Here is a 288,358-nt window from a genome sequence, read left to right on the forward strand (position 1 = left end):
AGCGGACACGGGTTCGTGCCCCGGTCCGGGAAGATCCCACATGCCGCTGGGCCCGTGAGCCATGGCCGCTGAGCCTGCGCGTCCGGAGCCTGTGCTCCGCAGCGGAAGAGGCCACAACAGTGAGAGGCCCGCGTACCGCAAAAAAAAAAAAAAAAAAAAACCCACAGGCCAAGAGATGTTGCTAACATGAACCGTCATCAACTGTCATCATGCTTAAGGGAATGTCAAGACTGAGATTTTCCTGCCTTGGAAGAAAGAGTAGGCAATTCGAGTTGCTGACACTGAATTCTTCCATATCCACTGTACTATGTACGTCAGTTTTTCTTTTCAAGAAATCTTCCACTTAGGAGGGTTATGGAACAAATGTTTGTATCCCCTCAAAGTTCATATGTTGAAGTTGTAACCCCCAGCGTGGCTGTATTAGGAGCAAGGAAGTAATTACGGTTCAATGAGATCATAAGTGTGGGCCCTGATCTGATAGGGTTATGTCCTTGTAAGAATAGACAGGAGAGAGCTCGTGCTCTTTCTCTTCCCTCCAGCACACACCAGGGCAAGGCCCGGTGAGGACACAGCAGGAGGGTGGCTGTCTGCAAGCCAGGAAGAGAGCCCTCACCAGAAACTAAATTGGCCAGAACCTGGATCTTGGACTTTTAGCCTCTAGAACTGTGAGGAAATGGACTTCTATTGCATAAGCCGCTCGCTCTGCATTTTGTTGTGGCAGCCCCAGGTAAGACAGTAGGCTGGGGGAACTGGAATAAGCTGTTTCTGTTTCTTAACTCAGTGCTCAGCTGGAGCATGAGTCCTCAGTGTTAGCCATTACTGATTATTATTAATAAGATAGGCAAGGAAATCACGAGAGTGTATTTACAAAATGCTAGACGAATGTCAGTTGCTGAATTGGGAAGTGAGTTCACGTCTCTTGGAACAGACAGCTGATTTCCTAGGGTATCACAGCATTTGCAGATGGGCGTCTTGAGTTGTTGCGGTCAACTCTGAAAAACAGCTGTGAGTGGAAGTCAGCAAGCTGCAGACTGGTGGGCTTGACTTTGGTCCTGTTCTAGAAGGAAATTATTTAAAAGGATGGTTTGTTGGCCCTTAGAAAATGAAGTGAACATTAGATACGAGCAGCGTTTTTCTAAGAATAGGTGGTGTCAGGCCAATCTTATTTCTAACATCTTGATCATAGCATAACTGTGTTTTAGAAGGTTTTAAAATAAGAACAAAGTTGATAAATGTGGGCTGAGTGTCTCTGTGGTTAGAGACTACAGATGGTGGTCCATTAGAATCTGAGTGTCTCTGTGGTTAGAGACTACAGATGGTGGTCCATTAGCATCTGAGTGTCTCTGTGGTTAGAGAGACTACAGCTGGCGGCCCATTTGCATCCGACCTCAGCTGGTCTCTGTATCCCTGTCACATTCATCATTGCATGATACACCAACATTGGAGGTCCCACACTGGGGTCAGGTCATGCTGGGCTCTTATCAGTAGCTCCTGAGAGAATCAGGTAACGTCTTAAGGCCTCAGTTTCCTAGCTATAAATGAGGACGATGACCACTGATAACTCATCAAGTTGTTAAGAGAATTCATTGGCTCAGGCCTTAGGTTTTGCAGGTGCTCAGCAATTGCCGGTTATCCTCACTGGAGAGCATGAACCTGAGTGGACAGCTGAGGGGACGACCTGAGAATGGAATAATGGGCCCAACGGGTTGAAGCTGCCAAAGGACGAACTCACTCTCAGGCTGATACAGGCCTCCCCTGATACATGTTCCCTTCTGAGCTTAACGAGGCAGCTTGCCACACAGCAGCGTGCTCAGAGGAGGGGAGCCTGGAGGTGAATGTGGAGGAGTGTCCTGTGAGGGATGGATGATGGTCAGGCCAGCTTCCTCGGAGCCCCAGAATACATGGGTCCCCTCCCTTGGTCACAGACACCTCACAGCACCCTTCCGTTTCCTTTCCCATCACAGTGATGACTGTGTAATTATTTGGTTATTCTTCATTCGCTGGCTGTGTCCTCCACTAGAAGGTCAGTCCCAGGAGATCAGGGACTTGCCCGGGTATTCACCTTGTGTTTCTAGAGCTGAGAGGCAGCCGGCCACACTGAGAGCTCAGTTAATGCTGGAAGAACAAATAACTGAGGATAAAAGTGATGCTGGGCCGCAGCTCAAGGGAGGACCAACTTCCTGGAGAAGTCACCAGGAGGCAGTTTGGGCCTCAAAGATGTCACCTCTTTTAAAGCCTGGAGTCATCGGAAAACAGCAAGGGCTCTGTGGGGATGTCTCAGGGAGGCGAGGTGGCTGGCACAGTCCTCAGAGCAGGCATTTCTATACCAGATAATCCTGCTTCAGTCGGGTGGTAAAAACCGGCTGCCTCTGGGCAAATGCCGCCAGCAAATGTGTTTGCTTTCACCCTGAGTTTGAAATCTTTTTTGAATTAGTTTCGAACATTTTACAATCGGAACGATATCACACGAAAAGTCGTGTTTGAAGTCAGGAGCTCTCAAAGTGCAGAGTGGCAGCTGCCCCTTTAGATGCTGCTGTCCCCTGTTCCCAGTTTGTGTTCCCTGGTCTTGTCAGGAAACACCCTCTCCTCCCCACTCCAGAGTGTGTGAAAAAAAACTCGAGAAATAGTCTTTTGTCATTCTTAGGATTCGGGCTGCTGCTTTGCCCTGCCTCCACCCCACATCCTTCCTGAGGGCCAGCGCTTGCATAGCGGACGGAAAATCTGCACGCTATGGTAGCTGTAATTCAGAAAAGGTTTGCGGGAGAAGCTACCGGAAAGAGCTGGGAAGGCTCTCCTGTCGTCATCACCTGGGGGTGTCAGAGGTTTGCCCTGGCTTTTAACATCTTTGGGGTCACAAACCTCTTTGGGAATATGAAAACGTATAGATCCTCCCCCCAGAAAAATGCAGACACCAAGGGGCCTTTCAGACGACGGCAGGACATTCATGGACTCCCACGGCCTTTCTCATGCCCTGATGGAGGAGGGTGAGTGAATTGACGTGCTGTCCCCTCGGCTAGGGACAAGGAGTGAGAGTCAGGTCCTTCATTCGTTCTCTTGTGAACCCTAGTCTGACCAGCCCCCCTCCCAGGGCGGCCTCGGCGCTCCCGGGGCGCAGGGGAGGTGGACGCGCCGCTGGGGCGCTGCCCGCGGCCTCAAAGCCCCGCCAGCCCTGCCGGCGCCCCCTCCCCCGGCCCCTCCCCCCCCGCCGCGCGAGCCGCTTCCGCGCACGTGACCGCGGCCGAGCGTCGGGCTCTGACGAGTTGCAGGGAGCCGGCTGCTCCCGGCCCGCCGTCACTCCGGCTCTGGCTCCGGCTGCGGCTGCCGCGGCTGCTGTGCCCCGAGCCCGCCCGGCGCCGAGGGCCGGGGCCCCGCGATGGAACCGTGAGTTCAGGCCCGGGCGGCGCGTGAGGGGGTGCGGGGCAGGGGTCCCCCGGGCGCCCGGGCCCGGACTTGGGGCTCCCGCGTCCCGCTCCCGGGAGCCCTGCCGCGGGTCCCCCCGCCCACGTGGAGCTCGGGGCGCAGCCGGGGCTTCGTGGGGGTGACTCGGCTCAGGGGCCCCTCCACGGGCCTGCCGGCCCGGCCGGAGTTAGTAGCGGAGACGGGGTCAGGGATCCAGGGCGGGCCTTGGCCCGAGCGCATCTCGGGAAGGCCCTGCGAGGCCAGCACTGGCCCTGCTCGTTCCCGGAGAGCCGGGTGACCCCCGTCCTTCCCCAGGGCAGCTCCAAGGAGATGGCTGAGGAGTGGCTGGTCCTTCCGGGAGCCCCCGCCCGGCCTCCCCGCTGGGAAGGTGGTGACCCCGTGCCCAGGGCAGTGGCCCTGTTCGTCACCTCTTGTGAAAAGCGCCCTGGGCGCCCTACTGCTTTTTGTGATGGAGCCCAGCGCCAGGTAGAGAGAGGCGCTCTCCATTGGCTTTTTGATGATTTTGCCACGTTGGGAGCGTGCTGCAGCCTCTTTAGATCTCGGGGATACCGAGGTTTATGAGTTTTACAATATGCTGACTTCGGACCTGTTATTTCTGTGAAGTTCAGGGGTTTTAATGAGGAAAAACCTGTCCAGGGCCCCATGGACGCCATCCCTAAAGCTTGCATTTGATGCAACAGAGTCACCTGGGTGCCCCTCAGGGGACATGCGGAAAAGGAGGAGAGAGAATTAAAAAGAAGTTTAGCACTTGAGTTCCAAATGTGGAGAGAAGGGTTGCCCGGAGTCTCTGCAGCGTGGAGCAGGTTTGGCGGGCAGGTTCCCACAATTGAAGGTGGCCCTAAGGCGGGACTGTGTGAGTTTCTCTGTGCATTTGAGGTTTTAGAGGTTTGCAGTGGACCCCTGCTGATTTCTCTGACTGTGGACATACCAGACGGCAAGATCTGAGTGTGTTGCCTGAATGCAAACACGTGTGGTGGAAGGAAAGGTTTTTCCTCCTGCTTCTGTAGAAGTTTCTGACTTGATCACGTTAACACAACATAGGAAAGCTGACTTGCACAAAATGTCAGTCCCAGATGGGTGTTTCAGAGGTCTGTCTTTTAATTAAACCCTAGACGGAGATAGGCTAGCAGTACTGCCTCTTTCATCTCCGGGGGCGCCATTCCTTTGTGGTATATGTGAATAGCACTGCTGGGAATACTGCGTGAAATTGTGACCTTGTGGCGGAGTGACAACGTAGCATGTTTAGGAGGTCCTCGCATACCGAGTCTCCTTGGGCCCGCACTGCACGGCAGCTGGGGTAGCATGTGGTGGCGTGATCTCCCTAGGACGTGGAGAGGCAGAGAGTTTGAAGCCGTGTGGGTGGTAGCTGACTGCAGTCCGTGTCTCCTGCGGGAGCCCTGTGCTCTGTTACCTGACAGCCAAGTAGACCAGGCTGAGCCAGTAACTAACGGAGGAGCTGTAAAACCACAGTTTGAATGAAGGACTTGAGTGGAGCCTTCGAGTTGCTCCCCCCGCGGAGGGTAGGCCATGCAGATGTCCTCCTGTTGAGCAAGGGGCCAGGGGTGTGCTTCTCTGGAGGTCAGCCAGCGACCATCGTCCAGCACTCAGAACGGCAGGGACCTGCAAGTCACAAAAAGTCTTTGGCAGCCAATAAACATCCTACCAAAAAAAAAAAAAAAAAAGCCTGAAAATCTGAAGCGTGTGCGGGACTTCAGCGCCTCGTAGGGTCAAAGTGCTCTTGTTGGCAGATGTGACAAGGAGGCCCGTGGCGACAAAGGTGAGAAGTGCCAGGAGCGGGAAGAGAAGCCAGGAGAAGGAACGGGCTGGGGGAGATTGGAAGAGGATAGAGGGGCCTGCAGGAGCGCGCCTAGGGGCCGGGGGATTCACGCAGGCCTGTTGCACTGACCTTCCTGTTCAGGTGCAGCCCAGCCTATTCTTTTCAAGAGGGCAGGAGAGATTGCCACCAAAACCAGTCAGAAAAAAAGAGTTCCCAGTTCTAAAAACGTTATGCTTAAGTTTCCTGCAAACTCCATTCCTTTTCTGATGATGCCAGGGAAGCAAGAGCGCCGAGAGTTCCGGTGGGGGTGGGGGGTGGGGGGAGGATGGGGTAGGGCGTGTCTCAATCAGTTGCTAAGTGTGACTAACAGGAACACCTGTCTGAGCGGTTCCGGCGTGGGCCCCGCGTGGCCGAGATTTCTCAGGTTCATTTGTTTCTTTGCTCTTAACTAGCATTTCTCTGCAAACTTCAATCAGGTTGCCTCTTGTGTGTGTCTTGATTGGCATTTACAGCCAGTTTTGAAAGAGTGTGTTTTACATGTCTCCGTCATCCTGGGTGCATTTAAGTGCAGAAGTGTGTTACTTAGATTTCTTTTCTGCAGCAGCGAAGGGGTGGCACAAATGAGCACAGTGGAGTCCAGCTGTGGTTGCTGTGGCCCAGGCCTTCTGAGTGTCCTGGTGCTTGAGGAGACAGCAGAGCTGGGTCAGAATCCTGTTCCTGCAGCCATAGAGTTGTTTAGGATTGCGTCCCTTCGGGTAATTTTTTTTCTGAGCCAGAAGGATCTCTAAAGCTAATGAAAGATGACATGGCGTTTACCGTGTACCAGGTACTGCTGCGGCACTTCACGTATGTCATTTCACGTAAGCCTCATAACCACCCTTCCCATGAAGAAGTTTCTCTTATCCCAGTGTTACAGATGAGAAAACGGGGGTGCAGAGAAGTCAAGTGCATTTCTCCAGGTCATGGCTAGTAAGTCACAGAGGTTGGAAGCCCGGGAGTGGGCTCTAGGGCCCACAGTCTTGAGGTCGATATACTCCCCTGCCTCAGTAACAGCTGGCCCTGACTGTTAGCAAGGCTCCCTTGTCATAACTCGCTTCGTTGTCACAGCAGCCCTCGGTGGTGGGGTCCCTCAGTTTCCTGAATTTTACAGTTCAGGAACCAGAGGCCCCGGGAGGTGACGTTGTTCCCCCCAGGACACCCCGCTGGTCAGTGGTGCAGGGGCCTTCCAGCCCAGGCAGTCAGCCTCCAGAGCCCAAGTTCTTAACCACCGGGCCGCGCTGCCCAGTATGTGGCCGGCTTCTTTGTTCTGTTTGCCGTGGGAAGGGTATTTGATGACCTGACCAACGCGCTCCTGGCTGTGAGTCACTGGGCTTGCGGCCTGGCAAGAATACACATGAATTCTTGGTTCCTTGAGGAGCTTAGAACTTCGTTCATTAAAATACTTTTTGAGGTCGTTGGGCCTTGAATGTTTGTATAATGGCTTTTCTGAATAACTAAAGATAATTTTTCTGTGATATATTCAAGCTGGTTGATTGAAATTTCAGAATTCCTATTCTGTTCTTCTTCTCAGAGTTTCTCCCTCTCAAACCCCACTAAATGGTGGGTTATTTAAAAAGGAAAGTTTGGTGAGGGGGCCAAAGAGTGAGGGAGTGGTGGGCCTCCTTTCCACCCCTGACCCTGTGGATTCAAATCCCACCTCTGTCTCCTGCTGACCAGGACCTCAGCGGGTGTATACTTTCCCCAGCCTCTATTTTCCCATATATAAAATGGGCTGATGACACCTGCCTCACAGGGAAGCACCTGGCTGGGTACCAAGTAGGTGCATAGGGAACACTGACCCCTCCTGCCCTTTCCTGCAGTTGGTTGGGTTCTGAACCAGAGGAGGGGACATTTTACATAGTGGATCATCAGGGATATCGGTTGGATGAAAACTGAGATTAAAAAAAAAAGGGGGGGCAGGGGAAAAGCACAACCATTACTGTTAATAACTGACACGATTGAGTTCTTCCTCTGTGCTTACTACACTGTTCTAAGTGTTTCATTTTTCATCTGTGCTCCCACTGGTCCTGTGGGTGTCATTCTGCCTGTCTCTGGTTTGCAAACGAGGATGCTGACATCCTGAGAAGTTACCTGGTTGCCCAGGGAAGTGGGGGAGCCAGGATTTGAACCCAGCCTGACGGGCACCAGGCCAGTGCTCTGGGCCCCGGGAGACAAATGATTTTTATACAGATTGTGAGAAAAATAAAATCCTAACTAAAACTTGAGAACAGACTGAGAGATCAAAAATCCCTTTCCACTGCCCAGACTCTAATTTTTTAACTCTAAAGTGGGAAATCTGGGTATGAGGTGAGCAAACAGCAAAATTTGTAATCCCGAAGCAGTTTCAGTCTTACCTGCCTGCTGCACCGTGACTTGAGGGGCTGAGACAGAATATGTAATTCTGTGGTGTCATAAAGATGCGTCAAACTTGGACAAGATCCATGATGGCATTTTTCTGGGAAAGAAGTCTTCAGATTGAATATGTATCAGTGCTTGCTTTGGTTTTCAAAAAAAACAAAACAAAAAAACACACAACGTGATTCTGAGACCCCTGCAGCTCCCGGTGCTGTTTTCTCCTGCCTGGCCGCATGCTGGTTGGCCCCAGGGGCTCCGTCAAAGGCAGAGGTTGTGGTGCTGGTTTCCTCCCATCCTGCTCTCCACATCGCTTAGAGACGCACCTCGAGGCATTTTCTCGCCTTCTCTGCTCACCCGAGTTCTGTCCATTTCATTGTCTCGGCTCCAGGCCCATAAAGAGGCTCATCGAGTGCTTGCCTCCCCTACAGTTTCTTTCTAGTGCTGCTTTATTAACTCCTCTGAGACCTGCGTGGGAGGGAGAAGTGCTTAGTGGGAAAAGGAGTGTTGGCTGTGGCCTGTCGGGAGTGCTTGATGGCCCTAATGGGGACACAGGCTTTCCTGCTGGCCGGTGAAGGAAAGGGCGTCTGAACAAGGGTGTGACCTCAGTGGGAGGTCAGGGGTCTGGTTTTCGATGCATCACACTTGAGATGCCTACCAGATATCCAAGTGGAGCTGTCAAGTAGGCTTTTCATGTAAGTCCAGAGTCCAGCTGGGCTGAGATACGGATGTGGAATTGCTCGCATGTGCATTGTCTCTAAAGCCTGAAACAGGATGAGGTCACCTGGGGAGTGAGAGTAGAGAAGAGAGGCCTAGAGTAGCATCATGCCAAGGAGCCCCAGTAAGGTGAAGATGGTGCTCGCCTGTGGAGAGCCCTACAGAGTAAGTTTTCCAGCCATTCTCTCATGGGAATTGATGTCTGCAAAGATTCACCTTCTTTGGAAGCGGTCTCTTGAAAGTGGTTATGAATATGCATCATGGAGGGAAGGCAGGGCTTACGGTGATTTGGATTAAAGCTGCAATTTTGGGCGTTGGCTTTCCAAGAAATGTATTTTTAGTTTCTCTAAGAAATATGTCTGTGATATTGTAAATTATCCATGAAAATTGAGATGAATTTAGCAGGAACCTAAAGAGTACAAGCTGGTGCCAAGGCGACAATCTGTTCCATTGCATTTGAAAGGTCTTCCAAGGGCATGGGGGCTCCAAAGAGACCAGAATTTTTGAGTGTGTTTTAGATGCCTGAGTGTGGAAAGATCCATGGACCTGGAGAGGAAGACTGATGTATGGGACCCATCAAGAGAAGAAAAAGAGAGACACTGATCCTGAACTGGCAGGGTTTTGTAGGAAGTCTTCCTGCCGTGGTTATCTAGGTAGAAGATTGCATCGGCAGCTGTGCTTGACCTGGCCAGGTTGCATGGGGAAATGGGGAGCCCTTTCCCTGCTCCCTGGCATCTCACCACCAATTTGAGGGAACTACATGAACACTTTGGAGAAAACTAATAAAAGTTGAGTCGAATAGATGTTTTCTGAATGCGCACCATGTGTCTGTCTGGTGTCCATGTGGGTAGATTGATGCTTTATTTTCAAGCACTCAGCTATGTAGTGCAGGCCACACATGTTGTAGTGGTTTAAAGGCCTGGGCAGCCATGAGAGGTGGAGAAGCGAGGGAAAGCTTCATGGAGAAGGTGGGACACACAGGTGAGCCATGAATGCTGGGTCTGATTTGGATAGTTTGGTAGGGAAAAAGAGCGTTTCAGATCAGAAGAGCAGTACCTGAATGGGCTAGTCTGGACTCAGGCTTGACCACGGTGGGAAGCTTTATAGAATTTAAGCCCTAAGCCCTGGAGTTTGACGCCTGTGTTTGAATGCAGCCTCTGCTTTGAGATCTAGGGCAGGTCACCTACCTTGCTGAGCCTCAGCTTTCTCATCTGTGAGATGGGGCTGTTAGTAGTCCCTACCTGAGAAGGCAGCTGTGGTGACTAAGGAGGTAGTGATTCTCGCAGGGTACATACAGGACGGTGGGAATTTAGGGGCGGATTTGGGGGCCTCGAAGGCCATAGGAAGGCATTTAAACTCAGTCGAGTCGCTCTCTGTGTCGGGGTAGCATGTTAACAGCGCCGTAATACCCGCACAGGAAGGCGCACCTGGAAGGCGGCTGCAGGGGCTGAGTGGGAGGTGATGAGGGCCTGGACTGCGGGAGTGGTGTGCTGGGGGTGCAGAGAAGAGAGGCGTCACCTCTTCCGGGCTGGCTGTGTGGGATGAATGAGAGGCGGACGTCGGAGGTGACTCCAGGGTTTCTGGAGGTGGGGATGGAGAAAGGGGAGAGGCCAGAAATGGGCAGTGGAAGCAGGTTTTTCGTTTAAGTTATTTTGTTTTTTAATGGGTTCAGTCTTAAACCTATTGACCGTGATGGGATGTAGGACTCCTAAGGGAAAGTGTCTTGGGAGCCACGAGTTTTGAGTGGGGTCGGGGCAGGCAGGACGCTGGGGATGGTCCTGGAGGCGGAAGGACCGTTAACGAGGAAGCAGGAGGTCCACGGGTGTTGGAGGGTCCGCGTGGGGTCCTGACTCTGGGCTGGAGAGTTCCCAGAAGGGGGTGGGCGACTGTAGAGGAGGAGATTAGGGTGGCTCGGAGCCCGCTGGGTGCTCGGCCGCGTCTGTTTTCCGCGTCGCCGTCTGGCCTCTGAGCAGAGGCGCTCCTCCGGCTGGCGGCCTATCACAGGGCGTGAGGGCTGTCTGCTCACGGGGACACGCCCGGCTGTGGGCTGCTTCACGTTGGCTGGGCTGTCCAGCAGGCGGCGGGGATGGGCAGCAGGCAGAGGAGCCGCCGGGTGCGGCGTCAGGGCAGGAAGCCAGGAGGCAGGCGGCGAGCATGAGGGGCTGGGCGAGGCCCGCAGGGGCGGCCCGGCCTGCTCTCTGTGACTCTTCGCCACCGCGGCTTCTGCAGCCGTCACGACGGCGCCCAGGAGTTCTGGGGACTGTGCTCAGCCGTGTGGGCCTGTGGTTTGTCAGGAATCACGTGCGGTCCCCGAGGTGCCGGGAGCCTCTGGGTTCTCGGCGAACTGCTTCGGAGCTTCTGGTGACGCGTCGTGAGCAGGCCGGTGGAGACGGAGGCGTCGCCAGCTGGGTCCTGCAGTCTGGGCGCGGGTCCCCGGCCCGGGACACCGGGGCTGCAGCATCCCCCCGACGTGAGGCTGCCTGAGGCGGTGTCCTGCCGCTCGGGAGACGGGGACGGAGGGAAACGAGGCCCGTGCCCACCCTGTCCCCAGCGAGCCCTGGTCAGCGGGGCTGCTTGTGCCGTGACATCTGCTCACGCGGGGGCTTGTTTTGCTGCCTCCGTGTCTTTTTTTTTGTCCTGCTGGGTGAGGCTTGATTGCCGAAGCAGGGACGTATCTCATAAATTGGATTGAAGTGGAAGTTTTAAGGAAGGGTAAACGACAGACCTTTATTGAGTTCCCGAGGAGAAAACTGGAAAAATACCCAGCGTGGTCCGTGTGCTGCGGGCGTTTGACCTTGTGCCGGCATCTTTCTGAACCCTCTTTCTTCAGCGCTCCTTCTCACCTGCTGAGTAGCTGGGCTTTTATAGTAAATCATTGATAATGGGTTTTGTTGATAATGTTTTAAAAATCAAATTTTAGATGTAACTTTGCTTATTCTGTTTTCCTCTGCTTCCAAGCCCTCCGTTCTGTGCTTTCACCTCTGCTGGGGAGCCCTTGGTGCACCTCAGAGCCCCAGGGTCACCCCGAGAGCAGCACGGGGGAGGGGGGGCCGTGAATGACTTTGTGTAATTTTTTAAAACAACTTTCGATTTACAGAAGAGTGGCCAAGACAGTACCGAGTGTTTCTGCACACCCTTCACGGGGCTTCCCCTCGTGTCGGTGTCCAGAACCCGTGGCACGTTTGTCAGCGCTCAGGTCGGCATCGGGGCAGTGCTGTTCACACCTGACCGTGTTTGCACGTCCCCAGCATCCAGTCCGTTTAGCTTCATGCGCCGTTGCTCCATGTGGGGATGCGCAGCTACGAGGAAGTCTTCCCTCTTCAGGGTGTGCTGAGGCCTCTCATGGGAGGGGGAGGAGGGGACAGGGAAGCGACACAGGAGCCCTTCCTCGTGCCAGCCCTGCACTCCACCCGGCTTCCACAGAGGCCCTCGTGGGGTGGGGCGCGGGGTCCGCTCGCTTCCGTCCTGCTTCCCAGAGCCTCCTTCCCGCAGCGCCGGGACCGCCAAGGGCAGAGCTGTGGCATCTTGGGCAAGAGTCCTGCCGTCTCTAGACCTCGGGCTCCCTGTGTGCAAATCCAACGAGCCGGACTTCCTCCCTGACGTGATTTCTGGCTCTAATGACGTAGGGCTTTCGGGCCTCTTAGGATCTTTAGGATCCAAAATCTGAGTTGGGATCAGGCCACTTAATTCACGAGCTCTTGCTCCCTACACACAGCGGGGTCATTGGTGGTCCAGCCTTCAGACCTGAGTCCCACAGGGCAAAACACTGGTTCCTTTATTTCTTCGCTGGTCCCGTCACCCAGTGAAGCATGGGGATGCCGATCTGAAAGTTCACTCACCTGGGCCTGGCAGGAGAGCGCTGACTCAGTGTCAGCAAAGCCACGTCAGAGAGGCTTAGGGCCACCTTTGCCCTGGGATGCCGCCCAGCTAGTTTCCAGCTCGGGACGGCTGCCTTGGCCGTGTAAGGGAGAGGGTGTGCATGTGCACACGGCCGTGAACTTGATACCGCAAGAGCAAACAGCCTTCCCTCCCTTTCCAGTTCAGAGCCCGATTCTCCCCCTCCCGGTGGGGGGCAGTTGTCACCTTCCCGAGAGGCAGGCACGAGAAATTCCTCCTGCCCGCTCAGCTCCCCAGACCAGGAAGTGCTGGGCATGGAAGAGGACATCGGGAGCAAAGCAAGACAGAACACGCCCCTGGCTCTCATCTTTCGGGGTTCTGGGTCTCCTCAGCGGGCTACAGGGTCGGGGGCCGGCCTCCCCTTTGTCTCGGGGGAATCGGAGCTGGGCCTGCACCTGCGTTCCAGCCTGTCTGGGGCTGCCTGTAGGGGCGGCATTGAGGACCTGCCACTCTCCAGCGTTTATGTCTGTCCTTCCCAGACTTCCCTTTTGTTTCCCGGCTCCTGGTGTAGGGAGTTCTAAAAGAGAAGCGAGACCTACCCCACCACCATTTTCTTCTGACCAAAGAAAGAAGTAGGGATGAATAGGAGGGAGCCGACGCTAGGGTGTTAGGACGCATCCTCTGAATCACTTTCATGTGGGTGTCACTCGCAGAAAACCGCGGCAGCTTGCTGAGTTGCATCAAAAAGCAGACCCCAAGTGAAGGCCAGGCTGAGCTTCACCACGATGGGTGAGGCCAGTGAGGGGGGGAGCCCTGGACAGGAAACACAAAGCTGGGGGCTGGCGGGAAGATCGGCTAGGACATACGATTCCGGGGCTCCTGGAACCCCCAGTCTGGGCTTGACTGTGGCATCTGCGTGTGAGGAGTTAGGGTCCTCCCTGCGCCTGGACTCTGCTCTAGCTGCTGAAAACGGGGGTGTGGAGGGGTTCAGCCCTGCTCTGTGGCCTGGCGAACGTGCCCCAAGTGGGCTTTTAAGCGCCTTCTCCTGCCACAAGGGTGGGGTTTGCCTGGCCCCCTGCGGCACGGGGTGCCAGGCCCAGAACATACCGGAATGGCCCCCACCCCAGCAGTGGTCACTGAGGCTATTTAGGTGGTTTTGTCAGCCGAGTCACCTGGATTGAGAATAGGTCCTCCTCTTAGGCGAGGGCTCGCAGGCTGGGGAGGCCCTCGCCCTGCCGCCCCTCACCCCGGCTTCTCCCCGCAGGCTGGCGCCCATGCGGCTGTACACGCTCTCCAAGCGCCACTTCGTCCTCGTGTTCGTCGTCTTCTTCATCTGTTTCGGCCTGACCGTCTTCGTCGGGATCAGAGGTGAGCAGCAGTTTTCCATTTGTTTCTTTAATTGAAGTGAAGTTGATGTACAATGTTGTGTTAGTTTCCGCTGTACAGCAAAGTGATTCAGTTATACATATTATATATTCTTTTTCATATTCTTCTCCATTATGGTTTATTACAGGATACTGAATATAGCTCCCTGTGCTGTATAGTAGGACTTTGTTGTTTATCCATTTTATATGTAATAGTTTGCATCTGCTAATCCCAAACTCCCAATCCAACCCTCTCACGCCTCCTCTCCACCTTGGCAACCACAAGTCTGTTCTCTATGTCTGCGACCATTTCTGTTTTGTAAGTAAGTTTATTCATTTGTGTTATATGTTAGATTCCACATATAAGTGCTAGCATATGATCGTTGTCTTTCTCTTTCTGGCTTCATTTAGTATGATAAGCTCTAGGTCCATCCATGTAGCTGCAAATGGCATTATTTCATTCTTTTTAGGGCCGAGTAGTATTCCACTGTATGTATGTTCCACATCTTCTTTATCCATTCGTCTGTCATTGGACACTTAGGTTGTTTCCATGTCTTGGCTATTGTAAACAGTGCTGCAGTGAACATAGGGGTGCGTGTGTCTTTTTGAATTAGAGTGTTGTCCGGACATAAGCATAGGAGTGGGATTGCTGGATCATAGGACAACTCTGTTTTTAGTTTTTGAGAAACCTCAGTACTGTTCTCCATAGTGGCTGCACCAATTTACATTCCCACCAACAGTGTAGGTTCCCTTTTCTCCACACCCTCTCCAGCATTTGTTATTTGTGGATTTTTTAAATGTTGGCCATTCTGATTGGTGTGAAGTGGTACATCACTGTAGTTTTTTTGTTTGTTTGTTTTTTATAAATTTATTTATTTTTGGGTGTGTTGGGTCTTCGTTTCTGTGCGAGGGCTTTCTCTAGTTGCGGCGAGCAGGGGCCACTCTTCATCGTGGTGCGTGGGCCTCTCACTGTCGCGGCCTCTCTTGTTGCGGAGCACAGGCTCCAGACGTGCAGGCTCAGTAGTTGTGGCTCACGGGCCTAGTTGCTCCATGGTATGTGGAATCTTCCCAGACCAGGGCTCGAACCCCTGTCCCCTGCATTGGCAGGCAGATTCTCAACCACTGCGCCACCAGGGAAGCCCCACATAACTGTAGTTTTGATGTTCATTTCTCTAATAATTAGCAATGTTGAGCATCTTTTCATGTGCCTATTGGCCATCTCTGTGTCTTCTTTGGAGAAATGTCTATTTAAGTCTTGTGCCCATTTATTGATTGGGTTTTGTTGTTGTTGTTATTGAGTTGTATGAACTGTTTGTATATTTTGGAAATTAAGACCTTGTCAGTCACATCATTTGCAAATATTTTCTCCTGGTTCATAGGTTGTCTTTTCATTTTGTTTATGGTTTCCTTTGCTGTGCAAAAGCTTATAACTTTAATTAGGTCCCATTTGTTTATATTTGATTTTATTTCTATTGCCTTGGGAGACTGACCTAAGAAAACATTGCTACGATTTATGTCAGAGAATGTTTTGCCTATATTCTCTTCTAGGAGTTTTATGGTGTCATGTCTTACATTTAAGTCTTTAAGGCATTTTGAGTTTATTTTTGTGTATGGTTTGAGGGTGTGTTCTAACTTTATTGATTTACATGCAGCTGTCCAATTTTCCCAGCACCACTTGCTTGCTGAATAGACTGTCTTTTCTCCATTGTATGTACTTGCCTCCCTTGTCAAAGATTAATTGACCGTAGGTGTATGGGTTTATTTTTGGGCTCTTTATTCTGTCCCATTGATCCATATGTCTGTTTTTATGCCAACACCATGCTGTTTTGATTACTGTAGCTTTATAGTATTGTCTGACGTCTGGGAGGGTTATGCCACCAGCTTTCTTCTTTTCCCTCAGGATTGCTTTGGCAATTCTGGGTCTTTTATGGTTCCATGTAAATTTTAGGATTATTTGTCCTAGTTCTGTGAAAAATGTTATGGGTAATTTGATAGGGATGGTATTAAATCAGTAGATTGCTTTGAGTAGTATGGCCATGTTAACAATATTAATTCTCCTAATCCAAGAACATGGGATATTTTTCCATTTCTTTAAATCATCTTCAGTTTCCTTTATCAGTGTTTATAGCTCTCAGGGTACAAGTCTTTTACCTCCTTGGTCAGGTTTATTCCTGAGTATTTTTTAATTAATTAATTAATTAATTTTAATTTCATTTTTGGCTGCATTGGGTCTTCGTTGCTGCACGTGGGCTTTCTCTAGTTGTGACGAGCGGGGGCCACTCTTCGTTATGGTGTGCGGGCTTCTCATTGGGGTGGCTTCTCTTGTTGCAGAGCAGGGGCTCTAGGCGTGCGGACTTCAGTAGTTGTGGCACGCGGGCTCAGTAGTTGTGGCTCGAGGGCTCTAGAGTGCTGGCTCTGTAGTTGAGGCACATGGGCTTAGTTGCTCCACAGCATGTCGGATCTTCCTGGAGCAGGGATCGAACCCATGTCCCCTGTATTGGCAGGCGGATTCTTAACCACTGCGCCACCAGGGAAATCCTGTATTTTATTTTTTTTGATGTGATTTTAAAAGGGATTTTTTTTTTTACTTTCCCTTTCTGATATTTTATTGTTAGTATAAATAAATGCAACCAATTTCTGTATGTTAATCTTGTATCCTGCTACCTTGCTGAATTCATTTATCAGTTCTAATAGTTTTTGCATGGATTCTTTGGGGTTTTCTATAAATAGCATTATGTTATCTGCATATAATGACAGTTTTACCTCTTCCCTTCCAATTTGGATACGCTTTATTTCTTTTTCTTGTCCAGTTGCTGTGGCTAGGACTTCCAGTACTCTGTTGAATAGAGGTGGTGAGAGTGGGCATCCTTGTCTTGCTCCAGATTTTAGCAGGAAGGCTTTCAGCTGTTCACTCTTGAGTATTATGTTGGCTGTGGGTTTGCCATAAATAACTTTTATTATGTTGAGTTAGGCTCCCTCTTTACCCACTTTGATAAGAGTTTTTATCATGAATGGATGTTGAATTTTATCAAATGCTTTTTCTGCATCTGTTGAGATGATCATGTGGTTTTTGTCTTTTGTTGGTGTGGAGTATCACATTGATTGATTTGTGTATGTTGAACCGTCCTTGTTACCCTGCGATGAATCTCACTTGGTCATGGTGTATGATCTTTTTTATATGTTGTTGGATTTGGTTTGCTAATATTTTGTTGAGAATTTTTGCATCTATATTCATCAAAGATATTGGCGTGTAATTTTCTTTTTTGGTGATGTCTTTGTCCGGTTTTGGTATCAGGGTGGTGGTGTCTTCATAGAATGACTTTGGGAGTGTTCCCTGAGGTGAGGAACAGTTTTTGACCATCTTATCATTTATGGTTACCTTGGTGCAGTGCCATTCAGCCCGGCCCAGCTGTACCCACTTGCTCTCACCCCCTAACGGCCCCATCATGGAGGGTGGCGCACGGAGGGGTGACCCTGGTCATGCGCTGCACAGCAGCCAGGGCCTACACTCAGCTTGGCAGTGCCAGGCGGCCTTGACCATGTACCCTGTGTTGGCAGAGTCTGTTGGGTTCCAGGACCTGCCTGGGTGCTGAGGAATCCAGAACGTGCTGGCTGATTAGGGAGCCGGGCCGTGCAGCAGATTCTGGGGAGGGAGTGAGATAGTGGTGAGCAGGGGCGGGGAAGGCCCCTGAGGAGCTGAGAGGCTGCTGTGGCGACACCTGGAGCAGGAGGGAGCCTGCAGGTGCTGTTTGAGGGGAAGAGCCACCCATCACCATCTGAGCTTCGAAAATGCCTCTGAAATCATCCAGTCCAGCCCCCTTTCACAGAGATGGGAAACGGAGAACCTAAGTCAGGTTTCCAGAAACCCAGGTCTCTTCAGTCCAGGGGTAGGAGACCAGGAGCCTGCTGAGGCTGTTCCTCCTGTCCTCCTAAATACCTTTTTCAGTGAGGGTAGTTTATTTAACTACAGCACTTAACGTTAAAGTGTGAATGACAGTTGGGCTTAACCTGTCCCAGAGGCGGTTTCTTGACCTGAACTGAAGCTTAGGTGGTGAATGGGCTGAGGAAGCTGGGGGAGAGGGTGGTTATTTAGGTGCCATTTGCGGCCTGCTGATGAAGATGAGGGTGGTGACAACAGCGGTTGTGTCCAGCCTCTTCTTGTTCTCCCCGTGAATTCACCAAGGAATCCCAGTTACATGAGTCACCTCGGTTATCTTACTTGATTTTCACAACTGTCCTTCAAGATTGGTAGGGGAGGTGTTAGTATTCTCCTGGGTCTCCAGTCTCACAGCACTTCAGCCCACTCTTGTTTCCTTAAGCACCAACATCCGTGATTATATGAAATCTTCTCCACTCTTGCAGAAATGAAAAGTGTTGCACCAAGGCTGAGATGAAAAAGACCATGTTAGGATTTCCATATCCGTTTCCTTCTGTAGAGCTCTAGCGTTAGCAGGTTCTGCAGAGAAACAGACCAATATATATATATGGAACAGAACCAGATCTGTTTATATAGATTCAGGTATATAGTTTTATTGTAAGGAATTGGCTCACGTGATTATGGACGCTGAGAAGTCCCCAGATGTGCATTCAGCAAGCTGGAGACCCGGGATCGCCAGTGGCGTTAGTTCCAGTCTGAGCCCAAGTCCATCCAAACGCGGGAGACTGATGTCCCAGCTTGAAGACAGCCAGGGAAGGAGAGCAAATTCTTCCTCGCTCACTCAGCCTTTTTGCCGTATTCAGGCCTTCAGTGAATTGGCTGAGGCCTACCCACACTGGGGAGGGAAGCCTGCTTTACTCAGCTACCCATTCAAATGTTCATCTCATCCAGAAACCCTCAGTGCACAATTAGAATAATGTTTAACCAGATATCTGGGCACACCATGGCACATAAACCTCACAGGTCCACCCCCTGTCAACTTGGCATCCATGCACATCTCCTTAAACCATACCTGATCTCCAAATAAAGACAATAACAAGGTCATTGTTCCTTCTGACATGATAGCAACTACCCTGCATATAACCCCAAACTCGCTACCCCTTCCGCAGGAGAGCAGGTAGGGTCCTTGAGTGATGCTTACTCTTCTTCGTATCCTGTAACTTAAATACTGTGATATAAAGTCAATAATACAGCTTCTGTTACTTGATAAGGGAATAAGAGAGGGAAGAAAACAAAGGTGTTTTCTTAGTATATGTATTTATGCACACAAACATACTCATGACAAAGTAAGGAGGAAATATTCATGACAGTTAAAGTCCTTGTGTCTGTAACTAGTCAGGTGTTCATAGCTGCTATTTATAACTACCTTATTCCATGACCTGCTCCACATTTCATTTGCCTTCAGCAAGCACCTCAGTTGGTCGTGGTTCTTTACCTGGTGGGATGACCCAACCCTTAACTCCTGAAGAGTCTGGGCCATTAGTATTCCTGCCTGAATTAGGTTGTTGTAGTTCTCCATTGACCTTAATCCCAGGGCCTGGTAATACTGAGAGATGCCCTAGGCGATCTCCTTAGATGTACTCCTCCCTGCCTCCAGTGTGGAGTAGGGGTGCACTTCCCCCGTGGTGGTCAGGGTCAGTCACCCCGGCCCGCGCAGGAACTCCCTGCTTTGCCTGTCGATTCCGAGGCATGAGGAGCCCACGGTAGCCGGGTGGCAGTGTTAATTCCAGTTCAGTGTCTCCAGGTGGGAGCATTCCTCCCTGTGGAACTAAGACCTCTAGGCCAGCAGAGCGTCGGGCTGTGGGAACAGCAAGCAAAAATTTTGCTAGTGGGTCCCCCGGGGTAATAGTGGTGCCATGCCCGTTTCCACCCCTTGATTCCTGGACCTGTGTATACCGGCTATGGGAGAATTGGCTCCACGTAACTGGACACCAAATCCATACCCAGAGTGTCTGTTGCAGTCAGGACAGGACACTGCCCCCTTCCACGATGGAAGTGGTCCAGTGTGATCAGCCTGCCGCCGGGTCGCTGGCTGATGGCCGCGGGGAAGGGTGTGATGTCGGGCTCAGTGCTGATCTCTGCTGCTGGCAGGTTGGGCACTCAGCGGTGGCCGTAGCCAGGTCGGCCTTGGTGCGTGACGTCCACGTTGCCCAGCCCATGTGTCACCTCCATCCCTGCCGCCGTGGCCCCTTTGTTCACGAGCCCACTGGGCGATGACGGGTGGATACCGATCCACAGAATGGATCATTCTCTCCACGTGACGACTAAGATCCTCTTCTGCTGAGGTCACCCTTTGATGAGGTCACCCTTCGGCAAGCATTCACGTGGGACACAAACATCTTCACTTTTTTTGCCCATTCGTAGAGGTCAGGCCATATACCTTTTCCCCAGATTTCTTTGTCACCAGTTTTCCAATCACTTTCCTTCGGAGTATCTGACTATCCAGCAAACCAGTGGCCACAGCCCAAGAACCGGTAAACAGTTGCACATCAGGCCATTTCTCCTTCCAAGCAGCGTGAGCAGCCAGGTGCGGTGCTCCAGGTTCTGCCCACTGCGGGGATTTCCATCACCTTGTCCTTCAGGGGTGTCCAGGGAGGGGCTGTGGCTCTGCAGCTGTCCACTGGGGGGCGGTGTCCGCACATCGGGCGTCTTCTCTTCCCCGGCGCTCATCGCGGGGAGCTCCGCGTGGGGCCGTAGGTGCGGGCTGGGAGGAGAAGGCAGTGTCGCGGGAGTGGGGGCCGCGGCATTTGGCCACTTCCTCGTGTGACTTGAGCCTTCCAAGGGCCTGCTCGGGCGGATCACGTATGTACTGCTTCCATTCGATGGTGGAGTGCTGCTGTGCACGCCCGGCTTTGTGGCTGATGGATCAGGTAACACCCAGGTCCTGATGGGCAGCTCAGGTCACATGGTGACTTGTTGGTCCGTGGTTAAGCATTCAGTCTGTTTCAGGCCAAGAGCTGTTTCTCAAAAGGAGAGTGGTTGTCTGTGGAGGATGGCAGGGCTTCGCTCCATAACCCTAAGGGCGTGCACTGAGATTCATCCACCAGAGGCTCCAAACAGCATCCCTTTCTGCCGTTGGTGCTTCAGGCGCCGCTGGATCTGCTGGATCACGTGACCCGAGCGGAGAACAGCTCCCATGGTGGCCTGACCCGTGAGGAGCCTCCTCTTGTTCTGGGCCCCACTGAAAACCGTCAGCTTTTCGGGTCACTAGGTAGATAGGCCAGAGTGTCACACCCAGATTAGGAGCACGTTGCCTCCGAAATCCAAAAGGGGCCCACTAGGCGTTGTATCTCCGTTTTGGTTGTAGGAGGGACCAGATACAGCAACTTATCTCTCACCTCAGAAGGGATCTCTCGACATGGCTCTCACCACTGGACCCCTAGCAATTTCACTGAGGTAGAAGGCACATGCATCTTAATTGGATTTATTTCCCACCCTCTGACGCCAAATGTTTTACCAGTAAGTGCAGGGTAGCTGCTACGTTTTGCTCAGTAGGTCCAGTCAGCATGAGCTCCTCAGTGTAATGGGCCAGTGTGATGGCGTGTGGAAGGGAAAGATGATCGAGATCTCTGTGAGCTAAATTGTGACATGGGGCTGGAGAGTTGATACAGCTTGAGGTAGCGCAGTGAAGGAGTAGTGCTGGCCTTGACGGCGGGAAGCAAACTGCTTCTGGTGGGCCTTACTGTCAGGGATGGAGAGAGAGGCGTTCGCCTGATCGGTAGCTGCATCTCAGGCACCAGAGGATGTGTGGATTTGCTCAAGCAGTGGAACCCCATCTGGTACAGCAGCCTCAATTGGAATCACCACCTGGCTAAGCTCCTGCACAGGCCAAATGGGTGAGTTGAATGGGGATTGGTGGGCATCTTTCAAGCCCTTGATGGTAGCACTTATGTCTGCAATCCCTCCAGGAATGCGATATTGTTTCGGTTTAGTATTTTCATAGGTAGAGGCAGTTCTAGTGCTTTTTCCACCATAATAGCCCTCACTCCACAAGTCAGGGAACCAGTGTGGCGGTCTGACAGCTGCTGAGTATTTCGATTCAAATTATGCATCCTGGAACTGGGGAATTAACCATAGGACGGGTTTGGGGACCCACTGCGCCCATGGTGACACATACCTGAGCTAAAACCCCACTGATCATCTGGGCTCCATAGGTCCCTACTACGGTAGACCACAGTGATATTTCGGATCTCCTGAAATTAGTGTCAGTTCAGAGTCAGTGTCCAGTAGTTCCAAAAACATCTGATCTTTTTCCCTTGATGCGTTTGTCCTGGTAAAAGGCTATAGGTTTCTTTGGGCGAATGATTTAACAGTATAAACGCTCGGCAGTGTACTGGCGTTCTTTCTTAAGGGGACCCAACCTTCCCTTTGTTCAAGGACCTTTGGGTCTGTAAACTGGCTCAAATCTGGAAAGTACTGATGCGTTGTCACTCTCTGTTTTTATGATACAGGTTAGGCTGTTGTTCAGTTGACCTAGAACTCTCCTGCTTACACAGATCAAGTGATGATTTGGTAGGCTTCCTGTGTCTTTCACTTCTAGGGACCCCATGAGCAGCTAGCTAACGCCGTAGGTCTGCAGGGACTGGGCTCTTCTGACGGCTGCTGTGCCTCTGCCGCCCATTACGTGAGCTCACCCGCCTCATCTTACACGGCCCCGTCACTGCTGGGATCCACTTATTCCCACTGCATGCTGTTTTCCCAACTCAGGGACTGTAGTTCCCATCGTAAGGCCTGGCCTGCAGAGAAGGGCAGTCATAGAGCTCTTTAAGGATGCTTGGGTCTCCCCTCACAAATTTATTTCTCACAGTAGTGATGAAAGGTATGTCTTCTGGAATCTCCCAGTAGGTCTTAAATGACAGAGCCACCCTAGCAATCCAGCTCCCTAAGCCTCTGATTCCCCTCCTCTGCGTTAAACCTGGGCAGATGCAGCGTTTCTAATTCACTCACTGGGAACCACCTTTTGGTCCACGTTTTAGCCAACCACCCAGTCAGACTGTTAGAGCCCTTTCTGACTACCTGAGCTACAACTTTCAGTGCAGAATCTCTTTTTAGAGAACCCACATCCGTACGTTTGGCCTGAGACCACTTTATGTTCCTTCCACCATTATCCCATACGTGTTCCCTGGACTTCTGTCTGTATAACTCAGAAGACTCAAGTAGTTCTTTTGGAGTGTAGCACATGTCCTCATGGGTCACGTGCCTCACCTCTGGGCCTGCTGGGATGTGAGTCTAGTTATAGGTCTGGAGATGAAGAGGGGTGGGGGGCGGGTCCTGGGAGGATTAGCATCGTCCTGCACGGCAGCTGCCTCAGTGGAGGCCATTGGTGTTCCTTAGGCGAAGCGGGGCTAATCCCACAGAAGGAGGTGGGAAGGCCACTTCCACCGGGAATGGGGAGAGCTTCCCCTGGGAAAGGACTCATGAGAACTTAGCAGCTCAGCGTCCCCAGCTTCATCAGGATCTTCCTGCGCGTCCCCGGAACAGGATCCCTTCTCTCCCAGTCAGTGCAGTCACTTTAGCATCGAGACACCCTGCGAGGCTGGGAGTGCAGGGGTGTAGTTCAGCCAGTTGCTGGATGAGATTCCGGTTTGATTTTCAGCAGTCTCAGCACTGTGGCCATAGGAAATAAGGGTCTCCTTCAGGGCACACATAGAAGCTTTCAGATCGTGGGTGTGGCACTTGAGGTGGGAATTCAAATCCCTGAGCTCATCCTTTTCTTTCACCACTTTGTCCAGTGACATTAGGAGCAACCAGCAAGCCTCATTACATTTGTTAGTTTTCCAAGAATGTTCTAAAGTATAGTAAACAGAGTCATTTACCTCCTTGCTTCTCTTAGTAAGTGGTTGATTAGGAGTATCTAATGGAACTGTTTTGCATATGTTCATGAACTATCAGTGCTCTCTTTACTACTGAACATATAGTCATTAGCATCTTTAATCAGATCAGAGAACCAATTCCAGAAACCCCAGAACCAGCATAGAATACGCACCCTTAACATGCTGTTCCTCTAGAACCACTCTTGGTACCAAAACCTGTGTTAGTCTGGGTTCTCCAGAGAAACTGAACCGATAGGAGATACAGAGAGAGAGATGGGGGGGTGGATGAGAGAGAGAGATTTTATTATAAGGAAGTGTCTCACATGATTATGGAGGCCGAGAAGCTGCATGGTTTGCAGTCGGCAAGCTGGAGACGCAGGAAAGCCGATGGTGAAAGTGTTCCTGCATCTGAAGACAGGTGAAGACTCATGTACCAGCTTGAAGACCAAGAGCCCCGAGGAAGAGAGCAGATTCTCCCTTACTCAGCCTTTTGCTCTGTTCAAGCCTTCAGTGATTTGGATGAGGCCCACCCACATTGGGAGGGCAGTCTGCTTTACTTAGTCTACTGATTCAAGAGGTAGTCTCTTCCAGCAACACCCTCACAGACGCACCCAGAGTAATGTTTAGCCAGTTATCTGGGCACCGTGTGGCCCAGTCGAGTAGACACACAAGTCCTCTGCTCCTAGTTACTCTCTATAGTAAGGTTGTTAGGATTTCAGAGTTCACAGTGCCCAAGGGACCACTGGGTCAGTCACCTCGTTTTGCAAACGAGGAAATGAGGTCCAGAAAGCCTGTTAGCTGAGACTCAAGTCTAGACTTTCCTGACTCCCAGTTCTTAGTTCTTCCTGAGAAGCCAGGCTGCCTTACTTCCTGGAACAGGAGTGCACTCCGATTGTGAATCCATTGGAAATAAGCCTTTCTGGGACTTCCCTGGTGGTGCAGTGGTTAAGAATCCACCTGCCAATGCAGGGGACATGGGTTCGAGCCCCGTCCAGGAAGTTCCCACATACCGCAGAGCAACTAAGCCCGTGCGCCACAACTACTGAGCCTGTGCTCTAGAGCCTGTGAGCCACAACTCCTGAGCCTGCGTGCCACAACTACTGAAGCCCATGTGCCTAGAGCCCGTGCTCCACAGCAAGAGAAGCCACCGCAATGAGAAGCCCACACACCGCAGTGAGGAGTAGCCCCCTCTCACCACAACTAGAGAAAGCCCGCGCACAGCAACGAAGACCCAATGCAGCCAAAAGTAAATAAATAAATTTATTTAAAAAAAAAAAGAAGCCTCTCTGTGGGTGCACGCCTCCTTCCTACGCAGTGACATCTCTGCTCAGCCTGCCAGAATGTGCCCCAGAGACATGCTCCTGCGCTGGTTGAGGTTTGTACTCAGGTATCTCCTCCTCCAAGTGGAGGGTGGTTGGCAACAGGCTGGGCGTGGCCACGGAGGCAGCCGGAACACCGGCATCAGAAGCTGCAAAGGTTTTGCTTCAGGACAAACCCAGTCGTAAATGAAATCAGGTTCACAGTGTTTCCTTTGACTACTTCTTTTAAGGCCAAAGCTCTGAAGTACTACAGTATAAGAGTCTATGAAGCTTGTTTATGTTATTTTGGGAAAAGCCTTGAGTATATTGTTAGTATATATACTTTTTTTTTAATATCCTCAACTTAATAATTTGGAAGATTGGATTAATTGGATGAATGGATAAATGTGTCTTAATTTTTTTAGCAGAAATCTTTATACAAAATATATATAGATAGTGTCTGTGTCGTTAATGCTTTCTTGGATCCACGCCCTCCAGAGAGCCTTCCCAGAGAGCAAGGGAGGGGGTCTGCACACATAGAGCCCCATGGACATCGTATGCGTTGCATGGGGTCATGTTGTGTTCACCTGTGTTGGGCGGTCAGCACGTGCAGCAGAGTGGGTACTGTGTGCCTGTGTTCCTATGTCTGTATGTTTTACACGTATATGTGTGTGTGTTTATGTATGTGCGTGTATATATATATATATATATATATATATATATATATATATATATATATATATATATAAAATACCTTTAAAGATAGACCAGGAAAAAGACTGCCTCTGTATAATATATGAGTCTTTCTTGGCATTTGAAAAAAGTCAGCATTAATTATCAATATAGTTATAACCTGCTTTTTTCTTTCCCTGTTACACTTTAGGACCCAAAGTGATCCAGACTTCTGCAGCTAATTTTTCACTAAATAATAGCAAAGAGGTAAGACTGGGTCTAAGGGTCACTAAGAAATGGTCCTGCTTAAAGGGTCATTAAGGTCAAACCCATCCCCCTTGCCCGGCAGCTTGCTTCTTGGGCAACACACATTTCTCATTCTACCGTCAGCTGCGGGCCTCTGGGTCCTTGTTTGCTAAAATTACCTTTTCTGCTGTAATAGTTCCCTCAGTGCTGAGAAAGGATGGTGATGTTACCTCTTAGGGAGGAGCAGTTCATTTCCAAAGGCTGGTTAAGTCCTCCTGATTCCTCCTGTACGCAAGACTTATTAGATTATAAATTCTAACGATGCTCACTTAGGTTTCTGCCTCTTTTTTTATTATATTTGCCTAAGTTAAGAAGTGGTCTTTTTGTCAGGTTTCTAACGGTAACAGTTTTTTTCCAATGATTGTTTGGTATTTCTTGCATGAACTCAGTTTAAATGAAAGATCCTGTTTCTTTTCTTTTTTAAAAAATAAAATGTGCCTTCATTCTTCACCATCTTTATAGAAAAACAGATCCTTCCAATTGGAAAATTTTGGATTTCTTTAATAAATGCTAACGTTTGTGAGAGCCCAAACAACTAAGCCTTTTCTTTTTCTGATATCGAAGTATCTTCATCTATAAACTGAAAGCAGTCGTCCCACATTCTCACTGCCTTGTAAGGTGTGCGGCTTAAATCTGATTATTTGACCCAATACCCCACCCCACCCCACCCCCGTCTTCGTTCTCCCAGCTCCCTGCTAGGTTTCCACCGCCAATTCTCAAAAAAGCAAAAGGAGAAAAATGTCCGAAAACTTACTTTTTGGGCCCTTGTTTGGCCTATTATCCCTTTTTTTTTTTTTGGCATTTCTTTATTTTCTTTAACTCTCAGATTGAGGATCTGTTTGAAGAGGTGCTGCCAATAGGGTTTCCTGACCATATTGGTCTTTTAAAATTTCCATCTCAGGAGGTTAGTCCTTTTTTGACACTGAAAATAGCAGCCGTCCCCCGGAACTGACTCGCTTCCAAAAGGTGGTCCTCACTTCTGAAAGGTTATAGATTATCCTCCAGTTGGTTGCATTGTCTTGGTGGCTTTGGGGCAAGTCTCCGGGCACAGGGAGTTTCACTGAGATCTGCCAGAAGCATTAAAGCACAAAAACTACCCATTTACGTTCAAATAATGCTTGTCTTTGGAGCTAGGATCGGGCTCCTCAGGCAACTTCTTCTGTGTCCCTTGCTGTCAGGCACTGGTATTGTGTTTTTCAGCAGACACTGCAGAAACGTCACGGGCAATGTGGTCCCCCTCTTAATTTTTCTCTCTAGGGCCGTTAAAGCTGAAAATGACAGATGTCAGTGACATGTCTGGCATATTGTTACGAAAAAAGAATGATTCTTGTGAATATGAAAATATTTGCTGGTGTCCTTTATTATCTTATTATAGGTGTCATCTTATGCACTTTAATTTTTTTCTCCAAGATGGCCTTCTCTTGGTACGTAGGTAGGTGTATTGTCCCAAGGCTAGAACCGCTTCAGAAGTTTTCATGAGAGACGAGTGAATTGCAGCGGAAAGTTAGCCCTTGATTTTGTTGAAAGGCAGAATTTTACTTACATTGACTAAAGGAAAACTACATGTTTCTGTTTCAGAGCTAACACTCCAACCTTTTGTGTAAATGTAGATTTTGTATGTTAAGGTGAGACAGTGGGTAGACTCAACTGAAGAGAGCACATGGATTTTTTAACTTCTTTGTCTTTTTGCCTCAGCTAAAGCCAGTTCAAATACTTTCAAACCCGCTGTCTACATATAATCAGCAACTATGGCTGACATGTGTTGTCGAGTTGGAGCATTCAAAAGGTATGAAGCCTGACATTTTAGAATGACTTTTATTTGTACAGAGCACCATATCTGAAAGGTTTAAAGAGCTTTAAAATCTTTCAACAAGTGCTCAAAGATGGATTATAACGTGGTGATTATTCTTTTTAATACCAGCAAGTTGGGAGCCCCTTAAACGTCCTCCAGGGAAAGACGTTGCAGCGCTCGAGGAGTACCCATCATGGCTCAGGGAGCTCCCGTCGGCCCTCAGGGGTACCAGTCATCCTTCGGGATACCCGTGAAGCCTAGCTCCGTGGCTGCACGGTGTGGGTGCTGTAGCAGCAGCCTTTGCCAGTGGGCTTCTGGGAGAGAATTAAGTCCTGGTGTCCTAAGGCAATGGTTCTGTCCCGCAGGGACACTTGGCAGTGTCTGGAGACCTTGTGACATGGCTGTCACAACTGGGGAGCAGGGAGTGCTGTCAGTATCCAGTGGGTGGAGGCCAGAGATGCTGCTAAACATGCTACAATGACAGGACAAATTCCAAACAGTAAAGAATTATCTGACCTCAAAATAGCCCTGGTGCTGAGGCTGAGAACCCCTGCCCAAAGCACTCACAGTTTATAATGACCTCGCTCTGTCCACCTAGGGCGACCCTGTCAAGCACCCTCCCTGAGAACCGAGAAGATGCTCCACGTCGTTTTCTATATACTGTGACTTAGAGGAAGCACTTTGGTTGAAAGAATTTGAAAAGATAACCCAATGACTGCAGTAAATTAAGTGAAAAAAATGCATATTACAAAAAAATTAACCTCTTTTTATAACATTTTAAAAAGCATAAATAAATTTGGTATCAGTATATCAAAAACAGTCTGGAAGGATGGACACAAACGTGAAATTATAGTTTCTCTGGTTGTGGGATTATACGTGTTTAATACCATCTTTATATATTTGGTCTTTGATATTTTTAAGCAATGAGCATATAATCAGAAAAACAATGAATTATATAATCAGAAAAAATAAGAAACCTGTTTTTATTTTGGTATGAAGTTCAATTAAATTTTATATGGGAAATTAAAAAATAAAACTTTATTAGCCATGAAATATTTGTCCTTTTGTGAAATGAAACTTGGGGGTGGGTAAGAAACAAGTTCATGGAAGGGCTGGACTTGGCTGGTAAGTGTGAGCTTGGCAGATGTGGGGAGGCTGATGCGTCACAGAACCTTCCCGGGCCGACACACAGCCAGGCAGGCACTTCTGCAGGTGTGACGGCCTCTCGTGGTCTCTTAACACTGGATTTCTTTCTTTTGTAGAAACAGCTATTCAGACAAACTTCACCATGACTGTTAAGGTCGATGGTGTAGCTCAGGACGGGACCACCATGTTCATTCATAACAAAGTTCACAATCGGACGAGGACCCTCACATGTGCAGGGGTGAGTGCATTTGACTGGTCTGTGAAGTAGAAAGGTTCTAACGATTGTAGACCGTGTATTATTTGTTTCTAAATATATCCATTTGGTTCTTGCTTTCTAAGAGCTGGTTTTGGCTGGCATCTGAATTTTTCTGAGCTTCTGGCAAGTTCCCTGGAGATGATCTCTTGGATCATCTGTTGTTGGAATGTGTTACTTCATGGGTCAGTTGGTTCAAGACTGAGTCTTGCTTGCTTTAAGGACACAGATCTTCCTTGTGCATTTGCAGAAATGTGCAGAAATTATTGTGGCTCACCTCAGCTACTTGAATTACACTCAATATACAGTGACTGTGGGATTCAAACACCTGAAGGAACGCATCAAGGAAATGAACTTCACCGTAAGTATACCAGCTGACCATGGCGTTTCCGTGGCTCATTTGTTTAGCTTCCATTCTTTGTGGAATGACTGAGATAAATCACAGCATCGAAATCATGTTATTTTGGACAGTGGAAGACATGTACAGTTCTAAAAACTGTAGAAAAACCACAGTTTCTTACGTATATGGGACCACAGTTGCTTCAAGAAACAGCATGGAATTGGAAAACCATGGTGTTCTGAGGTTTAGGAGAGAGAGTAGCCTTCCAGCTGGGAGGTAATGGAGGAGTTGCCAGGTGTACCCTCCAAGGAAGGCAGGACCCCCTTCTCCAGGCCTGTGAGTGGTCTTCAGACCCTGCCAGACCTCTTGGTGAAGGGTCCCTGCTCTCACTTTCCTGTCTCGTGTCCGGCTGAAATCAGCCTCCTTGTTCCTGCCGCTTGTTGGGAGTCAGGATAATCATCAGGGTGACTAGGGACACGGGTGTTAGATCCGCCAGAAGAGCTGGGTTCAGATCCCAGCACCACCATTTACAGTTTGACACTGTTGTACCTCTGTTTCCTTATCATAAAATAGCTACCTCATACAGCTGTGACTATTAAAGGGAGGTGCCAGTGGGTGCCTTTTTAAAATTATGCTTGAGATGTAATTCACACACCATAAAAGAAGTCTATTAGTAGTCGCTTCTCATTTCTCCCTCCCCCAGCCCCTGGCAATCACTAATCTGCCTTCTCTCTGTATGGATTTGCCTGTAGTGGACATTTCATATGAATGGCATCATATACTTTGTGCTCTTTTGTGAATGACTTCTTTCACTAAGCGATGTTTTCACAGTTCATCTGTGCTTTGCTGGTAACGGCACTTCATTCCTCTTTTGCCAAATAATATTTCATTGTACGTGTGTGCTGCCTTTTGTGTATCCATTCATCGGTGGATGGGCATTTGGGTTGTTTCCATTTTGGGGCTGTTGTGAATAACGCTGCTACGAACGTTTATACACAGGTTTTTATTTGGACAAAGGGGTCCCCTTTGCTGAGAGGTTGTGATGTGTGGGAGCCCTCCTGCACCCTTACGGGCACTCCCACCTCTGCGATTTTCTCTGTTTCCTGGGAGGCCTCTGGAGGTCGGCTGGGCTTGGGGTCATGCCCAGCGCCTGCTCGTTGTGTGTGCTTGACAAACAGTAGCCGTTGCTACAGTCTTGCTACTTTTCTGCACGTCCTGTCTCTAGACTACCCAAATCGAGTTTGTTTATTCTTTATCTGCCGGATCGCTCCGCAGGTGTTCGAAGATGGCTGTCTCTGAGGTCTTTCCTTTTCCTTCACAAAGCCCCAGGGGTGTGGCTTCTGGATACCTCAGACTCCAGGTTTCCTCCCCATGGCCCCGAGCCAGCCTGGCCGAGAGGCGTGCCCCCCTGGGGAGGGAGCAGGCGGGCCCCCAGGTGCCAGCTCCTCTAGAAGCTGCATCACCTGTCGGACCCTGCGGACTTACTCTGCTGTTCAGCCTAGTCTCCTTCATTCCTGGCTCCTGCGGTGGGTTTCTCACAGTTCAGATGCTACTGAGACGTGACACTCTCTCCTGAGTTTCTTCTTAGTGCTTTTAGCTCCTCCCCAGTCTCTTCCGATCTTTGAGTTTGAATCTGGATTCTGTTCCTTATTGTGCGAATGCTTTCCTCAAACTTTGTCTTCAGAAGATCTGATTAGCGTTCTGCCCGTGTCCTCAGGTTCACGATGCAGAGGTTGAACCCAGATGGGGCCTCAGATAGATGCCGTGAGCTCAGGCACTCTTTGGACTCATCGTGTGATAACATCTGTGCTTTAGACTTTGCTATTTCGCATCCTTCTGATTGGAGAATGCGGAAAGAAAAGAGCACCACGTTTTTCCCGCGAGGGATCTTTCCTTTCTGTCGTCTTTATAGGAACGTCATCCCCTACAAGCCTTTTATCAAAGTGCTCAGCAGTTTTCCCCATGGGGTTTACCTCGCCCCAGCCCTATTATGTGGGCTTGGGCCACTGTTTTTGATTGTGGTTCTCTCCTTCCATCTTTTGTATCTGTTTACATTTCCTCTTAAACTTATTCCTAAATAATTTGATACATGTTTCAGATAAACCTGGTTCATGTCATTCCGCCCTTGCTGGTCGAAGGCAGGCCATGTGATCTCATCTTAGGGCTCAGTGAGGAAGTTGCCGTCAGAGCAGCTCTCCTTGAATGATGCCAACAGTCAGAGCTTTGTTTTGATAGCTCTCCTCAGCATCCTCAAAGCTGAGACGTAGGACCCTCGGGGTTTGTGAGGGATGTCACCTAAGATTTTTCTCCATTTTTGGTACATTTCTGTATTCCCAGTAACAGCAGAGGGCCTGGCAACAGTTAGGTTTGTAATTGAAGAATAACAGCGTAGCATTTCACCAAATAAGAAATTCAAATGGCCGACAAACCTTTGAAATGCAAACCAAAACATTAGAGAATACAAGAAGGAATGTCTTTTTTTTTAAAGCCTATCAAACTGGCAAATAGTCCAAACACCAACAAGAATCACATCTAGCATTGGTGAAATGTAAGGACACAAGTTCTCATACAGGTTAATGGGGTGTAAATTGGTTGAACTTTGGGGGCCAGTTTGGCAATGTATCAAAGCCTATATGTGTATGTTCTTTTTGACCTAGTAGTTCTACTTCTAGGAGTTTATTCTAAAGAAATAATTAAAAATGTCCACAAAGATTTATGTTCAAACATGTTCCTCATAGCAGGAAGTTGGGAGAAATGTGTATTTCAGCAGGAATGTTCTGGTTAAATAAATAAATTAGTTCTTCTGTACCTGTTAAAATAATAAACTGGTCACAAAGTAGGATAGATAGCACAAACCACATACTGATTTTTTTTTTTAAAAAGAAAAGTACATGAATTAAAAGTATTAATTAAAATTTTGTATTTTAGAAAACTGAAGACCATCTCTGGGTGGTGGGGTTAATGTTTATTTTCTTTTTTTCCCCTCTATTTTTTTTTTTTTTTTTTTTTTTTGCGGTACGCGGGCCTCTCACTGTTGTGGCCTCTCCCGTTGCGGAGCACAGGCTCCAGATGCACAGGCTCAGCGGCCATGGCTCACGGGCCCAACCGCTCTGCGGCACGTGGGATCTTCCCGGACCGGGGCACGAACCCGTGTCCCCTGCGGCAGGCAGAGTCTCAACCACTGCACCACCAGGGAAGCCCTCCCCTCTATTTTTAATAATGAGCTTTTATTAATTATATTTATAATCAGGAGGGAAAATTATTTGTTTTTAAAAAAAAGCAACTGGTATTTGAAGAGGAAGTCTAAGATACAGTCCAGCCATTCACTCCGAGAAGTTCAGAGCTACCTGAGAGAGTCCCAAGTTCACATTATACCTACAGCTTGTCTAGAGATGCATTAAGCCATTAGAGAATCTTATGCAAAGTGTTTCTATATCTTTTATAAAATTGCTGTTGAAGGCAATATCCATTATGCTGTGAGCTCTCATCTAAACCTTCAAACAGAATTCCTTTGACCATTTGTTTTAACTCCTTTTATTAGAGAATGAAAGCTGTATAGCTCCTCACATTTCTCTTTTGGTATTAGCTGCTACAGATCTCCGAAAGATGTTTTATGCTGAATTGTAGTAATTACTAGCATCCTGGCATGGGTTGCTGATATAATTATCCTCTTTCTTTACTGTTTTACCTTTGAAAAATCCTTTAAAATGGTTTCTGTCTAGTCGGGATTTTTATTATAAACTACCTTCATTCCTTTTTGGAAGCAAACGAAGTATAATGAATACATCTTTAGAGTATCTTAGTGATACTATTACACACCCACCAGAATGGCTAAAGTGAAAAAGGCAAAAAAATGTCAAAGTTGGCAAGGATGTGGAACTACCAGAGTTCTCATACCCTGCCAGTGAAAGCGTAAATTGGTGCAGCGGAAATGCATCATATATTGACTAAAAGACTTATATTTAAACCCATAGACTTGGGTCCATTCAGTGACCGCTCTCCTGTTAGGGCACAGGCACTGACCACTGCTTGACAGGATCCCTGTGGACCGTTGCCCTCCTGGCCCCAGCATCACTGGACCCACAGCTACTGGCGGGCTGCTGTCTATGCTGTCTGTAGCGGAGGGGCTGGGGCCCTGTCCTCTGAGCTTCACGTCTTCTTCTCGGGCTCACTTTAGGGAAAAGAAGGACTTTTCAAACCCTTGGCACCAGTGAACGCCAGATGGAGCTGTGAGGCCGCTCTGGCCTCGGCGGGACACAGGTGCTTCTGCTTAGCAGCTGCCGGCAAGGGCAGCCTCCTGGAGGGAGCTCCTGTGTGGCAGTGGTTTCCCTACAGCAGAAAGGGCAGGGGAAGGGCCACAGGAGCAAGGAAGACTGGCCCCAGCATCACAGTGTATTGAGCACCCACCGTGCGGCACATCCCAGCCCAGGATCCAATTGGGGAAGCCGGGGTTTAACACTGTCTTCCTTCTTCACCCCAGCTCCTCATCTTTCCCCTCCTTTCCCCCTGTGAACTCACATTTTAGAACTATTGGGCTGGCCCAAAAGTTCGTTCGGGTTTTTCCGTAGGATGTTACGGAAAAACCCGAACAGACTCTTTGGCCAACCCTGTAAAATGCATGTTTTAGGTTTAGCTATTTATTTATTGAGTAAAGCATTGTTTTCTAGTGCTAATTTTTGAAGTGAGCGAGTTGATTATTTTGTGCTCCTCTGACAGAATCCTAAGACTGATCCCCCCTCTTTCTGGGGAGTCCATGGTTATTTTCTTTCTTAAGAGTTACAGTCCCTTGAGGGTAAAAAAAATACGTACTTTCTTCACTGTTACTTTAAACATATTTTGTGAGTCTTTTCTTGATGGTAACACTTCTTTTTTCTCTTCTTGATCATGCCTTAAAATCTATAACTAAGATACGTATTATACTTTTTTCTTTTTGAATATTATGTTCACATCAACATTCCCCCCATCATTTGCTCATAATCACTACTGTGATCGTTTTGTAAATGATACTGTTGTAAAATGTAAACAGTATAGCAATAATCATAATAGCTGTGGTGTTTGGGATTTATAATAGCAGCTATTATTTACTGAATATTTGCTCTTTGCCAGGCACTGCACTAAACTTTTTATGTTCATCCTCTTATTTAAATGTTATGATTGTTATGATAATTCTTCAAAGTAGCTATTTTATGGAGGAGAAATCTGAGATTAAGTAAATCCGAATCTCTGACTTCACAATTCATATGATCTTTTTTTTTTTTTTTTTTTGCGGTACGCGGGCCCCTCACTGCTGTGGCCTCTCCCATTGAGGAGCGCAGGCTCCGGACGCGCAGGCCCAGCGGCCATGGCCCATGGGCCCAGCTGCTCCACGGCATGCGGGATCTTCCCGGACCGGGGCACGAACCCGTGTCCCCTGCATCGGCAGGCGGACTCTCAACCACTGCGCCACCAGGGAAGCCCCATATGATCTTAATTACTATGATTTCCACTTTCCCATTAACATCAATTGTTAATAGTTCTGCTTGCATTACAAATTCATTTGTATTTTTTAGAATTTTATGTAAATGGAATCATACAATATGTTTGGGTTCTTGCACTCAGTATAATTACTTTGAGCCTGATGAATGATGTTGGGTGTATCAGTAGTTCATTCCTTTGTGTTGCTGCGGGACACTCCCTGTGTGGATATAGCACAGTTAGTTTATCCACTCACCTGCTCATGGATATTTGGATTGTTTCCAGTTTGGGGCTGTTATAAATAAAACTGCTGTGAACTTCTGTGTACAAACCTTTATATGGACACATGTGCTTTCACTTCCCTTGGGTAAATACCTAGGAATGGGATGCTGAGTCATGTGTCAGGGGTCTGTTTAACTGTTTGGGACGTTGACAGACTGGGTTCAAGGTGGCTGCATTGTCTCACATTCCCATCAGCGGCGTGTGAGGGTCCCAGCTGCTTCACATCCTCATCTCGTCAACACTCGGTAGGGCAGTCTTAGTTTTGGCTGTTCTAATAGGTATGTTAGTGGTATTGCATTGTGGTTTTGATTTACATTACTTTGAAAACATTGGTCTTCTGGTTTGCATTTGTTGACAAGAAATCTATCATCCTGTCTTTGTCCTCTGTAACAGTTCTCCTCCCCTCCAGCCCCCTCCCGCCACTTTTAGGATTTTTCTCTTTTACCTATTTAAGCAGTTTGATTGTGGGGTTCCTTGGTATACTTTTCTTCGTATTTCTTGTACTTAGGGTACATTGAGCTTCCCGGATTTGTGAGTTTATAATTTTCAACAAATTTGGGAAAAATTTGGCCGATATTTCTACAAATATTTTCTCTATCCTCCTGCCTTCTTCCCACCAGTAGAAATTTGAGGACTCCAAATATACATCCACTAGGCCACCTGAAGTTGTCCCACCGCTTACTGATGCCCTGTTCATTTTTCTCTCTGTTGCATTTTAAATGGATTCTTTCGCTGTCTTCATGTTTATACCCTCTGTGATGTCTAATCTGCTGTTGATCACCCTCCAGGTCTCTGCTTCACGTATGCAAACTCTCCTGTAGCTTCTTGATGTCCTTATCTACTAATTCTGTCGTCTGCGATTTCTGGGTCAGTTTTGATTGATTAGTTTTTTTCTTACCATGTTTCATATTTTCTTGCTTTCTTTACACATCTGGTATTTTTGATTCAATGTCAGACATTATTGATTGCTAGAGTTTTGTGTTCTGATAAATATCCTTGAGCTCTGTTCTAGGATGTGGTAACGTTACTTGGAAACAGTTTGTGCTTTTCAGGCCTTGATTTTAAACTTTGCTGGGTGGGACCAAAGCAGCATTGAGTCGAAGGCTAATTTTTCCCCACCACTGAGATAAAAGTGCTTGGAGTATGCTCTACAATATCCCTCTGATTGTGCATTTTTCTTACTGTTACTGGCCTTCAGTGAGTGCTAGTGATCCTTTTAGGGATTTTCCCCTGGCCTTGGGTGCTTTACTCACTGTCATGCGATCAGTATTCAGGTGAGGACGTGGGGAGGGCGACCTTTGGCAGATGGCCGGAGCTTGCTCTGTACCTCTGTTAGTGCTCTGTCCTGTGAGTCACGGCCAGTGAGCTGTGTCCCTGCACTCACAGCGGTGTGTTTGCCACTCAGAGACCACTGGGCTCTACTCGGGTTCCCCCAGGGCTTGGGGTGACCAGAGGGTGCACCTGTCCCCCATCAGCTAGAGATTATGGCCCTTCATTGCCTCGTGTCCGGTGTCTTTGTGTGTGTGTGTGTGTATATACATTTAATGTTTGAGGCAAATAAGGTGAATCTGGTGTCTTTAACTCTATCTGTTGCTCTATCTGTTACAATTTTTAAATTGCTCGGATGATTTTAATTCACTGCATTAAAATGATGGGGCTCCCTAGCCCAGTGCAGTGCCATGTCCTGGGGTCTGGCGATGAATCTGGCTGGTAACTGAGGTGGGAAGGGCTGCCTTCCACCAGCTGTCAGCACGTGGGGCCTCATCCTCGCTCTGTTAGCCATGCACTTGGTATGGGTGAGACTACTCAGCACAAGAACTGACAACCATAATTCCACAGTATTTGTCTTTTTTAGAACATCATACTTACATTTTTGCGTTGTTTAAAAATCTGTTTTCATGGAAAGCATGGCTTTTTCTAATAAAGAGATTGACAGCATTGATCTTTGACATGAGATTTAAAAGCCAAATGCTATTACTATTATTATAGAATAATTTATCTGCCAGATTCATCATTAGTATGCCACCATTTAAAGCTATTTTCAACTCTTGGTACAAGGTGTGTGTTCTTTAATATAAAAATAAAATGTACTAAGTGTTAAAGTTTTAGAACATGTAAGAAAGTGTAAGAGAACATTTTAAACTACCTGTAGTCTCACATTTAGAGATAACTGTTATTTATAATGTGGTGGGGGACTTCCCTGGTGGCGCAGTGGTTAAGAATCCGCCTGCCAATGCAGGGGACAGGGGTTCGAGCCCTGGTCCAGGAAGACCCACATGCCACGGAGCAACTAAGCCCGTGCACCACAACTACTGAGCCTGCATTCTAGAGCCCGCGAGCCACAGCTACTGAAGCCCACGCGCCTAGAGCCCGTGCTCCGCAACAAGAGAAGCCACCGCAGTGAGAAGCCCGCGCACCTCAACAAAGAGTAGCCCCCGCTCGCCACAGCTAGAGAAAGCTCGCATGCAGCAGTGAAGGCCCAGCACCGCCAAAAATAAATAAATAAATAGAAGACATTTAAAAAAAAAATAGCATTCCATTGTATGGGCACACCATATAAAAATAAATAAATAATGTGGTGTACTTCCTTTTAGATGAATTTTTTTCAAATTGTTTTCCTGCTTTCCATTTTAGTGGAAGACTTACGACCCTGCATTTTCCCACTTGGAAATTTGGTTCCGATTCGTCTTTGTGGTGCTTACCTTCATTGTCACTGTAAGTACCGTTCACCTAGCAGATTGTGTCAGAATCCAAACACGGGCAGAGTTAGTTCATAAATTATGGTTATTAGAGTGCGGGAGGTTTACCTGAACTCTGAGACACTCCATCCAGTGGGCCGACCTGATGGCACTAAATGTCCTGTATTTCTTCTGGGGTGCTGTGCTGCAAGAACGCTGGGGCATCTTTAATAAGTAAGCACTGCGTAGCGCCACGGTAATTACAGGTCACTGACTTGTAAGTGAATTCTCATGAGGGTGCGGTGAGAAGTGCCGTTTAACCTGTGTGGAGGGATTCTGCCTCGTTTGAATGACCTTCTCTGAGTGCAGGTACAGCACGTTCTTGGGCTTTTACATTTGGAAAAGTGGACCAGACCTTTCAGTCTTTGGGCTTTTTCAGGAGAGTGCAGATGAGGGGCTTTGGACGTGCAGGCTTTCGGCTCATTTGGGATCTGAGGTCTCTGTCCACTGGTGCACCGTGTCTTTGGGGGGTGATAACCCACAGAGTACAGGCAGTCCCCACAGAGGCCCAGCCAGTGAAGGTGGGAAGTTATAAATTGGAGGAAAAGGAAGTGTGCCTGGAGGGTGGTATCCTGCCCCCGTCAGCGGCCTGCCCTGTGCTGACGCGGAGGGAGTGACGTTTAAGGACGTCCGTTCTTAGCAGTGGTGGCCGCTCCAGTTGCCCCCCAAGGAACTTGTTGCTTCGCAGACTAGCTGTATACAGAAGGACATGGGCTCACAGGGGACGTGTGAGGGAAGTGCCAGACGGTGGTGATCTGGGTGTGGCTGGAAGGCAGGACACGGCCACAGAGTACCCTGAGAGCTGGGATGGCCAGGGCCTCCCCTGGTGAACTCACTAAAGGAAAGCGGAAAACCGCTGTTTATATTTGGTCAGAAATCCTTGCTGTTCCTTGAAGGATTTCTGTTGCCTGGGATTCTGCTGCCGTACTCTGGGGCCCAGAGGACTGGTACCCAGGGCCCCATGTTCTCAAACAAGAGAAATGGGCCTGATTCTGACAGACAGACTGGGGGAAATGGTCCATCAGCCCAGGAAGTCCAAACTGCTTGGGAAATTATTGGCTTATGTTAGACTGCAGAAAAAAACAAAACGACTCCAGGCTTAAAAATCACAAATTGTATGATGTTTTAGAGTTTAAAGAAACCTCTCCCATGGGCCACTGCCCCTGAGGGAGGTGTTTGAAAAGAAGCACATTGTCTGACCGTGGTTGTCTATAAGCCTCATTCCTTGGTTTTTCCTCTGGGAGCCCTGGTGCCTCCCTAGAAGCTGGCGTCATCTGTGAAAGTCGCACCTCTGGGAGCCTGTGGCCTGTGCCCGGGGAGGTCCTTCCCTGCGGCTCAGTGGGAGCCGGCCTGATAGAAACAGCCTGCCCAGAAGGAGGCTGGGGGGCCAGGGGGGTTATGGCCATTATATTCCTCGTCACCTCCTGCCCCTGTGAGAACAGCCATGACCGTCTTATCGAGGCTCCTTTGCAGCAATTCACCGTCTTCTCCCAGTTGTCACTGGTGGTCTCAGGGTCGGTTCAGCAAGGGGTTGGCTCATCAGGTCTTGGCTGGCACTGAGACCTTTGATTTAGGAAGACAGACGTAAGGTGATGCTCGGCAGGGTGGGCAAAGACGGTGACTGGGGGCCTGGTCTGGTTCACAGTGCCTGTTTGCTCACTCCCTCCGGAAATTTTCCATGCGAGACTGGGGCATCGAGCAGAAGTGGATGTCCGTTCTCCTGCCTCTGCTGCTACTTTACAACGGTAGGTGCCATTTTTACTTCGGCGCTTTCCCCTTTAACGTTGAAAGCTGAAAGGCGTCCTGGGGGTGGCCTGGGGGCCCCTGAAGGAACAGGTGGTAGCGCCCTGTGGCCCGAGGGACATTGCTCCAGGACGCGGCGGTGCCTGCAGCTTTCCCCCTGCCTGGAGGTTAAAACCCAGAAGGGCCGCAGACACCGTCTTGGGACTTGGCTGGGGGTGGCAGCAGTGCTGTCTGCTTCTCGTGCCCTGCTCCAGAAAGCATCTGCTTCCAGAGCTGCAGCGCCAGGACTCCCAGGCCTGCGGGGAGGAGCGGCTGGCGCGAGCAGACGGCGCTCAGTACTTATTCCTGGAGCAATCTGTTCTTTGGCTTTTCGGTGTTTTGAAAAACAAGACAGCCATTAGTTCGCTAGCTTCCCCATGGCTCTGGCCGGGGGGGAAAGCGATCATGAGCTCTGCCCTCGCACGGGGCCGGGTGCCCTGCCGGGTGCTGGCAAGTCTGCCTTCCCAGGCCTGTCTGCCTTTTGCCTTGCAGACCCGTTCTTCCCCCTCTCCTTCCTGGTGAACAGCTGGTTCCCGGGGATGCTGGACGACCTCTTCCAGTCTGTGTTCCTGTGCGCCCTGCTGCTCTTCTGGCTGTGCGTGTACCATGGAATCCGGGTGCAGGTGAGCCGTCAGCGCTTCCGGAGGGAGTGGGGGACTCAGTCCTTCTGTTCCAGACTCTGGTGATAACCTTAGGGTGAACTTGCCCTTGGGAACCTGTCTTCAGCCTCATAGTCAACAGAAAAGTGTGTGCTGTGTGGAAATGATGGGAGTTATCTATGATCCGTTGTGGTCTGTGAGGGGGTAATAGTTTGCTAGAATTACTAACTTCTCTATTCCTTTTTTTTTTTTTTTTTTTTAAGGGAGAAAGGAAGTGCTTGACTTTCTATTTGCCCAAATGCTTCACTGTTGGACTATTGTGGTTGGCCTGTGTTACCCTCGGAATATGGCAGACGTGAGTAACTTTATTATGTGTGAAACTTCAGTCTTGGAAAGCATTTAACAAGGTGGACAGACCCAAAGTTGACTGTGTTTTGTGAACTCACCCAGAAGGGAATCTGTCACCCCGTGTTTCATGATTTGTTAGTGTGACTTAAACTGAGGGTTCATTTCTGCTTGAATGGCATATAGAGATGGACACGATTCTTCTAGTCTAAGGTGGAAAACGAAAAAGACCACATCTTTTCAGATTTCTCCTTCGGAGAGGCAGAGACTTCATTTGTAGGAATGATGCTCAGGTCGGCTCCTGGCTCGCCAGTGTCCCCAGAGGTTTAAGTTTCTCCTTTGGCTTGTGTCTTTAAACCTCCCCATCCTTATACCAGCTCCCAGGGTTGATCTTTAGTATTTTTGTCCGTCTGTAAAATGGCACCACCGCAGAAGCCTAACGTAGTAACAACCTGATTCACCCAAGTAGGATTTTCTGCAGAAACTAGTCCCATCTCAGGGGTATGATGTTGGCACCTGACACAGCAATGATAGGACTCAGCACATGTCCCCGCTTCCCTCTTCCCTGTCGTCTCAGCAGCCCAGTGTCATTTTGAAACGCGCTTCCTAGAAGTTTATGTTTACTTCTATTGCTTTCTTTGTGTGCTCATCTATTTCCTGGTGCCCATACATGCCGTTGAAAAGGTGCCTGGAAAACAGCTCTTAAAATGGAGAGAGAACTAGTATAGGGATTTTCTTAATGATAAATACTGTGCTTCACAATACTGTTGACTGTGGACAGTAAGGTTAGCAGTGTTCTGTGTATTTTCAATAGGTAATTTGGGATTTCTCATAAATGGAGGATTACTTTTTAAAAATCTTTTACCGTTGGTCAGCAGGTAGTGTATGTTAGTAAGTTTTTTAAAAAGCCAAGTGAGAGAAAGTATAAAATAAAAAGTAAACTAATTATTAACCTATTTTTTTATAACATCATATTTCTAGAATTAATGAATTACATGATCCAATGTACCAGTATCGAGTTGACACAGGAAATTTTCAGGTAAGGATTGTTAATGAATCCAGAGGAATTTTTTTTTTTAACTGCTGTCATAAAAAGTCGCTGAATTTTGTAACTTAAATTGTGCTGTTGATACAAACTTGCCAACTGGTTATATGGCAAGGTCCATAAAAAGCTCATGTGTGGTTTAGACCCATTGTCTTCTAGGTGATCTAGTTCAACCCCTCATTTCCCAGAAAAGAAAACCAAGGTCCAGAAAAATTGAGACCCAGGCCTGGATGCTTTCTTGGACACATAGCACTGTCTTCCTAGGCAGGGCAGGGAGCCAGGCCCTCACCCCGGGGAGGGACAAGGAGGAGCCACTGCCGTTTATTGAGCACCTCCTACGTTCCAGGCCCCACGCTCGGAACTTTCCGTGTGTCATGGAGGCGTTTGCTCGTCTGACGAGCAGGGGCCGGGGTGTCCTCCCGGGGTGAGCTGGCCACCTGCGCTCACAGAAAGGTTGAGCCGGGATGAGGACAGTCAGAGCGGCAGCAGCGTGCTCTTGTGTTGCTCTAGGCTGTGGCCTTCAGGGCTCCGGGTCCCACTTAGAAAGCTCTGGCTTTCCTGCTTATGCTATCGGAGGGAGAAGCAACACCGAGACCCTGTTGTCATTCAAGTGCCCGTCTGGTTTCGCTCCAGGGAATGAAGGTTTTCTTCATGGTGGTGGCCGCCATGTACATCTTATACCTTTTGTTCCTGATCGTGCGGGCCTGCTCCGAGCTGCGTCACATGCCTTATGTAGGTAAGCGCTGGTCTCAGACCCCCCTGGTGCAGGGCTGCCTGCGTTGGCACGGGCTGGGGGGAATGACGGCCTGACCCGGAGGGCAGACCCAGGGGCTGGAGCAGCGCCTTCAGCCCCAGGGAGCCCAGGGCTGCAGGGGTGACTCGGGGCCATTTGGACAGTGCTTCAGGCCAACGCTGGAGGGAGGCCTGTGGGGTGGAAGCCAGCTGGGGCCCCAGGTGCCAGTGTGGCTGTTGGAGCTGCCTGGATCCTTCTGGAATCGCACCTTACAAAGTGGCAGGGGTGGTTTTCCTCGTCCTTGAATTGGGACAAGTCACCTGATGTCATAGGATCCTTTCCTGCAATCTGTCACAAGCAAATAATAGTGGCCACGGCCTCGCTGGGAGACCCTCCTGGCCTCCGGGGAGGTGAGACAGCATTTCTCCTGGGCTTCAGGTACTGACAGGTTTAAAGTCCAGAGGGAAGAAGGGTTTTGTTCAGAAGGTCTGGCTTTATTTTTAAGATCTCTGGGATCCGTGGAATTTAATTCCAATTTGGTGATTTAATGGGAGTATTTACTTCTTTTTCAGATCTCAGGTTGAAATTTTTGACAGCATTGACTTTTGTAGTGCTTGTCATCAGGTAAGAAGACTTTATTTCTTAAAAGAAGCAAAATGTGGGTTTTTATTTTACCATCATGAATGTCTTTCTCCCGTTTTATGGGGTTAATTTTAGGGTGCTTCTAGCCAGCTGTGTCCTCTGGTCTGAGGCCTCCTCCCCCGGCAGGGCCCTGAGCGTGTGGTGGCTGAGGGAGCACGTTCTGTTGTTCGCGCCAGGGGAGAGAAGAGCTTGGCGAAGCCCGCGGCCCAGCGCTGCTCGGGTTCCCCCCTTGCTCTGACATGTGCCCTGGAAGGCAGCAGACGCAGTAGAGACAAGTCAGAGAGTTAGAATCCTGGGTGACGTGCTTGGCACCTGGGGTCCTTTTGCTGCCCCAAAGACAGGACTGTAGGCGGGCATCATTGAAGCACACACGCTGCTGCTCGAGGGAAGCGGGCAGGAGATGCCATGCAGCAGAGCAGGTGCCGAGGACTCTCCCGGGTCCGCGGGCCGGCCTGAGGGAGCGCAGAAAGCCGGCTCTTTGAATGAATTCCAGATAATTGCTTGCTTGTTTCTGGTTTGTCGCTTTCTCCTAAAATCAAAATCCCGACGGGGAATAACATCTAGTTACCTGCATTTCTTTCTCGGTTGTTTGGATGGCAAATAAGTGGCTCTCAAGCCCTTTCCCTGGTGGGAGCCATTCCGGGCTCCGAGTGGCCGGCTTTCCACCACTGCGCTAGGGTCCCAGCCTTGTTGGATGGCGGATCCTGGAGGCATCTGGGTTCATTCACCCGCCCCTGCAGGAGTTGTGTGCATCCCTCACCAAAGCATGTGAACTTGGCCTGGTCTTCAAAACGAGCTTGGTTTTATTCAGCATCTAAATTCACCTGAAAACAGAGGTTCACGTGTTGTTACTCAGTCTCTCTGCTGCCCTTGGTGCAGCCTCTCGTGCACACCCTCACCTCCTTTTACACATCAGCAGCCCTCACATCCCCTCACACAGCCTCGCCCTCAGGCTGCCCCAGTCCACGGGCTGGGAGCTGCTGTCTCCTTGTGGTGACCTCTGTACGTCTGTCTAGAAGTTGTTATCCTTTTGGGATCTTCCTTCGTCTGAGTTTCAAGGGGATTCATTCATGCAGCAGATACCCAGGAAGTGCCTCCACTGGTAACTGGGCAGACAGGTTCCTCTCTGTCATGGCGTTTATAGTCCAGTGGGGGAGGGCAGTGATAAAAAATTTAAAAATAGCCTAAACGCCGTAATGAAAGCAGAGGGATGGACGATGGCAGGAGGGCCATGGCTGCTGTACTGAGGCTTGTGGGGGACGGCTCTCTGAGCAGGGGGCCTGGGGCCTGAAGTAGGACCCTGAAGACTGGGCTCAGGGACAGCGGCGTCGCAGGGCGTGAGGACGCGAGGGAGGGTGGCCACTGGGAGGTCAGGTCGCCTCGCAGGCCGTGGTGAGGAGTCTCGGTTCCATTCTCAGTGGTGGGAACCCTTCGCAAGGTTTTAAGCCAGGAGGTGAAGGGACCTGGTTCACATTTTATTAAACTGTCTGGCTGGAGTGGAGACTGGACCCCAGGGAGGGGAAGTGGGCTCCCCAGTACCAGAACCCTCTGTCGGCACATGCGTTGGTGGGCAGGTGTCGGACAGGTATGTGAACCACTGCCCGGCGGGGGGAAGAGGACAAGACGGGCAGACTGTTCCCCGGGGGCTGGTGGTCTGTTGGAGGAGATGGTCCAGACGGCACAAACTGAGTAAGAGCAGAGGGGGAGCACATGCCGGGGGACCTGGACTCGAGGCTGCAACGAGGGCTGTGTCGGCCTCTGCTGACCTCGTCCCTGGATCTGAGACCAGGAGCCCAGTGGAGGGGCCGTGTGCACGTGTACGAGTCTCCATGCAGATAAAATCGTGACTAGACAGTGAATGTGGCAAGTTATATGCAGCCAGTGCTGTTTCTTGGTATGTTTTTATGTACTGTCCACCCCCCTTCTCTTTCAGCATCGTCATCCTTTATTTAAGGTTCGGAGCACAAGTATTACAAGACAACTTTGTAGCTGAACTGTCAACTCACTACCAGAATTATATCCTTTCGTGGGAAGACGTCGGGCATCAGGCACACACCCCGGTGGGGTGGGTAGCGTTGCAGGCCTGTGAAAGTCAGGAAGAGGCATGCCCTGGGGCCCTCTTCCCCGGTCCGTGTGAATGAGAGGCCCAGGGGCCCCAGCGCCTGCCCCCACCCTCCACGCCCCCCTCTCCTCTCTGGGGGGCAGGGACCGCAGCGGGTCCACTCACCATCCAAGCCTCGGGTCAGGCCAGGGCTGCCCACCTCTCCCTGCAGGGCACTGGGGAGAGGCCGAGGCCTGATTCGAGGGTCCTCTCTCCCCAGATGGCATCCCTTACCAAGTCCCAGATGCGTCCAGCTGCAGTTGACACCTGTGTCTCCAGGGAGGGCTTGTGAGCAGCGGGACCTCCTTCGAGTCCCTGAGGCCCCGCTGCCTTGGCAGTAGGCTCCTCGTTTGGATGCATAATCGGGTCAAGTGTGTGCCTCCCACTCCCGCTTTCAGTGATGGCATCCATCAGGGGAACCTTGGGGTTCATCCCTCTTCTCTTACTTACATCCTTAGAATCAATGCATGATTTGTCACGATTTTGTGACTGAATTTCACACAATGCTTTTATCAGATTCTCAGAGGGGTGTGTAATCCAGAAAAGATTAAAAAGGACTAGTTTGAGAGTCTGGATCCAGTTCTTCCTTTTATTCTTGACTCACCTTCCTGCCCTTTGCCTGCGACTTGCTCTCATCAGGTCCTGCCACCTCCAGAGGCTTCCATGGAGAGGAGAGGGCGCGGCTCACCTGTGGTTTCCGGGTGCCCCTGAAAAGGCATTGTACCCTCCGGCCGTGGGCCTGCCCTGTGGTGCCCGATGTCTGGGTGTGGCCCCCGGGGTCCTGGCTGATGCCCAGCAGTCACTCACGGTTGGGGGGGGGGGGCGGCTGACGTGTCCAAATAGACGGTGTCCCAGCTCTGCTGCTTCCCTTGACCAGTGTCACCAGCTGAATTCTTATCTTTCTACGGCCTGCTGAACTTTTACCTCTACACTTTGGCCTTTGTGTATTCGCCCTCGAAGAACGCCCTGTACGGTAAGCCGCCGGCCAGGGTCGCTGACCAGGGAGCTTGGGCAGCAGCTCCGGCCCCACCTCCCCGGCTCCCTCTTTAGCGGAGAGACCAGGCGGGCTCGGATGGTGAGCCCTGAGCCGCAGGGGGAGCCCAGCAGGTGCTGTGTCCTTACAGCCCAAGATGCAGGAACGGAGTGTGTCCGTGGGTCCTGACACGAGCGTGTCCGTCAGCCCCGCGAAATAAAGTCTGTTGGAAATGAGTGCCGTGACCTTCAAAAGAAAGCCAGACGCACACCCCGCCCCACCTCCCAAAAGAACCAAACCAAAACAGCCCTCTTGCCCCGGGGTGAGGAGAGTGAGAACTCCCTGGGGCCGGGGCGGCAGGGCCACCTGGCTGCCCATGGGGGGGCTCTCAGCACGTGCACAGAGGGTCCAGGCGGAGGTGACGGCTGACGGGCTGTGGACCAGCAGCTGTGCGCAGGCCCGGGGCGGGCGGGCGCGGCAGGCAGACCAGGTCTCCCGGCCCTGCTCCCAGTGAGGACCTGCGGGACCCTGGGGTGCGGGGAGCCCGCCCGCTGGCTGCTCCGGGCGGCCCTTCCCCCCAGGCTCCCGCTCAGTCTTCCCGCGGCGCCCCCCGGGGAACAGAACGACCTGTCCGGCTCACGCAGGCGCAGGCGGTGAACGGGGAAGCGGGGATTGGAATCCAGCCCTTTCTGACTCCCACCCTTCTTCTAGAACAGCATCCTGCCTCTCTGGGCTAGTGACGTTAAAATGCTTGTTGGTTTTCAGAGTCCCAGCTGAAGGACAATCCCGCCTTCTCCATGCTCAACGACTCGGACGACGATGTGATATACGGGTAAGTCCCCACCTCCGCCGAAGGCTGCCCCGGGGTGAGCGCTCAGCCTGCTTTCGCGTGTTTACCGGAGAGGCTGGTGACCATTCTCAGACGATTTCAGAGGTATCATCGGTCTCTTTCACCTGGGAGAGTCATGTGATCCCCTGGTTTTCTGTTGTCACGTTACTCAGGCTTAGGTGGGTAGTGGCCCTTCCTGCTGGACACCTGAGTGAGTGGTGACCACAGGAAGAGCAGTTCTTTCTGGAAGAACAGACACCCTGGTGATGGGTGGGGCCGGAGGGGTGGGAGGAATCAGCTGGTGACAGAAGTGGAGAGAGCGAGGCTAGGAAACGGGCTCTTGTTAGGACGGCGGGTCAGTGTGAAGAGGAGAATAAACCCAGTGCTGTCGAAAGCCGAATGGTATCAGAGGCCTCTCTTGTAACAGGAGCGACTATGAAGAGATGCCCCTGCAGAACGGCCAGGCCATCCGGGCCCAGTACAAGGAGGGGTCTGAGAGTGACTGAGCCCCCGTGCCTGCTTCCTGGCCTGCCCTGTACCTGCCTGAACGCAGACCTCTCTTACAAGCAGAGATTTCCTGATCCTTATTTGTTTACATATTTTTGAAAGGGAAACCAAAACTGAGGACAAATTTAAACATTGGGCCAAATTTACTGTTAGACTGACTGCATTGATTTGGGAAGAGAGCTCTGACGAAAAGTTTCAGCCGCCAGATCATGTTTCAAAGATTTCATATGAGGGGTGGCTGTTTCCAGTGAGAAAGAAGTTACTGCTGTTTTTAGTAGAGAGAATTATGTACTTAAAAAGAAAATTTACTCATTTCAAGTTCCTGGAAAGCCCTTAGGAATAAGGTCCACAGCATGGGGGTGTTCCTCTGCTCCCTTCCTTTCTTCCCTGCCCCGTGGTACCAACTTTTGACCCTTTAAACCCAAAGGGAAGCCTATTTCTGTGGCTGCCCCACGAGGGCAGTCCTTCCCCACCGAGTGGCCTGTGCTCTGGAAGATCACGCATCTCAAGCGATGGGTAACTTGTGTCGGTTGCTGTGTGAAATGTGTACATGTGTAATGGCTCTTTGGGGAAAGGGAGGAGGGTGGGCGGGTCCTAGCCCTTCACTGCCACCAAAGCAGAGCTGGTGTCTTGGAGTTCTGAGGAGCGTTTGATAAGGCTCGTAAGGAAAGGGTAAGATGATTGACAGGTTGTCAGCTCCCATGGGAAGGGTCTTGTTGCCAGAGTTTTCTAAGGGCCTGTGAGCACACGTGAGTAATGCGTGTGAGCGTTACATCATGAATATGCATGATGTCCCTGTGCATAGAGACATCATGCATATTCATGGGGAGGAGGGTATCCATTACAATTCCAGTAAGCAGGAGTTTCTGCAACTGTGTCAAAGATGATGCCTTGTAGAGCTCTATTTGTTTTGTTTTTTTTAATAAAAGTTAAACAAGCGATTGGTATACTCTACTACAGATTCGTTATTGCCAAAAAGTTCTTCAGCTTCACATCTGGAAACTAGACGAAAGAAGGTAAAACATTTTAGGTGGCTTACGGAGGAACATCTCTGGGGAGAAGGTAACTTGTTGGGAATCATTCCGGCCCTGTGTGTCTCGCACGGTCGTCAGGTAAACAGATGAATTGCTCTGTGAAAGAGCCGTCTGGAGCTGCCGTATCTGTGGCATCGTAGAAGGCCCTGGAGATTTCCAGTTCCTTTTTGTCAAAGACTAATTATAGGAGGTAGAGATATCTCCTCTGCTTTTCATTTGGCATGCATAGTAATCTCTCTCTTGAATGGTTTACCTGTGATCATTGCAGACATCCTGATTGATGCCATCTTGGCAGACACAGAGGTATGGGACGTGATCGTTCTGCTCTGCAAACAGCCCCCGCACTTCCTCCATGTATACATTAACTCTCCAGTTACCATTCAGGGCTACAAGTTATATTCCACTTGAGGTAGTGCTGGGACCTTAGAGAGGTTCATGAGAGACTATTCATTATGACTTCATATCTTTCTTTTTAATTGAAACTTTAATGATAATGCACCTTTACTATGGATTCCATTTATATTTGTTTTTAAAACCTTGTAAATAAGAAAGTCTGAATTAAAACAATTGTATTATTGCAAGGGTAATTCAAGTTCACATGGTTTTTTACATTTGCTGCAAGGATGTGATTAATTTTTTTTGATTCTGTGTATTCAGAGGTATTGAAGAAATTTTCTGTTACCAGATTTTACAACTTCTATTAAGACTAAGTAATTTTATGTAAATTGATGAAAACTTACTTGTGCTGATTCATGTATCCTAGTATGATATAGTTTACAAGTTTTAATCATTATAAAATAATTGTCCATAATTTGGAATGCTGTTATGTATCAGTAGATGTACAGTGTTTGAGGCATTTAGCTGGACACATTAGGTACATTTGAAAACTTATCCTCATCCTACAGTGTAGTTGTTAACTGATGACTGATACCTTCATCCTTTGATTCTTACTGGCATCAAATCAGTGAAGTGAAAAATACGGGAGTATTTATTTACTTTTTGTAACTAAGTTGGAAACGAGGAAAAGTTACAAAAGAAAGTACTTAAGTGGGAAACGGTTCTTTATTAAGTCATGCATTTTCAGTTTCTCTTCTCTGGTATCATGTGTCAACATATTACATCTTACATGTAAAAATTTGCTTAAAATATATAGCATTTAGTGTGTATTATATGTGCCATAGGTATTAGGTTAAAACACCAAAGTCTGCCAGAAACTTTAGACAGTAGCAAGAAAATTACTATGATTATTTTTTGGTCTTGGAGGGTATCAAAGTTTTGCGAACTTAAATTATAAAGGGCTGACTTTAGTTCTTCCATGGTAACGGCTTGAATAACATCATCTTTGGGATAATTTTTATACTGGTCCAGTCTAGGGAACCTGGAAGATGACCATAGGCATTTCACAGTTTCCCTAGGGAGAGCTTCATTATCCATGTGGATAAAGGTCTGCTTGATTTATTATTAAATCATTAAAGCAGTGAGTGATGCAGTTTTCTCTCTCTTAAGCCCCATTTGAAAGGCTAAAGAAGAGGATATATAAAATATATTCAAGGTTTGTAAGATTGTTCCTGTAAATAATTACAGATTGCAATAAAAGTTTAGATACATTATGTAAACCCAACCTATTAAATGGTCAGGTTACAATACAGACATCACCAGCCTCAAGAATTCCATGAGCTATTTACTGAAGGTACAGTTACGTTCAGTAGATTATAATGTGGTCAGTAACTTATTTCCTGGAATCCTTTTCACAGGGAAAAACACAGAGGCTCATAGAAGGGATGATTAAAAGGGACATCTAGTGAAGACTAGACTTAGAACACTTAAGTACATTTATGTATTTTGAGGGTTTTAAAAACCAGTTGCCTTAGAGGTTAGACTTTTGAAAAACAAAGGTACAAATCTTTTCCGCAGGCCAAAGGGAAGTTGCTTTAGTCTGTGACATCTTGTTACCCTGTTCATCTTGATTTGACATGTTTTAGGTATACTGGGAACTGTAATACCAGACTGTGAAACACAGGATTTTCTGCTACTGAAAACTCTGCCTTTTTACAGAGACTGTAAATACCTGTAAAATAAAACAACTCTAAACCTTAAGCTCAAAAGGAAAGATGAAGCTGTGTATTAGACCTTGGAACTGTCCGTGAGTACAGTAGTACGTGATCACAGAATGATCATTTTAGTCAATCAGAGTGAATAAATGTTTATTTATGGCAAATTTACACTTCGGGAATGGCTTCATTAAGAGACTACCTTTCTATACTCTGGTTTCTCTTCAGATCGTATAAATCTTTCGCCTTTTACTAAGAGACTACCTTTCTGGTAGATGTTAATAAATTTTTAATATTTGATCCTTATTTATGTACATTGATTTGTTTGCTCTTTGCATGTGGAGTTAACTTGATCATTCAGGCATTGCTGCTTTAGGGACAAGAGCAGGGTTTTTTCATTTCAGCAGGTGGACGCGGAGGTGTGTCTGTCTTTATTGCCATGTTAACGTGGCCCAGGCACGAGCCCCAAAGGTGAGCTTCACCAGTTTTGGGGCCCACCTCCCCACTTACTTGGATATGACTTTAAATCAGTCAGAAAACCTCCAGACACCTTTTCTGATTCATAAATAACGGTCTAACTGTTGTGGACACAAAATGAATAATCGTGAAAGCATTGTGTAAGCCGTAAGGTACTAAAACAAACATTTCTGTTGTGATTGCTACTGAAAAAGAAAACACAGGAGTAGAGGCTGTAGTGTTGCAGATTTGGGCCAACAGTGTGAGTCAGAGCTCTCCAGCTATCAGAAAAGACCAGCTTGCCCACTTGCCACCCCTTAAGCTCCAGGAGAGAAGCCCTTGAGGGAAGGATTTGATGCCCAAGGGTAGAATTCCAACCAGAACACAGCAAAGCGGTCAGGATCTTGGTCCCACGAGTGGATCAGCAAATCGCTGTACTGGCGAGGACCAGAGCTGAACTGCAACTTCTTCTGTTTTTTACAGTTTTATAGGTTCTAAAGCCACTAACTAAATATGGAGAATTCATTTGTGATACTATTTAGACTATGACGAAAACACACACTTTAAACTGGAATAATTTATTATTCTAACAAAAGTACAAAGTATGGAAAATTAGTGTATTTGAATCATTTCAGAGAGTAGAGAAAGTTTCACACTAGCAGATTTCGGCTTTTAGCACCTTTGAAAAGAAACATTCAAAGTTAAGACAAGTGGCAGGACAGGCTCCTGACTACCTTCGGTGATGACTCCTCTGACTTAGGGTGTGCAGGTCACAGAACAGTGTGGTTATTTGGTTTTTTTCTCTACATTTTGAGAGCGCCACAAAAACACACTTAAAGAGAGTGAGACAGGTGATCACTGACTAGATGGCTGGTGGTTAGAAGATGGAAGAGAAATGTTGGGACAAAAGGAGAAAGATCACAGGCTGGACAGGGCGGTCAAATGGACAGTCCAAAGGCGCTGACAATGCAGTACATGGTCTTGTTCTCCCATCGCACTGTGCAGCTCCCTGCGGGAGGAAGGAGGCGGGTTAGGACAGAAAACTGGGAAGAAAGGGGGCCTTCCGAGTTCTCATGATCGTGTACTTAACTCTTTGTGGCCAAAAAAGAAGGCTGGCCAGTCTCTCTTCTATCAAATGTTTTAAAAGGTGACTCTAATAGACATGCATTCAAAGACAGGAAACATCCAAGCACATATTTCATAAAACAACGCTTTGAATAATCTAGATCTCAGCAGGGTCCAGGCACTGCAGAGCCTTCAGGGAAATGCCCGTGACAAGCCTTCACGAACGGAATGAAAACCGTACGTACCATCAGTAGAGCTGTCCCAGAAGCAGGAACTTGCCGTGTGCAGTCCCGCTCCGTTCTTCTGCATGATTACACAGGTCACTTCGATAAAAACAGACTTTTATTAGAGAAATATACTTGGCAACACAAATTCCCTTTTGTCCACTTTCATTATATATATACAGATCACGTGGCTGATGTTCATGATAAAAATTCTAGGGGTAGAGTGCCAGGTCCTAGGACATCAACAGATCACCACAGGCTTGTTCTAAAAGCATCAGATCTGAAATGCTGGTACGTCCCTGCGTTCCCGCAGCCCCACAGGCCAGGTGGGTGGTTACGTGCACAAGCCGAGTGACCTGCTCCTACCAGGAACCTCCTCTGAGCTCAGGCCACGCTGCTCTCCTGACACAGACTCGCCTCTGATCAGTATTTAAAGAACCACCACCAATATAAACAAGAGGCAAAAATTCATTACCAATGTATTTAAACGGTTTCCCCAGCTTGGTGAGTTGGCTTAAGGTTTGCTCCACTACGTTTGTGGTCCACTGATTCACTTTGCTGTGCTGATAGGCGTTGCCACCGATGGCACTTTCTATGGCCTGGAAGACAGAGCACAGCTGGTCACTGTTAGCAGAACACACCAAACACCTTCCAGCCACTCCTGAGGTTAGCACAGTTAGTACTGCACCCTAAGAACTGCTGAAATACAATTTGCATAAAGTGTAAATAAGCTTATTTGTAAACACGAGGACTCCTTTGCAAATGTACCTTTAGTTCTAACAGTGTTGTATTTCATTTGAATGCTTTATATTCAGTTTTAAAAATATGTAATTATATGGGACTTCCCTGGTGGTCCAGTGGCTAACACTGTGCGTTTCCAATGCAGGGGGCCTGGGTTCGATCCCTGCTCGGGGAACTAGATCCCGCATGCCGCCAACTAAACAGTCCGCATGCCACAACGAAGATCCTGCATGCTGGAACTAAGACCCAGTGCAGGGCTTCCCTGGTGGCGCAGTGGTTGAGAGTCTGCCTGCCGTTGCAGGGGACGCGGGTTCGTGCCCCGGTCCGGGAAGATCCCACATGCCGCGGAGCGGCTGGGCCCGTGAGCCATGGCCGCTGAGCCTGCGCGTCTGGAGCCTGTGCTCCGCAACGGGAGAGGCCACAACAGTGAGAGGCCCAAGACCCAGTGCAGCCAAACAAATAAAAAAAAAAAAAAAGTAATTATATAGCATCTGATCTGTCAAGTTTTTTAAACATTTTGACTGAATTTAATGTTTGCTGTTGTGGTTACCGTCTGGAGATAAGGAACACGTTTTCTCCCTACTGAGGCTAGAAAATATCTTCCTTTGCCTATTTCTTTCTTAAAAGTACACCAGAGATAGAGGAATCTTTTGTCGGTTGTACAACTGACAATGTACAAACCTATCCAAATAATCATGTATTGATATTTACAAATACTTCCTTTACCCAGCATCTTCTGGGAATGTTACCACAAAAGTACATTTTTCAGAAAACTAAAGAACTCCTCTATCTATTCCAAAACTTAGTTTGTGATGAATTTTTTCTTTATTATGAAATTCCTTGTCTCCTTTTCTGTGCTGTATTCTGGGTGGGTTCACCCTGTGTGCTTCAGAGGGTATTCAGGAATACACACGGTCCCTGGCCCCAACTCTTGGTCCAGCTGGTAATAAGGATAGTCCCATTTTACGGTTCTCTGGGCCTTTTATGCTGGTGCCTGTGTGCCTGCTTCTAAGCAGCTTTCTTTTCTACTCCTTTTCTAACTTGTGCTGGAAACCAGAAAACTGAGTTTTTATGACACTTACGACCTAAAATAATAACATTCAGTGAGGGCTAAGTTCTGTCCTCAGACATGGAGAGAAAAAGTCCCTGAGTTGTATACAATGGTGACAGACTGGGGTCTACGGCCTGGGGCCTAGCCCAGAGACCTTGGTTTTGAGGAACAAAAGCGACCTACAGTCACGCCATATTCTAGCGCTGGAAATTCCTAGTCATCCTGGGACCTGAGCGGGCTGCTGCCCCCACAAACTGGCACAGCTCTTCCGCACCCTCTGCCGTGTCCTGCTCCCTCCCCAGCTCAGAGCTGAACCTGGGACCAGGGTGGTGATAGCTCTGGGTGTCCCCAAAGAAGTAGGGGCTGCACTCGAGCTAAACCTCTCACTCTGGCAAGTCTCTCCACACATGCTTCGGAATTCACTGTTTTTCAGGGAGGGAGGAAAACCCTCCGCTAATTTTGTACCCATCCAAATTTACTACTACCCAATCCTTAAAATAGCTGAGTACAGAATTAACCTTTTGCCTAGAGGCAAAAAAAAGCTGAAAGTAACACCACACTGTAACTTTATGCTTCCAGTCCTTTATGCTTCCAGGGAGACTGGGAAGGTCTACTTGCAATGGTACTTGCTGCCTGGGAACCAAGTCAAAGACAGTGAAGAAAACAAGCAAGGCCCAAGGAGGCTTCACGATGAGCCAGCTCCATGTCTGAGTTCTAGTGAAATTCACCCATCTTCCTGCTCCCTACCATGCTCCTAAGAAACACTTTTTTTTTTCAAAAAACTACAAGGACTTCCCTGGTGGCACAGTGGTTAAGAATTTGCCTGCCAATGCAGGGGACACGGGTTCGAGCCCCAGTCTGGGAAGATCCCACATGCCGTGGAGCAACAAAGCCCGTGCGCCACAACTACTGAGCCTGCGGCTCTAGAGCTGGCGAGCCACAACTACTGAAGCCTGCACGCCTAGAACCTGTGCTCCGCAACAAGAGAAGCCACCACAATGAGAAGCCCGTGCACTGCAACAAAGAGCAGCCCCCGCTCGCCGCAACTAGAGAAAGCCCGCACGCAGTAATGAAGACCCAACGCAGCCAAACATAAAAAAATTTTTTAAATGAGTAAATTTTTAAAAAAGAAAGAAAAACAATGACAAGCAAACCGTTATAGATCCTGAAAGCAAGTAGAAAATCATGCCTGATGTGGAATAATACATACAGCAGAACAAAATCATTTTGCTTTTTAATGGTGTTCACAAAAATAGGGTGTGGTTCTTTATCACTCTGCCATTAGTCAATAACTTGCATTAATGATAATTTGCATTGGAGTCAATTCCAAATCACATATATAACCTCAAATGGTATTGGCAAACTTAGATCATCTAATAACCGTCTTTTAGCCACTGGCTTCATTATGTGCTCAGTGTACCCAGGGAGGGAAGCTGACTAGGAAAACGTTTCTGGCCTCCTTCCTGCCCCAGGCTGCCCCATGCTCAGCACTAGTCCAGCCACACCCACCTCCCTCCAATCCCTCAAACACCACGCACACTCCTTACCACAGGGCCTTTGCACTTGTCCACTGCCTGGAATATCTGTCCCCCTCTTTTCACTGAGTTAACACTCCTCCCATTTTCTCAGATTCCAGCTCTGAACTCACTAGGTGGGTTAATCCCTCAAAGCACCACATACCATGGCAGTTACCACACAGGGAATGCACATTTACATTTTCCAATGTGATTATTACCATGAGTCTTTGATGCTAAAAGGTTATAGAATCAAGCCTTAGTAACATTCAGTAATAATGCTAGTATATAAAATGTCCTGTCTCATTTAAAATATATCATTTACATAATATGGGAGCATTCTTGTTTGTTTTGTTTGGTTTTGGTTTTGGTTTTTGCGGTACGCGAGCTTCTCACTGTTGCGGCCTCTCCCGTTGCGTAGCACAGGCTCCGGACGCGCAGGCTCAGCGGCCATGGCTCACAGGCCCAGCCGCTCCGCGGCATGCGGGATCTTCCCAGACCGGGGCACGAACCCGTGTCCCCTGCATCGGCAGGCGGACTCTCAACCACTGCGCCACCAGGGAAGCCCCAAGGGAGAGTTCTTATCCAGATATTCATTGAAGTAAAAACTGTTATTTGAAATGCCAAAACACACAGACTCAGTTGAAACAATTCCAAGACAGTATTTAAAACACATTATTTTCACTCATATAAGCCATTAATCAAACATTGAAAAAGGGAGCATTTCTCCTCTTACCTCTTTTACAATGTTGCTCACTTCATCAACAACAAAAGCAGTCTGTAAGGAAGAAAATTAGTTAAGTTTGATTGATTTAAACGATCCTTTTCCACTGCACTGATGAATGCAAATTTAGGTAATGAACATGATTTAGAAATGAAGACCTTAGAAATAATCTAACCAGGCTGTTCATTTTACTGAGGAAAACATTAAGTAGCTCTCTGAGGATCACAGAGCTAATGAGAGGCAGTCAGGAGACGTAGGACACATGTATACAATTTAAAGGTTTTTTGGTTTGTTTCTGTTTTAATCATGCCATGACCCAAAAGACCGACTTCACCTTAAACTAAAATTCAATCTCTCCATCCATTTCAGCTGGCCGCTAGGATGATTACTATAGAAGTTTAATGAGTTACTTGACTTTTATATAAATTAACTGACTCTTTCCCTGATGTAAACTTGTTAGGAGGCTTGAAACTTAAGACGTTTTGGTTTTGGGGGTTTGTTTTTAGCCACTATTTGTGGTAAGATACACCATGATTTTACTATTTTCTGTTGGTATTTTCTTTCTCAGTGCCGTCCTACTTCAGGACCGTACAGCTAGCTGCTGGCACAGCCATTCCCCGCCAGTGTGCCGAGGTGAGCTGGGAGGTGGGCTCTCAGCAGGAATCTAGTGCCAGGAGTTTATATAAATGGCTTTCTTTTTTCTTTCTTTTTACATATGGTACATCTGAATGGGTACAAGGTTCCCTCTGAATCCTGGGAACCTTATTTCCGGAGCTTTGCAGATGCTTTCCAGAGGGCAGCCCCAGGCCCTCAGTCCATGTGCATCCCGGTGCAATAAAGGCAGAGAGTTCAGCAGGGCGTTTTCCTCCCTGCCGGGCTGCTGACCACTGTGGCCCTGTGCTAGCAATGCCCCTTTCTTCCCAGGAGGATCAAGAGCTGACTGCCTGAAGCCCACCCGCTGTACCCAGAAGTCATACTGGGAGACAAAGCCAACTCACCCAGTTAATGAAAATCTGCAGTACCCTAGAGTAAATTATTTCTCGAAGTTTAAAGGATCTTTCCAAGAGACTTCAGTGATCCTAAACCATACAGGAAAGTCCCTGTATAACTTTCCATGTGGTTAAAACATGAAAAAGGGTGAGGGGCATTTCAATGGACTTTTCGTGGAAAGTACAGCAGTTGTACAGAATCCACTGGGCAGTTTCAGTTTCTACAGGAAAGTCGAACAAGGAACAGAGAGTAGAGTTATTCATACAAAGATCCAGGTATCTACATGAAGTTAGAGGATATGCAGAGGCTGTTAGGAGGAGTGGGGTGGATTAGTAAACGCCCAAAGCGGGCCTCCTAGAAAGAAGAGAGTCATGGTCTCAGCCTCCCAGGGCTTTATCTTGTGTAAAACACAGATCACTCTGTTGGGCCCTTTCATTTCTCAGATATGCAGCTGAGATCTGAAATAATGAAGTCACTTAGCCACCTCATTGGTGAGAGCCAGAATTAGAGTGCCGAGTATTAAAATGCCAGTATCAAGGACTTCCTGTATGCTGCCATTTCCTTTCTTAAGTTACTCAATATTCCTATAATACAAGCCATTTTGCAACATTAGATCAGCGCACAGTTTACAGGGGTCTTTCCTTGACTCCCTGCTCCTGACCTATGACTTCTCCTAATTATTCACTTGATTGCTGCCAGCATTCAGACACTGATGACGACACTGCCATAGACGGTTTGTGCTAGTTCGGAAATGAGATAAAAACTGAAACTCTTAAGGTCAGTCCTTAAGCCATATATATATATATGTATTTCCCTCAGAACATTCCTGCTTAGACTAAATTTCAAAAATGGTAAAAGAACCTGTTATTTTTGACAGGCTGCATAATAAATAGGACTCCATTTATTTGTATTTCAACAAGAATTATTTAGTGAGAAGAAAAATGGGCAGCTATTCTATAAGAGGAGCACCCATCAGCTTTATTCCCTGAATGCTCGTAAGCTTGAAGGAAGAAGGAAAGCCATGAAACGGCGCACGTCATTACAGCGAATGTCGTCTGCTTGGTAAATAACTGCATGCGCTCCCCTGCTTCTTCGCTGGGGCAGTAAGAGATGACTCTTCTCCCCCCACAGATAGAAGCTATCTTACTGTCGTCTGAAACTCAAATGAAATGGGAGTGACGGTGGCCTCGGTGGGCGCTGCGCGCAGCACCGAAGAACAGGTGTGGAAACGAAGACAGGCAGCTTCTCCTACTGGGCACGTCTGCTTTTTGCCCACAGCCAGAGGATCCAATCCTTGACTGAAAGGACTTGAGAGACGTGACTGTACATGCGGGTCACTCTGGAGTCTCGCGTGCATCAGCGACACACAAGGGGCGGCCTTCAGTCTTCCCCACCCGCGGGCGGGGGTCTGAATCACGGAATAAACAGAGCGAGTGGCGGCGCTCTCTCGGGGTCGGGGGCGTGGCGGGCCGGGGGCGCCGGGGAGGCGAGCGGCGCGGCGGGGGGTCTCCCGGGAGTGCCGCCGGCAGAAGGCGTCCCAGGGCTGTGGAGCCCCCTCCACGCCCCGCCCCCCGAGCCCCGCCCCGGGCAGGGCGACGACGCCCTGAGCCGGCCCGGCGGCGGGTCACCGCGAAGCGCTCGGCAGGGCGTCGGTGCCGTCAGCCTGCGCTGGGGACGGCCGCTGCCCACGTCTAGACGCGGCCCGGGTGCCCGCACAAGCCCCTGGCTGCCGCCGCCCACCCGCACCCGGAACTCCCGGCCTCCACCCGTCCCGTCGCCAACCCAGCGGTTACCTCCTCGGTAGCCTGGTAGTCTTCCATCTTCCCTTCGGCGCCTCGCCTCCGCCTCCCTGAGTAGATCGCACTGCGCAGGCGCACTCAGGCCCCGCCCCTCGCTCCTGGCCCCGCCCTCCTCTAGGGCCCCCGCCCACTCCCGCCCTGACCCAGTTGCCAGTACAGCTCCGACCAGCCCGGCGGCTGTTGGGGGTTCGCCTCTTCTCCTGTGCTGCCGAAGCCGACGGTTTCCGCGGGAACCCGCCAGGGAATCCCGGCAGCTCCCTACACCTCAGCAACGAAAACAAAACAAATGGACAAAGCCAGTTCGGGAGGGGAAGAGTCGTCCTGGCCCCTTTCTCCGGTTCGTACTGTGTGGGTTAATTTGAACGTTCAAGCGAGTTTGGACACCTAGTAACAAACTGTAAAGTGATTTATGAACATGATGGGCTGTCTGAGATATTGTTTGCAGTCCCCTTAAGGATCCAGGGTTAGGAAACTTTAGCTGTGAACGAAATCTTCCTTTGGGGAGGTAAGTTTTACATATAAATGAGATTTTTTTTTTTTTTCCTACAGTCACCATTAAAAAAAAAAATTGGGGGGTGGAAAACATTGTAAGATGCTGCACACTTTCTGGCTGCCTTAACCAGAATGACCTAGACATACACTTAACTTGTCTACAAAGGTCTTTGTAAAAATTAGTAACGGGGGCTTCCCTGGTGGCGCTAGTGGTTGAGAGTCCGCCTGTCGATGCAGGAGACACGGGTTCGTGCCCCGGTCCGGGAGGATCCCACATGCCACGGAGCGGCTGGGCCCGTGAGCCATGGCCGCTGAGCCTGCGCGTCCGGAGCCTGTGCCCCGCAACGGGAGAGGCCACAACAGTGAGAGGCCCACGTACCGCAAAAAAACAAACAAACAAAAAAAAAATTAGTAATGGCGCTGGGCACTGGTATGGCGCTCTCCAGGAAGGGCTGGGATATATGTACCTGCTTGCTTGCATGCGATCTGAGGCTAAAACCTTTGACTTTGGGGGCTACTTTTTCTGTTGTTTTTACCACACCCTCAAAGTCAATCTGTCACTTCTTACCTCTCTAAAGACCAATAGCTAAAACCCACTTCCCATCCTTCCAGGAAGGGCTGACCACAGGACCCTGAGACTTGGTAGAATTAAGCTGCAGAGCCCACATTCAGTTCATCTGCAACCCTTGTTTCTGTGCTATAGAATCTGAGTTCCATGCTGGCAGAATCCGTTTTATTCACTAATGTGTCCCCTGCCCCTTCCATTGTACCTGGCGCATGGTAGGTGCACAATTAAAACTTACTGAATGAATGATTTCCCTACACATTAGTTCTGCCTCATACCCAGTTGCAGAGAACTGGGAGTGGAGGAAGAGGCAATCGCCTGCCTCCTGGGAAAGGGGGAGGGGGAGAGGGTGAAAGACACAAGGCTGCCCTGCCCCGGACACCTGGCTTGAGCAAGGGGACCTGCTGGGTGGGAACCAGCTGCCCTCTCACACCTGGTTTCTGCTTCTCAGATTCTGAACTCTACCTTTTGAGCTTTGTTCCCTTCCTGTTATCTGGCTTCGATTCACCTGTTCCAGTGTTTCAGCCTCAAGCCTCAGTCTACATGGGATTCTAAGTCTGGCATTTCTTTGTTTTGTCTTCCTCACATTCCCAGCTTCACCTAAGATCCCAAGATCCCTTATCAGGTGTCCTTCTCCATCACTTGACCCCAGTTCCAGCCCCTCAGCAGCACCACACTCCTGAGCCAATCAGGGGCCTTTTCACCCTCTTCTAATTTTCTTCTGCTCTCCTAGGGTGGCCCCGGAGGCCCACTAGCTAAGTGTGTTAGAATTATGTGCAAAGCAAGAGGGAACAATTCTGAGTGAGGTTTTGGACATCTTTTCTAAATTGTTCCATAACCTTTTAAGAATTTCCTAATTCAAATGAGTGTCCTGAATGGCTGCTGGGATAGTGCATTAGTAATGCTTAGATCTTAAGTTACACTGTGACTGAAAATCACCAGCATGGGCATAAATCAACAGAAAACATGTAAATGTGAATTTTAAAAAATTTTACATGACTTTAGCTTATCTGCATTGGGTACCACTCTCCAATTTTAACTATCAAAGAACACTCATTAAATGATCATAATACATGCCATAGTTATATTGAGTCTGCCCCAGAAATGGATAAGTTGGTCTGTTTATCTTCAGAACTATTTGTTCACTTATTCAACACACATGACAGTGACACTCACTTTGCTGCAGCCTCTGAGCTGTAGTGGAAGCTACAGAGTTGACTAGGACACGGCCTTGATGGAAAAACTTATTTCTGTCAATGGGAGGATTTGAACTCTCTAGGCTCAGTGATGTTGTAGTGCTTGGAAAAATGCAGTGCAGGGGTTGTCTTCTGCCCGATTGATGTGCACTCTGCAGGGCTAAGGAATTTAAAATCACTATGGCATTTGGCCGTTGACTAGCTGCCATTCCAGCACCCCGACTCTGCGAAGAACGAATGTCCATGAGAAGTCCTGGAGTATAAACACGCTGACCCAGAGCTGCTCATGAATCTCCCGTATTTAGCCATATTTTAGGATAACGTTTAGGTTTCTGTGCAGCGAGTAAGTGGAGTGGATCTTGCATTTGCTTTTCAGTTTGGGGCTTAGCCATAAGTTGGCAGATGTTGTGTGCTTTCTTTCTTCGAGTCGAGTCTCTTAAATACACTCCTTAGAAATAAGGATTGCTGTTGTCAATGCCTTATTTAGCGAGTGTGGGCCAAATAACCATAGCCCTGTCACCTCAACAAGTGATATCCACGGCCACAGTTGGGTCTCCCAGTGCTGTCTATGCTCTGCAGCCGTTTGCCATCCAAATCCAGTCCTGGGGATGTTCGCGTTTTCCTTCCTCTCCCTGTGCCTAGGAGTGTTACTGAGATGTACCGTGGAGTCGGGCTGAGTCACTAATGACGAGGAGGAGGAAGATGCCGATGGTGATGATGGCGATTGCAAAACACTCAAGTGTGAGGAATGTAACGTTGTAATGGGGAGGCTGACACAGATGTAAAGTGAGAATCCTGTGCTGAGAAGTACATGCTAACGAGATTGGCTAAGAAGTGCCTATATTTAGGTCTGCTGTCAGCTGGGAAGCACGGGCACAGTGGGACTGAAATACCTCTGTACCAACTGGGAATGGCTGTTGCTCTGAACCCTTAGGCTCCCTCTTCCTTCAGTCCTGCCCACCCCTGCCCTTTCCCTGGGACCTCATCCCAAGATCCAACAACTAAAGGATAATTCGGGGCATAGCAGGGCCACCAGCGGGCATTTCTTCTGACCAATCATTTCATACTGTGGTAGTTATTAAATAGTTTATCAGTTCTGTGTATATGAAAAAAACACACACACTACATCAGTCAGCATAGGCTAGGTTAGCTGAAGAAACCAATGACCCTAGACTCTTGGTGGTTGACAACAACAAATGTGTATTTGTCACTCATGCTACATGACCATCAAGGGTCTGCTGTGGCTCTGCCCGGTGTGTTCTCCACGCATCGGCTGGGACCAGGCTGATGGAGCAGGCTTACTCCAAAGTCAGTGAGGGAGAGGGAAGGGGGAGGGGACAGTGGCCCCAGTGCTGGCTGGAAGGTGCCGCTCATAAGTGCACACACTTCTTCGTCCAGAGCAAGTCTCTCGGCTGACCTGGGTTTATAGGGCAGGCACACTTATGGGGGAAGAATGCTACAAGCTGCCACACACAGCATTCTGAAGGCTTCCCTTGGTGATTTATTGATACCATGTTCACGCTGTCTTTGCCTGACTCCCGCCCATTCATCAACCTGACCACTCTCCCCTTCCACTGCTACTCTGGTCTAATCCCCAGGCCAGCCCTGTGTCACCTCACTTCAGTTTCAGATGTGATCTATTTCTACCCATTCAGTTTCAACACCCAGGTACCTTCTATCTTTGCCAGCTCTCCCCTGCTGTCCACTGTAGCCTGAGGCCTTAGGTCAGTGGTCTCCAAACTTCTGTAATCGTGCCCATGTAGCATGAATAATTTTTGAGTGGGTAACTCAAAAGTATGTTTATTTCAACTGTGATATGTTAAACTACAAATCCATTTATTTAATATTAATAAAGTTTAAGTTTTATCTTTTTGAAAATAAATATAAAAAGAAGTTCTAATGTTTTCTTAGTATATCCTACTGTTATGGGCTGAATCGTGTCTCTCCCCAGATTCATATGTTGAAGCCTTAACCCCAAGTGCTTCGAATGTGACCTTCTATATTTGGAAATAGGTGTATTTAGAGACCTATTTAGGGTCTTAAAATAGGTAATTAGGTTAAAATGGGGTCCTTAGGGTGGACCTAATCCAATACGACTGATGTCCTTATAAGAAGGGAATAGGACACAGAAAGGCACAGAGAAATCAAGTGAAGACATAGAGATAAGATAGCCATCAACAGGCCAAGGAGCAAGGCCTCCGGAGAAAACCAATCCTGGAAATACCTTGATCTTGAACTTCTAGACTCCAGAATTGTGAGAAAATAAATTTCCATTGTTTAAGCCACACAGTCTGTGGTATTTGTTGCAGCAGCCTTGGCAAAGTAATACACCTACTTTGGAAATAATTAGTCTAGGATACCCTCGTTCTAAAAACATTTTCTTCCAAATACTCCTAAATGGATCCACTTACTATCTTATGCTGCAAAATAGTAGCATGACTGCTAAGGAAACAGCGCTTGTGACGCATGAAGGATCTTCTTAGGCCATGGGTCCTAGACCACGATCACAGTGACAGTGCCTGACGTAGTAGGTGCACAATAAATACAGTAGCACTGCTCCTAAGGAAACAGCGCTTGTTACTTATTAAGGATCTTCTTAGGCCATGGGTCCTAGACCACGATCACAGTGACAGTGCCTGACGTAGTAGGTGCACAATAAATATAGTAGCACTACTCCTAAGGAAACAGCGCTTGTTACTTATTAAGGATCTTCTTAGGCCATGGGTCCTAGACCACGATCACAGTGACAGTGCCTGACGTAGTAGGTGCACAATAAATATTTGTGAATGTGTTGAATGAACTGTAATCTAAGAGAGAAGCCTGTGACCCTCCCCAGGAAGCAAGCTCAGAGGGGCCAAGTGGTTTGCTCAAGGTGACTCAGGCCTGTCTCACCCCAAAGCCGGCCCTCTTTTTTGTTTTTTTTTTTTGCGATACGCGGGCCTCTCGCTGTTGTGGCCTACTCCCGTTGCAGAGCACAGGCTGTGGACGCGCAGGCTCAGCGGCCATGGCTCACGGGCCCAGCCGCTCTGTGGCATGTGGGACCTTCCCAGACCGGGGCACGAACCCGTGTCCCCTGCATCGTCAGGCGGACTCCCAACCACTGCGCCACCAGGGAAGCCCTTAAAAGCCAGCCCTCTTAATTCACTCTTCCCTCCTGTCATGTTAATCCTCCTGCTCCACCCCTGCTCCTCACCTGGTGGAATTTCCCCATCTCAGGTGGGCATCCTTAGGCCACAGAAGAATGAGATCTCAGAACCGAAGAGCCGAAGGGATGATCAAAGTGAATCTCACAGCTGAGGAAGCCGAGGCCCAGGAGTATTTGGAGAGATCTAGTGATTCCCAAGGCCACACAGCATACCTTAATCTTGGTCATCAACTGACTCGCCTGAATCATATAGTCTCTCAATTAGAGTTTATACTAGTTCACCCTCGAGAGTGAGTCTGAGATCCTCAAAAGAGACCGTTAAGGGGGAAAAAAAGACAAGTCCACAGAGAGGGAGAAGATATCTGTGATATAAATATCTGACAAAGGACTCATATCCTGAATATATAAAGAACTTCTACAAATCAATAACAGAAAGATAACCCAATAGCAAAACAGGCAAAAGACATGAACAGGTCCTACATCAAAGCAGATATCCAAATGATCAATAAACATGTAAAAAGATGCCAAATTGCTCAGCTACTCTATACATCAGGGAAATGAAAATTGAAACCATAATGTGATACCACTATACACCCACCAGAATGGATAAAATAAGAAAGGCAGACAATACCAAGTGTTTGGGAGGATGTGGAGCCCCCAGAACTTGTTGCCAGTAGAGGATATAAATTAGTTCGACAGCTTTGGAAGACTGTGTGGCAACATTTGCTAAGGTTGGACGTACACCTAACCTGTGACTAGCAATTCCACTCCCGGACACATAACCAGCAGACACGTATGCAAATATTCACCCAAGCGTTTGTAGCAACACTATTCATAACAGCCCCAAATTATAAATAGCACAAATGTCCATCAACAGTACCATAAACAAATGTTTTAATCTGTTCATACAATGAAATACAGCACCGCGATGAGAATGAACAAACTATAACTACATGTAATAGTATGAATCTCATAAACACGCTGAACAACGGAAGCCAGGCCAAAAAATTGTTAATATCGTATGATTCCATTTACACAAAGTGCAAAATCGGGAGGACTAATGAATGATGTTAAAGGTCAGGCTAGTCGTTACCTTTGGGGGGGAAAGGTGTAACTGGAAGGCCTATGAGGGGCTCCCGAGATGCTGTTTAAGTTTTGTTTCTTCATGGGGTGCGTTCACTTTGGGAGAATTTATCAAGCTGTGCTTATGATTTCTATCATATTCCGTATGTACGCTATACTTCAGTGAAATTTACCCCCCAAAAGTCCGTGCCAGTCTTGTTATAAATCAACTCTTGAGTTAACAGCTGTCTTTGAGATGTCATTACATTAGTCATTTACACTTGAGGTCAATGGAGAAACCCCTTGCAAACGTGGGAACGTTTGACTAATTGAAGCCTCTAGTCTCTTTGGGGGTTTCTTTGGTCTGGGTGAAACATTGCAGTAGCATCAGTGTGGTCTTTCCTCCACCAAAAAACATACACTGTTGGCGTACAAGAGCGCCTGGGTGTGGTTTCAGGTGGCTTTGCCCCGGGGTCCTTGGCGAATGGGGGTTAGTAGCCACAGAGGCACTCAGGGCCCGCCTGCCTGACAGGAAGGAAAGAGAAATACGTCAATTGTTCTAGCATGAAGAAAAATTGACTTCCTTCTCCAGAACGAGCTCCCCTGGTCTCCTCTCTTGAAGCTGAGGCAAAGGTAGGCTGAGCACCTGAGTCCAGCCCTTCGGGCAGCTTGTTTTAAGGGTGGGGTGGATAGAGATTACAGTTTATATAACTTCTCTTAAACTAATGGCTTTGAAAATGTAGGAAATAAAAGGAATGATATATCAGACAAAGGATAACTTGTAATTTTATTGAATAGCATACATTTTAAATGTAGGATAAGAATGATTTGAATGGAAAGGAGGAATACTTTAGAGTTAGTTAAAAAACTAAACAAAGAACACTACCTGAAAGCTATATGGTGTGAATTTTTTCTGTGGGGGTAGAGAGTGTTGTTTGATTTCCTTTTTGGTTTGTAAATTCTTATACATACAGTTTATTATTGTTTGGCTCTGAATCAACTTCACAGATTCCAATTTTTTGATCCCCCATAATCTTTAGTTTGGAGGTGGAACATAAATGTAATTTTAAAATTAAGAAAATTAAGTTAGCCGGGGTCTAATTTAAATGTCTTGCAATTCAGCCTCCTTAACCCCCAAACAGAATTTCCTGACAAGAGGAGAGATTATGAGAAGAAAATGCATGTTAGATATTAAGTATCTACTGAGACGTTAGAATTGGTATAGAAAAAGATTATTTAGCCAAGATAGTAGAAGATTCTATGTTCTTAACTTTCCTGTCTAAACAAAGCATAAGACTTTGGAGTTAAACAGACCCAGATTAGAGTGTGACTTTAGGTAAATTACTTAATTGCTGCAAGCCTCGCTCTCCTCGTCTGTAAAATGGATATCCTTTCATCATAAGGTTGCAACGAGGACTGAGATTGTGTGTGTAGAGAACTTGTCAAACTCTCTGGTCCAGAGTAAGTGCCAAATGTCAATAAACAGTAGCGGTTGGTACAAAAAAAGTGTAGCAATAATTATGAGTAGTACCTCCTGTATGTAACAATATGATAATATTAATTCTCATCTTTTTACCTTTCCATGAGAAAAGGTCAAGTTTAAGCCTGAAATATCATGGATTTCTATTTCAGTGTTTAACTTTGATTCTAAAAAGGCATTTGGGGGTTATTTTTGGTGGCAAGATGTCTGTGTGAATGAGAAAGGATAGACTCCACAGTGAATGCAGGAACCTTCCAGAAGGGGCACCCTTTCCGCCTTCTCCTGTCTCTTGTAGGTGTCAAGTTTTCTAGGCTTAAACCCACGGACACACAACGTCATATATTAAGGACAGAGTTTTGAGGGACCTGAAGCTTTTATGATGTCTGGAGACTTTAAGAAAACAAATACAAGATCAGGAATTGCAAATGAAGGGACGAGAAGCCCAAGGTCACCGGCTTCCTGGAAAACCCACCTCTGGTTCAGTGACCAGAGAGACGAAGAATTTGCAAAGGCTTGTCTCTCTTTCCACGTCACAGTTCCTGAGGGACACACAGGCGAGTTGTCTCACCTTTGCAAAAAGGAGCCCATCAAGCCTGTGAGTACGAGGCCAGCTTGAGCTGGAACCACAGACACAAGAGCCGCCTTGCATTCCGGTCCTTCCTTAGGAGGACGGACTGGTGGTCCTTGCGGCTGTTCCAGGCGTCCGTAAGGAAAGTCCATGTGCAAAAAAGAGATGACATTTTCAGGTGAAGCTGCAAGGTCTGCGTAGTCCCTCAACTTTTCCCCTGCATTCGAGGCAGAAAGTATTGTGGCTGCCTTCGGAAAAAGCTGCAGCTTCTCAAGGAAACAGCTGTGGTGAAACACAGCAGCGGAGGGTGCGGTCTCTGAAGCGACGGGGGCTGTGAGCTTCGCTCGGCTGTGACTTTCAGCCTTGGGCACGGTCTCTAGTTTGCCTTGAAAGTCTGGGTGGCGATGACAGTCGTGTTCACACGCAGGCATGTCAGGCATGTCGCCTGATCTGCCGCATTTCCCTCCATCACAGGCAGGGGGTGGTGCTTTCGTTCCTTTGATGTGATGACCAGCTGCTCAGAGGTGATAGATATTTAGATGAAAGGACGTGGGGACGGCCTGCAGATAAAGAGCGTTTCCTTTCCTGTCCTCCTTTTCTCTTCTCGCCCTCAGTTTCACGTTTCTTGTACTTTTCCCCCTCATCAGATCTAAAAAGCCGAAGTCAATCTTGGCTGTTAGGCTGAGGAAAGCAAGCAAGCGTGGTTTCAAAACTCACACGTGTTTAGCGACTTCCCTGGAGGTCCAGTGGTTAAGACTCCGCGTTTCCACTTCAGGGGACGCGGGTTCGATCCCTGGTCGGGGAACTGAGATCCCACAAGCCGCTCGGCCAAAAAAATTTTAAAAACAGACACGTTTGGATGTTCCTTTCCCCTGGCAAAAGGGGTCCCACACGTTTCTCCCCTGGGACTCTTTCCGTGCCCCCTCCCCTGCCCCCCATCCATTTCTGCTCTCTCCATATGCAGTGAATCACGCCTTCCTCTGAGCGGCCTCCTCTGTAGATCCTTATGTGTTTATACTCATCCTACCATGTCGTAACTTATTCGTTCGCATGTCCATTTTCTGGCTGGAGTGCGAGCTTTTTGAACGCAGAGACTGGCTCCTACTTATTTTATATCCTCAATCCGTGGCACATGCCTGGCACACACAAGGACCAATGAAATCAGCGCTGTGGATCAATGCACTAAGCACCAAACCGCGTTGGTCTGGATGCAAAGTTCCACTGGGACACAGCACGACCGGCTACTGGCAAGACGGAAATACGCGGACTGAAACACTGTGCTGGGTTTAGGAGGGGTCCCTGCTGTCTCAGTCCCTATCGGTCCCAGAGAAATGGCTTGAGTCCTGCTTTGGGGCCTTCCTGAAGGGGCAGAGGGGGAGCAGAGAGGACGAGTTCTGAGTGCTGCTTGCTTTGTTCCAGCTGTTGCTCTAGGGCTGTACCCAGATGATTCCAGAATTGGGGTTTGATCCCATGTTGTCTGACACCCAAACCTATGCTGAGATGGGATGGTTTGCTGTGAAGTGCTTCTCCAGGTGGCTCTGGGAGACTTTTTCCTTCAAAGTGGTGCTTTGGTGTAGGTTTTATTTATTTTTTAATTGTTAGATAAAATTAGACTGGTAGATGGGATACTGTAAAACAAAGGGCAGCCACCGTTTCAAATGTACAAAAATGCAATTGAGAAAGGAGGTTGGGGGCTAGACTCGGCTCCATGTGGGTGAGGACAGAGCCTGATTCCAGTTCTTGGGACAAAAACACAATTTAAGAATTTGTTGGGTGCGTGAGAGAGTGACTAAATATTATCATAGAAAAACCGGATCTGGGAGATTTCATTATTCAAGCTATGAGATTGTAAATTTCTGCATGAGATCATTAAACTAAAATACCTTTTAGTGTGCTTCTCAGATTTGAAATGACTCAGATTTCCCGATGCTTTCCAGATGTCTGAAGCCTGGAGCTTTCTGAGATGAGTGTTGTTTGCTCACCTGACTGTCCTTCCTTCCTGCTCTACTCGAATTCGTGCTTCCTGCTTTGGCAAGTAAACCCGCATGTTACAATATTCACTGGGTTTCTCAACCCCAGCGAAACATTAAGGACCTATTTGCTGGGTGATGAGGGGTCACTAAAAACCAATGGGACCACTAGAAGGACACTTGAATCAGACAGAAAGAAGTCCGAGTCATGATAGAGAAATACACAAAGGAAAACGGGGTCATAATGAAGAAGCAATTTACTGTGCTTGTAAATAAGGAGAAAGTTCCTGAATTAGTTAGCAATTAATCTGGACCTTGAAAGATTAATAATAATAATGACGTTGATGGTACTATTACTACTACCACAGTTAACATTTGTCAACGGCTTATTATATGCTCACCACTGTGATCTAAGTACTTTACGGGTAACAGCACATTTAATCCTCAGAGCATCTCTAGGAAGTGGGTGTTGTCATTCTCTCTACTTTATGGGCAAGGAAATTAAATCCCAAGGGGCTTAGGTAACTTGCCCAGCATCTCAGCAGTCAGTAAGGGGCAGAGCAGAGCTACTCACTCGCCCAGTGAGGCTCCAAATCCTGCTTTGTGGACTGTTCCCCTCACTGCCTCCGAGGAAATTAGATTTTGGTAGGGAGAGGCAAGAGCAGGAGTGAATGCATGGAAAAAGAAAAGTGCATGATGTGTTCAGGGAGCAGTCTCAGATGTGTCTAATTTGGGAGCATTGCAGCATTCTGTGGGAATTAAGGATGGAGGAGTAGGGAGGAGGCCAGATCAGCGAGGGTGAGAAAGGCCGTTTCGTAGTTTAGAACTCACGTGTAGGCGGTGGAGACCCTGAGCTCCTTTCCTGGGGGAGGAGTGACATATTCCCACCTCATCCTTGCTCAGTGGACTGTCCCTCACCCTAGAGATGTTCCTCTCCTTCCTCAGACCAGCTCCTTCTCCCGGGCTCAGCCATGAAGATTTTCCTGTCCTCTCCGGTCACCAGTCTCCTTCTTACTCACCATCCATTCAGTGCTGTCACTCCTGTTCCCACTGGTCGGCTGCAGGCTAATGGACACAGCCAGTTCTGGACCCCATCAGTTGCTCCTGTTACCCACTTTGTGTTACAGATGCCATGCTCACACCTCGCTCCCTCATCCCAGCATAAGGCAAGGAACACGCCAACTGATTTTAATAGATCTCATAGAATTCTTTTACAATCTCCATTTTTTGACTCAAAAACATCAGAGAGATCAAAGCATCCAACAGAGAAGTCTATTTGTTTTATCCATGTTTTGAAGAATATGAAAAAGAATCCAGGGTGGCTTCTAGTTTCCTGCTAGCGTCGGTGACCAGAAATGGAATCTGTAAAGATGGACCTTAGCTTGCTAAGGCCGCCAGGTGGATGGACTTCTCTGTTACTTTCTTGGTATTTACCATGGGTGCATGCTGCTGGCTAATTAGCTCCATCTGCCACCCTAGAAACCTCTCTTGACTAGGAAAAAGTTCACTAAAAATAAATAAATAGTTTTAAAAAAATAAGTAAATCATTGCCATAAGTCTGGGGCACCTTGTCTTGGATAAATAGACTATAGGCGAAGATTAGTTTTAGTGAATTGGGTTTGAGTGATTTGACAGGTGGATTACAGAGTAAAATCTCCAATTTGGCTGCTGATGTAAAACTTAGAGGAATTCAAATGCCAGCCTACCAGGGATAAAGTGCAGAAAGAACTCCAGATTCTGTTCAAGAGGATTGAAAAGATGCCGTTGAAATAACTTGGATGATTGCTGTTGAAAGAGAAACTCTGAGCTCTCAGAACCTGGAAATCAGACCTGGAATTGCATAAGCAAATTTACAATCAAACTAAAACCCCAACACAGCTTAAAACAATAAAAACAACTGACCAGTCCTCTAATTTCCCCACCCCATTCTCCTAAAACCCAAAAATATGTTGAAAAATGAACAAGAGAATGATATACACAGTTTAATTTGTAAGTGACCTGAGAAATCATTGGATTCTCTAGTTCAGTGGTTCTTAAACCCCAAGGACCCAATGCTCACCCTTTATAGGAAATATTTTGTAGTTCACCTTTTGCTATCTGGAATTGGAATTCATGTATAATATAATTTACCTACACCAATAACAACAACAACAATAGTGCATCATTACTGTTATAAAAGGAGAAATAAAGGGGCAGTAAATTATAAGAATATAATATGTACTCATATATGTAAACTACATTAGAAGACACAGTGAAGTTGTCAAATGTTCGCATACATAGAATCACATTGACTAGAACATCTACAAATGCAGACCATTACCAGTATTAAGGCATTAGTGATTCAAATGCTACAAGCCATGCTGCCCTTGGCGATGCAACTCTCTGAAATGATAAACAATTTTTGTTAAAGTTCTAAATGAAACCAAGTACAGTCTTTCTTCAATTTACACAATAGTTGCATTCTGGAAAACTCAGAGTATGTGAAAACCCTGCAAAATATACTTTGTGTTTCTATGAGTTAAATTCTATTATCAGAAAATTATACTTTTTTCCTAGTTGAATTATCTGGTAAGATAGCCAACATTTGTATGGGAATGCAAGGTAACTCTTTGTCACTGTGACAACCAAAAGCACCCCACAAATATCTAGAGGGAAGCATGGTACTGCCCCTACTGAAAAAGCCTGAACAAATCCAAATAAGATGAAGCACCTGTGGCTCAAACGTGTGAAATGTCTAAGCCACCAAGCCAGTTGGGACACTAGGAGGACCCTGGTAACCAAAGAGAAAACATCCTCCTAAGTTTCTGTTAAAACTTGAAATGAATGATCCTGGGGTGATGCTCTATGCGGTACTGATTGCATCAGTTCAAAAAGTCACCCTTGTGTAGAGAGGATCTGGACACAGGTCCTCCAAGTTAAAGGAAAAAAGTACATTTCGAAACAATAATAGGGACTTCCCTGGTGGCGCAGTGGTTAAGAATCCGCCTGCCAATGCAGGGGACACGGGTTTGATCCCTGGTCTGGGAAGATCCCACATGCTGCGGAGCAACTATGCCCGTGCGCCACAACTACTGAGCCTGCGCTCTAGAGCCCACGAGCCACAACTACTGAACCCACGTGCCGCAACTACTGAAGCCCGCGCGCCTAGAGCCGGCGCTCTGCAACAAGAGAAGCCTGTGCAATGAGAAGCCCGCGCACGGCCCCCAAGATTAACCCCTGCTCACCGCAGCTAGAGAAAGCCTGCACGCAGCAACAAAGACCCAACACAGCCAAAAATTAATTAATTAATTAAAATTTAAAAACCTAAAAAAAAAAAAAGGAGTTATTCATGGTAGTTATCAAACACGTGCTTGGATGACTGAAGGTTTATAGAAACCAGAGTCAAAATCTCTCAAAGTCGAGAATAAAAACTCAGAGAGAGAAACACGGCACACCCAGACCTAGGAGAAAACACCCTCCTAGGCTTTCTGTTAAATCTTGAAATGAATGATCCTGGGGTGATGCTTCGTCTAAGCTTTATCCCTGTATCAACTTGGAACACCAGAAAGCACCATGTTTTGCTGTGTATTTGAAAGGCTTTCAATGAACTATAATCTGGTGCTCTATCCTTAGTTAATCTGAAATCAATATAATGATGATACGTGAAGCACAGTTTTGCATCTTCTGCCAAACCACTGCTCAGATAATTGATTGCCTTTTTGGTCCATGCCCTTTACACCTCAAGAATGCCCTTGTTTTCTTTCGATTTATCAGAACTATGTACACCACTTTGATTTGGGGTTTTGTTTCGTTCTGTTTTGTTTTGCCTTGGTTGCTAGGAAGGTCAGAGATACAGCTAATGCTCAAGTACAGTGACTGTTCCACTGCAGGTTCCTGGTAGAAATTGTCGGCCCCTTTTCGCTCTGGTTGCTGTTTCTCTGACTTTAATCGTCCTCTCTGTGCTTTTATTGTGAGCTACATCATCTTCTTGTGAAAAGTAGGATAGAGTATAAATTACCAGTCATTAAGTCCTGTATCCTAAGCACCTGAACAGTGCCTGGCACGTGGGTGCTTTATCAACATTTAATGAATGGATGATGGCTGGATGCTGGAAACGAACTCAATTTCACTTTTCTGTAAATAGCAGTGGATGGCCACTAGGGGGAGGAAGAGCGCCCACTCCTCCCTGCAGACGGCTCTCTGAAGCCACAGGCATGCGTTTGGTAGAGAAGAGTAGTGTTTTTAAGTAACCGAATCCTGCATTTCTGGAATGGGTAGGGCCTTTCCCCCTGAAGGAGTGAACACTGAGTACTGCAGGAGCACTCTCTTCCAGCCCAGGGCTGCGCTGCTTCTGCTGGACAGCAGAGTCCAAAGGCCACATGGAGAGAAAGCTCAGTGCACAGATCACATGTTTTGAAACAACTGCAAAAATCTTCATTTAAAACACTTGAGAATCAGACAAACAGGATAGTACTTGGCCTAGTAGTATGGTTAATAGGTTAAAATAAGAAAAAAGCAGGAAGAACCGAGGGCGTGTTTAGAAGAAATAGGCTCATGACGTTGGTGACACGGTGGCTAGTTTGCACTTTACCACTTAGCACTTGATTACACGCTGTTTCCCAGCACTCTCCTCTTTTTTTGTGTGGTACGCGGGCCTCTCACCGTTGTGGCCTCTCCCGTTGCGGAGCACAGGCACTGGATGCGCAGGCTCAGTGGCCATGGCTCACGGGCCCAGCCGCCCCATGGCATGTGGGATCTTCCCGGACCGGGGCACGAACCCGTGTCCCCTGCATCGGCAGGCGGACTCTCAACCACTGCGCCACCAGGGAAGCCCCAGCACTTTCCTCTTTCCCAGAGACTCAGAGCCTTGGGGAGCTCCGTCTATTCATCTGGAAACGCGGGCCCAAGGAGGGATGTGGCTTTGACTCTGGTGGGGCTGGAGCCCCAAGTCCTTGTCCCTGTCTGTCCCTGTCATTTTCCCACCGTCTACATAGGACACCTTTTGGGAGCAGGCACTTGGGACTGCTTGGCTGGAGACCAGAGGCCAGGAGCGTCTCCTGGCAGCCCTGGGCTTTCCTACTTCTCATGCAACCTCTGCAATTTGGGTGGGCCACATATTTTAACTTTATCCTACAATAGAGAAACTGACAGATAGAGAATCCCTTAAGCCAGGGGTCCTTAGCCTGTAGGTCCATGACCTTGGACATGAAAAAATTTTACATCATTGTTTTCATTAACCCGTAACTAAAATTTAGCATTTCCTGCAATTATGAGTATAGGCACTGAACCACAGTAGAACTAGCAGGACTGGTGACTGCCACAAATAGAAATCACAGATATTTTTATGCCACATTGTATGTTGCAGATATCTGAAAACATTGTTTACAATCATCACTACTCTGAAATTAGTTGTTAGATCACTGCTAGATTTCATGCATCAATGGACTCATCTATTGCTATGTTATAATCTTTAAAAATTTCAGTATCATCGATTTCCTTTGTAATAATGTATTTTATTTTATGCACTTAAATACAGAAGCTTCACCAGATGACCAAAGATTAAGAATCTGTGCTTAAAGAAATGATTCCTTAGGGTTCTATTAACTTCTCTTTCATTGATTTGCTATGAATCATAAATTAATATAATGTGCATTTCTGTTGCAGCCGAACAAAGGGAGTTTAGCTTCTAAAGAATTGAAAGGAAGTCTTATTACTAAGGAATTCATGTAGATTTGATAACAAAATGGCATTCTAGAAAGTGCATCAATTAGAGCTGCATTTTCTGCTTTTCACTGACATGCCTCTATCCAGTGCTTTATCAATTCAATGCCATCCTCTTGGTTGGGGGGAAGAACAGATTGAAGGTGATGTGTGTCCAACGTCACTGATGGCAAAAGAAAGTAGGAGGAATGTATGCAGAACCTGGCAACTAGCATTAACCAGAAACAAGACCCCGGGCATAAGGCAGCCACTGAAGACCATTAAAGACCATAGATAATGGGTAGATTGAGGTTGTGGTGATATCCCTTTATACATCCTTAATTGATTAAACAGTTTTTTTTTGAGTCTTGAAGTTAACTGTAAAAATTACAGTTAGCAGTTGAGAACGTGGTTGTTCTAATGTACTTTCAATTAGGATGATGTACGTTAAAGATCGACCTATATGCCTCTAATCACTCAAGATACAGAATTCATATTAGAAAAATTCAAGTGTGTAAGTTTGAGGCTTTTAGAAACACGAGAAGGCCAATTTAATAAAATTTAAAATCTTACGTTATCATCATGGCAGAAAATGCAAAGATCTGTCTGTGTAGAGCATTTTGTCTCTTCTGGACTCATGCTGCAGTATAGGTACATCAGCCAGGAAGAATGATGCCATTTTTATTGTCTTTTCTACAGGTATTGAACTGGCTGGGCTTTTAACCATCATTACTGCTACCTGTAAACATATGAAGGGGAAGGTTGACTTCTGTAAGTCGTTGATACGCTTCTCACTGCTCTTCGTAAATTCCCTCAGATTGGGGATTACTTCTGCTTTGCAGAAATTATCTGCAGGGGGCCCTGCATAATTTATAACAATCTCTGGCAAAACCTCAGAAAAAAAGATATGCTTTTGACTTAGTCGGATATCAGAGGCTGCGGCAGGACCCAGGGAAAAGGCTCCCCAGGTGGCATGAGGCTCTGGGAGCGACCATCCCAACCGAGGGACGGCCTCTTGGAACTTCCTTCTCCTGAGGAGTGTGACACAGTTAAAAAGAAAGAAAAAAAAGAGCCACAAGCAACACAGCTGCCAATGAAATAGGAGAGGGATTGCTTTCAAAAGCACGTGGGGCTCTCACTGGACTCTCTGAGCTCATCCACGGGACAGGAGCGCAAGGCCATGGAGTAGAACCTCAGCGTGGGTCTAAGAAGAGACAGAAATGGCCCAAGAAGTCAGCCTGAAGTCCCTCTGGGAATCAGAACGCGAGGTGATCCTCCAGGTCCTGTACCGGGACCGGGAGGTTCGAAACATCGAGGAGGAAAGGATACGGTATGCTGTCATTTAGTGGGTGGGATTCTTTCGTTTTTTTGGCTTTTTCTGCTTGGAAGCTGCTTCTACCTGGCGTATTGCTGCTTGCTGCCTACTCAGCTTCTTGTCTGACAAGAGTCGGAATGAAGGGCTATAGGGGGAGGTAACCTTTGCTGTGTCACTAAGCTTCGGGGATGGTAAGGGAAAGAATGCCTTTTGTTTTTCCTTTAAAATAATGCCTTTTTTTGTGATAAGTTTGCTGTCTGTCAGCTTGTCCATTTGCCTACTTGGCAGGAATAATTCAAGGGAAGCTTTCAGGCTTCTCATACGCTCTTCAAGGGAAAGACCTCCGGCTAAGGGTTTTCCTAAATTATTTTTGGTGGTAACCGAAGGCACAAAGAAAGCAGCATAGAAACAGCAAAGCTGCTGGAATCCATTCCTGTCCTTTTCTTTGCTCTCTTTTGCTTCTCAGCCGGCTTTGAGGGAAGGGGAAACCTGCCCAGCCTGCTCTCCGACTGATCTGTCAACAGAGAGCCTCTTTCCTCTCTCTGAGCTCCGCGGGCTGTTGGACATTAGTTTAACACTTAACAAAGCAGGGCTGGGCGGTGTCCGTGGTTAGCTGTCAAGATCCATCTTTAATATGGTGATGCTTTGTTTATCGATCGATGTCTATGGAGAGTGTGAGGTCTAGAGGATAAGTAAATGGGATAGGCTTTTTGGTTTTGCTTTGTTTTTAATGGCAGAACTCCTTCAGAGTCTGCCAGGAAAAATAAACATATAAAATAAAACTTTGGACCACCAAATGTCTGAGGAAGGAGCGAAAATTTCTGGTTAACTAGAAGGTACAATGCTCTTTTTCTACCCTCCTCTGTTATCCCAAAGCTCTCTAAGTGTACTTACACTTTATTCCACTAAAAAAATACACTGAACAAAATAGATTTTTCTTTGATGATTCAAGATCTTACGGTGATTTAGAAGCATCGTTCTGAATATCAACAAAGTAACATGGATACTGTGGTAAAAGGTTTGTTACAAAGGGTACTGATTCTAAAGCAAATCCTGAAAGTTGGATGTAAGCTTGTTTCTTGGGGTTAGCTTCTCTTTTCTAAAAGTAAGTAACAGTAGGGCTTCCCTGGTGGCACAGTTAAGAATCTGCCTGCCAACGCAGGGGACATGGGTTCAATCCCTGGTCCGGGAAGATCCCACATGCCGCGGAGCAACTAAGCCCGTGCACCACAACTACTGAGCCTGTGCTCTAGAGCCCACGAGCCACAACTACTGAAGCCCATGTGCCTAGAGCCTGTGCTCCACAACAAGAGAAGCCACCGCAATGAGAAGCCTGCGCACTGCGAAGAGTAGGCCCCGCTCGCCACAACTAGAGAAAGCCTGCGCACAGCAACGAAGACCCAACGCAGCCAAAAAATAAACAAATAGATTTTAAAAAAAAGAAAGGACATGAGAGCAAGCATTAAAAAAAAAAAGTAAGTAACAGTAAATCAACTATACTCCAATAAAAATTTTAAAAATAATAAAAGTAGGGCTTCCCTGGTGGCGCAGTGGTTGAGAGTCCGCCTGCCAATGCAGGGGACACGGGTTTGTGCCCTGGTCTGGGAGGATCCCACATGCCGCGGAGCGGCTAGGCCCGTAAGCCATGGCTGCTGAGCCTGTGCGTCCGGAGCCTGTGCTCCGGAACGGTAGAGGCCACAACAGTGAGAGGCCAGTGAACCGCCAAAAAAAATAAAAAATAAAAATAAATAAATAAAAAATTAAAAAAAATAATAAAAGTAAGTAACAGAGACATTTCATAGAAGAGTATTCTGGCTAATGATACCTTCTGGGGTCCAATGTAATGTCCCTTTGTACTAGGGCTATTGTCCTGGGGAAATAGGGACTGAAAGTAACTGACCACCCATAAAAAACAGTAGCAAAAGCATAGCATCGAGGGAGCTCAGCTTGGTGCTCTGTGATGACCTAGATGCGGGAGAAAGGCAGGGCGGGAGGTTCAAGAGGGAGGGGGATATAGGTACACATATAGCTTATTCACTTCATTGTACAGCAGAAACTAAACACAGCATTGTAAAGGAATTTTACTCCAATAAAATTTTTTTTTAAATTTATTCCATTAAAAAAAAGCAGAGCATCAGCTAAATAACTTTATTGGGGAACTTAAGACAATACCAGGCATGTATACTGTATATTTATAGGTCATTCCCTGCCTTGCATTTTAGAATTGATGCCATTTTCTGCATTTTTCCTCTTCTTTCACTGTCCTTGCTTGCTGTTATAATGCCCTTTGGGCACAGAGGGATGAACCTAGCCAGCCATAGTGTTTATGCTTTGCCATTTAATCCTCACAGCAACCCTGGGAGGTAAGGCTTGCACAGCCGAGAAAACCTCCGAGCCTCTGCTCCGAGACGTCGCAAGAGATCCTGGTTCACACAGCCGTGTTGGAACCCGGGGGTGCTGGATGCCAAAGCCCCTTCTTTCTCGCCATGGGTGGTGCTGTTGGGGCCCTTGCCATGTAGGAATTTGGCTGGCATCTGTCCTTCCACTCAATCGCTTCTTATCATTTAACTCTCTGGGCCACAGGAAACTGAAGACACACTTGCAGCATCTCAGGTGGAAAGGCTCGAAGAGCGGGAGCCAGGAGTACAAAGAGAAGTCCTGTGCCCGCTGCCGGCAGGCCCTGGGGCTCCTGCTGAACCGGGGGGCTGTGTGCCAGGGCTGCAGCCACCGCGTGTGTGCCAAGTGCCGAGTGTTCCTGAGGATGACCCGCGCCTGGAAGTGCACCGTGTGCTTTGAGGACAGGTGAGGATGGGCCGGGGAGCCTCAGAGATGGTCCAGGACAAACTGTTGACAAAGACGGCTGTCGCTCCTCAAACTTAATCGGGAAATGTTTGCCGAGTGCTTAATATGGAGCTGCCTTTCTAGAAGTGGAAGTTATTGTAATTCAAAAGTGCTTTCTGTTATATGAAAAAAGTTTTTTTTTTTTTTTTTTTAATTTACAGAAGTTTGTTTGTAATGGCTGGGGATCAGTTAACGTAGGAGCTAAGATTCCTTTCAATTTCTTAACGTTCATTTTGTTAGTTTTCTTAGAGCTTAATTTATCTCTTTGAGGAAAAGTGGAGTGAATTGTAACACAGAGAATATTAGAGTGCCCTGTGCAGCTTTATTAAGGCCTTTTTGAAGGAGGCAAGCTGACCTGTATTGGATGCTCTACTAAAGAAATGGGTATGCTTTCTATTAGTGATAGCGGGAATCTACATTCTAATCTTTTGATGTTGTGAGGTTTTAAAATATTTTAAACATGGAATTGGCATTTTTGAAAATGATAAAGAATATTTGTGGCTTGATCTCACACCGTTCGAAGCACGAGCAGGCTGGTCGCCAATCCCTTGGAAACACGGGGAGTGTTTCTGCCTCTCGTGGGGTAGCGTGCACAAGGACATCACAGAACTTATGAGAGGTAGATATGTTCGTCTGGTGTGAATCTAGAAGAGGAATCAGAGACTGAGATTTGAAAACAACTTGTAAATATTGCTGTAGATGCGTGAGTGCCCCGGGGGCTAAGACTGTGAGAGGTGCTTACACAGTGTGGGCACAGCAGCTGGGTTTTCTCTCCCCCTAAATCGGAAGGATTGTGTCTATGGGCATATCCTGATATTAATCTCCTTAAATTTCCCATCCCTTTGCAAGGCTTAATGTATTTCAGTCAGTCATTCGAAGGCAGGTTGTTCAACCAGATTTCCTTGTTCCTAAGCTCCCCCGCTCTGACGCAGCACACCAGGTCACTCCCACGTGGTCAGAGTTATCTCCACACATCTCCCGTTTCCTCAGTTTGTGAAGCCGATGCCCTGCAGGCTTTTCTCAGCTTGGGAGGGAAAGACCAAGATTTCCTGTGAGCCGCCTGGCCTGCACTTGGGCTCAAGCAGGTCTGGGCTCTTGAGAGAGGAGGAAAGGTCCTAAGACCTCCAGTCAACCATATATATTTGGTCGATAAACACTAAGGATAAACACTGTGTCGTAAGGTATTAAATTCTTCAGCACTTTTTCTTCATCTAGTGGTTAACTATAAGCCACAGGGTTATAGGACAGGGGCTGAGGCAACCTCCCAGGAAGCTGGCCCTGCTGAAGTCTCTGCCCTGGAGGGCACCATGCCCGGGGCATTGTAACTTTACCGCTCTAAGCTCATGAAGCGTGATTTCTGAAACCCCAGCTTCCTTATGTTGAAATAAGGATGTTTGTCAAAATATCCAAGATGACTGCGTTGCTCTGAGTGAACTGACATAGGAAATCGCTTGGGGAGAGAGCTAAGTAATTTATAACCCAACTCCCCCCCTCCCCGCCTACTTTCTTCGAAGCTCTCTGCTCTCTCTCTCTCTAGTTTTGTCCACGCTGGGCTGCCTTCCAATCCTGGGGCCAAACCAAAGAAAAGCCTTGGGAAAACTTGAGGGTAGACGATAGTCACAACTGAACTGGGTCCTGGACAGGTTTTTGACCCTATCATTTTCCTCTCCCTGCTTCTTCCTCAGCCTGAGACTCATTCCTCAAGAAGTGGATTTGCTGTTGGAACAGGAGAGAAAATAGGTTTTAAAATCAAGAAAGAAGAAGCTCTAGGGTAGCAATTTAAAAAAGCAAAACCAATGTACAGATTGCTGCAGTCAGTGCCAAAGTCCTGTGACCAGTGCTGGCCTTGGGCTTGTGTTGAGGGTCCAGGAGACACCTGAGGTTTCTGCCTTCTGAGCAGGTTTTCTGCTGAGGACCCCAGGAGCTCAGAGGAGGGAGAGGCGAGGGAGGGCTGAACTGGCTTAAGGTGACTTCCCAGAGCACCCAGGTGGGAGCATTTCTGCAAGCGGGTCGGGATTAGAGAGGGAGACAGACATTGTCCGGGAGAGGGAACGTCGTGGGCATGAGTGTGGACCACTCACCGTGTGGGAGGCTGTGTTAAGCATTTCTTGACACCAAATGTTTTATTTAAATCTTCAAACAATCTTACGTGACAGCTACCACCATTATCCCAATTTTATAGGGGAAGAAACGGAGGCTTAGAGACACAAGGGAGCCCAAGGCCATGCGGTCAGTAAGCCTAGAACCAGGTCTCCAGAGTCCCGTCTCTTCTTTTTGTTTTAAATTTAAATCACTGTGAGTGATCCAAAATTATTTTTAATGGTAAAAATGAACACATACAATCAAGTAGAATATTACAGTCATTAACAATGTGATGCTCTGTTAACAGAGATGCATACCAGCTGTTGTGAATTTCAAGAGCAGCTTATCAAACCTTGTGATACACTTTTCTTTCATTTTAAAAAAGATACATAAACAAAATTATCTGGAAGAATATATATCAAAGAAATGATTCTTTCTCTCTCTTTTTAAATTTCTAAGGTCCTTGTTGTTTTATCTCTTTGATATATCGTAGTGTATATCTGTTAATCCCAAACTCCTAATCTATCCCATCCCTTCTTGATTTCCTCTCTCTCCTGCCTTCTGGGAGACTCGCCCGGAGGAACGGGGTCTTAAAAGCCACTCGGAAGAGTTCGGATTGGAGGCTGCAGGAAATGGGGTGTGAGCATACGCACTTTGCCAGAAGAAAGCCAGGTGAAAGTCTGCCTGCATTCTGCAGGACAGACTCAGGAGGGGAAGATGAAGGTGAATGAAGCAGGTGAAAGTCTTTTCAGTGAACGAGGTGTGAAGGGATGAGGCGGGCGGCAACAGAGATGGGGAATGTGAGGGAGAGTTCAACAAAGGGGTGATTGAACTTGGTCATAGGGGATGAAAGAGGGAAAATTGAAAAACAGTTCTGTGGACTAGCAAAACTGATAGCTCTTCAGGCTTAACTGGAAGAACCAAAGGAAATAGAGAGTAAAAGAGAAGCAACAGAAAGAACTAGGTAAACAAAGGCAAGTAGGAAAGGACTTAGAAGGGAAGGTTGGTTGAAAGTTGCTTCCAGTGATGGGGGCCGTGTGTTATCCTTAGCAGGAGCCATCAAAAGAGGCGTGATTTGGGAGGAAAGAAGACAGAGTCAGATTCCTAGAATTTGGAAAATGTAATCTTTCAAATTTCAGACTGATACTCCCAGTATTTTCATAATCCCATGTTTCGGTAAAACACCGAATCACCACTTTATATCCACAAGGCAAATAACTAATGTATGAGAATGGAATAATTCCAAATCATGATTGTAAATCCTTCTGCCCTTCAAGTGAGGAGGAAAAGGTATAACTCTATAAAAGATTGAAAAGAAATTGAATGCCAGGTATGGTTTAACAGATTTGGCCAAGGAAGGATTTTAGCTTGGTGCCAAGGTTAAAGGGACATTTTTCTACTGCTTCTCTTTGTTTCAAAACTTGATTTCTTCTTTTTTCTAATCTGATTTTTAGCACTGTCGATAGGAACTGTGTTAATTTGTTTCACATGAAAGAGTACATGGACAAGTTAAATATACTGAGTAAAATATTTCACATAGCTGTACATTTCTAAATTTCAAGAGGTTAGCCATAAATTTTCAAAAGGTTAGCCACTAAGATTAATTTCACAGAGAAGAAGCCTTTTTTTGTTTGAAATACAGTTTTTTCTTCTTCGTTCTGATTTGGAGATGGCATCTGTTTTAGTTCTCACGAGAAGCTTGGTCGCTTCGCGTGGTGTAGCTGCACTGCTTTCCGTGGGAACGGGACAGCTGATTACGTAAAGGATCGTGATATTCTTCTCATCCGTTGGCCAAATGAGAGTAAGGATTACATAACAGCCTTTGAAGCCTTATGTTACCAAACATATAGTTAAAAATGGAAATTTATGGGATACTTTTTTTTTTTTGCGGTACGCGGGCCTCTCACTGTTGCGGCCCCTCCCATTGCGGAGCACAGGCTCCGGACGCGCAGGCTCAGCGGCCATGGCTCACGGGCCCAGCCGCTCCGCGGCATGTGGGATCCTCCCGGACCGGGGCACGAACCCGCGTCCCCTGCATCGGCAGGCGGACTCCCAACCACTGCGCCACCAGGGAAGTCCTGGGGGATACTTTTTGTAAAAGTTTATTTTTGAAAAGCTTATTTTGTGCTTACTGAAGGGAATGTTTACACAGTAGTTTGAGTATCATTTTTATTGTTGGTGTTGAAGTTGAAATTTCTTCTGTGGTCAGCACTTGATTAGTCATGGCAGGTCTTGCTTTTAAAGCCTTTTTGAGATGAGTAAGCTTTCCATACCCTTGAGTTCATACTCAAAGTTGTCAGCTCACTCAGTTCAGCTGAAACTTTTCGCCCTGCAGGAAAGTCAGTGCCAGGAGGCCATTTTCCCAGTCTGGCACTCAGCGTGGTGGTGATGTGCTGCCTTGGTTAAAACTCTGGGCTGAAATGTCGGCGAGAGTTAAGGATGCTGGGGACGTAGGGATACCAGACAGGCTTGTACGTCCTTTCCAGTCATGTGTTCACAGGAATTTCTACAATAACAGACCCATGCCCATAGATCAGACCAAGAGCACATTCTAGTGCCGAATAGAAGTCATGGGTGGATTTACCGATTTTAGATGATTCCACTGCTGCACTGTTTCATGAATGCAGGTATCTTTGAGACCATGATTCCCCAATTTGCAGGTCCTTTATTCTGATTCATTTTCAGTGAACTGAAGTGTCTCTTCAAAGATTTTTTCTTCCTAGAAGAGCACGTGGGTGGCATGTGTCCTAAACCTATCTGAGGATGCCTTCGGTAGCCTTTTCTCATGAGTGAGGACTTCACCGGCTTTTAAAGCTCAAGTCCCAACTTTTCATCTCAAAATCGTTGTCTTTTGGAATATAATGTGACAGAGACGTTGGAGACTAGCTTTATTTTTATTTCTTTATTGATCACCTGGATTTTATGTACTAGAAGCATATTGGTTTTTTGCTGGATCCTTGTAATTGAAAACAGTTTCCAGTACATGCCTGGGTCTGAGTCTCTCCACACTGATTTTTATGGAATAAGGAAAGTTCCTTTGAGCTGCCTGTCTCTTGGATTTGCTTGTTTTGTTTTTTTAAAAATTACCTTTTACTGTGGCAAAATACACATAACCTAAAATTCAGCATCTTAGCCATTGCAAGTGTGCAGTTTAGTGGCATTAAATACATTTGAAACCATGGGTAATCGTTAGTCAAATCCATTTCACCGGCCTCCACTCATCAGGGTCATCTACGAGACTCACATGCCCTCCGTCATTGTCCTAAACAGTGAGATGTTTGCCAGAGTTGTTTTCCAGGAACTTGGAGTCAGCGGCGTCTCGTTTGAGCTGAACTGGTTAAGACTGGCCCAACCCTCCAACTGGGCATGCGCAAGCGTCCGGGCAGTGACCTTTTGAAGTCAGAGGGCAGAAAACTCCACCCTCAGGTCGTGCTGAGCTCCTCCATCTTCCCACGTGCATAGACCTGTAGCCTAGTTACTGCGCAGAAGGGCGATGACCCACCTTTTTCCAATCACCTTTCCCCACGCTCCCCACGCTCAGACCGCCCTGCTTCTTAATTACTTCATCCCATAAATGCCTCGAGCCCCTTGCTGTCCGGGAGGTGGATGTGAGGTCTGTTCCCTGTGTCTGCGCTGTTTGCTGCCAACCTCAGCGTCCCGGCGTTTCGGCTTGCTGCGCGACGGGCAAACCAACTCGGCTAGGTAACACGCCATCCGTTTCCAGGCTTTTTCATCTTGCAAGACTGAAACTCTGTAACCGTTAAACATTTCTCCCTATTTCTCCCTCCCCCCCCCAAGCCCTTGCAGCCCCCATCCTACTTTCTGTCTCTGTGAATTTGGCTACTCTAGGTCCCCCACATAGGTGGAATCATACAGTGTTTGTCTTTCTGTGAGTGGCTCATTTCACTAAGTATCCTGCTTTCCAGGTTCATTCGTGCTGTAGCGTCTTGCAGAATTCCTCCCTTTTTAAGGCTGCATCACCTTTCTTGGCGTGTATGTATCCCATTTTGTTGGCCCGTTTCATCTGCTGATGGGTGCTTGGGTTGCTTCTACCCTTTGGCTCTGTGAATAATGCTGCTGTGAACATGGGTGTACAAACATCTCTTTGAGACCCTGCTTTCTGTTCTTTCAGATACATACCCAGAAGTGGAATTGCTGGCTCACATAGTATTTCTATGTTTAATTTTCTCAGATCCGCCATGTTGTTTCCCACAGCAGCTGTGCCATTTTACATTCTCACCAACAGTGCACAAGGGTTCCAGTTTCTTCACATCCTTGTCAACACTTGTTATTTTCTGTTTGTTTGTTTGTTTTAATGGTAGCCGCTAATGGGTGTGAGGTGGGAGTTTGCTTATTTTTTGACTCACATTTTCTTCAGTCCGGTCTAATTATTCTTCTATGCCACTTGCCCTGGCTTCTTCGGGAATAACTTAGGTTGGCCTTGTTCTCTATCCCACATTTGTATTATTTTCTCCTTCAATATTTAATATCTTTTTCTCTCATGTTCTGTGAAAGCATAACTGATTCAACTTTCCAGACCCTCCATTCTGCTCTTTCCTGTTGGTAAAACAGCTTGTTCTGCGTTTGCATTGTTCGTTTTGTAACTCTTCTTTTAGTCTGTTGTCTCTTCACTTCAGCCTGGGTTTTACTTATGTCTTTCTTTCCTTTTCATGGAGGCGGTTATTTTTTCTTTCTTTTTTTTTTTTTTTGTGGTACGCGGGCCTCTCACTATTGTGGCCTCTCCCGTTGCAGAGCACAGGCTCCGGACGCGCAGGCTCAGTGGCCATGGCTCACGGGCCCAGCCACTCTGCGGCATGTGGGATCTTCCCGGACCGGGGCACGAACCCGTGTCCCCTGCATCGGCAGGCGGACTCTCAACCACTGCGCCATCAGGGAAGCCCTTCATGGAGGCGGTTTTTAAATGCTTTTGAAGACAACTGCTTTCTGAAACTTTCCCTGGTTCCCGCAGTGATGCACCTTGAGTAGCCGCTCCTGGTCTGCAGGACTCTGTTTCTCCTGCCCGTGGCCTTTTGTCAGAGGCTCTGCGTTGTCTTCAGACATCCAGGTTCAGGGTTTGCCAGCAGGGTACACGCTCCTTGTCTCTGGTCTCGTGACCTGTCGGTGGTGGTGGAGTCCCTTCTTAGATCTGTGGGGAGGACAGGGTGATGCACAACGTCTAACTCGATTTCTGTTTGAGGCTTTAACAAGTGCAGCTCCGTCCAGCTGCAGTAGAATTGGTATTTCTTTCATTGACTAATTATCTGATGTAACAAACCAGGAATCACAAACTCATGGCCAACAGGCTGCAGGCAGCCCACAGGCCTTGTTGTGTTGGCCTGCCCCATGTCTGTATTTATCATTGTAATGCCTTAAAACGGGGCATGGGTTCTGCAGCTCACGACAGTGCCCACCCCTCTCTCTCGTTTCATCCCTTAGCCACTCTCTTCATTTAGAGCGCCTGCTTGGTGCCTGAGTTTGTGATTCCTGCCCCTACACGTTGAGAGGGCGTGATGCACATCATGCCTCGGTACCACCAGGGCTCCACCTATGTCGGTCCCACCTTATCCCTTCAATTCTCAGAGGTGGGGATATTCATTCGTCAACCCACATGTAGTCACCAGCCCCACCGTGTCCCTCGGCTGTGCTCGTGGCTGTGGATACAGCACTGAATATGACGCGGGGGTGGGGGTGGGGAACCTGCCTTCTCTCTGCAGTTAAGTAGAGTTATTCATGTTTTGCAAGAAGTGATGGTAGCTGCTTGGTTAAAATCGTTTATCTTCATCTTGATTCTGACTCCTGGTTACCCAGGGTTTAATCACAATGATCAGTCTTTTTTCCTGTAAGAACATTGAAATCAGATCAACTGAGCTAGCTGATGGAGGGAAAGAAACCTCATTATTTTGCTTTGTAACTAAAAACCGCCTTAGGTATAAGATTATTTGAAGTAAGAAAAATTTTCAGCTGTATGGGTGCATAGGACCACTTTAGCTAGGAATTACCAAGCGGTTGGACAAGCCGGTGCAAAGAAATCAGGTTGATTTTAGTTTTACAATATTTGGCCACTTCTTTTGGTGTTTTTATAGCTTGTCTGATAAGCCACCAAGGGTTTTCTTGAGGCTTCCTTGCCATCAGGGCACTGGTTAGAGCACAGATCTGCCTGGGAGATGTGTGTCTTTAAGGCATTCAGAGAATCCTGACATGCAGACAGATTTGCTACCTCTTGTGCATTGAGTGGTAGAAATACATTAAGGAATTCTAGGGACATGATGCTGGCTCTTCTCGGAGCATAAAGCAGGTGCTTTGGACGTGACAGCTTACCCACCTGCAGATGCTGGTAATTTGAATGCAGAGTAAAAGTGCGTTCCAGCAGGCCTCTTTGGCTCAACTGCTTGCGATAGAAATGGGGTCAGACTCTTGAAGATCTTTCTACTAGGGTCCTCCATTCATCGTATCATTGAACGTTTGCGTGCTAGAATTTGCGAAGTGCTTTTCAACAGTTATTTCCCTTTTGCTAATGAAATGACAGCATTAGCCGAGTTCAAGGCTATGAAAATGGATGCTGGAGCCTCCAGCCGTTTCTCAGGAGCTGTCGGTGTTCCGTGTGCTTGGCGTTTCTAGTTACCGTTTTCCTCACGCAGAGTTCATGGCAAGTCAGACATGGAACTCTAGATCTCTTGCTTCCTTCACCATCCTTGGATTTTGCTTTCTGAGATGGATTTATCAATTGATTGAAGAAGTTTTGAAGAAACAAGTCATGATTCTGTGGGAGAAATATAAAACCATTAATCTGTTGCTGGGTTCAGAAAATGTTCCAAGAAGCTTTCATAGCCAAATTCTGCTTGAGTCATCGGTGGGGGGGGAGAGAAATAATCAATGTTTCCTTTGGTTACTGTGAGTCATGCTACCCTGTGCTGGCCCTAATGAGGACAGAGACACTGCAAGATCTGCTCACCTCTGTCTTAGACGGTAACAGTCATAAATGGTCCTTCTTATAACACTTGGGATGTGTGTGGACTGGGAGCCCTTATGAAAACCGTTAGGGAATAAATGCTTATGAAACAGCTGATTCTGCAGAAGTGTTTATGGAGATCCAGCTCCAATCTAGTTCTCAAAGGAAACAGCCTCAAATGCAAGAAGTACTTGTCGTCGTATGGTTCAGGCCTGTGGTACTCCTATCCTTCCATTCTGTAGTCACAGGTAAGCCTAAGAGACCTGTGGGTTTGTGTTCAAATCTGTCCCCGCCGAGGAAGGTCCTGCTTGAATTTCACAAGTAATCCGTTGAGGTTCAGTTAGATGATTAGATGGTAACGTTAGATGACTAGCCCTAGGAGATACTAATAATCTACTTTATCTGCTTCTCATATAGGTTCTGAGACCAGGGCTAGAAGAGGACTTTGTAATAAAATGTTGTAAAATGTAATAAAAATAAAATGTTTATTCGGGCGTTCTCACCTTCCTCTCCTCCGTCCCCTTACCTGCTCTTCCTTTTTCGTGATTGTGCATCTACAGGTGTGATTACTCCTCAGTGGTGGCCTGTGTCTGGCTATAGCTCAGCTGACTGTAAGTTCATGGTTTGAATTACTGCTTAACTCTTAGTTCTGATCTCTCTCAGGTCCAGTCTGAGGCCACGCCCTGCCCCCAGCACCTGTCTCATACGTAAATGCTTTTGGTCACAGGTAATGGGCTGGAGAGTGTGAGAGAGTAGATGAGCTGGAAGGGTCACCACCCCCAGGGAAATAAACATCAGGAAGTGACGTTTGTTTATCAGCTGGAGGCCTCCTTGTTTCCACATTTGATTTTCCTCCCCTACGGTCCCCTTAGACTTTGTCCCGCTGTATAAGGATGGAGGAAGCGTCCTCAGAAATAGAGCAGTTGTGGGTATGGCAATTCAAAGGAGCGTGAACGCACCCCTCGCCCCCCTTTAATCTCTGTGAACTTTCCCTGGGTTTTGATCCTCTGCTTGTCTTCAAGTACCAGAGGGGAAAACTTCCGTTGAGATGCTGAGTTCTCCTTCATGGGTTTTGTGTCGATTTAGTGCATTAGATATCTGAGTTTCTGATTTTACAGATGAAAAGTTTCCCGTCTCTCTCATGATATGTAAAACACGCAGCTGTGATATATCTTTGGCTCTTAATGATAGTGACTGATTATCAAACTTCTGTTGCCAAAATCCGTAAATGCTCTGCGTATGTTTTCCTTGTTCTGGTCACTAAGCATTGGGGATAGTTAACAGGACGAAGGGGAGGGGATTGGTTGATGTCTTCTGACAACTAAAGCTCCAGAGAGAAAGATAGGGTACAAAGTAGATTGCAGTGTATTTGTGAATTTACTGCATTTGTAAGCATTAACTTAAAATCCATTTGAGATCGTACATAGCCTGAAAGAACCTAAGGGAGAGTGTGTTTCCGTAAGTACTTATAGAAGAGAATTTGAAGTTTTCATTTTTCTTAAATTTGCAGGACCTAGGGATTGACAAGCTTTATGGCACATTATGTTAATGGTGTGAATAATTTATAATATCTGTGTGTTTAACTTTTTATGTCCTGATAAGGCTATTGACAATTCTACCTTTCTGAGGCTCTTTGAGGTTGAGGGTGGTTTCTTTAGAAACTTGGAAACCATCAAGAGTAAAACAGGCTTTGGGACTTGAGTTTCAACCGGTGACCGTACAAAGTGCTCCCATGCGGCTGTGCCTATGAGGAGGATGGGAGGGGATGTAGAGATGCCCAGGGAGCCGCTGTCAGACCGGCTTCCCAACGAGAGGTCACGGCCCCTGTCTCTCAAGTGGTCCCCAAATCTCCAGTGAAGCCCTTTGATCCCATATCCCGGATTTCAGGTGCTCCCAGGAAACTTCTCAGGTGAATCTGCTCTGTTGGTTCTTGGTAAATGTTGTAGTTAGCTCAAACGAACCTCAGCCTAGCCTAACTAAGGATGATCTCTTTCTTAGCTAGATAGACAGCACCGAATTTCTTTGTTGGTTTTCCTTCATGCCGTTACTCCCCACCATGAACATGATAAATTGATCATTTTGATGGCAGCTTTGTTTCTCCTTGTATGTTTATTGTTACATTACATTGACATGCAGGGTAAAATGTACCCAAGTAGAAACTCCAGCTTTGCTGCTTTTTAAAAAAATTTATCTTTTTATTTTACTTTTATTTCTCATTGAAGTATAGTTGATTTACAATGTTGTATTCATTTCAGGTGTACAGCAAAGTGATTCAGTTTATGTATATATAATGTATTATATATATTCTTTTTCAGATTTGCGCTTTCTAGTCAGATCACTTAATCTCTATGGGAAATCTGTATAGTTAGGGATCTGGGCCAGGAATTTGAACTCAGGTCCTTTGCCAGACTAGTGTTATGATGATACCTCCCTACCTTGTATGAGCCAAATACGGCACCACCCACATCTCCTTCTGAGGCTTCCTTTCTGCTTGCTTTTCAGAAATGTGAAAATAAAAACTGGAGAATGGTTCTTTGAGGAACGAGCCAGGAAATTTCCAACTGAAGGTAAATGCTCTCAAAACGTTTACTAAAGAAATATGACGTATTCCCAGTTTAAAAACATTTGCTGTTAAGATTTTGAACATGAAAAACTTAACAAGACGTGGTGTATGGGCTTCTGTCCGGTCAGCCCTCCTGTTCCTTTTGTCTAAACTTTCCTGCCTCTGCCCCTCAGCGCATGCGGTTTACCACCTTCGCTTGTGGGGTTTCCCTCTGTCCCCGCACTTACCCCACCCCTAACCCTGCTGAAATCCACCTGTTTTCCATGAAGTTTCCCTGACTTCTGCTTCTGGGGGTGATGTCTCCCTCTTCCGAAACACCAGTTTGTAAATACATCTCTTCCATCATTGTTGCAATGCCTCATATTATATCATTATTTGTGCGCTTCTCTTTCTCTCCACAAGCAGAAACTGCTTTTAAAATCTTATTAGCCCCAAACCTTGATCAAAATGATTGAATGAATAACTGAAGGCCACAGTGAGTGGACTGCGTTAGAATTTAGCAGATATCGGTGACCATGAAGTGAGCACATGTGATTATGTGAGTGGAGGTGTGTATTTGGTTCGTGTACCCGGATGTCTTGTAAAGTACTTGCAAAGTTGACGTAATGGTGTGATTAGTAACTGGGACTCAAGGCCATGGAGAAAACGGGTCACGCTTTGGTTACTGAAGTGTCACGTCACAGCAAGTGAGCTGTGCAGATAAGAGGGTAACTTATCAGGCAGAGGCGCACACATGTGTCATCAGAATAGCGCAGAGGCAGCATGGCTCTGTACACCCCATCTGTCCACGGTGGTAACACAGGTGGCACCCGTCTCTGATGTGTCACCGTGGGGACTGCGCACAGGGGAGCCTGGACCTCTCACTGTTGTGGCCCCTCCCGTCGCGGAGCACAGGCTCCGGATGCACACAGGCCCAGAGGCCATGGCTCACGGGCCCAGCCGCTCCGCGGCACGTGGGATCCTCCCGGACTGGGACACGAACCCGTGTCCCCTGCACCGGCAGACGGACTCCCAACCACTGCGCCACCAGGGAAGCCCTAGAAACACTTTTTTTTTTTCTGGTGGGGGGGAATAGTAACAGTTTGAGGTGGAGAAATAAGCTATTTAGCCTCAACCAAAGTGTGTGTTGGCACGTAAAGGAAGCCATTCGTCTGGGTGTTGACAATCAGCTTTCATAAAAGCACTGTGCACCGAGATTTAGTCGGCGGTAAATTCTCCCCTGGATTACATTCCTGACTCTTCTTACTCAAGAAAAAGTGATGATTCTGCAGAGTTGATTAGAAATCTGGAGGAATATATAATACTGATGGGAGTGCTCAAGCCCAGAAAAAAAACTGCAGCGTGTATGACTTTTATCTAGACCTGTGTTTCTCAATCCTTTTTTCTCTAGTGTCCTCTCTCTAGTTCCCAAACAGCCTTGTTAACACTTTTTCCCCTAAATATTACCAGTCCATGAAAGTTTCATATCACAGGTATACTGCATAACTATAGCTATATATTTATGTATGGAGGCCTTTTGGAGCAGAGCACAAATCATTGAGATATCTAAAGATTTTTTTTATCTTCCGAGCAGTGTTTGCTCCCTTGGGGCCATCAGCCTATATCCATTGCATCACCTAAGCAAGCCGTGGCAGTCTGGAGTCTTCCTATACATTTTATTGTTTTGATTCTTGAAAATACTTTTCAGTTGGGAGGCTAGGGTTTTATTCAGGCGGTAGATAGATTCTCATTTTTTACATCTAGTCCTAGTTCATAAAAAGTCTGTAGGAAGTGAAGTTTCTGTTACCTCTCAAACCACCTCACTGAAGACATCCCAGAATTTTTTTAATACATTGTAAGTTTCGGTATCATTACTTCAGATGGGAAATTGATTTGCAGGCCAGAATACGTGTGTGCACGTGCGTGTGTCCAGCACTCTTCTGAGTGAGAGGAAGAAGTAGGTTATCCTGGTGACAGGAAGGGGAGGAGGAAAGAAATGAGACTGACTTCCCGGGTTTCTCGTTCTTGTCCAGTGACTTTCCACCAGAGTGAAAACATCAGTGAGGAAAAAAATTAGAGGAATGAAAGTCAGCCTAAGCATAAATCATCCTTTTAAATTTTTGTTGTCTATTCCCAAGGTATAAAACAAACCAAAGAAAAACGACTCCTTCCTTCTCTTCAATGCTTCCTCAAATGCTGAGGTGCCTCGTTTTCCTATTGTCCTATTTTAGTAGAGTTGGGCTCGGAAGGCGTGGCGAGATGAAGAAAAGTGCCATGTTTGGGGGTCACAAGTAGGACTGTGCGCCAGACCACAGGTGGGGGGAGGTGGGGAGGAGATGAGTCAGCAGAGGTGGTCCAGGCTAGGATGCTGCAGGTTTACCTGGACAGGCGGAAACTCTGCCACACTTATCTCTGTCCCCAAAAGAGATTGAACTGAGTTTGGGTGCTCTATCAAGTTGAGGGCCAGGTAGGAAAACAGAAACCACGCAGATTGGAAGAAACGGAATTTAGTTTAGGGAATAGGTTCAACAGGTATTGTTGGAGGACTGGAAAGGCAGAAGGAGACCAGCGAGGGAGCACAGAGATGGTGACTGCAGGCAGCAGTACACCGCCAGGGCTGCTGGTGAAGAGGAAGGGTCAGGCCCCTCCCCCCTCCCTGACTCCCGGCTCCCTTTCCCACTCCCTGCTGGGCCCTAATAGGCAGCCAGCTGCCACCTCGTGCTCTGATGTGTTTGAGAAAAAGTGTGATTCTGCGTATTCCCTAGTGTGTTCGTCGTAATGGTGTGAACACGGCTCTTTCCAGCCTTCTGCCTCCTAAGTGGAAGCTAGGAAAATGCGATGGTGGCTTAAACCAGGAAAGGGGACGAGACAGCTCAGATTTGTGCCTCTTTCTAGGCATTAGTTACCTATTGCTGGGTTAAAAATTCCTCCCCAACTTAGTGGCTTAAAACAGTTAACATTATCATTTTATATGGTTTCTGTCCCCAGCTGAAGGCTTGCCTGGGGTTGGGGGATCTGCCTTCTGGGGGCTCAGGACGCATGTACCTGACTAGTTAATGCTGCTGTTAGCAGGGGGCTTTGTTTCCTCCACGCCTAGACCTCTCCACGGGGCGGTTTGAGGGCCCTCACGACATGGCGACTGGCTTCCCGCAGGGCAAGTGACCCAAGACAGACCAAGGCAGAGCTCTGCGATCCATCTTCATATTAAAAATTTTTTTTATTGTGAAATTTATACGTGATATGAAATTTACTATTTTAACCGTTTTTAACTGTATAGTTCAATGGCGTTAAGTACATGCACTTGTTCTGCAACCATCACTACTGTCCATCTTCAGAATTTATCATCCCACGGTCTCCCCTTGCAAAGCCCCTTGTAACCACGATCCTACTTTCTATTTTCTGTCTCCATCAGTATCCTTATGGCCTAGCATCAGAAGTCACACCCTGTCACTCCTGCTGTATCCTGTAGGTCAGCTCTATTCACAAGGGTGTGGATATCAGGAGGGAGGAGGCTAGCTGCCGCATCCTGTATTCCCTATCCCGAGCCTGGGACCTCGGAATCCTTCACTCCTCCCTCTTCCTCCCCAGGCCACGTCCAGTGAGTCAGCAGATGCTGCCATTTGTCCTGCCCCCGTCTCTTCAGTCTTCCTCTGGCCCTTCATTCCCACTTCAGTGCTGTAGCCCCTGGCTCATCTCCATGACTCCACCTGCTTCCCCATACTCCATCCTCTGTGAGGGGGGAGATTTCTTTTCTCTTTTAAAATAAGTTATTTTCTGATTATAGAAGTAATGCCTATTCATTGCAGAATATTTGGGAAATGCAGAACAATAGACAGGCAATAAAAATCCCACCGCTGGTTAAAACTACTGTTAGTTAGGGACCTCCCTGGAGGTCCAGTAGTTATGACTCCACGCTTCCACTGCAGGGGACGTGGGTTTGATCCCTGGTGGGGGAACTAAGATCCCACATGTCACGCGCACAGACAAAAAAAAAAAAAAACCCCAAACAAAAAAGCCACTGTTAATTGCACACACGTGCACCACACACACACATGCACACACTCTCCTGGCCCTCTTTCTAGGTGATCCTGTCCATGTGGGTGCACATACAGACTTAGCAATTTTTAAAAAAAATTTATTTATTTTTGGCTGTGTTGGTTCTTCGTTGCTGCACACGGGCTGTCTCTAGTTGCGGCGAGTGGGGGCTACTCTTTGTTGCGGTGTGCAGGCTTCTCATTGCGATGCTTTCTCTTGTTGCAGAGGACGGGCTGTAGGTGCACGGGCTTCAGTAGTTGTGGCACAAGGGCTCAGTAGTTGTGGCTCGTGGGTTCTAGAGTGCAGGCTCAGTAGTTGTGGTGCACGGGCTTAGTTGCTCTGCGGCACGTGGGATCTTCCCGGACCAGGGATTGAACCCGTGTCCCCTGCATTGGCAGGCAGATTCTTAACCACTGCGCCACCAGGGAAGTCCCCAGACTTAGCAATTTTTAAAGTGTGTTTGTGGTCAGAGTATATATAGGTTTTTGTCTTGCTTTTAAAATTCAGCTTAGCATAAACATGTCCTCATGCTATTAAGACCTTCCAACATACATTCATGACTACATAACATGTATCAGATGGATGTACTACCGTTTATTAACTTGTTCCCTCTTGTCTGTGAGTGTATCGCTGTATTCAAATTATCATACTGTAGATAATTCTGCAGTGAACAGCCTGTACAGGTATCTTGGCATCTCTGTTCATTTCCTTTGGACAGATTCTTAGGAGAATGACTGGTCAGACGTGTGAACACTTGAGAGGCTTGACGTGTTTTGCCAGACTCCCCTCGGGGAAATGTGCGCACATTCACCCGACACTGGCAGGCTCGGGTCCGAGAGCGGCCCCCTCACCACACTCTGGCCCCCATTACATCCTGTCTTCTTGAACATGATTTCAAGTTATATTTGTGATTCTGTTCTGAATGTAAACCTAATATACATTCATTTAAAAAAAAACTGAAGAAAAGCATAAGCATATTGAAAATATGGTGACGTCACCCTGAGAACTGTTTATAGTTGGGGCATGTCATTTCTGTTATGTGGTGAATATATGTATCCATATATGTATATGGATGACGCTACACACACATTTAAAAAAGCATTTAGACTAAGCCGTAAGGAATTGATATTTTTAGGTAAAAAAAAAATTGAATAGAGGCAATTTCATGAGTTGAGCTAATGTGTTTACAAAATTGGGATCAAATGGTACATAGACTTTTATACTGATATTTCTTCATCTAGTAATTTACAAAGAACATTTTCTTCATATCCTTAAATGTCATTTACTATATGATTTCTGGTGACTGCATCTCATTCCATCGTTGGAATGTGACAGCATTTATGTAACCAAATTGCTATTGTTGTAAAGTTAGGGAATTTCAAGTTTTGTTGTTACATTTTTGGGAGCTTATAATATTATTAAAATAATAAATAAAAGTGCAGTGAACATGCTGGTAGATAAATCCTTGTCATGTCTCTGAATACTTCCAGAAGCAGAAGGACAAGATGAAAGGTTTGGCACATTGCCTCCAGGAAGGGTGTACCCTTCTTCTCACCAGTAGGAACTATCCTTAAAAATAAACAACAGCATCTTTGTCGTCTGGTAAAACCACATTTGTCATCCAGAATAGTTGCTTGCTGTTTAAATTCTTGCCATGACTAATGGGGTTGAATATTTTCCACCTTTTTGACCTTCTGTAGTTGTTCTTCATATTAAGGGTGTTTGCCCTCTTTGGTCTTGTAAGTTGAATATGTACCTTTATGTTTTCTGACAGTTTTTTTTTCCCTTGTTGATAGTCACAGCTACCTTTTCCTGTATAATTTCTTTCTTTTATGCTTAAAGACTCCTTCCTTATCCTGCCATCGGTTGGATATCCATATTTACTTCTAATTTCTATGTTTTATTTACGTTCAACTCTTCACAATGCATCAGGAGGCCGGATCTAATTTTACTTTATTCTCCCAAGCATCAGTTTTCTCAGTACAATTTGTTCTATAATCAGTCCCTTCCCCATTGGCTTGTAACTCAGGGCCATTGATTTGCACAGCTTCAAGGTACCGCTCACCTTGTACCCCAGCCCTGAGCTCTGGCGGGGTGGCGGGGTTGACCACATGGATGACACACCCAGATTTTGAATCCTTTGAGGCTATGAGCTATGAGCAAATGAGTAAGTGAATGAATGAAGCAAGGATAGAGCTGTTCAGAGATAAAAGGTGTTGCTATATGTAGTAGTACCCATTGCCAGTGGTGGCACTGACTAGGCACCTAAGAACGAAAACAGAGTTCTTTTCCTTTTGGGCATCCAGAAACCTACAGCTAAATTTAATGTCCAGTTGAAGTAATTCCAGGAATCAGTATGCCCTCTGTCACCCAATTTCCTTCTTTTATGCTTCTACTTATCTCTTTTAATGGTCCTATTGGATATGTGCCATTTAAGATAAATGCTCCCCAAATTTCCCTCGAAAATAGATAAGGTGTAAGTAATAATCCAGTGAAGAAGAATAGGTATTAATTGTGGTAGTTTGTTTTGCTAATCTTCCAACCATTAAAAAGATTTAAAACCAAACAATGAGCCCCAGTTCTCCATTTTTGCAGGGAGATGATATGAAAAGTATTTAAATATTTTGCTCTCCTTAAAATTTTTTTTTCTGATTATAGACTGGCTTTTTTTTCCCTCTAAGATCTTGTAATTTAATATTTAGTTTTGTTGTCTTAACTCCTTATATGCCATAGTTGCATTTCATCTGTGGTATATCAGAGTGATCAAAATGCACAGATTTTCAAGGGCATCCAGGGCGTCTTTAAGCAGCTCCCTGCCCTTCTGGTACTGTTACCTCCCCCTCCACTCTCAGGCACTTGGGAATCTCCCTGCAGAGGGTTTTACTGCCGCTTCTGAGGCCCCTGCTCGAGGATCAGCTGAGGGCTCTTTCATATTAAATTCAAAGTTGTGATTCAGTGGGACCAGGTGGGACCCAAGAGTATGTACAGACATCGCTTGATATCCACGTGGTTTGGGTCCAGTACCCCTTGGGTACCAAAATCTGAGGATGCTCAAGTCCCTTATATGCAATGGTGTAGTATTTTCATATAACCTGTCTACATCCTCCTGTATACTTTAAAGCATCTTTAGATTCCTTATAATACCTAATACAATGTAATATACGATGTAAATAGCTGTAAATACTATGTAAATAGTCTCCAGTGTGCCACAAATTCAAGTTTTGCTTTTTGGAGCTTTCTGGAATTTTTGTTTTTTGAAAGTTTTCCACCGAGGTTGGTTGAATACAGATGTAGATCCCGTGGACACAGGGTCCGACTATATTTAACAAGTCCCCAGGTAATTCTTCTTATGCTCTTTAAGTTTGAGAGGCGCTGGTAAAGTAGCAAATTTAATGAACAATTGTGATGGAACTTTTCGATATCACTAATAACTAGAAAACAGACTGAAACCCATCTTTACTTCCTCTTTTGGCATCTGCTAAGCATATAAAGAGAGTGCCCTCTTCTGGCTCCTTGCTGTACAGGTACATGTTTTTACTTTATTCTTTAAAAAGAGATATTTTTACAACCGTGACATCTTATGACTTGATATTTGAGTTTAAAAGCAGAAAGGTCATGGCACTAATACTTTTAATACTAGTACTTTTCAAGTTTAAAAATGATCAAATGTGATATATAAACAATATATTGTGGTTTTTGCTCTTGTCGATAACTGGGGAAATCATGTAGGAAGACTTCACTTTAGACAGAGCCTCTGTTAATGGTCTTGGGGACCTACTATATAACTAACCAGGATGATACTATGCCTAATAATTATGAAGGGAAATAACTTTTCTCTCCCCTTCTCAGTGGTGAATGTGATTCAGTTCTTCGTGTGACTTTTCAGAGTTTTATTCTTGGATGTAGTCCATCTGACCGCAGGGCCATCATGACGGCATCTGACTGGCTGTGTGTGCCTGAAACACTCAGGTTTGTGAATTAAAAGAAGTGGGCACCAGCATGTATGTAGTGACTCTATCACAAGGCCCTGCCTTTATCGCGTCTCTACTTATTGGCTCAGAAAAGCACTTCCCCCGCAATTTAGAGGATTCTACAAAAATGATTCAGGCACAAGCTTTCTGTAAGTTACAAATGCAGTGCTAGTGCTTACGTGCATGAGAGGGTGTCTTTATGAAATCATGTTTATTTCCAGGTATAAAATTTTGCATATGCTTTTGTCTTATTTTAAAGAAAATGTGGCATCTTACTCGGTTGAATATTTTCTTCTCACTACTCTCTTTAGGAGGAAAAGACAAAATAGGTACCCAGAAGAGAGCGTGGTGAAATGATTTTCAGAAGAAGTGATTTTCCCAGCTGATTGGATTGCTTGTCACGTCCCTGATGGATGTTTAGACTGGACCATTTAAACTGGTTAGAACAGAAACTATCAAGTCAGATAATGGTTAATGCAGTGAAGTAAGACCTTGACCTTCGAACTTTATTTTCAACCAGTGTTTCTAGGTGATAATCTTCTGGAGGCAGGTTCTTGAGTTTGGTCATCTTTGGTTTCGTGATGCCTTTGACTTTGTCCATAGCAGCAACTCAAAAACTGAATTGTTTAGACTGTCCAAGTTTCTTGGAAACTATCGATTCACCCCAGATACATATTTTTTGTATTTCAAATATTCGCCAGGAGACTAGGGCTTCCCTGCTGCCTTCTGAGCCGCAGTGCTCCTACCAGGAGCATTTCTCTGTCTCTGCCCCTCCCGCCATCCCCCATGCTCTGTCCACTACCCCTTGATAATGAGGCCGTCTAGGCAGCCCACGTCTTTGGTCTTGAATTGTCAAGACCAACTTGCTCTCCGTCATCACTTTTCCTAGTTAAATGAACAGAATGGGAAACCAAGGTGAAATAGTTGAATACGATTTCTGAATTCAGAATTCATATGCTTACATGTTTAGACTAAAATACTGACTAGGGTAGTTCCCAGGGAGTATCTTGACAATTGGACAGTAAACTATTTATATGAATACACTTTTTAAAAGACCAGACACACATACACTTAAACAAGAAATCATTTTATTTTATTTTTTTTAGGTATTTAGTCTTTATTCTGAAGCTGATAGACAACAGTTTTTTTTTATTTTTTTTATACAGCAGGTTCTTATTAGTCATCAATTTTATACACATCAGTGTATACATGTCAATCCCAATCGCCCAATTCATCACACCACCACCACCACCCCGCCGTGGCTTTACCTCCTTGGTGTCCATACGTTTCTTCTCTACATCTGTGTCTCAATTTCTGCCCTGCAAACTGGTTCGTCTGTACCATTTTTCTAGGTTCCACATATATGCGTTAATATATGATATTTGTCTTTCTCTTTCTGACTTACTTCACTCTGTATGACAGTCTCTAGATCCATCCACGTCTCAACAAATGACCCAATTTCGTTCCTTTTTATGGCTGAGTAATATTCCATTGTATATATGTACCACATCTTCTTTATCCGTTCGTCTGTCGATGGGCATTTAGGTTGCTTCCATGACCTGGCTATTGTAAATAGTGCTGCAGTGAACGTTGTGGTACATGACTCTTTGAATTATGGTTTTCTCAGGTATATGCCCAGTAGTGGGATTGCTGGGTCATATGGTAGTTCTATTTTTAGTTTTTTAAGGAACCTCCATACTGTTCTCCATAGTGGCTGTATCAGTTTACATTCCCACCAACAGTGCAAGAGGGTTCCCTTTTCTCCACACCCTCTCCAGCATTTGTTATTTGTAGACTTGTTAATGATGGCCATTCTGACCAGTGTGAGGTGATACCTCACTGTAGTTCTGATTTGCATTTCTCTAATGATTAGTGATGTTGAGCAGCTTTTCATGTGCTTCTTGGCCATCTGCATGTTGTCTTTGGAGAAATGTCTGTTTAGATATTCTGCCCAGTTTTGGATGGGGTTATTTGTTTTCTTAATATTGAGCTGCATGAGCTGTTTATATATTTTGGAGATTAATCCTTTGTCCATTGATTTGCAAATATTTTCTCCCATTCTGAGGGTTGTCTTTTCTTCTTGTTTATGGTTTCCTTTGCTGTGCAAAAGCTTTTAAATTTCCTTAGGTCCCATTTGTTTATTTTTGTTTTTATTTCCATTACTCTAGTAGGTGGATCAAAAAAGATCTTGCTGTGATTTATGTCAAAGAGTGTTCTTCCTATGTTTTCCTCTAAGAGTTTTATAGTGTCTGGTCTTATGTTTAGGTCTCGAATCCATTTTGAGTTTATTTTTGTGTATGGTGTTAGGGAGTGTTCTAATTTCGTTCTTTACATGTAGCTGTCCAGTTTTCCCAGCACCACTTATTGAAGAGACTGTCTTTTCTCCATTGTATATCCTTGCCTCCTTTGTCATAGATTAGTTGACCATAGGTGCGTGGGTTTATCTCTGGGGTTTCTATCTTACTCCATTGATCTATGTTTCTGTTTTTGTGCCAGTACCACATTGTCTTGATTACTGTAGCTTTGTAGTATAGTATGAAGTCAGGGAGTCTGATTCCTCCAGCTCTGTTTTTTCCCTCAAGACTGCTTTGGCTATTCGGGGTCTTTTGTGTCTCCATACAAATTTTAAGATTTTTTGGTTCTAGTTCTGTAAAAAATGCCATTGGTAATTTGATAGGGATTGCATTGAATCTGTAGATTGCTTTGGGTAGTATAGTCATTTTCACAATATTCTTCCAATCCAAGAACATGGTTTATCTCCCCATCTTTTGGTATCATCTTTAATTTGTTTCATCAGTGTCTTATAGTTTTCTGCATACAGGTCTTTTGTCTCCCTAGGTAGGTTTATTCCTAGGTATTTTATTCTTTTTGTTGCAGTGGTAAATGGGAGTGTTTCCTTAATTTCTCTTTCAGATTTTTCATCATTAGTGTATAGGAATGCAAGAGATTTCTGTGCATTAATTTTGTATCCTGCTACTTTACCAAATTCATTGATTTGCTCTAGTAGTTTTGTGGTGGCATCTTTAGGATTCTCTATGTATAGTATCATGTCATCTGCAAAGAATGACAGTTTTACTTCTTCTTTTCCAATTTGTATTCCTTTTATTTCTTTTTCTTCCCTGATTGCTGTGGCTAGAACTTCCAAAACTATGTTGAATAATAGTGGTGAGAGTGGACATCCTTGTCTTGTCCTTGATCTTAGAGGAAATGCTTACAGTTTTTCACCATTGAGAATGATGTTTGCTGTGGGTTTGTCATATATGGCCTTTATTATGTTGAGGTAGGTTCCCTCTATGCCCACTTTCTGGAGAGTTTTGATCATAAATGGGTGTTGAATTTTGTCAAAAGCTTTCTCTGCATCTATTGAGATGATCATATGGGTTTTATTCTTCAATTTGTTAATATGGTGTATCACATTGACCGATTTGCATATATTGAAGAATCCTTGTGTCAGTGGGATAAACCCCACTTGATCATGGTATATGATCCCTTTAATGTGTTGTTGGATTCTGTTTGCTAGTATTTTGTTGAGGGTTTTTGCATCTATATTCATCAGTGATATTAGTCTGTAATTTTCTTTTTTTGTAGTATCTTTGTCTGGTTTTGGTATCAGGGTGATGGTGGCTTCATAGAATGAGTTTGGGAGTGTTCCTTCCTCTGCAATTTTTTGGAAGAGTTTGAGAAGGATGGCTGTTAGCTCTTCTCTAAATGTTTGATAGAATTCACCTGTGAAACCATCTGGTCCTGGACTTTTGTTTGTTGGAAGATTTTTAATCACAGTTTCAGTTTCATTACTTGTGATTGGTCTGTTCATGTTTTCTGTTTCTTCCTGCTTCAGTCTTGGAAGGTTATATCTTTCTAAGAATTTGTCCATTTCTTCCAGGTTGTCCATTTTATTGGCATACAGTTGCTTGTAGTAGTGTCTTAGGATGTTTTGTATTTCTGCGGTGTCTGTTGTAATTTCTCCCTTTTCATTTCTAATTTTATTGATTTGAGTCCTCTCCCTCTTGATGAGTCTGGCTAATGGTTTATCAATTTTGTTTTATCTTCTCAAAGAACCAGCTTTTAGTTTTATTGATCTTTGCTATTCTTTGTTTCTATTTCAGTTATTTCTGGTCTGATCTTTATGATTTCTTTCCTCCTGCTAACTTTGGGTTTTGTTTGTTCTTCTTTCTCTAGTTCCTTTAGGTGTAGCATTAGGTTGTTTATCTGAGATTTTTCTTGTTTCTTGAGGTAGGCTTGTGTAGCTATAAACTTCCCTCTTAGAACTGCTTTTGCTGCATCCCATAGGTTTTGGATCATAGTGTTTTCATTGTCACTTGTCTCTAGGTATTTTTTTATTTCCTCTTTGATTTCTTCAGTGATCTCTTGGTTATTTAGTAATGTATTGTTTAGCCTCCATGTGTTTGTGTTTTTTACGTTTTTTCCCCTGTAATTCATTTCTAATCTCATAGTGTTATGGTCAGAAAAGATGCTTGATATGATTTCAGTTTTCTTAAATTTACTGAGGCTTGATTTGTGACCCAAGATGTGATCCATCCTGGAGAATGTTCTGTGCGCACTTGAGAAGAAAGTGTAATCTGCTGTTTTTGGATGGAATGTCCTATAAATATCAATTAAATCTATCTGGTCTATTGTGTCATTTAAAGCTTCTGTTTCCTTATTTATTTTCATTTTGGATGATCTGTCCATTGGTGACACGTGAGGTGTTAAAGTGCCCCCCTATTATTGTGTTACTGTCGATTTCCTCTTTTATAGCTGTTAGCAGTTGCCTTATGTATTGAGGTGCTCCTATGTCGGGTGCATATATATTTAAAATTGTTATATCTTCTTCTTGGATTGATCCCTTAATCATTATGTAGTGTCCTTCCTTGTCTCTTATAACATTCTTTAGAGTCTAGTCTATCTGATATGAGTATTGCTACTCCAGCTTTCTTTTGATTTCCATTTGCATGGTCCATCCCCTTACTTTGTCTGTATGTGTCCCTAGGTCCGAATTGGGTCTCTTGTAGACAGCATATATGTGGGTCTTGTTTTTGTATCCATTCTGCAAGCCTATGTCTTTGGTTGGAACATTTAATCCATTCATGTTTAAGGTAATTATTGGTATGTATGTTCCTGTGACCATTTTCTTAATTGTTTTGGTTTTTTAAAATATTTAATTATTTATTTGGTTGCGCCAGGTCTTAGCTGCAGCAGGCAGGCTCCGTAGTTGTGGCTCCAGGTCTCCTTAGTTGCAGCATGCAAACTCTTAGTTGCAGCATGCATGTGGGATCTAGTTCCCTGACCAGGGATTGAACCTGGGCCCCCTGCATTGGGAGCGTGGAGTCTTATCAACTGCGCCACCAGGGAAGTCCCCTGTTTTGGGTTTGTTTTTGTAGGTCCTTTTCTTCTCTTGTGTTTCCCACTTAGAGAAGTTCCTTTAGCATTTGTTGTAGAGCTGGTTTGGTGGTGCTGACTTCTCTTAGCTTTTGCTTGTCTGTAAAGCTTTTGATTTCTTCATTGAATCTGAATGAGATCCTTGCCAGGTAGAGTAATCTTGGTTGTAGGTTTTTCCCTTTCATCACTTTAAGTATATCATGCCACTCCCTTCTGGCTTGTAGAGTTTCTGCTGAGAAATCAGCTGTTAACCTTATGGGAGTTCCCTTTTATGTTATTTGTTGTTTTTCCCTTGCTGCTTTCAATAATTTTTCTTTGTCTTTAATTTCTGCCAGTTTGATTACTATGTGTCTCGGCATGTTTCTCCTTTGGGTTTATCCTGTATGGGACTCTCTGTGCTTCCTGGACTTGGGTGGCTATTTCTTTTCCCGTGTTAGGGAAGTTTTCGACTATAATCTCTTCAAATATTTTCTTTGGTCCTTTCTCTCTCTCTTGTCCTTCTGGGACCCCTATAATGTGAATGTTGTTGCGTCTAATGTTGTCCCAGAGGTCTCTTAGGCTGTCTTCATTTCATTTCATTCTTTTTTCTTTATTCTGTTCCGCAGCAGTGAATTCCACCATTCTGTCTTCCAGGTCACTTATCCATTCTTCTGCCTCAGTTATTCTGCTATTGATTCCTTCTAGTGTAGTTTTCATTTCAGTTATTATATTTTTCATCTCTGTTTGTTTGTTCTTTAATTCTTCTAGGTCTTTGTTAAACATTTCTTGCATCGTCTCTATCTTTGCCTCCATTCTTTTTCCGAGGTCCTGGATCATCTTCACTATCATTATTCTGAATTCTTTTTCTGGAAGGTTGCCTATCTCCACTTCATTAAGTTGTTTTTCTGGGGTTTTATCTTGTTCCTTCATCTGGTACATAGCCCTCTGCCTTTTCATCTTGTCTATCTTTCTGTGAATGTGGTTTTTGTTCCACAGGCTGCACGATTGTAGTTCTTCTTGCTTCTGCTGTCTGCCCTCTGGTGGATGAGGCTATCCAAGACATCATTTTAAATTGAAGAACTCCAGGTTCATTTTTTTATTGTTGTAAAATATACATAATATAAAATTTATGATTTTAACTATTTCTAAGTGTACAGTTCAGTAGCATTAGTAACTTTTCATTGTTTTTTAACCACTACCACCATCTATCTCTAGAACGTTTTCGTCTTGCAAAACTGCAACTCTGTACCCATTAAACAACTCCTCCATCCCTTCTGCCCCCCTCTTGCAGCCTCTGACAACCACCCTTCTACTTTCTGTCTCTATGATTTTGATTACTCTAAGTAGCTCATATAAGCGGAATCATAATATATTTGTCCTTATTTCACTTAGCATGTCTTCAAGTTTTATCCATGTTGTAGCATATATCAGAATTTTATTCCTTTGCAAGACTGAATGACATTTCATTGGATGTATATCCCACATTTTGTTTATCCATTCAGGTATCCGTGGACACTTGGGTTGCTTCTACCTTTTGGCTATTATGAATAATGCTTCTATGAACATTGAAATATCTGTTCAAGTCCCTGCTTTCACTTCTTTTGTGTTTTTACCCAGAATTGGAATTGCTGGATCAAATGGTAATTCTGTGTTTAATTTTCTGAGGAACTGCCATTTTGTTTTTCCATAGTGGCTGCCCCATTTTATGTTCCTACTAGAAATTCACAAGGGTTCCAATTTCTCCATATCTGTGCTAACACTTGTTTTCTCTTTTTTATTGTTGTTGTTGTTTAAGAGCCATTGTAATGGGTATGAGGTGATATCTAATTGTGGTGGTTGTTTTAGGCATTCAGTCTGCCTTTATTGGGTATCTGCAAGCCTGACATTTATTCAGTTCTGTGTATGGATTCTTTTTATTTCTTGATGATTTATGTATATATATATATGTGTGTGTGTATATATGTGTGTATATATATGTATATATATGTATATATCTCAAATGTTTACCGCCATAAAGTTTGTTAACACATCCTTCACTTCACATAAGTACCATTTTGTTGTTGTCATGGTGAGAACATTAATGCTCTACTCAAAGCACCTTTCAAGTGTACACGTAGTATTGTTAACTATAGTCACCATGGTCACTATACATTAGATCCCCAGAACTTACTCATCTTATAAGTGAAAGTTGGTAGCCTTTGACCAACATCTCCCCATTTCCCCCAACCCTCAGCTCTTGGCAACCACCATTCTCCTCCGTTTCTACAAGTTCAGTGATTTTAGATTCCACATATAATTGACATCATGTGACACTTGTCTTTCTCTGACTTATTTCACTTAGCTTAGTGCTATCAGGGTCTTTCCATGTTGTTGCAAATATCAGGATTTCCTTTTTTATGGCTGAATAATATTTCATCCTGTGTGTGTGTGTTTGTGTGTATGCCACATTTTCTTTATTCATTTATCTGTTGATGGTTACTTACTGTTTCCATGTCTTGGCTATTGTGAATAATGCTGCAGTGAACATGGGACTGCAGATGTCTCCTTAAAGTAGTAATTTCATCTCCTTTGGATATGTACCCAGAAGTGGGATTGCTGGATCATGTAGTAGTTCAGTTTTTAAAGAAATAAACTGAGGAACCTCCATACTGTTTTTCCATAGTGGCTATATCATTGTGGTTTTGATTTACATTTCCCTAATGATTAGTGATGTTTAATATCTTTTCATCTGCTTATTGGGCCATTTCTTTGTCTTCTTTGGAGAAATGTATCTTCAAGTCTTTGCCCATATTTGAATTGGGTTGTTTTGTTTGTTTCTTGAAAAAGAAGAAGAAAGCTGGAAGACTCATACTTCCTGATTTCAGAACTTACTACAAAGCCACAGTAATCCAAAGAGTGAGGCCCTGGCATAAGGGCAGACATGTAGACCAGTGGAATAGAATAGAGATCCCGGAACAAAACTCTTGTGCATACGATTGACTTTTTTTTTTAATCGAAGTATAGTTGATGTACAATATTATATAAGTTACAGGTGTACAACATAGTGATTGACAATTTTCAAAGGTTATACTCCATTTATAGTTATTATAAAATGTTGGCTATATTCCCTGTGTTGTATAGTCAAGTGATTTTTGACAAGGGTGCCAATGTCATTCAATGGGGAAAGGACAGCCTTTTCAATAAAGGGTGCTGGGAAAACTGGATGTGTACGTGTAAAAGAATGAAGTTAGACTCTTACCTAACACCGTAAACAAAAGTTAAAGGATCAAAGACCTAAAAATAAGACCTAAAACTGTAAAACTCTTAAAACGGGGGAAGAAGACATTGGTTTGACAATGATTTTTTTTCTTAATTGAAGTATAGTTGATTTACAATGTTGTGTTAGCTTCAGGTGTACAGCAAAGTGATTCAGTTTCATATATATTCATATATATAATTCTTTTCAAATTCTTTTCCATTATAGGTTATCATAAGATATTGAATATACTTGTGCTGTACAGTAGGTCCTTGTTGTTTATCTATTTTATATATAGTAGTGTGTATCTGTTAATCCCAAACTCCTAGTTTATCCCTCCCTACCCCCCTTTCCCCTTTGGTAACCATACGTTTTCTATGTCTGTGAATCTGTTTCTGTTTTGACAATAAGGTCATTTGTAATTGAGAAAAAAGATTCCACGTATAGGTGATAACATACGTTGTTCATTTTCTCTGTCTGACTTACTTCGCTTAGTATGATAATCTCTAGGTCCATCCACATTGCTACAAATGACATTATTTCATTCTTTTTTAATGGCTGAGTAATACTCCATTGTATACATGTACCACATCTTCTTTATCTGTTCGTCTGTTGATGGACGCTTAGGTTGTTTCCACGTCTTGGCTATTGTGAATAGTGCTGCTATGAACATTGGGATGCATGTATCTTTTTGAATTAGCGTTTTTTCTGGATATATGCCCAGTAGTGGGATTGCTGGGTCATATGGTAATTCTATTTTTAGTTTTTTAAGGAAGCTCCATACTGTTCTCCATAGTGGCTGTATCAATTTACATTCCCACCAGCAGTGCAAGAGGGTTCCCTTTTCTCCACACCCTCTCCAGCATTTATTATTTGTAGACTTTTTGATGATGGCCATTCTGACCAGTGTGATGTGGTACCTCATTGTAGTTTTGATTTATATTTCTCTAATAATTAGTGATGTTGAGCATTTTTTCACATGCCTATTGCCCATTTATGTATCTTCTTTGGAAAAACGTCTGTTTAGGTCTTCTGCCCATTTTTTCATTGGATTGTTTTTTTTGATATTGTTGTATGAACTGTTGATATATTTTGGAAACTAAGCCCTTGTCAGTCTCATCGTTTGTGAATATCTTCTCCCAGTTTGTAGGTTGTCTTTTCTTTATGGCTTCCCTTGCTGTGCAAAAACCAAGTTTGACAAGGTCCCATTTGCTCATTTTTGCTTTTATTTCTATTGCCTTAGGAGACTGACCTAAGAAAACATTGCTACGACTTATGTCAGAATATTTACCTATGTTCTCTTCTAGGAATTCTGTTGTGTGTCATGTCTTATATGTAAGTCTTTTTAAGCCATTTTGAGTTTATTTTTGTGTATGGTGTGAGGGAGTGTTCTAACTTTATTGATTCACATGTGACTGTCCAACTTTCCCAACACCACTTGCTGAAGAGACTGTCTTTTCTCCATTGTATATTCTTGCCACCTTTATCAAAGATTAATTGACTGTAGGTGTGTGGGTTTATTTCCAGGCTCTCTATTCTGTTCCATTGATCCATATGTCTGTTTTTGTGCTAATATCATGCTGTTTTGACTACTGTAGCTTTGTAGTATTGTCTGAAGTCTGAAAGGACAGTGATTTCTCAGATATGATACGAAAGGCACAGGCAACAGAAAAAAGAAATAGATAAACTAGACTTCATCAAAATGAAAAACTTTTGTGCTTCAAAGGATATTATCAACAGAGAAAAAGTCAACCCATGAAATGGGAGAAAATATTTGGAAATTACATATCTGATAAGGGATTAATATCTAGAATCTTTAGGATAGAGAACTCTTAAAACCCACGTTCAATCTTTAGAGAAAATTAAAGGCCATGGAAAAGCAGTTTATACCCAGTTATCCACAGGTTCACACCATGCCTGGGCCAGTTACCTTCAACCTTAAGTGTCTCTTTGTGGAAGAGATACTGCCCATATCTTGAGGATGATTATTAACACAGAAGCCATCCAGAATTTCTGCTGATAGAATACAGGGAGCTTAATTAAAGGAAAAAATTATTTTTCTTTCCTGCAGCTAAGCAGAAGAGTAATGTCTAGTGGCAGAAGGGCACTGGATGAGATACTTTCTGCCAACAGGATTATAAATCTATTATTAATTTCAGTTCTTCTGGAAGGCGTTGGTGGCTGACTCACAGTTGTGCACTGTATCTCCTTTCATCCTGGAATGGTGTCTTGGCCCCAGTGCTATTTAAGCTGAAACTTCCATAAGGGCTAAAATATACCTAAAAAGGTTCTGGAATCCAGCTCTGAAACCATTTATGACAGGATATCAAGATTCTTCACATTCTGAGGGATTTTTTAGGTCAATTTTTTGGAGAGATTTTTCCACTTTGCGTAAGTGAGCCAAAGGTTGGTTTAAAACTTTATTGTCCTAGAGACCTTTTCTTTCCTATGAAAGAAAAAAGTCCTGAAACAGATAATTGTCCAATACCGCCCCCCCTCCGCCAACACACACACCGAACCTCTGGTTTTAGTCACCTTTTTCTAGCATTTGGAGGGTACTTAAGCTCCAGTGTGGGCCAACCCTCAGGACTGTCGTATACAGTTGGACAGGTTGGGCACTGTACGAGGGAGCCACATCTGAGGGGCTACTGTTCGTATCATAGACATCCTAGGTTTGTGTGTTCACTGTGATGATTTTTCCTGGAAGACGCAGCAAGATGTGTTGTTCTAACAAAACCCATATATTACAACCAACTCTTAGGGGTGGACAAAGCATCTTTGATGAAGGAGTGTATTTGTATAGTTCCCAGGGAGGCTCTGTGTGGGTAGACCTACCTGCGCTTTGCTTTGGGTCACACCTGGAACTGCACGGTATGGTTTCTTATGAAGGATGCTTCTCTCCCGCTCCATGGGCCCCAGCAGAGAGGCGGCTCTGGGCCAGGCCACCCTTCCGTTTGTTGGCCCTGTCTGTTTGCTCCACAGCTGTCTGACATGGCTCTCTGGGTGTCCGTGACTTTACGTGGTGAAGGGCTTCTGTGGGGCCTTACAGTGTAGGAGGGGAAGTTAACGACCATGTCTTGGAAAAAGACTAAGCTACACAGATCCCACGCTTCAGGATGTGAGGCCCCGCAGTCGCCTATGACCACGTGATGTGGCTGGTTGACAGAGTTGCACTGGAGCATTCCAGGGAGTCTGCCCTGTGCCCTCTTTCCTGGGAACCACGTCACCCCAGAGAGAAGTGTCGGGGTGACAGGGCATGGCATCTGTGGCAGGACCTGAGGCCCAGGGTGCTGGCTGGTAGGCAACTGGGGTTCTCGGCCAGTGTCACACTGGAGCCTGGCTCAAGATGGGCATCCATTCTAGAGGACTTTATGAACACCTGAAGTATGTTGCCTTATCCCTACTGTTTTTAGATACAGAAGTAGATACAGTATGTACAGTAATACTTAGATGTATAATGATGCCACGGATGTGCTTGTGCCAGTTGCAGGTTGGTTTTTGATCGAGAAGCCTCTGCTCCGTCCTGCGGTTCATGGGGTTGCTTACAGCAGCATAAGCTCCTGCTTATGAGCAGAGGTTGTGTCCCGTTATCCTTAACTCTGTAAAGAGCCCATGTGTATTACATGCAATTAATGTGAACAAATGGATGAAATTAGGCCAAGTGGTGAAAAAATGATGACCTTGTTTCATACATATTTGGTACGGCTTATTAAATGATGTCACGCTTATTGTTAAAATAGCGTTGGTTTCTATTGTTGTCATTTATTGTAACCACCTCTGCATGGCAAGCCCTCTGCTGGGTGCTGGGGACAGTGAGATACATACGACAAGGCCCGTGTCCTCAAAGTTGTCACCATCTAGTGGGGGAGACAGACATATGCCAGTGATTGCAGTGCGGTCAGAGGAATTTCAAAGCAAGTGTGCGTGGCACCCATGAGGAGGCCAGCCTGGTGAGGACAGGCCCAGAATCTGGAGAATAAACCACTTAGAAGGACAGAGCAAGTGGTGTGGAAGAGGTGCAGTCTCGTGGGTGTGGGGCATCAGGAAAGTGCAGCTTCAGCTGGACCTGCAAATGGGACGGGGGTGGCAGCAGGTGGCACTGGACAGGTCGGTAGGGACCGAATCACACGGGGACCTCTGTAGTAGTTTTCCCCGGCTGCTGTAACAAAGTGCAAACTGGGTGGCTTTGAACAGCAGAGACGTATTGTCTCACAGTTCTGGAGGCTGGAAGTCCAAAGTCAAGTTGTCAGAGGGACCATGCTTCCTCTGCGGGCTCTCGGGGAGAATCTCTCGCTGCCTCTTCCAGCTCCCGTCGGTTCCCAGCGACCCTTGGTGTTCCTTGGCTTGTGGACACCACTCCAGTCTCTGCCTCTGTCGTGACACCGCCATCGCCTCCTTACCTTTCCTCTGTGCCTGTCTGCCTCTGTGTCCAAATTTTCCCTTTTTACAAGGACACCAGTCCTATTGGCTCAGGACCTGCCCTAATGTCCTCACCTGCACTTGATCTGCAAAGGCTCTATCTCGAAATAAGGTCACATTCACAGTTGCCTGTGGGTAGGGCTTCAACATATCTTTTCATAGAGGACACAGCTCAACCCTAAGCAGCTTTCTTATGCCGGTCAAAGTTTCTTTTGTAGCCACTTGGGCTGTGAGTTGCTAGCAGAGGACAGGACGTCGTGTGTGCTCCGGAGGGTGGGTGGCAGCAGGGAGAGCTGAGCCCAGGACCCGTTGCACAATACCTGCGAGCCTCGGTTTTCACTTATAGAATTGGGATGACACCTGGTGACGAACCACGGAGCAAATGCATGCAGAGTGCCCCGCACAGCCCCTGGCGGACAGTTAGCTTCTAATAAATGCCACTGCGCCTCCCTGAACGTGCCCCAAAGCCTAGGATCCTGGGGGCCCTGACCCACAGCTGCTCCCTGTGAGGCCTAACGAGGCAGCCAGAGCAGGGCCCCAGCCTGCCTGTCAGGAGACCTTGGGGGAAGGGGGGGCGTCTTTGCACGAGCATTTCCTCATAGTAGTTACATGCATTAAAAAAAAAAAGTAAATATTTAGTGCTTTTTAAGGAAGCCTCTGGTAAGAAATGGCTGAGGAACAGAAGGGGGAAAAAAATCAAAATGGCAATAAACAGGGACAGAGCCACAGGGTGGCACTCCTCAACCTTCCGCGAGCAGAGGCCCACCCTGCAGGGCTAGGGTTGGCCTGGGACTCTGCATTGCTCACAAGCTCCCCGCCGGTGCCCTGCCGAGGGCTGCCATCCACACGTGGAGCAGCAAGGACGTGGGGCAAACTAGGTCCCTCGGCCCAAACCTATCCTTCTGCCTGTTTTCGTACTTTGCATGAGCTAAGAACGGGTTTTACATTTTTTAATGGTCAAAAGAATAATATTTGTGACACGCAAAACACAGGAAATTCAAATTTCTATGTCCACTATCAGAACACAGACACGCCCCCACTCTTTAACATTGTCTGTGGCTGCTGTCCCAAGTGCAACGTTGAGGGCATGGGACAGAGAAGGTATAGAGCCTAGAATGTTTGCCATCTGGCGGTGCGGCCCGGTGCAGCCAGCAGGGGGCAGCAGAGACCTGCGCGTGGGCCGGGCCTCCTGGGGCTCAGGACGGGTATTTAGAAATGCGACAGGGCCTAAGCTGGGGTTTAGGAGGGAGGTACGGGCCTGAGGTAGAAGGGCAATTAGCCTGGGGAGGTGGGGCGGGGTAAGTGGAGAACGGGCTGGAGGCCCAGGGATGCCAGTGGGGCTGGGACCTCCGCGAAGGCAGTAGGGAGCCACTGGGGGACTGTAAGCGGAGGAGAGAGCATCAGCTTGGAGGGAGGGGCTGTAGCTGGTGGCTGTGCCTCTGGGAAGCGACCACAACAGTCGAGGGTCGAGAGGACGAGGGGCTGAGGTGGCAGGGCAGTGGGGAGGGGCCGGCAGCGCCTGAGCTGTGACACAGCCCACCGCTCGCCAGCGCCCTGTCCCCTGGATTCTGCATTTTCACCCAGGACAGGCTGGACGAACGGCGTCTCTCTCTCTCCTTTCTCTTTGCCTTGTTTTTCTCTGCTTTCGAAACTCCAGTGCACTTAGGGTGGCTGTCTTTTTGCTTCTGGCCTGGCTCTCTTCTTTCCTGTGGGTCCCGCAGATATGGGATTTCACCCATTACTAGCTGGTTCTGCTAGCTGGGCACTCAGCCTTTGGGTGAGGCCTTTTTTGTTCTTAAAGAATTATTTTGTGGTGGGGCAGGGACATGGCTCAGAGACTCCTGTTAGAATTTGGTGACCACCATTGTGAACCCCAGAAAAATGCACACGGGCAGGTGGACTCAAAATCTGAGATAGGATTTCAGGGCCGATGTGCTCCCTGAGCCCCCTAATTTAGGACCCCTGACGGGGTGGCGGTCAGCTCAAGGTCAGCTGAGGGGTTAGCTGTCCCCAGCTTTAAGGTTTTCGACTTGGTATCAGAGCCATATGCCCTCCTCCCAAAGGCCTCCCTGTAATTCCTGATTGTCTTATTATCCCCGCCCTTCCTCCTATCTTACGGAGAAGACATGAATACCTGTCTTTCTTTGGGATGGATTAAAGCCTTCCGAACACACAAGACGGGAGCTCCACTGACCTCCTAGGATGGCAGGTCTGGCGGTCCTCAGCTGTGTTGGGCATTGTGGAGCCTCTAGGGAACTTCCCAGAGCAGCAGAATCCACTTCTGGCCTCCAGCTGGGGTCGGGGTGGCAGTGGGCTGACCTCTCCCCTTGCACTGGGCCAGGAAACATTGTGTTCACAGAACTGCGGACTTGGAGAATTCTATTTTGGGGGTCTTAATACATCATAAAATCCCCTTTCCTTGAAACAAAAAGAGTACTATTATCAGATGGAGTCTTATTTAGGAACTTATTAGCCTCTATAACTAGAAATAAGTAGATTACATTTTTTAAAAGATTGAATTAATCTCCATAACAAAGAATGTTTAAAGGAATGTAGTCATTCCGTTATGAAATGTTTCCGAAGGACAAATGGAAGCTTAGAAGCATGAACTGGTTTTCAAATTATCCAGAATTTAAAAATCTAATCCAGCATCAACTTTCAATAAAAGCGGTCATTTCCAGCAAGTATGGTCTCTTACTCTGTGTGTGTGTGTGTGTGTGTGTGTGTGTGTATAACAGCAGCTTTAGTGGAACATAATTTATAGAACACAAAATTCACCTATTTGAATGTACAATTTCATGATTTTTGATGAAAGTTATGGAGTATGGAGTTATGCATCACTACAGTCTGATTTTAGAGCATCTCTGTCACCCCAAAATGGTGTCTTTTTAATCACAAGATGTGATATTAGAAAAATAATTTTAATTTATTGCGTCCTGTATCTGCATCATCTAAGTTATATTCTTAGTAATAAATGACCTTTATTGTTATCTCTTCCAGGCAAGCACGAGACAGCTGGAGCAAAGCTCTTGAAATCTTATCAGAAGCTGAGGTGAGTGTTGTCAAAGGACAGGCCGTCCTGGGCCCTCGGGCTAGAGCACTAAGGACGTGCTGAAAGAACTTACAGATCTCTTGACTTTCAGATGTCACTGCTTTGGAATGTAACTTTTTTTAAAAAGATGATAAAGTGCCTGAGAAAGATTCAGAGATGTTTCCAGATTCTTATGAAAAGCTAGAAGGAGCTAGCGTAGGATTTTCTCACAAAACATTTTGTTTCTTGAATTCTGAAATCTTGTAAGCAAACTAAATATTGTTTTTGATGGCATGTCCAGTGAGATTCTAAACCAAGCATTTGCCTTTATGAATCATTCATGTCGGCAACATCTTGCCCAGTGCTTGACACCTTGGAGACATTTGTGGAATAAACATTGATGGATTTGAATATTGGCCTGAGACACAGTAACTTTACTGAACGCCCAGCCATCCTGAAGCTATAGCAGTAATTCACACACCTGACTGTGCTGAATTTATTAAAGTATTACTGGAAGCTCTCCACCAGCAGCTTTTTTCTTGCTCATGGTGAGATTTTCCAATCTCAGGACTTTTTCATTTTTTTACTCCATCCCCCCACCCCCACCCCCACTTCTTTTAGCACAAACTTCTAGCACAAACTTCTAATTGCTCTTATGGTCAGTTTTTACATCCATGACATTTGGGGCATTCTGCTGCATGGTGTCCACTGAGAGGACGCTCAAGTCCACACGGCACACACGTGTGGAGCCCGGATTCCAGAGCAGCCATAGGCCACAGAGCCGGTCCCGAGCACCCCAGCTATTTTGCAACACACAGATGGAGTGCAACGCCCAGACCTTAGACCACATGATGCCCATTTCCCACATTCCAGCCCCCAGGGAATCAGGCCCTGTGCAGAGCAGATCCAGGCAGGCTGCTGACCCCTCTTCTGAAAAGTGAGGCAGTGTTTAAAAAAAAAAAGGCAGAGAACTTGAATTATAGGATAAATACAAATGTTGTGTATTTCCAAGACTAGTATTTTAAGACTCACATCTCCTTTCTTACCCTTGTATTTTTCCTCGGCAGCAAAATTTCCGTGGTTCCTTCTTCTCCACCCCCTCTCAGTGAAAGCCAGTGCGGCGGCGGCCCTGGCAGGGTAACGTGCCTGTTCTGTGTGCCTCCTGGGAAGGGGAAATGCGAGAGAAGTAGAGGAGGAGAGGGGGAACCTGCAAGCTTGAGCCTCACGGCAAAGGGATCCAGCCATGGCTGGAGTGGGTCATAAGGCGAGAGAATGGGGGCCCCGATCGGAGGCTGGGGAGTGCTGGGCCCTGCCTGGTGTCTGCGCTTCCATCACGCTCTGGGGGCCATGGGACCATCCCCCCGTCCCCCGCACTGTCAGTGGACGCATGTGCTGCCTGTACCCCATGTCCTCGCCTGCACCCTGCATCCCCATCTTTTTACTCTTGTCATTTTGTTGGTCCTCTCCCCTAACTGTGCCCTTGAGCGTGGGGTTCTGGATGGGCTGCCACGGGTCAGGGGTCTCTGGGGGCGGAAAGGGAAATACAGGTTGATGCACAGGTGTGTGATTCGCAGGCCTGGGAGTATCTGTGGAAATGTGCGTGTGTGCCTTTGAGGGTTTGTAGGCGCTAACATAAAGAAGACCAGGACTGTTTCCGTCCAAGGAAGTTAGCTGTGTGATCATGGGGGACTTACCTGGGCTTCCACCTGGGAGGTGGAAATAATTCTTCTCGTCTGGTTCACCCCCCGTGGGTGGTGTGAGAAATTAACAAAATAACGTCTCTGCTGGTACTTGGAAACTGTAAAGTGCCATAGAAACACATGGTCTTGATTATTTTCGTTGTTATTACTCTGTGTATTAAGGGGAGTAACTATATCTGAACAAAGGAGGATATACCTGTCTGCTGGTGAGAGAGAGAGAATATATATTCTTTTTTCAAATTCAAACTGAGACCCCGGAGTGACCTTCAAAATTCTGCTCTACTTTCTCCTAGAGAGAGATTTTAAGTGCTCTGAAGTTACTCAAGCACAGATGTGCTCAAGACATATTCCTGGGGGGGGTGGGTGGATGGATGGGTGGATGGATGGGTGGGTGGATGGATGGGTGGGTGGGTGGGTGGGTGGGTGGATGGATGGGTAGGTGGGTGGATGAGACTCGCACAGGGGAGGGATCCCATTTCTGTTGTTTCTCTTCCTTTTGCTTCTCTCTTCTGTTGTGGGAGGTGGAGCTAACCATTGGCTCCAGTCTGCTTACCTTGTCCCTGGTACCACCCTCAGCCCTTGTGTCACGTGCATTCTGCCTGTATTGGCGTCCCTTCTGTGCAGAGCTGGGGTGGGGTCCTAAGAGGAGGAGGCTAAAGAAGCAGGAATTTACGTGGTACAGTCTTCGAGCCCATGAAGTGTCAGCTGTTATTTCTTTGAGGTAGTTGCTATCTTGTCAACAACCCCACGGTGATGCCCCTGCCTTTAATGCAGGTGTCAAAACTCAGAGGAGAGAAGCTGAGTAAAGAGAGGACAGTGCCCTCTGCCCCAGACACACACGCACGTCCGCACACAACCCGAGAACGCACACCCACCCTCGCCCACACGTGCCTGGGTTTGGGGGTTGGCGGCCTGGAGGCTGCCAGGGGAGACAGGTCATCAGACATAACTCTCATTCTCTCTCCTTCTGTCTCTCTTTTAGTTCCAGGAACTTGGTCAGTTTAAAGGATTTAATAAGTCTGTGGAAAATTTGTTTCTGTCTGTCACCACCCACATGAAAAGTAAGTGGATGCTTCTCCAGGGGTTCTTCTACCACCGTCCAGGCCAGCCATTCCCACTGGCCAAGGCCTGGCCGGTGACCTTGGCTGGGGAAGGACCACTCTCTGTCTCTGGCTCCTGGGGAAAGCCACAGCCCTGGGCCCTTCACCCCTCCTCCTCTCCACCTGTATTTGCATCAGCGACAGCTCTGAGGGGCTGGTGTGTGTTGGGACCTTTCTAGCTGCCTGGTGTAGAAGGATGCCCCAAAGATTCCAGACAGTAGACTTGAGAACAGTGTGGTTGGCACTGCTCTTGGAGAGGAGGGGCTCTGACACATCTTGGGGGAAAAGATGAATACCCAGGCGCTTTGGCGGGGCATGTGCAGGATCTCCTCTAGAGAAAAGAGATGATCCACAGCCTTACCCCTGCTCAGTGCATGCAGGAGATACCTAATAAATAGCAAAGCCTGAGGATTCATGGTGGATCAGAAGACAGAGGCGTGCTCTGGAGTTGCACTCTCCTATATGGTAACCTCTAACCACACGTGGCTCTTGAAATGGGGCCGGAGTGAAATACACATTGAATTCCGGAAACTTAGTATCGAAAAAAGAGTGAAATTTTTCATTAATAATTTTACTATCGATTATATATTTTCACAATACATTGGATATTTTGCATTAAATGAAATATAGTATTAAAATTAATTTTACCTGTTTCTTTTTAGTTTTTAAAGTGAGGTTACTAGAATATTTAAAATGACATATGTGAGCTGTATTATCTCCCTGTTGGACGGCGCTACTCTAAAGGTAGTTTCAAGATAGAGACAAGGATCTCATGGGAAAAGGAAGCTCTTTTTAAAGGACGCATTCACCTTTGAGAGGCTCTCACTGTGTGTGGGTCCTTCCTCTTCCCTTCACTCATCTTTATTCTAGACTATTATACTGCAAAAAATAAATTTTAAGTCATCTTTTCAGGGTTTGCTTCCCGAAATGGTTATAAGGATACCCCAAGTCTTGCTTTCATCTCAAGATGTGGTATCTAGTTATACAATCTTTGTAAAAAAACAGCTCGTTTGTTCGGCTGCCTTCTTTGCATTTGGACAACCGGACACTCGGGACCTGTGCCCTGAATGCAGAGTAACCTGGGTCGGGAGGTCGCCCGTGAACCCCACCCTGACGGTGGCTCCGCCTGCAGAGATGTGGGGACACACAGTCACCCACGTTCAGGATCCAGCCCCTCAGTCCTGTGCAGGTGCCCCGGGTCCAGCGCGGTGTTGGGGACTCTCCTCCTGGCCCCAGAGCTCGGGGTGCAGGAATCCCGGAGGAGGGTTCCCACAGGTCCTGGCAAAGCTGCGTGCTCCCACCTGTCATCCTTGTATTGATTTTCTAGAACTCTCCAAGTCGCAGAACGACATGACCTCTGACAAGCAACGCCCAGCTGTGGGTCCCAGGCAGTGTGAGGGCCGGTCGGAGAGGAGAAGCCAGTCCGACACCGCGGTCAACGTCACCACCAGGGTATCCCAGGCCTCCGGCCGCCCCAAGATCACCCTTCTGCCCGTTTTCTCCATAGGTTTCTTCATCCTTTTACTTCATAGTTAACTAGCGAGCAGTCTGAAAAACGTACTTATAAGCCCGTCCATTGGCTGGGGTGCGGGTACAGGCCAAATGAGGGTTACAATTCAATTTCATTGAATTTGGAAAGTGGTTCAGAACAGGGAAAGGCTTCCATCTCTTTCCAAGCCCCCGGGGCTTCCATGTGACCCCCGAAGCTCCCTGCTGGCTGCAAGGCCACACGAAAGGCAAAGGCAGGCCTGCAGTGTGCCCAGTTATTCCTGGTCTGTGGATACACTCGTTCTGTCCTATGTCCTGCTTCCAATAACCTCTGGTTAAAATCTGTCCCGATCTCTGATTGATATTGAAACCATAAACGCTGCACGTTCAGGTGTGATCGTGAGGGAGACTCTCCACGTACCTAAACTGCAAGAGATCTCACCTAATAAAGGCCTTTAGGGAAAGGATTACTCTTTCCACCAGGATTGACCGAGCCAGAGGCAGATGCACTGGAGTGTGAGGGGAAGCGGACTTTAGGGTCAGAAAACCTGGGTTCTAGTCCGGCTGAGGTGACCTGGCTGTGGCAGGTGCCACCACCTGGCTGTTTTCAGGGTTGATGTGACAGCTTTGGTTAGCTGGACAGGACAAGTGCCCTTCTCTGCAGCAGTGGGCTCTATTCAGGATGTCCCCAGACAGACTGTTATGTAGGCAAGCGGGTGAGCACAGCCTTACTCTCCTGCTGGGACTTCCACATGCTCTCAAGATGCTAAATCCAGCCTCCATCCCCATCACATCACTTGAACTCCCTGAGCCTCCGAATACCCCCTGCCCCCCTCCCCCCAGGGAATGCAGGTGATAATACCTGTTCTGCCCAGAGCAGCACAGTGATCTTGTAAAGATGCCCTGAGATAACATAGCAGCTAAACTGCTACCTAAGTTATCTAAATATAAACCTAAATTACCAGCACTTGTTACTATGTGCCAGGCTCTTGCTAAAAGCTTTACCTGGGCTCTCTTTTTACCCTCACAGCACCCCTCGAGGTGGGTAGTGCACGTGACCCTGTTTACACTTACTGAGGCTTAGGGAGATTGTCACATGGACCTGGTGACATAACCAGAAATGGTGGGCAGTCTTAGTTTGGAGGGCGAACTCTGGAGCAGAGATTCTCCACTTTAACGCGTATGTGAGTCACTTGGGGATCTTGTGGAAATACAGATTCCGAGTCGGTGGATCTGGGATGGGCGTGAGATGCAGGATCTCAGGTGTGTTTCTAAGGCACTCGCCGGTGAGCAGGCAGTGCCGCCGCGGTCCTCGGACCTCACTGTAAGAGCAGGGCTTGGAGAGTGCGTGATGTGTATACGGAAGGTCTTTGACACCCTCAGGTGCAGACAAGTGTGAGTTCCTGTCGTCTCCACCGCCCTACCTGCTGTCCCTGAATCAATGGATGGAGGAGAGGGTCAGTGTGCGTTTAGGCGGCACCGTGTTCTGGGCACGATGGAGCGTTTGTCACCTACTTTATTACGTTTCATACTTACAAAATTCCTGAGAAAGATATTGTTACTCCCACGGTAAAGATCTAGAACCTGAGTTTTAGTGAGAGGTTACCCACCTTGTCTCGTAGCAATAGCTTGTAAAAGGTGGAGCTAGGAACAGAACCCAGGTTTGTACGATTCTAAACTCGTAACCTCTTCATTATACGCCCCACATAGGAGAACAAATTAACTTTTTTAATCCTTAAAGAACCCTGTGAGGTCTGTGCTGTTACTGTCCCATTAAAGATGAGGATTCTGGGGCCGAGAGATGACCCAGAGGGAACGTGGTCAGGGTGGCAGGGCCAGGTGGAGCCTGCTCCAGGGACCATTCCTGTAATGCCTGCCAGGAGATGCCAGCAACGTTTGCAAACTGGCACGGTTCCCACTTCTGGCGTCATGTGCCACACGCTGGGGCATCCCAAGTACCTGTAGGCGTAGCTCCTGCCGCTCTGGAGCTGACGTAACGGGGCATCTGTGGTATCACCCTCCCGGGCCTGCCGGACGAGTGCAGGGTTCTCTGAAGGGCTGGTGGTGCTCAAGGGTAGAAGTGAGGACGAACTGGGGGGGCCGTGGCTAGAGAGCCTCCACTGTGTAGACCCTCTGTCCAGTGTGTGTCCACTTCACCACTACACTCTTGGCAGGACATGCTCATGACTTTGTAGCCATTCTTTCTCCCCACTTGAGGATATGGCTGTTTCAAAGAGAAATTTAGCCAAATGTTTATAACGTACTCAGTAACCATGGCATGATCTGTAAATGCTAAATAATTACAGGGTTGGAGTGTGAAGAGTACATCTTTATTTTTTTTTTTTAATACTTTTTAAATGTATTTATGTTTGGCTGTGTTGGGTCTTCGTTGCTGGGCACGGGCTTTCTCTAGTTGCAGCGAGCGGGGGACACTGTTTGTGGCGGTGCACAGGCTTCTCATTGCGGTGGCTTCTCTTGTTGCGGAGCACGGGCTCTAGGTGCGCAGACTTCAGTAGGTGTAGCGCACGGGCTTTTGAACTATACGAAAAACCTTTTCTAACACCTTCATTTCTGAAATCCTCCCTTTGGATCTCCGGCTCCTCCAGCCCTATGTCTTCTCCCCTGTGCCCACGCTTTAGTGTCCCCGAGCTACCTGTCCTCTGGACGACATCACGCATCACTGTGCGTGTGTGATCTCGCGTCCGAGTCTCTGCCAGGCCTCTTGCGTCTCTGCAGTTGCTTTGGCCTCTAGCAGGTCTAGGAACATGCTCCATACCTGACCATCATGACAGCCCCTCCACTCGGGATGCCTTACCTTTGGGTCTTTCCCCAGCCAGCCCTTGACACCCACTCAGGTCACACTCCCACTGAAGACCATCCCAGGTGCCTCTTCTGCATAAGGCCTCCCACTCTTTCCCGTTGACGTGGCTCATACTTCCATTTTAATGGTGTGTATTTCTGATGACTAGTGAGCCTGTGGAGGGCAGACAGGCATCTTCTCCTCCCTCCCGCCGCCCCCCCCCCCCCCCCCCCCAGCTTCTTCCCACTCCCAGGATGTAGAGCAGCGACACATTGAATAGAGTGTTGCTTAACAAATGTCTGATAGAATTGAGTTGAGTTCTGGGAATCGAGAGCATGAAAATAATCTAGAGGTAATCACGTCTTTCATTTGTTCTGTAATAGTCTTAGCTTTTTATTCCTGAAAATTATGACCATAGTGCAGCTGTTTATATTTCCAAGTTCTACTTCCAACCCAACGTCAAAACCTAAAGTCTTGATTTGGAAACTTTGTCTTTTCGACCAGGACGAGGTTTACCTCCCTGCTCTGTACTAGCACTGTCCGACAGAACTTTCCTGCCACTGCCACATGTGGTTACTGAGCACTTGAAATGTGTCTATTGTAACCAAGGAGTTGAATTTATTTTATTTGATTTTAACTGATTGGAATTTAAATAGCGCCATGTGGCTAGTGGCTACCATATCAGAAAGCACAAGATGTACATGTTATATAAGTACCAACTATTAAAAAAAATTTTTATAAAATTTAGAGACGTATTTTGATTTTTTTCCTTTTTTTTATGAGCACATTAGAGGCTGTCAGGCTGAATACTATATTTCATGTGATTAAATGCCTGCATCATTAATAAGGTCAAATGTGGACATCAGTTTCTTTAAGACTTGTACTAATCCATAAGTAACCCACCCATCACTGTTCATGAATGTCCCTAAGCTTGGTGATGTCTGTCTTGGGGCCCCGTGTGTGTAGGCATTTATCCAAACGGAAGTGTGGCCTCTTACTCAGCACCCGGAAGTTTGCATATTAGTGACATGCAGGCCGTGCTCGCTGAAGTCATCACATTTGAACAAACTCAAACTGGGATGCAGGCTGTACTATGCTAATTCCCTGTTTTCTTTTTCAGAAGGTCAGCGCACCGGATATTTTGAATCCTCTTAATCAAGAGAGTCCCAAATGCCCTACTAGCCCTGTTTTGAAGCAAGAGGGTAGCTCATTCAGTCCAGCGCCCAACACTTTATTCTCAGGAGGCTTGAGACACGTGAGTCTTGTCTGATATCTTTGACACGCGATGTGTGGTTGTTGCCATGACGTCAACTTGGATTGTTAGGCGACACGAGTGCCGTGTTGTCTTGTGGGATAAACTGGAGCGTAACATAGAGCGCGGAGGTGATATTTTATTTAGCTTGAGAGCTGGGAAAAGCCTTGCTGTACTCTGATGGTGGTTTTCTTTTTTACATCTTATTGTGAACGTTTTCATTCATACAGAGAGTAATTAATAATAAGTGGTGGTGTCTTTGGATGAGAAGTGTTTAGTTTTGATGAAGTCTGATTCGTCAGATTTTTCTTTCATGGTTACTTCTCTGTCTTATCTACCCATAAGTCATGGAGATATATTCTCCTATGTTTTCTTCTAGAAGCTTTATAAAAGTTTAGCTTTTATGTGTGGTCCATGCTCCAGCTCATTCCTTTTTGTGAATGGTGTAAGGTACAGACTGAGGTTCATTTTTCCCCATATGAATACACAGTTATTCCAGCACCATTTATTATTTATTTTGGCCACGTCTCGTGGCATGTGGGATCTTAGTTCCCCAACCAGGGATCGAACCTGCACCCCCCTGCAGTGGAAGTGCAGAATCTTAACCACTGGACCACCGGGCAAGTCCCCTCCAGCACCATTTAAAAAAAAAAAAAAAGACTCATTTTTCCATTGACTTTGGTGTCTTTGTTAAAAATCAAATGACCATATAAATGTGGATGTTTTCCTAGGTTCTCTATCGTGCTCCAATGATCTCTTTGTCCTTATGCCAAGGCCACACTGACATGATTACTGTTGCTTTGTAGGAAGTCTTGAAGTTGAGTAAACTCCTCCAACTTTGCTTCCTCTTTTTTTTGAGATTGCTTTGTGGTGTTTTAAATGTAGTGTCTGTTCATAGGCAGGCCTTTTTATTACTTTATTCATTATTCAAAAACATTGAATGAATGTTTACTCTGTGCCTAAACATGTGATATGTGCTTGATATGTTAGATGGAGCCTTGGGTGAGGGGCCGTGTGGCTTCAGTTACAGTCATGGGTCTTTGACTTATTCAGTGATCTTAAACAATCATAAAGACTCCCTAGACCTCAGAGTCCTCATCAAGGAGATGGTATCAAAGTTGTTCTTTTTTTTTTTGGCAATACCGCACAGCATGTGGGGTCTTAGTTCCCCAACCAGGGATCGAACCGGCGCCCCCTGCATTAGAAGCACGGAGCCTTAACCCCTGGACCGCCGGGGAAGTCTGAAGAGTTGTTCATCTCACTGGATTGCCTTGGGAATCAAATGATGCTCATATTCCGTGGCGAAATACAGTGGTTAAGAACTCAGCTTCTAGAGACCAACGTCTTGGTTCACCTTCCACCTCCTTTAGTGGCAAGGAGTGTGGTCCAGAGCTAGTACTTTAACCTTTCTGTTCCTTGGGGTTGTTGCGTTTTAGTGGAACATGGTGTGCACATCAGACAGACTTCCCCAGTCTCCACGAATGTCCAGTCGGGTATTCAGAAGTCACGGCAGAAGCAGGCTAGACCTTGAAGAATAGCTGACATCCTTGATTCAATCCACTAAATGCCAGCAGCTCCAGCCCATCTGTTGGCTCCAGCCCCTGTCTCCTGTGGGTGGTCCTGCCTCCGTGAAGACCCCTGCTCTGCACACTCACTACTCACAATGTGGGACCCAGCAGCGCTGGCGCCACCTGGGCGCTTGTCAGAAACCAGAATCTCCAGCCTTACCCCAGGCCTGCTGGAGTCCGAACCTACAATTTAACAAGAGCCCTAGGAGATTCATATGCACGGTGAGGTTTCAGAAACACACAGGTTGAGCCCTGGCAATTTCAAACCCGAGTAGAGTATGGTGTTTGTTAAGGATTCTTGAACAGTCTAGGACTGTGCTGTCCAAGGCAGTAGCTGTTCAGTTCACACAGCTCCTCTTGTGAGCCCTTCCCAACTCGTGCTGAGGGCAGCCTCCTGTCCTGGTCGCACAGCACAGCGGTCCTAGCAGAGCCAGACGGAGTTACCCTCCGCTTCTTGGATGCCCTAAGGTCATGAGAGTCTGGGGTGGTGTCTCGGAGCGCTGGTGTTGGAGGATGACTGAGCACCTTCCTCGGTGTTTATAGTGGAGAATAGTTGAGAAAGGTGAAAGCACTGAGGAAATGCTTCCCCGAGGGGGGAGTAAGCAAGGGCGGCTCCAGAACATTCTGTCCTAGGGTTGAACCCCGTGGTGGGTACAGACAGGCGAAGCATAGGAGTGGCCTCTGGGAGCCTCTCTGAGATCCATGGGAAGGTTTGCTTCCACCCCAGGTAACATACGGGCTCCAAAGACTCCAGCTAGTTTGAGCCTTTAGAAGGCTGATCCGGGAGGATGAGGCTAAACCCTCCTTCCCAGGGAGCCCAAACTGTCCACAGTCCGCTAGACTGGCCTCTAAGCTCCTTCAAGGCCCAGAAACCAATGCAGCGGCAGGGACATGGGCTAGGATCCGCCCCACGGTGCTCCACGGGGCCCTGCACGAGCTGCACACCATCCACACCTGCCCCCTTGCTCATTCCGCTCAGCGGCACTGGTCCTAGAACAGCCAGACTCATGCCTGCCCCGGGCATTCCTGGGGTGGTTCCCTCTCCCAGGCACCAAGCTTCCTCCCTCCCTCCCTCCCTTCAAGTCTTTGCTCCAAAGTCACCTTCTCAGGAGGTCTACCCCCTGCCCTGCCCGCCTTGCCTTCACCTGCTCTCTGTTCATTCTTATCACCTTCTACAGCTATATAATTAGCTTACCTGTGGTTTATCATTTGTTGTAATACCCAGGTGCCCAGTGCGGTGCCTGACACTTCAGTGGCACTCAATAAATATTTGTGACATGGTTGGATTCATTCCTATCAGAGCTATTATTGAAAGCCTACTGTGTGCTAACTGCAGAGCTAGGAGCTTCGCCTCCCGATCATTCTCACAACGATCTTGTCCATGGAAATGGGATAATAATAAATGCTATTATCTCATTTTGCAAACGGGAAAACTGAGGCTTATGGAGGTTACGTAACTTGCTAAGGTCACGCAGTCACTGCAGAACTCTGACTGTGAGTCAAAGCCCAGGTGGTCTGTCTTATCCCAGGGGAGTCGTTGAACTCTTAAACTGCCCCCCACACCCTGGTTCAGCTCTGCTCACTTGGGGCTGATCCACACGTAGAAGATCTTTCAGAGTCGTCGGGAAGGATGCTCGGGCAAGAGGATGTGGCGAGTGTATGCATCTTACTCAGACTGTTTCTTAGGGAAGTACCTCCAAACTACAGTGCAAATTCAACCCGGCTCTCTCAACTCCCTTTCTTCTAAACTCTTCTCTGATTTGTGCCCTGAACATTTATCACCATGAGATTGAATTATTACATATTCAATCCGAACCTGTTCCCCTTAGTCTGAAGCAGTGTTTGTTTAAGGAAACTAAACTCCCACAAAGCAAATAGGTTTTGTTTCTTGCCCAGAGATGTTGCCTTCTCTCCTGAGAGACACTTATATTCTCTGAGAAACAGGAAGTTGAGGCTAGAAAAAGCTTATTAAGTCTCTGCTTATTACAAAAGTAGGAATACAGATGGGCAATAAATAGGGGAAACACTCAACTTCCTGAGTAGTTAAATCAGTACGAAATGAAAGCAAGTGCTATTTGGGGACCATTTTAGCAAATTTAAAAAGTGACACAGGAACTTCCTTGGCGGTCCAGTGGTTAAGACTTCGCCTTCCAATGCAGGGGGTGCAGGTTCGATCCCTGGTCGGGAAACTAAGATCCCACATGCCCCATGGCCAAAAAACCAAAACAGAAAACAGAAGAAATACTGTAACAAATTCAATAAAGACTTAAAAAAAAAAATGGTCCACATCAAAAAAAAAAAAATCTTAAGACAAAAAAAGTGGCACAGCTTACTGCTGGGCAGCACGTGGGAGAGGCAGGTGTTCATGTGAACTGCTGGGGTGAACTGGAGGGCAACCAGCGATGTACATCAAAGGCTTTAAAATGCATGTTCTCTTTAATCCAGATATTTTAGTTACAGGAAATATTCTTTAAGAATCATCATGAACGTTGCCAGAACTGTGTATATGTGGATGTCAAAGACAGCATTGTTTATAATCTTCTTAAATTTTGAAACATTGAAAATAGCCAAAAATGTCTAAAATAGGGCAATGGTTAAATAGATTATGGTACATTTATTCAGAGGAATACCTTGCAACTATTAAAAATAACGTGGTTAAAGAATATTAATGTGGAAATTGATAAACAAAGATATCAAGTTACAAAATAGTATATAGTAGCCCATATTTATAAAAACAAAATGATTATACTGTAGACACTGTAAAACAACTGAAAGGATTACACCAAGAGGTTGAGAATGGTGGGCTTATGCTTTTTTATTAAATATTTTTTGGTCTTATCTGTATTTTCTGTATCTTCTCCATAAACATGTAATGTTTATGAGAAGAAAAACCCCAATTCGTGTTTTTTAAAAAAAAGACATACAAAAAAACAAAAAAAACCCTCCAGTCATTAGGAGCTAGAACTTGGTAGAGTGGTAAATTTTTAGCGATTCCCTGGGGGGGGGAAGAATCATTAGAGTTCCTGTCTGAGTTTCCATTTTGCCTTCACTTCTGTGTTTTAAAAAATCTAAAAAGGAATGCATTTATATCCATGTTTCCATGCAGTTGGCATTTTCCCTGGCAGTGAAGACACGGTGACTGGTGAAGTGATCACATGCCGGGCATACACATCGGAGCTCCTTGCACGTGGATGGGCAGGAGCTTGGATGATGGAAGGGTTTTTAATCTTTGAAGTAACAATCCAACTCCCTAGTTGTTTCTCTTAAACATCGATTTGAGATACGGCATTTGGGTCACTACTAAGTGGGGAGCGGCTCAAAGCATTCACTGCCCCTGCTCACAGCACTCATTGGGGTTTTGGAAACTTCCACTTTCCTTTAGTATTTCTGAACATCTCTGGTTGTGGTGACTTTTTAAAAAAGAGTATTGTATTTAGCTATATACTCATATTAATCTATTTTTTATTAAGAACGAAAACCAGAGTAAATAATAGACAATTATATTGAAGTGACCTCTTAGAGGTCTATCTCTCGAAAACATCATCTGAATGCTATAATATTTAAGGTTCGACCATGTTTGTTTGAAAACAATATTGCAATTATCGAAGAACTTTGAGGTTTCAAAAACATTTATGTATTGTGCGTAAACGTTGATAAACAGCGGCCATCTGACCTCCCTGCAGTAATGCTCTCCGCGTGCTCTTGTGGATCAAGATTTATTTATGTATTTTTAGTATAGCTGTGGTTTCAGTTGACTTTCCTTGATTTCTGCTTGTGTAAAATCAAAGGGCATCAGGCCTTGCTTACGGTTATAATAGATAACTCGTGACCTTCAGAGAAAGTCACTGAATGCTCCCTGCCTGACTAAAGTAGTTCTCCTTCGCTTTTGCTCAGGTTTACTTTTCTTTCACAACCAGACAGAGCCCATGGCTCTAATAAAAGTCAGGCTGAGTTCTTAGTTGTTCTTCTGGGCTGGGACCTCTTGATTAACCCCATTTGCTGCTCAAAGGTTCAGCTTGCTTGAAGATTCTGCTCTGTCTACAGGGAAAATAGAAGCAGAAAAAACCGTCCCAGGGCAGTGGTGGTGAAGTCCTAACTTATCTCTGAGGGAATGCGGTAGACCAAAGGACGTGCTCTGCAGTCCTCTCATTATCTGAGGCTGCACTTTCCCTGGCCAAGCAGATACTCAGTTGAATTACTCGGAGACACTACCATTAGTTGATGGCCCAAGGGATAAGAACAAAGGCCCACTTCCAGCTCTACTTCTGATTTGCCCTGCAGTTTTTGGGTGGGTCTCAACGTTTTTTGTTTTTTTTTTAAACATCTTTATTGGAGTCTAATTGCTTTACAATGGTGTGTTAGTTTCTGCTTTATAACAGAGTGAATCAGCTACACATATACATATATCCCCATATCTCCTCGCTCTTGCGTCTCCCTCCCGCCCTCCCTATCCCATCCCTCTAGGTGGTCACAAAGCACCGAGCTGATCTCCCTGTGCTATGAGGCTGCTTCCCACTAGCTATCTATTTTACATTTGGTAGTATATATTAATCGATGCTATTCTCTCACTTTATCACAGCTTACCCTTCCCCCTCCCCGTGTCCTCAAGTCCATTCTCTACATCTGTGTCATTATCCTGTCCTGCCCCTAGGTTCTTCATAGCCTTTTTTTTTTTTTTTTTTTTAGATTCCATATATATGTGTTAACATACGGTATTTGTTTTTCTCTTTCGGACTTACTTCACTCTGTATGACAGACTCTCGGTCCATCCACCTCACTACAAATAACTCAATTTCATTTCTTTTTATAGCTGAGTAATATTCCATTGTATATATGTGCCACATCTTCTTTATCCATTCATCTGTCGATGGACGCTTAGGTTGCTTCCATGTGCTGGCTATTGTAAATAGAGCTGCAGTGAACGTTGTGGTACATGACTCTTTGAATTATGGTTTTCTCAGGTATATGCCCAGTAGTGGGATTGCTGGGTCATATGGTAGTTCTATTTTTAGTTTTTTAAGGAACCTCCATACTGTTCTCCATAGTGGCTGTATCAATTTACATTCCCACCAACAGTGCAAGAGGGTTCCCTTTTCTCCACACCCTCTCCAGCATTTATTGTTTGTAGATTTTTTGATGATGGCCATTCTGGCCATCCGTGTGAGGTGATACCTCATTGTAGTTTTGATTTGCATTTCTCTAATGATTAGTGATGTTGAGCATCCTTTTATGTGTTTGTTGGCAGTCTGTATATCTTCTTTGGAGAAATGTCTGTTTAGGTCTTCTGCCCATTTTTGGATTGGGTTTTTTTTTTTTTTGATATTGAGCTGCATGAGCTGCTTGTAAATTTTGGAGATTAGTCCTTTGTCAGTTGCTTCATTTGCAAATATTTTCTCCCATTCTGAGGGTTGTCTTTTTGTCTTGTTTATGGTTTCCATGCTGTGCAAAAGCTTTTAAGTTTCATTAGGTCCCATTTGTTTATTTTTGTTTTTATTTCCATTCCTCTAGGGGGTAGGTCCAAAAGGATCTTGCTGTGATTTATGTCATAGAGTGTTCTGCCTATGTTTTCCTCTAAGAGTTTTATAGTCTGGCCTTACATTTAGGTCTTTAATCCATTTTGAGTTTATTTTTTTGTGTGTGGTGTTGGGGACTGTTCTAATTTCATTCTTTTACATGTAGCTCTCCAGTTTTCCCAGCACCACTTATTGAAGAGGCTGTCTTTTCTCCATTGTATATTCTGCCTCCTTTATCAAAAATAAGGTGACCATATGTGTGTGGGTTTATCTCTGGGCTTTCTGTCCTGTTCCATTGATCTATATTTCTGTTTTTGTGCCAGTACCATACTGTCTTGATTACTGTAGCTTTGCAGTACAGTCTGAAGCCTGGGAGCCTGATTCCTCCAGCTCCGTTTTTCTTTCTCAAAATTGCTTTGGCTATTCAGAGTCTTTTGTGTTTCCATACAAATTGTGAAATTTTTTGTTTTAGTTCTGTGAAAAATGCCATTGGTAGTTTGATAGGGATTGCATTGAATGTGTAGATTGCTTTGGGTAGTATAGTCATTTTCACAGTGTTGATTCTTCCAATCCAAGAACATTGTATATCTCCATCTGTTTGTATCATCTTTAATTTCTTTCATCAGTGTCTTATAATTTTCTGCATACAGCTCTTTTGTCTCCTTAGGAAGGTTTATTCCTAGGTATTTTATTCTTTTTGTTACAATGGTAAATGGGAGTGTTTCCTTAATTTCTCTTTCAGATTTTTCATCATTAGTGTATAGGAATGCAAGAGATTTCTGTGTATTAATTTTGTATCCTGCTACTTTACCAAATTCATTGATTAGCTCTAGTAGTTTTCTGGTGGCATCTTTAGGATTCTCTGTGTATAGTATCATGTCATCTGCAAACAGTGACAGCTTTACTTCTTTTCCAATTTGGATTCCTTTTATTTCTTTTTTTTCTCTGATTGCTGTGGCTAAAACTTCCAAAACTATGTTGAATAATAGTGGTGAGAGTGGGCAACCTTGTCTTGTTCCTGATCTTAGTGGAAATGGTTTCAGTTTTTCACCATTGAGAACAATGTTGGCTGTGGGTTTGTCATATATGGCCTTTATTATGTTAAGTTCCCTCTATGCCTACTTTCTGGAGGGTTTTTATCATAAATGGGTGTTGAATTTTGTCAAAAGCCTTTTCTGCATCTATTGAGATGATCATATGGTTTTTCCCCTTCAGTTTGTTAATATGGTGTATCACATTGATTGATTTGTGTATATTGAAGAATCCTTGCATTCCTGGGATAAACCCCACTTGATCAGGGTGCATGATCCTTTTAATGTGCTGGTTCATTCAGTTTGCTAGTATTTTGTTGAGGGGTTTTGCTTCTGTGTTCATCAGTGATATTGGCCTGATATTTCTTTGTGACATCTTTGTGTGGTTTTGGTATCAGGGTGATGGTGGCCTCGTAGAATGAGTTTGGGAGTGTTCCTCCCTCTGCTATATTTTGGAAGAGTTTGAGAAGGATAGGTGTTAGCTCTTCTCAAAATGTTTGATAGAATTCGCCTGTGAAGCCATCTGGTCCTGGGCTTTTGTTTGTTGGAAGATTTTTAATCACAGTCCCCATTTAAGTGCTTGTGATTGGTCTGTTTATATTTTCTGTTTCTTCCCGGTTCAGTCTCAGAACGTTGTGCTTTTCAAAGAATGTGTCCATTTCTTCCAGGTTGTCCCATTTTATTGGCATAGAGTTGCTTCTAGTAATCTCCAGTGATCCTTTGTATGTCTGCAATGTCAGTTGTTACTTCTCGTTTTTCATTTCTAGTTCTGTTGATTTGAGTCTTCTCCCTTTTTTACCTGATGAGTCTGGCTAATAGTTTATCAATTTTGTTTATCTTCTCAAAGAACCAGCTTTTAGTTTTATTGATCTTTGCTATTGTTTCCTTCATTTCTTTTTCGTTTATTTCTGATCTGATCTTTATGATTTCTTTCCTTCTGCTAACTTTGGGTTTTTTGTTCTTCTTTCTCTAATTGCTTTAGGTGTGTAAGGTTAGGTTGTTTATTTGAGATGTTTCTTGTTTCTTGAGGTAGGATTGTATTGCTGTAAACCTCCCTCTTAGAACTGCTTTTACTGCATCCCATAGGTTTTGGGTTGTCATGTTTTCATTGTCATTTGTTTCTAGGTATTTTTTCATTTCCTCTTTCATTTCTTCAGTGATCTCTTGGTTATTAAGTAGTGTATTGTTTAGCCTCCATGTATTTGTATTTTTTACAATTTTTTTCCTGTAATTGATATCTAGTCTCATACCATTGTGGTTGGAAAAGATACTTGATACGATTTCAATTTTCTTAAATTTACTAAGGCTTGATTTGTGACCCAAGATATGCTCTATCCTGGAGAATGTTCCATGAGCACTTGAGAAGAACATGTATTCTGTTGTTTTTGGATGGAATGTCCTATAAATATCAGTTAAGTCCATCATGTTTAATGTATCATTTAAAGCTTGTGTTTATTTATTTTCATTTTGGATGATCTGTCCATTGGTGAAAGTGGGGTGTTAATGTCCCCTACTATGAATGTGTTCTCAACCTGTCTTGACCTCTGCTTATCTTATAAAATGAAGGTGAGTACTTTTAGTGCTTCCTGGATGCTTTCTAATTCTGGACGCCAAGCTAGATGAGCCAGCTGTGCACCTTCTCTGTGCCTGCACCTGAACAGCTGTGCACACAGTAGGGCAGACCTAATGCCCAGTATGAGTGCATGGGATTAGGTCTGCCCTGTTGTGTCACCAGCTCCAAATGCACGCACAGTGCCAGCCATCCTGATGTGTTTCTTTGGGCGACTCAGGTTTCTGCTCTCAAAACAATCATTTTCACACCTTCTTTGGTCATTTTAAACCTCTTTTCAAAACTTCTCCCCACCTTTCTTCCTCATTCTTAACAAATAAACCTCCCTTCCCACTTCTTAAAAAAAAAAAAAAAAAAGAGCAAGCCTGGAATTCCCTAATCCTCCTGATACCGAAATTAACCTCTTCGAGTCTGCACCCACACGACTCTCCTTCCCCACCCAAACAGAAGATGCCGGTCTCCCCAGCAATGCTTGCACCCCACCCTCTCCTGCACTTACTGTTTCTTCCATGGAAGTTAACATAGCTTTTTTGCCTTTGCTTTTAAGCTTTCTCTCTTTGTCCTGGATTCTCAGCAATTTTATTATGATGTGCCTACATATAGGTTTTTTTGCTTTTTTTGTTTTTGTTTTTTTAAAAATCTTTAGGCTGAGCCACACAGCATGTGGGACTTAGTTCCCAGACCAGGGGTCTAACCCGGATCCCCTGCATTGGCAGTGTGGAGTCTTAACCACTGGACCACCAGGGATGTCCCCATGTAGTTTTATTTTAAAATATTTTCCCTTTGGAATCTGCAGTTAAGGGATGTAACTAAAGTCATCCAGGGTCAGGACTATCACCCGAGTCTTCTTACCTCAAGTCTACTGCTCCTTCAGGACAAGGACACAACACATCATGCCATAATATTTACAGAGACAATTTTTTTTCTTTTTTTTTTTTGTGGTACGCGGGCCTCTCACTGCCGTGGCCTCTCCCGTTGCGGAGCACAGGCTCCGGACGTGCAGGCTCAGTGGCCATGGCTCACGGGCCCAGCCGCTCTGCGGCATGTGGGATCTTCCCGGACCGGGGCACTAACCTGTGTCTCCTGCATCGGCAGGCGGACTCTCAACCCCTGCGCCACCAGGGAAGCCCCAGAGACAACTTTTTAAATGAAAATACTTCATGCGCTTTCTTTATTCATTTCATAAATGTTTCTTCAGGATTTACCATGAGCCAGGCCCTGAGCTGGCGCTGGAGATTTGATAGAGGGCAGAAACGTGCAGGGTCCCTGCTGTCCTCGAGCTCCAGCCGAATGGGAGAGATGGATGTGACCGTCCTTCAGGGATACTTGCTTTTGCTCCAGCGCACCACCAGGATGGAGGCCAGGAGTCTTTGCCCATCCAGTACTGAGCTCATTCAGAGCTGAGTTTCAGCCTCTAGGAGGACTGGTCTGCTTCCAGGGCACTCGGACTCCCAGGAGGAAAGCCTTTGAGGGGTCCCAGCCAAGGGTCTGGACATTTACCAGGCCCCTCCTCTGTGGTGGGCCTGAACTCCAGTTTCTTCTCTCTAGTAAGGTGAAACTTCCGAAGGTGTTTTTAAACTACTCAGCCTCTTAGCATCGGCTTCCAACTCAGCAAAGACCTTGAGGGGGAAAAGCAGCCTTGAGCATCACTCTCACCTAGTGTGTCTCCCTTTTCTCCTCAAGTTCTGTACTTCTTCACAGCCCCCAGCACTTGGGTTGGTCACTGTGCCCAGCTCCGGAGCCTCACAGCCTTTCCGCCTGTACTGCTAACCTACCAACAGATGCCTCAGAGGGAAACACAGCCAGGATGTCAGGCTCACCTGACTGCGCGCCTCTTTAGTATTGTGGACCCTGGCACCCTGGCTGTCCCGGTAGCTCTACAGTGCCTTCAAACTGCTTGTCGTTCAATTCAGTTTTCTACTTGTTCTTGGCAGAAGAGTTGGTGTAGTACAGTTTAGACTGACGTAGCCTGGGGTGGAGTCCCGTGATGAGTGCAGGTTACTTATCAGAACTTTTAACACCTACCTTCAGCTTTTCTTAAGCAGCTCACACCTCTTGCCAAGCCTCCCTCCCCATCACCTTCTGTCTGCACTCTTTTCATGCGGTCTCACCACTCCACGCCTTTCCGGGTGTGTGAAATTTAAAAACTGTTTCCCCTCCCAACAGTTGCATGGGTGTTGTTGGTGGATAACATTTTTCAGGGCCAGTGACTGGGTGTGGTGAAAGTGGTTGGGTTCTTGGCATGAGCTAGTTCAGGTTCAGGGCCCTCTAAGTTGTTGGTTTTGTTTTGATCTCTCTCTAGTGAGAGAGACTCGCGCTTTCTTCTTAGCTTGTTTCCAGGATGTTTTACAGTGTCGAGGAACCAGTTGGGAAGGTGGGAATCACATGGGGTTCCCTCTGTCTATAGAGTCGTCACTGAGATTGGTTGCATGCACAGGGTGGCAAATTCCTAAGCAAATTTAACAGTGATGAGGTGGTTGGTTCTGTCACTTGTGCTACTTCTCCACATCACCTCAGCTTAGGGTGCCCTAACTTACGGTGGTAGTTCTGTTGGTCATTCTGGGGACCCATTAAAAATGTAAACACAATCTATTGTTGTCTTTGCACATTGTACGTACTCTCGTCCATGTACGCCTCACCATAACCCAGTGAGAACAGGACTGATTTTCCCACTTGGACTCTGAGTCCAGCAGCCTCTGATCCCGGTCATTCGGCCCCCGGCACCGCGCTGCTCTCCCCAGGGCTCCTCCTGCCATGGGGTTATTATCCGCCCTTGGAGATTTAGCTTTGCAGAACTGCACGGGAGACAGTCCACTGCTTCCCAAGTGGTCTGTGTTCAAGAATGAGACTGCGCAACCCGTACTGCTAGGCAAACACCGCATCTGGGCAAGACAGGCCCTTCTGAGGACTCCTCGTCTCCTTAAGACAGAGTATGTGGCAACTTACTTTGCAAAGTACAAGCTGGCTGGTGTGTTATTAACTTACCATGAGTCAGGACGCATGCTCTGTATAAATTTTGATTTATTTGTTATCTTGAAACCAGAACTGCAAAAAAATTGATTAACTGTGAAGTAACATTATATCTGTCATTCTTGATTTCAGGGAAGTTTAATTAGCATTAACAGCACTTGTACAGAGATGGGCAGTTTTGACAACGCAAATGTCACTGGAGAGATAGAACTTGCCATTCGCTACTGCTTCAGAACTCGTTCTTTAGAAATATGCATCAAGGCCTGTAAGAACCTTGCCTATGGGGAGGAAAAGAAGAAAAAGTGCAATCCGTAAGTTTCTTTGTCTAAGTTTTGGCATATAATAATAGACATATTGATTCTAAAGTTCATATGGAAAAATGAAAGTCCAAGAATAACCAAGGTAATTGTAAATATGTATATAAATAAAAACAAAAGGACATGTTAAGAATTATCATAAAGCTTAGTAATTCAGGGTTTCCCCAGTGGCACAGTGGTTGAGAATCCACCTGCCAATGCAGGGGACATGGGTTTGATCCCTGGCCCGGGAAGATCCCACATGCCGCGGAGCAACTAAGCCCGTGCGCCACAACTACTGAGCCTGTGCTCTAGAGCCCGTGAGCCACAACTACTGAGCCTGCGTGCCACAACTACTGAAGCCCGCACGCCTAGAGCCTGTGCTCCACAATGAGAGAAGCCACTGCAATGAGAAGCCCACGCACCACAACGAAGAGTAGCCCCCAGTCACCGCAACTAGAGAAAGCCCACGCGTGGCAGGGAAGACCCAACACAGCCAAAAATAAATAAATAAATAAAATTTAAAAAAAGAAAAAAGCTTAGTAATTCCAACAACGTGTTATGGATGCAAGGATAGACAAGGAGGTCAGTAGAGCAGAATCAAAAGTCCAAATACAGATCTTAGCATACATGGGAACTTAAATGATTGAGAGGCTACTAATAATCAATGCAGAAAAGGTGGACTTCAATAAATGGTGCTGGGAAATTTGATTTTCTGTGTAGGAAAAATAAAATCCTGTCTCACACAATCCATAAAGAGATTAATTTTTTTCCAGTCGGTAGATATGAAATGTCTCATTATTTTAACACGCACCTCACTGATTAATAACAAAGATGAGCAACCTTATGTATATGAATTAATCACTTAAGATACACTCCCCTTCTATGAACTCCCCATTTCATATCTTTTGTCCAATTTTCTATCGAATTGTTTGTCATTTAAGAATTTATTTACAGGAGTTTGGGTTTTTTTTTTTTTGCGGTACGCGGGCCTCTCACTGTTGTGGCCTCTCCCATCGCGGAGCACAGCCTCCGGACGTGCAGGCTCAGCGGCCATGGCTCATCCACGGCATGTGGGATCCTCCCAGACCGGGGCACGAACCCGTGTCCCCTGCATCAGCAGGCGGACTCTCAACCACTGCGCCACCAGGGAAGCCCAGGAGTTTGGCTTTTTAAAAATCCATTTTCAAGACAGTTCTCCATTGGTTCTACATATTGCACATGTCTTCTCTTAGCTTTACTTGTTTTCTGACATTGTTTATGATGACTTTTCTTATAAAGAATTTAATGTCCAATTTATCCTTCTTTTCCTTTAAAATGTCTGCTGTTTGAGTCTGTAGGAGAATTCCACCTGAAGGTTATAAATACATTCTTCTCTGTTTTCTTCTATTAGAGTTTTTTCCCACTTAGATCCTTTCATATTAGAGCTGGAATTGATTTTCTGTGCATGGTTTAAGGTACAGACCACATTTTGGCCTTTTTTTTCCCCCACCATGGAACGTTTTTAGCACACTGTTTTCAGGACCAGGTAGGCGAAAGGAATGGATTGTTGGTCCAATCAAACTCTCCTCTGCTCTGCAATCTTCAGTAGCTCCTCAGTGCCAGACAAATTAGGTGCATCACTATAGCACCTATGGCTCTCCATAACAGATTCCTCCTATATTTCTAGTCGTCTTTTATTCCCCTATCTGTACCTTCTGCTCTGGAGAAATTGGAATAGTCACTGTTCCAAAACGATCCCCTGACTTTTACCAAATACGAGGCTTTTCTCATGTTTGTTCTGAGACTGTTTCTCCTGTGCTACTCCCATAAGTGGAAATTGCAATCCTGTCCATTCTTCAGACTCATCTCCAATCCCATCAGCTCCATTTATTCAATCCTTGACCTTCCAAGCATGTTGGGTCTCTCCCATAATTCTCTACAGGGTTTGACCTCTGATAAGTTATTCAACCTCTCCATATCTTGGTGTCCTCACTGTAACATGGAGGTTATATTATCACCTACTTCAAAGCATTGTTGTGGTGTTTCCCTGAACTAGCCTGCATTAAGTCTTCAGAACAGTGTTGAGAACGTAATAAACATTCAACAAATATTATTCTTAAGCAGGTGAGGTGGGAAGTGCATAGAGAAGTAGACCTAAAATCCACATAGGGATCCCTTGAGGCTTTGGCCAAATACTAAGCTGTTCAGATACAGGACAAGATTTCATGAGGTCTGTCAGAGGGGAGCTACTGGAGGGTGGTAAGTGGAATGAAAAATCTGGGAGTTGCACAGTGCTGGGAAAGATTGGTGTGTTTTTTTTTTTTTTTTTAATTTTATTTTTGGCTGTGTTGGGTCTTCATTGCTGCATGCAGGCTTTCTCTAGTTGGGGCGAGTGGGGCTACTCTTCGTGGTGTGTGGGCTTCTCACTGCAGTGGCTTCTCTTGTTGTGGACTATGGGCTCTAGGCACGCGGGCTTCAGTAGTTGTAGCATGTGGGCTCAGTAGTTGTGGCTCGTGGGCTCTAGAGCACAGGCTCAGTAGTTGTGGTGCACGGGCTTAGTTGCTCCGTGACAGGTGGGATCTTCCCAGACCAGGGGTCGAACCCATGTCCCCTGCATTGGCAGGTGGATTCTTAACCACTGTGCCACCAGAGAAGTCCCAAGATTGGCGTTCTGACCAAAGTGGAGTGGGGCATTGAGTGGACCCCAGGAAAGAAAAGCTTAGTATTAGGGCTTCTCTAACCCACCCTAACTAAGCAAAATCAATCCTTGTTAGGATCAAACTGAGTTTCCAGTAAGTGAAATGCCTGCTAGAACAAAACTCAATACTTTGTAAAGGAAACACATGGTCAAGAGAGGATTCTGAAAGATGGCAGAGTAGGAGGCCTCAGGAATCCATCTGCCCCTGTAGACAGCTGCACTGGCAGAATCTGTCTGATGGAACTGTTTTGGAATTCTGGAGTCTTTTGAAGGCTTTCAGCTTCCTAGGGGAAGTGTTGGATGGTAAATTGAGATTAATGTCAGTCAATTCCAGCTCTTAGCGCAGTGTTAACTACCCATCCCCCCTATGCCCAACCCCTTGGCGGACAGCTGTGCATATGTTCCTAGAGCAGCTTGAACACAGCTTGTAGGAGCCAGATGGGCAAAGGATCCTGTCCTCCAAATATCAGGGACCTGTTCTCTGATTGCTGGTTCTTATTGCAGAGGTACAAAAAAAAACTGGCAGGCAGCCATTGTTGTTTCACCTCCCCCCATTGTTGCAATCCCCTCCTCCTTGGGCTGAAGTGATTTACAAAGTATTTAAAGGGCCAGTGCCCTTATTTGTCTCCCTTCTGCATTTTTATCTTTTTCCCCTTCTTGGGAACTGGATACTAAAGACCAGGACATTCAAGAGTAACTGTATATACAAGGAAAATTTAAAAGTGACCACACATGCCCAGGGAAAGGTTCACGTTCAGAAAAGATCTGAGAAGATCTTAATTTTACACTTCAGGCTGATCCTTGGCACAGAGACAGTCTGCATCAATAAATTTATGAAAAACCCAATTGAAAAACCAATAACAAAAAACAGCAAACCCTGGGGAAGGGGGAGAATCTGATTTCCAGAGTTAACATATTATTAGACACTGTTGTCCAGTGTTCAACAAAAAAAAAATCACAAGGCATATAAAGAAACAGGAAAGTATGGTTCATTCAAAGGGAAAAAATAAATCAACAGAAACTGTCCCTGAAAGAGATCTGATGGTAGGTTTACTAGACAAAGACTTGAAAACAACTGTTTTAAGGATGCTCAAAGAACTAATGAAAGATGTGGAGAAAATCAAGAAATTGATGTATGAACAAAACAGAAATATCAATAAAGAGATTGAAAACCTTAAACAACAAAATATTTACTAGAGGGGTTCAAAGGTAGGTATGAGCAGGTAAAAGAAAGAATAGGTGGGCTTCCCTGGTGGTGCAGTGGTTAAGAATCCACCTGCCAATGCAGGGGACACGGGTTCGAGCCCTGGTCCGGGAAGATCCCACATGCCGTCGAGCAACTAAGCCTGTGCGCCACAACTACTGAGGCCTGTGCGCCTAGAGCCTGTGCTCTGCAACAAGAGAAGCCACCGTGATGAGAAGCCCTCACACTGCAATGAAGAGTAGCCCCCACTCACCACAACTAGAGAAAAGCCCATGCGCAGCAACGAAGACCAACACAGCCAAAAATAAATTAATTTAAAAACAAAAGAATAGGTGAACTTGAAGATAGGATGAAGGAAATTACTGAGTCTGAGGAACAGAAAGACAAAAGATTAAAGAAAAGCAAACAGAACCTAAAGGACCTTCTGGACACCATTAAGTGGACCAACATAAGCAACATATGTCCCAGAAGGAGGAGAGAGACAGCAAGGGGCAGAGAGAATACTCGAAGGAATAATGGCTGAAAACTACCCCAATTTGATGAAAGACATGAATATAAACATCAAAGAAGCTCTTTGAACTCCAAGTATGATGAACTCAAAGACACCCACACTGAGACACATCATAAACCAACATTTGAAAGACAAAGACAAAGAATCTTGAAAGCAGCAAGAAAGCGAATCGTCATGTACTAGGGATCCTCAATAAGATTATCAGCGATTCCCATCAGAAACTTTAGAGGCCAGAAGGCAGTGGGTCAATATATTCAAGGTGCTAAAAGGAAAAACAAACACAGCACAACTGTTCTTCAAAAGTGAGGGAGAAATTACAACATCCTCAGCCAAACAGAAGGTGAGAGAGTGCATGAAATGACACTAGATGGTAACTTAAGACATATGAAAAGATCTCAATAAAAGCAAATATTACTAGCAATTATAAAAGCAAGTATTATTGTAACAGTGGTAAGTAATTCCACTTTTTGTTTTTTATATGACTTCGGACATTTTAAAAGGTTATTGGTCTCTTATTGTCATTTTGGTTTGTAACTCCACGCTTTGTTTTCGAGATAATTTAAGAGACTAATGCATTTAAAAGAATTCTTACTTTGTGTTTTTGGTCACACATGTATACAGATGTATTTTTGTGACATCAGCAGTGGAAAGAGGTGAGGATGGAGCTGAGAAGGAGTAGAGCTCTTGTATGTTACTGAGGTTAAGTTGGTATAAATTCAAATTAGAGTGTTATAACTTTAGGATATTAAATGTAATCCCCTTGGTAACCACAGAGAAAACAGCTATAGAACAAAAACCAAAACAAAAGAAATGAGAAAGGAATTTAAACATTTCACCACAGAAAATCAACTGAACACAAAAGAATACAGTATAAGGGCTTCCCTGGTGGCGCAGTGGTTGAGAGTCCGCCTGCCGATGCAGGGGACGCGGGTTCGTGCCCCGGTCCGGGAAGATCCCACATGCCGCGGAGCGGCTGGGCCCGTGAGCCATGGCCGCTGAGCCTGCGCGTCCGGAGCCTGTGCTCCGCAACGGGAGAGGCCACAGCAGTGAGAGGCCTGCGTACTGCAAAAAAAAAAAAAAAAAAGAAGTAAGGCAGAAAGTGAGGGACAGAAAAGCTATAAGGCAAAAGAAACAGCAAATGACAGAAGTACTTCTTATCAGTAATTTAAATACAAATGAACTTGACTCTCCAGTCAAAAGACAGAAATTGGCAGAATGGCTAAAAACATGAGATCCAACTATACGCCATCTACAAGAGACTCACTTGAGGTCCAAAGACACAAGTGGAAGATATTCCATGCAGATGGTAACCAAGAGTGAGCAAGGTGGCTGTACCAGTATCAGGCAAAATCGGCTTTAAGTCAGACAAGCTTAGAAAAGATAAAGGCATTCTGTATTAATAGGTTCAGTACAGCAAGATGATGTAACAATTACAAATGTCTGTGTACCTAATGACAGACCATCAAGAGACAAGAAGCAACACCTGACGGAATTGAAGGGAGAAATAGTTCTACAGTAATAGTTGGAAATGTCAATACTCCGCTCTCAGTAACGGATAGGACATCCAGACAGAGGATAAGAAAGGAAATAGAGGACTTAAGGACTAGATACATGGGTGTGTATTTTATTGTAATGCTTTAAGCTATACAGGTATATTTTATATCTCCTGTTTAACATGTGTGAGGGGTCTCGTAATGATCAACAATTTAAGAGTCAACGAACAGTGAGGTATTGGTGACCATGAGCCTTGAGTACTTTTCCAAGAAGTTTGCTGAAAGCGGGGAAGAGGCCTGAGACTGGGGCTCCAGGGGGAACCCAGGTCGAGGGAGGGTTCCTGCTCTTTATTGCTTTGAGAAAGTTGAGCCTGTTTCTAGCCTGTGGGTACAGGACCTGGGCAAGTGGTGTCACTGCATCAATAAAGCTGCTGGGAGAGCCAGGAAGGGCAGTCTTGGGACCTGAGTGGAGGGACTGGCCTGGGACGGAGCTTCATGGAGTGGGCAGGGGGCAGTGCGGGGCTGGCCTTGGTCAGGCTTCCTCTGCTGGCGTGGTCTCCAGACCCAGGGACAGGGCTCGGGAACACCGGTCCTCAGCAGGCAGGACGCAGTGTCTGAGGCCACACAAGGAAAACCAAAGTGTGAGACATACACTTTCCATTTCAACTTTTTTTTCTTGAGGGTTGGGGAGGTACGTGGAGGGAGGATAAGCTGGCACACAGCCTCGGCATCCAGGTGGGTTAGACATCTGCCACCCACAGAGCCCTGGGAGCCTCTGGTTCCCTGGTGGTTACCCAGTGACAGGTGATGGATTCCAGGAGTAGGGCATGAGGAAAGCAGGGAGCTTCACACCCCCAGGAACATTCCCGAGGACCACAGCCAGAGACTGTGTAAGCCAGGGGCTGTGCACCCAGCACTGTCATTGTTCACTGAGTGGCGGCCACTAAGCCCTTTCTGTCAACCCCAAATGCAGCGGGAAGCAGGGTAAAGAAAACGCTGACGTGTGATTCTCCTCCTGAACCCTTTGTCCGCCCCTGACGCTGAGCTTTTCACCCTGTCCTGTCTGTGTTTGGCCACTAGGTATGTAAAGACCTATCTGCTGCCTGAAAGATCCTCCCAGGGAAAACGCAAGACTGGAGTCCAAAAGAACACGGTGGAGCCGACCTTTCAGGAGACCTTGAAGGTACTTGCTGGACAAATATTCATGTGCTGAGTCTCCCCATCCCGGGATGGGCCCCTGGGGCCAGAGTCCAGCGGATGGTTCTTCTAAACTCTCGAGTCAGTTAAATGTAAGTGCAGACACTTAAACGTTTCTGCAGGGCCCTGTCAGTCAGTGGCAAGTGGTAGAAAATATCAGCCTTTGTACAGAGAAACTGCGGAGTCTGCTGGACTTGAGAATGGCCTTTGATTAATGATTTGCGAGAAAATGGTAGAAAAGAAACTGCCTGCCTCTCAATTTCTAAAATTGGTTTGTCCTGTTGAATTTTTATGACTATCAGAGAGGTATCGAGTAAGGGACCCTGTAAGTGAAACTGCTGAGTTATTATGATGAAGAAGTACTTTTATGAAGACAACGTCTGGTATACCTAGATTTCTTATTTTATGAAAAACTAGTCATTTTATGAAAAAAAAAGCCTAGAGGAATTGTTTGGGTTTTCATTTTCTTTGGTGCTAAGAAATGTGACTTGTGGTTTAGGGCAGAGATCAGGGAGGCAGTGCCTCCTGCTGGGATTCAGGATGGAAAATTGGAGGTGATGTCTGGCGAGTGCAGATGGCAGGTGGGTGTGGGAGGTGGAAGAATAGTCCAGAGGCACAGAGATGTACCCACTCAAGGCTGGGTAGCCCGGAGATCCCATGTGTCAAGCCTGAGGAAGGAGAGGACTTTTGTTTGCCTTCCTTGGCAGATAGCATTTGTGAACTCCCAACCAGGGGCCGTCCGGGTGGCTGGCCCAAGAGTCCTGTTCGAGACATGAAAATAGCCATTGTTCTCCATGCGCCTGCTGTGGCCAAGTACTTTATATACCCTCTGAGCCAGGTGTTAGAATCCTCACTTAGCAATAGGGAAACTGAGGCTTAGAGAGTACTTAAAAGTACAGCTGCGACCCACGATGGGCTAGCACTCCTTCACAAAATTGACGTTCACAAGGACTCCCCAAGGGATTTTCTATGTAAAGCAGATTGTGACTCAGCAAGTGTGGGCAGGGCCTAAGGCGCTGCTTGTCTGGGACACTCTGGTAGTGAATTACTGGACACTAGTCTTCATGTGGTTTTGCTCGTGTACCTGACAGAATTTTGAAAAGCTCTGTACCCCCTCAAAGGTGTAAGCTGATACATAAAATTACTCATCACAGGTTTAAGGTGTTTCATACTAAACAGAGGCAGACAAATACTTCCTATTTTATGAAACGAGACAAAGATGAGGATTGACTATTTTAAATACTTCATTATATACTTTGATTTTTAAAGTGTTAACTACCTTATTTAAAATGCACCCAGAATCTCAAAGGAATCACCTATAATTTGTTATCCATCGGTTTTATCTAGTATATTGTGAATATCGTGAAGAACTTTCCAGATGCATTGAAAAGAATCAGTGTCTTCATTCTAAATGTAGAACATCTCAACACAGACCCAGGCTTAGCCTTCATAGAAGTATGTGTAAGATGGAAAAGATGGGAAGACGAAGAAGCTGAGCAATCATTAACAGAACTCCCCCTGAGGCTGCACCCCTGGGGCAGGGCACAGGAGTAAGATACCAGGTGTGAGAACTGTCTTCACCAGTTTTGAGAAAAGTGCATGTGAAGGTTGAGGATCTAGAAACTGATCCTCCAAGTTTTCTAAGTAGAACACTCCTGGGGGGAGACTTTCTGCACTCCAAGGGGTGCTGGCACTCCCCCTGAAGACCACTCAGTGGGGGGCCTGGGAAGGATGAAACAAGACACCAGGTCTGGGTGACGCTGGCCGTCGCCTTATCCTTGTTCTCTGGCATTGGTTACGCTTGGTACCCCGTGGAAGCTAGCAATCCAGGGTCTGCTGGCACGGCCTTGTGGACCTAACAGGCAATGGAAAATAGGTCTTATTTTATGGTATTTTTACATTTTTTAAAATTAATTTTATTATTTTTGGCTGCATTGGGTCTTTGTTGCTGTGCGCGGGCTTTCTCTAGTTGCAGCGAGCAGGGGCTACTCTTCATTGCAGTGCATGGGCTTCTCGTTGCGGTGGCTTCTCTTGCTGCGGAGCACGAGCTCTAGGCGCGTGGGCTTCAGTAGTTGTGGCACACGGGCTCAGTAGTTGCGGCACGTGGGCTCAGTAGTTGTGGCTTGCGGGCTCTAGAGCGCAAGCTCAGTAGTTGTGGGGCACGGGCTTAGTTGCGCCGCGGCATGTGGGATCTTCCTGACCCAGGGCTCAAACCCATGTCGCCTGCATTGGCAGGAGGGTTCTTAACCACTGCACCACCAGGGAAGCCTCTAGGTCTAATTTTAAAACGCAGATTCAGTCAACCAAAGGAAGTAGTCAGGACCCAAAGAGAAGTAGGCCTGTGTTTCCAAGGGAGTTGAGGAGGGCTGCCCAGCGTGCAGAGACCATGCAGCTGCCCCGAGGAGGGCAGACCTGCAGGGACGGTCAACTTTCCTCCGCAAAGTAGCTCGTTCTGAGAGGGAGCAGACAGCACGGTGCGCTGTCGGCCTGGACTCGACTAATGGGGCATGTAGCCATGAAGGAAATAACTAGATTAATTTAGAGTTTAAAGATAGAGTATGGAACAAGGGGCAGAGTTGGAAATGGGCATGGAATTGAGGGGGAGAGACTAAAAATCGTCTGGGAGCTGTGGCCTGGGTGCTGTGAGCCTGGGAGCTGTGGGCCTGGGAGCTGTGGCTCAGGTGCCCAGGTTGACCATCTCTGTTCCCCCTCCGCAGTACCAGCTGGAGCCTTCCCAGCTGGCGACCCGGCAGCTGCGGGTGTCTGTGTGGCACCTGGGCACACTCGCCCGGAGGGTGTTTCTTGGAGAAGTGATCATCCCTCTGGCCACGTGGGACTTTGAGGACCGCACGACCCAGTCTGCCCGCTGGTATCCGCTCCAGGCCAAGGTGATGTCTGCTTTGGGTGATGTCTGGGCAGCCCCTACCCCCATCCCACCACGAGAACCAAACCCACTTTTCAAAGGGGATCCAAGGAGAGAAAACCCACCTGGGGAGCCTGGGACCCAGGACCCAGTGCACACCTGCCAGCCTGTGGCTCTGCAGTAGGAGCTTCCGGGCAGCAGAGGCTCGCGGGGGGGGGGGGGGGGGTTGGGCTGAGGGACTCTTACCTGCTCAGGTTTGTTCAAGGTCCCAAATAGTCCCACCCTCAGTGTGGCCCCGACATCAGCGGGGACCCGGCCTGGTGGGTCCACGTGCTTCCCAGCATTCAGGGTCACTTACTGCCAGCTGGGGAGGTCTTGACCTTCTTGGGCCAAAGTCTACACCTGGGGCCAGCTGGTGGGACCCGCCTCAGACTGCAGGCTCTCGTGTATTGTATCTTCACTCCCAACCAAACAGCGTTCCCCAAACGGTAACGGGTGAGAATGACTGGACCCAGTGCCCTCAGGAAGGCAGGGCCAGGGGTTCCGTGTCGGATAGGCTGGGAGAGCAGAGCTGGCTGGTGGCCACGCAGGTGAGAGGGAGAGACAGGGGGGAAAGGGTAGCGCTTCTTGGGGCGGCTGCTTTGTGCATTTCTTTTTCTTTTTTTTTTTTTGCTTTATGCATTTCTGTGCCAAGATCCAAGATGTGAGATTGTGAAGGGGGAGAAAATGTGGGCTCTGCCACCTGCTTCTTAGAAATGGCAGTAGGATGTGCAGTTCCACCAGTGAAAGCCTGGCAGCGAGGCTGAGTCTTTACGAGGGTCCCCGGTGCCATCTTACCTGTTTTCCTCTCCCAAGCCAGGCAGGCTCTGATTCACGATGCCCCTCCTGAGAAGCATCTCCGGTTTCTACAGGGTTAAGCCCGGGGCCTCCCGTCTCTTTTCTCGGTGGGGTCTGTGAGCCCGCACACACCCTCTCCGGTGCCCTGCGCTTCCTCTTCTCATAACCCGAGTCCGTCTTCAGAACTCCACTTGGGAATATCCGCTTGGATATTCTTTCTGCAGGTCTAAGGTCTGCCCAAGGGTCCTTAAATCCCACCTCCTCCATGAAGGCTTTCCTGATTTTCCGTGCCAGATGTGGTCTCCCCTGTACTCGAGGGGCCCTTCCCGCCTTCTCCCCCCAGGATCCCTTACTCGGGTCGAGGCAGGCTGCCACCAAGGCTGGTCACCTTTGGATAAGCAGGCGAGGAACAGAAATCACCAGACTGAAAGGTGTCCCTCCTAATCCCAGCTAATAGTTAGTGACAGCCCACGCCGGATCGGGGCGGGGGGTCCACTCACGGGCCTGCCCCTTCGGCCCTGACAGGAGGGAACCATGGGGATGCTGAGGGGGGAGCCTGCTGCTCCCTGCCGGTGGGACCGGACGAATCTAGACGCTTCCCAGCGTCCCACCCTCACCCCGCTAGGTGAAATGTTGATGGGGTCACAGTCACCCTCTCCAAGCCCTTCCTTCGCTCACTTTCTGGCAGAAATCGCTCGCGACCAGAGAAGCCACCTGCGTCCTCAGTGTGGGTTCTGGGGTGGGCGGGGCCGACTCAGCAGCCGGGGGAGCCCCTCGCCGGGGGCACCGAGCCCCGGACCCCGCGGTTTCCCGTGTCTGCCGCAGTCCCTGGCACGGACGGGTAGCTCGAACCTTTACTAACCTGGGTGGAGTCGATGTGGGCTTGTTTGACTTGTTCAGCTTCGGGTTGTGCTCAGGCTTCCTTAAGGCCAATCCCATGGGGACGTGCCAGGGCCTCGGGGCCCCCCTGCTTCCTCGGCTCATTTGCCTCTGGTGGGCTGTGTCTGCCGGGGTGGCAGAGCTGGGGTTGGTGAGGGTAGGAGTGAAACGCCCCCAAACGGAAAGAAGCTCAGCCCTGCCACAGGTGTGCCCACACCACCTGGGGCTCCCCCAGGCCCGCAGAGGCTTGGCAGGGGGAGGTTGGAAGGGGACGCTCGTGGACAGAACTGAGGCAGTGAGAGAAGCCCAGGAGATTCTGGCTCTGGGGAATCCTCTCTTCCCACAGGCAGAGAAAGACGAAGACAGCGTCCCCGCGAATAACGGAGAACTTGTGGTCCGGGCCAAACTGGCCCTCCCTGCAGGGCCAGGAAAGCTCCAGGAGGCTCAAGGTGGGTGGCCTCCAGCCCCACAAACGTTTGTCTGTCACTGTCCTCAGAGCCTGGGCAGTTTCCCAGCGTTTCCTCCCGTCGCCCCCGATCCCACGTGCTCCAATAACTCCCACCCAACCCGCGAAGCCCAGCCCGGGAGGCGGGTTCTCTGGAAGCCTCAGCTCAGAAGGGAAAGGAGTGACCAAAGCCAGGCCCGCGGTGCCTGCTTTACGGGCTCCTAGGACACCTGCCCCGAGGCTTTCCTCCCAGGCCAGGCCTGGCCTGCCTGGGCCAACAGTCCCGCTGGGGCCCCCCTCGCAGACTGACCACCTGCGTGACGGCCGGGAGTTCGTCCCCAACTCCAGGTTCAGGCGCCTGCAAGGCTCCGAGTGACTGGCTTCCTGCTCCTGGGCCACGTGAGCAGCGGCTGCATGGCAGGATCAGGGTCCTCAAGGAGCTTCAGGAGATGTCACCGACTCATAACGTGGGGCACGTGGAAAAGACGAGGGTGGAGAGTGAAGACGGGAGGAGGGGCAGTTCCACGAAGTGACTCGTGACTTCCTGTCTGCCAGAAGAGGGGGTTCTGCTGCCGGGCTCACAGGGCCCCAGCAGGCCAGCAGCACACACCCCGTGGTCCGCGGCAGCCCGTTAGCAGAGGTCTCTTCCCCAACCCGCTGGCCACAGCTGGCTCACGCCCCTGCCGCCTCCTCTCCTTGGTCCCTCGTTACTCTCGGCAGCTTCCGGTTCCCTGGATTTTAAGTCCTTCCCCGCTGCCGCCATGCTGCCCGTGAAGTGGTGCACGTGCTCCTCTGCCCGCGAGCTCTCGGGATCTGAGGGCTGCAACCCACCCTGTGGTTAAGCTGCCAGTCTGGGGTGGTGCCATCGCGGGCCGCAGAAGTAGTGCTGACGGTGAATGCCAGCTTTCCTTCCAGGGACGGGAGATGAGCCATCACGTAACGGTCAGCTCTGTTTGGTAGTGCTGGGAGCCAAGAATTTACCTGTGCGCTCAGATGGTACCTTAAACTCATTTGTTAAGGGGTGAGTATTACATTTAATCAAATATGATTTATTGATGATCTATCACACATATGGCATAGTCTCTGTAAGGGAACACCAAAACGTGTCAGCCATTTTAAACTTACTTTAGCTTTCCTGTGAAAATCTGACATAATGCGTGTTAAAGACAAGTTTCCAAGAATTCGTGGGACTTGGGAGTGCTGAGGCTGGCTTTGGAATACCACATTGTAAACTAAACCCAAATCTTGTCAGTCCTTGTGACATCAGTAAATCAGCCCTAGGGACTGAGTGGAGAGCAAGCGGAAAGCAGTGTGGTTGCTAAATATTTCTTTAGCTTAACATCTCCTCTTGGATTAACAGTAAGACAGATGACTCTGCGTGCTTCATTCTTATTCACTTCGGGTGTAATGGTGTCTCCAAAAGTAAAGCAAACACCGTTAATAAGTATATAGAGTTGCTAAATCCCCAGTCAGTGACAATAATGGAAAAATGATGGCTTACCTCATCCACACAGAACTGAGTTCATCTCCTAAGCCTTCCTTCCACTTATCTGTACGGCCTTGAGCAAGTGCCTTAGCCCTTCTGCATTTATTTTCCTGAGAGCAGGGTTAAAGGAGATAACGTGTGTGCAGAGCCCTGGTCCCTGGGTAGCAGGTCTAACGAGCCTCGCTGTGGCCTGGTGGTCGTCACACCAAGGAGGCGGATTAAGACAAGGGCCACGTGGCCTCGAATCCCGAAGTCCCCTTAACAGAGTACTCGGGACAGAATTCAGCTCTAAGAGGAATTTGGAACATCCTAGTGTGAGAGGTCACGTAGCCAAATCTCAAAATTCCTTCTCGTTCCTTGCTCACAACTTTTGTCCTGCAGTGGGTTTAGCGCTTCTCTGAGCACTTAGGCTCCCTGATGAGCAGGTGCCAACAGAGAGAGGGGGCCGTGTGGTGGGCGGAGCTTACAGGGTTTGAATCTATTTCCTCGTGCAGCTGTCTCACTCTGCCAGACCAGCAGAGGTTGAGACTGAAGTCCCCCGTCCTGAAGAAGCAAGCCTGTCCCCAGTGGAAGTACTCCTTCGTTTTCAAAGGGGTCACCCCTTCTCAGCTGAGGCAATCCACCCTGGAATTAACCGTTTGGGACCAGGCCACCTTCGGCGTGAACGACCGCTTGCTGGGAGGCGCCAGGCTTGGTTCCAGTAAGTCTGAGATATTTATAAGGCCCAAGCTGCATCGGTGATCCTTAGTCACTGTCCTACCTACGTGGATACCATTAAAAGAAAAAGTGTTTCCATGATGGCAGGTGACTTTACTGGCTGTGAAACTGCCTAACCCATCATAAATGGAAATTACTTAGTTCTAGCTTTTACTTTACAACTGAGCGGTAATACAGCAAAGCATTTCAACGATTTAAATGAGATTTAGCTCTGCTAAAGAAACAAAACTTCAAGGTCTCAAAATGGGCTGGGTACAGTATTTGCTTTTGTTTTTGGCAGTCAATCATAAAAGGATTATTTTCTTAAGGAGAATATCTTCTTAACCCAAACAACTGGCAATTCAGAAAAGTATTTTCATTAATAGAGGGACTAGAGGGTGACGCTTTTCAGTGTCGCTCAGCAGAAGTGCTGCTGGCTTTTCATGGGGGGGGGGGAGCAGGGCCCCCCAAACACTGTCACAACCAAAACACCCGCCCACATTCCCAGAGCCTCCGAGGCCACTGAAGAGAAACGAGAGTGGCTGTTAAATTACAATTTGTTTAAAAAGGAACACTGTCCAAAGAACACCCTTTCCTCTAAGGAACTCCTCTCCTTACTGGCGGGGCACATTTTAATATGGTCTTAAGTTCTGGTGAAAAGTTACTGTATACTCTGCTGCTGGTCCTTTTTAAAACTGCGAAAGGACGGTGAGTGTCCCCTGGCCGCCATCACTAATCTGTCCCTCCGCTCACACAGAGGAAGAGCCAGCGGGCGGAGCAGACTCGTGCTCACGATCAAAGCTCCAGTGGCAGAAAGTGCTCTCCAGCCCCAACCTGTGGACAGACATGACCCTCACCCTGCACTGACCGGAGACTCCGGGCGCAGCGGGGTTTCAGGTGCCGGGGCCTGATGGTCGGGCCTGATGGTCGGCTGCGGGGCTGGGCGCGCGGGTACGGGGGTGGAGGGTGGCGAAGGGCCCTGGGGAGTGTGAGCTCTCCCCGTCTACAGCCGCCCTGCCGCTGAGACGTTCTTCCACATTCCTGTGTGTATTTAGTCGGAACCATTATCGATGCTACATTAGTTAGGTCTCAGGTTGGTTATCTGTGCTTTGAGAGATGTGGAAAATGACCCGATTTCAATAAATGTTCAACAGTTACCCTGGTCTCCCTGTGTGCTTATCAAATAGCAAAACTTATGACCTTGTTATGTGCGTTTCAAAGGGAAAAGAAGAACGTGGTGGGTAGTCAATTCCTACCATTCTGCCGTGGAAAACCGTTTCTGGAGGAGGTCAGCCGTCCCCACGGGGTGCTGAGGGATGCCCGTTTCCGGTGGGTCAGCGCTAAGGTCACCCGAGGGCTGCCCAGCCCCACGCAGTGCGGCTGCCAGGCTGCGCGGGCGCTGAGTCCGAGAAGGGCTGCTCCGGCAGCACCTGCCCAGAGACGCCTGCCGCCGCATCCCGCAGGCCTTTGGGTTCAGGACACCTGAAAGGAAGAGGACCGAGCAGAGCGTGGAAAGGCAGGACGCGAGTGAGCAGAAGCGGCACCGAGCGAGTGCGGACACCTGCCGCCTTTTCAAGGACGTGGTCGGGAGGGGAAGGAGGTCGGAACAGGTTGTGCTTGTGGAGGGACCGAGATGCTGACCGGGTCAGAAGGGCCCTCACGGCTGGAGTCCGAATTATCAGAACAGCCTGCGAGTCATTTTCCAAACAAGCAGCTCCGATAGAAAATTCAAATTGCGCGTAGTCGATTACATGCACAAGCAACGCTTAAAAGTAAAAAGCCGTGTTCCCCGATGAGACTACAACGGTTAATGAGCCTCACTGCTGCCCTCAGGCCACGTCAGATTAAGTGCTATGGTTACATGGTTTTTAATACGTAATTTTTATTATTCTGTAAAAGGTAACAAAATATACAGAATGAAACTTTCCCTTTTTTAAACTAATGTTACGAACCCATCTCATCACTTACATATAAATACTGCACTCTACAGCTGATTATTTAGGTGTGTAAGTCCAACAACGTAGCCCTCTAGCTGTTAAGCAAAAAAAAAAAAGAAAAAAAAATGATCCAAGAATACAGTCTCCTGCATTGTTTATCCTGAGTGATCGAGTGATCACGGGATTTCATCAACTGAACTGAAGGCCTGGAGGAAGGAAAGCGTGTGTGCGAGTGTGTGTGAGAGAGAGTACTTCAGACTTTTCAAAAAGTTCATCCTTCAAAAACCAAATATACAAAGATGCGTCCTTCATAGAAATCGAGAAGATCAATGTCAGCTAATTTCAAATAGAAAAGAGTATGGCACAGAATATAAGCCACGATGTGGCCTGAATTACATGGAATCTCGCATCACACATGCCAGCACGGAGTTAGTTATTCAGACGTTACAGGCATCTTAACTGATTCAGCCCTGCTCCAAGCATAAAACAGGAAGTGATTCAATGATAATAATAAAAATAAAAATCAGGCCTGTTTGGCACTATGATACAGTTGGGGAAAAATAAACTCCCAGCCCTACAACATTCCCGTAACTACTCTCTTTTTAAAGGGCCCGGAGGACGATGAGGGCTGTAGGTCTGGAGAACGATCAGTACAAGTACGCGCTAGAGTCGGCCGGCGGCCCTCGCTCCGCCGAGCCCGGGCGGCGGCGCCCCTCACATGGCCTCGAACTCGTCGATGCGCTGCTTGGTGTTGCCCTGGCGGATCTGACGCAGCGTCTTGTACTTGTCCCGGCCTTGCCTCATGTTCTCGTTGTGGATGATGTCATTGTGGGTCCGCTTGTTCTCGTCTCTGGCCTGGGACAGCTCGCTGGTCAGAGTCTGCAACGCGAAGCAGCCTCGGTCAGCCTGAGGCCCCACACAGAGCGCCCCCCCGCCCTCCGTGGGGAGAGCGGGCCCGGCCCGCATCCCGCTCACCCGCAGCTGCCGCTGCACGCGCTCGTTCTTCTCGGCCTCGGTAACGCGCTTCTCCTCGTTGCGGTCGTCCAGGATGCCCTCACTGGACAGCTCGGCGCTGTAGCCGGGGTACTCCGTGCCCTCCTCCTGTGGGTTCTCCTGGACATGGTAGTTAACGGGCTCGTACACTGGGGGCGGAGGCGGCGGGGGCGCGGTCATCACCAGGTGCAGCTCCTCCTTGGTCTTTACCAGGTCATCCTGGGCTTCTTTGGCCTTTGAAAGCAGATTAAGGGACAGCTGCGAACCTTTCACGGGGAACCTCGTGTTTGGACCATTTTCTTAAGAGCCGCCTTTGCTCTACAAGGCGGCCACCGTCCGTGCTAAGAGAAGAAGGATTCCGCTCCCTCCCCCCACTCCCTTCTCCTGGGGGCTGGAGATGCGCGTGGCGTGGCCTGAAGCAGCACAGAGCCGAGGCGCCAGGAATGTGGCTGAGCAGGTGGCCCTGGTCTGTGCAGCCTCCTCCAGGTCTGCGGACCCGGATCCCCTGAGCAGGTTATCAACTGTGCCCACGGCACCAAGAGAAACTGTCACACCAGGTCTTGACATTTTTCTGAGTACTAAAACTTCTTTATGTCTGTAGTCCTTGTATATGTTCACTGCATATACTTTTGAAACAACTGTTAAAGAAGCAAAACCCTCCAGCCACTGAGGAGCACTCCAGCACGCTGGTGTTCCGTTTGTTCTTCCCCTGCGCGGCGCTGCTATCAAGCCCCTCCCGGCCTGCCAGCCCCCAGCTCAAGCCCTTCTTACCTGCCACCCAGTAGTCCTTCCAGCAACTCCTGGGGGTCCGCACACTCAACCCCGCCCACCTCGTCACCATCCTGACCCCGAGACGCGCTTAGCTTGTACCCGTTTTGTAACCGGTTCCTCATTTAACACTTTGTAAGGAGCAACTTTCTCCGAAAACCTAAGGACTGAAGTGTTCGGCACACAGCTAGAGTAGGGGGATGGGGCGGGGGTGACACAGACCCATGAGGGGGAGGTGCCGGCCATCCCCCAGAAGGGACCACCGCGGAGGGGGAAGCGTTGGAAAGAGCTGGGGAGGGGAGAGGAGCCCCACGGCCTGGCCGTGGTCTACACTCTGAACCCGACCCACAGCACGATCCCGGTACGCAAGGGGTCTCCCAGAGGGAGACAGGCGCCCCTGACGCCGAAACCAACGCGGTTCTCACTATGACAGCGAAAACTGACTAAACCCCTGGGGGTCCTTACGAGTCGGGTATTGCTCGTCCCGATCTGCAAGGAAACCGAGCCTCAGAGGCGAGGCCGCCGGCCCGGCAGAGCCTGGAGACCCCCAGGATCCAGGTCTTCCCACGCGTGGACCGGCGCTGGGAGCGGCAGGAGGGCTCCGCGCAGGGACCACGGCCCGGCGGCTGGGGGCACCCGCGTAATCCTACACAGGGGGCTGCCAGAACACGATGAGCAAGTGGCTCTCGTTCCCCTGCTGCCCCCCCCCCCCCACCGCGTCCTCGCCAGCGCTCACCCGGAGCTGCCACTCCTCCACCTCGTCCTCCTTGCGCCGCCGCGCCTCCTCCAGGAGGGCGATCTTGGCAGTGTACTCGGCGAGTTCCGTGGCCTGGGGACGGAGCCGGGGCCGAGGTGACTTCCGGGACGCGCTCGGCAGGCGCCACTCGCGAGCGGGGGGTCACGGAGTTTGGTACATGGCGCCGCATCCCCGTCCAGCGGTTTCCACCCGCTGCCCGAGGGCCAACCACCGCAGGGCCCCTCCCCACGGGCCACCCTACACCCTCAGGCAGGTCACCTTACAGCCCCAATACCAATTATTATAAGGCGGGTGTCACTTTTTCAATCCCCAGAGGCGGCCTCTCTGTAACTGAGCACCGTGAGGCCGCGCCCCCTACCAGCTGCTCCTGGCTCTTGATCTGATCCGCCGCCTGCCTCTCCAGCTCGTCCTTGGCGTGCAGCGCGGCCAGGCGCTCGGCCTCCAGGCGCTCGGACTCCTCCTGCGCCCGCTTCCTCTCCTCCTCCAGCTTCAGGGCTCGCTGGATCTGGTCCGAGAGCTCTAGACACAGCGCAGAACCAGAGCTGCTCAAGGCTCCTGCCAGGGACCCTGCAGTCTTGCCCCGAATTCCCACCCAGAAGGGACCGGGTGGGACACGAGCGTGAACACACCAACGCTGCAAAGCGGTGGACCGAGTTGCACGGTGCCGGGACCTCTTCTCCCCGGGACACTGAAGGGAACGCTCACGGTGGGAAAACTGCCCTCCCCCGGCCAGGCCCTGGCCGCACCCTCGCGTTGCGCTGCTCTCCCCAGAAACTCGGCATCTGTACCGCTCGCCAGCTTATAGCGGGGGAGGGGCAGCACAGCTCCGTGACCGCAGGCCAAGCGTTCTATCTCACGGAACCTTAACATCCTCGTCAGAAACGGGGGATAATTCAGCCCTCCCCTCACAGGCCTGGGGGCAATTCAAAGGATTACTGTGCATAAAGCATTCAGCACAGAACCCACACAGGTGTTAATAAAATACAGAATTATTTCCTAATCCAAACGACCGTTTTATCACGTCTCTCCTGCAAGTCTCTACTTCGGGTATGTGCTTAACCGGGATGTGTATCCTTGGGACGGGGGTTCCCTCCCGGTTGGTGTGTGCGGACCGACCGTCCCAGCCCACCGGGGCGGAGGCCCCGCCCACCTTTCTCCGCTTTCCTGGTCTTCTCCGCGTAGTCCTGGAGCCTGAGCATCAGCTCTTCCTTCTCACGCACCATCTGCTCTTTCTCTCTCTCCACGGTTTCTCTCCTTTTCTTCTCGGTTTCCAGCTGCTGCCTGTTTCCGGGAGGGGAATCGGCGGCGGCACAGGAGGCTCAGACTCCGCACAGCGGCCTGGTCATCCCAGCCCAGGCACGTGAGGGGCAGCTGCGTCTCGGTTACCGGCTGTCCCCAGCGCCTAGTCCAGGCCCCGGGCCCGTCCGTCCAGCAGAGGACGCTGGTGACAGCACTGACCCCAGGTGCCCTGACTGCTCTCCACCTCGGGCTCGGGCTCGGGCTCTGCCCTGCCCACAGCGAGGCAGCTCTGAGGGCTGAGCCGCGGCCCTGCAGACTGGGATCCGCCGGCCCTTCTGTGGGGAGCAGCGCAGACACGGCTGCCCGTCCCTGTGCCTGGGAGAACACGCCCCGACCGGCCCTCCTGCCACCGCCCGCCCCTGCTCACCGCTCCAGCTGCTTCTGCTGCTTCTCCTCCCGGGCCTGGGCCTTCATCTGCTGCACCTCGATGGTGTCGGGCTTCCTGCGGCGCATGTACAGCTCGTGGTTCCCCATGCACAGCTGCAGGATCCGCTTGTTAATTCGCAGGCGGGGGGCATAGAACACGAAGTCCTGCAGAAGGGAACAGGGCAGACTGCGACAAGGGGAACGCCTTCCTTTGGCTTTCTTCTTCCAAACCCGACTTCACCCACTTCTGGATACACCTCTTCGAAAAGGACAAACGTAGCAGAGAGTAGGGGCCAGAAAGGGGGTTCAAGGTAAAGCCACTGACCCCGAATGACAGAGAGATGTTCCTGGTGCCGCGGGGCGCACGTCCCGCAGGACAAGCAGAGGGGGTGTGCGCGCTGAACCCCACGGCTGGACCACAAAGCTGCTCCGGGCCCAGCTCCCCCTGGCCTTCAGGCTAACATCCTCGTCTGGCCTCTCCAGCCCCACAGCCCTGTCCGTCCCCGATTCCTGCCCGCGCACAGCCTCTCCTACTTCACTGAGCTTCCGTCTCCTCCGTCTCAACCTTTCGCCTCCCACGCTGCTACCAGCGCACCGCTAGGGTCACCGGCGGAACTTTGATGCCAGCCCGTCAGCTCCAGGACCAGGCGCAAACGCCCTGGCCTGGCGCAAGTGAAGGCCTTCCGGCCCTGACCCACCCCTTGTTCACCTAAACTGCACTCTTTCACACCGTGAGCACGTCCGCACACAGTCCCTCCTACTTGGCATGTCATGTCCAATCCCACACACCCGACGCCAGAGCACTTCCACGAGATCTCTCCTCCTCCATGGCTGTCACTTCTGTGCCCCCTGCACCTGATGGACAGGTCAGCCACGGTGCTGCTGGAGCCTTACCCCGCTGGCTTGTTCCGCTCTCTCTCCCCCCACTAGATGGTCAGCTCCCTGGAGAGCTGGGCCACGTTCATTCATCTCTACGTTCCCAGGACCAGACCAGTGTGCCCAGGGAACAAGTATCTGCTGGTGACCGACAGTTCAAGCAGCACTGTGGCCTCTGACCCCACGGTACTGGCAAGTTGCTCCATCACCCTGAGCCTCGGCACCGTCAGCTGCACGACAACGGTCTTGCGAGGATTAAAGCGGAAAACGCTCACAAGGACCTAGAAAGGCGTCCGGCACAACGAAAGCCGCCTCACAAAACCGCTACTGGAAAGATGCCTTTTTTTTTTTTTTTTTGGCGGTACGCGGGCCTCTCACTGCTGTGGCCTCTCCTGCTGCGGAGCACAGGCTTCGGACGCGCAGGCTCAGCGGCCACGGCTCACGGGCCCAGCCGCTCCGCGGCATGTGGGATCCTCCCGGACCGGGGCACGAACCCGCGTCCCCTGCATCGGCAGGCGGACTCTCAACCACTGCGCCACCAGGGAAGCCCTGGAAAGCCTTCTCAAAAACAAGAACAAAATCACAGCATCCAAGAGCTTCATGACTTGTGACCACACGAGTCCGGGACACGGATGACACAGGGTCTTGTTTCCTAGCTCCTGATTACCCCTGTAATTAACAGAGGCGACAGAGGGGCAGTATAGTTTAGAAACTCTTGCTAAAAGCTACTGGAGGGCTTCCCTGGTGGCGCAGTGGTTGAGAGTCCGCCTGCCGATGCAGGGGACGCGGGTTCGTGCCCCGGTCCGGGAAGATCCCACATGCCGCGGAGCGGCTGGGCCCGTGAGCCGTGGCCGCTGAGCCTGCGCGTCCGGGGCCTGTGCCCCGCAACGGGAGAGGCCACAACAGTGAGAGGCCCGCGTACGGCCAAAAAAAAAAAAAATATTGGAAAAGGCGCATCTGCTTCCTCTTCCTGCTTTCCCTTCTCTTCTGAGGCACAGGGCCCTCAGCATCCAGATGCCGACCACTACAACAGGGAGAGGGTGGCTGAGGCCAAGAAGCGGTGCCGCGTGTCCCAGAGCGACTTCCAAAACCTACAGGAACACGCCAGGGCGAGCTGAGCAACAGGCCCAGGAAGGGCCTGCTTAGTGCCTCAGTCTGGCACACCTGTCCAAAAATGCTAGGGAGAGAGTAATGTCAAGCCTGAGAGCCCACGGACCTCCTGGGCGGAGGGGGGCTCTCCTTGGGGTTTCACACACTTGTTATTAAGTCATCGGGTTTCCCAAGGAGGTGTCTGCGGAGCTGGGAGGAGCGGGTATTTTTATTACCCACCTGTCTCCTATTACACAAAGAGAAAATAATCTCTTGTTACGGCTGCACAGCCATGCTACCCAAATGGGTCTTGACTGTGGTTCCTAAGTATTTGTAAAGAAACTCTAATTAGCACGAACTCCTCTTCAGAAAAATGTCACTTAAAAAATATCAAGGGTCAGAACTGCAGGTGACACTCCCCCCAGCATCCGGTTGCCCGAAGACAGGGCCTGTGAACACCAGAGACGGTGAGAGCATCCGTGGCTTCGCGGGAGGGGGAGGATCCCTCGCATGCCGCCTTTGAAGAAGGCCAGTTCCTGACTTCAAGTTAAAAACAAAAACTAGAAACTTTTATTTAGAGATTTCTAAATCCACGTCTCCAGCCCAGGCCTCCTGATGAGACCTGGGGCAGGAGGCCATCTTAGCTGGCAGAGAACGACGTCCTAAGAACTGAAACCAGGCATGAGGAAAGTGAACCCAAGTCCCCAGGGACACAGAGGAGGAAGGAGGGAAGCCCTGGCGAGCTGTCGGGTGAACACGGGAGCCTCGGGGCTGCCCTCTGCGCAGGCTGGGCAGGGCCCGCTGCTGTCACGTGCAGGTCTCCATCCTTCCGCCTCTCCCGTGGGGCAGGAACAAAAGGCCCATTCTCGAGGGGAGCCAGCTGTCTCGGCCCCGTGAGCCACCCAGGCAGGCACTGAACAGCACAAGAGTCAAAATCACGGCCCCGAACCGCGGCACCCGCGTGGCCGGGGGCGGAAGCTGCCTGGCTGAGGAGCGGGGCCTGCGCTGAGCCGGGGGCTTTGCCCAGGGGACCGCCCTCCACACAAGCTCAGGAATCCCTCCGCCGGAGTGGTGACGCGACCTTTCGGGTCTCCTTTTCTGTCTTCTACGTAAAGGCGTGAACTTGGACATGTGGTGTTCTACCGCCCCAGGCGCTAAGCCTGCCTGCGGCTGCGCAGAACAGCCCTGGGAGGTGTGGGCGCCCCAAGGGACCCGTCCCCCCAGCCAGCCCCCACCATAAGGCACCCAAGCAGAGGACGCCTCCTCCGTGAGGCCCCCCAGACCCACCCACCTGAAGCCATCGCCCACTCCACCTCTCATCTGCGTCCCCCGATCTGTCACTCAGTACAGCTGCACTGTTAAATTCTCTGCCAGAAAGCACGTTACTTGTTTTGTTTGTCTTCACCCATCTCTTCACTGGCGTGTACACCTCACGGGGCGGGACCTGTCCTGCTCCGTGCACACCATCCTAGTATCGCGCCTGACACGCGGCATGTGACCAGCAAATGTTTCTCTCTCCCTTTTTCGCCTTTCAAGTGATGGCTTCACATAAAACCAGATGATAGCAAACGTATACTCGGCTAATTCAACCAGATGTATCGCAACTGCCTTTGCCTGGGAGCTTGTGATTGTACAATATTCTCCAGCTTTTCGGAAGCTAAACTTAAACCAAATCTGAAAAAACCATACAACTTAACTCTTAAACAGTCTACCCAGAATTCCTGCTTCTGTCACTTCTCAAAAAATGTTCTGAACGATCAGTAACGTCTCGTGAACAGACAGTAGCCTACACAGGATCGCAGGCTCTTCCCGCTCTGACTGCCCCATCTCACTGTCACGTAACACTGGCAACAAACACCACGACCCTCGGTTCACGGTGCTGCATGCTAATGTGACCTGTTACCATGGAGCCCGAGAGCCTGTATTAAACGCTTGTTAATTTAAAAGAGCTGTGCAACTGCCCATGGAGCAGGAGTCATGAGTTTGCGAACAGCAGGAACAGGGAAAGTGTCTTTCAGTGAAGACAATACTTCTACACACAGCGTCCAGACCTCTGGTTTTCCCTTACTCGGGACTAACCCCTCGTGGGAGGAGCAGCTGGACAGCAATGCCACACGCTGTCCCCTGAGCTGAGCGTTAACCGTCACCATGCGGTGCCCAAGCCCTGGAGGGCTCCCAGACGTGCCTCTCTGAGCCGAACACTGTAACTAAGGAACCAAATTACATGAGACACCAAGTTCCTTCCGAACTGTAATTCTGGTAAAATTCACGACAGGCTCCAAGAAGCATAAGAGAATTTCTTCAAGTGGCAGTTTTTTAAAGAACAGATTTCCAATTAGAAAACAAATTCCTGGGCTTCCCTGGTGGCGCAGTGGTTAAGAATTCGCCTGCCGATGCAGGGGACACGGGTTCGAGCCCTGGTCCGGGAAGATCCCACATGCTGCGGAGCAACTAAGCCCGTGCGCCACAACTACTGAGCCTGCGCTCTATAGAGCCCGCGAGCCACAACTACTGAAGCCCACGCGCCGAGAGCCCGTGCTCCTCAACAAGAGAAGCCACCGCAGTGAGAAGACTGTGCACCGCAAAGAAGAGTAGCCCCCGCTCACCACAACTAGAGGAAGCCTGTGTGCAGCAATGAAGACCCAGCGCAGCCAAAATTAATTAAAAAAAAAATTCCTCCATGTCTTTTCAAAAAAAAAACCAAAAAACAAACTCCTCACCCATTCCACCACTCTACATTATGTATTGTCTTAATCTTTTGAGCAAACTCAGCTGAAAGTTTACATAATTTCCACAATGTACCGGGGTCTTTACAGCTATTAGTTAACAATCGGTATTCAAATTCTAGGATATGACGTTCCTTTTCTAGCTAAGTCCTCCCAGGATGACTGCCCAACAGGCTCTTCTTTGTGAGGGGCCGTTTCCCACATCAGCACCGATGTGAAGGTGCCAGTGTGAAGACCACCTGCGGGGGCACAGGGCAGTCAGAGAAAAACAAGGCGCAGTCCGTACCAGGAGGTGGGGGGGACGCGGGGGCCAGCAAGTCTGACGTATCCTAACGTGGGTAAGTTGCGAGGACAGCTCACCAAGTCAAAGCCCGGCCCCGAGGCTTGACCATCACAGTGCGTGCTCCAGGGGGTACCAGGGCAATGCTGCCGTGAGCACCCCACCCCAGGCCCACTGCCTGGAGGCAGGCTGGTTTTCCACACGAATATGAACATTTCACAAGCCCAGAAATGCAGCGCTTTGTGAAATGCTTATCATTTAGCAAAGGTCGATGACTCAGAACTGCCCTTTTCTTCATAAGGAATGAAGACCATTTGGAAACTTAGATGACAAGAGTCAGCTGGCTTCTGACGGACCGCTGGGTTCCACCATAACCTCCTACTGCAATGCCCAGTGGCAGGGCCCAAGGGGACCTTAACCCTCCATGTAACCTACTGGGACTTCTTCCCCCCGCCCACACACACACAGGTAATTCTGAGTATCACCGGCTCCTTGTCACACAGAGAAATCTGACCTTTATCTTGGAAACGTTATTTGGCTGCAAGATGAAAAACAGTAACCTGTAACTGTTATGAACTTACAGGAGCCTTCTTGTCGATGGGCTTAATGACAAACTTTTTGTCATTGAAAGAGATGTTCCTGATTTCACTCCATGGGAAGCCAATCTTTGGGGTCAACCTAAGGTTAAAAAAAAAAGGTGGGAGAGTTAGATGTGTACTTGGATTGGCTAAGAAAGGTTTGTAAATCTCTTAATTTCTTTTAGTTTAATTTTAAAAAGTACAAAGCTAGCCCAAGAATCATATTATGTAGTGTACATCATAACTGAATAGTTGCTACCTGTGCTAGGTTAGCTGACAGGTGGGTGTCAGTGAGGGTCAAGCTCTAGGAAGCCTTGATATGCTCCCATTGGCATTCGTCTTTCTCAGTTACTACGTCCAGTCACCCCAGCTTGTAATCTTGAGGTCAACTTTGATTCCTAACCAGGCCCATCCTTTCATCCTTCGTTTGAAGTATCTCTCATGACCATCTTTTGCAATTCATTCCCACATCACCACCCTAATCCCACCTCTCACATGCCAGCAGCCTAACCAACCGAGTTCCTTCTGTTGCCTACAGAACCCTACTTCCAGTCTGCTTGTCTGATTAATGCCCCTTTTGGTCAATCCATTCCCCTCCTGAAAAATGTCAACACTGCCGCCCCAATACCCCACCCCCGGTTTCTACAGGATGAAATCCACAGTCCTTAACTTCGCATCCAACAGCCTTCTAACCTAGACCCAGCTGCCTGGTTCAGCCCACCCTTTCAACACAGGGTTCACTGCCGCCCCTCGCACGGAAGGGCCTCCCTCCTCCCTCCCCCACCACTCCCAGACGTGCACCATCAGGCCAGCTCACTCTCCCTTTCAGCCGCCTTTCCGCTCTCAACCAACGTGCAGTCCCTTATGCTACACAAACGATTCCTGTGTTATTTAAATTACTGCGTTATTATTTAGCTCTTTGAAAACCAGGCAGGTGAGCAGTCTCATGGCAAAGACCACACCTTATGTTTCCTATACATGCTATACCCAGGGCAGCTATTCACCAGTGGAAAAGGAAAGGGCTGGGTATGGTTCAAGTGCAAGGTTTCCTTACCGTATTGTTGTCTGTTTCTCCCTTCAGAAAACTGTTAGCATTTGCTTAATATATTAGGTGCTCTAATGTTGGGTGCACGTATATTCACAATTGTTATATCTTCTTGATGAGCTGAGGGCTTGGCATACGGATTCTGCCCCTCTAGTTCTCATCTTGGTGATGCATGCTCTCCTGGCTGGTCAGACACCTTCCCATGTCATCCTCCAAGTTCCAAGAGAGCTCTCAGATCACACACCCTAACAGTAGCCCCACTACTGTCCTACTTAATCACTACTAGTCCACTACTGGCCGAAACTCCGGATTTTTAATTAGCATTTCTGGGAAAGCTTATGGGATGACTTCAAGACCACATTGCTCTACTTACCTCATAATTTCCACCCTCTTCTTCATCTCCTCCACCCTATTCTTTCAACACATTTACCATGGATGCCATTCCAGAAGGAATGACAGATCCTCAAGCAACCTTTCAGAGATGCTGCCATGAAAAACGGTCCTTGCCATGAGCCATAGAAACTTCCCATTTAGAAAAGAGCAGGAGTGGGAAGGACTCTACTGCCTACCGACATGTTTAAATAAAAACTGATGGGCAATGTAGGTCCTGTTACGACAACACAAGCCAGGTCAAGGCAGTGGGCGTGGCCTCTGAAGGCCGGGAGTGGGCACCTAAGCCCGACAGGCTTCTGGGACCCAACAGTCAGGGCACTGGCCAGGCTGTGGTTCTAAGTGTCCAATCTTTTTGATATACATCCTTTTTTTAGTTTTGTCCTATAGGATCACCAATGCCCGTTGAAATACATCTGGTTAACATGCTTCACAGCACTCAAAAAAGCATGCAGGGAGTTTGTTCAGTTATTTTATCTCCCACTGTATATGGGAGATATATATATGTATACACACACACACACACATATATATATTGTTTGAAGAAGTAATTTTGTATATAGGTGTCTGAGCACTGGAAAGGAACTCAGGATGTCACCTGGTCCTGCCGTGGACGTAACCTCTATCCTTACGTGGAAAGGCCGTAAAAGAGAGACATCGGGTAGGCACTTGTTGCTTCAGAACACTTTCCTCCAAAACACAAGGCCAACGTGCTGGGAAGAGCAGAAGAGCCAGGAACCAGCAGCTGCCCAGCTCTCAGCCATGCAGTCAGCACTGTGGGCCGGGCTTCCAACGCAACGATCTGTTCTCTGTCTCCTAGTTTTATACGAGTCTCTCAAAATAGTTTCTAACCCAGAAAACTTGGACCTTCAGGCTAGACAGACATCTTTCTCTCAAGGGTTGGGCATCCTGTCACCACGGCTTCCAGCTTCTTCTTTCTGCTGTGCCTGCAAAGTTTGTCTTTTTTTAAGACTCTGAAACGTCGTATAACAATTTATAGCCCCATAAGCAGGACTGCAGTATCAAAAGATGAGGACTAAACATGAAAATTATGACTCACCCCTAAGTTAAAGAACCTCCTTTTATTCTTGACCACAGTTGGAAGATTAAAGTCTTACAAGGATTTCTTTCTCTCTCTTTTTTTTTTTTTTTGAGTTCACTTAGAGGACACAAACAGAGAAGGACCCACAGAGAAGATTTCTAAAGGATTTATAAGTCACAAATTTTAAAAGTGTAATTCTCGAAAGACTGGGGACCAGAGCTCTTTGGAGAAACAGCTGATTCCAGGGCTGGAGCATCTGGAGGTACCAGTATGTAAGAAGTGCCTTGAAAATAATGGGGTCAGGAGGGCCCAGGAGCCAACTCAAAGGGGCTCCGCAAAGCAAATCTCAAACGATGTTAGCTACAAAATAACAGTATAGATTATGGCCCATAGAAGAAAACACACATTAACATAAGTAACTAAACAATAAATGGAGAAATTGGTTCCTTATAGTAGAATTCCATTAATATGTGTAAATAGAATGATTTTTTTAAAAAAATCACCATTTCTCAAATATTACAATAACTGTTTCATGCAAGTCTCATCAATGGATGCAGAATTAATAGATGAAAGTTTAAGAAACAGGATATTCACATAGTTTCAAAGACTCTCCCCTAAATACACTTGTCAATTACGAAGGGGAGGTGAGTAACTTTGCAGAGAAGCCTGGCCAATGCCACCTTGACCCGAGATCAGTCAACACCAGAAGCAGGATATTCCGACACCACACGCTGCCTGCAAGGGTGCGACAGCACTTCTGTCAGATTCACACCCAAAGCACAACCTCAGATCTTATCATGGGAAGGTATGAGACTGATCCAAGGTGAGGGATTTTCTAAAGAGTCAATGGTCAGTGCTCTTCACAAGTGTCAAGGCTGTGCCAGACAGACAGACAGACTTTGGGACTGTCCCAGATGGGAGGAGACTGGGGAGTGTGACAACTAAATGTAGGTGGGATTCCAGGCAGATCCTGGGGCAGGAAAGGGACACTGGTGGACAACTGATAAGACCGTTAACGGCATCACGTATCAAGGTGACCATCCTGACTCTGCTACCTGGACTGTGTTTATGTTAAGGTGTTGACATCTGGGGAAGCTGCTGAAGGGCACATGGGAATTCTTTGTACCTACTATTTTTGGAAACTTTTTAAAGTCTGAAATGATTTCAAAACAAAGGGTTAAAACATTTACATTCAAAATGCGCGGCAGAGTGAGGACGATGCTCCACCTCTCGATAGGAGTCTGGATTTCACAGGCGTGTGTCTGTCTAACGTCAGCAAAGGAACACTCAGAATTGTGCATTTCGTTATAATTAAATTTTACATCAAAAGAAAATCAAAACATACTGAGCTCTAGCGAACAGTATGCATTTTGGGGGAAGTATACCGATGCCTGCAACGTGGGGGCAGCCAGCGGGGCGGAGGGCCGTGAAATGAGGACGGGGAGGGGCGTGACAAGGCCCGTGGCGACATGCTGATGGGAGGCTGCTCGTGGCCGTGGGCTTCACTGTGAAATGCTTTTCATTTTGCAGTGTTTTGAAAGTTTTCACTGACGAGTTTAGAAAGGTCTGGGGTGGGGGGATGGGCTGCAGATCACGGCGCGCCTCACGGAGGGGGAAGAACAGAGAAGAGCTGCCAGGCGCCCCCCCACCCCAGGCAGCGGCAGCGATAACGGAGATAAACAACAGCGGCTGAAGCTCTTCCCACACTTCCACATGGAAGAAAAGGCGCTTGGGGGGGGGGGGGGGGGGCCTGGGCCTCCGCTCCCGCTCCCACCCTCTGCAGGGCAGGCCCGTCAGAAAACTCTCCCCACAGCCGCCCTTCCTGCCACCCACCCAGCCACACTTAGAAGCCACCATGGCTTCTCCTCAGGCCCTCCCTGCACGTGTCCAGCCTCTCTTCTCGGCCAGTCTGAGCTGGGCTTCTAAACTTCCCCCAGAGGTGGTCTAACCGGAGTCCTCGCAGCGGCAAACTTCTGTAAGAAACTAAGTTATTCAAAAATTCTGTCTGTTCCGCGTTCAAGTTAGGGTACCAAAGACAGAAAGGAGAGGATGGTCTGACAGCTGTGATCCGACATATTTGTTAAAGCACACACAGATCCAGAGAATCGCTTTCTGCTCTCCTTTGTGATACAGGTAAGCCACTGACGGTAAGGCACAAAGACGTAACCTCCCCCTGCGCCCGCCAAAGGAATCTGCCTGTGAGCATAATTTTAGAAACTGGAAAAAAATAATGTACTTAAATGGTTGAAACATCATTTCTAATGCCAATAAAATAGAAATGTAAATCAGAATGCATGATTTACAACCCCGGGTAAGGAATGTAAGGGAAAAGACACTTGGCCTTCATTTCGCCCCCTCCTGGTCTACAGCCCTTTCCCAGAATCCTCCCTGCTGGAGCCCTGGGCCCGTGGCACATTCAGAAACTCCTACGGACGGAAGGACTAGGGGAGTGAGCCCTGGGAGGGACGAAGCCGGGGGAGAAGTGTGCTTGCAAAGCACCGAAGAATTTGGGGCAGGATCAGCTCCTCTAGTTTTTGTTGTGGCCTGAGGATGCCGGGTAGGGTTATAACACAGCTAATCTCAACTTTTTCTGTCCCACGCTGACAGCAGTGTGCGGGGAAGCTGCCTAATTCCTCCCTCTCGATGTTCTCTCCTCTTCAGATCTAAGGGTTTACAGAAAGGAAGACAAATGCTTCGTGTCCTACATGCTCCCAACTTGACTGTTATACATACAATGAAAAAGGGACCCCAAGAGACTTTTTTCTTTGGGGAGAAGACCCTTTTGAGAGGTTGCCCGTTTCGCAGCTAAGCTGGGGGATGGGAGGAGAGCGGAGGCAGGACTGGAAGAGCCAAGCTGCTCAGAGTTTCACTCGGAGGAAACGGGATTTGCGTGGGTGAGGGAAGTCACAAGCCTGATTATGGTGGACTCTGTACAGGTTATCGTGTCCCTGCAGGTCCCTGCCTCTGGCTCTATCTGGCAGCTTGAAAAACCTGTTCGGAAGCCCTGGCCTTGGCCTACGTCACAAGATCTGCTCATTCAGGAAGGCGGTTTCCCATGTATATTCCCACGAGGCCGCGGTGCTCCCTGCTGACCAGCTCCCGCCCTCCAGCTCAGGGGCTTCCACAAGAACTAGGGCTGGTTTCCCGAGTCCCTGACTTATGCAGACTGTTTCTGCCTGTCCACAGCACTGGATCTAGCACACCGGGGAAGGAGCAAACCAAGAGTCCCCAGTAACTCACTTCGGGGTCCTCAGGCGAGTCCCTGCGACCCTCTGCTAAGCACGCCACGTCCTAAGTGTAACTGGATTCGTCCGACTGGCACCGCGCCTCCCGGCGGAGACGCTCTCCTCCACCCACTCTGGGCACGCGGTAGAGGGGCTGGAACGCCAGGCACCGGTCCCCACCCCAGGGGAAATGGGTCTGGACTGTGGGTCCTGGCCAGCGCGCCTGTGGCCGGGATTATGGTGGACTCTGTACAGGTTATCGTGTGTCAGAAGCGGCGCTGCTGCCCTCAAGAACGTCAGGGTAGGGGTGGGAACCTGGGGCCTGGGGGAGCCGAGAGCAGGTGAGACAGGTGAGCTGCCACTCCAAGCCCAAGGAACAGGGAACCGCCGCGGAAAACTTGTCCTCGCCGAATCAGAATGATTTGTGTGTGTGTGTGTGTGTCTAGCCCCTTGGCAGGAAAAAGGCATCTGCGCAGAACTGGTAACCACAGGAATGGGCAAAGGAAGCCGGGGGGGAGGCCAGCCTGCCTGCACTGAACTGCAGCAGGGCCCACTGCACAAACTAACACACTGAGGCAATCGGGTACCTCCTGCAAGTTCAGAGGATTTAGCTAGACTGTCCACACAGAAAGCCTACTGTGTGCAGAATCTCAAGGTCCCTGATAGCACCATAAATATTCTGGGTCGGATCAGCACACACCTCAAGCCGCCCAGCACTGCTGGCTGGTGGCTATGGGCGTGCTGGTACCTACAGGCAGCTGGGGCGGCCTCACAGGAAGGGGCGGGAGATGGCTTCCTGCAGCTCTTGTTCTTTCACAAGCTCCAAAGTCCATGAGGTCACGGACCGGTGTGGTCCCACTGCTGGGCCCCTCGGCACGTGCTACACGTGCTAATAGTGAACAGGCTAAGAGAGAAATAACGCACACCTCTGAACCGACCTCCGACATGGCTACGTCACAGTCGCAAAGCTTTTAAGCGTCAGACACTGGGCCAGTAAGTTGCTAGATGAATACTCTGAAAAGAACCCATATGCACATTTGCCATTTTCTCCATGGTTTCCAGGCCTGATACCCCACCAACTAAAGAAAATATAAAGTTCAACTCACTTATCATCTTTCTCATAAATATTTAGTCCAAGGGCATCAACTCCAAGCCAAAGGTCTGTTCCTTTCTTATTTTTTATCTCAAAATAGTTGATCCCATACATTTCCAGGTCCTGGGCAATCTTCAGATACTCCAACATAGCACTGTCTCTGGGTGGGGAGAACAAACATTGGCATCGTCGTTAGCGTGCGCCCCGCGCTCGACAGTTACACTGCCACCAGGATCTGAAACGTAGTGCATCACGGAGGACGGGCTGACAGCCAGGTGCCTCCGTCGCTGTCCCTCTGCCGGCCTGTGCCCCAAGTGGGCGCCCAGCCATCCTGGACACTGACCACGGGCGTACGTCACGTGTCAGGAAAGAACCAAACTGGCTCGTGCTGCCCACTCTGGACACAGAGGGCTTCCCTTGGAAATTCTATCACCGGCCACGACCTCTCTCTCTCTCTGTGGCCCACACGGTGCTTCAGGGAGCCCACCGTCTGCCTCACTTGGGGCCACTGCTTGGGTTTTGAGTTATTTCCCTCCACAGAAGATGCTCGGGTCAGGCAGGAAACTCTAAGGACACAAAGTCTCTGAGGCCCAAACTGCAAATGAACTTCTGAGGATGGGACATCATGCCGAGAGCTGCTGCCAGTGCCCGAGAGGAGGATTCTAGGACAGCTTCGTTCTCACCAGCCGCATGTCCCACTCCGACCCTCTCCACACCTCGCTGGTGCTTCTTTATTAGCAAGTGTTTCTCACTTGGGATCTTTTTTTTTTTTTACATTTACAACCTTTTGAAGGCAACCACCTTATGGACGATGAACGAATCAGCACCTCTGTGACAGGGAAAAGAAAATGCCTGGTGGGCTGCGAGCAATGCTCCGGCCCCCTTGACTAAAATGAAGAGTTTCAGACACAAGCTTTTCTTTCCTCTGAAACAAGGAGGGGAGAAGGCTGGAGGGACTGAAGGTGTAAACTAAACCACTTCCGCCCTGGTGGCGGTGGGGAGGAACAGCTGGCTTCGTTTGGGAAGAAGCCTCACCGGCAGCCCCTTACCTTCCCTGCCCCTCTAGGCACGGCTCTGAGCGAGTCCCCTGCAAAGAAGACCGGCTCCCAGCCCAGCACTCACTTGAGCATCCCGCGGTGCTCGGCGTGCCACACCTGGATCCGGTCCTCCCACTGGTCCCTGGTGAGCTTGTGCTGGTCCATGACTCTGGATCGCAAAGGAAGAGGGCACAGAGCCGTCACCCCAGAGGGCTGGGAGCAGCGTGCGACCGGCCACTGAGCACCCTCACACAGACCCTGACTGTTCTTTCAAATAAAACCATCTACTTCCTAAGATGCGGCATTTCTATTTACGACAATTAACAGCCTGGACGATTTAGAACCTGGAATGAGACAAACCCAGTCTTGCTGGAAACACTTTTAAAAGGTGTTTTATTTTAAGTGGCCTCTCCTTCCAAAAGAGGTAATTTATGTGACCGCCAGTAAATAAAAAGATTGAACAGGGGCCGGTTTACCATATACACCAGGGAGAGCTAAGACGGTTCCGCTCTGGCACCTGCGGCTCCTGTGAGGAGGGCCCCCTCCCCTGCTGAGTCCCTCTGTCGCAGAGGCCACTCCAGGGTCCACCGAGGGGTGGCAGGGCCTGCGGAAGGCCGGCCCGTGACTGCAGACAGAGTCCCCAGCCTGCAGAACACTCGCCCTCCACAAAGCCCTTCTGCCTCCCGACCCTCCTGACACGATGCTCGCACGCGGGCCCGGCCCCCGCCGGCTCACCTTTGGGGGATCAGCCGCTCGGAGCCAAGGTACCCGGACTTGTGCAGCTCCTTGCCGTAGTCCCCGAACTTGGCCTGCACAGCGTAGGAGCCCAGGAGCACCGCCGTCTCGGGCGGGCAGTAAATCTCATCGCTGAGAATCCCCTCCTTCACTTGCAGGAAGAAAAGCTTCTGGGTGATGTCCTGGATGAGCTCCTCGGACACGTCTTCGGGGTAGAACTTGGCCCGGAACTTGAACTGCAGAGGGTTCTCCTTTCTGACCTCCTGGGCGGACACCTGGGCGGCAGAGGCCAAACCCTCACTGCAAGTTCGAAAGACAAAGACCTGCCTTCCCAACACAGGTTTTAACCACTGACTCAAAAGCGTCCTTCAGGCCAGTTTTCAGAAGATAATGTTTGTTCTGAAAGTCACCTTTTTAGCATGGAAGACAGAAGGCCAGTGAGAGTCCTGTTACACCCTCACACTAGCCCCAGCCCCAGCCTTGGTTTTCTGGGGGCGATGCTATCAACTCCAGGGGACTGCCTGAGTGACCCGCGAATCTGGCCTCTGTCCACATGGCCAGGCCAGCCCTGGACCATAAGCTCACTCCCAGTAATTCCTCACGCCCCCCTACCCCCTTCCATGCCTCCAATCACCCTCCTGATGGGTCCGGTAATATGGGAGGGAAAGCAGGAGTTGGAGAAAAGAGAGAAACTGTCTGGAGAAAACACATTTAGCTTACTGCTTTTCTTTGTAATTGTTAATGGAATTATCCAGTCTTTGGAGTTGAAACCCTTATCACAGGTTCAAACAGAGCAATAACAGATTCTTACAAAACACTGGATGATTCATGGTTTATAAGATTAACAATCTCATTGGAAAAAAAAAAAAACAACAAAAGCTAAGGTCAACTAAAAGCTGAGCAATTAAGCATCACACACTCCAATAAAGGAGCATTAAGGAGAAATGCCAGGATCTCATTTCCAGCAACTACCTCCATTTACTGGAAACCTGCAACCTCTCTGTCTTTAAAAACTTTTACACAAATAGAAAGGAACACAAAACAAAAGACAGAGTTTCAATGTCAACAGAGTAGACCAAACCCAATTAACAGCCTGTAAATAGTTAACATGACTTACTTTTTTATCAAGTTTCAACCAGGTAGGAAATCCTTTATTATCTACATACTGGAGGCCAAAGTACCACACTTCCCGAAGGCCGATGGTCTTAACCACCTGTGTGAAAGAGACGGGGGTGGGGGGTGGGGTGGAAAACAGTCATGAGGAGCTCTCCGGATGGCAGTGGCCCTGGGCTGCCACCATTACATGGTGCAGCAGAGCTGCCAGGAGAGTGAGGCGCCAGCTTAGACACCACGGGCAGGCCTCCGCTACACTGTCTGTTACTAACAGACATGAACCATTTACTTTTCTTTTTTTTTGGCCCCACTGTGCAGCTTGTGGAATCTTAGCTCCCTGACCAGGGACTGAACCCAGGCCCCTGCAGTGAAAGCACCAAGTCCTAACCACTGGACCGCCAGGGAAGTCCCTGAACCATTTACTTTTAATATAAATTTGAGCAGATTTAGGGTTAACTTTAAATCTTATAAAATGTCACCCCTACTCCTCTGTCCTCCATTATGCGTTTCTGAGTAAAGACAGCTAGGTGGGCCACAGGGAATGGGCTGTAACCCAGGTACACCCACCGGTAAAAGTGTGTGTGTGTCACAGGTGTGACTGTACCTGTCGGGGAGCCCACATGAAAAAGGGGCTGAAAGACACCAATGTGAAGCAGAGCCTCCCCTGGCTGCCCGTCTCTGCTCCTCGGCAGCTGGCCAGGCCTCCGCTCAGTGGGATCAGGGCAGCAGTGGTCCCGGAAAGGCATAGGAGGCAGCGGGCAACAAGCTTCCAGGGAAGAGGGGGAGTGCTCAGCTTCACGCATGCCAAGGGGCGACGAGCACTTTCAACCACCATAAACGTGAAATTCTGATACAGGAAGATGGAATTCAGCCCTAGGTCACAGTGCGTTTCACGTTTTTAAAATTCTCTCCAGTACTAGGACAAAAGTCTCCTGTGGTCCATTACACTGACAGCCCCACGATGGTTACTCTTGTGTCTTGAAGTCAAAAAGCAACTTGCCGTGGACACTTGTTGAATACTGTCAAAACTTGGCCGCATAGTTTTAAATTCCATGACATATAATGTTAAGCCTTTTAAAAAAAGGTTACTATTCTTCAAATATATGGCTTCTATCATATTTAAAGGGAAAGAGGGATGTACACACTAGAAATGAAAATCAGGTATCTGGAGCACTTACAATAAAAACTGAAGCACCGAAGTCTGCCTTGAGCCTGTTTCTGCACTGGCCGCGGCTGCGGGGCCAGATGCTCGCGGAGCCCCCGAGTCTCCGTTTACTACAGGCCAGGGAATGACCTGCTCATTCACTCCCTTCGCTCACCCAAAAAAGGCGAGGAGGGACTAGACCCGAGAGTCCTCATCACGAAGCGACAGGAGGGCAGTTTTGACTCTTACCAGCGCTCTCCCCGCAAGTCTGGTGAAGCCCCAGTTCTGCTTTTCGTGGTAGCCAAGTACAGAGGAAGCTGACCGAAAGACCAGGTTTTCTATACCCAATCCTGCTAGTTTCCTAAACCTCCATCTCAACATCTGGATATGAAACCTGCCTCGCCTTCCTCTGCGGGCTGTCCAAAGCGGCACAAGAAAGCCCCATGTACAGAAGCCACTCTACCTCTCCTTCCACTCCATCCACCCAGCTGCAGCCTTAGCCTGGGTCTGACCAGCGTGAAACCATTTCCTGTCCACTTGACTTCCCTGCCCCGTGCCTGTCAGACCCTCGCTGATCTTCAGACTCCTCTTCTCCATCTGCTCCGATGTGGCCGGTCCCCCTTCACGGAGCCGATCAGACTCTGGAGCCATGGACCTGACCCGGGTCCCTCACTCTCTCGGTGGAAGCCTGTCCCTGGGTTCCCTGATCTGCCACCCATCTTTACGTATGACTCTTCCGTCTACTTCCAGGACAACTGTCCTCAGCGTGTTTCAAAGCCCTACTTCTCTCCCTACGGCTCCCCCAAAACAACAAAACAGAAGTAAACAACCTTCCTTTCTGCAGTCCATTCTAAAAACTGACCTGTCAGTCCTCTCTGCGAGGGAAACCCAGCATTCCTAGAAAAACACAATCACTGTTCTCTCCAATGTCCCTACCTTAACCTAAAGCCGATACACAGCACGCAAGCCAAATCTGAACGGGTGTGGGGTCCATTCCTTTATCTATGCCACTGTGGTGTTTTATTTTTATTATTTTATTTATTTATTTATGTATTTAAATTTTTGGCTGCGTTGGGTCTTCGTTGCTGCGCACGGGCTTTCTCTAGTTGCGGCGAGTGCGGGCTTCTCACTGCGGTGGCTTCTCTTGCTGTGGAGCACGGGCTCTAGGCGCGCGGACTTCAGTACCTGTGGCACTCGGGCTCCGTAGTTGCGGCTCGCGGGCTCTAGAGCGCAGGCTCAGTAGTTGTGGCACATATGCTTCAGTGGTTGTGGCACGTGGGCTCAGTAGTTGCGGCTCGCGGGCTCTAGAGCGCAGGCTCAGTAGTTGTGGTGCACGGGCTTAGCTGCTCTGTGGCATGTGGGATCTTCCCTGACCAGGGCTTGAACTTGTGTCCCCTGCATTGGCAGCTGGATTCTTAACCACTGTGCCACCAGGGCAGTCCCTCTGTGGTGTTTTAAATGGCACGTTTTGGGAAAGGAAAAGGCAGGGATGTGTCTACTTAACTCAGTCTCAAGCGACAGCTGGAAAATACTACTGATACTTTCCGGTGACGAAAACAGTGAGCAGAGAGTCGCGTGGCAGGAACTCCTTTCTCAGCACGTCGGCAGCTGCAGTAGTGGGAAAGCACCATGGCCCTGCCAGGCCTCCACGATGGTCTCTGTGAGGGCCTCCATCACCTCGGAGCCCTGGGCTAGAATCTAGTCACAGACGAAGCAACAGCACTGGGACAGGGGCTGGGGGACAGTTACTGCTGAGGAGGCTCAAGTGACAGAGGGGGTGGGAGGGAATCAGACAGACTAACTACCTTCCAAGTCTCCTTCAACCGATGCCAGTTGAGGACCACATTTCAGTGACTGGCAGCTGGGCCCGTGAATGAGCTTCCGAGACCTAGAAGCGCATCAGGGGGAGCAGCAGAGAAAGGACGCAGAGCCCCGTGCAGCCCGCAGCCCCTCCTGGATGTTCGTTCAGGAGGAAACACGCCCAGCGTGGCGGAGGGGAGGAGGGGCGCCTGGCCCACCTGTGCCGATGAGGCCTGAGCATCCCCGCCTCACCGTACCACGTCGGAGGGATAAACAAGTGGATATTCAAAGAGCGAGGTGCAACTGGGCGAGGTGCAAGGCTGTGGAGACGGCCTTTCCTGCCAGGCCTCTGCGTCCACAGTTCTAACACAGACCGAGTCATGTTCCGCTGACCCACAAGCGGTTCCATGAGCGGTTCCACGGGTCCGCTCCAGCCTCAAGTCCTCAGATTACACAGTATTTCACAACAGGAACACACAATACTGAAAAAAGTTCCAACACTAACTCTGGTGACTGAGGGACGCGCTAGCTGCAGGCAGAGCTGACCCGAGCCCCTGGCTTCCTCCCCGTCCGTGCTCTCACCACTGCCCCCATACGGTGCCCAGGATTTTCTTTCAGGAGAAACCCTTAGATTTCCACCCCAAGTCCAGTCCCGCCCCAGGCAGTTAAATGTCTTTATCGTTATCCGTGAGGCACGGCCAGGGAATGGCCTCAAAATCACAGCACAGGGAGAGCGGAGGCTGCATTCGATCCCTCCCCCTGGAGGTGTGAGCCCCCAGGCCCTGCTCACTGGCTTGGAGAAATTAACCTGCTGGGTGCTGACTTTGGGGATGAAAGGGAGATCCCATCAGGCCCAGGGTGAGTCACCTATACTTTCTACACTTGCCAGGACTCCGCTCCTGTTTCCAGTTTGGTGCTGGGATGCAGAGCATGGCTTGGCCGACTGGCGGGGCCTCTCAGGGAGGCCGCCGATGGTGCAGGTGCCTGTGAACGCACACCCTGCCCCGGCGCCCTACTGGGTCCTCAGTCCCAGAGCAGAATTCACAAAGCCCAGAAAGGTAGCTCTCGCTCTGTCTAAAGCTTGGAACCGTTTCATGGAAGACTTATCACGGCCCTCATGGTGGTGCACCGCGCTTATTAAAACTCTGCGTCACCTTCAGCTTTCACGAAGAGAGGGGCAGGAGCGCGGCTGGGCTGTTACCTGGCTGGAGGGAAGGGTGTGTGCTGACCCCCGAGGGGCTCAGGACTCTGCGGCTGCAGGGGGTGCTGGAGAGAGGCCGCCTGGCCCCACGCTGTCCTCCACTGCACCCCGGCCGCGAACCAGATGGCAAGAAACGGCCAGGGGGACCGTGGAGACCCCAGCGGGAGAGGCGGCAGCCAGAGCTCTCGGGTGAGGCTCCGGCTCGTGAAGACTGCACAGCGCCCCTTCTCCTCGGGACTGCGAACAGGGGCCACCCCGGGGAGAGTGTTTACGACAGCTGAACCCCGCTGGCAGGGGGTAAAAAAATGGTCTACTCCACAGCGAGAAGCTAGCAGCCAACCAAGGTAGTAAATATGCTCGGCAAAGTGATTCCGATGCTGCAAACGCTTTTTTCTACCTGGGAACCCGCTCTCTCAAGTTCACAGAAACCAACCTGATCGAAAAGCTGTTTTCCTGTTGTATTTGGCTGGATGGCGAACTCCAGCTCCGCGTCCATGGTGGTAACTCGGACGTTGATCTAGAAAACAGAATGGAACACATTACACTTAACCGGGTGTTTTTAATAATCTCCGAGTGTCCCACCTGAACTCAACGGTCCTGAGCAACGTGGTGAGAGTATGTCCCTCCTCCACACCCATTCTCATACCTGTCAAGACACACAGACACACACCCCCAACCCCAAAACACACACCACACCACACCCCCCCAGCTCTGTGCCTACGCATGCAGTCTGGATCCAAATGTGTGCCCTCGTGGCTTTAATAAAGCACCTTCACGCTTCGGTCTAAGCTGTTTTTCTACAAAATACTTTGATAACTGTCAACATATTTTCCATACACCGTCTCACATTTTGGCCCTATGACAGCTAAGTGAAGCCGCCTCTGGGCATTCACACCAAGTCTGTAAGTGACAGGAGAGGACAGAGGAGGGTCTGTGCACCAGAATGCTGCCAGCAACTTCAGAAACCACCTCGACAGTGAAGAGAGAAACGGCGAAATGGTCACAGGCACATCGGAGAGGACAGAATACTATGTAGTAATTTGAAAAGGTAATTATGAAGACAGTGGGAACATGGAAGCATTACTAGCAATAGTAAGGTCACAAGGTGGTAGTGATGGGAAGGCCTGAAAAAATGTCTCTAATAGTGCCATACTGTGGTTTAAGGCAATTTATTTCAAGGTCATTTTCCAATTTATCGCTTGAAAAAACCCAGAATTTGCTAGCATATGAAAAACATGCAAATCTAGCTACCTTATATCACGGTCCCAAAGGAAAATAACACAGCAACTATAATGCTCAACATTAAGAAATGCTTGCTTCTCACCATTTTTCACGTGAAATATATAAATAGCTGGATAGACATATATTCCAAATTCGTCCTAACACGGACAGCAATGTAACGAGGACACTGACTGACTGACTGTATTTATTATTTTTAAAAAATATTTATTTATTTATTTAATTAATTTTTGGCTGCGTCGGGTCTTAGCTGCGGCCACACAGGATCTTCCTTGCAGCATGCAGGATCTTTTGTTGCAGCGTGCGGGCTTCTCTCTCTAGTTGTGGCTCGCGTGCTCAGCAGCTGTGGCACGTGGGCTTAGTTGCCCCGCAGCATGTGGGATCTTAGTTCCCCAACCAGGGATTGAACCCGTGTCCCCTACATTGGAAGGCATATTCTTAACCACTGGACCACCAGGGACGTCCCCTAAATGTATTATTTAGCTTCCTGATATAAGCACTAAAAAGTGGTGAGTTCCGAATGTGTGTCATGCCTTGGCTGGATACTTAAGACTCTGTCTAAGTTGAACAAAAATTAGTCTTTACAAATCATTTTTCCCCTAACACTCAAGACTGTGATGATTGAGAGATACTTTGACACACATACAGCCTGCCTTAAAGGTTTTCTGACTGATATAACATATAGAGAAGTCAGGCATGATTTTCCAGATTTTAATAAACGTTTCCTCTCCAATCACAAGTCTACAAATTAAAGAACTGAAGTTTACTGAGAAGACTAGGCACATTTTGGATTCTTCAAGTTTATTAAAATATAAAAACCTAAGTTTCTTCCTTTTCCTGCCAGCGATAATTTAAAGAAATCACAAAATGGCTGTCACAAAGCAAGTCTCTCTCAATTACGGTTCCAAGGGCACATGAGAGGGATGTGAAAGCAGCCCCAAAGTCAAATGTTCTGTAACAAATGCAGCTCCAAATTAAATTACACTCATAAGCCCACAATGAATGTCACACTCGAAACTGAAGTGGAGGGACGTGGGACTGACAAATGCTGGGCCTCAGATACGCTCTTCTTTCTCTGTTACCTACTGATTCAGAAACTGAACCACCGAACAGTGTGTACCGAATGCCACTACCCTGGTTAAGATGCATATAAGAGACCAGAGGTTCACGCGTAGGAGATTTCAGACTCTAACTCCTACATCTCAATCACCTCTAAATTTGAGGACCAAGAAAAAAATGTCACCTCTGGAAACCAATGCTAATAATTAACATAAAAAAGTGATCGTCACACTATTTTTAACCATTTTGCAAACTCGTTAACAGGAATTTAGAAAAAAACTATTTTAAGGTTCTGAGCTGGTTCATATTTGACTCAAAGTTCACACAACTCTTTGTAAAAGCAAAGAACCCGCAAAATGAATACTTTTGCTGAGATTAGATGTAACAAGCCAGTAGTATGTAGAAAGTGAACTTTCTTAAAAATTAAGTGGATTGGGAAGGTCTGCGCAACCCACAAAAACTACACCTCCCATCACAGGCACTTAAAATGACCATCAGGGCTTCCCTGGTGGCGCATTGGTTAAGAATCCGCCTGCCAATGCAGGGGACACAGGTTCGAGCCCTGGTCTGGGAAGATCCCATATGCCATGGAGCAACTAAGCCCATGTGCCACAACTACTGAGCCTGCGCTCTAGAGTCTGAGAGCCACAACTACTGAGCCCACGTGCCGCCAACTACCGAAGCCCGTGCTCCGCAATGAGAAGCCACCGCAATGAAAAAAGGCCACGCACCGCAACGAAGAGTAGCCCTCGCTCGCCGCAACTACAGAAAAGCCCGCGTGCAGCAACAAAGACCCAACACAGCCAAAAATAAACAAAAAAAAAAAAAAAAAAAAAAAATGACCATCAGCAGCTCCAGTGAGACATTCCGCCAAGCTTCACTTGCTCCGGTCTTTCCAGGGACTCCCTTCCCTGAGCTGCAACACCCAGGCAATCCTGCAGTCTGGTGTATGGCCGCAAACAAAAGCAAGCCAGCGATCAGGCTAAGCTCTTCGGGCTGCAGTCACAGGCACGGCTGGGACCAGTGTCGGGAGGCAGACAGCCTTCCCCTCCGCTATGCCCACCAGCCCCGTGGGAAAGAGCAACGCCCAGCTCTGATCTGGGGAGGCACCAAAATGTTCATTTTCAGACACCCCCTCAAATTACAAAAGCAAGGTAATTTTAATCAATATATGTGTATTTCATTTACAGCGCATGGTCTACAATCTTGAGACCAAGGATGAGACGGGAGAACTCGTGAAAGCTAAACACTCGAATGAACAGCAGGTTAATGATCTCCAGCCAAGCTGCCCTGAAGGACTGGGCGCGTGTCCCTTGACTAGTCGTCACCCTACTCGTGTCTCTCATGGGGTCGGGGGTGAAATGCTGTTCTGGGCCAGCACGAGTGTTCCTTCTGCGAGACTACCTCAAGGACTGCAGGATGTTTATCATCCCCGAGCCCACCCACTAAACACCAGGCATCCCCAGTCCTCTAAAAGTACCCCCCAACACACACACGCACCCCAAAATGCCCTCTGGATACAGGGGATGCTCCTACCCTGAGGATCGCAGCACGGCACTGCCTAAATCAGCAGCATGTTAAGCTGGTCCATGTTTAGAAAGACTATTAAGATTCTTTTAAACTTTATAGATCTGTAATAATGTACTGAGATACAGCATAAACTTCCATCAACGTTTAAGACGGAACATTTACTCAGACGACAGGACCGTTTATATTCATGTTTTGGTCCACTTATCCTGGGGCTTTAGAAGAAATCAGGCTTTGGCAATATTAAGGAAACATACCTAAATCCCAACTCTCCTTTTTATTATCCTGTTAGGTTTCCTTGGTAATCAACTGGGTTTTTTTGTTTTGTTTTGTTTTGTTTTTTTACAATATGTGGTATTATTTATTTATTTTTGCTGTGTTGCGTCTTCGTTTCTGTGCGAGGGCTTTCTCTAGTTGCGGCAAGCGGGAGCCACTCTTCATCGCGGCGCGCGGGCCTCTCACTATCGCGGCCTCTCTTGTTGCGGAGCACAGGCTCCAGATGCGCAGGCTCAGCAGTTGTGGCTCACGGGCCCAGTTGCTCCGCGGCATGTGGGAGCCTCCCAGACCAGGGCTCGAACCCGTGTCCCCTGCATTGGCAGGCAGATTCTCAACCACTGCGCCACCAGGGAAGCCCCTCAATTGTTTTTAGGGAACTCAGTGTGTACCTGGAAAAAGCTAGCACTCGTGTTTGCAGTGGTGCCACAGAAATAAAGTGGGATGATATGGTTATGCATGATAAATGTGAGAGTGGTCCCACGAAAAGCTGGAGGTCCAGGGTAAAACGTATCACCACACAAACCCAAACCACGTGCAAAGGCTGGAGAAAAGCACATGGTTTGCAATTTTTATTGTCTTCGTATTTCCCCCTAGATCACACACTTTTCTCAAAGGCAATATTCTCTGAAGGCAGCAAAATCACATAGTAATGTGCGGTACAGGTGTGTACAGTATGCAGTTAGCCATTTAAAATCTACCCACCAAAAGGGCAATGTTTATGCCAGGCTGGTCAAAATACTGAAACCCTTTCTAACATTCTGCTCTGTTTGGTGGGGGCAGTGGTGATAAAAGTTTAATTCTGCCCACGTACCCCAATCCATTACGTACACACAGAGAACCATGTGGTTGGTGTAGATGATAATTTAGTAATTCATGTCTCTCCTCCAAATGCTACTCCTTTTGAAGCTATGGCACAAAGCTGTAGTTAGAGTTTCCAAAATGTTAGAATCTAAAAGGAACCAGACATAATCATACTCCACTATTTATAATGGAAATTCATAAGTTTCAGTATGAGAGTTACATTAGCACTCTACGGATTTAAAATAACAAGGTTTTTTTTTAAACAGCTATATACTGGGTCAGCATTTCAGAGTAAGATAATGTATCCTAGACACAAAACTTGGTATTGAAGGTGTCTGAACCCCTTGAGGAAAATGAGGTTTTTAATGAGTATTTGTGTGTTTTTCACACTGACCATATTCAGCAGAAAAATCTTTTTTGCCTCTGATAGTAGCCCGCTTAGTAGGAGTTTTCATTTCAATAAGAGAGGTAGGTTTCTGATCTATTACTGAAATATCAGTATATGCAAGAGACAAATGCCTAAGAACAAAAATAGCAATGAATTTCGTTTTATTTCTAAAACAAGAACTAATGAAACTAGCCAGTAAAGCTTCTTAAATTTAAGCAAAACACCAGGCATTTTTTTTTTCATGAATATAATGACTGGTGTTTCACAGGTATTTGCACCAGACCACTTAACTATATAACGCGTATCTCGTTTAATATCAGGATTCAACACATAAACCTACTTACCTTTGCCTTAGTTAATGAAGATGACGAATACCTAATTGTAATACTCCCTAATCTCCTTCTGCTTAATAATCTACTCTTTTAAAAATTCTATTTGCTATTCTCATTATGGGTTAGCTCAGCTCAAAACTACCATCAACAGGCTGAGGAACCATAATAGCTTTCACCTTCTGCTCCCAGCGCACTCCAGCAGGTCGGCACCGTGCATGCCTTCGAGGCACCAATCAGCGCCTCCTGGCGGGGGGGGGGGGGGGGGGGGGCCGCTGCCGCTTACGACTTAAATAGGTGGCCCTCAAATAGATGTCACACACCCCAGTCCTTCAGGACTAAGCATTAGAATCCCCAGAGCAGCTTCTCAAACACCTGAGTTTCTGGGCCTCAACCCAAGAACCTGTATTTTTTAAAAGCCACTCAAGTGATTCTGAGGACCAGCCAGATTCACTGATCCCTGGAACAGTGGGCGAGAGCCTGGGAGCCCTGAGGCCCCATGGCACGGTGACCTGCGAAGGCCTTCCTCCCTGGGGCCTCAGCCCCCTGATCTGCAAAGAGAGGGTCTGGGTTAGATGACCTGAGTCCTTTCCAGCTCTGAAATGCTCGGTCTAAAGTCCAAAGGCCCAAGGTGAGATGCAATCGGAGCTAGAGCTGTGCACGTGCAGAGGGAATGGGAAGGTTCGTAAGAAAATAAGTAACTACGTGCCACTATTACGAGCCGGCTGGGAGGCTGTTTGCATGGACAAAGGAAAAGCTCACACCTGTTTTCACATTTCCAAGGACGAGGATGTAACTCTCTAACCAGACACACGATAGTACAGGTTTTATTGCTCCAATGCAACGGACAGCTCTTTTTCCAATAAAAAAGGGAATTAAAGGTGTTAAACCCCAAGCTGTTTTTTTAAAAATATAAGTTCAATAACAATTCGCCCTGTTAAAATCAAATAAATCCACCGTCCCCGCTTTGCTGGGCAATCACGGGACACAGGCCTGACAGCAGGCGGTGGGCAGGATCGCCTCCGGGCCTAGCCCCAGTCTGAAGGAGGCACTCCCAGCTCCTTTATAAAATGGAAATGACTCTATCTGTAAGGGGTCTTCTAACATTCTGTAGCTTAATTATAGGAGTGGCTTCGGACACCAACCAAATCAGTGGCTGTGTAGTTTCTGCAAAATTATCTGAATTTAAAGAGAGAGGGACAAAGCATGGGGGGTGGGAAGGCAGTATTTTCAGGTCACACAGGTTAAGGTTCTCTATTTCTTTTTCTTTCTTTCTTTCTTTAACTGAAAGGCTTTGAGAGTCTTTGCCGTATTAATGCAAGTTGTGAAATTCCCAGGTGGTGCCTCAGTCTAGGTCTCCCAGGTTCTTCTGCCTACAGGCCCCCATGGAATGTCCCAAAGGACCAGAGTATCTTTCACGGTGCTCTTAGGAAGAACATGATTTTTGAGTCTTCTCGGTTTAATTTTTTCAAAATGGTGTCTAAAACGCCTTCTAAACGTCCGAGAGATGTAGAAAAGATACCGAGTTGACAATAAAATACTGTATTTTACTTCTAACCCACGTACGATTGCTGAATTTTTGGCTGTCAAATTATCTCACTCCTTATTTTCCTCATTTTGGTAAATAAATCTAGTCCTGCAATTTTTCCTTTGAGAAATGTCTACTTCCTCCTGAACTACTTTAAACTTCGTGTAAGAAAACCTCCCGCCCCCATCACACTTTTTACAGAATAAATTCACACCATACTAAAGACCAAGACAGGAGGGAAAAGTTCAAGACCAGTTCTTCCACACACTTTACAGACAAGCAGCCGTTTTACATCTTCTTAGACTAACCAGGTTTAGGTAATTTTAGTAGCCAGGACACTGCAGGGGAAATAAAAGTTTGCAGTGATTTTCCTATGTACGCGGAATCAGGAAAACCACGAAAGGGAAATTCAAAGAGTAACATCTGAATGTTTGAATTGCAGGCAGTGGATTCAGTGATAACAGATTAATCCCTGTATTATCACACCTGCAGTTACTCAAAAATTAGTCTGAGTAGAACTCTCTAAGCACTGCCAGGATTACACTGAGAGCTTGACCTTTCACGGTCATTTAAAGTGGCCGTGCTGTTTTCCAACATTCCCGCCCTCTTCTGGAGGTGCCACTTCAGCAACTTCTACAGCTTTCAAATATCTGGGTAAGACCTTTCAAATACTTCAAAAGGCTCTGACAGGAAGTAGTATGGTAAACTTTCTCCCACAAATGGGGGAAGAAACGCAGGGGAGTATGATGAGGAAAAATTCTCACAACTGAAATGAATTATAAAACCTTCTTCAGATGCTACCTTGGTTCACTTCATTGAATAATTACTGAGACAACATTGTATTTTGATTTTCATCATTGAGTCATTACTCTTTACAAGAGCTTTGTTGAAATGTAACTTACATCCCATAAAATGCACCCATTTAGAATATGCAACTGAGTGGCCTTTAGCAACTTCAGAGTTATGCAACCAATCCCACTATCTAATTTTAGCACATTTCATCACCGCAAAAAGAAACCCCACGCCCGCTGGCACTCACTCCCGTAACTCCTTCCCCCCAACCCTGGCAACCAAGAATCTACTTTGTGTCTCCACAGAGTTCCCTATTTTGGACATTTCATAGAAACAGAATCATACACTATGTGGTCTTTGGTGACTTGCTCCTGTCACTTAACATGTTTTCAAGATTTATCCAGGTTGTAGCACGTATCAGCACTTCATTCCTTTTTTTTTTTTTTTTTTTTTTACTGCCAAGTAATATTCCACTATCTGGATATCTCACTTTTGTCTCTATATACATTCATTGCTGATGGACATTTGGGTTGAGGATCTTACTGTTTTCTCTGTTACTTTAGTGATTATAAATATGAAACAGCTAGAAAACAAGTCATTTGAACTAGACCATGGTCAATTTGGTATTCAAATTGATAAGAAAACAATTTTAGGGGCAAACAAAGATGAAAGAAAATTAATTTTTTAAAACTAAAATTCAACTTCAGTTCACTGTTTCATTTAAGTTGTGAGTAAAAATACGCTACGTTCTCAGGAAGGTGCCACAGCTGCTAAACAAACCGCTGTGACCACAGCAGGAAACACGTCTCCTCCAGGTGCACACTCGCGCTCCCCTGAGGCCAGCAGTCATTCCAGCCGCAGGAACTGTAGTCAGCCCCTTCCCTTAACAAACCAGGAGCCAGCTCGGGGGAGAGGGGAGAGCCCAGGCTCTTGTAAATTTTGAGCAGCAAACTGAGTCTTGTTTCACACTTAACTCCAATTGGTGCCGAACTCGTCATCGCCCAGCACCCAATTAAAGTACCAGAAAAAAAATTTTTTAACGGAACACTATCTTTGAATTTTGCTTTCTTGGATGAACATTAACCCCTCCAGAGCCCTGCTCACTGCGGCAATACCAGACAGGCTTCATGAAGGCTGGTGTCTGTTAGCAAGTGCACAGGAAGCATGGCCAGCCACATCTCATATGCTACTCTCCCCAGGCCCTCAGTGCTCCTCAAACTTGAACACACAAAAGAATTACCTGGAGAGCTTGTTGAAACAGCTTCCTGGGCCCCAGGCCCAGAGATTCTGACTCGGGAGGTTGGGATGGGCCCATCCATCTCCAGCTCCTCCCATCTCATAAGCAAGGCCACACCCACACAGACCCTGCCCTCAGGGAAAGAGGCTAGGCTAGGATCCTGAACAAGCAAAGGGCCACAACTCCTTCTGGCAAGATTAACGTCTGCACTGCTACTATTTATACTCCATTATGTGAAAATACCTTTACTAGACTTTCGTTCAGTACTAGACCTAAACTCGCAGAGGCAGGTTTTTCTTAATGAAACTGTATCTCTACAGAGGGATGCCAATTTTTGTACTCTCTTTGGATCCTGATCTCCTTATCTTTAAGATAAAAATCAGTCTCATGAACATACTGCAACTCAATAAATCACAGCATTAGCGATGACACACAGTGGTCATTTACAAATAATAACCACCCTCCGTAAAACATTACCAGTAACTCAGCAAACCTTAATCAGCTTAATGTAGAAATGCAGACCTGTGAATTTAGCCAATTTAGAAGGCAAAGTTGGAAAGCCCCAAAGGCAATGGAATTTTTGATTTTTAGCTCTTCTCTGTCCGTATCACTAACCCTTTACAGGCTGTCACGGTAATGGCTAATAGAGATAAGTTTGTTTCTATCTATTAAATAAAATGAATGTTCGTCTTAGTTAAATGTGCAACACTGCTCCCAGTAACACTGTTTATATAAACAACAAAATTCTATAAAAGTAGTTGCCATTAAAAATCCAATGACCATAGTTTACATCGTTATAGTTTCTAATAAGCACGCAGTTCTTTAGAAGTGTCCAACTTCTAAAGTGGACACTTTAGTGTGTCCACTTTAAAGTGTCCTTTCTATTCAAGAAAGGCAGCCGAGAAAACACCCTGTTGTGCACCATTCCTTTAAGCATGGAGAGGTCAAAATAAAAACCAATGTCAAAATATTAAAACACTGTACAGAGAGAAGACAAGTAAAATAGCAATGTGGTTCTTAAAACACAACCTTTCATTAACTGGAGTCAAGTCCGTAGTAACCTGATACTGACTGTACTGGCAGACGTCAACTCTGCTGTCAGTCAGGAAGGAGGCATTGGTCTCTCTAAAATGCTGCCAACAACAGCAGCATCCACATGTCACCAGGTGCCTGAAGGCAAGCTGGCCTCAAAGTTAGAAACTTCAGGGGTACATGTGTAAGCTCGAGCTCTTAACATCAGACTTCTTGAGGTTTACTGACCTTTACAGAAGGTGTGAATAACAGTGTATCTTACTAATAACGCTATGGCAAACCTGACCACCAATGGATAATAACTTTTTAAAATTAGTCTTTTTTTTTTTTTTTTTTGCAGTACACGGGCCTCTCACTGTTGTGGCCTCTCCCGTTGCAGAGCACAGGCTCCGGACGCGCAGGCTCAGCGGCCATGGCTGACGGGCCCAGCCGCTCCGCGGCATGTGGGATCTTCCCGGACCGGGGCACGAACCCGCGTCCCCTGCATCGGCAGGCGGACTCTCAACCACTGCGCCACCAGGGAAGCCCTAGTCTTCTTTTTTGAGGTTAAAGAAGAAACTGAGTGAAGGTGAAGAAAATGGCTTGTTAGGCTTAGGAAAAATTATCAAATGCCAAAGAAAACTGGCCATCTAGCTCCACAAATCTTGCAAAAAGTCTACGGAATTAATCAGAACACAAAGTGCCAGGCGGTGCAGTAAGAATTCCGCGCACCATCATTCTGTCTGTAGCACAGCCAACCAAGACAGATGGGCAGCACAGACACAAACTCATATTCTAATCAAGTATTCATATAATTGTACGATACCAGGATAATAAATACACCAGCCTTTTATTGCCTAGTAACAGGAATGATAAAACCATCGAATGTTAGGGCTGACAAGAGTCCACTCGAGACAACTCCTAAGGAGGTCGAAGTGCTGGCCCGCAGTTCCTGTTATCCGCACTTCCCAGGAGTCACGGACCGGTGCTATTCCCGGGGCTACGGTGTCCGGAAAGTCACCGAGAAGGAGCGGGGGTGCCTGTGTCAGCCGCTCCCAGCCTCCCTCCCGCTGTCCATCTCAGAGCTCCAGATACTCCAGCCCCTGTGGCTGTGGTCGCTCCCCCAGCAGGAAAATTCAAGCTCTGCGCCGTGTGGACTGAGGCTCACAGCTGATGAGAATAACTCCAAATTCCCGGTAGGTGCTATCTATCAAGAACGTGAATTAACCTACCACAACCGAGTGCCTCAGGCGAGGTCGTGGACCTTTGGGAGTCCAACAATCCTGCCCTCCCCGCCCACTCCTTCTCCACCAGGTGTGAAAAAGCAGCCATGGATCAGTGTCCGCCCAGCTGCTAATCGCTAATGAAAAGTAAGGTCATAACTACAGAGTTCAGTGTCAAACGAGCCAACCTGACTCTATTATGAACCACATAGCTGTAAGCAGTTTCTTAGCTCACGTCTTCCGAGAATCGCAACGCCCTAGGGTAGGCACTTAACTTCATTTTACAGAGAATTCAGTACCACTTTAAGGAGTACTGAGGATAACTTAAAGGTAACCATGAAAACCAACACTACATACCCCTCATCTCCTTTTCCAAGCTGCTCTCTCCTCCGCCACCATTAGGCTAAGCTTACAGTGTAAAAGCTAAGTCCTTAATATGCTGTGGACAATAACAGGGCAGAGTGAGACATGAAAGCTGGGCCTTGGAATTTCCCAACAACTTTTGTTTCGGGTATCTACATTATGTTATACTGTATACCCTGTTTTCATGTTATATACATGTATATGTTCTAGGCAGAATAATTTAAAAAGGGGGGCGGGGTAACTGTTTCGTAGGGTGACTCTAAATGGGTATTGCTTGGTGAGAGGTAAAAAGTTATCCTAGTCTGACTACCTTCTTTTAAAGGCTGAGAAACTGCGGCCTAGAAAGGCTCATGCGATTTCCTTACCTACTAAAACTGTTTATGTTTGTATAGCTCTTACATGTTAGTCCTAAAGTTGTATCTTTCAATGTAAGTCAATGACTTTAAACTTTTGAATTGAAAAGTTTGTATTTTCAAATTCCAGGGTGAAAATTATGTGACGTATATATACAGACAGATATAGATAGGAAGAGCTCAGATCCACTAATATCTATCGCATAATTTCGAGAACATGAAATGAACTCCCAAGTCTTTCTAAACAGCTCCTTTTGCCTCTGAAAGTAAGCCACTTCCTGCCCCCAGACCCACTTCCTGTCAGCCAAGCCTGCTTAGCAATACAAAAAGTGAACAAACCAGTCCTGTCTGTGCTCAATATAACTAGAGAAAAATCATGACCTTAGAGCTGGAAGGGAACTTTCTGAACAGTCCCACTAAAAAGAGGGTCACAGTTCCCTCCTCTACTGTAAAACCGGGGTTTGGGAAACAGCTTGTGCTAAGCCCTCCCCACTGTTCACCAGGCTAAGGCACTAATTTTGGAAGGAGGAAATGGAAGGCAGTAAGAAACTGCTTTCCAAGCATCTGACAAAATGAAAGGACTGTCATTCTCACCCAAGTTCCAAATCCGGGCTGCGGGGCAACACTGGTGGGGATTTCCTTACCTGCTAATGGCATGTAAAAATAATATTCCTAATACCTATTGGCTGTCGATTTTTAAGATCTTTTTTGGGGAGTGTCTGTAAGTAGGAACTGATTTCTTCTACACACAGGGGAATGACATGCACTCTGTGTGTAAATTTAAACTAGGACACTTGGACACCACTTTCCACAGGAAGGGGTAAATACATAATCAGAGAATGTTACATTCTGCTAAAGAAACTGTTCCTTTCTAGAAACACAAATAATCATTATCCCTCTCTCCTCTTCCCGCCCCAAGGGAGGCAAAATAAATTATCGTTCAAGGTCACTTTATCTAATAAGCTTCTGAAGTCTTGATTCTGTAGTATGTCATTTCAGTTTTACTAGGTGTGTCATACATATTTCAGCACCGATTTAGTTCACTGAAAAGTGAGGTTAATTATATCCACGAACTTAGGATCCCATAAAAGATGCAAAGTAAGGGACAGGGCCAAGAGGGCTATCACATGGTACGATGGATTTTAATTCCAGGCTCGTAAAACATAGGAAATTAAAGGCCTACAGACTAAACCTCATTCCACCTGGAGTGGACTGTTTTCTTTGTAAATTTAGAAGTCTCTGAAGAGTTTTCTAATCTGGTGGGAGGAAAGCCTATGGAAGAATGAAAGTGTCAAAACAACATAATTCCTTTGCTAACCTGCTGTTTTAGGGAAGGGCATATAAAATAAGCCATACTTAAACCTGCGTCATTTCTGAAATAAATCTTTGCCCCTAGTTAAGATCACATGTGCCGTAATATTTCGCAGTATTAAAGAACATTTCTCCTATAAGGAGCTTAGATAAGATATATTTGAACTTGACCAAAAAGTCTTTACTTTTGCTATCTATCAAAAATAGAGAGTAAGACCCCAATAGTTTTATTTTTTTAAAGTCCAAGCTAAATCAGCCAGCTAACAAAATCTGCTCGAATAAGCCACTTCAACTGAATATATGCTTTTTTAAACCACTCTCTGAAATTATATGAAGTTTAAAAAAAAAAAAGACCTCTTCAATTTGTACTCTGTCCCAATCAAGTATGCTACATCCCGAGTGGGATTAGAATTATGCACCTAATTCCTTGATTGGGAGTAATCCTCTCGCCCACCTCGCCCCTGCAGCTCATGGGCTGCTGCATTTACTCAGGGTCTCAGCCCCTCACAGCCTGCCCCCATCCCCAGTCCCAGCACAGACTGCATACTCATCTCTTAAAACGGCTGCATACAATTCCACTAAGTAATGCCCCACACTTGAGTGTGCTCACTTCCAATTTTCAGCTTTGAGAATGCTGCTATTGAGACAATGACCTATTTCTAGTTGGGTCACCCCCTCCCCCATCAAAAAAAAAAAATCGTGGGAATACAGAGCCGTATTGGAACTAGCCGGGAACAAACAGTTCTGTGCGTTTCCAAGTCGACTGCAATTCTGACTAGAGCTCTCCTTTAATAAAAGGTGTGTGGAGGGCGAGAGGGCCCAGGTGGGATTAAATCAGTCCCTCATCTGATCAGAACACCAAAGGTCTAAGAACTGCGGTTCTGCTCCGGGGATCCATGGAGAACTGCTCCCTGGTACCCACAGCAGGCAGGGCAGGCTCCCTGGGAACCCAGACCCCAGGGGAAGGAGCGTCCCTTCCCGCTTTCTCTCTCTAGTGACTCATGGATTTGGTGATTTGAAAAGTGACAGCATCTTTCCCTTCCACCCCTATAATGTGCTTTTAAAAAACCACCTTTGAGGGCTTCCCTGGTGGCGCAGTGGTTGAGAGTCCGCCTGCCGATGCAGGGGACACGGGTTCGTGCCCCGGTCTGGGAAGATCCCACATGCCGCGGAGTGGCTGGGCCCGTGAGCCACGGCCGCTGAGCCTGCGCATCCGGAGCCTGTGCTCAGTGCGATGAGCTGCAGCGTGCTCTGCACCCACCTATGACACGGCTACTTCTCTTCCAGCATTCTTGACTCAGTTACTCTTTCTACCACTTAAAACACATTTTTTTTTTTTTTTTTTTTGCTGGCACATTTTAAGACCATTGTGTATCATTTCACTTGTAAACACTTTGGTATGTAGGCCTAATGGACTTTAAATATGAATATATTTTAAGCTTACACACATATATATATAAGCATACACATATATAAAACCACCACACCACTATCATAGCCAACATAATTAAAAACTATTCCTTAATATTTAAAGTTTAGTCAATATTCAACTGTTCCCCATTGCCTCAAAACTCTCTTTTTACAGTTGATTTGTTCAAATCATATAATGCCCTTTGGAGCTTTGTCATCCCATTATATTTCCAAACTGCCCTGTTTGGCCAGTTTCTTAATAGACATCAAGTTTTCCCCACCTTATCTCCCCATCTAAGTCCCACTTAAGTGTCTCACCCAAATAGCAATGCATTATGTAAGCAGATACTTGAACGCCCAAGAAACAACATCCATAATTATGTAACCAAGGCAATGAAACATCTCAACAAGGATACTAGGCTAACATACGTATTACATTTTCACAAATAAAGAAGTGGTTTCAATTTAAAATTTGTCCTAAGCTTTTATCAAGTGATCTGTGATTCAATTTTCTCTTTAAAAATGTAAGGAATAAGGGCAACAGGAGAGGCCACACAGTGAGAGGCCCGCATACCGCAAAAAAAAAAAGTAAGGAATAAGACTGGATATCCTTCTAAGACTTATTTTATTAAAAAAAAACCCTATAGATGCAATAATGGTACAACAGGCAAAATATTATTCAAAAAGTATAAATTTCACCAAACCACATGCTTGAGAAATGATGGAAGAATCCAAGCAGGTATGGCAAACGACGATATACTTATCACCAAACCTAGGTGAAAACAGGTCCTTGGAGAAATATCACCTTGGCTCGTGGTGCAATGTCGAGTGATTTACCAAAAAACAAACAAAAATATGTCACGATCTGCCCATTCCTAAGTCGCTCTGCCCATTCCTAAATCACTCTGCCCAACGGCTTTAACTCTTCACGCAACAGGAGTCAGTGGAAAGAACAAAACTACCTGTACCTCTTGGCAAAGCCGGGATGAGAACTGACCTCAGCTCCCACCACTCCCTGACAGCAGGTATTTGTCTTCTCCACTACAGTGCGGGCGTCTTGAAAGCAGGTACTGCTCCCCTTTTGTGCACTAATGTATCCCCAGGGCCTAAAAAACCTGGCGCACAGTAGGTACTCTACTTGTTGAATGGACAAAGGAATTTTATGGAGGGATGTGGGAGCAGGAGAAAGGGGAGGCCCAATCTATTGCATCATTAGTCTAAGTCAGAAAAAAAAAAATGCCCATCATGAGGTATGAAAGCTTTTAATCGGATTAGAATTCAGTAGTTCCAAGTGGAGTCGGCCACCTTTTTACTCTGTCCTCTGTGCCAGGCAGGTCCTCGGATCCTGCCTCCCAGATGAGGAAGCAGGGCTCAGGGAGGTTGGGATGCTCGCCCGAGGTCGCGCACTCAGAGGCAGGCCTGTTCACCTGCTCGCCCATCCTCCTTCCCCGTATTTATCTGCCAATAAGGCAAAGCATTTAAAGTTTGTTCTAGAAGCAGATAACGATGCTTTCTCCTCCCCCAAACCACCTGGCTTCTCACTCTGTGGCCAGGAAAGATAGAAAGCGAAGAAACAAGTATCTATCACTGTTAAGGGTAGAAATAAGTTGAAGTACATAAAGCAGCAAGGGGTAGACAGTGAGGGGCTCTTCCAATCGGGGATCAAATTATAAAACTATCTACACTCAAACTTTCAGACACAGACAATAGTTAATTTTAAACGATCAGTGATAAAAACACAACTCATTCATCTAACATTCTCTTTCCAACTCAAACACCAGGTACAAATTGCTTTCTTTTAGCATACGCCAGAAACCTGTCATCACACAATAGTTGGGACACAAGACACTACCACCTTCTCCATAGAAACAAGACCCACGGAACAGCAGCCTTGTTTAAAACATGACCTCAGCCCCAGCCATGCCTGCTCCTTGGTGACAGCACTCACAGTACACGTCCAGGCTCAGGCCTGTGACGCACTGGACGCAGACGAACAGAACAGGTTCTTTGTACTTAGGCAAAAAATTTTTAAAAATTGGAACCAATGGGGTGGATCCGCTTCCAAATATTATTAGCTTAGTCATTAAATATATACAAGGTTGTAACAAAGGCTTAACAACAATTACTTTTATCCTAAAGCAGGGGTTGGCAAATCTTTCCGGTAATGGGCCGGACAGTAAGTATTTTAGGCTTTGGGGGCCGTATTTGGCACCGGCTGCATGTTCTTGTTGCTTTGAAAAATCCCTTTAAATTGTAAAAAACCAATCCTAGCCAGGTGGCCCACGCAAAAACAGGCCACAGCCAGATGTGGCCTTTACCTACCCCATCCTGAAGTAAAAACAATTATTTACAGTATCTGATATGACAATTTTTTTGGTCTTGACAGTTTCAAACCGATCATCTCTCAGGCAAAAACAGAAAAGAAAATTAGGTTGTGGAAAGTGACTTCAAATTTAACAGAATGGAAAGCAAAGTCTCACACTGTTTATTACAGTTTCATCCTTTATCAATAAAAGTCGGATCAAGGTCAGAAAATTTTCATTTTGCTTTTAAGGTTTGTTTTCTCAAGTATATTAGGTTAAAAAGATAATTATTATGTTAATGCACATTTCCTTTGAAACAGCGTTACTGTTTATCTATAGGTGTTTAAAAGGTCTTGGAGAATGCAATGTGAATCATAATCCAAGGAAAACAGAACTGACCACTGCTGCTGCCTGAATTCACCAGTGCCCAAAGGCAGAAGGGTAACTCCTATGCACCCCTCAACACCCACCTGAAGAATCTCACCCAGCTGGGAGGCATTCCCTGGCTCTCTAGGGTACACAATATTCTGTATCTCTATTACCACACTTACTATACTGCACTGCAATTCTTTGTTTACATATCTGACTCCCCTATTAGACTGAGAATCCCTTCAAGGCAAAAACCTATCCTATTTATTTTTATAGACCTGGCACCTAGTGCATATAATAGGGCTTCAATAAATGAGGAAGGAACCCATGTGACCTACAAGGGAATACTGACAACTAGAAGACACAGAAGACATAGAGGATGAGAAGGAGATAAAGTGTTCCTTTTTACTAAATAACTCAAATGTTTCACGTTGCTGTTTCCCTCGGAAGATCTATTGACAAACTTTACCTGGTTTATAGCAACTCAGGAACTAAAGCCCTTAGCTTTAGCTACAGGTTGCACTGAAACGTTTGTAAAATATGTTTCAGGGGAAAAGAGCACACAGGAAATAAAGCTTACAGCATCTGAATATAAATTGTTTGGATTTCATAGGTATAAGCTCTATCTCAGTTTATCTCACGTTCTTTTCACTTAAAAACTTTGTTTTTTTACTTCCATTTTACAAATGACGAAACTGAGGTTCACAGAAACTAAATGGCTTGCCAAAGTACAGGTAAATATAATAAATTAATTATGAAACTATTCTTTTTACAGCTCTTTGCATTTTTACTTAGAAAAATTATGTATATTAATTATATATTAAGTACTTCACTTTATAGTCAGAAGTCTCTAACTCACATCACAGCACAATGTTTATTTTTCTTTCTTTCTTAAAAAAAAAAACTACAGAAGTCTGGAATAAAATCTTTATTCTTTACATCAAAAGCCATAGATACTAAGCATGTTAGAAGGAAAATAATGTCAACCTTCTGGTCTCTTCAGTAAGTATTCCATATTTAATTAATAGTGGCAGACACACAGTGTTTAAATTATATAAGTATATATATATTTTAACATCTTTATTGGAGTGTAATTGTTTTACAGTGTTGTATAGTGTTTAAATTAAAAACTGATTGGAGTGGCTGAAGAATCCCAAGTGTAGTTACTACTGAAATTAAATAAAATATAGAGGATAATTCAAAATGCATTCACTGATTTTGAAAAAAGACTGAATTCTACTACTTCAGATTAGAGTCGAAATGTCTAAATACTGTAAGAAAGAGGCATATTGAATCATCCAAAGAATCTCCAAATGGTCAGATTCACAAAAGTTTAAGTTAAAAAAAAATTAAAGAACTACGATAATTCACTAAGAATAGTGATGGTGCTTTCCTTTCCCAAACTACAAGTACGAATAAAATTATTCAAAATGTTGTTAGAAATCACAATATTATTTAGGATGGTGACTAAAAGGAGAGGCCGGCACGGAAGGCTAAGAGAAGAAAGAAAAGAAGACAAAGGAATGGGGTCTCTTTGTTCCCTACCATTTAATAGGAAATGTTGGCCTCTTTTTCCCCTTTAGAAACAAAGAGAGCCAAAATTTGACAGCTCGCTAGTCACTGCCAAATTAAACTCTGCAGCTGGACACCTGCAGACAGAAGCTCAAATCTGAGAGATCCTCTCCTGCACCGCAGCTGGTCCTGTCTTTCTGGAGCCTGAGCCCCATCTCCTTTTTCCCACCTCGGCCGCGTTCCAAACACCAATGAGGGCACCCGTGGCGCTAGGAGCTGGGACCGCGTACCCGCCTTCATGAGAGCATGAGAGCCTTCGCCTGGACTGAGGCTCCGGAACCGCACTGGGCTTCGCTGCCCACGCACGACCACCAGCATCAACCCCACCGAGAGAGAGGAATATATAAAAACTGTCCTTTTCCTATGAAATCATCAGAACCGTCTGGGGACCTAAAGCACAGACATCCAGTCCTCCCAGCCCTAGAGATGGGGATTCAGCAGTCCTGTGAGGGATCAGGAAGCTTAACATCTTCAGATAATCGTGTAACCGAATGTGGGAACCCTGTAGTAAATTAATGCTAACTTTGAACTACGTGTGTCTACAGTGTGTACGTACACTCAGGAGGAACATAAGAAAGCTGCTGGATCATTTTTAGTCTATGTGGATTTAAAAATACTATCGTTTAATAAGTCTGGTATTTGTATATATTCTGGCAGGGGGCAGCGGTTACAATAGTGAAAGAAGGTGAGGAGTTCTTTCATCAATCACAGTCACAAATTTATTAACAACATGTACAAACCAAACCCTCAACCTCCCCTCCCACACCCGATCCTTTTCCAGGTTCCTTATCTCAGTGAATGGCACCACCATCCAAACACTTATGCAAGCCAGACACCAGAAGGCAGCCTCGACACCGCGCTCTGCCCCTGCACGGTGATCTATCACCGAGTCCTATCAAGTTCACCTCCCAGACACATGTGCTTCTCTCCACCCGCAGCCCGGCCCTGGTCCAGGCTGCCACCACCTCCCACAGCCCAGCACCTCCTGCTGATTCGGGTACGGCAGCTGCAGTGACCTTCCAAAAGGCTGATCTGATCAGGTCACCTCCTTCCAGTCAAAACCCTTCAGCGCTTCCCCGAGTTAAGCCCCCATGTAGCTGTTTCCCGCCTCGCTGCAGGGTATGTCCCCTGTCTCCCTCCTTCACCTGGAGGACGCCCCTTCACTCTTCACATCGCTCAGCACAGTCACAACGTGCGTCGGGGTGCGTTCCTGACCCCCGATGAGCACTCCCCATATGCACACGCCATCGCACACATTCAAGTTATTCTACGACTACAGTCTGTTCCTCTCACCAGACTGTAAATCCATGACGACAGGGACTGTTTCTGTGTCTGCTCACCTCGGCAGCCTCAACATCCAGCCGCAGTAAACGTCTGCTGAATGAACGCGTGAACGTACAGACACGCTCGCTGTGCCTTCCAGTGTGACGACAAATGACTAAGCCCAGGCAGCGCTCCTTACCGCCACATGGGAAAACCTTAGCTGCCTAACTCACCATCTGCGTACGGTGAAGGAGGGGCACGGGGAAAACAGATCCCATGTGTGCTCCTCAATGGGGCGGGGGGATGTATTAGGATATTCAGTGAATTCTGACCATGTTAAAATATTTAGTGGAAGAGGCTACGTATTCTCAAGAGACAAGGTCATCTCAGAAACTACCTTAAGATTTTGGCATAGGGCAGAATTTTGAACACACTTTCAGAGTTTTCCTACTGAAGGGAGAAAACTTACTTTTACATTAGAAGTTTCCATATCGACAGTTTAGGAATGAACAGCTAAGGCATCCACGGGTGCCACTTAAAGGCAGTTCAGGCTAAACTTCTCAGAAAACAGCTTTAAGAGAGCTTGGCCTTGAGCACAACACCCTTTCTATCCCCAAGCTTGACGGCAGTGGTTTTCCTTCCTGATACCCCACGTCTCCTCTCTGTCACAATGAAGAAAGCGAGTATGGGGGAAAGGAAGAAGGAGGGGAAAGGAGCCCGCTGGTCACCCTCAGCCGAACCGTGGGCAGGAGGGCTGCTTCCTGAGCCAGAGCCCTGGGCACCAAGCCCGTGCCCCTCCCCAGATGACAGGGACACACCAGGCCAAACCGGCCAGCTGGGCAGAGGGCGTGGTGCCTCTGGACCTCAAACCATCCTCCTTCAAAGTCTACTCATCACACAAGAGTAGAGCCCAGAGCCGCTGGGAAAAGCAATGGACCACAGCCCTGGAGTGCCGGCGGGGGGCCGCCCCGGGGGATGGAGCAAGACCTCTCAGTCTGCCTGCCCATCTCTGCACCGGTGGCTTTCCTCTCAGCTGTGTCACACTTTACCTAAGCCTCTTTCCTTCCTGGATGGCTCCCAGCGGGTTTTCCAGCTCCCATTCCAGTGTTTGCCTGTGTCTGGGCTTGGGTCCCAGACTGCAAGCTCCCCAAAGACAAGATCTGTTGCAACCGTCTGTGCGATACCCTGTGCCTGGCGCCGGGGCGACAGATGCTCACTGAACGTGTGGATGTGCAATGTCTTTAACGAGTGGTGATCGCAGAAGCAGTATTAAGAGAAAACGCAGCAAGTAAATATTATTTCATTTATATAACTGTTTTACAAATAGAGTCATCCACTGACTCTGTTCAGACACACCAATCAACAATACTTTGACGAATTCAAGAGGCCTGGAGGAGACTCAACTGGGACTATGCAGACGCAGCCATCTTTATGGTCTGCCTTCAACCCTGTTAAAAATCATCATGGGAAGCCACCTAACAAAATTCTTAATCTGGGCTTAATAGGAATCAATAACCATTTGTTCAAAGGACACATCTGTAGAGCTTGTTATTGGATGCTTCAGCTTTAACATCTACGAGGGAGCAAAAAAACAACAGTAACAAAAACCAGATACTCTATAACAGCCTTAGAAGTGCCTATCAGCCAGTAAGCTCTTAGTGATCTCTGGAGTGGCCCTCATAGGATTCACCTGGAGAAAGACTTAAGTGTATTCATTTTACAAGGCAAAATCTGCAAGATCCTCCCCCACCAAAAAAGAGGCAGGTAGAAATTTCCTATGGAAAACAGCTGTGACTCACGTAAAAGGGGACCTCACAATACCACCTGGAAATAATTGAAAATATTATACAAAATACAGTCTTTCAAAATCTTACTCTGGTTATTGGGACCCTAACATACAAAGATGTTACAAGTTAAGGATGGCTACCATCCTTCCTTAACAGTTCAACAACTATCTTCACTTTGTCGGAAGAACATTTTCCAAGTTTCTGATCCATCATAAAGGAACTTCAAAGCCAAATGAAAACACACCTGCCCTAAGAAATAAAAAGAGAGCCTTAAAAAGGAAGAGCATTCTGACACACATCACAACATGGATGAATCTTGAGGACATCATGCTAAGTGAAATGAGCCAGCCACAAGAGGACAAATGCTGTGTAGTCTCACTTATATGAGGCACCTAGGCGAGTCAACTCACAAAGACAGAAAGTAGAGGGGTGGCTGCCAGGGGCTGGAGGGAGGGGGAGATGGGAAGTTAGTGTTTAATGTGTACAGAGTTTCTCTTTGGAAAGATGAAAAGGTTCTGGAGATGGATGGTGGTGATGGGTGCACAACAATGTGAATGTACTTAATGCCACTGAACCATAACTTAAAAATAATTAAGATGGTAAACTGTATGTTAATGTAAATTTTACTACCAAAATAAAAGAAGACAGAAAAAGAATAGAATTACAGATCCTTATGAGAAAGAAAAATAGTGACAGGAAACAGGTTTACTGACTTTTTTTCTGAGTGATATTTTAAAAGCTGAACTCTGCATCTTTTCTTTTAATGAAATAAAGAAAACTACACCAGGAAAGGTAATCTCCTGATCACTGCTCTGTGTAACACAGCACAGGACTGTGCCCTGAGTAAGATGTTGTGCTTGGGTGTTTTATATCACAGGAATTGTAAACCCTGAACGTCACATGCCAATCGCAAACTGTAAATGAAAAGAAGAATTCTGTGTAGGAAAAAAAATTTCTGCATCACGAATAAATCATCTTGATGATGTAACCTAGGCAAAAGCTCTATTGGCTTCTGAATCTTTTAGCATATTAACATAGTAATTTATTTAACCTAACAGTAAAGTAAAACTTTATTAATAAAGAACTCCATTTAGAGAATCTAAAATTTAACAGTAGAAAAAACACATAAGCACTGACTACAGAACCAACTCGTTTGAAAAACAAGAAATAAATCCCACATGTATTTTATTGCAATTTTTCATGAATCCAGATATTCTCTCCACCGTGATTCAAAACTCCAAAATCTTCTCCCCAATTATCTAGCCACCAGTTCACCTGTGTTAAAGCTGGTAGGACAGATACAACTCTAAAAGAAACGCTGGTCACAAAGAACCTGCCTCGTTCCCACAACTTAAATGAAAGCCTTATATAAAAGCCCAGCCTGGCCACAATCTACCCGAGATGGCAACATAATCAGATGCAGGGGGACAGAGATGGGGGCACAGCAGCGCTCCAGTCAGCTGACGTTTACGATGTGCAGCGGCAGTGCAGGACTAGAGGGCCCAGGAGCCTCCTAATCAAACTCCAGGGCTACCTTCCTTCATCTGCAATTCAAATTCATTACTAAACCTCTTTCAGATAGGAATCCTGCTGCCACCAGCACATTCCCGGGTTAACAGAGCACAGCTTCACGGGCCTGTCGTAAAATGGACTGGAACGAAGCTGCCCCCAGAAGGACAGCGTCTTCTCTGCCGGATGCCCTTTAAAGCGCCAAAGGAAGAGCTGGGGTGCAGCTGGCTCCAGACCCTCGAAGGGAGTTGGCGTGCTCCGTCGGAAGCCACCTGACTCTCCCTGCGATTTAGACTTTTTTTTAGGAAACTTCCAAGTTGCATTAGAATACAGATTTTAAACAGACCGAAACCGCGTAAATGGGGATTCTAATTTTTATAAAAGACCCAAACCACTGGGGGCGGGGCGGGGGCTCGCAAACAAGACTGTAGAGAGAAAAGCATCATAATCTTGTTTTCTCCAGGAGTTCCACAAAGGACCAACTAATAACAAAGAGAGGAGACAATTGACTACTCTTGTCCTCTCGTCCGTTTAGAAAAGAGCTCTATTCTACAAAAAAAACTGCCCCAACACCTCGCCCAGGTAACTCCACTTGAAAATAATGCCCGAAGCATCCGACCCCGCCCAGAAACTGGGTTACTTACTGGTTTCGGCATTTTCGGTTCCTGATGGGTCTTTCTCAGTCTCCTGGAAACACACTCTCCAGCAGCAGCTGAAACGGTTTTCCCGACCTAGAGGCAGAGAAAACCCCTTTAGAGCGCCCAGCAGCCCTCCTCCGGCTCCCGCCGCCGCCCCAAGACTCGGCGCCCACCCCGCGCTGCTGCTTAAGAACCGGCCGGGCGGGCGCCGGGATGAGTCACCGCCCAACCTGCAATTACGGCGGGCCGGGCGGGCGGGACCTGCGCGGAGGGGCTGCGGGGGACCGCGGGGCGAGGGGCGGGCACCCGGCGGGGAGGGGGCCGGGTGGGCGGGGCGGGGAGCGCGGAGCCTGGGCGGCTGGGGAGGGGACCTCGGCGCAGGGCGCGCAGGCAGGCGGGGAAGCCGGCGGCGAAGGGGCACGGGGCCGCTGGACCGGGAGGGGACCGGCGCGGGGGGCGCCGGGGCGGGGGGCGCCCGAGGTATTCCTCGGGGCTTTCAGGAAACCAGACTGGAGCCCGTAAGACTGCAAGTTTCTCTTTGTGAAGCAACCGTTTGCCCCAAGGCTGAAACCGCAACCGTCAAACCTTTGAGAAACACTTTTAAAAAACTGTCCCCGCCCGGGAGCGGCGAGGGCCGCCCGGCCGGGCGAGGAGGGAGGGGGCGCACCCACGCAGACCGGGCTTCGCTAGCATTTGGGAGAGGGACCCGAGGGGACAGAGCAGAAAGAGGAAGGTGGCGGAGCAACCGGGGCGGCCACGCGGGCAGGTTCAGCTTCACCTGCCGTGTGTTTGGGCCGCAGGGAGAACCGCGTGGTCGGGACTCCACCGGCCCAAGACCCCAGGAGCCGGCGGCGGAGCGAGCCCGGCTCCCGTCGGGACCACCGGTCCTGGGCTCGCGCGCCGGCCGCCCCCGCCGCACCTGTCGTCGAGTTCCGGCCACTGTCCCCTCCGCGGAGCGCGCGGCGCGAACCCCCCGGCCCGGCCCCTCAGCCCGTCGACCCCGGACCGCGCGGCTGGCTCACCCGCGACTCCCGCTCAGGACGGCTTCGCTCCCCGCTGTCGGTGCAGTGCGCCCGCGCAGTGCGCCCGCAGCCCGCGCTCCCGAGAGTCGCCGGCGGGGCGGGGCCCCGGGGCGGTGCCCCTAACCGCCCCGCCCGCTCGCTCGCTTGCCCGCCCGCCTGACCTGCGAGGTGCGGCTCACGGGCAAGATGGCTGCGGCCGGCCTCCGCGCCTGGGGGCACTCCCCTCCTTCCCGGGACCCGCCCGCCCGGCGCCCCCGAGGGCCGCGGAGACCCGGGGAGGGGCGCCCTCCGCCTCCCCCCGCTCCTCCCCCCACACACCCCACTTTCGTAAAGACCTCTCCCGCTTCGCTGCCCTTCCCCTTGCCCTTGGAGAAGAACTTCGCCGAGTTCGACTCAGCTCCCGACGGTAGATGTAAAGTGTGAGATTGTTCCGTAGTGGACAGAGGAAGAGCAAGAAAATGTAAATAAGCTTGGAGGAGCCGGCCGGCGGCCACCGAGGAGGTGCTGGGCCGTTTGGGGTCGGCCTGTCCCGTGGTCGGGTCATTTTGTTGTCCTTGCCCCGGGACCGAGACGGGCTTCTGAGAAGCTGGGACCTGGCCGCTGTGTTTCCGTGCACGTGGCCGCCTCCGCGCTCGGATTCGGTGGAGGACACAAGCATTAGAAGGCGCTCCATCGCCGAACGCTCTTGGTTAAAGGACACACTTGTGTACTCTTCTGAGTTTCACTAGCACAAAGCTTATTGAAAAAGAAATCTCCATAGGGAGAAATTCTAGGAATTATTTTAAATATATATATATATATTTTTGTAAATGCTTCTCAAGAGGAATTACACACACACACACACACACACACACACACACACACACGGACTTTGGTGGCCAGTGGGATTTGTTGTGCAGTGATTAAGAGAGCTAGCTCTAGAGCAGTGGTTCTCAAAGCATGCTTCCCAGACTAGCAGTAACAACATCACCTGGTAACTTGCAGAAATGGAAATTCACAGGTACTGCCCGGAAACCTACGGAATCAGAAACTCTAGGGCTGGGGCCCAGCAGTCCGAAAGGTGAAAGGCTAAGGGTTGAGACCAGAGAGTTTCCTGAATTCCTTTCCTGGACTCAGCACTAACTCCCTGTCTGAGTTGAGTGAGTTATTTAACTCCTTGGTGAGTTAAGAGTTATTTACCACTTTCACATCTGTAAAGTGGCATAACTATGGCACCTTTTCATAGGGTTGTTATGAGGATTTAAGGAGTCACTACATTTAAGATGCCTAGAACAGCGCCTGGCACACAGCAAGCACTCAACTCTATCCTGGTACTGAGAGCAACTAGTGACTTTGGGCAAAGCACCAAACTCTAGGACTCAGTTTCCCTCTTTGTCGAATAGAGATACTAGTAGCACCCACTACATGGGCTTGAAGGGAGTAAATAAGACAATGTATGCAGAGTGTTTAGCACCATTCTGGCCTCTTAGTAATGCCTAACCTGTCATTGGGACGGACTACTTCTGGGGTAATCCTTGTCTCCTGTGACCCCCTCCTAGCTGCAGGTGAGTAGGGAGTATTTCAGAAGTCCAGGTGAGTAGGGAGGCCTTTTTTGAGATTTGGTTCTCTATTTGGGCAAGTCTGTTCCCTCTGGAGAACTGACTTTCTATTTTAAAGTGAAAATGTAAAGGGAACTGTATGAGGAAGGAAACTATGAAAGATATTTAAACTACAGTGATAAAGGCTCAGGTTGGATATGTCATTCCTAGCACACTCTATCTCCACCTCTTATCATTGCCTGGAGCCTTGTTAGCTGTTTTTGGTCCCCAACTCTACTGATAGGATATGACTGTAATCTAATTTTTTATCTCACCCAGTTTATAGTATATTGTTTTAACTGGATGTTTGAAATAACAGTAGCCCAAGACCTTCTGGAGCATTTCTGCACTTTTACCCTTCAGGGGAATGCTAAAAGATGAACTGGCCTGTGGCAGTGTCATAAAAATGAAAAGATCACAGGTTTCAGAAGCATACAGACCTAAGTTTGCGTCCTGGTTCCAGCACTTACAAGCTGGTCACTTTGGGAAAGTCTCTTAACCTGACTGAACTCCCACCTCTTCATCTATAGACTGGAGATAATAATGTATATTTCATGGTGTTCTTCTGCCACTGAATTGTATAATGTGAGCATTCAACTAACTCAAGTGCAACTTCTAGGTATAACTTTCCTGCATAAGTTAAAATAGTACATTGTAAATCAACTATATTTCAATTTTTTAAAAAGTCTACAAATAATAAATGCTGGAGAGGGTGTGGAGAAAAAGGAACCCTCCTACACTGTTGGTGGGAATGTACATTGGTACAACCACTATGGAGGACAGTATGGAGGTTCCTTAAAAAACTAAAAATAGAACTACCATATGACCCAGCAATCCCACTCCTGGGCATATATCCAGAGAAAACTGTAATTCTAAAAGATACATGCACCCCCGTGTTCATTGTAGCACTATTTACAATAGCCAAGACGTGGAAGCAACCTAAATGTCCATCGACAGATGAATGGATAAAGAAAATGTGCCATATATATATATATTACTACATATTACTATATATTCCATATATATGGAATATATATATAATGGCATATTACTAAGCCATAAAGAATGAAATAATGCCATTTGCAGCAACATGGATGGACCTAGAGATGATCATACTAAGTGAAGTAAGTCAGACAGAGAAAGACAAATATCATATTATATGTGGAATCTTAAAAAAAAAAGATGCAAATGAACTTATTTCTAAAACAGAAAGAGACTCACAGACATAGAAAACAAACTTATGGTTACCAAAGGGGAAAGGGAGGTGGGGGGAGGGATAAATTAGGAGGTATATATATATATGCAACTGAATCACTGTGCTGTCCACCTGAAACTAACACAATACTGTAAATCAACTATACTTCAATAAAAAAAAGAATATACAGAGAGGCAAGGAATGATTACAAAAGAGAATGGTCACTACAGAAATCGGAAAATTATATTAATAAACTTAATTAACTAATAAAAATAAAATAGTACAGCCATATTTTGCATATGCATTTCTCATGTCTTACAGTACTGAAAGCATTAAATCTTATACTACATGCTACTGTACAGGTTTTTATCTCCCCACAAAAACAAAAAATTTATACTGTCAAACTTATGAATGTTTTAAAAGGATTTTTCAAGGGTAATTTATTTTCACCCGATGGTAGAAGAACCTAAGCCCCTTCGCAACCGCTGCCCCCCACCCCGTTCCGCCCAACACACACACAAGACTGAACTCCAAGGAATCTATGCAAGTTGCTTAGGGCGGTGATACCGAATCAGGTGTGCATTAGAATCACTCATGGATTCCCCCTCTAGGAAACCCTGGGATCTTGTTTTTAACAAGTCTCCAGGTGAGCCTGATGTACCCAAAGATTGGAGAACCACTGACATAGGTGTGGCAGGATCTTGACAAATGTTACTTACCTGGCCTCACCCTTCACCCTTCTTTGGTGAAGTTATTCCCCCATTTTGTAAGTCATGGTTTTGTTCACGTATGATCATCAGTGCCCTGGCAGGAAGTGAAGAAACCTGGAGCCGGGAGTCTTAGATACCATTCCCTGCTCTCGTTTCGACTAGCTATTGACCTTGAACCACTTGTGCCTCATTTCAGGGTTTTGGTTTTTCAGCCAGAGGAGGGAAATCAAACGTCTACCCACGAGCCCAGGTGAAAGGCTGTTTGTTGGTATGTTGCTTGGAGTTCTTCAGGCAAGGTTACACGAAATCGAGTTAAGGCAGCCCTCTCAGAAGCTTTAGACGCAGACAAGGATGAGAACTGTCTGCACGGAGCGTCCACGCCCTCTGATTGCAGGTTGCCTCTGTCAGGTCACTTTGGAGCCTATCTCCATGCTGGTGGCAGCCTAATCTCAAGGAAAAGCTCACAAATAGCACGACAGTCTCTAGCCTCCATCACTTGTAAAGAACAGTCAGTAGGCAACAGGGAAATAGAGTACCCTTGGCAAAACGATGATTTGTGTTATCTTGCAGGACTCAGTAACCTGGGTGAAAATTCAGGACAGTGGGTGCAAGAGCACGAGAATGAGTAAGGACTCAGACGGCCTGAGATGGGGCCACTCTGCATTGTGCCTAGAGATCATTTCTAAGGCTTTACAGGACAGGAATCTAGGAGACTCTTGGCACTATACTGATGGTATGGCTTATATAGTTTGAGTCCACTAAGAATAACTCTGGCCACAAGGTGTTCTATTTTAATTGTTTCTTTGGCTTTTTAAAAATTTGGCATAAATAACCTTAATAGTTTTTATGTAAAAGAGTACTAATGACAACACTTGTTTGACTAATAAACTCCCAATGATTGTAGCTTCTTTTATTATTATTTTTCTTATCTCTGATCAACTTATGAGATTAAAAAAAAAAGTTTACAGCCATGTTGTATGATAACATAGTGGACAGGACCTTGAACATCCTCTATTCAGATACCCACATTTAACAGAGGAAAGAGCCCCACAGAGATTAAATTGTCTGTACTCCTGCACCCAAACTTCTCTTGTCAAGATAGCCAGCGACCTACATCTTGCTAAATCAAGGGGCCGGGCTTCTCTGCCTCACCTTACCCTTCTCCTAAGCAGCCTTGGACACATGTAGGACTCCCTGGGAACATTCTGTTTTTAGCGTTTCTGTTTTCTCCTCCCCCGCTTCTCCTGGTTCCCCCTCTGAAGCTGGCTCTCCTCTCCGGTTCCTCCTCCGCCGCAGTCTCCCTGTGGACTCGGCTCCCAGCTCATTCCTGGGCCCGTATCTATGCACACTCCCTTCCTAGGTCATCTCATCTGCTCCAAGGCTTAAATAACATCTCCAGCCCCGACCTTCCCCTAGAGCAACAACTGTGTACTCGGTATCTCCAGTACTCTGGAGTTTTTGAAAACTGCCCCCCTTCCAACCTTCCCCTTGGCCCTAACCCTAAAGGTCAACCTGAATTCCTCTCTTTCCCTTGACCGCACTCCATCCTCCACCCGTCGTGCATCCAATCCAGCAGACCTAACATCCCTGTTTAAGAGTACGTCAGATGGAGTCTCTCCCCTGCCGGTGGGTTTTAGAGTAAAACGCCAACCCCTTCCTTGTTCCCCACCCACCACCCCGTGTGCCCCGGCCCCTTCCTGCTTCCCCAGTTCCGTGTCCCATCCTCCCCGTGTTCCAGCTGCTCTAGGTGCCTGCCTCAGGGGTCTCATACTTGAGGTACCCTCTGCCTGGAATGCTCTTCCCCCATCTCTGCCAGCCTGGCCTTTTCCAGTGTTCCAGTTTTTTGCCCAAACACCACTTCCTCTGAGAGTACTTCCAGCTCCCCGTGTGAAGTGCTGCCTTAGAGATCATTCCCTGCCACTTCACCTGATCTACTGTGTTGAGAGCACTTAGCACTCTGCTACAGACTTGCTTGTTTGTGTCTTTTTTCCTGTCTCTGGCACAAGAATTGAAGCTCCTGGCTCTCTTGTTCACTGCTATGCCCTCAGCAGCTAAAACAAGCACCTAATAATTGTTCAATAAGTATTTGCTGAATAAATAAATGAAGGAATGAACACTGCTAGTTAGTACCAAAGCCAGGTTACTCAGATTAGTTTCCTTTCCAACATACCATACTGCTGTCTCCCGGACTGCTAACCATGGAAATGGTTTACTTACCTAGATTCCAACTGTCCAAAACACCATTGAAAGCCAGACGAAGGGGGGGAAAAATATTAGAAAAAAGAGTCCATCTATTTAGAAACTTTCTAGGTTTCTCTTAAAGTTTATTCATTCCAATTTTAGTTGGGATTCTAACAGGTTTGATTAGCTCTTTTCTGGGCACGGCAGATTAGAAGGGAGGGTGCAAGGGACAAGCAGACACCCTGACAGCAAAGAGGCAGAAAAACTACACAAAACAGACAGTAACTCAGAATACAGCCAGCTGGGGTCATGTAGCCCAGAGACAGCTTTACATTCCTCAGGAGTCCCGAGGGCACAAAGTAGAGCCCAGGCCACTGACTGATATTCATATGGGTAGTTTTCTCAGGAAAGGGGTCTATTTATGTCTGGTCTATGCTATCGGGAAGCATATTATTTTGTAATTTTTTAAATCGGTGTAAATCATCATAAAATAATTCAATAGACAACTATGTACCAACTATCCAGATTTAACAATTGGTAATATTTTATCTCATTATTTTCAGATTTTTTTAAAAAGAAAAAACACTAAAACCCACTAAGCCCTCCAGAGGAGGAGGCCTCCTTCTGAAGTTGCTATATCTCCTTTACGCGTGGTTCAGTGTTTTATACGAAAAAAATCCACTTATGTGAAACAAATTAGCTCCCAAATAAATTAGATTTTTTAATTTTGGTGTTTGGTTGCAGAATATAAACAATAAACATTTAAAAATCACCATGAATTTTTCTTCCTTCTTCCTTCCCTCTTTCTTTCCTCCCTTCTCTCCTTCCTTCTTCTTCTTTTCTTTGATTGTCAAAAGCTAACTTAATAAAGCAGTTAATGTGCTGGGAATGCCCGGCGCGATACAGACTTTTCCACGGGCGTCTGCACCGCCGTCCACTCACGCCAGGAGCTCCTCGGAGGTTGGGCCGTTCTCTGCTTTCTCGGTACCTCGAGCACCTAGAAGAGAGCCTTGCACGTAGCAGGAGCTCAGTAAATATTTATTGCACTGACTCGAACACAGAGGCGCCCTGGGTGTTCTCTGTAGTGATTACAATATCTCACTGAGTATTAGAGGTCTGAATCCTAGAGATTTGACATGTAACCTGGAAAACTGGCACTTAAAAAACATAAAGCTGTTTGCTAACAGGGCAAATTTCTGTAGCAGACGATAGATGTTACCTGACCCGGCTGGATCCTACTGACTAGCAAGAGACTCACTCCGGAATGAACTCATCTTTATAACATCTCGAGGAATGCTTTAGGCTGAAACAGGGACCACATGCTTCATTTGACAAATATTTATTGAGCTCCTACCCCTTGTCAGGCAATTAGCTATAGGGGGAGCAAAACAGATGAAACAAACCCCTGAAGCTTACACTTAATTAAACTTGACCTTTGGCTGTTTGGAATTTACCAGATTCTCCATGAATTTCTATGAACTTGGCAGCGCCACTTGGGTAATCTGCAGTTCCAAGCTACTTCTTCAGACTGGGCCCTCAAGTGACCCCAACAATTTGATTCAGGAATGCATGGACGGCAGGGCGGTGGAGTCCAAAGACAACTGTTCAGTCTGGAGCTGGTGCCAACTCTGCCATTAACTGTGACTGGTGGCACATGGCTTCGGACCACGCCGCAGACACAAGGCCAGCAGGGCAGGCAGCTCAGCTGCAGGAGGGAAGCCGCTGGACTGGAGGAAGGTGGTCGCTGCAGGCAGGGTGCGCCGGCTGCCCCTCAGCGTTTGCTCCCGGCTGTTGCCATGCTGGAGCGTGGGCCCTGCCCTGTCACATGTCTAGCTTTCAAGAAAAGCTTGAAATCCTGATTTTCATATGAAATTTCCCAACTTTTAAATGTTGGCAATGAGTTAAATTTTTTTTCAAAACACTATGCAAGCCAGACGAAACACATCTGCAGGCTGGGTGTGTGCGTCCCCTGCGCTCTCTAGGCCGGCTTTGTCGTCTGTGTTCACAGGGGTTCCACGCGGGGCCGTGATACCCCACTCAGCTCCAAAGCGCTGGCGCTGCAGGCACGCAGCTCCTGCATGGCGGCGACGCTGCTTGTGGGAATGCTCTCTGTGTGTCTGTGTGCTCTAGAAAACGCACAGGCCGGCCCCAGGCCCTGGCGCACAACGTTTCCATCCCGCGCACACACACAGAGTCAGTTCTCGGGGTCACGCTTTCCGTGCTGATAATTGTTACAGCTGGCAGCTCAAGGCTGTACACTTAAGGGATGTTGGAGAAAAAGTTCCCCTTGTTTGTGGTGGACACAACCCCCTGAATGCCTGGCCGAGGCCCATCCTCCCTGCTGCCTCCCGGGGACGGTCCTGAGCAGCACGCCCAGCCCCGCCCTCCCATTCTCCCTCCCACACACTCGCTGGGCAAGAGAGAGGGGCTTCCAGTTTCTGCACATTTCCTTGTCAGACGGCTGTGTTTTGCATCTAGACTAGCAATGCCCCACACCCTCGGGACTGGCCGACTCCTCTGGCCGCTCACCGCTGTCGCTGTGAAACCTGTTCTGAAAGACGACCTAGAACAACACCTAGTGGGTGCTGAGGGCAGAGTCACCACCACCACACGCCCCTTTCTTCTTCTAAAGACACCTGACCATCTTAGAACACGTTTCTCTCCCCGGGCCCACCAACAGCAAGCCTGGGACGTTAGGCACGTGTTTCCCAAGACTTGCTTTCATTTTGAAACGATTTTTAAGAAAGAAAAAGCAAGGCAGTCCACCCACAATCAGAAAGCTACTTTAAGTCTCAGGGCGGAATTTGCCAGGGTTGACATCCTGGATTTCCTAGGATTGGGGCACACGCTAACTGGTGGGTAGGGGTGAAGTTGATAGGACTGCTGAGCTCCTGAAGCTCAGGACTCTGGTGTCCTCTGTTCTCTTCCTCTTGTCCCAATGCCTGGCCCGTAGTCTTCTAGAACTTGCAACCGAGAAGACCCCTTAACTTAGGAACCCCTTCCTGCTTTCACATGGAAGACAGACTATCTCCTTGCCTCTGAGGGACGAGGGGGACATGTAGGGCTCCCCTGTAACTCTGATGGAGAAGGCCTCACGTGATCTGACTGGTGTGTTTGGAGGGAAGAACCTGGTCACGTGCAGCCTGGCTCTGTGTGTGCGTGTGTGTGTGTATGTGTGTGTGTGTCCAGTCTGCCTGCCTGCAAAGAGGACTGCTCTGCCCCTTTAAGCCATGCATGTGACAGGGCCTGGCCTGTCTGGGAGGGCTGTGAGGTTCAGGGCTCCCTGTGAGGGGGCACATTTGTTTAATCCTGTGGTTTGGTTTTAGAATGGCCGCTCGCTCACAGATCTGGGCCACATTCCCTGGTAGTGGCTTTATCATCAATAAATCTCTCAGGTTTTCAGAACTGGGATGGGGAGAGGAGCCAGTTTACTGGGTGCCTTCAGGCTGCAACACGGGCCTCTAATCTCTCTCCCCCAGTCTGTTCCATGCAAGTTGAAAAGAACGATCATCCCTCAAGTGTCATTTCAGTGCCATAAATTTCCTGCTCCTGTTCTCTTTATGCCTCCTGAAACAAATGAAAATGTCCTTTTATTAAAGACTTCAAGGTGCTGTCAGACAGCAAGGCTTTTTATCTGAATGCTTTTCATCTCCGCAATATCTGAGTGAGAGCCTGGGCTCCGTTCTATCCACACACGCCTCGCACCCTTCCCTCCCATTTCCCCACTGCCCCTGAAAACACCTCCATTCTCTCTTTGCTTCTGTCACTTTCTCCATCAGGGACACCCATCTTCAGCAACTTCTTTCTTTTAAAACAAACACTACTCAGGACTCAAGCTGCCCCTGAATAATGAGTTGGACTCCGTTCTCTCTGAATACTGTACCAACTCTCAAAATATTTGAGCTGAGACTTACTTGGTCCAAATATTTATGTTGCGGCTAGTTACATCAAAGGGAGCTTTCCATTAGTAAAAGTGTTTCAATTTGAGGCAGGAACTTGGTTATGGCAACTTGAAGACATTTGTCCTTATTCCCTGGTACCTACATTTTTCTCCCATCAGTGTTATTGAATGGACCAGGATGTTTTCTTTTGCAACTCCCCATAGCACTAAGAGTTCTTAGCAAGTAGCAGCAACCAGGATGTTGCAATGGGTGACTCACTGAATACTTCTCCCAGAGCCCTTTCACAGAACATTCTACGTATTAAAATGGAATCCAGGTCTTTAGGTTGTAATTACACTTTTTTATTCCCATTTTCCATTTCCTCACCATCCTTATGCGTTTAATGCATATCTCTTTGTTTATATGTGTTTTCTGCACAATGTATGTTGTTCTGTGTACACATACTTTTAATTTATATAAATGATACAAAGTTGTGTATCTCCTTCTGCTTCACTTTTCCCCACTCAGCACTGCTTTTATTACCCACCCAGCTTGCTGCGGGTTCATCTAAACCCTTGCTCCTTGCACCTGCACAATCCTTTGTGTGTGTATCCACCGCATGTCACCTGTCCCCCCTCCCAGATTGGACATTCAAATTACCTCCACAGATGCCACAAATATTGCACACAGATCCCTATGGACCTGAGAATTTCACTGGCACATATGTCTAAGAGGACTTGTTGGATCCCGGGAAGATGGTCTTATAACTTATCATCCAGACAAGGACAGTCTAGAAGAATGAAAGGCAGCACTATTAATGATCACATGGGGACAAGAAGCCTAAACCGTGACTCTCAGGCAAACCGAGGTACGTGCTCACTCTAGTCAAAAGGTCTGAGTACGTGTAAATGGAACAAGGACCTCCCAGAATGATTGCCACACCTGCACTCCCCCGGCAGGGCAGGGGGGTTCACATCTCCGCGTCCCACTACACTTATTTGGTGCCACGACGATAACTATAAAATGTCTCAGTACTGTTGAAATCTGCATTCCTCTGATCGCCAACATGTCTACGTCTCTGTGTGTTTGCTGGCCTTTCGGATTTCCTTATTTGGAAACTGTTCCTTTCCTTTGCCTACTTTTGTTGGGGTTTTCTTGTTGTTTGCGAGAGTTTCCTATGTTTTCTGGTTATTAATCCCCTATCAGTTTTAGACATTGCGAATATGCTCTCCATCAGCTGAATTAATTTTGTCCATGGTGTTCTTTCTAACCAAACTCATCAGTTTTCTTTTCCTTTTTTTTTTTTTTTGCGGTACGCGGGCCTCTCACTGTTGTGGCCTCTCACGTTGCGGAGCGCAGGTTCCAGACGCGCAGGCTCAGCGGCCATGGCTCACGGGCCCAGCCGCTCTGCGGCATGTGGGATCTTCCTGGACCCGGGCATGAACCCGTGTCCCCTGCAGGCAGGCGGACTCTCAACCACTGCGCCACCAGGGAAGCCCAAACTCATCAGTTTTCTTGCCTTTATAGTTTTGTGTTCTTAACATTCAGTTTTAGAAGCACTTTCTTTCCCCAATTTCAGAAAAACATTCTCCTTCATTTTCTTCTATTAGCTTTTTAGTTTTACCTTCCATATGTAGGTGTTTAATCTCCCTGGAAGTGTGGTCCACCCTTTCGTGGAATTAATAGGGATGCAGTTTTATTTTTCTCCATACAGAGAAGCAGTTTTCCCAGCTCATTCAGTTCACCATCCTTCCTTTTCCCTTGATTTGTGGTGTCAGCTTTACCGCGTGTGACATTCCCCTGTGTTCCTGGGTCTACAGGTTCTCTGTTCTGCTCCATCTGTCTGTGCGTGCTTGCATCCTACTGCAGGATGGCTTTGTAGTAAGTGTATCTTAATAGCCCATAGGGCAAATTTCCCCTCATTATCAACAAAGCTCTTCATGAGATCCCATGATAAACAAATGAATCTCATAAAGATCTCTGCTGGAATACGTCCAGAATAGGTGGAGCTGCTCCATTTAGATATTTTATCTTAACCTTGTTCTCTTACTATCATGGTCTTTGTTTGATCATTAAATGTGAAGGATTCTTTACAAATTTTAAGTTTTTGTTATAGAATTCAGAGTGCTGTTTCATTTCTACTCAGTTACAATTGTTGTGAACGTTTTTAGCACAAACCTCTAAAAAGGTGAATGTAGCTGTGTCACCTGAGGAGGGCACCTTTGCTGCTAAGGGACCAGGACTGGGCCTGGCTTGCCCATCGTGTGGATAAATGGGGGTGCAGCCTAGCCTCTGCGCCCCCAGTCACTCTGGGAATGGTACGAGAATCCTTGCTCCCCCTCCAAGACCTCTGCCTGGCAGGCCACAAGTCGGGTTACCCCTGAGGGCACTCAGTGCCTGCTTGGCACTCATACTGGTTATAAATGTCTGAATCATTCTTTCCTCCTTCCCACCCACAACCTCTGGTCTAATCCCTGACAATTCCACCCTTACACATCTCTTCTGTTCCAGCCCAACACCCACTGCTATTTTCGCAGCCCAGTTTCCAGCCTTTACAGCCCTTTGCTCCCCCAGCTAGAGCCACTTGGTCCACACTAGCCCTGTGACCCCAAGGGTCAGTGTGGACCCAGCACCTTGGGACTGGGCACCACGACACGCGTCCGAGCAGTCCAGCTGGCCTTGGGCTTCTACATCTTGTTCTCATGTTGCACCCCAGATCTGGTCACTCATGTAACTGATCTTATTTTCTCAAGCATCTTTTTTTAAATTCCTTGATAATAATCCATTTTATTAATATGCAAGGGAATGATAGAATTACCCAAAAAATTCTTTTTTTTTTTTTCAACTTTCTTTAATGGCTAGCTGGGCAGAGGACAGCTGGGTTCTCATCTCTGCCTTTGCATTCAGTCGAACAGATTCAATAGAATAAAGTTTGCACGGGCTTTTTCATCATCTGACAATCATTTCAGGAGCCCCAGCCAATCCGTTTCAACATTATATGTCAGGTTGCCTCATGGAAAAGTCCTCTGCATGCTCATGCAAGAATGAGAGTGTAGGGCTTCCCTGGTGGCGCAGTGGTTGGGAGTCCGCCTGCCGATGCAGGGGACGCGGGTTCGTGCCCCGGTTCGGGAAGATCCCACATGCCACGGAGCGGCTGGGCCCGTGAGCCATGGCCGCTGAGCCTGCACGTCCGGAGCCTGTGCTCTGCAACGTGAGAGGCCACAACAGTGAGAGGTGTTTTCCAGGTGTTCCAGACCCTTTGAGAACCTGGACGATGCCTTATTTGTTTGATTCCACTTCCAAGGAACTGGAATTTGGGGTGAGGATCCTACCACCTGTCGATCCGTTTCCTGGATGCAGATCAGCACAAACATTACAAATCACCTGTTCCTGTTCCTCTGCGAGGTGGATGCCGTGGGGAAGAATTTGAGGCTCAGAGGCCAGAAGCCAGCAGAGCCAGGACTGAAGCCAGACTGTTGAGCAGCAAAGCCCTCGCTCTCCCTCCGCATCACAGACCCCTGGCCCCACCTCGACCCCTGTCCTGCTGCCATCTGTACCTGAAGCGGGACGAGGCCGCACAGAGGTGCTCAGCGCCTCTCTCCCGACAATCACTATAATCCTCACATTCTTTCCCCTTTATCTGTCCATTTACAAAACAAACATTCATCAGGCAGCCCGCTCCTGTCTGACAGCTTCCACATGATGGATTTTTCAGCTCAGCATTGACAGAGCAGACAGAGCTCCAGCTTGGACCATGTCAGGCTCACAGACCTTTGGGGCTCACTCAGGGCAGAGCCCGCTGGAGCGGCCAGGAAGTGCTGGCACCTGGAACCAGGCCATCCATGGGGCCAGAGGGGCAGGGCCCGGCAGGGCAGAGGGCACAGCCAGGCGGGCTGGTGTCCCGGAGGCTCAGAGGGGGGTGATTGCGAGTGTGGGAGGATGCAGGTCCAGGCTGGAGCCAACCAGACTGAGGAAAGGTGCAGGGCCCATTCGCCAGGTCAGAGGAAGGACTTGAGTCCCTGTGAGGGGACCAGCAAATGAATGGAGGGCCCTGCCCCAGAACACCCAGCTGCTGGACAGTGCGGCAAGATGGAGACTGGGGGCCAGGGCAGTGCCGTTATAAAAACAGGCAGAAAGGGGGGTGGACCAAGGCTAGCTTGGTGTCACGTCCAGCAGAGTAACGCGTGCTTCACGGAAAGATGGGTCCTGGGCCCAGAGGGGACAACCTGGGCCCCTCATTGAGGAGGGCTGCTGGGCAGATGCTGGGGGGCAGACACAGCCTGACCATCACTCCCCCTCTGGCTGCAAACCCTTTGCATCACCCCACTCGTCCATCCCCACTCCCCCGCTTCACTCCCTCTCACAGGCCCATCTGAGACGTGCCTTCCTCTGGGTCTGAGTTTGTACCTTTCCACTGGCCAGGCGTGCTCTTCAGCCCCTCCATCCTCCACTTTCTCTTCCTGAAGACTACTTCTCCTTTAAGAGCAGGTGCAAAGACAGCAAGCTTTTCTTTTTCCTTTCCCAGGCCTTCCCAGTCAGTTTTCCTATAGAACAGACAAATTCCTATAATACTTGCTATACACCCCTATTAAAACACTCCTCATTTTGCATAGTATATTGGTTTCCTGGGGCTGCCATAACAAAGTGTCACAAACTTGGTGGCCTAAAACCACAGAAATTTATTGTCTTACTGTTCTGGAGGCCAGAAGCCTGAAATCAAGGTGTCAGCAGGGCCGTGGTCCCTCAGAAACCTGTAGGCTAGCATCCTACCTTGCTTCTTTCAGCTTCTGGTGGCCCCGGGCATTCTTTGGATTGTGGCTGCCTCACTGTAGTCTCTGCCTCGTCAACACGTGGCTGCCTTCTTTCTCTGTCTCTTTTCCTCTCATAAGAACATCAGCCATTGCTCTGTGGGACCCAAGTGAACCTGTAGGTTTGACTCCAGAGGGGGGGTGAGCATCAATGTCCCCAGTACTTCATGGCTGCTCTTTTTTTTTTTTTTTTTTTTTGCAGTTCCCGGGCCTCTCACTGCTGTGGCCTCTCCCGTTGCGGAGCACAGGCTCCGGACGTGCAGGCTCAGTGGCCATGGCTCACGGGCCCAACCGCTCCGCGGCATGTGGGATCTTCCCGGACCGGGGCACAAACCCGTGTCCCCTGCATCGGCAGGCGGACTCTCAACCACTGCGCCACCAGGGAAACCCCATGGTTGCTCTTTACTGGCCATTTGCCAGATTCTGCTCCCTCAGAGCGCTGTCTCCCAAAAAGGAGAGTCATCTGGGACCCACCAGCCTGCACTGAATTGATCTGGTTGTGCCTTCCACACACACACACACACACACACACACACACACACACACACGCCTAACGATTGATTGCTTAGAATGAGTTCCTCTAGGAGTGCCTTTTTTTTCCCTCTAAATTAGTTTTTTCTTTAAATTTAACCTTCAGTTTTGAGTCACTTAGTTGGCTCTTGCACCAGATGATTCTTTGGTTCTACAAGTGGTCTCCCAGTGATGCCAGATGGGATCAGCGCAGCCCCAGGTGCTAGTTGTTAATGCCTATAAAGTAACAGCCCTCTGCAAAGGAGAATCATTTAAGAGTTACTTGGACTTCATCGTCAAAAGTAGCCAAAGAATTCAAGTGACAGTTTATCCCAGAAAATCTTTTGCAGTTAGTGAACTTAGGGTATAACTAAGAACATTGAGAATACCACACACACAGTTTAGGTGATCTTGGTATAGTGGTGGGACTGCAGTGATTGTAAAATGAAAGTAATTAACAATACGTGCTCTGTTGGGGGAGACTGAGGGGGAACAGACATTCAGCCTAGAAAAACATTTCTCAGTGGATTTCCTATGAAGTCAGTGTGTCTTGGGTTTAACTTTGAAACAAACTGAAAATTTGAAAAAAAAAGAGCATCAGTCATATTGGATTAAGGGTTCACTCTGCTTCAACCTGACCTTGTCTTACCTTGATTATATCTATAATGACCTCATCTCCAAATAAGGTTATAATCTGAGGTACTGGGGATGAGGACTTCAACATATCTTTTGGGGGAAAACAATTCAACCCATCACACCTGGTATGGTAGTTAAATGTACACAGGCCAACATTCTTTACAATATCCCAAGCGCCTTGCCTACAGCTGGTGGTTTTGGAGTGAAACAGACCTGGGTTTGTCACTCACCCTCTGGTGTAAGCTGAGCAACATACTTAAGCTATCTGTCTTCTCTCATCTGTAAAATAACCATAATACCTAGAGTGATCGTGATATTTGTTAGAGTCAGTTCACATATATAGTGAGTGCCCAGGAAATTGTAATTATTATTATTAATATTGTGTGTTGAACAGAGCGGATGATCAATTAATAAATGTTAGTCACCATTTCCTCTAATAACTATTTACGAAAGTGGCAGGACTGCAGACCTGACGATTTGTTCCAGAGGGCAGGAGAAGCAGTGGCCAACAAGCCCTGGAGACTATTCCGTCTCCTGGCATCATGGGAACTGCTGAGGTGACGATGTGGCAGCGGCCCATGCCTGCTTGGAGGGCAGGGAGATTCTGGCCCCCAGCCCCATGGCACGGAATCCTGGCTGGCTCTGTGGGAACCCTGCTCTTCATCCTCTAGGCCGTGTGTGTGTGTGTGTGTGTGTGTGTGTGTGTGTGTGTGTGTGTGTACTCGCACTGGGGGAGCGCCTGAGAGACGGGACAGGGGAGCCAAGCATCTTTCTGAAAGCATATATTCAGGCTGGAATGAAAGATGGCAGCCAGAGCATAACCACCAGCTCTGGGGACCTTCCTGATTTCTGTGAAGACGAGATTCTCCTCCAGAAAGATGGTGGGTAGTGGGCACAGCCAAGGAGAAGGGAATCAGAGACCTGCGTCGGAAATAGAAATAGACCTCGGAGTGGCTGGGGTGACCTCAGTGAACACAGTTTTCTCTTCTATCAAGTGGGGCTGATAAAATCTGCCCTATCGAATGGGAACAGGATTCAAAGGCCAGCCACGAGTATTTATGTCCCACTGTTGCCAGCCCTTGAAGATACATTTCCAGGGTAACATCAGCATTTACAAAGCACTGCCACAGCTTTGCTTTGTTTTGATTTTCATTTTTACAACAAAAAGTGAAAAATTTATTAATTACTATAAGAAAAAAAGAGAATATGTCTAAGGCTCGGACACATCCCTCTGCCACAGGATCAAACTTAGCATCCCTTCTCCTCTCCGTATTTCATTAACACCTGAGGTTGTATGCGTCTGTTTAAAGGGGCTTCCTTTTCTTAAGAACAAACCCTGACCTGGCATATGGCTCCCTTAGACTTTAAACAAGACAAATACTTCCACCATAAAAACTAATCACCAACTCCTTGAAGTTTATGAGGAAATTGTTTCAAGGAGATATACCAAAGTGAGTTGTAGATTTTTAGGAAAGAAGAAAATGGTGGGATTTCATCCAGGCACCACACGTCTAAGAGTCAGACATCATTGCACCAGGTGACCTGTGTGGTGATAAACACTGAGAGACACTGCAAAACATGGGTAGTTTTATTATTAAATTTACATCTTCCAGCATAGCTGGTGAGGGCAAGAATAAGAAACGCATAGATAACCAAGGCACAGCACAGGTGCAGGGGACCTCTGTGAGAGGTACAGAATGTGATGAGGTCAAAGAATAAAGAGCTCACACCCTTTGAGGGCAATAAGAAAAGGACCTGATGTCCTTTTTCCAATGTGTGAGAGATCAGGGCCGGATAAAGAGAAGGGAGAAAACTTCAGTAAGCAGGTGATCCGAGGTAGAAAATCAAGCACTAACTAACATGGCTTGGATCCTAATTTGTATGTTGATTGCCACATTCAGTTTCTATTCTGATTCTCTATTTATTTATTGTATTTGCATTTACCCAGGTAAGGCAGTCTGCAATACAGGGCATGCAATTATCTTGTCTAGTGAGCTATGCAACCGTAACAGAATGTCGTAAAAGTGCTGAATTCTAAGTTCAGAAGCCTAGATAATTATTAGCAAAAGCTGCCCAATAATTTCACCAGTAAACCACACGACTAATCAGAAACTACTGGAGAGCATTTAATTTGCAGTAAAAAGTACCTAAAACTTTATGGCAGCCAGAAAATGGACACTACTGTTGGCAGGTCCTCAAACCTAAAAAATGATGATACTACAGTGATATTTTAGGTAAGCATGACAACACCTTTTAGAAACTTATTTCAATACATTTTCAGCATTGAACCTTTATGTTTGTTATTTATGACTTTGTGATCTGAAGTAGACTAAAAAGTAACTCAAACTGTGTAAATCTTTCACTAACTGCATAATGTAATTGCTTTGAAGCTTTGAGAAAGTTGGGTTTCCCATTTGAGTTCCACAAGGTGCATTAAATGAGGGACTGTCCAGTCTGGGATCACTCTAGGAAGTGAGGTCATAAAGCTCCCCTGCAGAAAATCTCCAGGGTTCCAGGACCTCTGCTCTTAGAGACAGGACACACCACTGCAGAGAACCACGCCAGGCATGATCCAGCCAAGTGCTCACTATAAATGGATTTTGGAAGATGTTACATTTTGATGGGATTCTGGGCTGAACAATCAAAGAGAGAAATAGGCTGGAGAGAGAACAACTTCTTTGAGACCCTTAATTGTTAGGTCTTTTTAAGACATGAGGATGGGGATTTAGCTCTGCTAAGTTCAGAGACTAGGTTTGAGTTACTTGAAGTGCTGGAAAAAATCCAGCAAGAGACTGAAAGCACCTTGAAAGTGATTCAGGCTTAAAGGAAAAGATCATAATACTTTTTAAAAAAAGACAATAGCAATAAGAAAGAACAAAAACAAACCTTGAGGTACTAAAGTACCAGGACTTTGAGTACTGCCAATTAAAAAAAAATACACACACACACACACACACACACACACACAACTTTCCTCTTAAAGTGAATGACTTGTACAGCACATGAAAACATATGAAAATATAAAAATATAAAGCTCTCTGGTAAAGGTAAATACATAGACAAATACAAAATCATATAATACTGTAATGGTGATACATAAATCAATTTAATTCTACTGTAGAATTTAAAAATAAAAGCATAAAAACTCTATAAAACTATGTTATGGATACAAAATATAAAAAGATGTAATTTGTGACATCAGTAAATTGGGGGGAGAGACGTAAAAGAGTAGAATTATTGTATGTGATTCAGATTAAGTTTTATCAGTTTAAAATAGATTGTTATAACAATAAGATGTTTTATGTAATCTCCATTAATCACAAAGAAAATATCTAGGAGATACACAAAAGAAAATGAGAAAGGAATCAAAGCATGTCACTTGAAAAAATCAACAAAACACAAAATAAGGCATCAATAAAGAAAAGAGGGACAAAATAACTTAAAAAACACACAGAAAACAATGAATAAAATGTCAATAGTAAGTTCATTCCTTTCAGTAATTACTTTAAATGTAAATGGATTAAATTTCCCAATCAAAGGACACAGAGTGGCTGAATAAATTAAAACAAAACAAAACAAAACACAAGATCCAAGTTTATGCTGTCTATAAGAAACTCACTGAAGCTTTTAGGACATACATAGGCTGAAAATGAAAGGATGGAAAAAGTATTCCAGATAAATGGTAACCAAGAGGGCAGAGGTAGAATTTAAGGTAAAAATTGTCACAAGATACATAGGACATTATAGAAGGATAAAAGGATCAATTCACTAGGAAGATATAAAAATTATAAACATATAAGGATCTAATATCAGAGCACCCAAATATATGAAGCAAACAGAATTTTTGACAGAATTGAAGGGAGAAATAAACAGTAACACAATAATAGTAGGAGATTTCAATATCCCACTTTCAGTAAAGGGTAGAACGTCCAGACAGAAGATCAATAAGGAAACAGAGGACTTGAACAACATTATAGACCAACTGGACCTAACAGACAGACACGGAATACTCCACCTAACAGAAGCAGAATACACATTCTTCTCAAGTGCACAAGTAATGTCCTCCACTATAGATCACATGCTAGGCCACAAAACAAATCTTAACAAATTTAAGAAGATTCAAATCACACCAAGTATCTCCTCTGACATGAAACAAAACTAGATATCAATAGCAAAAGGAAAACTGGAAAATTCAAAAATATGTGGAAATTAAATAACACATTTTTGAACATCCAATGGGTCAATGAAGAAATCACAAGGGAAGTTAGAAAGTATCTTGAGAGAACTGAAAATGAAAATACAACATACTAAAACTTATGGGATGCAGCAAAAGCAATACTAGAGGGAAGTTTATAGTGGTAAATACCTATATTAGAAAAACAAGAAAGATCTCAAATCAACAACCTAACTTTACACCTTAAGGAACTACAGAAAGAACAAACCAAACCCAAATTTAGCAATAGGAAGGAAATAACAAAGATTAGCAGAAATAAGCAAAACAGAGAATGGAAAAACAATAGAAAAAATTACAACTAAGAATTGGTTTTTGAAAAGACAAACAAAATTGAAAAAAGTTTAGCTAGACTAATTAAGAAAATAAAGGTAAAATTCAAATAACAAAAATCATAAATGAAAGAGGAGACATTATAACTGAAGCCACAAAAAGAAAAAGGATCATAACAGACTAATATGAACAATTATATGCCAACAAATTAGATAAGCTAGATTATCTACTTAGATAAGTAAATACATTCCTAGAAACAAACAGTAAGACTGAATCATGAAGAAATTAAAAATATGAGCAGATCTGTGACTAATACGGAGGTGAAACAGTAATCAAAACACTTCCAACAAAGAAAAGTCCAGGGGACTTCCCTGCTGGTGCAGTGGTTAAGAATCCGCCTGCCAATGCAGGGGACACAGGTTTGATCCCTGGTCCAGGAAGATCCCACATGCCGCAGAGCAACTAAGCCCATGCGCCACAACTACTGAGCCTGTGCTCTAGAGCCCGCGAGCCAGAACTGCTGAGCCCGCACGCCACAACTATTGAAGCCCGCGCACCTAGAGCTCATGCCCTGCAACAAAGAGAAGCCACCACAATGAGAAGCTCGCACACCACAACGAAGAGTAGCCCCTCCTCACCGCAACTAGAGAAAGCCCACATGCAGCAGTGAAGACCCAATGCAGCCAAAAATAAATAAAATAAAATAAATTTATTTAAAAAAGAAAGGAAAGTCCAGGAGCAGATGGCTTCCCTGAAGAATCCTATCAAACATTTAAAGAAGAATTAACAATAATCTTTTTCAAACGCTTCCAAAAAATTAAAGAGGAGGGAACACCTTCAACCTGACTTTATGAGGGCAGCATTACCCTGAAGTCCAAAACCCAACAAAGATACTTCAAGTAAAGAAAACTGCAGACCCATATACCTGATGAATATTGATGCAAAAATACTCAACAAAATACTATCAACCAAATTCAACAGCACATTAAAAGGACTGTACATCATGACCAAGTGAGATTCATTCTTGGAATGCAAGAATGGTTCAACATAACAAAATCAATTAATGTAATACATCACATTAATAGAATGAAGAAAAAACCTACATGATAATCTCAATTGATGCAGAAAAAGCATTTGACAAAATTCAACATCCTTTCATGATAAAAATACTCAACAAACTACAAATAGAAGGAAATCACCTCACTGTAATAAAGGCCATATATGAAAAGTTCACAACTAACAGTATATACAACAGTGAAAAACTGAAAGCTTTCCACTAAGATCAGGAACAAGGCAAGGATGACCACTCTTGCCACTTGTATTCAACACAGTACTGGAAATTCTAATCAGAGCAGTTTGGCAAGAAAAAGAAATATAAGTCATGCAAATCAAAAATGAAGAAGTAAAATTATCTCTGTTTGCGGATGACATTATCTTATATGTAGAAAACCCTAAAGATTTCCCTTCCCCAAAACTGTTAGGACTAATTTAAAAATTCAACAAAGTTGCAAGATATAAAATCAACACACAAAAATCAGTTTCATTCGTATACCAACTATGAACAACCTGAAAGACGAAGTTAAGAAAACAATTCCATTTACAATAATAACAAAAAGAATAAAATACTTAGGAATAAACTTAACCAAGGAAGTGAAAGACTTGTACACTTAACACTACAAAAGATTGTGAAAATAAAATTTAAAGAAGACACAAATAAATGAAAAGGCATTCTGTGTTAATGGATTAGAAGAATTAATGTTGTGAAAATGTCCATTCTACCCAAAGTGATCTACAGATTCAATGCAATCCCTGTCAAAATACCAGTGGCATTTTTTGCAGAAATAGAAAACAATCCTAAAATTCATATGGAATCTCAAAGGACCCTGAATAATGAAAACAACCTTTAATTCTGTCCTATGTTTGGGGAATATTAAGTGTACACAACCTATAAAGGAATCATATAACTTATAACTGTTAGATAATTTCAGACTACACTTAAGATGCTCAGACTTGCCTTAAAGAGAACCAGTAAGTGGTATGAATTGAAAATAAGTAAACCTTTTAATAGCACTAATCTCACTGTCACTTGCTGTAATAATTTAAATGCTTCTTGCTGGTATCAATTGCTATTCATTCATTCATTCATTCATTCATTCAAAAATCACTTGATGAGTACCAGCTAAATGTTAGGCATTGTCCAAAGTAGAGAGCAAAGGGGAAAAGGTGGCCATAATCAAATAATCATGTTCCCTTCTTTTAAGGAGTTTACAATCTAATAGGGAATAGAGAAGAAAATGATAAAACAGTACAATTAGAGGTCTTGGATACACAAAGTGCTCTTTGAGCCAATCACAGACATTTCTTGATTTTAGCTACCCAACATTCTTTCCCCCTTCTTCCAGTAACAGAATTAATACTTGCCTTGGACATCTGTTCACTCCCCATTCTTGGTCCATGTGGTTCGGTGAGCTGACTCAAACCTTAGCTCCAAGTTTGGGCATGTGACACAAACGTGACCAATAAGAAGGTGAGAGTCCCCTGTCCACAGTGTCACAGTCCCCTGTCATGTGATCCTTAATTCCTCCAATGGGACTCGATTCTGGGTTATGTTATTTATTTTATATTTTTAACTATTGGGAGACTTAGAAATGGACTTCCTACTATTAGGTTATGACATTGGCATAGCCGAATATTAAGTAAAATCAGAAGAAACCACAACTAAGAGAAGAAAGAAAGGTTGGGTCTGGATGACATTGTTTGAGCTCCTGGGACCAACTCTGCCAATCCCCCTGAATCTTTCAGTTAAGTGAACTAAGAAATTCCCTTCTGTTTCTTATGCCTTTTTGAGTTGGGTATTTTGTCAATCACCACCAAAAATCCGGAGCAGTACAATGCCTTTAAAATTCAACTAATTATAGATCACTGTGACTGATATTAACCTGAATGTAAATTTGGATTATAATGCAACCATTGAAACATCATCAGGACATACAGAGCATTTTGTAGCCCTCTTTTAAAAATTCTAAACTGTGATATGTAAGTAATACATCTGATAGGTTCTATGAAAGAACACTTAGAATGCATATCAGTGCTTTTATTGAAAGAAAAGCACTTAGAAAAATAAATTACTAATTTTAAAAGAATCCTATTTTGCCAATATTCCTTCCATTGCTAGGGTATTTGAAGGATAAAAGCCAGCCCATCCCTTAAAAAATATTCTAGACCTTAAATTTACTAAGCAACAATAAAAATAAACCTAAATTTGCGTGGTACTTTGAACTAACTTCTTTACATACTTCACACATATTATTTAAATGTATGTATAGTCCAAAGCCTAAGATCATCTGTGATGTCCTTTGGTTTTCATCATGATTATTTCTTTTTCTCTTAGCAAATAAGCTTCCTAATTTATAACTGGGCTCAGATTTCAATCAGTTTGAATTCTCTGAGCAATGACTGAGCAGTAGGAGAAACTTTTAAAAAAGGGTACAAGTCATGGGCTTCCCTGGTGGCACAGTGGTTGAGAGTCCACCTGCCGATGAAGGGGACACGGGTTCGTGCCCCGGTCCGGGAAGATCCCACATGCCGCGGAGCGGCTGGGCCCGTGAGCCATGGCCGCTAAGCCTGCGCATCCAGAGCCTGTGCTCTGCAACGGGAGGGGCCGCAACAGTGAGAGGCCCGCGTACCGCAAAAAAAAAAAAAAAAAAGAAATTCTCTAAACATGTATGAGAGATTTTTTAGTAAATAGAATATTTAGTAAATATACAGGAAATCTATTCCAAGTGTAATAGGAGGAAATTAATTTTCAGAGATAAGAAGAGCTTCTTAACATTAAACAACTTTGCAAAAAGTTTATTTCCACAATAATACTCAAATTTGTACTGACTTTGCCCATATTCACTGATACTTTACTATTTTTCAAATACTATAGCTTGCTTTATTATTTATTTATTTTTATTTTTGGCTGTGTTGAGTCTTTGTTGCTGCGCGTGGGCTTTCTCTAGTTGTGGCGAACGGGAGCTACACTTTGTTGCGGTGTGCGGACTTCTCATTGTAGTGGCTTCTCTTGTTGTGGAGCATGGGCTCTAGAGTGCATGGGCTTCAGTAGATGCGGCACGTGGGCTCAGTAGTTGTGGCTCGTGGGCTTAGTTGTTCCACGGCACGTGGGATCTTCCCAGACCAGGGCTCGAACCCGTGTCCCCGGCATTAGCAGGTGGATTCTTAACCACTGTGCCACCAGGGAAGCCCAATACTCCTATTCTTAAAGCCCAGTTTCACTTAATAATTCCATACCATGGTTCACTTCTTATTAATAACAGGTAATATTTCCTGAGCCCTTACCTTATGTGTCGGGCACTGTGCTAGACCACTGTCAATGTTATTTAGTCTGTACAAACTCCTGGACATAAGGGCTGTTATGATCTTAATTTTTATGGAAAAGAAACCTAAGTGTAAGAGATGTGAATTAACTTGCCTAAGGTCATCTAGTAGGAAGGGTACAGAGTCGGGGTCTCCAAGGCTGTCCCCTTAGCCTCTGAGTCCCCTTTGTGGCAGCATGAGGGCTGTTCTGGAAGGTGGAATGTTACTGCACCATGGGGTCCAGAGGCACAGCGACATATCTGGGTGTTTAGGTGATGAAGAGACTAACTCACTCCTTACAACTACTTTCTTTCAAGAATAAGAAAACAAAGAACCTGAATAAAAATTCAGCCCAAACCTAATGGGACAAAGTGAGAGAGTGGCATGGACATATATACACTACCAAACGTAAAATACATCGCTAGTGGGAAGCATCCGCATAGCACGGGGAGATCAGCTGGGTGCTTTGTGACCACCTAGAGGGGTGGGATAAGGAGGGTGGGAGGGAGGGAGATGCAAGAGGGAAGAGATATGGGGATATAAGTATTTGTATAGCTGATTCACTTTGTTATAAAGCAGAAACTAACACACCATTGTAAAGCAATTATACTCCAATAAAGGTGTTAAAAAAAAAAAAACTCAATAAACTCCAAAAAGTAAAAAAAAAAAAGAGGATATACAGATGGCAAATAAGCATATGAAAAGATGTTCCACATCATTTGTCATCAGGAAAATGCAAATTAGAACAACAAGAAGATACCACTGCACGCCTATTAGAATAGCCAAAATCTAAAACACTGACAACACCAAATACTGGTAAGGGTGTGGAGCGACAGGAATGCTCATTCCTCACTTTGATACAACCACTTTGGAAGACGGTTTGGTGGTTTCTTACAAAACTAAATATACTCTTACCATACAATCCAGCAATCACACTCCTTGGTATTCACCCAAATGAGTTGAAACTTTATGTCACGCAAAGCCCTGTACATGAACGTTTATAGCAGCTTTATTCATAATTGCCAAAACTTGGAAGCAAACAAGATGTTCTTTACTAGGTGGTGGACAAAGTGTGGTACATTCAGACAGTGGAATATTATTCAGCACTAAAAAGCAATGAGCCATCAAACCATGAAAAGATGTGGAAGAAACTTAAATGCATATTACTAAGTGAAAGAAGCCGACCTGAAAAGGCTGTATGATTTCAACTATACGGCACTGTGGAAAAAGCAAACCAAGGAGACAGTAAAAAGATCAGTGGTTGCCAGGGACTGGGGTGAGGGAGGGATGAATAAGTGGAGTCCAGAGGATTTTCAGGGCAGTGAAACTACTTTATATGATACTATAATAGCAGATGCATGTTATTATATATTTGTCCAAACCCATAAAATGTACAACAGCAAGAATGAACCCTAATGCAAACTATGGACTTTGGGTAACGGTGATGTGTTCATGCAGGTCCATCAGCTGTAACAAATGTACCACTGTGGTGAGGGATGTTGACAATGGGGGAGTCTGTGAGGGGGGTGAGGGGGCATATGGGAAATCTCTGTACCTTCCCCTCAATTTTGCTGTGAATCTAAAACTGCTCTAAAAAATGAATGTCTTTAAAAAAAAAAAAAACTTCTTTCTCAGTCTCTTGTTTCAGCTTGTCACTCTAGATTCTTCTAAACTCTTGCAGAAATCATCAGCCCTCTATTAGCAGTAATAAGACTATCGCAACATTTCAGAGCTCAGATTAAATATTTTGCCTTTGTTGTTATCACAAGTCATTGGACTCCTACTGTAACTGATCTTAAGCAGAAAAAAGATTGGAAGAAAATGACAAATCATCAGATCACAAAGTCCCTGATGACTGAAGCTGAATGTATGCCTATTGGTGTCACAGCAATGTCCCCGTTTATTTGCACAAGAAAACATTTATAAACATTTAGATGGGGCACACACAGAGCAGGTATACAGACTCCTCCCTCCTATTCACGCCTTCAGCTAGCATTAGAGGTTTAGGACCTTGGAATGCTGACAAGAAACACACACTTTAAATGTCTATTTCAAAAAGGCAGTCAATGGGATGGGATACCATGCTTCATCTCATGGAATATTGAACTTTTCCTGAATGTAAAACTGCCTACACAGCTAGAGATGAAAGGTATTCCAGTGTTTACCCCTACTTGCCAAACTGCTGAGATTTGCGTTTTCCCGTAATTAATGCCCGGGTTGATAGCTGGAACATAGAAACAATGAATCCAGCTCTCAGGTGAGGTGGCCCCCGAGGGCCACCATCTTCCCAAGCCAGCAGTTTGTGCCTCCCACGGACGCCCTTGCCACCACTCAGAAACATCTGAGACTTTGGGAGAAAGAAGGTGAGTGGAATTTCCCCATACCTGGAAGGGTTAAGCACTGAGTCAATCTATAGCAAACGGCACACCCAGTTTGAGGTCCATGAGGGTGAAGTAATTTATTTGTGAGTCATATCACTGAATACACTCTATTCTACAGAATGTTGGTAAGCAACTCACTCCCAAACATCAAGTCCACTGGTTCTGTTATACACAACATTTGAAAGTGAGATGAACTGCTCATTTTGACTTAGCATCAGGCAATGAAACAAATCTGACATTGAAATGGGCTTGGGTTTTCAGCAATAGATTTAGACCCTGAAGAGAGCTGCTGTGTTGCATGATTCCATTTTCACACTGAGCGTGAGAGCCAGAGGCGAAGGACCATCCCAGTGCCCCTGGCTAAGGGGCAAGAGAGAGAGAGAGAGAGAGAGAGAGAGAGAGAGACTTCTGAGAAAATTTCAGTATAGCAAAAGAAAAAGGAAGAGAACCCAGCCCAAAGGAACCCAGTTTTATTATATCATGGCTTTTTCCGAGGCTCTGACTATATGACTAACTTCTTAGCAATTGGCAGGACTTCACACTGATTTGCGTTTTAACCTAGAACCTTAAAACCCATTTACCGTAACCACAGATCCTATTAAAAGAATCCTGTATTTCTAAGTCAGGGGGCATGACGTACAAATGTGTGTGTCTATGGCTGGGAGAAAGGTGTGATGAGTTGCTGTTTTGTTGCTAGGCAATAGGTTTTATGTGACAACAATTCCCTTTCTCTAAAGGGAATTGCTCTTTTTGTTCCATGAAAGCAGGGCATTTTCTTAGTACAAGAAGTACATATGGAGTTTATACTAATTCGTAAGATTATAGTAAACAGTGTTTATGAAAGGGAATGCTATTCTATATCTTTGTTCTTTTGTTTGCTTTTCATTGCCACCTGCGAAATCTTTTGCTTAAAGAGACATGTTGTTTCCTTTTCTCGTCTGATCACCATTGTTTGGCTCGTCTGGCTGTGGTTTGTGTGACTGTGATTCTCTCCAAGCCTCTAAACTCCTCGGGTTGAGTAGTCAATACGCCTCTGAGCTACTCAACAGAGAACACGTCTACATTTGGAAATGTTACTGGATTTGATTTTACAATTTTAAACTAGTTAGCTAATCCTGATGTGAACATGTTGTGGTGTCTTCTATATTTCTTCTTCTTTTACTGATTCCATCCTCATTTAGTGTATGTGTGTGTGTGCTGTTGTATTATAGTCTCCCCAAGATAGGGCCCTGAATCTCTTGCATCCTTACAGTCCTAACAACATGTAACTTGGGACGTAGTAGATGCTTAATAAATGCTTGTTGGATATCAGATGAATGAATGGATGCACAAAGATTAATATAGTGTTGCCTTCTCCAGTTACATGGATTTTCAGTAGAGTCAGGGCAGACCCTGAAAAAAGTGGAGTGGTGATTGGTATTACAGGTACTGTAAAAAGAGGCAGAAATCTAAATACACTTAAGTTAAAGACCTGTCTTTCCTCCATAAAACCATATGTTTTACATAGAAATATCAATCAAAACCTCTCAGCTATAGATTCAGAACACTGATATTCTTTTAATTTTAGGAGACCATAGAGTTAATTCTAAAAATGGAAATGGCTTGAGAGCCAGCCCCATGTTCAATGTTCAATTTTTTTCTTAACGTATGATTTTCTCCTAAAGCAGAGATAGGGCTTTGCTACCACGTTACGACATAATCTGGAAAGGTAACCCTGACAATAGGAAGTGACATACGTGCTGGTCTTTCTTTCTGACAGTATAGAAAAATCTGTGGGTGAAGTTTGTCTCTTGGGTTTCAGAAGATTAAAATGCTTCCCCTACCCCATCCCTGCCACCCTCTAGGACGCTGAGTTTTGTTCCCAAAGAATAATGAATGGTATACTCATTAATCCACTGTTCTAAACTCTTTACATGAATGAATCCCTTCAATCCGCACAACAGTCTTATGAGGTGGATGCTATTATGGTCCATCTTACAGAGGAAGAAACTGAGGCACAGAGAGGTTTAGTAACTTGCCTAAGGGCTCTACGTCTAGTATGCAGCAGAACTGAGTTTGGAACCCTGACAGGCTCGCTGGACTTCACTGTCCTAACCCTTCTATGACACACCTCTGAAACAGAGAAGGGGAAAGGATGGCCCAACGCACAAATCGTCACCACGCCAGGCCTCTCCACCCAACTGCTGCTTTCCGCAACTGCACTCTCCTTGGCCCTGTTCTGAGCTGTTCTAAGGCCACTGGCTCACTTGCACCAAGGCTCAAGGGTCTTGCAAACCTCGTGAATGCAAGAGCCCGCCCAGAGCTCCCTTGTCCACGAGCTGAGCCTACGCTGTGGGTGAGCGGGCCCCTCCCTGGCCTTGACTGGAGACTCAGCGCTCCAGACCTGCGCCCTGAAAGCCTGGGACTGGTCTTCATGGAGAGCCAGGCAAGGCGCTCTGACACCACCTGCCTCAGTTGCATCCTTACAGCCTCAAGAGCATCTAACTTGGCATCCGCCAAGAAGAAGTGCATTCCCTGCGAGGGCAGGCCTGGGGCTACGCCCAAGGAGATGTACTGACTCTCATTACAGACAGAACCTTCTGGCACTCCAGCCCTGCCAAAGGCTGCCCTAACATAAACTGCCCCCTCCTCCAAGGGATGGGGGCTGGGGGAAGGCACACCACCCACCCACCCACACACACACACACACACACACACACACCACACACACACACACCACACACACACACACACCACACACACACACACACACTACGTGCTTTTAGGTAACAGGTTTGCCTCTCACAACTATCCTTTATCAGCAAACACGCCTGAAAGTACAGCCCATACCTGCATTCCAAAGACACACAAATCACTCCCCTCCCTGCTAAAAGGCCCTCACTCCCAGAGTGAGTCATAGCACCTGCTAAAGAGTAGTCAGCGGCGGGTCCCACCCTTCCCCCAGGAAGTGAGAAAAAGTAAATATATATATAGTTTTTCTCTCAGCACTGATGCACATGTTAAATAGGTGATTTTTAAAAGCGAGAGCTGTTTAAGAGGCAGTGACAGCTCTGGAGAAGTACAATGAGTCAGGGGACCTGGTGGTAGCCTGGTAGAAACCGCAGGATTCCTATGAACTCTTTCATGAACAGGGCTTTGAAATTCCAGAGCCCCCAGGAGGTGGCTTCCTCTTTGATTCAGTGTAGCTGGGCTGCCAAGAATGCAGTAAGGATTGGGGCACTTGGGACACCTGAGACTTGGGGTCAGAGAGACAGCCCTAGGGGAGAATTCCAGAGGTTGGGCTGGGTTCTTTCAGCATTAAAAAAAACAAAGTGTCACTTCTTCCAGGAACCTCAGCACCCTAAAACCCCTACATAAATCAATGAATGTTTATGTACCTCCAGGACCCAAACAAAAGTCAAGGGGAGGTGGTGTCCAAAAGGCCACTGGGATCCTTGGCATAATACTGATGTACAAGACACCGTTCAACAGGGCTTACGATATGATCACTCTGGGGGCAAGGACCCCAAATTACCTGTTCTGTTCCAACTATCCAATTTAGACTGCCTCCAGTGATTGCGGCAAACCAACATTCCACTTATAATCTCTCCAGAAAGACAAAGGGGCCACCTAAGAAACAGCTCTACAACCATACAAGGCCATTGATAAGTGAGGAAGACATAGATCACAGAGGGCCTAAATGCAGTGGAGTCAACTGGAGTCTTGTTAAAACATGGATTGGGATAGGGTCTCAGGTTCCACATATCGCCCTGTCGGTGCCCAGGCTGCTGGTCTGTGGATCACACTTTGAGTATTTGGGGTACTAGAGAGCTCTTGAGGGGGGTTGGTCAGTGGACCCTGGTAGAGTCAGGGAGGTTTCCTGGAGCATGAGGGATTGAGATGGGTCCCCCGTGGTGAGATTGGATGGGAAGGAGAGTAAAAATACCCCAGATCGTCCATAAGGCAGTGGGTGACCTGGGGAATCCTCATGGTGTACGGCAACTGCTCCAGGTTCAAGGACAGGATCAGCCTGCCAGATATCCCTGGGGACGCAGAAGGGTTGGAGAGGCTAGGAGCTTGGAAACTGGACTCTACCATTCAGTAGCTGGGAGACCAGGTAGGTTTGAGAAATGAGGATAGTAACACCAATCCCCTAGGACTGGAGTGAGGATGGAATGAGACGATATATAAAGTGCTTAGTGTAAAGCCTGGCACAGCACAAGCAATCTGTAGCTAGAATACTTGTTGATATTGTTATTATTATTATTAGCTGAAGCAGAAGAGTGTTAGGTCTCCTATTTATTTCTGAGCCTTGGGCCAACATATCCTAGAACAGAGGGCTCCCAATTAAAGCAGGAGCCCCCTTCTTTTCAGGTGTGGCCCTCAGGGTGCAGGGTAGCCCATGATGCTGGGATGGATGGGAGAATTGCATGGTCTTGACAAGAGGGCAGAAGGGCCTTGATCCCAGGGCCTAGGAAGGACTGAGGCTGTCCCTGCTCCTGGACATAAACAGGGGAAAGGACTCAAGGTGCTCAGGACTAATTTATCGGTGGAAAAAGTGACTTTAACATATTCTAAACAAGCCTGTCCTTACCTTGAAATGGCACCATACAGCAGACTCTATTTCAGCCGCAGTGGACCTGGGCATGTTCGAACCCAAGGTGCAACCAGATGCAGGATCGGAATGTCCTAGTGGCAGGTTTTCTAAGGCTGGTTATCTCCAGGCCCTGCCAGGCCGCATACTCTAGCCCTCCACGACAGCAAGAGCCGTGCTGAATGCAGTCACTAAGGCGCTTGCAGCAGAGGGTGGGGAGTTCACTTCTCCCAAATACTTCCCTTTGAGAGAGAAACCAAGAGATAAATGGAAGGTATCAGGCAATGTCAAGCTCCAGCTAGGCCAGACCTCTCTGGAAGGGCAACAGGGAATGTTGATGAAATGGGCAGAACCTAACAGCAATGATTTATTTTCCACAGTCTCTGGCACTTTTCAAGCCTTTTTTTTCTCTTCCCTTTCTCTTTAACGGGGCACAACGAACAATTTTAAGGCCAGTTGGCTGAGCTTTGAGTTTTCCTCAGACGGATTTGTATGTGAAACGATGAAGGTTTTACACGGTCGTTATTAGTGCATCAACGCCACTCCAGTCCTTCATCTGTTCTTTCAAGGATTTAGCCGACATGCGAGGATGTTTCCCAGCTGTAGAGGTAAAGAGACCCAAGGCCACTTCTTGGGTCTCCTCTTTTCCCTGGCACTGGCTGGAGAGCCCTATCACCTATGGCCTGTTCTCCTTGCCCCGCCCTCCTGAGGAGCCCCACCTCAGAGAATGTCCCCTAACCTGGGAGGCTCCCACAGTGGCCTCTGGCTGACCAAAGTTGGCCAGCTGGGAGGCCCTCCCACCTGTGGACCTCTGGATCCCAGGTCTCAGTCCAAGAGGACAATTCAGTCATCTCGCCCTCATTTACTGGAGGGAGGAGGCCTTCCAGAGGCCCCACCCGCTCCTCGGGTCGCATGCATTTTAGCAGCTGTATGTATTGGTTCAACCTGGCAGAGAATAAGCAGTCAGTGAATAGAATACTTGCTGATATTATTAATAGCTGAAGCTTACCGAACAACCGAGTAGCAAACATACACCAGGCGCGGCGTGAGGGTGTTGGGTCTACAGAGATGGGCAAGATGTGGCCCCTGCTGCCTCTGGCTGTTTCCGGGCCACTGTGGACAACTGACAAAAAATGCATTATTAAACTGAAGGTGACGAAGGTAGAAGAAAGAATAGCACACTCTGTGCCCAATCTATCTCTGAGAGGGGAGGTGACATTCGGGCTGTGCCATGGTCTGAAAGTGTCCCCCCAAAACTCATATGTTGAAGCCCTAACCCCCAAAGATGATGGTATCAGGAGGTGGGGTCTTTGGGAGGTCCTCAGGTTGGGAGGCAAGAACTCTCATGAATGGGATCAGTGCCTTTATAAAAGAGGCTCCGGAGCTGTTCCTCAGACCTCCCACCACCTAAGGACACAGCAAGAAAGCCTCAGCTATGAACCAGGAAGAGGGCTCCCACCAGAACCTGACCATGCTGCCATTTGACCTTGGGCTTCCAGCCCGCAGAGCTGTGAGAAATACATTTCCATCATTTATAAGCCACACAGTCTGTGGTATTTTGTTATAGCAGCCTGAGCCGACTAAGACAGGCTGTTTCTTCAGGGCTCCAGAGGGAGAAGAGGTGAAAGGATGCATTGGGCACTGCGAGAAGGACGTGAAGGCAAAGAGGTGGGTGTGAAAGGATGTGGCCTCTTTCGGGAGAGCATCCTGGTTGGCTGGAGTGGAGGAGGGAATGGGGCCAAGGGGAGGGGAGGCTGGAAAGGCACAGTGGAGGTTGATGTGAGGGCCTGTGTGCATCCAAGGAGTCAAAACCTTGACCTGTGGGCAGTAAGGAGCTAAATGAGGACCACGGTGGCTCTAATGATGGGACCCTGAGAATCGAAAGGAGGTGGGGACGTGTCATGGAGGATCACATAAGGCCGAGGCTTAGGGATTCCCTGTTAAGAAGGGTCTGTAGTATCTTATGCAATACCACATGCCCAGGCACTTGGCAGGTTTCATTATGTAGGTGAGACTCCCTATGTGGTAAAGGTGAGAAAAATACTGCAGTAAATGGTTACTCTACTTAACAGCCTTGTGACATTCTCTAGAATGACTATACAAATGACACTGTAAAGTCCACAGTCGTTCTCTGTGGCCTTATTATATGACCTCTGTGCACGAAGCATGACCCCCCTGGTGAACAAACCCATGAGAACTCTGGCATTCCACTGAACAAGTCTCCTTCACATGTGGGTTCGGTCATCCTGTTGATACCAAGAGGGTGTCTAAGGCGACAGCCCAAATCGAAGCTTAGGTTTATCTGGAGACAAAAGTCCTAGAAGAATCTTGATTCACTAGATTTAAAAGACACCACCGCAGAGGAAGGTGACCTCTTGACTCTCATGAATAGGGTGGTCGGTCTGATTTGTGTGGTGTCAGGGGTGGATTTACAGAGAAAGTAGATAATGAGTTTCAGGCACCTCACTTGCCTGGTCCCCTGCAAAGGTCCTGTGCCAAGTTTTAAATTCATAATTTTGTATTATTTATCTGGGGGGGGCATAAATAAAACTTGGACCTGCCCCTGGGTGTATTTCCAATCTGAAGATGACATTAATCTTGAACAGTAAGCAATTAGAGCCTTGGCAATATTTAGGTAAGCATTTTATGATTCAAGATGGCTCCTAACTGTAAGGATGCTTCAGTGGAAAGAACGAGAGGTTGTGTTCACTGTGCTGTAGATTCTGACTTCAACAGACACTCGATCTCAAAAAGTAAATTTGGGGGCTTCCCTGATGGTGCAGTGGTTGGGAGTCTGCCTGCTAATGCAGGGGGACACGGGTTCGAGCCCTGGTCCGGGAAGATCCCACATGCCGCGGAGCAGCTAAGCCTGTGCGCCATGACTACTGAAGCCTGCGCACCTAGAGACCGTGCTCCCCAACAAGAGAAGCCACCGCAATGAGAAGCCTGCGCACCGCGACAGAGTAGCCCCCGCTCACCTCAACTAGAGAAAGTCCGCGTGCAGCAACGAAGACCCAACGCAGCCAGAAATAGATAAATAGTAAATTTGTGCTGCCAGGCCCAGCTTTTCAGAATCCTTTTTTTTAAGTGGGACACAATTGGCTCAGCAAGGGCGACTAGACAGACTGCTTCACACCTGGTGGGTGCCTACTAAATGCTTAATGAACGAATGGTAGTAATTGAATGAATAGTAGTAAATAATAGTAAATGGTAGTAAATGAACGAATGGTAGAATACAAAGTATTAGCCCTAGCACGCTTGAAGTCCTTGGATTTTTGTGTTGTTTTAATCATTTCAAAAATATGTGCTTCCCTGGTGGCGCAGTGGTTAAGAATCCTCCTGCCAATGCAAGGGGACACGGGTTCAAGCCCTGTTCCGGGAGGATCCCACATGCCATGGAGCAACTAAGTCCGTGTGCCACAACTATTGAGCCTGCCCTCTAGAGCCTGCGAGCCACAACTACTGAGCCCGTGCACCACAACTACTGAAGCCTGTGCTCATAGAGCCCATGCTCTGCAACAAGAGAAGCCACCGCAATGAGAAGCCGGCGCACCCCAACAAAGAGTAGCCCCTGCTCGCCGCAACTTGAGAAAGCCTGCATGCAGCAATGAAGACCCAACACAGCCAAAAATAAATAAATAAGGTAAATAAATTAAAAATTTTTTTTCAAAAATACAAAAATGTTGCAAGAATAATTCAAAGATCTTGTTAATTCTTGAACAATTTGAGAGTAAGTTGCAGGCATGATTTCCTCTTACCCCTAAAAACTTTACTGCAGATGGTCTACAAACAAGGACAGTCTTCTACATAACCACAACGTAGCCATCAAGACCAGGAAATCAACGCTGGAACATTACAACTACTACCAACTCCATTCAAGCTTCACCATTTATCCAAATGGCATTCCTTAGAGACAAATGATACGATCCGGGATTAGGCACTTCATTTAGATGTCAAATTTCTTTAATCTCCTTCAGTTTGGAATGGTTGATATGTCCTTCCTTGTCTCTCAAAACACTGACATTGTGAAGGTTATAGGTCAGTTGATTTGTAGAATGTTCCTCGATTTGTGTGTGTCTGATATGTCCTCATAATTAGATTCAGATTGGGCATTTTGGGTAGGAATTTCACAGAAGTGCTTCATGTTCTTACTGCATCCTATCAGGTGACACATAATTTTCTTTGTCCCATTATCAACGACATTAATTTTTTTGGACAGCTCCTGCCTCAGGTTTATTTGTACAAATAGCACAGGAGGACGCCAGCCTCATGCAGGCAGCAGCCCAGTAAGACACCAGTCCTTCTTTCCTCACATGGCACATGGAGACCTTTATGGTGCGTAGCCGCCTTTAGGAGGCCTGAGCTGGAGCCAGAACTGGAGCTGGAGCCTATTTTGAGTCTTGTCCTTGGTCTTTGGCCAGCAGAGCTTCAGACCCTTGGGGCTGCAGGCACCAGCATGTTTCTCAAAGTTACACTTCTACTGGCAAGTGAGTTGTTATGCAGCCAGTTCTAGAATGTATGCCACTGGCTCTTCCTTGGAAACTTCCAGTTTTTGGAGAATGCCTAGGAAATGGCTAGACATCAGGCTTTTTCAAAGTCTGCCCATCTTGACAGCCTATCCCTAGTGGTGTGAAACAGCTCCTTCCTAAAAGGCTTTTCATGCACCTGGTGAAGCTGCCCTAGCTAGCTATCTAGCTATCTAGCTAGCTATCTAGCTAGCTAGCTCCCTTTAGTCAAGATTCCCACAGCAATCACCACAATGTTTCAGCCAGTGATCTCTGTCATCTGAAGTGAGCTTTGAAGAAGGGGCTTGTGACCAAGGACCATGGGAAGGTATCTGATGATTGCTGATGTTAGCCAGAGAAGGGTTTATCTTGCATTCCAGGCATTTTTAGGATTCCTGCTGTAAAATGCTACCATCATGAACCATCCTGCCCAGATTCACCTGGTATAATTCCCTAGTTTTACTGTCAAGGGAATAATCAAGATTGCCCAGTGCAAGACACAGTGAATGGCGAGGAACATTTCTGTATTTCAAAGTTACCATGACTTTCATATTTCTGTATTTCATTTCTGTACTTCATTCATAAAGACTGCGTAACGAAATTTGGGTTACGCAGTTTTTAAACACAGCCATTAGAGTCAGTATCCAGCACCTTTCCTAGCTCAGATGTACCTCTGAACTGATCTTCAGGTGTTCATGCCACCGTGTGCACTTCTTGTGCTCTACTGATTCCTTCGGCAGGAACACTCAATCTTCATCTTATCGATTGTGCTTGTGTTAAAATGTGTCCCTTTAGTGACTGTGGCATTCTGTAATGCAAACTGGCTAGGACCTTGAACGAGCCATTACTATAAACTCCCAAGTAAAGCAAAGAGGCTTATCATGTGTTTCACAGTAAAGTGAGCAATGTCAGTAAAAATCCTTAAACTTGCAGTTTTTAGACAAAAGTCCAAGTCTAAACATATTATAATACTGTGTGTATTAAATGTGACAATTATCCCCCAGGCTGCTGGAACCATTTGTTTACCGTCAGAGAACAAGGACTGATGTCTGGCAAAATAATTTCCCTAAAAACCCACAAGTTCAGCTGAAGTTCTAATCCTGGGTAAAGCAGAGCTAGTAAAATACCTTACCATGGCATGTGTTTGGGCAATACCACCACTCAGGAGAACCGTAAACCAGATCCAAGTCTTCCATTTTTCTTCCCTTGGTAGAGCACGGACAGCCAGTCTGCAGACTTCAGGAAGCAGCTTTTCTGACACCCTCTTAATTCCTCTGGACTCCACACAACCTGCAGTTTGGTGATCAAATGCTTTAGTGTGGATCTCAGGCTGTTGTGTTCTGACTGTCTTCATCTCCTAATACTCCCACAGCCTGAGCCCTTGAGCTTGGTGTTGCCTACAGTCTCTGTAGCTTTCTCCAATTCTATGCCCTTGCACACATATTTAAATTCTTCTGTGGTAGAAATGAGTTCTTAGCTGCGTTATTTGCTTGTTCATCTCTCACCTCCTCTAGACTGCAAGCCAGTTATAGCAGTTACCATGACTTTCATATTTATTTGTATGCTTGGGACGTAAAAAGAGACCCAGAATTATTTGTTGAATGAATGAATGAATGAATGCATGCACGCATGCTTCAGAAGGGCCATTTAAAATGTAGATTCTCGTTGGGTGAGATTCCGGGGTGGAGGCTATGTTCGCTTGCTTTGCAATAGTAGAGGGCACTTCCATTACCTGCTACTGTTTGGTTTCTCAGTTTTGTCAACAGAAGATGTTGTATTGGGGCAACAGTAAAGAGTGACAGGCAGGTTTTCAAAAGGAGCCCTTTATTGGAGCAAAAAAGTAATCTGAGCCAATCACACCCTAAATTACTCTTGCTGGCAATGAAAGGAGTTAAAAGGATGAATCAAAACCATTATACTAAGCAATATTGGCATTCGGCATCCATTACACTACATGCTCAGTTCATATTACTACACTTTTGTAGTTAATAACTTAGTTACTTTCAATAGCTGATCTTGTATATTATGGTATATATTAATTTCTCATATCATATATAATTGTATGTTAATTTCTCACCCCTAAGACACAAATTCTATTAAAGACTTCTAAGTCTAAAAGTATAGGTTAAAGTGGCCAAAAAAAGTGGATTTGTCTCATTTCTTTTCAACTGAATTGGCTGCTCATTTGACTGAATCAAATAATCCAAACAGGTATTTTTGTATCAAGTACGTGTTGCCTATTGCCTAATACACACACTTTTGAATTAGGAAAAAGTAGCTCCACTTAAATTCAAACCATTTAGTTAAACGTAATGCCTTGCAAGTTTCTGGAGGCTCAGTTTACTTAAAACTTATTTGGATGTGTAATGGTTCGTGAAGTTTGCATTTTTGTAGTAATATCCACTGCCACCTCGCTGTGCAACACACGCACGAACACAGCATATTTTATAACTTTATACTTGAAAAGAAGACTTAAAAGCGTCTCTTTGCCTGATTAGCAGTGATGAAAATGATCTGTTAATTGATTGTGCAAGATCAATCAACAAAAATGAATTGGCTTTTAAGGGGAAGCATCCTCTGCATTATATATTTTTTAAACATGTCTTTAATTTTTGTTAATGCCTAGTTGTTCCTGTTCTTAGTTTTTTATGTTTGTTTTTCTTTTTTGTCTTGTCAGACCAAATAATTTTCAATGAGAGTTAAGTTCAGAGTTGAAGCTTAGGCCCAGTAAGAAAGAACAAGCTATTATTACCATAAAATGCAGTCTATTTCCCTAATGCCTACTTGTGAACAGGCTATTTTGTTGAAATGTTTTCAGAAAGCTCTATTAAAGAGTAACCATGTCTTACACCTAATAGATTTTTAGTGACTATCTGTTAAATGAATTACAGACACAAAGAAAGCTGAAGCTGCTATTTGGAAATGATGTTGCTGAAATTTCAATAAGAATTTTTAAAGTTATAGATGATAATAAATGGTCTTAATGTAAATTATTACTTGACTATGAAATTTAGTACTGTCAATGTAGCTCTGTAAAAGAAATAAAGGGCTAATCACCACAACTAGGTGTTTTCCTTCTTAAACAGTCAAGGAAAAGGGCAAGAAAGAGCACAAACACCTAGTATCTATATACACCACACACGAATCCAGGAACTTCACAGATCTCAGTTAATCCTTGCAGCAGATAAGAAAAATGAGTTTCAGAGAAGTTTGGAAACGCACACATCAGACAGAGAAGGAGGGTGGTGGGCTGGGGATTTGGAGCCTTGGAGCCACTGCGTGTCTTGCATTTTTAACTTCCATCAGGTGGTTTTGGTAGCTATGTGGGGGAATGGGTAGAAAAATGTTTGAAAGTCACTGTTAAGACCAGTTTGCTTCTTGGCTCCTAACCAACCAAGTGGATCAAGTGAGGCCACTTTGTAAACAGTCCAGTCTGCATATCAAGGGGCACAACAGAATTCAAAATCTTTTCCAAAACTTTGTACTCCAGGTTGAATACGGTCTGTTGTTCGGGGAAGCAGAGAATGTTAAGACCCCTGGCACCATTATTTTCCCTTCCTAGCAATCCTTTTCTTAAGCCAGCAGCAGGACATCTTCCTGAGAAGTTACAGCACTTACTGACTGACCTCAACTCCTTTTGTGCCAGACAAGACTGAATTCCTAATCAGATAAGACAAGGAAAAAAGAAACTACAGAGCTTAGTACTTAAGGGCACAAACATTGGAATCAGACCACCGTGGGTATAAATCCCAGCACTGACACCAGATTAATACGTGACTTCAAATTATTCAATCCCTCTGGCCTTACTTTCCCTTTCTGTAAAATGGGAGGAATAATGGTATCTAAGTTTTGTAAGGGGGGTTTTGTAAAATGGGAGGAATAATTGTATCTAAGTTTTCAAAGGGGGTTTTGTAAGCATTAAGAGAAATGCCTGTTAAGCATTTACAATGCCTGGCTTATTGAAAATACTTAATGAGGGACTTCCCTGGTGGTGCAGTGGTTAAGAATCTGCCTGTCAATGCAGGGAACATGGGTTTGAGCCCTGGTCCCGGAAGATCCCACATGCCGTGGAGCAACTAAGCCCGTGTGCCACAACTACTGAGCCTGTGCTCTAGAGCCTGTGAGCCACAACTACTGAGTCTGTGTGCCACAACTACTGAGCCTGAGCTCTAGAGCCCGCGAGCCACAACTACTGGGCTCGCGTTCCTAGAGTCTGTGCTCGGCAACAAGAGAAGCCACCGCCATGAGAAGCCCGCGCACCGTAACGATGAGTAGCCCCCGCTCGCCCGCCACAACTAGAGAAAGCCCAATTAAAAAAAGATAATGAATGATAATTTTTATTGATGTGTTCAATAGTTACTAAGTTATATTCTTTCTACATATCTAAATGCAAATGATTTTCAAGGCTGTGAGTTCAGGAAATCTCAAAGGCCTTTTAAGAGTTTTGCAACCAGAGGTAATATTTGTGATTCTAATGAGGTAACAGAACTCCTAAACAGAATCCCTTTCAAGCTAAGTTCCCATCCAATAGCTAGTGGTGCCTTCAGATGGTCCTTTTTGCTTATTTTAAGCACGATAGGATTTTCCGTGAATCACACTCTGTAGTTATTTAGTAACTTTCACCAAAGAAGCTCAAACCAGCCTCTGTCACCAAAAGAAAAAACCTTGAAACTCAGAGAAGTAATACCACCTGATTGATGGACAGCCAGAAAGCAGGGACGGCGGCTCTGACCACGATAGGGGAATGTGGTGGAAATGAGATCCTCCTGAGACGTCCAGGGAGCGTTTTGTTCCTCTTGCTTCAGAAAAGGGTAAATGACAGCACCGAGGTAAGAGAGGAATGGAGGCCCGGCCGCACTTGGATGACGGCCTCAGAGGGCTGGCGGCCGCAGAGGGCTGGTTTAGCAAAGGGCGAGGTAAGAATGACAGAAAGACAGGTCTGCAGAGGGAGCTGGCAAGCGCTTGTACACACAGGAACTGACACTCGAGCGGCTTCGAGCTCGCGTCTGCTAAGGTTCTCGCAGTTCCCGCCATGTGGCTTGTGAGTGTCAGGGCTTCTGTCAACTCCCTCCAAAAGCGTGAATCTGTTGATTCTTAGCAGCCCCTTTTCGGTGACACAGGCTCTTTCGTTAAAATGTCACCCAACCGACAGACTGCCGAGTGGCCACAGCGGCCCCAGATCGCCCTCGGGGAAGGTCGGCAGCCCCGCGCGCCGCAGCCCCCGGCCTCGCCAGACCTCTAGGCCGCCGGAAGCGCTCCTCCCCCGGGTTTTGGCCCCGCCTCGCCCCGCGGCGCGCGCGAGCGTGTCCTCAGCTGCGGCCGGCCAATCAGGACGCGCGACCAAAATAGCGCCTTATAAATGCGTGCGGGCCCGAGCCGCCAACTCACAGCGGCGCGCTCGCAGGTGAGCTGCCAGGCCCGACCACCTGCGGGGAGGGGCGGCGAGGGCCGGGCCCTCGCGCGCCTGCTTCCGCCTGTCGTAGGCGGGGAGGGTGGTCCGCTGCGGCTCGTCATCAGCCGCGGAATCTGCGTTTCTGTGTGAGTGACGCGGCGCTGACGGGCTCCGCTTCAACATAACTCAGCGCTACACTCCTCTAACTGCTTTCCTATTTGAAAAGGATGTAAGATAGACATCCTTCCCACCAAGAAATGATCAATTCAGGGAGGCATTTCTTGGGGTCACCTTCCTAGGAGGAGGTGACTTGAGATAGTAGGTGGAAAAACAAAGGCTTTGGCGTCGTGCACACGGGGTTCCAGCCTCTGCTCGCGTCACACACCCGCTCTGTGACACTGAACACTGAACACATCAGCAAACCTCGGCGTGGTCGCGTCTTTCAGATGCAGACAACAGTACCTACCCAATAACGTATTTTTGAGGAGCTCCCCTGGAGATCATATTCATCTCTGTCTCGTTTTCTTCCCTCCCTCTCTCCCTTCCTTCCTTTCATTCTCTCCTTCATTTTCTTTCTTTCCTCCTTCATTCCTCATCTTTCTTCCCTTTTTTTAAATTGAGGTATAACCTTCACATAATACACTGCACAGATCTTAAGAGAACAGCTGGGTGAACTTTTACACATGTAATCAGCTCCCAGATCAAGATATAGGATGTTTTCATCACCCCAGGTGTCCACCTGCTCCTTCCCAGTTAATACTTATCACCCCAGAGGTCACCAGTGTTCTGGCTTCTATTGCTGTGTATTAATTTCGCCTGTTCTTAAACTTCATATGATTGCAGCCAAATAGTATGCCTTCTCCCACCTGGTTTCTTTCACCCAACATAATACCTGTAAGATTCATCCATGGTATATGCGTACATCAGTAGTTCGTTTACTACTGGGTAGTATCCTATTGTATGAAATATACAACAATTAATTTATCCGTTCCACCATTGACAGGCATTTTGGTTTTCAGTTTTCAGTTATTAGGAATGAAGGTGCTGTGAACATTCATATGGTCTTTTGGTGAGTACATGCACACAATCTTGGGTTTATACAGATGAGTGGACATTTTATGTCATAGGATAAGTATATGTTTAGTTTTAATAGACACTGCTTAGCAGTTTCCCCCCCAAAGTTGAATTGATATATGAAAGTTAGTTACTTCACATCATTGCCAACCGTTGGCATTAACAGTTTTTTGTTGTTTTTTTTTTTTGCGGTACGTGGGCCTCTCACTGTTGCGGCCTCTTCCGTTCCGGAGCACAGGCTCCGGACGCGCAGGCTCAGCGGCCATGGCTCACGGGCCCAGCCGCTCCACGGCATGTGGGATCTTCCTGGACCGGGGCACGAACCCGTGTCCCCTGCATCGGCAGGTGGACTCTCAACCACTGCGCCACCAGGGAAGCCCCGGCATTAACAGTTTTTAAAACAATTTCTTGGTATGTAGCAAGATCTCCTTGTGGCTTTCATTTGTTTTTCTCTAATGGATAATGATGTTGAGCCCCTTTACTAACTTACTGACCTTTTAGGTTACTTATTTTTGTGAAATGATTGTTCAGATCTTCTATTTTTTAATGGGTTCGTCTGTCTTTACCCTACAATTTCTGGGAATGTTTTATATTTTCTGGATATAAGTCTTTTATTAGGCACATGTATCATGAATATAGTCTACCAGTCTGTGTCTTGCCTGTTAAGTTTCTTATGGTGTCTTTATTTTATTTTGTTTTTAAAGTGAACATACAATAACATTGAGTTTTTTAAATTAAAAAAAAAATTACAGTGCTACGGGACTTGACACATGTAGGGTGTAACCACCATAATCTGGATTGGGAACAGTTGCATCACACCAGAACTCCCTGTGCTGCCCTTTTGTAGTCATATCCTTGCCCTGCTTGTAACCTCTGGGAACCACTAATCTGTTCTTTGTGGCTATAGTTTTGCCTTTTCCAGGATGTTATATAAATAGAATCATATAATGGGTAGCCTTTTGGGTCTGGCTTCTTTCACTCAGTGTCACGCCTGGGAGATTCATCTGTGTTGTTGCAGGTACCACTGTTTTTTCACTGGTTGAAGAAAATTTGGGTTGTTTCCACTTTTTAACAATTATAATTAGTGCTGCTGTAAACATTTGTGTACAGGTTCTTATGTAAAGATACGTTTTCATTTTTCTAGATTAAATACATGCGAGAGGGTTGTTGGGTTATTTATTTATTTATTTATTTATTTTTGGCTGCGCTGGGTCTTCGTTGTGACGTGCCGGCTTCTCTCTACTTGCAGGCTGTGGGCTTAGTTGCCCCGCCCTTTCCAGTTATCTTTTTCTTATTGATTTCTGAATTCCATTATGGTCATAGGACATATTTTATATGATTTTACTTCTTTTAAATTTATCAAAGTTTGTTTTATGACCTGGGTATGGTCTCTTTTGATGAATGTTCTTCGGGAAAAATGTATTTGGTGAAATAGTCTAGAAATGTCAATCAGGTTATTTGGTTAACGGTGTTTTTCAGTTCTGTATCCTTGCTAATTCTCTATTTGTTCTAGTGATTACTGAGAGAGGAGTGTTGAACTTTCCACCTGTAATTGTGGATTTGTCCGTTTCTCCTTTCAGTGTTATCACTTTTTTGCTGCAGGCATCTTGAAGCTCTGTTGTTAGGTGCATACACGTTTAGAACGGCTGTGTTATCATGGTGACCCTTTTTATCATTTGTAAGAACAGTGAAGGGTCTGAGGTTTTACCCTCCTTGCAAACTAACAAGCTATCCTGCCACAGTTTTATGGGTACTGACAGAAGACACAGGCTCCCAGGTCAATGTCACAGGACTTTATTGGCCACTAAAGCAGTAGCCACAGTTTCAGCATGTGCACTACTGCCTTGAGCCCCATTTCCCACTGGATGATGCAAAGGGGACCAGATGGCACCTGTACATGCAGTGGGTTGCATCACAGCAGAGGATCCCTGAGATTAGGGCACCCAAATCTCATAATGGGCAGCAGACTTTCCTGACCTTTGATCCAAAGGGAGACATTATCCTTATTCTACTAGAATGAAAACAAACCAGCCCCTTGCTAAGGAGGGAAGGGCCATTTCTATTTCCAGCGCTGCTGACTATACAACATCCTTGAAAAGATACTCCAGATCCAAGACAGTCATTGCCTCTGCTCACAATATGTTGACAATGTTAGAGCCTTTGGAGAATTGTCTTTCAACAAAATGTCCCTCTTTATCCCTGGTAATTTTTCTTGCTCTGAAGTCCACTTTGTGATATCAACCTAGCCACGCCAGCTTTCTCTTGGTTAGTATTTAAACAGTACATTTCCTTCCATCCTTTTATTATTTAAGACAGGATGTGTGTATGTGTAGTTTTGTTTTGTTTTATAGACAGCATATAGTTTGGTCTTGTTTTTTAATCCAATTTGAAAATCTCTTATCTTTTTATTGATGTGTTTAGACCAGGGGCCAGCAAACTATGCCTGTGGGTCAAATCTTGCCAGTTGCCTGTTTTTGTAAATAAAGTTTTATTGAGACACAGCCATGTTCATTTGATTAAATCTTTTCTATGGTTGCTTTTCCCCTACAAGAGCAGAGCTGAGTAGTTATAACACAGACTATATAGCTGAGAAGTCCTCAAATATTTACTATTTGGCACTTGATAGAAAAAGTTTGCTGACCTGTGGTTTTGATCATTTGCATTTAATTGTGTAGTTATTGATATGTCTGGATTTAGGTTGTTTTAACATTTTGTTATTTCTTTTCTGTTTGTTCTCTCTGTTTTTCTTTCCTTTATTTCCCCTTTCTGCCTTGTTTTAGATTATTTGAATATTTTTTAGTATTTCATTTTAATTTTCTATTGAGTTTTAAAATTATATCTCTTTGTATATGTTTTTAGTGATTGCTCTAGGGATTATAATGTACATACTTAATATTTCACAGTCTAATTAGAACTAATATTTTATCACTTTAAGTAGAATATAGAAATGTTATTACTGTATAGATTACTCTCCCTCATTTATGTTGGAATATCTGTTTATTTAGTTCTTCTTTAATTTCTCTCCCAGAAATGTTTTACAGTTTTCAGCATAGAGATTGGGCACATTTTGTTGTTGTTAGAATTATTCTTAGGTATTTATATTTTCGATACTATTATAAATGGTGTTTATTTTTCATTTTCAATTTTTTTGTTGTATATAGAAATATGATTGATTTTTGTATATTGACCTTATAGCTGGTGACTTTGATGAATTTATTTATCTATCTATCTATTTATTTATTTATTTTTGGCTGCATTGGGTCTTCGTCTCTGTTGCATTGGGCTTTCTCTAGTTGCAATGAGCGGGGGCTACTCTTCGCTGTGGTGCGCGGGCTTCTTATAGTGGTGGCTTCTCTTGTTGCGGAGCATGGGCTCTAGGCATGTGGGCTTCAGTAGTTGTGGCATGTGGGCCTAGTTGCTCCACGTCATGTGGGATCTTCCCGGACCAGGGCTTGAACCTATGTCCCCTGCATTGGCAGGCAGATTCTCAACCACTGCGCCACCAGGGAAGCCCTAAGTTTATTTTTAATTCTAATAATTTGTTCATTTTCTTCTATATAATCCTGTCATCTACAAATAAATATAGTTTTACTTGTTGCTGTCCAGTTTTTAAACCTTTTATTTCTTTTTCTTGCCTTATTGCACTGTTTAGGACCTCCAGTACAATGTTGAATAGATGGGGTAATAGTGGACACTCATTCAAGGGACTTGGAAAGACAAGGGAGATTCCTCTTCACAGTGTTCTTTTAAATTCAGCACTGTTTTGTTTGGCATGGTCTGACATGGACCATTGGAGAGACCGAGAGTAGCTTATTTATTTCCAGAGACATCAATTTAGTCTTTTGTAGGTTCCAGGGAGACAAGAAGTAGATAGATGTCCCTAACCTACATATTCCTGTGTTCAAATTAGGTACAGACACTTCTTTGGTCAGACCACTAAAAAAGAAAAAAAAAAAAGTGCTCTTTTCCCTGGTGCAGTGCAGACCTGCCCATGATTCAAGACTTAGTGAGCTGAGCATGAGCTGGATTTCAGCTTCTCTGTCCCCTTGGCTGGGCCTCTGTACAGTGCACACATTTCTACATTGTTTGGAGAGGAAGCCAGGCCAGAAGACCGGAGAACACAGTCAACCTCCTGTGGGAAGGTGGGTCCCAGCTCATCAGCAGCAGCACTGAAAATAGATGGCCTGTCTTTTGATGATTCCCAGGGATTCTGACCCCAAATCACTGATCTATATCTCTGCTATGCAAGTGACATTACATACCTTACATTGCTTTTGAAATAATTTCAAATCCCAGTATTAGGAAAGAGGAGTGAGGGATTATCATCACTCATGTCTTGTGTTTCTTTGGTGTCCTTGTGCCTTCATACTGTTATCTCCCACCTGCCCCTTTCTCCCAGTTAGGTCATACATCCATCATCTTAGTCCGTGTGAGAAGAATTTGTATGTACAGGGTCAGCTGTGTTCATAGAAGGCCAAGGGGGCAGCAACCTGGGTTTGGAGGGTGAAATTTGAGAAGCTTTTACTCCCCTCTGCAGAAAGCCTGTCTACCCTCTTCTGCTCTAATCTGATACAATCCACCTGGGGGCATGCATACCTTCATCTGTTTTCATTTTGTTTTGTTGGCTTTTATTAATATTTGTTTGGGGTTTGTTGTTGTTGTTGTTAAGGGTGTTTAAGAACTTTCTATTATAAAATGTAAATGACCCTAGAAAGAAAAACACGTTAAGTCATTACCAGCTCTTAGCACCATTCTGTGACTCCATTAAAACATTATTATGGGGACTTTCCTGGTGGTCCAGTGGTTAACAATCTGCCTTCCAATTCAGGGGGCATGGGTTTGATCCCTGGTCGGGGAACTAAGATCCTGCATGCCACGGGGCAACTAAGCCCGTGTGCCACAATTACTGAGGCCGAGCACCACAACTAGAGAGAAGCCCAAGTGCCACAACAAAAGGTCCCGCATGCCACAACTAAGACCCGATGCAGTCATAAATTAAAAAAAAAAAAATTATTGTGTACTTATCACTTAGCTTTTTTTTTTTATAAAATATTTAATTTTATTTTTGGCTGCATTGGGTCTTTGTTGTTGCACACGGGCTTTCTCTAGTTGTGGCGGGCGGGGGCTACTCTTTGTTTTGTTGCAGTGCGCGGGCTTCTCCTTGTGGTGGCTTCTCTTGTTGTAGAGCATGAGCTTTAGGCATGCATGCTTCAGTAGTTGTGGCGTGTGGGCTCAGAAGTTGTGGCTCGCATGCTCAGTAGTTGTGGCTCGCGGGCTTTGGTGCTCCGCGGCATGTGGGATCTTCCCGGACCAGGGATCAAACCCGTGTCCCCTGCATTGGCAGGCGGATTCCTGTCCACTGCACCACCAGGGAAGTCCCCACTTAGCTTTCTAATGACCCAGCATAGTTAAGTCTTGTTAGTGAGAGCAAATGGAGAGGAAAGAAGAACAAGGAACACTGAAAGGGAAGTTTTCTTTATCTACAGATGGGGTTGTATATACTAAACTATCTTCCACCTTCAGCATCAAGGACTCTCAGCGTTATCTGCAGAACAGTGAGAGGAAAAATACGTGAGAATCTAAGAAGGGATGTAACCAAATGTGAGGTGACCTGGTACCGTTGGGGTCCACCCACCACACCTTGTGCTCAGGAAAGGTAGACATGCTTCTTGGGGCTCCTTCCCATCTGCAGTGATCTCCTTCTCACTGGTCCCAGAGATCCACCCCCCATCCAGCCACTTAGGAATTTTCCAGCCTTTGCCTCTATTTAAAGCCATGACAGAATGAGCCAGCATGGGGGAGCAGGGTTCATGTCGATGACAGTACCTGTCATGAGAATTAAAGACCCTTCTCCATGCTTTGCAGCACCCCGAGCCAAGTGCAAGTCCTGCATCTTCGCATCATTTTGTGGATTCTGTCTTCTCTTGCACTAGGCTATGAGCTTCTCAAGAGTACATGCTGTCTCTCTTACCCATCTTTTAAAAATCTCTAGCTCTTTGTACATGGTAAGTGCTCAACTGGTGTTCAGTGAATGAACGAATGGGAAGAGCTAGGGGATGTATCAAATTTCTCCAGGTTTATATGTCAGCACTGTCTTTGATTCTTTCCTCATTTGAACCCTTCACACCCAATGAGGCACTAAAGTCCAATGCTTCTTAATTCACAATGTCTGCTTTTGTGGCTGGCTCCCTAAGTGCTTTCTCTCCTGGAGAGTAGGCTACAGCCTAGCTTCCTCATCACCAGTTCTCCCTTCCTTATCCATCCTGCAGATACATCTTTCTAAAGTACAATTTCAGCTTATCACTGGGCTGCTCAGAATCATTTGTTTGACTCACTATCACTTTTAAGATAAAATACAAATTAATCAGCTCACTCTTTGATATCCTACCATCCCGTCTGTCCATCAATAAGTGTGTTTCAGTTTCTGCTCCAGCCTTTGGGGAGAAGGAGCTCCATCTAGAAGTCTCTGCTCCAGCCACATGAGTTTCATCGTTGTCCTGCCTTCAATCACTTATGCAAACTATCCCTACCGGTCCCAACTATAGATCTTCCTTGACTTACAATGGGGTTACACTCTGAGAAACCCATTGTAAATGGAAAATATCGTTAAGTCAAAAATGCATTTAATATAGCCGACCTAGTAAACACCATAGCTTAGCCTCACCCACCTTAAACATGCTCTGAACACTTACATTAGCCCACAGTTGGGCAAAATCATCTCACACAAAGCTTATCTTATATAAAGTGTTGAAATATCTCATGTGATTTATTGAATACTGTACTGAAAGTGAAAAACAATGCTTGTCTGGGTACAGAGTGGTTATAAGGTATTGGTTTGTTGACTGTTGTCACACATTCAGTAGAAATCGTACTTCAGATTTGGAATTTGGATCTTTTCCTGGGCCAGGGAAACGCGGGACCATCGTCCCTCGTGATGCTGGGCAGTGACAGCGAGCGCTGAATGTGTTTCATTTTTGCAACATCACAAAGTGGAAAAATTGTAAGTCAAACCACTGTAAGTTGGGGACCGTCTGTACTTGCATCTTTCTGGTACTTGATGAGCCCACCTCCCCCAGAGAAGCCTCTTGGGGCAATACAGCCTGCCTCAAACTTTCTGCTCAGTGGCATCTAGTCACCAAACTGAGTGTAGAATGGGGTCCAGTCAATGTTGACATGGCTTTACAATGTGCAAACAACCATGGACCATCCCAGGCAGGAACAGGGAACTTGGAGCAGTGACTGGGGTGAGAGATGGGGTGGGGTCAGGGTCTTAGAGTGGCAGACTTGGTGGCCGCTTTTATTCAAGGGCTGACGCAGGCTTCCTATTCTATCATTAAAACACCTGTGCAGTGGTTGATTGTTTTCGCAGAAATCTGCAACTAGAGCATCTCTGCTTAGATTCTGATCTTAGATTCTGAGCCCCTTGAGAGCTCTGATCTCTCTCTAAGTGCTTTTAAATTCAGTATGAAAGAGACTACAGAACCTTTCCTGGGAACAAGTGTTGAAAGCGGGGAGGAGCATGGAAAGCCGAGGCCCTGGTGGCCTAAGGTAACCCACCCCCTCCTTTGCGGCTCTGTGCCTAGGGCCCACCTGTGTGTAGCGCTGGAGAGAAACCAGCCTGCTCTGTGCATACATGCGCCTGGGCACACTTTCTTTCTGGGTTATGTCTTTAGTAATTTGTTATCAAGAAAAAAGACTCCCAACAAAGTCGTGTTTCTTGCACAATCCTAAAGGTGATAAATTACCCAAGATGCTCATAGACAAGGGTGGGTCCACCTGAGGTCACGTAAAACCAGGGTGGATTGACCTAAGGTCAAAATTGAACAGGACCTGTTGGGAACTGTTGACTTCCCACCACGGCATGCAGTGTAAGTATCATGAAGCACGAACAAAAAGCTTCCTTTTCTTATTGCAAAAATAATACACAATTGTAAAAAACAAAAATTTAGAAAATACAGACAAGCGAAAAAATTTTAAATCATCCATAATTCTATTATATTTTAGCTACATCTTTTAAGTCTTTTTTGCTCCTTCCTTCCCTCCCTGCTTTCCTCCCTTCCTCCCTCCCTTCCTTCCTTCCTTCCTTCCTTCCTTCCTTCCTCTCTTTCCCTCCTTCCTTTATACCTTTGTAATGGGAGGCATTTAACCACTTTCTCTGCTTAGGAATTTCATGAACTAGATATTTTCAGTGTCTGTGCTCCCCACCGCTCCCCTTCATCCCCCTCCTCTCCTGGGGCATATTCTCCTCTCATCTTTTCATACCCTAGGACAGTTTAAGATGGGGTTATCCTCATGGGTAGGATCAGAGACTAAGCCGAGCCTCAGTGTGAAGCTGCCCCTTGCCGATGGCCTAACCCCCCTGGGTGTTAACTCTGCTGCTGCTCGGACTACCGCTCCCTCACACCTCTCTCCAGACGTTGAACAGGTGACCGACCATACTGGATGCTCTAACATGATGGTAGCGGTGTTTAGGGGCAGGGCATGGGACACATCAGCAGAAAGATTTTTACTTTTCTTAAATTGAGGCTTATCATACAAACAATAAAGTGCATGAAGAACACTCATCTTAAGTGCACAACTCAAAAAAGTTTCACTTTTGTGGACACCTATATGCTGACATCCCAGCTCAAGACAGAAAATATTTCCAGCACCCTGCAAGTTTCCCTTATGTTCCTTCCCAGTCAATATCCATTCTCCCTGCACCCCTGCCTCCCACACTTGAAGGTAAACACCATTTTGATTTCTTTTAACGTGCACTTTTTATATCTGGCTCCTTTTGTTCAAAATGATGTCTGGGAGGGACTTCCCTGATGGTGCAGTGGTTAAGAATCTGCCTGCCAATGCAGGGGACACGGGTTCGAGCCCTGGTACAGGAAGATCCCACATGCCACGGAGCCACTAAGCCGGTGCATCACAACTACTGAGCCTGCGCTCTACAGCCCGTGAGCCACAACTACTGAGCCCGTGTGCCACAACTACTGAAGCCCACGAGCCTAGAGCCCGTGCTCCGCAACAAGAGAAGCCCCCGTAATGAGAAGCCCGTGCACCGGCACGAAGAACAGCCCCCGCTCGCCGCAACTAGAGAAAGCCCACGCACAGCAACGAAGACCCAACACAGCCAAACATAAATAAATATTTAAAATGTGTTAAAAAAATGATGTCTGTGAGATTCATCCATATTATTAGTTAATATTTTGAAAACACTATTTTATCAACTTCTTATTTTACCAAAAATGGAACCCTCTTGTGCCCATTGTTTACAACTGATATTTTCATTTAATATATTGGCAAGAGTTTCCCGTTATTAGCATTCTTCTACTATCGATTTTTTAAAGCCTGGATAGTGTTCTATATTACGTACGTGCCATAATTTATTTGACCAGCCCTCAATTGTTCAACATGACATAATTTCCTTTTAAAAAAGTTAGACTACAATTCATTGAACATTCTTGCAATTAAATCTTTGTGCACATCCTAATTATTCCTTTAGGATAAACTCTCAGAAGTAGAATCACTAGGTCCGAGGTCATACACATTTTTAAAACTTTCTTGTCCAGAAAGATTGTACCAATTCTATATTAGCCGCAGTGAATGATGGTATGATATCTCTGCTTCCTCAAGTCTCTACCATGACTGGGCATTATATTTTGAATATTTGCCAATGTGATAGGTGAAATGTATCTTTAGAAAATAATAGGAAAATTTTAAAAAATGTATCTTGCTTTAATTTGCATTTCTTCAATTACAGATATGGCTGATTCCTTTTTCATATATTTAATCACTTCTATCTTTAGGCTTCTGGTGTTTGTGTCAGGCCGGGTTCAGCTGGAGATAACAAATAGCACTCTTCCTGTTTTAAGGAGGAAGAGCTTTGACAAAGGGAATCAGCTTCTGCCAGGGTCGCTGGAAGAGCTGAAGGGGCAGGACCCTCGTGGGGCTTCCAAGAATGGCTCTGAGAACAGTGCCCCGGAAGCGGCGCCTCTGGTGAGCTGCTACTTTTGCCCCAGTCAGCTTCACTCTAGATGTGGGGCAGCTGCTGCCACAGTGGTTGAACCTGAGCCCTGCTCGGTCTGCTAGAACTTTACCAGCAAAAACTAATGCCCTGTGCCCTGCTCCCGAGACACACAACGCTATGAACTAAACTGGAACCTCTGCTAATTCTACCACCAGAACAAACAGACAAACCACAACCAAGTGAAAACAACCTAAATACAAAATACCTAGAAATGTTAGGTTAAATGTAACAAATATCCTTTTCAATACCTATTTGAGGTCAGAAAAAGATCAAGGAAATTTCCAGGGGTCACAAATGGAAAGGGAGCTGGAAATGGGAGTTGTAAGCAAATGCTGAAGCTACTGCCATGGGGGGAGTATTTGCCAATCTGGTAACCTAGATGCTTGGATTGGCCCCGTGAGCTTGGTAAACAATGTCTTGGGGGCCCATGCAAGTAGGGAGACAAAAAAGAGAACTCCACATAGTTCCAAGACCCTCAAAGGGCTACGTCCTCTGGGAAAGGGCTGAATAGAAGAAAAAAAAAATCTGACTTTTAGCAAAGAAATAATAAGGAAATTTGTCTTTGCCGTTGCTCTGAGCGGGGGAAAAAAAATAGCTTCCAAGACCTTGTAACCACACATCTCCACTTGTATGGGTTTGGAGTTTGAGGTTTGAATCAACACTGAGTTTTTTATAGTGGAAAACTGGAAACAAAGGAAATATCATCGGGAGAATGGATAAAGAAATTATCTATTCATTAAATAGCAATGAAAATGAATGAGCTGGCACTATGGTGGTCGACGTGGAGAGATCTCACAGTGTTGAGTGGCAAACGTGAGTTGCGGAAGTGGACCTACAGAAAACCAGTGCCAGTCTTAGACTGGGGCAAGTTGGGCCCCTGTCCTGGGTCCTCCTGTCTAGGTGTCCCTGCACTTTGGAGGGACTCCTCCACCCCGCCTCTCCAGTGCCTGGGCCCAGATCTCTGGGCAGGGCGTTCTGAGCTGAGGCAGAGACCATGGACTTGCCCTCTCCCACAACCTGCTGCACATCATGTAAGGTTGACCAGAAGCCCGGAGGCGCTCTGGACTGTGCCTCCTTGGGACTGAGGGCAGATGGCCCCTGCTGGCTGAGCTTCACAGAGCAAGACTGGGCTGCCAGCAGGGTGCTGACACACAATTTTGGGCAACTCAAGGACCCTGCAAAAAATATTTGCCCAGGACCCTGCACATCTTGGGGCAGCCCTGCAGTAACGTATTCAGATGGGGCTTTAAAATGTACAAAATAATACCTAACTAGTGTTTAGTAGTATATACACGCTTAGTAAAAGAACGTGGAAATGAGGACACTCAATTCAAGACAGGAGTTGCTTCTTGAAGGGAGAGAGGAGAATTAGGGTTACACTGGGAACTATTTGAAATGTTTTATTTCTTAAAAGTTGGTGGTGGGGAGTAAAAGGTATTGACTGTATGCCTTTTTACATCTTTCCATATGTTTGAAATATTTCATTTAAAAAAAAAAGGAAGAAAGAAAGAAAGAAAAGAAGCCACTTGAGTCCCTCCCTGCTCTGGTGGGGCTGGCGGGTGTGTGGGTGGACTTCAGTGGTGGCAGCCACACTCTTGGAGGGGTCGTGCATCCTACTCTCTACCTTTTCCCCTGAGAAGACCCCCCTCCTCTGCACTTTCCCTCCGTCTTAGCGGTTTAGTGTGTAAACAGATTCTTGTGTGACTCACCAGTGCTTTTGCTAATCCCTTCACCAGCAAATACTTGTTAAACACTTAAATCTTGCAAATGGAAAGGAAATTCCACAGTAAAGTTAAGTGTAAAAGTCATCCAGAATCCTGCATCTTGGACAAGACTGGTGAACAAATAGTTCTATAATGAAACTTAATATATTAAATTTAATCATAGGAAACTTATTGCTTGGATATGAATCTTAAATATTTAAATGTAGGAGTTTTCACTTGGTGATTGTTTCCAGTCTCCTGTGATACTGATACGTGGACAGGGAAGAAACCTCTTAAGATAAATAAACCACACTGGGAAATGGGCCCCTTGCTAAGTTCCCTTCTGGAAGTGACGCCTCCCTATACTGCAAACATTTTCTCCTCTGTGTGGTTTCAGTTCCAAGCCAAACCAGTTCTGCAGCATGCTTTTGTACCTTTCCAGAATCGCTTGCCAGGGCTTTAAAACCCCTTTGCGTCTTTCATTACTTAAAAGCCTCTTTTGAAAGCCTTTGAGTGAATCATCAAATTAACATCTAAAAAGACTCAGCAGCAATTGAGCCCAGGAAGGCTGGGGGCTTCTAACCAAACACACCATAACAGGCCTTCGTAAGAGCAGTTGGACTTGGGAAGGGGCTTTGCAGGTGGAAAAAGGGCAGCTGCTGGGAGGTGGAAGCACCCAGGCAGGGGGCAGTAGGACCCCTGGCCTGAGCCCCTAACTCCCGACTCCCTCCCCCTGCCAGTCCCCTGCCTTCCCCCCTGTTCTCACGACTGGTGATCAGAGGGCAACCCTCCCTCTCCTTTGTATTTAAGCCTTTCTCTGGCTCTGCTCTAAGCAGGCATCAGCAAAGGTTTAACAAAAGAATGAGGGCTTATTTTAGCTACTTTCACTTCTCTAAATTTTTCATAGTTTCAGTTAGGTGTAAAATATTCTTGAATTTATATTTTCGATTCTGTTTCTTACTTGTTCTATACAATGTTAGTAGGTAGATATTTTCTTTTTAACGAAAAAGAAGAGATTGATCTTAGGATTCAAACTCAAAATATTTGATTAATCAGGATTCAGTTTAGATTTCAAGAACACTCTGTGAGGTTTTCTACTTTTTTGGTTTGCCCTAGATTTTTCTTTATCTCTTTTGTCTCCTATATCTTTCCCGCTCTGTGGACCTCTTTGAGAAGAGGGCTATGAGGACTGAAGAAAGGCATTTATCATTAGCCTCATTTCTGATCATTGAGTTTCTTGCGTACTTAACCCTCAAGAAAAATCTGAGCATACTGCTACCTTTAGAAATTCAAGTAACCTGGTGGGAGGGAGAAGAGTAAATCATGTTTCTCCTTTCCCTAACCTTCTTATGTATCATGGTTTCTAATGCTCATGCCAAAAATTGTAGCTTGCAATTTAGAAGTGGAGGCGTTGGAGAGGGAGGGGCGCGTCTCTCGTGGAGGCTCTAGCAGGTAGATAGCTGTCTCTCTGTGTGTGCATTTTTTTTTTTTTTAATTTTTGGCTGTGTTGGGTCTTTGTTGCTGCGCGGGCTTTCTCTAGTTGTGGCGAGTGGGGGCTACTCTTCGTTGTGGTGCGTGAGCTTCTCATTGCGGTGGTTTCTCTTGGTGCGGAGCATGGACTCTAGGCGTGCGGGCTTCAGTAGTTGTGGCACGCGGGCTCAGTAGTTGTGGCGCACGGGCTTAGTTGCTCCGCGGCATGTGGGATCTTCCCGGACCAGGGCTCGAACCCGTGTCCCCTGCATTGGCAGGCAGATTCTTAACCACTGAGCCACCAGGGAAGTCCTCTGTGTGTGCATTTTGTCAAGAATGGCTGCTTTCTAAAGACAAACACACTTCAGGTCAAACGGCTTGGAGACTGGACTTGGAAATATGAAAGACGTTTCAAAGGCAAAAATGCACTGCTTACATGGTGTGCTGAGTGTCTTCACTGGACAGATGGGAGTCTTAGAAGCAATATGGAGCGCCGATTCCTGCGGTTGAATGTGCCAAGGCAGTGGGATGAGCTCCCTTTCTGGGTGTACATCTGGTGGCCTGGGGCCCAGGGAAGAGGGTCTGCTCCTATCTTAAGTCGTCCTTGAGACTCAGATACATTAGAAATCTCACTCTAGAACTGTGTCATTCTGATTAAGGGAGTGAGATGGATGTTGGGAGTTGCCCAACAACAAGTCTACTTGTGTGCATTCTAGTATTTTTCTGTGACGTGTGATACACCCTCCTACCTTCAATTGTTGTGCTGTGACACAGCACCTGGGAGGGGTGTGTGCCCTCAGTGGACAGTGGTGGGGCTGAGCTCCTGGCCGCTATCACTTCCAGGCTAGCTCTCCTGTTTCCGCTGTTGGGATACACGGTTAACGCCACCGGTCACTTAGTGCCGCCTTTCACCAGCCGCAATCCCTGCTGTTTTGGGGATTTGCCCCAAGGAAATTTTAGTCACAGCTCCTTGAACTGCGGGAGGAAAGGCTGGCATTTTACAGACACTGCCAGCCGGTGACAGGCCTTCTGGGCTTTGGGGGGGCGGGGGCTGTCTCCGAGGAGAGGAGGCAGGACAAGGGCTCTCCCGGGCCGCACTCTAGTCAGGCTCCTCTGAGCGCCTTTTCAAGGAGGCCCGGGCTCTGGGGAGCCTTACATCAGCCTCACCAGAACCCCACTCTCAATATCTGACCACCCCTGAAATCTGACCAAGTTCCTCATCCCTCGCCCCCAGGTGATGGATATCCGATCAGCCTGGCCCGCCTTCAGCAGGAGTCCTGGTAGCTTGTTTTAGCCAGAAATCCCCTGTCACCCTTGATGATTCCTCTTAGTAATTTTCCATCTATTTGCCCTCATCCTGCCCTTTGACTCTAAATGACCACTTTTCTTTGTATCCGGAGTTGAGCCCAGTCTCTCCCCTGCTACAAAACCCCTTTGCAGTGGGCCCTGTACGGATCACAACAGTCCCGAGTAAGTCTGCCTCACCATTTTAACAAGTATCAGAAGGGTTTCTTTCTTTAACACGTGGATGAATTGGTGGCTGCGTGCCAAGTGTGACCGGGAAGTTGCTGGTGGTTAGCTTCTCCTGTGCTTTGCCATCAAAGGAATCATACTTGTACGTATATAACAGCATAAGCTATTGAAACATTATGTTTTGTCTTGTTCTTTGGGAAATCTGAAAGAATTCCTTTTCCTATCCCTAGAAATGCAGCCACATATCTGTGTCCTAAGGCCTAGATCAAGTATTGCCAAATCTGATTCTCACAAGTAGGTAACGTAAGTTTGTGAAGTGGCCTCATGGCAGCAATAGGGCAGAGTGGAGACTGTGGCAAAGCAGAGGACACAGTCCCATGAAAAGCCATTAGCTCCCATCAGTTAATGGCATGTGGGCACGTAGGCCTGATATTTCCAGAGAACTTGAGTTTTCAATAAACAATAGGAAGCTGGGTTTTTATGTGCAAATTCTAGATTTGTGTGGGTGTGTGTTGGTAAGTAACAAAAGCAAACAGAGTGTGGGGCAAAACAACTCAGAATTTTGCCTTCAGGCGTCTGGTTTGTAATATCTGGGCTAGAGTCCGATTACCCCTTTGGTTGGGGGAAGGCAGTTATGAGGCTGAAATCGTCCTGCACCTCCTCTACCACCAGTGAAGGGGAAGGAGGCTGCTGCGTGGACAGGAAGAGAGGAGTGTGACACCCTGGAGAGAGGGTGGATGGCTTGAGTTTAGGCCTGTGGGGTTCCCCCCTGGGGGCAGAACTGTGCCTTGTGTACCCACAATGTCTTGGATGGGTCACCTGAGCCGTGTGCCCTCCAGGAGTAGCCAGCCCGAACTGGAAGCCTTGGCTTGGATCTTCACGCTGACGCTCAGCCAGGAAGAAGTGGACAAACTACCATGAGGGCCATGTGGACACGGGCGGGAGCCCCATGTCCGCAGGCCCTTCCTCAGTCCTCTGCTCCTGCTTGAGCCCAGGGCCACGTAGAACGGGGAATTCGCAAAGCCCCATCAGGCTGGATTTTCTGCCAGGTTGGTGCCTCAGGGCCAAGGCATATTTAATTGATTTAGAAAATAGAGATACAAATACATGCTGGGTATCTTTTTGTTTGTTTGTTTTGTGGATTTTTTTGGGGGGGGGCTTCCTTTTTTAAAAATTGAAGTGTGGTTGATTTACGATGTTTCAGGTATAGAGCAAAGTGATTCAGATCTATATCTAGATGTGTATATACATACACATGTCCTTTTTCAGATGCTTTTCCATTATATGTTATTACAAGATATTGAATGTAGTTCCCTGTGTTCTGCAGTAAGTCCTTGTTGCTGCTTATGTATTGTATACATAGTGGTGTGTATCTGTTAACCCCAAATTCCCAATTTATCCGTCCACCCCTTTCTCCTCTGGTAACCATAAGTTTGTTTTCTATGTCTCTACTTCTGTTTTGTAAATAAGTTCAATTGTATCACTTTTCTAGACTCCACATATAAGGGATGTCGTATGGTATTTGTCCTTCTCTGTCTGGCTTACTTCACTTAGTATGATCATCTCTTGGTCCTTCCAGGTTGCTGCATGCCGGGTAGTTTTACATGCCAGTATGAGTGCGTTGGTATCTCTTGTTTGGGACCCAGTTTGGAAGCCCAAGAGTCTGGGATTTACTATGCAAAGGTTTTCTCCTCCTCTTAAAGTACCTGTAGTTATAAGTTCTACGGATTTGAGCCGCATATCACTTTCTCCCCTTGAGGCAGGATTGAGGACGCAGCGCGGGTGCTTGGCTTCCCTGTCCGGACACAATGCTGACTTACTCGTCCTCCACCATCTGGGCCACCAAGTTTTCATTGCTTGGTTATTTATTTTATTACTTCCTCTTCCCATGACTGGGTCTCCCCTTATGAATTTCGGATGTTTAAAACGGAATTTAGTGATGTTTTCAAGCCACCTTTTTTGTTATTTGCAATTGAAAACTTGGGAAGCAGAGGTTGCTTTGTTATAAGGTTTTTATTCTTCTTCACTTCCTCTGTACACTTGGAACTTTTCATGACAGAAATGAATTTGCTGTAACCTGTGTTAAGTAGTAAACGCCAAACACACGACTCTCCACAAAGGCTGTTTATGTGGAGAATAAACGAGGCCCAGAACACTGTGTCCCGTTGGTGAAACGAAATGCACATTTCCCATCAGGAGACAGATCTCTCATTTTCAAAGGCTAAGTGGATGGTGCTTGAATGATAATTCCAGCTGTTTGAATTTAGGGCCCTGGAAAGATTCACTGGAAGGGAATTTGCAGGCGTTGCCTCTTAGCGGTTGGGTTTGCTCTCCTCAGAGGTAGCAATTAAATGAGGGCCAAGAATGCCCTACTTTTCTTGAATTCTGTGTTTCAGAAGTTACCTTCAAGTCCTTATGTTTGCTAACGCATTTGAGTAATTGACTGCGCCAGGGATGTAATAGTACGTTAAACTCTGCCCTCGGCACTTCTGTTCGGCCTTCCTTTCTTGATCACCCCATTCCAGCCTGGACCTGTCAGCTCGATTTTTAACTTATTTGACATAAAATATTGTCAGTAAGTCTCATGGAAAATTCCACTCCAGCAGGAAAAACCATCTCCAATATGGGATGGTTAGCTATTAATTAAAGCTGGCACGTGCCCTCAGAGCGCTTTCTTCAATAATGCTTGTGACAGATCAAGGTTGGCATCGCATACCTACCCAGCAGAGGCTGCTTTTCCAGGCATGCTCACTTACCTTTGGGAAGAAACGGGCCTCTTTCTCAAGGTCAGTATTGGGTGTCGTCCCAGTGAATCGCTTCTTTCTCCTTCATGTTTATTTTTTATAGGGTGTTACCTCTTAGCAGTCCAAGCATGGGGCTGGCTGTTGAATACAGAGGTGATGGACTAATGTACCAAGTCCCTTGTACGGACCACAGGGGTGACCCTAGGACTCTAGGCAGGGACGTGGCAGCCACATGCCTCAACAAGATGCCACCTGGGGCTCTGACCGTGTGAGTGGGGAACAGGACGGAGGTGTGACATGACATAGGGAGTTAGGTCAGACAGCCCCTCCCCAAAGAAAGGGCTTCGGTTTTGAAATCCCTCTATCAGAAACTGATTCCTTTGGCTTGGCTTCCTCTCTTTGGCAGTTTTGTGAGTTTAAAAAAAGTTTGTTTCTTTCTTCAAAAGTGATACGTATTCATTAACAATTCATTAAGTGCTATGTATTCTATTATTAATTAATTAATTTATTTTTTGCGGTACGCGGGCCTCTCGCTGTTGTGGCCTCTCCCGCTGCGGAGCACAGGCTCCGGACGCGCAGGCTCAGAGGCCATGGCTCACGGGCCCAGCCGCTCCGCGGCACGTGGGATCTTCCCGGACCGGGGCACGAACCCGCGTCCCCTGCATCGGCAGGCGGACTCTCAACCACTGCGCCACCAGGGAAGCCCTATTAATTTTTTAAATTTAAACGACTAAAACAATGAATAAAGTACTACACGCATATGGTTACTATTTATACTTGAGGTAAAAAAGCTACATTATGTAGGGAGAGCTTTATTTCATTTTTTAAAAAGTGATACTGCACAATACACGTTTCCATCACTTTAAAAAAACTGATCATGCAGTGAACACTTCTCCTTTTCAATAAATATCATCTATATCATCATTAAATATGCCTGTCAAAACGTATGTAAATAAAGACATTGTCTAGAGAGCTCACAGCTTTCTGCCTCAGTGAGCATCTTTTTATATAGCCTTATATAAGCTATACAGAGTTTAGGTCTATGAATCTCTTTTCTGTCGCCTTACTTCTTTCTTTCAGAATGCGCCGAGGATTCTTGGCGAGGCAGAACACCAAACCCTGTACTCCAAGGTCTGGTAACGGCCACTGGGGCTGAAACCAGACCAAGCCACCCCTTCCCCTCGCGGGATTAGTGCCTGCCTGCCTTCCCAGTGCTCGCTGGCTGGGAGGCCTCTCGTGCTTCCGTGCTCTGCCCCTCTGTTTCCTTTTAAGGCAGCCCGGATTTTAAGCAGTTTCCTGTGTGAGAATGTAGGGTGCGGCGCGGGGCCCCTGTGTAGTGCTCATGCAGGGCCAAGTGGAGGACAGATGGGCTCCGGAGGACACAGTCCCTGCCTCCATGGCGTCATAATCTGAGAAGTGGCTATAGAACAAAAATGGAATTTAGCAAAACGCCCGGAACTTTGGTTCCTGCAACAGGGACTGAATCCCTGAACCTATAGGAGCTGCAGCCTAGTGCAGCGCCGGCCGGGAAACCTTTCCTTGTGGAGACTAAGCAGTTGGTCCACTTTACCTTTTCAGTGGGGACTTTTTTTTTCCGGCGGGGGGTGGGGGGTGGGCGGGGGTAGGGTGACGGGCTGGGATTCTTGGCTGTATTTTAGCTTTAATAAAGACCGTTCCTGGATTATAACTTGATGTATGCATTCAATTCATCTCTACAGCGCTGGGCTTCTGCAGAAAGGGTAGTAACTGCAAACGTTGTTTTCAAGTTATTAGAGCTGCTATCCTGCTGACCCTTTGGGACTATGGAGGAGTAAAGCCATTTGGATGATCGCTTAGGACTGCCTGGTCCACACTGCTAAGAGAATTCAACACTCTTCTCTCAGCTAATGGTTGCATACAATTTCAGCAAATTCAAGGGATCCAGAAAAACCCTAATAAACGCGGCATATGTAGTACTTAGCAGGAAGCACCAGGCTCTTTTCTGCATGCGTTTTGCCTACTGATTTACTTAATCCTCATAAAAACCCTGAGAGGAAGGTGCTGTCGTTAAGCCCACGTGGCTGCGGGGGACAGAGGCACCTGGAGGCTCCTGAGCGCGCGGCCCCTAAGGGGCAAAGCTGGGCCTTGCAGCCAGGCAGCTGGCTCATCCGCCCCACTGCTTTGCTCCGTAGAGCCTGTTTGCCGTCATTCGCTCACCTAAGCCTTGTGTTTTCAAAGTCTGCAACCACTCTGCACCACAAAAAATATCGGCTTGGTCAGAAAATAATGGCTCTCGCTTCAGACTCAGAGTGAACTTTCTCATTCTGAATGTATCCACTCATTCAATAAATATACACTGGGTATCTATTAAGTGCCAGGCACTGTTCTAGACACTTGAAATACATTGTGTTCATAATAAATATATGGACAATACATAGAAGCTACTCAAAATGACAAAGATTCCTGCTCAGGGAGCTTAGGTCCTGGAGGGTAATTTATCTGAAAGGTGGAAGCACAGAGGAAATCCCTCAGACTAGCAGATACTAGGCCATCGGATAAGAAACCTAGAGCTATAGAGAGGCTCCAGCCAGGGCGGTCCATGAGTAATTGCGATGGAGAAGTTGCACTTCTGTCTCTGCCAGACTCTCTCTAATTTTTCATTGGATTCGAGCCGTCCTCTTTTCCTGCCTCCCAAAGCGCCACAGCTGTCTTCCTGAGTTATTCCACCCCGTGATCCTAGCACTACACACTGTGCATCCATCCATCCATCGAATTTCTTCAGTCGCTCCCCAGTAACTTTTACTGAGTCCCTACTTGCTGCCAGGCGCTGCACTGGATTCTAGAGACACACACACAGGTGAACAATACAGCCCGTGGCCCTCAGTGAGTGGGCAGCACGACCTTCAGATGGTAACATGGTAGGTTACTGGAGCAGCGAAGAAAGAGTGATGACATTCTGCATGTGGATTTAAAGACAGAAATGGAACAAATGTTGAGAAACACCTTTAAAAAGAACGTCCTTGCAGAATTATTTCTGGTTCTCCAAGTCTCTTCCCATCAGATTGCAGAATGTCAGACCGGGAAGGGAATTTGCAAGGTCATCAAGCTCATCCCTGGTTGTTTTACGGAAACTTGAAGATGGTCTCAGATTGACAACCTTTCCTTAGATGTTTCAGAGACACACCTACATACCCAGGCAGAGGGCCTGTTGTTGTTGTTGCCCAAGTCGACTTCTAGAATGGGTGGGCGGTACCGTTGTCTCTAACTGACTCTTCTCCATCCCCAGTCACTTTAATGTAGGTAAAATGGTAGGAGTTCTGAAACATATACTTACGTTAGACTTAAAGTTCTTTTTCAATTAAATTCTTGGTCCAAAGAAAGAAACGGGCAGAAGATGATTTGGTGTGCCTTGAAGGGCATTAGAAGCCCCTCCTCCTCTCTCTCCCCCTCCCCCGGGGCGGAGCATGGCCAGGAGGTCTGGGTTGTGAGAGTGCACACGTTACTTAGAAGCTGTATTATTGCCCAGGGAAAGAAGACCTTCTGTGGCTTTCTCACAAGACTTCTGATAAGTAGATTCATCTTAGATCAGAGAGGTTAAAACAAATGGAGAGACTGCCCTTTTCTAATTTTGCTTTTCCCTTAGGAAACATGTGGGCATGGTTGGCTATGACTTGACTGCTGGGGTAAGGATCTGTGCTAGAAATAGCTTTAGAGCTGTTAGGATTACCCTTTTATTGTGGTAGACCTAAACAGCTGGGTCAAATTATACATTTGAATTCTGAACTGACCCTGGGTTCATTATGTAGGGCCCAGTGGTTACTGCATGATAGGTCATGCAAAGTCGAGCAAGGGCATTTTCATGGGAACTTTGCCAGCCATTTCTTGATATGAATCTCATTAAGCAAGTCTCACATTTTTGTGACACACACGCACACACACACGCACACACACACATTCTTTTCCCTTCAGGATATAAAGATGTTTTAGAAGAAATAATAGCTTGGCTTCACAGAGGACCAGAGAATTTCACAGCTGAGCTTGGGGATCAGTGACAAACACAAAGATGGCTCATCTCTTCCCAGAGAACGTTCTTCACGCAGGAACCTCCAGGCTGCTTGGTCCCGTTCTTGTTGAAGTGGAGAGTCTGTAGGATTATGCCACACTTGACATCAGCCCTAAGTATTGGCTCGTCTCCCATCCCACATCCTAGATCTTGACTGACTCATTTAACAGAAATAAGAAGCTCACATCTCAAGTAAGGACTGGAAAATGAGGCCACGGTCCATCAGCTGGTGAATAGATAAATGAATTAGGGTGTGGCCATATAATGGAACAGTGCTCACTAATAAAAGAATGAACTATTGTACATGCAATAACATGGTGAATCCCAAAATAATCATGCTGTGTAAAAGAACGCCAGACCAAAAAAAGTATATACTGTATGACTGAATTTCTGTAAAATTTTAAACAATGCAAACACATCTACAGTGAGAGAAAGCAGATCAGCTGTTGCCTGACGATGGGGGTGTGTGTGGATTCCCAGGGGCGTGGGAAAACTTTTCAGAATGATGGATGTGTTTATTACCTTGATTGTGCTGGTGGGAATGTACATGGGTCCAAACTGAAATTGTACACCTTAAATATGTGCTGTTTATTACATGTCAATATACTTCAATAAAGATGTATTAGCAAAAAAATCTGAACTAGAGTTATTTATAGTGGTTTTTTTGGTTTGTTTTTTGGGCCATGACACGGCTTGCGGGATCTTAGTGCCCCGACTAGGGACTGAACCCGGGCCACGGCACTGAAAGTGCCGAGTCCTAACCACTGGACCACCAGGGAATTCCCGATAGTGATTTTTTTTTTTTTTTTGCGGTACGCAGGCCTCTCACAGTGGTCTCTCCCGTTGCGGAGCACAGGCCCCGGACGCGCAGGCTCAGCGGCCGTGGCTCACGGGCGCAGCCGCTCCGCGGCATGTGGGATCTTCCCGGACTGGGGCACGAACCCGCGTCCCCTGCATCGGCAGGCGGACTCTCAACCACTGCGCCACCAGGGAAGCCCCCGATAGTGATTTTTAATGATAGGAAATGACTATGAAAATCTTCTGTACCACGCAGATGCTCACTAGTTCTCACAGAAAAGTTTTTAAAAAGAGTTATGAAAGTTAAAAATGATATACACAGTTTTCTTATGTAAAAAGACTGTTCCAAATTTGTAAATGCTTTCTGACATGGCAAGTTCCTGGTGGCTACTTTTGGAAACCAAAATAAAATATACTCAAGGTTAAACTATTTCCTTTGTCCATGGAGGATTATTTTTATGCACTGTTTTGTTTTGGAACTATTTCTATTATTATTATGTGATTTTGTTACCGAAAATGATGTGTCACTTGTTAAATTTTTCATACTTCCCCACTTCAAAAGTTAGAAACAGAATTTTCTAACCTGCTTAAAATGTTCCAAGTTAAAATTTTCAGTCTTTCAAACCATTTATTAAAATTATAAAAATGGAACACTCTCTGATTAGTTTGCAAGAACAAGTGATGGGTATCAGAGAGGATTTAAATTTGCTAGCTGAATTTCAACCCAAAACTTTTGTGTATTGGTGAATGTGATGAATAAATGAGTATTGTAATTTAACAAACACAGCTAATGATATATATCTTTCTTCCATTTGACTCTACTCATCTTCATGAGATACTTTTTTCAGTTAACCAAGTAATGAAATAAAATGAGCTTAAAACCAGACCTTCAAATTACTGTACCATAAAGTATTAAACCAATAATTTTAAAAGTTACGCAATATTTTATGCAAATCAAAACTACAATGAGGTATCTGATGGTCAGAATGGCCATCATCAAAATATCTGCAAACAGTAAATGCTGGAGAGGGTGTGGAGAAAAGGGAACCCTCTTGCACTGTTGGTGGGAATGTAAATTGATACAGCCAGTATGGAGAAGAGTATGGAGATTCCTTAAAAAACTAAAAATAGAACTACCATATGACCCAGCAATACCACTACTGGGCATATACCCTGAGAAAATCATAATTCAAAGAGTCATGTAGGGGCTTCCCTGGTGGCGCAGTGCTTGAGAATCCGCCTGCCAATGCAGGGGGCACAGGTTCGAGCCCTGGTCCGGGAAGATCCCACATGCTGCGGAGCAACTAAGCCCGTGCGCCACAACTACTGAGCCTGCACTCTAGAGCCCACGAACCACAACTGCTGAGCCCGCGCGCCACAACTACTGAAGACTCTGTGCCTAGAACCCGTGCTCTGCAACAAGAGGAGCCATCGCAATGAGAAGCCCACACACTGCAACGAAGAGTAGCCCCCCTTGCCGCAACGAGAGAAAGACTGTGTGCAGCAACGAAGACCCAACACAGCCAAAAATAAAATAAATAAAATAAAAAATAAAGAGTCATGTACTACAATGTTCATTGCAGCTCTATTTACAGTAGCCAGGGCACGGAAGCAACCTAAGTGTCCATCAACAGATGAATGGATAAAGAAGATGTGGCACGTATATACAATGGAATACTACTCAGCCATAAAAATAAATGAAATTGAGTTATTTGTGTGAGGTGGATGGATCTAGAGACTGTCATACAGAGTGAAGTAAGTCAGAAAGAGAAAAACAAATACAGTATGCTAACACATATATATGGAATTTTAAAAAAAATGGTTCTGAAGAACCGGACAGGAATAAAGATGCAGACGTAGAGAATGGACATGAGGACACGGGGAGGGGGAAGGGTAAGCTGGGACGAAGTGAGAGAGTGGCATGGACATATATACACTACCACATATAAAATAGATAGCTAGTGGGAAGCATCTGCATAGCACAGGGATATCAGCTCGGTGCTTTGTGACCACCTAGAGGGGTGGGATAGGGAGGGTGGGAGGGAGATGCAAGAGGGAGGGGATATGGGGCTAGATGTATACGTATAGCTGATTCACTTTGTTATACAGTAGAAACTAACACCACTGTAAAGCAATTATACTCCAATAAAGATGTTAGGAAAAAAGTTATGCAACATTTTAAATCACATTTTCTTTCTAAATATATATATATATATATATATACACATATATATGTATATATATATATATATATATATATAATGAGGATAAGACTTATGGTAATATTAACAAATACAATAAAATAAAACATTATTTTGGAAACCCCATTAATAGGAATACAAGCTACCTTCTGTTAACCTTAAAAATGCATTCCAATATACATTAGGTGCAGACAAACAATCACTGTTTGATTCCACTTATACGAGGTACCTAGAATAGTCAAATTCATAGAGTTAGAAAGCACACTGGTAGATGCCAGGGGCTGGAGGGTAGGGGGGCGGTGGGGAGGGGGAATGGGGAGTTAGTGTTTAATGGGGACAGAGTTTTGGCTTAGGAAGTTGAAAAATTCGAGAGATGGATGATGGTGAGAGTTGACAACAATGTGAATGTACTTAGTGCCACTGAATTGCACAGTTAAAATAGTATGTTTTATGTTAAATGACTTTTACCACAATAAAAAAACATAAAAAAAATAGGGATAGAAGATAAAAAATGTGGTGGTCTCTACTCTAGGGATGTTTCTGAAGATGCTTTCATTCTCCTGACACTTTCATCCACTCCCTGGGTGCTACCCGCCTCCTACCACTAGTGACTAGGATTCATGGGAATTGGCCTGGCTAACTTCTTATTTATTTATTTATTTTTGGCTGCGTTGGGTCTTCATTGCTGCATGCAGGTCTTCTCTAGTTGTGGTGAGCAGGGGCTACTCTTTGTTGCGGTGCGCGGGCTTCTCATTGTGGTGGCTTCTCTTGTTGCAGACCACAGGCTCTAGGTGCACGGGCTTCAGTAGTTGTGGCATGTGGGCTCAGTAGTTGTGGCTCGTAGGCTCTAGAGCGCAGGCTCAGTAGTTGTGGTGTATGGGCTTAGCTGCTCTGCGGCATGTGGGATCTTCCCAGACCAGGGCTCGAACCTGTGTCCCCTGCATTGGCAGGCAGATTCTTAGCCACTGCACCACCAGGGAAGGCCCTGGCTAACTTCTTGAACCCAATTTTGTTCTAAAGTTAGCTATGGGCTTTCTAATATACAAATTCAATGTTCTGTCTTGGTTCTACTGGAGCAGTTTCAGGTCTACAGAATCTTTAAAGCAGTCAGTAAACACATGTTGGTTTTTTGTTAGAACATGTTGTTATGGTATAGTTTAATAAAAATGACTTTCAAAAACAGAGTAACACTGGGACTTCCCCGGTGGTCCAGTGGTAAAGAATCCACCTTCCAATGCAGGGGACGTGGGTTCGATTCCTGATCAGGGAACTAAGATCCCACATGCCGCGGGGCAACTAAGCCCGTGTGCCACAACTACTGAGCTTGTGTACCTCGAGAGAGCCCACATGTCACAAACTACGGAGCCCACGCGCCACAACTAGAGAGAGAAAACCCACACGCCACAACCAGAGAGAAGCCCATGAACCGCAACAAAGAGCCCACGCGTGGCAACAAAAGATCCCGCATGCAGCAACTAAGACCTGACGCTGCCAAAACTAATAATAATAAAGAAAATAAATAAATATTAAAAAAACAACAACAGAGTAACACTAAACAACCAATGGATCACCAAAGAAGCCAAAGAGGAAATTTAAAGAATACCTAGAGACAAATGAAAATGAAAATGGGACGATCCAAAACCTATGGGACACAGCAAAAGCAGTTCTAAGAGGGAAGTTTATAGTGATACAAGCTTACCTGAGGAACAACAAAAATCTCAAATAAAAATCCTAGCCTTACACCCAAAGCAACTAGAGAAAAAAGAAAAAAGAAAACCCAAAGTTAGTAGAAGGAAAGAAATCATAAAGATCAGAGCAGAAATAAATGAAATAGAGACTAAGAGAACAATAGAAAAGATCAAAGAAACTAAAAGCTAGTCCTTTGAAAAGATAAACAAAATTGACAAACTTTTAGCCAGACTCATCAAGAAATAAAGGGAGAGGGCCCAAATCAATAAAATTAGAAATAAAAAAGGAGAAGTTACAACTGACACCACAGAAATACAAAGGACCATAAGAGACTACTACAAGCAACTATATGCCAATAAAATAGACAACCTAGAAGAAATGGACAAATTCTTAGAAAGGTACAATCTCCCAGGACTAAACCAGGAAGAAATAGAAAACATAAACCGACCAATTACAAGCCTGAAATTGAATCTGTGATTAAAAAACTCCCCAAAACAAAAGTCCAGGACAAGATGGCTTCACAGGTGAATTCTACCAAACATTTAGAGAAGAGTTAACACCTATCTCTCCGAAATTATTCCAAAAAGTTGCAGAGGAAGGAACACTCCCAAACTCATTCTGTCAGACCATAATGACCCTGATACAAAAACCAGACAAAGATACCACAAAAAAAGAGAATTAAAGGCCAATATCACTGATTAACATAGATGCAAAAATTCTCAACAAAATACTAGCAAACCAAATCCAACAATACATTCAAAGTATCATACACCATGATCAAGTGGGATTTATCCCAGGGATGCAAGGATTTTTCAATATCTGCAAGTCAATCTGTGATGCACCACATTAACAAATTGAAGAATAAAAACCATATGATCATCTCAATAGATGCAGAAAATGCTTCTGACAAAATTCAGCACCAATTTATGATAAAAATTCTCCAGAAAGTGGGCACAGAAAAAGGCCATATATGACAAAAGTGGGCGTAATAAAAATTCTCCATAAGTGGGCATAATAAAGGCCATATATGACAAACCCACAGCTATCATTATACTAACAGTGAAAAGCTGAAAGAATTTCCCCTAAGATCAGGAACAAGACAAGGATGTCCACTTTCACCATTTTTATTCAACATAGTTTTGGAAGTCCTAGCCACAGCAATCAGAGAAGAAAAAGAAATAAAAGAAATCCAAACTGGAAAAGAAGTAAAACTGTCACTGCTAGCAGATGACATGACACTATACGTAGAAAATCCTGAAGAAGCTACCAGAAAACTACTAGAGCTCATCAATGAATTTGGTAAAGTTGCAGGATACAAAATTAACACACAGAAATCTGTTGCATTTCTGTACACTAACAATGAAAGATCAGTAGGAGAAATTAAGGAAACAATCTCATTTACCATCCCATCAAAAAGAATAAAATACCTAGGAATAAATCAGGCTAAGGAGGCAAAAGACCTGTGCTCTGAAAACTCTAAGATGTTGATGAAAGAAATCAAAGATGACACAAACAGATGGAACAATATACTGTGTTCTTGTATTGGAAGAATCAATACTGTCAAAATGACTATACTACCCAAGGCAATCTACAGGTTCAATACAATCCCTATCATACTACCAATGGCATTTTTCACAGAACTAGAACAAAAATTTTTTAAAGTTGTATGGAAACACAAAAGACCCTGAATAGCCAAAGCAAACTTGAGAAAGACAAACAGAGCTGGAGGAATCAGACTCCCTGACTTCAGATTATACTACAAAGCTACAGTAATCAAAACAGTATGGTACTGGCACAAAAACAGAAATATAGATCAATGGAACAGGATGGAAAGCCCAGAAATAAACCCACACACCTCTGGTCAATTAATCTTTGACAAAGGAGGCAAGAATATACTATGGAGAAAAGACAATCTCTTCAATCACTAGTGCTGGGAAAACTGGACAGCAACATGTAAAAGGATGAAATTAGAACATTCTCTAATACCACATACAAAAATAAAATCAAAATGGATTACAGGCCTAAATGTAAGACCAGATATAAGATACAACACCTAACGGAAAACATAGGCAGAACACTCTTTGACATAAATTGCAGCAATATATTTTTGGATCCATCTCCTAGAGTAATGGAAATAAAAACAAAAACAAACAAGTGGGACCTGATTAAACTTAAAAGCTTTTGCACAGCAAAGGAAACAAACAGAATGAAAAGACAACCTACAGCTTAGGAGAAAATATTTGCAAATGATGCAATTGACAAGGGATTCATTTCCAAAATATACAAACAGCTCATACAGCTCAAGATAAAAAAAAAAAGAGCAACCGGGCTTCCCTGGTGGTGCAGTGGTTAAGAATCCGCCCGTCAATGCAGGGCACACGGGTTCGAGTCCTGATCCGGGAAGATCCCACATGCTGCGGAGCAACTAAGCCCGTGTGCCACAACTACTAAGCCTGCGCTCTAGAGCCCACAAGCCACAACAGCTGAAGCCCACGCACCTAGAGCCCATGCTCCACAACAAGAGAAGCCACCACAATAAGAAGCCCATGCACTGCAATGAAGAGTAGCCCCCGCTCACCACAACTAGAGAAAGCCCGCATGCAGTAACGAAGACACAGAGCAGCCAAAAATAAAATAATTGAAATAAATTTATAAAAAAAACCAAAAACAACCCAATCAAAAAATGGGCAGAAGACTTAAACAGACATTCTACTCTCATAAGGGTCTTAGATTTTATGTGAAATGACAATATTAACTCTAAGCAGACTGTGAGATAAGCATAAATATTGTAATCTCAGAATAACCACTAAATAAATAAAGAGGTACAGCTAAAAAGACAAGAAAGGAATTAAAATGGAATACTAAAAAATATTTGATTAACTGAGAAGAAGGCTGGAAAGGAGGAATTGAGGAAGAAAAAACCAAACCAAAACAAAACACAGATGGCACAACTAGAATACAAATAGGAAGATGGTAGACTTAAATCTGGTCATATCAATAGATGTGTAGACTTACTTACACTGAACTATACAATAATTACACTAAATATAAATGGATTAAAAGCTTCAATTAAAATCTACAAATTTTCAGATTGGAAAAAAGGAAGATAACTATATGCTGTATAGAAGAGACATACTTCAAATACATAGAGACAAGTTGAAAGCAAAAGGATGGAAAAGTTACACTAGGCAATCAGTAAGTATAAAAAAGCTGGTGTGATTATATTAATATAACACAAAGAAGACTTCAAGACAAGGAGTATTACTGAAGAAAAATATAGAAGTTTTGTAATGATAAAGGATCAATTAATCAAAGCAATTGGTTGCACCTAAGAATCCTAAATGTGTATATGCCTAATGAAAAAGTTTCAAAATGCATGAAGCAGAAACTTACAAAACTAAAGAGAGAAATAAAAGATTCAGTTAAAATGAGATTTCTAACACCCCTCTCTCAGTAATTGATAGAACAAATAGGAAATCAGTATGTTACAGAAGATTTGACCAACACTATCAACCAGCTTGACCTAACTGATACCTATGGAAACAATATCCAACTGCTGCAGAACCACAACTGTCAACGTCAGCAACTTCAAAAGCAACAGAGAAGGAACACAATTATCATCAAATCCAGCTTTTCTGATGATAACAACTACCTAAGGTGAAGTTTGGGCTCCACCCTAGACCCACTAAATTAGGATCACCTTGGGAGCTGTGTGATTAACAAGCAACCAGATAATTCTCACTATGGGGAAGTTTGGAGAGTGCTGGAATTCCCTTTATTGAGGAGTGGCCCACCTGTGGTTGCCTTGGAAAATAAGAGAGAGAGTGTTTTCTCAATGAGACAAATTTTAAAATATTCTCTTAAAACAAATGGTATATGCTTTATTTTCTAATGTTTCAGAACTTGATGTGGCTGAATTAGGCAGAATACTTGATCTGGCACAAATCTTATTTACTAGGTGGAGATACTGTAAGTGATCATCATTTAGCCATAATTTATGAAAATCTAATATACAAAAATTAATACACTTTTGACAGAATGTTCTAATTCATGCTTCTTATCCAGTAAATTTAGCCAGGCATTTTAATAGTGTGTAAACTCTTCCTTTTGTCAGAAGTGGAAAGAGGCACATCACATTATGATTTTATGACCAGCTGAACAATGTAACAAGGGCTATACTTCTTGTTGTTACTTATGTGAACCATAGAAGCCAGATTATTATTACTAAGAAACAATTCCTTTAAAATCAGATTGTGTTAACACACAAGCAACAGAAGTATGATCAAAAAAACCCAAACCTGGGCTTCCCTGGTGGCGCAGTGGTTGAGAGTCTGCCTGCCGATGCAGGGGACACGGGTTCGTGCCCCGGTCCGGGAGGATCCCGCATGCCATGGAGCGGCTGGGCCCGTGAGCCATGGCCGCTGAGCCTGTACGTCTGGAGCCTGTGCTCCGCAACGGGAGAGGCCACAATGGTGAGAGGGCCGTGTACCACAAAAAAAAAAACCACCCAAACCAAAACAAAAAAACCCATGGACTTCCCTTGTGGTGCAGTCATTAAGAATCCACCTGCCAGTGCAGGGGACACGGGTTCAAGCCCTGGTCCAGGAAGATCCCACATGCCCATGCCGTGGAGTAGCTAAGCCCACGCGCCACAACTACTGAGCCTATACTCTAGAGTCTGTGAACCACAACTACTGAGCCCACGTGCCACAACTACTGAAGCCCCTGAAAAGGCACTGTCTTTAATGTGACTTATACTAGCAATTACCACTCTCTGTTTCTTTCTGTCTCTTCGAAATTCCAGCTTTCAGTGTGAAAGAATGTGGCTTCTCTCCCTTGGGTCACTTGTCTTATCATGGACCACTCGGCAAGGGGGGTGGGGGGCAGAGCACAGGATCACACAACTACAACATGGTTGTCGAGGCTGCCCTGTCTCTGCTTCCTGCTCAAGACCCCAGGAAGAGGGGCATGTGGAGAGAAATACTCAACTTTGACCAACTGTTCTTATTCTTTTCTGTTTTGACACCTTATAGGAATTGTATCCCTAAATACTTCAGCATATGTCTTAAAAACAAAGACATTCTCCTATATAACTACAATGCAGTTATTGAATTCAATAAATTTAATTCAATTCAACAACCATTTTGATAAAAACTCTCAACAAAGTGGGTATAGAGGGAACGTACCTCAACATAATAAAGGCCATATATGTCTAGCCTATGGCTAACATACTCAATGGTGAAAAACTGAAAACTTTTCCACTAAGATCAGGAACAAGACAAGGATGTCCACTCCTGCCACTTTTACTCAACATGGTAGTAGACGTCCTAGCCACAGCAATTACGCAAGAAAAAGAAACAAAAGGCATCCGAATTGCAAATGAAGAAGTAAAACTGTCACTATCTGCAGATGACACGATATTAAATATTAAAACCCCTAAAGACTCTAACAAAAACTGTTAGAATTAATAAATGAATTCAGTAAAGTTGCAGGATACAAAATCAGGATATAGAAATCTGTTGCATTTCTATATGCTAATAACAAACTATCAGAAAGGGAAATTAAGAAAACCATCCCGTTTACAACTGTATCAAAAAGAATAAAATACTGAGGAGTAAATTCAACAAAGAAGGTGAAAGACCTGTAAATGAAAATTATAAGAGGTTGATGAAGAAAAACTGAAGACACAAATAAGTGGAAAGGTATATCATGTTCATGAATTGGAAGAATTAACATTGTTAAAATGTCCATACTACCTACCCAAAGCAATCTACAGATTCAGTGTAATCGCTATAAAAATTCCAATGGCATTTTTCACATAAATAGAACAAACTATCCTAAAATTTGTGTGGAACCACAAAAGACACTGAATAGCCAAAGCAATCTTGAGAAAGAAGAATAAAGCTGGAGGTATCATGTTCCTGATTTCAAACTATATTAGAAAAATATAGTAATCACAACAGTATGGTATTGGCATAAAAACAGACACAGAGATCAATGAAACAGAGAGCCCAGAAATAAACTCATGAATATATGGTCAAATAATTTATGACAAAGGAGCCAAGAATATACAGTGGGGAAAGGACAGTCTCTTCAATTAATGGTGTAGGGAAAACTGGACAGCCACATGCAAAAGAATGAAATGGGACCACTATCTTACACCATACACAAAAATTAACTCAACATGGATTAAAGACTTGAATATAGGACCTAAAACCGTAAAACTTCTAGAAGAAACATAGGCAGTAAGCCCCTTGACATCAGTCTTGGTGATGATTTTTTGGATTTAACACCAAAGCACAGGCAACAAAAGCAAAAATCAAGTGGGATTACATGAAACTAAAAAACATCTGCACAACAAAGAAAACCATCAACAAAATGAAAAGGCAACTTACTGAATGGGAGACAATATTTGCAAATCACATTATCTGATAGGTGGTTTATATCCAAAATATAGAAAGAACTCATACAATTCAATAGCAAAACAACAAGCAGTTTGATTAAAAAATGGGCAGAGGATCTGAATAGAACTTTTTTTTGGCCATGCTGCACAGCTTGTGGGATCTTAGTTCCCCAACCAGGCATTGAACCCAGGCCACAGCAGTGAAAGCACCGAGTCCTAACCATTGGACTGCCAGAGAATTCCCTGAATAGACCTTTTTTTGAAAGAAGACATACATTTGGCCAACAGGTACATAAAAAGTTACTCAACATCACTAATCATCAGGGAAATGCAAATCAAAATCACAATGAGATATCACCTCACACCTCTTAGGTTGACTATTATTTTTAAAAAGACAAGAAATAACAAATGTTGGTGAGGATGTGGAGAAAAGGGAACACTTGTGCACTGTTGGTGAGAATATAAATTGGTGCAGTCACTATGGAAAACAGTACGGACGTTCCTCAAAAAATTTAAAAAAGAACTACCGTATGATCCAACAATTCCACTTCTGGTTGTTTATCTGAAGAAAACAAAAACACTAACTTGAAAAGATACATGTTTATTGCAGTGTTATTTACAATAGCCAAGGTATGCAACAATCTAAGTGTCCATCAATGGATGAATGGATAAAGAAAATGTAATACACACATATGCACATACACACCATGGAGTATTATTTAGCCATCAAAAGAATAAAATCTTGCCATTTGCAACAACATGGATGGACCGTGAGGGCATTATGCTAAGTGAAATAAGTCAGGTAGAGAAAGACAAATACTGTATGATCTCTCTTATATGTGGATTCTAAAAACAAAACAAAAACCAAGCTCATAGATACAGAGAACAGGTGAGTGGTTGCCAGGTGCAGGTGGGAGCGGGTGTTGTACAAAATGGATGAAGGGCATCAAAAGTTACAGACTTCCAGTTATGAGGTAAGTAATTCATGGGGATGTAATGAACAACATGACAACTATAGTTAATAATACTGTGTTGCATATTTGAAGGTTGCAAAGAGAGTTGATCGTAAAAGTTGTGATCACACACACACAAAAATTCTGGGGACTTCCCTGGCAGTCCAGCGGTTAAGACTCCACACTTCCAATGCAGGAGGTACGGGTTCAATCCCTGGTCAGGGAACTAAGATCTGATATGCTGCATGGCACGGCCAAATAAATAAAAATTTAAAAAATTCTTTAAGTATGTATGGTTGGACATTAACTAGGCTTATTGTGGTGATCATTTCTCAATATATACAAATATTGAATAATTATGTTGTGCACCTGAAACTAATATAATGTTGAGTCGATTATACCTCAATAAAAAAAGAAATTGAACACTGGTATGATACTTTTGTCTAAAATACAATCTATAGGGCTTCCCTGGTGGCGCAGTGGTTGAGAGTCCGCCTGCCGATGCAGGGGACACGGGTTCGTGCCCTGGTCCGGAAAAATCCCACATGCCGCGGAGCGGCTGGGCCTGTGAGCCATGGCCGCTGAGCCTGAGCGTCTGGCGCGTGTGCTCCGCAATGGGAGAGGCCACAACAGTGAGAGGCCCGCGTAGCGAAAAAATAAAAAATAAAATAAATAAATAAATAAATAAAATAAAATACAATCTATAAGGTGGGCCAAAAAGTGTCTTCGGTTTTTTAAGTAAAAATAAAAGACACATTTTTTACTTTCACCAAGAACTTTATTGAACACGTATTCACCCTTTTGTTTCACTACCTTCTGCCATTTTTCAGGCAACTTCATAATTCCATCTTCCCAAAACTTATATTTTTGAGCAAAGAACTGTTCCAGGTGCCTTTTACAGTCTTCCAGGGAATTGAAATTTTTTCTATTAAAAGAATTTTGTAAAGACCAAAATAAATGGAAATCTGAAGGTGCAGTGTTTGGTGAATACGGTGGAGGAATCAGAACTTCCCAGCCAAGCTGTAACAGTTTTGGCCTGGTCATCAAAGAAACATGTGGTCTTGCATTGTCCTGATGGAAGATTATGCGTTTTCTGTTGACTAATTCTGGACCCTTTTCGTCAAATGCTGCTTTCAGTTGGTGTAATTGGGAGCAGTACTTGTTGGAATTAATCGTTTGGTTTTCCGGAAGGAGCTCATAGTAGAGGACTCCCTTCCAATCCCAACATATACACAACATCAACTTCTTTGGATGAAGATCGGCCTTTGGTGTGGTTGGTGGTGGTTCACTTCACCTGCCCCACCATCCCTTCTGTTCCGCATTGTTGTACAGTATCCACTTTTCATTGCCTGTCACAATTGGTTTTAAAAATGGAATGTTTCCATTACATTTCACTAGAGAATCACATGCAGAAACATGGTCAAGAAGGTTTTTTTTCTCTTAATTTATGTGGAACCCAAACATCAATTAACATAATCAATCTGGTGCAAATGACTTTCAATGCTCGATTTGGATATTTTGAGTATGTCGGCTATCTCCCGCGTGGTAGAACATTGATTGTTCTCAGTTAATGTCTCGATTTGATTGCTATCAACCTCAACTGGTCTACCTGACTGTGGAGCATCGTCCGGCGAGAAATCTCCAGCACGAAACTTCGCAAACCACTTTTGACACTTCAGTCAGTCACAGCACCTTCTCCATATACTGCACAAATCTTTTTTTGCGTTTTAGTTGCATTTTTACCTTTCTTGAAATAATAAAGCATAATATGCCGAATATGTTGCTTTTTTCTTCTATCTTCAATATTAACATGGCCACACAAAAATTCACCAATTTTGATGTCTTTTTTTAAATGCATGCTGATATGACAGCTGTCACATACAATCTAACAGAATTGTTTCGAATGAAGTTAAAGACAACTAAGTGCTACTAGAGCCATCTTACAGAAGAAACCAAATGAACATTTTGGCCCACCCAATATATTCAAATTTTCCTATTGATGCCCTTTGTTTCAATCTTTTATATTTTTTCCCTATCTCAGATCCATCCAGGGTCACATCTTGCATTTAGCTGTCACATCTCTTTTAGCTTTCTTTTAATTTGAAACATTGCCTCTACCTTTGTTTTCATAACATTGACAAATTTTGACGAGTATGAATCAGTTGTGTTACAGCTTTCTCAACTTGCGTTTGGTTGATTAGAATCAAGTTACGCTTATTTGGCAGAAATACTGGATAATAACTGATGTTGTGTCCTTCTCAGTGCATCACTAAGGAGGCACAAAATTTTAGATAGTCCCACTTTTAGTGACGTTTATTTTGATCACGTGGTTAAAGCAGAATTTGCCAGATTTCTCCTATGCTCTGGTTATTTTTGAATGAGTGCCAGATGTTATGCATACAATTTTTAGTGATAAATTGAGGTGCTGCATGATAGTATTTTCCTCCAGAGAAGATCTACTTTTGCTTTTGGCAGACAGCTGGGCTGGGGATAGATCACCTGATTTTGGTCAGAGATTGAGATGTTTCAGAGCTGGGCTCCAGTCTTTTTAGAGCTGGTCTATTTTTGGTTTACCTTTCTTAGGAGTCCCAACTAAAAGTCTGGAGTGTTTACAGGGGCCCTTCATCCTGGGTGGACTCAAAAGTCCAAGTTTTACTCCCCCAGCCCTTGAAGCAATCGAAAGCTCCGTTCAGCTTTTTAACCTGTCAGCTATTGCTTTTGCTTTCTGAATTGACAATTGCCTCAAGGAGAAAAGCGGTCCCGGATGTCGGGCTTACTTCTCTTGGCTTCCTGCCTCTTTCATATGTTAGCTCTGAAGGTACTCACTGCCTTGGGAGATCTCTGAAATCTTCAAACCTGCTTTTGTTATATTCTGTCCAGGTTTTCTAAATTGTTCTTGGTATGAGTGCTGGCCCAGAAAAAACTCAGTTTTGCCAGAAGTGGAACTTTTATTACCATCATTTAAAAATGATGATTGAGCTCACTTAAATTACACAGGCTGCCTGGGAAATCCAAGGTAAGTTCACCTTGTGTAACAAATGCACTTAGAAAAGTAATAGTGCATAAAAAACAATGAAAAACTAGTATACGTAAGAAGACTGAGCTTCTGAAACTGGAGATTTAAGTGAAATCTTTTTCAGGGGTAGCAAAGCTCATTTTATTTGACGGCTACTACCTAACTAATAAATGCATATAAATAATGATTTTGTCTGCATACTGGAATTGCATTTTACAAGTGTGGACTGTTCTTTTCTCATAAAGCAGAGAACCCACAATTACTTTATTATCAGATAAGAGTATTTTCTTCTTCTAAACTTTAGCGGCATTAGGTTAACTGTGAGTCAGGAGAGAAAAAAAATAACCCTAATTTTTGGTGTTCTCTTACGTGTACAGTGCCTCTACAGTATAAGATTCATAAAAGTTTAATTTGGATGTATAGTAAAACGGTTGGATTTTCCAGGAAAATCCCCTTTTAAAATACTTTTCATTGTCTGATCACCCAATGGAGAGTGTGGTCGTGGAATGAACGTAATTTTTTTTTTTTTTTAGTTTTCCTTCATCGCTTATAGCTGATTATAGTCAATAACATTTTGCATTAACAATTCAGAAGGACAAAATGTGATTTTCCATTAGCATTCAGAGCCCTCCGCTGACATCATTCCCCAAGAATGTACTCCGCCACTAATGACAGGAGAAAGACAGGCAGTTGGCAGTGTTCAAACCTCAAGTCTAAAGAATGGACTGAAAACCTCATTTATATTTTTGCAATTTACTTTTGATTTCAGTTAAGAATACTAGACCCGCAACCTTCCTTACCAAAAATTTACTGACCAATTTTATTCCGTACCAGAAAAAGCAAGAACTCAAACTTTTTTTTTAATGATACATTTATAAAATTGCTATAAAACAAAGTTATGGATTAGACTGTCTTGTTGGTAGATCAGTAACATTGATTCTATTATTTTTAAATCTGTTGAGGCTCAGAGCTTTATTACATAATTTCAGAATCTTTGGTCCCAAAGATTTACTGGTGGATGCAGTAGGCTCAGTTACCTGTGTTCCCTATACTTTAGTGCCCTGGACCCTTTGGCTAACATCACAGGTCCTCTGTCTATGTTCTCTGTGATGAAGCAGGTAACTTATACTGGTTCTTTTGTTAACCTTGCTCTGTAGATGGAATTGAATTCAATTGAATAAACCCTCTGAGGCCTCTTTCCCAGAATCTCAGAGGCTCTGCAAAGGGCTTCAGAGTTGAGCAGCCTGCAGCATCAACCTAACTGCTCTGCTTCCAGGCACTGCTGCATCTGCCTGATGCAGCCTCTTCGGTCTGAAAGAGTTAATGTGCTGACTTTAGCGCCCCGTTCCCAGGGAGTGTTTGGTGCAGTCTTAAGTAAGTATCAGAATATTTTAGCAGGTGGTTTACAGTGTCTCTCAACACTGGTTCTTCAGTCAGTAAACTCAATGAAGCTGATGAAAAGACACTGGTGAAATACGATGCCTCCTCGCACAAGTCTCCGGGGAGGATCGGGTTATGGGTAATGCAGTCAACATCCACAATATTTCTAAACATCATAAAGAACGTGCTCCTACACCTGCTTATCTCCTAAACAGCACAGTGCTTCAAAGAACTAACCTCCTCCCCGCTTTCTAAGTGCAGTTATTTGTAAATGCTAGTTTTAGCTATTTAAACAGTATAATTTGAATTTTACAAAATGTCTTTCCATTTGTTTGCCTCCAGATGGACATACTTTAAGATTACTACCAAATTAAAACTCTCTCCATTGTTACTTCAGTTCTCAATGCTGGACATTGGCTAAATCCCTGTCTGGGCTCCTCCTTCTGGTATTGCTGTGCGCCTTGGTGCACTGTCCCGCGGTAAAACAAACTGAAGTAGTCTAAGCTCTGGACAGGCAGGGACCCTGTCTGTCTCGTGCATCCTTGTATCTCGCAAACCCAGGAGCCCGAAAAATGTTTGCTGAAGGAATGAATGAGTGAAGAAAAGATGTTTATTAGTGGTCTCTGACAAATTCCAAACATGTCATAGAGGTACAGATGGCTATTTAGGGTTTATATTCTCCTCTTTGCCCACCCAGGCAGCAATTCAAAATATAAAATCAGTTTTGCTTAATTTGGAAGCTGTTGAAGCATAGCAATTCTGTTTTTTAAAAGTACTGTATTATATGTGGAACTAGAAAAATGGTACAGATGAACCGGTTTGCAGGGCAGAAATTGAGACACAGATGTAGAGAGCAAACGTATGGACACCAAGAGGGGAAAGCGGCTGGGGGGGATGGTGGTGTGATGAATTGGGAGACTGAGACTGACATGTACACACTGATGTGTATAAAGTGGATAACTAATGAGAACCTGCTGTATAAAAAATAAATAAAATAAAATTCAAAAGGAACAAAAACAAAACAAAAAAAAGTACTATATGCTGGGGACTTCCCTGGTGGTCCACTGGGTAAGACTCAGTGGGTAACCCTGGTGGGGCCTGGGCCTGGGTTCGATCCCTGGTAGGGGAACTAGATCCCGCATGCATGCCGCAACTAAGAAGTCCACATGCCGCAACTAAAAGATCCCGCATGCCGCAATGAAGACCCGGCTCAGCCAAAATAAATAAATAAATATTCTTAAAAAAGTACTATATGCTGCACTGAGTACGTCTTGGAACTTATGGAATAGTTTTAAGAGAACATGATATGAGGTTTACAGTCGATAAGCCATATGTCAGGATTGTCAGACCACACTGTACACGCCTTGAGACTTTCCCACCCGGTGAGATTCGTTACAGTTTATGGTTAATTATCAACTTAGAAACTCATAAACCACCTTTAATTAAATTACACTTTCAACCAAAGCAAGTTACAGGACATGAAAGCACTGTAGGAATTATATATATATTATAACAATCAGACTAAATAACTGATCAATTAAAATAGATAACTTATTTAAACTTGAAGCATTCATACTTCATTGATTTTTATTATGTGATGCTGTTTTAATATTGTAATATTTGCTTTGGCCAATAGTACCTGAAAATAAATCCATGACTATGTTCTTAAAATCTATCAATAGATATCTCCTAAATTTCTGAATAAAAAGGAAGAGATTGTTTTTATATAATTTTATAATATTGTTTTTACCATTCACCAAAGTAAATAAGACACAATTTTGTTATAGTCATTTTAATTATAAATAAGACAGATTTGGGGCATTTTTTTCTCCAGGGGGCTTGAACTCTTATCCACACTTCTACCTGAACACTTTACGTAGCAGGTGGCTAAGGAGGGCAGATGGGGTCAGTGATGACCATCTTCCCCTCAGCACTGTGTTTATGGCCCACACTCCCTCCGGCCGCTGTTCTTTGGGGGTTGGGAGGCTGGCAGGCATGGCTAGGGTCTGGCAGCAGTCCCTAATTCAGTGGCTCCAATTCTATTTTTTCTGTTAACATTGGGAAGTATATTCTGGGTCAAATGAGAAGAAAGAAACCACCATTTAGGAAAGAACCCAGAGAAGAAACAATGCTTAGAGGTTTTCAACTTTTCACCAGTGTGTGTGGCTGCACATTCCACTAACTTTGGGAAGCTTTAAAAGAAATGAGAGCCAGGCCCCCACCCAGACCAGCTGAATCACAACTTATACTCACTGAAAAAAGTGTTGTTTGGCGGGGGAGGGAGTGGGATGAATTGGGAGATTGGGATTGACATATATATACACTAATACATATAAAATAACTAATGAGAACCTGCTGTATGGCACAGGGAACTCCACTTCGCTGTTCAGTAGAAACTAGCACAACACTGTAAAACAACTATACCCCAATTAAAAAAAGTAAATAAACGTTAAAAAAAAGTGTTGTTTGAAAAGTACTTTTAGGTGTATCTCATAATGATCATAATGGGGCTGATGGGGTTTGCTAAATGAGGGGGGCAGAATTTTATTTATTTGTTTTCAGGAGATGTGAAAGTCAGGGTAGCAACTTTATCTGATTGTTCACCATCGTGTTCCTAGTCACAAACAAGAGGCTGACACACAGTAGGTACTGAATAAATATTTGTTGAATAAATAAATGACACACTATGGAGACTAACTCTGTTTTCTCCCCGTGGTTCAGCCGTGCACTCTAGACTCTTCCTTCAAACGTGCGGCTGGCTTCTCCCTGACCATCCCACTAACAATACTGCCATCTGCTTGACAGGCGATATTTATGCCTCTTCTTATTGAATACTATCTTTTTAGGTTGGGTTTTTGTTTTTTTTTTGGTTGGAGGAAGGAGTAGATAGTGGTTTATGTTTTTTCTGACTCACGAGTGAAAACAATAGTGTCAAAAAAAGGGTTTCATGAAGAATCTATATTGAATAGATAAACCAACCACAATAGAAATGTTCACATTTTCGTTTATCCCTTCTTCCTCCATCCAAAAAATGAAAACAGAGGATTCAAAATGTTGTAGTCAAAATCTTCTTGATGCAAAGGATGAAGAGTGATCTTGGATAAAGATCTGTAAAATTACATATACACAATATATAAAAATATATAAAAGCACATTGAATATAAGACAGTTCTCTCATTGAAAAAATCCAGAACCCTGACCAAACAACGTGATTTTCCATGGGACCCACTTTTTTAGGACAGGAAACATGACCCTGCTGAGGGAGTCCAATGGAAATTGTTAGCTGACATGCCCTCAATAGAAAGCAGTGCGTGATGATTTAAGAACTTACATGAACATTATTAAAGGAATGACTAATACTTTATACATGAATAATATTGAAGCAATTATAACACTGTAATCTCTAGATCTACTAAAGTTATTTTATAATTTATATAGGTATGCCATCTAAACATATTTCACTTATTGTGACTTTGTTAGGAATAATTTTAGCATGTACTACACAAGAAATAAAAAGTATTAGAAATAACAAATTTGTGTATTGTGTATTTATGAGTCCTTTGTATAGTCTGTTCTTTTTTTGGCCACACTGCGTGGCATGTGGGATCTTAGTTCCCCAACCAGGGAAGGAACCTGTGCCCCCTGCAGTGGAGGCGTGGAGTATTAACCGCAGGACTGCCAGGGAAGTCCCTGTATAGTCTGTTCTTAAGGTGCTATAGACAGCTTTTATTTGCCATTACATTTAAAAAATTTTTCCTAAGTAGAAGAAATAAGATTTTTTTTTAATGATCAGAAGTAGATGAGTCATTTCAGGAATATTTGTTGCCTGTATTAACTGAAGAATGGGAACCTGAACCTTAAACAATTTTTAAATGATAACTTTTCATTAAAATTGGGGGCATATTCATTTGTTTACAAATACCTTTTTTTCCTAAAAAACCCACAGATAGCAACTTATTGGATACTACTAAAAAAAAAAAAAGAAAAAAGGAAGCACACGTTACACACATGTAAACCAAACTGTTCTCTCTTGACTTCTGGGAAGACTACACTATTTCAGTGTCATGTAAACTGTTATACCATTGTCTTCATTTATGTGGAACTAGCTCTATAACTAATTAAATCCTGTGTGCAGTATGTGAATGCAGTCACTTTTTATTTTAAAGTGATACAAACTTTCTGAGGTTCTATATGGTCTAAATATGACCAGAAAAGTGGCATCAGGGTTAATCTGAAAACCCAGATGCTGATATATCTTTTTTTTTTTTTCTCAGCGGCCATGGCCCACGGGCCCAGCTGCTCCGCGGCATGTGGGATCTTCCCGGTCCGGGGCACGAACCCATGTCCCCTGCATCGGCAGGCGGACTCCCAACCACTGTGCCACCAGGGAAGCCCTGATATTTTTTTTAAGCGATGTCAGTTCTCTCTCGAAAGTCAGCATATAAACAGAATTTCTAGAGGCAAGCTTCCTATTTGCTAATTCACTTAGATGGTAATTGTAGAGCTGATTGTCTTTTCCCAGCTTAGTAGGAGGGGCCTCTGGAGCCAGCCTGCTGGGTGTGAATCCTGGCCCTGCCTCTGAATAGTTATGTGACCTCGGGACAAATTACTCAGCTTCAGTGGCCTTAGTTCCCCCTGTATCAAGGGGGATAATGACAGTGCTCACTATATCTGGGGCAGCTGGGGGGCTGCAGTGCCACACCGAGTGCAGGGAGCTTAGCATGGCTCTACGTCTTATTCACTTAGCTATTCTCTCCACACTGACAAAGCCTCACATGCTTTTGGCTTTTTTTTTTCCCCCCTGGGCACTTGGCACCCTTAAATGTCTGTTACAAATGTCTGTGACTGCAGCAGCCAGGGGTCTTATCACATTTGATGCTGTGGCTGGAGTCCCATTGCACTGCTCGTCCAAGCCCTGCAAAAAAGGTTCCTTGGAGGGTGTTCAGGAGGCTTGAGGGAGATGACATTGGTATTGACTTTAAAAGTGGGCATTTGGGGGCTTCCCTGGTGGTGCAGTGGTTGGGAGTCCACCTGCCGATGCAGGGGACGCGGGTTTGTGCCCCGGTCCGGGAGGATCCCACATGCCGCGGAGCGGCTGGGCCCGTGAGCCATGGCCGCTGAGCCTGCGCGTCCGGAGCCTGTGCTCCGCGGCGGGAAAGGCCACAACAGTGAGAGGCCCGCGTACCGCAAAAAAAAAAAAAAAAGTGGGCATTTGAGGGAGGGTCACAAATGAAAATGGTGGAGGATTTTTGACACAATCTTTTACATCCATCACTGCCTGTGAGAAGTAAACAAGAGTGAGCATGATGCCGTCATTCACAGTATTCAGGAATTTGGAAGAGACTTTACATAGATCTAGTTGAGGCCCTCACTCGACAAATGAAGAAAGTGAAATGAGAGAACGGAAGGGCTTTCCCCCTTCCACAGCCGCCAGGCAGGGGCCAGGACAAGAGTGCAGTGCTCCTGATGGGGCTTCACACTGCTCATTTACTCAACAGACACCCACTGAGCACCCCCTTGCTGTGTGCAAGGCTGTGTGGGAGAGCAACTTGGGATAGCACAGGGAGCAACCACTGACCTGGTGCTTACATCCGGTATTTTCTACATTATAAAGGGTCAAGTTCTTGCATAGTAATTGAACTTGGAAAAAGAAAAGCCATCATATGAATCTGAAAAAATATGAAAAGTAAAACAACAAGGGTTTCTAATATCGTACATACACAAAATTCTCCTGGAGCGGACTTGCTGGTGGCAATCACTATGCCATCAGTAACAACATGACAGTAGGCATGTCAATTATTAGTGCAGTCCAGAGCATAGGTCTGTTTTCTATTATTTGTTTTTGTTTTTAGACAGTTTATGAAAGTAATCCCTTAAGTTTTAGGAATTTTGACAATTAACTCATCTGACTTTAAAGTCCTCTCTTCCACTAAGAATGTTTATTGAGCATATTAGTTTCCTATTGCTGCTATAACAAATGACCACTTCGTGACTTTGGAACAGCACATGTTTACTGTCTTACAGTTCTGGAGGTCAGAAGCCCGAAATTAGTTTCAGTTGGCTAAAACTGAGGTGTCAGCAGGGCTGGTTCCTTCTGGAGGCTCCAGAGGAGAATATATTTCCCCACTTTTTCCAGCTTTTAGAGGCTGCCCACAATCCCTGGCTTGTGGCTGCATATCACTACGACCTCTGCTGCCACTGTCACATCACCTTCTCTGACTCTGACCCTCTTGCTTTCCTCTTAAAAGGACCCTTGTGATTACATTGGGCCCAACTAGATAATCCAGGTTAATCTCCCCATCTCAAGATCCTTTACTTAGTCACATCTACAAAGTCCTTTTTGCCATGAAAGGTAACATCTTTACAGTTTCTGGGGATTAGGATGTGGACATCTTCGGGCGAACCATTATTCAGCTTATCACTTCCAGCATTTCTTTTTTGCGGGGAGGTGTGGTAGCAAAATTGTAATATACAACTATGCTGTGAATGATGAAATGTGGTACTATGTTAAATAAATCATAAAAAGAACTGCTGACAACTTATATCAGAAACTAATTAGTCACGTTTTGATATTCATTTTAGAGAATTACGTATTTTTAAAGTATCCTATTATGACTATTAACTTTTGGTCTAGAAATGTGAAAAATTCAGGTATGGTTTTCTTAGATGAAGTTGAGGTATATCTAGAGAATGTATAAAGTGTGATTTTTACAAGTTTAATTAATTTTTTTGGTTTTTTTTTTTTTTTTTTTTTTTTTGCGGTACGCCGGCCTCTCACTGTTGTGGCCTCTCCCGTTGCGGAGCACAGGCTCCGGACGCGCAGGCTCAGCGGCCATGGCTCACGGGCCCAGCCGCTCCGCGGCATGTGGGATCTTCCCGGACTGGGGCACGAACCCGTGTCCCCTGCATCGGCAGGCAGACCCTCAACCACTGCGCCACCAGGGAAGCCCAAGTTTAATTAATTTTAAATTAAGATGGAAGGCTGCCTAAAGGAATCCTACAATGATTTTTTTAGAAGCTAAATCCAACTTTCTGTTCTACTATCCCATTTCTTCAGGTTTCCTCCAGGTTTTCTGTCATATCATCTGTTCCTTTCACTGCCTCCTCTTCCTTCCTCCTGTCCATT

At 46.0% G+C, this 288,358-nt stretch overlaps 4 protein-coding genes across 8 annotated transcripts; 2 read left to right on the plus strand and 2 right to left on the minus strand.

Annotated features, from left to right (window-relative positions):
* The first annotated feature begins 3,239 nt into the window (after positions 1 to 3,239).
* TMEM181 (transmembrane protein 181) lies at positions 3,240 to 50,489 on the plus strand. Its single transcript, XM_029224066.1, has 17 exons — positions 3,240 to 3,381; positions 13,407 to 13,510; positions 25,438 to 25,493; positions 27,228 to 27,318; positions 28,587 to 28,708; positions 28,974 to 29,084; positions 37,434 to 37,514; positions 39,183 to 39,282; positions 39,812 to 39,942; positions 40,182 to 40,273; positions 41,245 to 41,302; positions 41,942 to 42,044; positions 42,614 to 42,665; positions 44,617 to 44,699; positions 45,668 to 45,757; positions 46,523 to 46,589; positions 47,014 to 50,489. The coding sequence occupies exons 1-17, from the start codon at positions 3,374 to 3,376 to the stop codon at positions 47,090 to 47,092; spliced, it is 1,428 nt and encodes a 475-aa protein (XP_029079899.1). The 5' UTR covers positions 3,240 to 3,373; the 3' UTR covers positions 47,093 to 50,489.
* Positions 50,490 to 51,196: 707 nt separating this feature from the next.
* Positions 51,197 to 58,806, minus strand: DYNLT1 (dynein light chain Tctex-type 1). 2 transcript variants are annotated; one of them, XM_029223308.1, is made up of 5 exons: positions 58,737 to 58,806; positions 55,966 to 56,007; positions 52,399 to 52,522; positions 51,945 to 52,022; positions 51,197 to 51,643 (listed from the first exon to the last, which is right to left on the minus strand). In XM_029223308.1, exons 1-5 carry the CDS (start codon positions 58,761 to 58,763, stop codon positions 51,573 to 51,575), a joined length of 342 nt encoding a protein of 113 aa, XP_029079141.1. In that variant the 5' UTR covers positions 58,764 to 58,806; the 3' UTR covers positions 51,197 to 51,572. The 2 variants fall into 2 exon arrangements, with proteins under 2 accessions (XP_029079141.1, XP_029079142.1); XM_029223309.1 differs by lacking the exon at positions 51,197 to 51,643 and having other exon boundaries at positions 51,947 to 52,002; positions 58,737 to 58,794.
* Positions 58,807 to 65,771: 6,965 nt separating this feature from the next.
* SYTL3 (synaptotagmin like 3) lies at positions 65,772 to 152,334 on the plus strand. 4 transcript variants are annotated; one of them, XM_029223955.1, is made up of 17 exons: positions 65,780 to 65,835; positions 66,978 to 67,277; positions 75,599 to 76,229; positions 78,798 to 79,016; positions 90,589 to 90,653; positions 114,647 to 114,698; positions 115,745 to 115,814; positions 117,360 to 117,438; positions 118,805 to 118,929; positions 122,886 to 123,020; positions 135,802 to 135,980; positions 142,934 to 143,036; positions 145,768 to 145,938; positions 147,976 to 148,078; positions 148,978 to 149,095; positions 150,055 to 150,260; positions 151,014 to 152,334. In XM_029223955.1, exons 3-17 carry the CDS (start codon positions 76,120 to 76,122, stop codon positions 151,121 to 151,123), a joined length of 1,845 nt encoding a protein of 614 aa, XP_029079788.1. In that variant the 5' UTR covers positions 65,780 to 65,835; positions 66,978 to 67,277; positions 75,599 to 76,119; the 3' UTR covers positions 151,124 to 152,334. The 4 variants fall into 4 exon arrangements, with proteins under 4 accessions (XP_029079787.1, XP_029079791.1, XP_029079790.1 ...); XM_029223954.1 differs by lacking the exon at positions 66,978 to 67,277 and having other exon boundaries at positions 65,772 to 65,835; XM_029223958.1 differs by lacking the exon at positions 66,978 to 67,277 and having other exon boundaries at positions 65,772 to 65,835; positions 148,990 to 149,095.
* On the minus strand, positions 152,122 to 201,164 carry EZR (ezrin). Its single transcript, XM_029223959.1, has 14 exons — positions 201,060 to 201,164; positions 200,044 to 200,130; positions 176,183 to 176,266; positions 171,609 to 171,704; positions 170,492 to 170,766; positions 169,842 to 169,925; positions 168,733 to 168,879; positions 161,929 to 162,025; positions 156,378 to 156,541; positions 155,862 to 155,992; positions 155,070 to 155,230; positions 154,691 to 154,783; positions 153,169 to 153,420; positions 152,122 to 153,072 (listed from the first exon to the last, which is right to left on the minus strand). The coding sequence occupies exons 2-14, from the start codon at positions 200,053 to 200,055 to the stop codon at positions 152,908 to 152,910; spliced, it is 1,761 nt and encodes a 586-aa protein (XP_029079792.1). The 5' UTR covers positions 200,056 to 200,130; positions 201,060 to 201,164; the 3' UTR covers positions 152,122 to 152,907.
* Between the last annotated feature and the right edge of the window lie 87,194 nt (positions 201,165 to 288,358).

This window comes from Monodon monoceros, unplaced genomic scaffold, assembly GCF_005190385.1.
Source record: "Monodon monoceros isolate NGI ecotype Baffin Bay Population unplaced genomic scaffold, NGI_Narwhal_1 Super_Scaffold_15, whole genome shotgun sequence".
NCBI lineage: Eukaryota > Metazoa > Chordata > Mammalia > Artiodactyla > Monodontidae > Monodon > Monodon monoceros.

Excerpts from the sequence above, each read along its gene's own strand:
- TMEM181 (XM_029224066.1), top strand. Across the intron at positions 13,511-25,437 it reads CGTCTTCGTCGGGATCAGAG|GACCCAAAGTGATCCAGACT; the intron begins GTGAGCAGCAGT and ends GTTACACTTTAG. Across the intron at positions 44,700-45,667 it reads GTCAACTCACTACCAGAATT|CAGCTGAATTCTTATCTTTC; the intron begins ATATCCTTTCGT and ends GACCAGTGTCAC.
- DYNLT1 (XM_029223308.1), bottom strand. The coding sequence starts at position 58,763 with ATGGAAGACTACCAGGCTACCGAGGAG. Across the intron at positions 56,008-58,736 it reads ACTACCAGGCTACCGAGGAG|ACTGCTTTTGTTGTTGATGA; the intron begins GTAACCGCTGGG and ends TCTTCCTTACAG. Across the intron at positions 52,023-52,398 it reads GAAACCGTTTAAATACATTG|TGACCTGTGTAATCATGCAG; the intron begins GTAATGAATTTT and ends TTTTTATCGAAG.
- SYTL3 (XM_029223954.1), top strand. The coding sequence starts at position 76,120 with ATGGCCCAAGAAGTCAGCCTGAAGTCCCTCTGGGAATCAGAACGCGAG. Across the intron at positions 145,939-147,975 it reads GGTATCCGCTCCAGGCCAAG|GCAGAGAAAGACGAAGACAG; the intron begins GTGATGTCTGCT and ends CTCTTCCCACAG. Across the intron at positions 148,079-148,977 it reads AAAGCTCCAGGAGGCTCAAG|CTTTCCTTCCAGGGACGGGA; the intron begins GTGGGTGGCCTC and ends GGTGAATGCCAG.
- EZR (XM_029223959.1), bottom strand. Across the intron at positions 169,926-170,491 it reads GAGCGGCTGATCCCCCAAAG|AGTCATGGACCAGCACAAGC; the intron begins GTGAGCCGGCGG and ends TTTGCGATCCAG. Across the intron at positions 155,993-156,377 it reads CAGCAGAAGCAGCTGGAGCG|GCAGCAGCTGGAAACCGAGA; the intron begins GTGAGCAGGGGC and ends TCCCGGAAACAG.